Source organism: Homo sapiens, chromosome 1, assembly GCF_000001405.40.
Source record: "Homo sapiens chromosome 1, GRCh38.p14 Primary Assembly".
Taxonomy (NCBI): domain Eukaryota; kingdom Metazoa; phylum Chordata; class Mammalia; order Primates; family Hominidae; genus Homo; species Homo sapiens.
Genome location: NC_000001.11, coordinates 158,712,419 through 158,920,699, shown reverse-complemented (window position 1 = coordinate 158,920,699; position 208,281 = coordinate 158,712,419). Strand labels below are relative to the sequence as shown.

The 208,281-nt window shown below is 37.1% G+C and overlaps 5 protein-coding genes and 5 pseudogenes across 9 annotated transcripts, besides 2 other annotated features; 6 read left to right on the top strand and 4 right to left on the bottom strand.

Annotated features, from left to right (window-relative positions):
* Positions 10,838-11,338: an enhancer, noted in NCBI's record as "H3K27ac hESC enhancer chr1:158879152-158879652 (GRCh37/hg19 assembly coordinates)". NCBI's record gives its function as "activates a minimal SCP1, AML or CMV promoter by ChIP-STARR-seq in primed H9 embryonic stem cells {active_cell/tissue: H9 hESC(primed)}" and the evidence as "EXISTENCE:reporter gene assay evidence [ECO:0000049][PMID:30033119]".
* Positions 33,774-34,273: an enhancer, noted in NCBI's record as "H3K4me1 hESC enhancer chr1:158856217-158856716 (GRCh37/hg19 assembly coordinates)". NCBI's record gives its function as "activates a minimal SCP1, AML or CMV promoter by ChIP-STARR-seq in naive H9 embryonic stem cells {active_cell/tissue: H9 hESC(naive)}" and the evidence as "EXISTENCE:reporter gene assay evidence [ECO:0000049][PMID:30033119]".
* On the bottom strand, positions 39,804-41,962 carry PYHIN5P (pyrin and HIN domain family member 5, pseudogene; annotated as a pseudogene).
* MNDA (myeloid cell nuclear differentiation antigen) lies at positions 71,198-89,349 on the bottom strand. The gene is made up of 7 exons (NM_002432.3): positions 89,143-89,349; positions 78,282-78,566; positions 77,285-77,421; positions 76,578-76,745; positions 74,697-75,113; positions 72,784-72,972; positions 71,198-71,510 (listed from the first exon to the last, which is right to left on the bottom strand). Exons 2-7 carry the CDS (start codon positions 78,544-78,546, stop codon positions 71,463-71,465), a joined length of 1,224 nt encoding a protein of 407 aa, NP_002423.1. The 5' UTR covers positions 78,547-78,566; positions 89,143-89,349; the 3' UTR covers positions 71,198-71,462.
* On the top strand, positions 80,304-156,464 carry OR6N1 (olfactory receptor family 6 subfamily N member 1). 4 transcript variants are annotated; one of them, XM_017000326.2, is made up of 4 exons: positions 137,124-138,211; positions 138,982-139,099; positions 148,505-148,679; positions 154,000-156,464. In XM_017000326.2, exon 4 carries the CDS (start codon positions 154,018-154,020, stop codon positions 154,954-154,956), a length of 939 nt encoding a protein of 312 aa, XP_016855815.1. In that variant the 5' UTR covers positions 137,124-138,211; positions 138,982-139,099; positions 148,505-148,679; positions 154,000-154,017; the 3' UTR covers positions 154,957-156,464. The 4 variants fall into 4 exon arrangements, with proteins under 4 accessions (XP_016855814.1, XP_016855816.1, XP_016855815.1 ...); XM_017000325.2 differs by lacking the exons at positions 137,124-138,211; positions 138,982-139,099 and adding an exon at positions 80,304-80,385; XM_017000327.2 differs by lacking the exons at positions 137,124-138,211; positions 138,982-139,099 and adding an exon at positions 136,665-136,703.
* On the top strand, positions 111,365-112,298 carry OR10AA1P (olfactory receptor family 10 subfamily AA member 1 pseudogene; annotated as a pseudogene).
* OR2AQ1P (olfactory receptor family 2 subfamily AQ member 1 pseudogene) lies at positions 124,462-124,702 on the bottom strand (annotated as a pseudogene).
* OR6N2 (olfactory receptor family 6 subfamily N member 2) lies at positions 139,496-146,478 on the top strand. Its single transcript, NM_001005278.2, has 2 exons — positions 139,496-139,530; positions 143,059-146,478. The coding sequence occupies exon 2, from the start codon at positions 143,065-143,067 to the stop codon at positions 144,016-144,018; it is 954 nt and encodes a 317-aa protein (NP_001005278.1). The 5' UTR covers positions 139,496-139,530; positions 143,059-143,064; the 3' UTR covers positions 144,019-146,478.
* Positions 156,465-164,808: 8,344 nt separating the features above from the next.
* OR6K6 (olfactory receptor family 6 subfamily K member 6) lies at positions 164,809-165,980 on the bottom strand. Its single transcript, NM_001005184.2, has one exon. It carries the CDS (start codon positions 165,810-165,812, stop codon positions 164,853-164,855), a length of 960 nt encoding a protein of 319 aa, NP_001005184.2. The 5' UTR covers positions 165,813-165,980; the 3' UTR covers positions 164,809-164,852.
* Positions 177,285-178,132, top strand: OR6K5P (olfactory receptor family 6 subfamily K member 5 pseudogene; annotated as a pseudogene).
* OR6K3 (olfactory receptor family 6 subfamily K member 3) lies at positions 195,580-204,373 on the top strand. Of its 2 annotated transcripts, XM_047420296.1 has the most exons (3): positions 195,580-195,635; positions 195,900-196,004; positions 202,568-203,629. In XM_047420296.1, the coding sequence occupies exon 3, from the start codon at positions 202,585-202,587 to the stop codon at positions 203,530-203,532; it is 948 nt and encodes a 315-aa protein (XP_047276252.1). In that variant the 5' UTR covers positions 195,580-195,635; positions 195,900-196,004; positions 202,568-202,584; the 3' UTR covers positions 203,533-203,629. The 2 variants fall into 2 exon arrangements, with proteins under 2 accessions (XP_047276252.1, NP_001005327.2); NM_001005327.3 differs by lacking the exons at positions 195,580-195,635; positions 195,900-196,004 and adding an exon at positions 199,980-200,017 and having other exon boundaries at positions 202,568-204,373.
* OR6K4P (olfactory receptor family 6 subfamily K member 4 pseudogene) lies at positions 195,633-196,587 on the top strand (annotated as a pseudogene).

The following is a 208,281-nucleotide window of genomic DNA, read 5'->3' as shown; positions in this document are numbered from 1 at the left end:
TTTTCCAGGCCCACAATGCAAGCTGTCAGTGGATTTACCTTTCCAGGGTCTGGAGAACAGTAACTCTCTTTTCATAGCTCCACTAGTCAGTACCTCAGTGGGGACCATGTGTGGGTGCTCTGACCCCACATTTCCCTTCTGCGCTTCCCTGGCAGAAGTTCTTCATGAGGGCTCTGCCCCTGCAGTAAACTTCTGCCTGGACATCCAGGCATTGACATACATCCTCTGAAATCTAGGCAGAAACTCCCAAACCTCAATTATTGACTTCCATGCACCCAGAGGCCCAACACCACATGGAAGCTGCCAAGGTTTGGAGCTTGACCCCTCTGAAGCAATGATCTGAGCTGTACATTGGCCCCTTTCAGCCATGGCTAGAGCTGAAGCAGCTGGGATGCAGGGTACCATGTCCCAAGGCTGCATAGAGCAGTGGGATGTGGGGGCCCAGAAAACCGTTTTTCACTACTAGGCTTCTGGGCCTGTGATGGTATGGGCTTCCATGAAGACCTCTGACATGCGCTGGAGACATTTTTCCCATTGTCTTGGTAATTAACATTTGGCTCCTCATTAATTATGCAAATTTCTGCAGGAGGCTTGAATTTCTTCCCAGAAAATGGGTTTTTCTTTTGTATCGTATTGTCAGGCTGCAGATTTTTAAAACTTTTATGATCTGCTTTCTCTTCAACACTTTGCTGCTTAGAAATTTCTTCTACCAGATTCCCTAAATCATCTCTCTCCATTTCAAAGCTCCACAGATCTCTAGGGCAGGGGCCAAATGTCACCAGTCTCTTTGTAAAGCATAGCAAGAATTACCTTTATTCCAGTTCCCAAATGTTCCTCATCTCCACCTGATACCACCTCAGCCTGGACTTTATTGTTTATATCAGCATTTTGGTCAAAGACATTCAAGAAGTCTCTAGGAATTTCCAAACTTTCCCACATTTTCCACTTCTTCTGAGCCCTCCAAACTCTTCCAACCTCTGCCTGTTACCTAGTTCCAAAGTTGCTTCCACATTTTCAGATATCCTTATAGAAGCACCCCACCCTCTGTATAGTTCATTCTCATGCAGGTATAAGGACATACCCAAGACCGGGTAATTTATGAAGGAAAGAGGTTTAATTGACTCACAGTTCCACAGGGCTGGGGAAGTCTCAGGCAACTTATAATCATGGTGGAAAGGGAAGCAAACACATCCTTCTTCACATGGCAGCAGGAGAGACAAATGAGAGTGGATGAAAAGGGAAGCCCCTTATATAACAATCAGATCTCATGAGAACTTACTATCACAAGAATGGCATGGGGCAACAGCCCTCATGATTCAATTACCTCCGATCCTGTCCCTCCCATGACATGTGGGGACTATGGGAACTACAATTCAAGATGAGATTTAGGTGAGGACACTGCCAAACCATATTGCATAACCTGAATAAAAATACACTCAGAGCCTAAATAAATATCAGATTCACCAGTTAAATTATGATGAAAAAATAACTGATAGCAGAACCTTTAAAATAAACCATGTTTTTCTATCAGCTTAGTCTGAAAATTCAAACAAACTCAATTACTTTGAGTTTCCCTGCAGTACACCATGTTTTACTTCCTTCTTGGAATCTAGAGTAACTTGCACAGTGCAACCATAGAAAGTTGGATTACTCCTTCTGGAGATACAAGTTTCTAAGCTTCCTACCTTGATTCTGTGTAGTGCTATATATTTGGCATAATATCTTAGATTTTGAAAAGCCTTCTCAACTTTTTCCGTTTTGAAATTATTCCACAAGTAGACATGGTTTAGTGGTTTGTTCTGTTTTTCATCTATGCTATTTCTGGCTTGGAAATCCCTCTTGGAGAATGTACAATGAAGACACTTGGTATCCATGCTCAACTAACTCTGGCCCTAGATTACTAACACCAAATGTATCAATAAAGCCTAGTAAATGGAGATTCTCAGGGTTGCATTCTTAGGCAGGCATGTCTAGACAGTTGATTTAACACAAATTTCTTTTTAAAATGTTTATATAATACCTATAGTATGTGCAATACTATTCTAGGTGGTAGGAGTACAGAAATGAATAGCAAAGTCCTTGCCCACAATCTGTTCTATTTCAGCAGGCTGCCAATTAAAAAATAAATGAATAGCAATAGCTTATATACCATAATGTCAAGTAGATAACTGCTATGAAGAAATGCAAGTCATGTAAGGTAATAGAGACTTATGGTGTCATGTGCCATTTTGCAGCATTTGTTCACTGAAGGTCAAGCTTAGGAGTGGTCAATTAAGCAGAAATCTAAAAAAAGTGAGGGATCAAGCTGTGCAGATATTCTAGCTGAAGAGAGATAAATGACTTAGGAAAATAAAATAATTGCTAATACTTCAATTATAATAGGACTTGATGTTTGGGTTGGTGCCTTCCAAATCACAGCCAATAATGCCAACCTTGTTTTTCTTTATTTCTTTTTTTTAAATAAAAAAAAAAACGCCATTGCACTCTGTATTGTAAGAAGGCAGTTGGCAAAAGAAAGAACGGAGCACCTGCATTCAGAAAACTTGAGTTCAGTCCTTTTACTAGCAGTGTGGCCTCAGGTAAGTCATCTACCTAATTGAAAATGTGATCTTTGGAAGATTACAATAAATAGCAAGTGTATATCAGGCATTCCATGCTGAGTACTTAAAGTAATTATCATCTCATTCCAGAGATAAGTAGTTGTCCCTGAATGTTTTGTTTTTTCTTTTCATCTTTGAGACTCCATGTGAAAGCATTTTGTAAACAGTAATATAATATTTAGTAGTTAGCTATTATGCATAGTACAACACTACACTTCTCAAACTACAGGGTGTGCACTCCTGAGGTCATGAAGCCACCAAATAGATTTGCATGAATTTTCTTTGTGTATAAATTTTACCCTATAACAAATACTATAAAACATTTTTAAGCAATAAGATATTAGGGACTGAAATGCAAATTTTACATTTATATAATAAAAGCAAAACTTCAAAGAAATAGCTGAGTATTAAATTTGTCATATATAATGTGTTTTAATATATAAATGTAAGTGGATAATAGGGTTGAAGGAAGATTACATTTTAATAGACAGAATGTTCCTGATAATTGTTTAATGCTACATATATTAATTGTAAATGCTACATGTATAAGTAGCATTTCTCTAGCACCTGCCGATAAAAATGACATGGCCATATTAATGGTAATAATTCAGATTTTATTAATGTTGACTCTTCCAATGAGGGCATTCAAGCTCCTGTAAAAGTCACAATAAATTATTTTTCGCTGTTAAACATCCTCTCTTGTTCTTGGCTAATATCTTGTACCATATAGGTTGATGCTCTGGAAGTCATTAATTGCTGGTAATGTTGAGCATCTGATCATGTGTATTTGACATTTGAATAAAGTGATTATTCAGATCTTTTGCCCATTTTGCAAATGGGCTGTTCAAATAAGAGACTATGTGGTCATCCCCATACTGTGAATACATACCCTGTATTAGTTACATGCATTAGAGACATTTTCTTACAGTGTTTGCTGTATATTTTCACTGTGTTTACTTTGCCTTTTTTTAAAATAAAGACATTTAGAATTTGCATGCAATCAAATTTAATCAAGTTTTTCTTCTTGGCTTTTAAACCGATCTCATGATGAATATTTAAGCTATTTCTCCCATCTCATGTAACTAATGAGCCAGATGTAGAGGAAGTCTTTTTGACCACGATGTTAAATTAGTTTCCTGACCTCTTAATTTCCTCAAATATTTTATTAGTTAGTACAAGTTTCATATCTTTCAGAAACCTATAATAAATGTCATTCTACTAATATATTTTAATAAGTTTCTCTGTTTAAATGTGAGTACAAGGGCATCATTTGGTTTCTCATTCCTTCTGCTTGGAATCTAAATATAAAACAACAAAAATCTGGTTTTCCTAAAGCTTAAAGCAAATTAATTTCCTCTTTGTAAAACTGGTATTTTCACTGTGTTTACTTTGCCTTTCACGGAAAAGTAAACACAGTGAAAATACACAGCAAACACTGTAAGAAAATGTCCGTAATGCATATAACGTATTAGTTATATTAGGGATAACCACATCTGACTCTCGCTTGGATAAACTATGCATTTAAAAAGTCAGTTTTGACCTCTGGTTCTTTTTTTTTTTTTTCAGTTGAAAGAAGGAGAGTTGAAACTTATCTCTTTTCTTGCAGGGGATATTGTGACATTTTCCTCTCTGCAGGATATTGTTATTTCCTATATCCTGAATTTTATAGATAAAATTATCATTTAGTGAAAACTAAATATTCAGTTCCTGAGAACATAGTAACTGCTGTACATATGAGAAAAAGACTGTGACAGATTAAAAACAAGATGTAGCCAGGCATGATGGGGCATGCCTCTACTCTCAGCAGTGAGGTGGGAAAATCCTTTGAGTCCAGGAATTTCAGGCTGCAGTGCAGTATGATCATGCCTGTGGATAGCCACTGCACTCTAGCCAGAGAACTTAGTGAGACTTCCTCTCTAAAACAAGCAAACGAAAACAAGATGCAGGACAGCAACTCCTAGTACTGTACAGATATACATATACCTTAGGCTAGACCTTCTCAGAGGGCCCTCCCTCACTATCCTTTTTGCCAGCAATGCAGTATTTCCTAATGTCAGGGCTCTAGGAGGTAGCATGTTTACAGAAAACCAAGGGTCAGAGTGGATTATCTTTAAAGTCCTTTCCTGATGACATCTAGGTCCCTGTGAATTGCAGCATAATACATTAATGAAGGGAAGGTTGTTTATAAGAAAAAGTGCTGGAGGCATGGGTTAGCCTCATCTACAAACCGGTAGCTCCTGGTGTGGTCTGACCTCAGATACTATACACAGTGATCACCTGTGAGTTGATCGGACTTAACTGTATCTGACTTCTCATCTATGTGACCCATTCAGCCTAACACCTTTCCCAATGCAAGTTAATCAGTAACAGTAAATTCATCCATGAGAATATTAATAGTAACAGTGATATTCAGCCTCACAAGCAATTAAAAGATGAATACAGAAAATAAAGCAAATTATGCAACTATTCACAGAGATATAATAGGACAATATATTGTTTAAAACCATTTTCAGAAAAAAATGCATGTATTTACCTAAAAATAAATCTGAGAGGGGCATAATATGGATGCTGGAGTTTCAGATAATTTAAATTTAATTATTTTCAGTTTGATTGACTAGTTCTTTGCATTTCCTACTCTTTCTGAAAGAGTTATGCATTAAGACAAAATATAATATAAGAAAAAGAGGAATAGAGCATCTTTAAATTGTGGCTGGTGTTGTGCTTTCATTGCTTGTGGCCTATGCTAGTCTATCCCCTTTCTTTACCTATCAAATAAATATAGAACACTTATTTTTGGAATAAATTTCATTGGAATTTCAATTAGTTGTTAGTCCCAGATGCATGCATATATTAAAGCTGGTCTCATAATAGGTATCAACTTCTTGCCTATGTCAGATGATCTTCATTTGGTCCTTTCCTTAGTTGGACTGAGTCATAACTTAGGACTTAGTTTTCATTTTTTTTAATTGAGTAAGTATATTTATTGGGAGCTTCCTATGAGGCAGACACCGAAATAGCCCCTAGAATATAGTGGTCCACAGACTGAGAAAGTAGACTAACATTGGAACTCGGAGTAAGGAGGGAAATAAAATATTTATTAACTTCAATTGTCATAAATAGTAGAAAAGAAAGAAGTTCCTCACAAAGGGTGCACCATGAAGATTTTACCTAGGCTACAGAGGTCTAAGTGAGGATTTCCTGAGTACGATATGTCTATATTGGTATCCAGAGAGTGGATAGGGTTGGAGAAGTAAGAGTTTTAAGGTGAAAGAAATATAGTGTCCGAAAATCCTGAAGAAGAAAGGAGCATGCTGTGTGTCAAAGAAACTTGAACAGATTAGTGAGCAAAGAAAAGAGGTGTTAAACAGACGGGAGGAGTAGACAGTGAGCCCACAGCTATATTCACCTATACTATTCTGGACTGTACACCTCTCTCTCCCTCCCCTGGAACTACACAGAAGAGAAGGCTTTCTGCAGTCAGAGATTATGTTAAGTTCATCAAGTGTTCCTGGGGAAGCCAAAGATTAAAATGTAGTGAATTTTCAATATATACATTTGATTAAGTAGTTAATTATTAGTGTTATTTTTTAAAATTGATGGATAAAATTGTGTATACTTATTCTGTACAGTATGATGTTTTGAAGCATGTATATATTGTGGAATGTTTTAATCTACCTAATTGACAAATGAATTACATCACATAGGTATTATTTTTGGGATGGGAACACTTAAGATCCATTCTTTCTGTATTTATTGGGATATAATATATCATCATATAGCATAGTCAATATGCTATACAATAGATGTCTTGCACTTATTCTTCCTATTGAACTGTACTTGTATATCCTTTTCCCTTCCCACCCTCCTCCTAGGCACCCTATCATCTAGTAACCACGATTCTACTCTTGACTTCTATAAGATCAATTTTTTAATATTCTACATATAAGTATAATCATGAGACATTCATCTTTTTGTGTCTGGCTTATTTTACTTAACATCATGTCCTCCAAGTTCATCCATGTTGTTAGAAATCAAAAGATTTCTCTCTTTTTTTGAAGCTAAATTGCATTTCCATTTTGTATATACATATATATATATATATAAAACATTTTCTTTATCGATTCATCTGTTGATAAACACTTAGATTGATTCCATAGCTTGACTACAGTGAATAGTCTGCAACAAACAGGGAAGTGGAGATATTTCTTTGACATAATAGATTTTATTTCCCTTGGATATACATATCTAGTAGTGGGATTCTTTGATCACATGGTAGTTCTATTTTTAATTTTCTGAGGAACCTCTAGAGACTTTATATTACGGCTTTCATCTCATTACTTGTTATTGTTCCATTCAGGTTTTAGATTTCTTTATGGTTCAATCTTGGTAGTTTGTATGAGTCCAGGAATTTATCCATTTCTTCTGTGTTTTCCAATTTATTGGCATATAATTGTTCATAGTTGTCTCTAATGATTCCTTGAATTTCTACAATATCAGTTGTAATGTCCCCTTTTTCATCTCTGATTTTATTTATTTGAGTTTTCTCTCTTTATTCTTAGTCTGGCTAAAGGTTTGTTCATTTTGCTTAACTTTTCAAAAAAACAACGTTTTATTTTGTTGATCTTTTCAATGTTTTTTTTTTTCATTTCAATTTCATTTATTTCTGCTCTGATCTTTATTTTCTCTGCTAATTTTGGGTTCAGTTTTGTCTTGCTTTTCTAGGTTTTAAGATGCATAGTTATGTTGTATATTTGAAGATTTTCTATTTTTTGGAGTAGGTGCTTATTGCTGTTAACTTTCATCTTAGTATTGCTTTTACCATGTCACATAGTTTTGGTATGTTTTGTTTCCTTTCATTTTCATATACTTCAAGAAAATTTTAAATTTTCTTCTTAATTTCTTCATTGACCCTCTGGTCATTCAGGAACATATTGTTTAATTTCCATGTGTTTGTATAGTTGTCAAAGTTCCTTTTGTTATTGATTTCTAGTTTTATTCCATTATAGTAAAAAAAAACTTGATATGATTTCATTTTTTTGAATTTTTTAAGACATGTTTTGTGGCCTGACATGTGATCTATTCATGAGGATAATACATCTGAGGAGAAGGATATATATTCTGCAACAGTTGAATGAAACATTCTGTCAGTATCTATTAGGTCCATTCTGTCTACAATGCAGATTAAGTCTAATGTTTCTTTGTTAATTTTCTGTCTAGATGATCTGTCCAATGCTGAAGGTGGGGTGTTGAGGTCTTCAGCTATTATTGCATTGGGGTCTATCTCTCTCTTTACCTCTAATAAAGTTTGCTTTATATATTTGGGTGCTCCAAAGTTGGAAACTTATAAATTTACGATTGTTATAACCTCTTGCTGAATTGACCCCTTTATCATTTATATGACCTTATACAAGGTCTATAATATCAATAGACCTTTGTCTCTTTTTATTTTTTTATTGAAATCTGTTTTTTTTTTCTGATAGAAGTATAGTGACTCCTGCTGTTGTTTTTATTTCCATTGTAATGGAATATCTTTTTCCATCTCTTTATTTTCAATTTTAATCTTTAGAGTTGAAGTATGTCTCTTGTAAGCAACAGATCATTGGGTCCTGTTTTGTTATCGATTCAGCCACTCTATGTCTTTTGATTGGAGAATTTAGTCCATTTACATACAATGTTATTATTGATAATAAGGACTTACTCCTGCCATTGTGTTATTTGTTCACTGGTTGTTCTGTGGTCTTCTCTTCCTTCTTCCTTTCCTTCCTATCTTCCTCTAGCGATGGTGATTTTCTCTGGTGTTATAATTTAGTTTCTTGCTTTTTATTTTTTGCATATCTGTTGTAGGTTTCCTGGTTCGAGGTTACCATAACCCATTATTTTAAGCTGATAACAGCTTAACACTGTTTGCATAAACAAACAAGCAACAAGAAAACTAGTAAAAACTCTACACTTTAACTTCATCCCCTCTGAGTTTTTACTTTTTTTGTGTTTCTATTTATATCTCATTATACTATGACTTGAAAAGTTATTATAGTTATTATTTTTGAGAGGTTTGTCTTTTAGTCTTTCTACTTAAGATATGGGTAGTTTACACACCACAATTACAGTGTAAATTACAATATTCTGTGTTTGCCTGTGTACTTAGCATTATCAGTGAATTTTGTACATTCAGATGATATTTTCTTGCTTTTTAACATCGCTTTTTCTCAGACTGGAGAATTCCCTTTAGCATTTCTTGTAGGACAGGTCTGGTTTTGATGAAATCCCTCAGCTTTTAATTGTCTGTGAAGCTATTTCTGCTTCATGTTTGAAGGGTATTTTCACTGGACATATTATTCTAGGATAAAAAATTTTGAGGTTTCTCCTTCAGTACTTTAAATATGTCATACCATTCTCTTCTGGTGTGTAAGGTTTCCACTGAAAAATATGCTGCCAGACATATTGAAGCTCCATTATATGTTATTTTTTAAAATTTAACTTTTATTTTAATTTCAGGAGTACATGTGCAGGTTTGTTATATGGATAAACTTGTGCCATTGGGGTTTGTTGTACAGATATTGTCAACCATGTATTAAGTGTAGTACCTTCTGGTTATTTTTCCTGATCCTTGCCCTCCTTCTACTCTCCACTTTCCACCCTCTGATAGCTACCAATGTGTGTTTCCCCTCTATGTGTCCATGTGTTCTCATCATTTAGCTCTCACTTATAAGTGAAAACATGCAGCATTTGGTTTTCTGTTCCTGCATTAGTTTGCGAAGGGTAATGGCCTCCAGCTCCATCCATGTTCCTGCAAGGGACATGATCTCATTCGTTTTCATGGCTGCATAGTATTCCATGGTGTATATGTACCATATTTTCTTTATCCAGCATACCATTATTTGGCATTTAGGTTGATTCCAATCTTTGTTATTGTGAATAGTGTTGCAATGAACATACATGTGCATGTGTCTTTATATTAAGACAATTTATATTTCTTAGGGTATACACTCAGTAATGGAATTTCTAGTTTCTTATCACTTTCTACCCTGATGTCCCTCTCTCTCCTCTTCAAGGCCAGTAACTCTTAGATTTTCCATTTTTTGGCTATTTCCTATATCTTTTAGGTATACTTCATTCTTTTTCTATTTTTTTTCTTTTTTCTCCTCTGACTGTGCTTTTTCCAATTGCTTATCTTCCAGCTCATTAACTCTTTCTTCTGCTTGATCAATTCTGCTGTTGAGAACCTCTGATGTATTCTTTAGTATGTTAACTGAATTTTTCAGCTCCAGAATTTCCTCTTGGTTCTTTTTAATTGTTTCAATTTCTTTGTTAAATTTATTTGATAGGATTTTGAATTCCTTCTTGTTATCTTGTGTTATCTTGAATTTTACTGAGCTTCTTCAAGACAGCTACTTTAAATTCTCTGTCTGAAAGGTCACATATCTCTGTCACTCCAAGATTGGTGCTTGGTGACTTATTTAGTTTGTTTCATGAGACCATGTTTTCCTGGATGGTCTTTATGCTTATGAATGTTTGTTGATGTCTGGACATTGAAAAGTGAAATATTTATCGTGATGTTTGCAGTCTGGGATTGTTTGTACCCATTCTTCTTGGGAAGGTTTTCCAAGTATTCAAAGGAAATTGAATGTTGTGATCTAAGTCTTTTGTCACTGCAGCCATATTAGCATTTGGGGGTACCCCAAGCCCAGTAATACTGTAAATCTTGCAAACCCATAGAAGTGCCACCTTGGTGGTCTTGGGTAATATCAAAGAGAATTCCCTGGATTTCCAGAAAGAGGCTCTTTTTCTTTTCCCTTACTTTTTCTCCAAACAAAGTCTCTCTGTCCATGCTGAGCTAGCTGGAGATGTGAGAGGTGTGACACAAGCACCCCTATGGCTATAACCACTGGAACAGCCCTGGGTCAGACCAAAAGCCAGAACAGCACTGGTTCTTACTCAAGGGTCATGGTAACCCCTACGTGGCTATTGCCAGTGTTTATTCAAGGCCCAAGGGCTCTTCATTTAGAGGGTGCCAAATCCAGCCAGACTTGTGTCCTGCCCTTCAGCATTTTTCACTCTCCCTCTTCCCAGGACAGGTCCCAGAATGCCTGTATCCAGGCCTGGCGCCAGGAGCCAGGGCTTGGAGTCTGGAACCTTAGGAATTTATCTGGGGCTCTGTTCTACTGCAGCTCAGTTGACACCCAAATCATAAGACAAAGTCTTTCCCACTCTTCCCTCCTGTTTCCACAAGCAGAGGTGTTCCTGTGGCCAGCACTGCCCCAGGCCCACAGGAATTACTGCCTGGCTACTGCTGATGTTCACTCAAGGAACAAGGGCTCTTCAGTCAGCTTGTGGTGAATGCTTCCAGGCCTGGGTCTCTCCCTTCATAGCAGTGGGCTCCCCTCTGGCCCAGGGCAGGTTAAGAAATGCCATCCGGGAGCCAAGGCATGGAATGAGGAATCCTAGGAGCCTGCTTGGTGCTCTACTTCACTGTGGCCAAGCTGGTGTCCACACTGAATTTTATTTATTTTTTGAAGGTTCTTTCTTATGTAAATAGTTATTCAATTTGGTGTTCCTGTAAGGAAGGCAATCACTTGAGAATGCTATTCAGCCCTCTTGGTCAGACTTCTTTGATTTTTTTTTAATGTGGCAAGAGATAAATGTCTAATTTCATTCTTCTATATGTAGATATACAGTTTTCCAAAAGTCATTTATTGAAGAGACCGTTTTTCTCCCATTGAATGTTGTTGGTACCTTTATCAAAAACCAATTGGCTATTAATGTGTGAATTCATTTGTGAGCTTTTTATTCTGTTCCATTGGTCTATGTGTTTTATTTTATGCTTGTACCATTCTGTTTTGGTTACTATAGGTTTGTAGTATATTTTGAAGTCAGATAGTGTGATGCCTCCTGCCATGTTCATTTTGCTCAAAATTGCTTTAGCTATTCAGGGTCTTTCATTATTCCACATACATTTTAGGACTGTTTTTTAATTTCTGTGAAGAATATCATCAGTATTTTGATGGAGGTTGCATTGAATCTATAGATCATTTTGAGTAGTCCGATCATTTTAACAATATTAATTCTTCCAATCCATGAATACAAGATATCTTTTTTTTTAATTGTGTCTTTTTCATTTTCCTTCCTTAATGTTTTATAGGTTTCAATGTAGAGCTCTTCTACCTTGTTGGTTAAATTTATTCCTAAATATTTTGTTTTTGTAGCTATTGTTAATGCTATTGTTTTCTTGACTTGTTTTTCATGTAATTAACTGTTAATGTATAAAAACACTATTGATTTTTGTACATTACTTTTGTGTTCTGTAATGTTACTGAATTTGTTTAAATCAAACAGTTTTTTGGTGGACTTTTTATACATTTTTATATGTAAATTTTGTCATCTGCAAATAAAAGACAATTTAGTTTCTTTCTTTCCACTTTTGGTGCCTATTATTTTTTCTCTTGCCTAATTATTCTGGCTATGAAATCCATTACTATGTTGAATAGAAGTGGAGAAAGTGGGCATCATTTTCTTGTTCCATATCTAGAAGGAAAAAATTTTAACCTTTTGACTTTCAGTATGGTGTTAGCTGTGATTTTGTTATATTTGGTACATTACTTCTATACCTAATTTATTGAGATTTTTGGTCATGAAAGAGTGTTAAAGTATCATCAAAATTTTTTTCTGTGTCTTTTGAAATGATCATAAGGATTTTGTCTTTCATTTTGTTCATGTAATGTATCACATTTATTAATTTGTGTCTGTTGGGTCATCCTTGCATCCTTGGGATTAATCCCACTTGATCATGGTGGATGATCTTTTTAATGTGTTGTTGAACTTGGTTTGCTAACATTTTCTTAGGGAGTTTTGCATCTATATTCATTAGGGATATTGGCCTGTAGTTTTCTGTTTTGTAATGTCTTGTCTGGTTTTATTAATAATATCAAGGTGATGCTGACTTCATAAAATGTGTTGGAAGGATTTTCTCCTCCCAGATTTTTGGAACAGTTTCAGAAAAATTAGTATTAGATTTTCTTTAAATGTTTGGTAGAATTAAGTCATAAAGCCATCAGGTCATCCCAGTAAACATCAATTTTGATTACTAGGAAACTTTTTATTTACTGATTCAGTCTCTTTACCAGTTACTGCTGTATTCAGATTTTCTATTTCTTTGCAATTCAATCTTGGCAAGTTGTATGTATCCAGGAAATTATTGATTTCTTCTAGGTTATCCAATTGATTGGTGTTTAATTGTTTATATTGGTCTCATGTTCCTTTTTATTTTTGTGGTGTCAATTGTAACTTCTTTTTAAATCTTGATTTATTTGATATAAGTCTTCTCTCTCTTTTTCTTAGTGTACCTAAAGGTTTGTAAACTTTTTTTATCTTTTCAAAAAACCTACTCTTAGTTTTATTAACTATTTGTGTTGTTTTTCTAGCCTCTATTTTACTCATTTCTGCTCTGATCTCTATTATTTCCTTTTTATACTAATTTTGGTCTGTGCTTATTTATTTATTTATTTATTTATTTTTGAGATGGAGTTTCACTCTTGTTGCCCAGGCTGGAGTGCAATGGCACAATCTCTGCTCACTGCAACCTCTGCCTCCTGGGTTCAAGCAGTTCTTCTGTCTCAGCCTCCCGAGTAGCTGGGATTGCAGGCACCTGCCACCATCCCTGGCTATTTTTTTTTAGTTCATTGCCTTGCAGAAAGAAGATGATCAATTATTAGGCAATTTGGTCAATTTGAAACATGATGGAAACTAATGAATAAATAGCTGCCTGATGGAGAGATTGAATGGATGAGCCATAGCAATTTATTCTGTGGAGCTTTAAGTCTGCTCCTCCTCTTCAACTTTGCCTGAGATTCAGGCATCTCCTCTGCTCTTTGAAATGTGAGAGTGTTGCTTGCAATGGGTGCATACTTGGTGCTGCACCATGTTATTTGTGTCCTAAATGTCCATATTCCTGTCCTTTTGCTGGACTTCTACTTGCTCCCTGGTACAAAATCACAGTCTCTAATGACTGAGATTATTTTAACAGTTGCTTGGCTTTTCTCCTTCCAGGCTTAATTACTTTAATCAGTTCTTTAAAGCCAGTTATCTTTCTATAAAGCCATGATTCTACCATGATTGATAATCTTCAATAATTCCTCATTTTCTTTAGGAAAAATTGCTTGCTCTGTAGTCTGGTATGGAAGGCTCACTTCTTCCTGCTTGATCTTTCTTTGTAATTCTTTATTATTATTGCTTTTATTGCAGAAACATTCTCCTTTAATAGCCTGGTAGGACCTCTGGTAGTGTAGTCGTGGGCTGCTCACTATGAGGGGCTGAAGAGTACCCAATGGGGGATGGAAGTGAGACAGTGGTAGGGCTAGACATGCCAATTTATTTCCCATGGCTTAGAGGGTTGGGAGAGTCAGGCCAACCTTCATCAGCGGTGGTGAAATAACTAGCAGCAAGGGGCAGGGGGCAGAGGCAAGGCCAAGGCAAGGGATACCACCATTGTGCCCCACACTACCCGCTTATTGCTCCCAACAAATATTTGTAGGGGATGCTGGGGCTGGTGGCCTTGGTTGGGATGAGTATGTGGCAACCCTATTTCAGTCAGGCTCAAAATAGGTAGGGCCAGTGTGGCCACCCTGAATGGAACCCTATGTGTTCTCCTGGAATAGCTGCCAATTGTTCTGCAGGATCTCAGTGCCCACTTTTTGTTACTCCAGCCCATCAAAATTTTTATCCTTTCTTAAGTGTAAATAAAAAGAAAGTATTTTCTTTTTCAGATGGTGAGAGATATTTAACTGAGTTGTTAGACTATCTCTGATATCTGGGGGACATAATAAGAGACTAGAAAATTCATATTTCAGAGCAGAAAAATTCAATAAAAACTAATAAAAATCATTCAATTATAAAATGCAACACATATTATCTCTAGATGTTAATGTGTTCTTTTCCTTCTTCTGGGATTTTCCCGAATCCTTCAACTCTCTTCCCTTTTCTTCTACTTCTATGTTTGTGGTTGGACATTCTTTTCACCTCAATTTATACATTATTCCATTTCCTGAATTAGATGATCTTCACTTATGCTTCATTGGACCCGGAAGATTCTTATTTTGGTAATTGGTACTCATTGTTTTAATGGGTCATTGTGTTTATTGAGAGTGTAATATGAGACAGATATTGTCCTAGTCACTTGGATGAAGTGGGTTTTTAAAAGGCTGACAGTGTACTCCTACTCTTGAAACTTATAGTGCCAGTGAAATGACATTAATTCACTAATTACAATTGTCATAAGTATTATAGTAGAAAAAATCCCAAGGTCCTACACATATGAACATCAGGAAGACTTCTAGCCTGAGGAAGAAATGATCTGACCAATTTAGGAGATTTCCAGGTAGAGAAACATGGTTTATAAAACTCCTAAGTAGAAGAAGGATGTTGAAGAAACTTTAATGGATTAGAAAGTGAAGGGAAAAGTGTGAAAGAAACTCCAGTAGTAGACAACGAACCCACCGCTGTGCTCACATGTATTGCTAGGGATGCTACACATCTTTGATTTTCCCCATGAAAAGTGAAAGAGAACTTCTTGAGGCCCAAAATATATCAATTCACCATGTATCCCATGTAGAAGCAGAATATTAAAATATAGTTAATTATCAATATATGCATCTGAGTAAATAATAATCAGAATTATTTTTGGTAGAAGATGAAATGAGATGCTATTTTGAAGTTCAAATCATGAGTTATAGAAAATAGAGCAAAAGAGGAACAAGAGAAAAGTGTGTTAATTAGGACAAAATGCTTCTGTGATTTTGTGATTACTAAGTAGGTACCCAGATCTTTCTCTACAGAAATCCCCACAGCTTTTTGCTCATTCGAACTTCTTCCATGGTGGTCTATATCTCGATATTTTCTTCAGAAGTGCAGGAATCACTATTTGCCTTGTAAGAATAGATAAATAAATTGATAAAACTCTCCAGAGACTAAACTGCAGGATGTTATAAACTTGTGAAAGGCTAAAAAAATAAAATATTTTGAAAGATAACAAAAAAAACCTCACTAGTTTGGGTCACTTACGTTGGTTAGTGCCAACTATTTCATGCTGTGCTGTGAAATAGCTCTCAAACCCATTTACTGTCTCCTCCCAGAGAAGAGAAGCAATTTTGAGACTCCTTCCATAAATTTTCATAGCTTTCTACTTTGTCAGGGAAACTGCAGTTTTCCTTGTGTAAATATCTTATTGAAAAAGAAGAATGAATGTGTATGTTCATTGCAGCACTATTTACAATACCAAAGACATGGAATCATGTTAAATGCCCATCAATGATAGAATGGATAAAGAAAATGTGGTATATACACACTTTGAAATACCATGCAGCCATAAAAATGAATGAGATCATGCTCTTTACAGGGACATGGATGGAGCTTGAGGCCATTATCCTTAGCAAACTAATGCAGGAACAGAGAACCAAATACCACATGTTCTCTTATAAGTGGGAGCTAAATGAGAACGCATGGGCACATCAAACTTCTATAAGTTTGATTATAATGCATCTTGGTGTAGTCTTGATTGAAATGAATTTAGTTGGAGTCTTTCACCTTCTACTTGGATTTTTACAACTTTCTCCAGATTTAAAAAGCTTTTTGCTATTATTTTAAAAAATAACCTTTCCATTTTTTCTCACTGTTCTTCTTATATTATATTTAGATATTTGCTCTATTGACGCTGTTCCATGAATCCTTTAAGCATTCTTTATTCCTTTGAATTCCTTTTTTCTTTTAGTTCTCTTATATATTTTCAAATAACTGGTGCTCAGTTTTACACTTTCTTCCTCCTCCTTTGTCAGTACTGCTGTTGATGTTCTCTACTACATTTTCTTCAATTCATTCATTATATTTCTCAGCTCCAGAGATTGTGTTTAATTTTAATTTTAATCTCTGTGCTATATTACTTATTTTGGTCTTGGTCATTTGCTGTTTTTCTTATTTCATTGAATTGTTTCTCTGTATTCCTGGAAATATGCTGTGTGTCTTTAAACAATTATTTGGAAATTTTTGTCAGGCAGCTTATGAATCTCTCTCTCTCTCTCTTTTTTTTTTTTTTTTTGATGGAGTTTTTGCTCTTGTTGCCTAGGCTGGAGTGTAATGGTGTGATCTCGGCTCACTGCAACCTCCGCCTCCCAGGTTCAAGCAATTATCCTGATTCAGCCTCCTGAGTCACTGGGATTACAGGCATATGCCACCACTGCCAGCTAATTTTGTATTTTTAGTAGAGACAGGGTTTCTCCATGTTGGTCAGGCTGGTCTCGAACTCCTGACCTCAAGTGATCCACCTGCCTTGGCCTCCAAAGTGCTGGGATTACAGGTGTGATCCACTGTGCCTGGCCTCTTTTTCATAGAAACAATTACTGGTACTTGATTTTGTTCCTTGCTATTCATTATGCTATGGGGTAATTGTACTTACTCAGAGCCTACTCTGAAGCAAGTACTGAAATAGCCACTGTGATAAAGTGGTTTAAAAGGCACTCAGGGAACTCTTACTCTTGAGACTTGTAGTCTCGAAAAGACAAATATCCTTAACTACAGTGATAAGTGGCAGAAGAAAATATAAGATCATACATATGTAAACGCTAGGTAATATTTTTTCCTAGCCTGGGAGGAGATCTAAGGAAGTATTTCTGAACAAGAGACATTAACACTGGTATTCAAGGATAGTTTTAACCAATAGGAAGTTTGCAGGTGAAAGAATCATGATAAAAATCTTTAAGAAAGGAGCATGACATGTGGAAGAAACGTTAATAGTTTAGTGAGCAAGGGTAAGAAGTATAAAGGAGTCTTGATCAGCAAACCATGAACCCAACCGCTTGCTGTTACGTACAATACATTCTCTCTCTTCCACAGAACAACACAATAGGAAAACTTTTAGTGGTCAGAGACACTGTTACATTGATAAAGTATCCCTTGTGGAAGCAAAAGTTTAATTGTTGTGAATTCTCAATATATTCATTTGAGTAAGTAATTAGTGGAGTTACTTTTAGGTAGAACAGATAAAGTGTTTTGTTCAGGCTTAAGCATGACAAGATATACTAAAGAAAAATGTAAGAAAAAAGGAAGAAAAAGAAAGTACCTGGCCCGGATTGGTGGCTCATGCCTGTAATCTCAGCACTTTGGGAGGCAGAGGTGGGTGGATCATGAGGTCAGGAGATCAAGACCATCCTGGCTAACATGGTGAAACCCCGTCTCTACTAAAAATACAAAAAATTAGCCGGCTTGGTGGCGGGCACCAGTAGTCCCAGCTGCTCGGGAGGCTGAGGCAGGAGAATGGCATGAACCCGGGAGGCGGAGCTTGCAGTGAGCCGAGATAGTGCCATTGCACTCCAGCTTGGGTCACAGAGTGAAGACTCTGTCTCAAGAAAAAAAAAAAAAAAAGAAAAAAAGAAATTCCTCTGTAATCTTGTGGTTAACAAAGGAGTTCCCAAATTTTTATGCAAATCCCCACAGGTGTCACCTCTCTGGAACTTCTTTTGCAGTATTCTAGACTTTGATTTTTTTTCCTCCAGAAAATGTAGAAATAACAGTTTTGTACTAACAGAATAATAAATCATTAAAACTATCCAAAAAATTGAGCTGAAGGATGTTATAATCTTGTGAAAGGCTAAGAAAGTGAAGTAGTTTGAAAGGTAACAATAAAAAATGGCATTGGTTTGAGTCACTTAAAACTTTACTAGTGTTGGCTTCATCATACTGTTCTATGCCCCAGGAAGACAGCAAAGTTATGGAACAATTGTGTAACTCCTCCCATCCATGATCTTAGATTTTTATACCCTTAGCAAGAGAAACTAAACTATTTCTTTCCTGTAAATAATTTATCAAAATGAAATAAAAAATGACAGCAGAATTTTTTTTTATTTTCTGGTAATGTATTCATGCCTGAAATAAATTCTGATATTGGAAGGTTATTCTCCAGGGGACTTAAATTTTGATATTAAAACTTTATTATCCAGGAGATGTAAATGTCCCTTGAATACAGCTAAAATATCAAAGGAGAAAGATGAGACATGCCTAGCCATTTCTCCATCTTCTACTATTCACAGAGTGGCAGTGGCAGAATTGTCTATCGCTGCCAGTATATTTGACTGCATCTCCTGGATGGGGGAGGGTCTTCTATGAAATCAGTTTTGGTTTATATACTATATGAATCATTCATCCAATTATTAAGAGTTGATAAACCCATAGCTTGTCAGAGATAGAACATCATTACAAATATGGAGATCCTTCTCAAATACAGAGAAAGGAATTTGTCACCAACTGCCCTCTTAACTATGACTAAACTGTATTATCTCGATGATTGAACTCATGATTGCTCAAGTATTTTCGCATTGCTCATAGATTAAATGTAAGTGGCTTCAGTTTCATATCATGAGAGTGTTGAAGGCTTGCAATATTTGGAAGAACACTGAACTTCTGGTAGGGAAGAAGATGTGAAAAATTCTTTGTTTTCTTGTTTTTTGTTTTTGTTTTTGTTTGTTTTTGTTAAGGATTGTGGATATGCTTCAGAGTATTGTAAATCCTGCAGTCTTAAATAAATTGAACCAATCAGCAGATATTATTGTGGTAACTCAATATTGTGGTAACATTATTGTGGTAACTCAATATTGTGATAACAGTATTGTGGTAACTCAATATTGTGATAACATTATTGTGGTAACTAAATGATCTGCAAATAGGATGAGGTTATGACTGAAAAATGGGTCCTTCAAAACAGCCAATTTTGCTGCATGATCAAAGGCTGTTTAAAGGAAAGAATGCTAATAGTTTTAATTCAAACTTGTGCGGTAGAGAAGATAGCTGAAGTCTGGATTTGGAAGCTCTCTGAATGGTTCCACCAAAGCAGAAGTAAGTTGGGGAAAAGCAAGGATGATATGGGGGTCCATGGATTGCTTATGGGCTTTAGGTTGCTGCTTATGTGGACTCATGGAGCTGGTCTTTAGGTTAAGGGTAGAGAGTAACATAAGAAAAGTTCATAAAGGGCCACAATCCAGAGATCGGAGGTAGAGGATACACAGCAGCAATAAACATGATTCAGGAAGTTATCCTGCCTCTTTTTCCTGTAATCAGTTTGTAAGGAAGGATATATTCTGTTGATACTCTGAGAGATAACACAGAAATTACTAACCTAAAAAAATAGCAACTCAGAACAATGCTCAATAATCCAAACTAGTCAGATGGATATTTAGTAAATGAACAAAATAAAGGCAAAAAAAAAAAAACTTACACAGCTGATGGGAAATAAAAGAACTCCTCACGGGGAAAAGATATCTGTTGGGAGCAGGCCCCCCAAATATGTCCATAAACTGGCCCCAAAACTGGCCATAAACAGAATTTCTGCAGCACTGTGACACATTCATGATGGCCATAACACCCAAGCTGGAAGATTGTAGGTTTACGGGAATGAGGGCAAGGAATACCTAGCCCACCCAGGGCAGAAAACCGCTTAAAGGCATTCTTAAGCCACAAACAATAGCGATCTGTGCCTTGAGGACATGCTCCTGCTGCAGTTAACTAGCCCAACCTATCCTTTTAATTTGGCCCATACCTTAGTTTCCCATAAGGGATACTTTTAGTTAATTTAATATCTGTAGAAACAATGCTAATGACTGGCTTGCTGTTAATAAATACGCGGGTAAACCTCTGTTCCGGGCTCTCAGCTCTGAAGGCTGTGAGACCCCTGATTTCCCACTTCACACCTCTATATTTGTGTGTGTGTGTCTTTAATTCCTCTAGCGCCGCTGGGTTAGGGTCTCCCGGACCAGCTGGTCTTGGCAGATATCTTCATAACCTACATGAATTCCTCTCATCCCAAGTATTAATGCACAGAGTCATTGAACTTCAGTGAGAAGTGTCCTCACCAGGTTGAAAACCTAACAAAATCAGTCTGGAAAGTGACAGAAGTCTCTTACAGAGAAGAATGTGAGCAAGTAAAAGAGAAATTTCTCCAAGAAACAGCATTTAGGACCTTTAATGTCCCTATTAGGCCCTAAAATTTAAAAATAAAAATATGTGAGTAAGGCCTGTATTCTTTGAGAAGGAAATAGAAGTAGCGTCTTGGGCATAGTAAAATTAAAAACTTCTACACCTCCTATGCCTAAGTGCTAGAATAGAATCCTTCATTGTGGGATACTAAGTTGGCAAAATTAATTCATGCACTTATATAGTCATCACTTAACTGAGCAATATGCCTCCTCAGTTAGACTTCTTGGATGAATGGGATTCATTACTCAATATAAAGTCTGGATAACAGTATTGCCATAAAGACACTTTAGGAAATGTAAGAATAGTATTATAAATTTGTAATATATCCCTACCTACTTAAGTACTCTGACAAAATGATAGGAATAGCAACAATTCAATAACCCTAAATTTTCTGTGTGGCATGTTTAAGCAGGCAGGGCCTTAGAAAGTGTCCCATCATATACTATCAAGACAGCACATATTGGAAAAGTAGAGCTGTCTTGAGATGTTCACTTACATCATTGAGGTGGCCAAGAAATAATGGGCTTAAAGTGGCAATGATGAAAAAGGGCTCCATCTGTGACCACCTAAGCCTACATGGCTAACAGGCACAGGCTGCTGGCTCTGTTCCCCAAGTTTTTAAATAAAATTTGGAGAAACTACAGAGTAAGAAGAGATTTTTAGATTTAACAAACAAGCAAAATTCTTTGAGAGACTCCCTAACTATAGCAAAGTCTTTGTCTTAGTGTCTTCTGTGTGGGTTGTGGGTGGAGGCTGCAGCTTGGAGCAGAGAACATCTGGGGGCTTCATTTAGAACATTTTTAAACAGTAAAGTCTTGTTTATTCCTCATGTTGCCTTACAGCAGTCTTTGCTTGTCAGTTCCCCACAGAGGCCCTGATACCGGAGTCTACAAGGACGAAACTAGGACAAAGCAAGAGATAGGTCAGGATAAGCAGCAGATAGAACAAGTGTAAATTATTCTTCCACCATTATCCCTCATAGCCCTGGTGCTGGTGTATTATCGCACAGAGAAGTTGACTTTTCCTAAAGATAATCCTTTTAAAGATTTAAAATTTAAACTATGATTAATACTTTGCCTGGAATGGTGAGATTAACTGTGGTTTTGCGGTGTCTGAACTTGTTGCTTCTGAAATCATCTTCCTAATGTCTGACTGTCCCAAATGCAAAATTTGCCTTTGGGCTATTAGACTTTACCAAGCAAAAGACTTTACCAAACAATGTAGTACATTCCTTTATGGGGCTATGAGGTCACAGGGAATGCTGTGTATATATCTGAAGAGCAAATTTATCTAACAACAACAACAAAAACCTTAATGATTACCTTGAAAGTAAAACTGCAAACCAAACAGCATGTACCTATTGAACTCAAATACAATAATAGAGGAAGCATGATTTTAAAATCAGTAAGCCAAATATACCTAATTAGCAGCTAAAATAAGAAAAAGAAATCATAAAATAGTCAAGCGGAAATATCCACTAATAAAATGTGGTAGTCAAAATAAAGAATACAAGGCATTGGTTAGATTATGGAATGGAAAAAAAAATTGTATTTCTTAATTAGAGGTTCATATTGAGTAACTCCCACAGAAGGAAGCAGCAAAACAGAAAAAAGTTGAAATAATAAAAGAAAACATAAAAGACAAAAAGTATAGAGTTGTCAACATCCCAATAGCAGTAATTTTAGGAGAAAAGGAACATGTAGAAGGGATTAGGGGAGGTGTATGTGAATAAAATACATCGGTAAATGCCAAGAATTAAAGAGAGATAAGTGTTCTCAATAAAAAAATACAATGTGCCAAACTGGGTAGAAGGAAACATAAACAACCACCTACACACATAATGTAATTAAAAGGACACCAGCAAGAAGAAGCACCTAGAGATAAAGAACACATCATATACAACGGAATCAAACTCAGACTGACAGCAGAAATCTGGAGACTGGAGTGATATTTAAGGCACATCTAGCCAAATCATTACTCATAATTACAAAATTCTTAAAGCTCAAAAAATTTATTACTTAAAAAAATATTTTCAATCAGTACTTACTTGGAAGCAAAGTCAGAATTGAACTAATGTCAGGCTATTTATACCCACTATTTATACCACTCAGTACAATATTGCTTGATGCAGAATTTTTAAAAAATAGATTTTATTGTGTATATTTGAGGTTTACAATGTGAAGTGTGGGTATAATATAGATAGTAAAATGATTACTAGAGTGAAGCAGATGAATATATTAATAATCTGAAACAGCTACTTTTTTGTGACAAGAAAAGCTAAAATCTACTTATTTAACAAAAATTCCTAGTACTATTTTACTAACTTTAGTCCTTATTTGGTACATAGATCTCTAACCTTGTCATTCTAGCTATCCGCTACTTTGTATCCTTTGACCTACAAATGCCTACATTAAAAAAAAAAGAAAGATCTCAAATTAATAGCCTAACATTATGCCTCAAGGACCTAGAAAAAGAAGAAAAACCCAAAGTTAGCAAAAGAAAGAAAATAATAAAGATCAGAGCAAAAATAAACCAAACAGGGAACAGAAAAAAACATTGTTGCAGAAATTTTGAGTTTAAATAGCCACGTATTGATTTTAATATTGCTGAGTATTTTACATATATAAGTTATGTGCGTATCTTACCTTTCCATAAATCTAAATAATTCTGAATTCTATAATCTATTTTGTCCCAGTGTTTCAGTTAAGGTATTGTGTATTGAAGCATAATAATTTTAATCTTAAAACTTTTTGTATGAAGCTAAGCTGCCATTCATATTCAAGAATGATGCAACTATTCTCAAGCAGGCAAGGCTTCTGAAAATTTGCAATATGGGGACCCACATCCAGAGAACCCAAATAAGAAGAAAAACAAATCCAGGCAATGTTGCAAGTGTGTAGGGCCTAAGTATGGTCAAATAATTTAGTTAAATTAAATGTAACAAATAAAATTAGGGCCAAAAAAAAGCAAGGGGAAGGAAAATCACAATAGCACAGAAGAAAAATTCTAGATAATATCAACATGACTGGGGAGGGACAGAGTCAAGGGAAAAGAGAACCAGCTAAAGCTCCAGGTTTATTAGAGAAAAGCTATAGAAATAAATGTTTAAGAAGCAAAAAAGGGGCTAAATGAAAATGTAGAAAATTTGCTCAAATTGAAATAAAAAATAAGCTGTTAAAACATGTTTAGATTTTTAAATAATCACATTATATGTAAGTGAACTAAACAATAGAGAGAGAGATTGATAAAATTTCTTTAAAAAATCAGCTCTATGTTCTTATGAGTCTATTCATAAGAGGTTCAGTTGAAGCATAAGGAAATGAAAATAAAAAATAGGAAAAGATGATAACCAAATATATTGAACAAAATAGACTTTTAAGACATAGATAATTATTAGAGACAGAGTGTTGCTACTTAATAAAAGTTTCTATTCACCAAGGAGATACATTAATTACAAATATCCATGTATCTGATAAAATATCTGCAGAATATAGAAAATATAACTTTATAGAACTGTGATAAAAAACTGTAGTTTAAAAATCTCTATTTACCTATTTCTGCTCTGATCATTATAATTTCTTTCCTTCTGCTAGTTTTGAGTTTATTTTCTCTCATTTTTCTCTTATTTCTTGAGGTGGAGCCTTAGGTTGTTTTTTTTTTTGAGATTTTCTACTTTTCTGATGGAGGCATTTACTGCTATACACTTTTTTCTCAGAACTACTTTTACTGTATCCCATAGGTTTTGGTATGCTGTGTCTCCATTTTTATTTGTCTCAATAAATTTTTGTATTTTTTCTTTTTTCTTAACCCATGAGTTACTCAGGAGCATGTTGTTTAATTTCCATGTATTTGTACATTTACCATGTTCCTCTAATTAATCGCTAGTTTTCTTCCCTTGTAGTTGGAAAAGATACTTGATATTATTCATTTTTTAAAGATTTGTGCCTGTAATCCCAGCACCTTGGGTGGCTGAGGAGGGAGGATAGCTTGAGCTCAGAAGTTCAAGATCAGCCTGGGCCACATAGTGAAACCTCATCTCTATAAAAAATACACAAAAAAAATCAGCTGGATGTGGTGCACTTGTAGACCTAGCTATTCAGGAGGGAGGCTGAGGTGAGAGGATTGCTTGAGCCTGGGAGGTGGATGTTGCAGTGAGCCAAGATCACACCACTGCACTCCACACCCCAGCCCGGGTGACAGAGTGAGTCCCCGTCTCAAATAAATAAATAAATAAATAAATAAATGAATAAATAAGACTTGTTTGGCATTTGGTTGCTTAGAATGTGTGTAGTCTGGAAATAATACTCTAGGTGCTGTTGAAAAGAATGCGTACCTGCAGCTACTGGAAGGAATGTTTTGATGTTTCGTAAATGTCTGTTAGGTTTGTTTAGTCTAGAATACCATTTAATGCTGAAGTTTTTTTTGTTGATTTTTTGTCTAAATGATCTGTCCATTGCTGAAAGTGGAGTTTTGAGTTTCTCTGCTATTATTGTATTGCAGTCTTTTTCTTTAAGTCTCTTAATATTTACTTTCTATATGTAGTTGGTGTTCTTATATTAGGTGCATATTTATTTACAATAGTTACATCCTCTTACTGTAGTGATCTCTTTGTCATTACATAATGGACTCTTCTGTCTTTTTTTTTTTTTTTTTAACAGTTTTTGACTTTAAGTGTATTTTATCTAATATAAGTATAGCTTGCTTTTTTGTTTTCAATTTGTGTGAAATATCTTCTTTCATTCTCTTTCAGCCTATTTATATCATTACAGGTAAAGTGAGTCTTGTAGACACCATATAGTTGAGTCTTTTTAAAATTTTTCTCTAGTAGTATATTTTGATTTATTGCTTTTAACTTTTATTGTATCTATTGTAAGTTTTTGTTTTGTGGTTATCATGAAGCTAACAAAAGCACATTTTCATTTTAACAAGTTATTTTAAACTTAAAACCATTTAACTTCAATTACAGAAAAAACCCCACAAAACCTGTATACTTTACCTCAATTCTTCTCCTATGCATTGAATTTTTGGTGTCATAATTTACATCTTATATTGTCAATGTCTTAACAAATTATTGTGGTTACTATTATTTTTAATAGTTTTATATTTTAATTTTTAAGGTGATGAGTGGTTTACACACCATAACTACAGTATGAGAGTATTCTAAATTTTTCTGTTTACATACATTTACTAGTGATTTTTATACTTCAGATGTTTTCTTGTTTCACATGGACAAGTTTTTTCTTTCAGTTTGAAGAACGCTATCATTTCTTTAAGGCAGGCATAGTGATGATAAATTCCCACAGCTTTGGTTAGTTTGGAAAGTCCTTATCTCTCGTTTCTTTCTGAAGGCTAGCTTTGCTGGTTACAATATTTTAGGTTATCACTTTTTTGCTTCAGCACTCTGAATATATCATTCCATTCACCCCTGGCCTGCAAGACTTCTGTGGAGAAATCTGCTGCTAGGCCTATTGAAATTCGTGAATATGTTTTTTATTACAAATATTTGAAATTTTCAGTTCAAGAATCTTGACTTGGTACTCTACTGAGTCTCCCTATCTATTCAGTTATTCAGGTCATATTTGCCTTTAATTATTTGAGAATATTTTATCTCAGATTATTGCATATATTTTTGATAACTGCCCTAACAACTTTGGAAAATACAATACTGTGCTACTCCATCATCAGTTTCTACTGGATTTTCCCCCTAATTTCTCTCTTGTATATGGGTCACATTTTTTTCTCTCACTGCAGGTTTGTAACTTTGAATTGGATCCTGCATTATATAAATAATATCTTGTACAGATTTTTGGTTGTTGGACAATCTTTGAAGACTTTGTAGTTGTTGCTGCTGCTATTCTCATGACATTTCAATTATTGTCTGATCATTCATACTTGTAGGCTTGATTTTATGGGTTGCTATGATATGTTTATGTAAATCCTAAAAACTTTCCTGTCCTCCTTTATTTTGAAAAAACTCAGATTCTCTCTTTTCTCAGAATCATGATGAGGCTTGGTTTCAATCTTTGCTAGGATGGGTCTAGAGTAGTCCTTAGTCTACTACACAATCTTTATTCCACAGGTGCAACCTTCCTTTATTGTGAGGTAGATGCACATGGTACAAAAGATGTATCCCCATTCTAGCAACCTACAATAACCCCCAACACTGTTCACTTTCTTGTATTTCTGTTCTGTCTTCAACCCCATAACAGCTACTCTCTGGTGAGCTTCACACTGTCTCACCTCCTACATGTGCAGCTCAGGACTCAGCTAATGAATGCTACTTCCTCTCTATAGGTCCCTTTTCTCTAGATCCCAGCTATTCAGGTACCATAAAAATTGGTCTTCACTCCTCATCCCTGTGTGACAGCTGCACTTGCCTTGTCAAGTGCTCACTGGCCTGTAGTTAGGAAGTCCTCCCAGGCCAGAGAACTTGGGAAACTGTGGCACTTACCCTGTGAATTTTCCTCCTATCAGGGATCTTATCTTTGTACTGCCTGTGGTTCAAAGCCTAAAAACTGTCACCTCATATTATTCTGAGTTACATTATTGCTTGTGATGGATATGCTGCTTTGCAGTTATTAGAAACAGAAGGCGATAGTTACTTTTAAAATATTGATTTTAGATATTACATTTCTTTAGATGATATTTACTGTCATTTAGAGTAAATTTCATTTACTTTTTATTGCCTTTTACTCTATGTGTATACCTACCTGAGTAACTTTTGTCTGGAATCCATACATTTAAAATGTGAGAATATTGCCGGGCACAGTGGCTCACACCTGTAATCCCAGCACTTTGGGAGGCCAAGGTGGGAGGATCACGAGGTCAGGAGATGGAGACCATTCTGGCTAACACGGTGAAACCCGTCTCTACTAAAAATACAAAAAATTAGCGGGGTGTGGTGTGGTGGCGGCGCCTGTAGTCCCAGCTACTGGGGAGTCTGAGGCAAGAGAATGGGGTGAACCCGGGAGGTGAAGCTTGCAGTGAACTGAGATCACGCCACTGCACTCCAGCCTGGGCGACAGAGTGAGACACTGTCTCAAAAAAAAAAAAGTGAGAATATGAAAATATACTTGTAGTACTAATAATGAGATGTGTCTACACATGAAATAAATGAGACATGATAATCCAAACCAACTAGGAAGGGGTACGCTTCCTGCACACACTGGTGCCTTCGTGAAAATCACCAGTGTTGTCCCTTCAGAGGAAACAATTACCCAAACGTTCTCCTTCTGGGGGATATAATTGCATAAAGGAATCCTTTCCTCTGGACCTACTGAAATGTTCCTGAGGGCACAGTGTTTATTCATGTAAGCATTGGCTGCATAAATATTCACATGACTCTCATGGGGGCCTCTTCCTGTAGAAATCACAATGTGGACCCCAATATTAGTAAGGCCCTGTCTGTCTCTCTCCACCCCCGCTAGCACGCCCCTCACAGTGAACAAAGTGCTCAGGCTCAAGCAGCTCACTACTGCACTGAAGACAGCATATCCAACACTTTGGGGGAAAAATGTTCTTTAAAAATGAAAATTTATTTTTTACATTATGAATATTATAGATGAAAATTATAGTATTCTTAAAAAACAGAATTTAGGAAAAGAAATTAGAAAGGAAAGCAATCTAATCCATAACTCAGATATAAAAACTCTTAATATGCTGGGATATATCTTCTGAATCTATTCTTTAAATGAGCATCTCAACTTTTACAACATCGGTGATAATATTACCTAATTGATTTGAAGAAGGATTCTTTATTTCCACTTGCAGATTTCAATTACAATGTTTTTGTCTTTTATTGTTCCTCTTGGTCTTTATAACCTTGAAGGAAAAATAAGAAGGACAATGAAATCTCCTACCAATTGAGATGAAGCTCTACTTATAATTCCCCTCATTATGCACAATGCCTGTTTTTCCCATTGGCTACATTATTCTTTATTTATTTATTTATTTATTTATTTATTTATTTTTTTATTATACTTTAAGTTTTAGGGTATATGTGCACATTGTGCAGGTTAGTTACATATGTATACATGTGCCATGCTGGTGCGCTGCACCCACTAACTCGTCATCTAGCATTAGGTATATCTCCCAATGCTATCTGTCCCCCAACCCCCCACCCCACCACAATCCCCAGAGTGTGATATTCCCCTTCCTGTGTCCATGTGATCTCATTGTTCAATTCCCACCTATGAGTGAGAATATGCGGTGTTTGGTTTTTTGTTCTTGCGATAGTTTACTGAGAATGATGATTTCCAATTTCATCCATGTCCCTACAAAGGACATGAACTCATCATTTTTTATGGCTTCATAGTATTCCATGGTGTATATGTGCCACATTTTCTTAATCCAGTCTATCATTGTTGGACATTTGGGTTGGTTCCAAGTCTTTGCTATTGTGAATAATGCTGCAATAAACATACATGTGCATGTGTCTTTATAGCAGCATGATTTATAGTCCTTTGGATATATACCCAGTAGTGGGATGGCTGGGTCAAATGGTATTTCTAGTTCTAGATCCCTGAGGAATCACCACATTGACTTCCACAATGGTGAACTAGTTTACAGTCCCACCAACAGTGTAAAAGTGTTCCTATTTCTCGACATCCTTTCCAGCACCTGTTGTTTCCTGACTTTTTAATGATTGCCATTCTAACTGGTGTGAGATGGTATCTCACTGTGGTTTTGATTTGCATTCCTCTGATGGCCAGTGATGATGAGCATTTTTTCATGTGTTTTTTGGCTGCATAAATGTCTTCTTTTGAGAAGTGTCTGTTCATGTCCTTTGCCCACTTTTTTATGGGGTTGTTTGTTTTTTTCTTGTAAATTTGTTTGAGTTCTTTGTAGATTCTGGATATTAGCCCTTTGTCAGATGAGTAGGTTGCGAAAATTTTCTCCCATTTTGTGGGTTGCCTGTTCACTCTGATGGTAGTTTCTTTTGCTGTGCAGAAGATCTTTAGTTTAATTAGATCCCATTTGTCAATTTTGTCTTTTGTTGCCATTGCTTTTGGTGTTTTAGACATGAAGTCCTTGCCCATGCCTATGTCCTGAATGGTAATGCCTAGATTTTCTTCTAGGGTTTTTATGGTTTTAGGTCTAACATTTAAGTCTTTAATCCATCTTGAATTGATTTTTGTAGAAGGTGTAAGGAAGGGATCCAGTTTCAGCTTTCTACATATGGCTAGCCAGTTTTCCCAGCACCATTTATTAAATAGGGAATCCTTTCCCCATTGCTTGTTTTTCTCAGGTTTGTCAAAGATCAGATAGTTGTAGATATGCGGCGTTATTTCTGAGGGCTCTGTTCTGTTCCATTGATCTATATCTCTGTTTTGGTAACAGTACCATGCTGTTTTGGTTACTGTAGCCTTGAAGTATAGTTTGAAGTCAGGTAGTGTGATGCCTCCAGCTTTGTTCTTTTGGCTTAGGATTGACTTGGCGATGCGGGCTCTTTTTTGGTTCCATATGAACTTTAAAGTAGTTTTTTCCAATTCTGTGAAGAAAGTCATTGGTAGCTTGATGGGGATGGCATTGAATCTGTAAATTACCTTGGGCAGTTTGGCCATTTTCATGATATTGAGTCTTCCTACCAATGAGCATGGAATGTTCTTCCATTTGTTTGTATCCTCTTTTATTTCCTTGAGCAGTGGTTTGTAGTTCTCCTTGAAGAGGTCCTTCACATCCCTTGTAAGTTGGATTCCTAGGTATTTTATTCTCTTTGAAGCAATTGTGAATGGGAGTTCACTCATGATTTGGCTCTCTGTTTGTCTGTTTTTGGTGTAAAAGAATGCTTGTGATTTTGGTACATTGATTTTGCATCCTGAGACTTTGCTAAAGTTGCTTATCAGCTTAAGGAGATTTTGGGCTGAGACAATGGGGTTTTCTAGATATACAATCATGTCATCTGCAAACAGGGACAATTTGACTTCCTCTTTTCCTAATTGAATACCCTTTATTTCCTTCTTCTGCCTGATTGCCCTGGCCAGAACTTCCAACACTATGTTGAATAGGAGTGGTGAGAGAGGGCATCCCTGTCTTGTGCCCGTTTTCAAAGGGGATGCTTCCAGTTTTTGCCCATTCAGTATGATATTGGCTGTGGGTTTGTCATAGATAGCTCTTATTATTTTGAAATACGTCCCATCAATATCTAATTTATTGAGAGTGTTTAGCGTGAACAGTTGTTGAATTTTGTCAAAGGCTTTTTCTGCATCTATTGAGATAATCATGTGGTTTTTGTCTTTGGCTCTGTTTATATGCTGGATTACATTTATTGATTTGCGTATATCGAACCAGCCTTGCATCCCAGGGATGAAGCCCACTTGATCATGGTGGATAAGCTTTTTGATGTGCTGCTGGATTCGGTTTGCCAGTATTTTATTGAGGATTTGTGCATCAATGTTCATCAAGGATATTCTTCTAAAATTCTCTTTTTTGGTTGTGTCTCTGTCCAGCTTTGGTATCAGAATGATGCTGGCCTCATAAAATGAGTTAGGGAGGATTCCCTCTTTTTCTATTGATTGGAATAATTTCAGAAGGAATGGTAGCACTTTCTCCTTGTACCTCTGGTAGAATTTGGCTGTGAATCCGTCTGGTCCTGGACTCTTTTTGGTTGGTAAGCTATTGATTATTGCCACAATTTCAGATCCTGTTTTTGGTCTATTCAGAGATTCAACTTCTTCCTGGTTTAGTCTTGGGAGAGTATATGTGTCCAGGAATTTATCCATTTCTTCTAGATTTTCTAGTTTATTTGTGTAGAGGTGTTTGTAGTATTCTCTGATGGTAGTTTGTATTTCTGTGGGATTGGTGGTGACATCCCCTTTATCATTTTTTATTGCGTCTATTTGATTCTTGTCTCTTTTTTTCTTTATTAGTCTTGCTAGCAGTCTATCAATTTTGTTGATCCTTTCAAAAAACCAGCTCCTGGATTCCTTAATTTTTTGAAGGGTTTTTTGTGTCTCTATTTCCTTCAGTTCTGCTCTGATTTTAGTTATTTCTTGCCTTCTGCTAGCTTTTGAATGTGTTTGCTCTTGCTTTTCTAGTTCTTTTAACTGTGATGTTAGGGTGTCAATTTTGGATCTTTCCTGCTTTCTCTTGTGGGCTTTTAGTGCTATAAATTTCCCTCTACACACTGCTTTGAATGCGTCCCAGAGATTCTGGTATGTTGTGTCTTTGTTCTCGTTGGTTTCAAAGAACATCTTTATTTCTGCCTTCATTTCCTTATGTACCCAGTAGTCATTCAGGAGCAGGTTGTTCAGTTTCCATGTAGTTGAGCGGTTTTGAGTGAGATTCTTAATCCTGAGTTCTAGTTTGATTGCACTGTGGTCTGAGAGATAGTTTGTTATAATCTCTGTTCTTTTACATTTGCTGAGGAGAGCTTTACTTCCAAGTATGTGGTCAATTTTGGAATAGGTGTGGTGTGGTGCTGAAAAAAATGTATATTCTGTTGATTTGGGGTGGAGAGTTCTGTAGATGTCTATTAGGTCTGCTTGGTGCAGAGCTGAGTTCAATTCCTGGGTATCCTTGTTGACTTTCTGTCTCGTTGATCTGTCTAATGTTGACAGTGGGGTATTAAAGTCTCCCATTATTAATGTGTGGGAGTCTGAGTCTCTTTGTAGGTCACTCAGGACTTGCTTTATGAATCTGGGTGCTCCTGTATTGGGTGCATATATATTTGGGATAGTTAGCTCTTCTTGTTGAATTGATCCCTTTACCATTATGTAATGGCCTTCTTTGTCTCTTTTGATCTTTGTTGGTTTAAAGTCTGTTTTATCAGAGACTAGGATTGCAACCCGTGCCTTTTTTTGTTTTCCATTTGCTTGTTAGATCTTCCTCCATCCTTTTATTTTGAGCCTATGTGTGTCTCTGCACGTGAGATGCATTTCCTGAATACAGCACACTGATGGGTCTTGACTCTTTATCCAATTTGCCAGTCTGTGTCTTTTAATTGGAGCATTTAGTCCATTTACATTTAAAGTTAATATTGTTATGTGTGAATTTGATCCTGTCATTATGATGTTAGCTGGTGATTTTGCTCGTTAGTTGATGCAGTTTCTTCCTAGTCTCGATGGTCTTTACATTTTGGCATGATTTTGCAGTGGCTGGTACTGGTTGTTCCTTTTCATGTTTAGCGTTTCCTTCAGGAGCTCTTTTAGGGCAGGCCTGGTGGTGACAAAATCTCTCAGCATTTGCTTGTCTGTAAAGTATTTTATTTCTCCTTCACTTATGAAGCTTAGTTTGGCTGGATATGAAATTCTGGGTTGAAAATTCTTTTCTTTAAGAATGTTGAATATTGGCCCCCACTCTCTTCTGGCTTGTAGGGTTTCTGCTGAGAGATCCGCTGTTAGTCTGATGGGCTTCCCTTTGAGGGTAACCTGACCTTTCTCTCTGGCTGCACTTAACATTTTTTCCTTCATTTCAACTTCGGTGAATCTGACAATTATGTGTCTTGGAGTTGCTCTTCTCAAGGAGTATCTTTGTGGCGTTCTCTGTATTTCCTGAATCTGAACGTTGGCCTGCCTTGCTAGATTGGGGAAATTCTCCTGGATAATATCCTGCAGAGTGTTTTCCAACTTGGTTCCATTCTCCCTGTCACTTTCAGGTACACCAATCAGACGTAGATTTGGTCTTTTCACATAGTCCCATATTTCTTGGAGGCTTTGCTCATTTCTTTTTATTCTTTTTTCTCTAAACTTCCCCTCTCGCTTCATTTCATTCATTTCATCTTCCATTGCTGATACCCTTTCTTCCAGTTGATTGCATCGGCTCCTGAGGCTTCTGCATTTCTTCACGTAGTTCTCGAGCCTTGGTTTTCAGCTCCATCAGCTCCTTTAAGCACTTCTCTGTATTGGTTATTCTAGTTATACATTCTTCTAAATTTTTTTCAAAGTTTTCAACTTTTTTGCCTTTGGTTTGAATGTCCTCCCGTAGCTCAGAGTAATTTGATCGTCTGAAGCCTTCTTTTCTCAGCTCGTCAAAGTCATTCTCCATCCAGCTTTGTTCCGTTGCTGGTGAGGAACTGCTATCCTTTGGAGGAGGAGAGGCACTCTGCTTTTTAGAGTTTCCAGTTTTTCTGTTCTGTTTTTTCCCCATCTTTGTGGTTTTATCTACTTTTGGTCTTTGATGATGGTGATGTACAGATGGGTTTTTGGTGTGGATGTCCTTTCTGTTTATTAGTTTTCCTTCTAACAGACAGGACCCTCAGCTGCAGGTCTGTTGGAATACCCTGCCTTGTGAGGTGTCAGTGTGCCCCTGCTGGGGGTGCCTCCCAGTTAGGCTGCTCAGGGGTCAGGTGTCAGGGAACCACTTGAGGAGGCAGTCTGCCTGTTCTCAGATCTCCAGCTGGGTGCTGGGAGAACCACTGCTCTCTTCAAAGCTGTCAGACAGGGACATTTAAGTCTGCAGAGGTTACTGCTGTCTTTTTGTCTGTGCCCTGCCCCCAGAGGTGGAGCCTACAGAGGCAGGCAGGCCTCCTTGAGCTGTGGTGGGCTCCACCCAGTTGGAGCTTCCCAGCTGCTTTGTTTACCTAAGCAAGCCTGGGCAATGGCGGGTGCCCCTCCCCCAGCCTCACTGCCACCTTGCAGTTTGATCTCAGACTGCTGTGCTCACAATCAGCGAGACTCCGTGGGCGTAGGACCCTCCGAGCCAGGTGCGGGATATAATCTCATGGTGCGCCATTTTTTAAACCGGTCGGAAAAGCACAGTATTTGGGTGGGAGTGACCCGATTTTCCAGGTGCGTCCGTCACCCCTTTCTTTGACTCGGAAAGGGAACTCCCTGACCCCTTGTGCTTCCCAAGTGAGGCAATGCCTTGCCCTGCTTCGGCTTGCACACGGAGCACACACCCACTGACCTGCGCCCACTGTCTGGCACTCCCTAGTGAGATGAACCCGGTATCTCAGATGGAAATGCAGAAATCACCCGTCTTCTGCGTCGCTCATGCTGGGAGCTGTAGACCCGATCTGTTCCTATTCGGCCATCTTGGCTCCTCCTCCTCGGCTACATTATTCTTTTACTCCAATCTCAATGGTCATTGCTTCTCTCTCAGCAATCTCCTTTGACGTATTACCATCTTTTGAGTCTGCTTGCTCCCAGCTGTGGTCTGGAGTCTGAATAGAGATATGCTCTCATGCCCATTATGGGTACATTTAAACAGAGCAGGAGTTAAACAAAGGCAGTAAGGCAGTACCACAGGTGACAGGGAATAGCTTATTTACTCAGTGCAAAACATTCAGGGAAGATTTTAATTAGGCAGAATGTTGGCAGGAGGATATTAGGTAAGGTTTTTCACAGTACAACTATGGTTGTTTCAATTGAAATGAAAGGATTATTGAATTAGGGAATCTGAGATGTGGAACGATTTACGTGCATATATATGTCTGTGTGCCTGATTATGTCACTATTTCCATTTTAATCATTTGTACTTAAATTTAACTTTGGTTAGTGTTATCAAGGCTCCTATTGTGAACCTTTGTGCTTGTCGTTAGTGTGCTTTTGGAGAATGAGATATTTAGTATGATGTTATGGAGAGCCAGCCATGTTTTCTTCTGTGAATCAGCAATTGCCTTTCACTAAAGTATAGCAATTTTTGGTCTAAGATGAAGTTATTCCAAGACTTCCTTGTTTATTTGAGTCTGACATGAGCTGTGTTGACCCTCTTCCTTGTTAAACTTATTTTTGATGCATATTATACATATTTCCACTTTATCTTTGACCTCTCTGTGTACATAGTTTCATCCTCATTTGTAGCATCCTTTACTTGTAGTCACCCCCAAATATATATCCAACTTTTCTATGGCTCCACCTATGGCAGTTTGATCTTCTCATTCACCTTGCTTAAGAATCTGCATTCTAAATCTACACAGCCTGGGCTGGAATGTCAGTTCCACCACTAACTGGTTGTTTCAATTGGTGTGTATTGCTTACATTTTCTGAGCATCGGTATCTTTATCTATGATATGGGAATAATTATTATAGCTTCATTATTGTCTCACTTCCCCAAACATAGTGAGTGCTCAGTTTTCTATTAGTATAAATGTAGAATTATACAATTATTTTAGATAATATCATCTAAACCCATAATTTTAACATGTATCTCTAAATGTACAAATGCATAACTCGCCAGTACAAAATTACTTTTTTTGTTCCAGATCTGTTTATACAGATCTATATATCTTCAGATTGATAGAGAGATATTTCTTAGATATCCAACAGGTAGCTCAAAGTCAACTTGTCCAAACAACATGTTTTCACTTCCTAGACTGTGCTGTTCTCTGCTTTCTTGATGTTAGTGAACAGTAGCACCATTTATACAGTTGCCTGGATAATATTCTTGAATCATCTTTGAATGCTCCTTAAATCTTTTATCTTTCTCAACATCATCACTTAATTAGTCACACAATCATGAGGATATAGCTTCAAAAAATATTTTACTCCATTCATCACAGCCCTGTTTGTCTTTCTCCTTCTTAAATAGAAATCTGAAGAAACCTTTCGTGGTGTCCTGGTAAACTAGCTGCCCAATTTTAGAAAATATCTATTTGTAGCCTTTGCATATTTTGCTGGCCTAAATATTTCCACTATGCTAGTTTCAAACTTCCAAAGATTTTACAAACAGTTCATAAAATCCCCAAATACTTAGCAATAAGTGTTCTGGTGAGAGCTGACTTGGGCACATCATTGCTTCTAATTGATATCTCTGCTCTAACCTAATGCCTCTCTAATGCATACTTCTAGAATTGTTACCATAATACCTTTTTTTTTTTTTTTTGCTAAAGTGTCAATGTGATCAGACATTCTTCTGCATAAAATCTTTAGGTTTTATCTGTTTTTCACAATGAATTTTCTGTTTCTTTATTTCTGACAAACAGCTATACTCTACCACCTGCCCCCGCCCCCAATTTTTATTCTGTGCTGCATCTTTCCATAGTTTCTTCATAGAAACTCTTTATAGAATTTTAGTTGTACAGAACTCACAGTGCAGTTTCACACTTTAGAGCATTTGCGTGTGTCATTTTCATTGCTTAGATCCCCTTCCAATATCTTTGCCGTGATAGGAAAAGTAGTGCTTACCATAGATTAATTTCTCATGATGTACTAGGCAGTGAGATATGTTATATAAATTTTACATATATGTAAACTTATATGCATAAATACGCATTGTCTCACTTAATATTTTAACCATGCTGATGAAGTGGAGACTTCCATTATTTTAGAGGATCAGTGAAACTATTTCCCCAATATCAATCAACTAATGAGTGTTGAATTCAGGATTCAAATCAGATTTGTCTTATTCATAACCCTTTCTCTTGAACACTATATGAAATTACTTCCCTGTCATCCTAATTTCTTTAAATACTTTATTACTTAGCACAAGTATTATAATCCTTTTGAATATTCCTTTGAAGCTTATAAGAATACTATTTCCTTAATATCATTAAAAACTCTTCTACGTAGAAATGAGTGCAAGGACATTGTTTGGATTTTCCTCCCACCTGCTGGACTGTCTGAGTAACAGGATAGGAATCTAGTGTTCCTGAAGCCTAAACAAAATCATTTACTTCTTTGGCAAACTAATGTTCCTCTATCCAGTTCCCACCTTGATAAAAATGTGAATTCTACAAATCAATTTTAGCTTGTAGTCAATTGTTCTTAGATGAAAGCAGAATAATCAAAACTTATCTCCTTCCTCACACTTGATATTGTGCCATTTTTCATTCCTGACTACATCCATGGTTCCTGTATTGTAGTATCTTACACACAGAAGCTATTATTCATCAATTGTATAATTCCATTTATATGCGAGATCTCTTATAGAGTGTGTAGGAAAATCTGGAGGTAAATTTAAGGGGCTAACTTAGAAGATATGTATGTAGGGTTACAAAGCAGTCAATCATGTGAAATGTTAGTTGAATTCATAGCAGTTTGTAATTTTTTTGAGGACTGTTAGGGAGGAATTGAATGTGTCATGCTGTCACCTTGAATTTGGACATGGACATATCAGTAAAACTGTGCCTTTTAATTATTATTATTATTATTACTTTGTAAATGAGAGGATTCGATTACCTTATCTTCTAAGTATCATGGAATTCAAAATTTTTATTCAATACTATCTTCATAAATAAATAAGTAAATAAGACAGAAGGGAGACAGCACAAATGTTTAGATCATATGCATAGCTGCTGAAAGTATTTGCACTTAGGAGAAAGTTAGCCAATCCATTTATTATACTTATTGCACGTCACAACTAGAATTCAACCTTGGTAGTACAATTCATTATACAAAGTAAATATATCAAAATCCAAAGTAAAATTATGAGCTCCAGTTGGGATAGAGTACAAAGAGATGAAATTATTGGCACGTAACCTAATTATTTAGACCCTGTATTGTATAGAAATATGCTAGTTGTCTCTGTGCACCAGAAGTGAGGCAAATGATCTGTCCTGTCACACTGAACACAATCAACATCTGTGGGTGTTTGGACTTTACTAGGATTTAACTTTAATTGATTATATTAATATTGCCAAATAACATAACACAAGGAACACTTTTCTAAAACACTAGTAACAACAAATTTCAAGTTGACAAGAAAGTTACAGTACACATATGAAATAAATTATACAACTACTCTAAAGGACATAATAGGAGCCTCAAAGGGCACAGGTGCATGAATGTTCCTAGGACAGGCATTGAGGTTGGGATATTGGAAGTAAATAGAGAATTATTTTGAAAATAAATTCCAATATTTGTGCAATTCAACATTACATTGCCACTAAATAATAATTTGTATTTTAATTCATAGACTTGAAAAGATAGATCTGATAGTTAAATGAATAAAACAAGTACTAAAATAGTAATCATTGTAGGATACTATATTGCAAAAAATGCAAGCTTATAAAGAGTATATCTAAAAATACAGAGAAAAATTTATTAATATCTGCTTGGGAAGGTTTCAATTAATTAAAAATTAATTACTTTTTGTTTGACTTGTGGGTTTTAACCATTTCCTCAAGTTCTAAAGTAATCATGTTTTACCTAAGTAGAAAAAATGAGAGAGAGAGAATGTAGATGGTATTGTGGCTTTTCCCACTATGATCCATAATCTTTCTCCGTCAGTGTTTATTCATGAATAAGAATTACTCCCTTTTCTGGAATAAGAAACACATTAGAGTTTTCATATCATGAATAAGAATTACTCCCCTTTCTGGAATAAGAAACACATTGGAGTTTTCATATATTATCAGATGAACAATGATGTGAGATATAGCAAAATATGAGAAGCCACTTTAAAAGTAGTACAACCTAATAAGAATGAACACGTAATTATAAATTGCAACCCACTTCCTTTATTTTCCAAGACGTGGTGTATAGTCTTCCTTCTGCCTGGATTTCCACAATTTCAACTCTCCATCCTATTCCACCACTTTGTTTGTTTTTGTACTGTTTTAGGCCTCACAAAAATATAACCTTCATGGTTTTCATGGCTGGATTAGATAACTCTCATTTGTCCTTCATTAGCTGTGCAGATTCACATTTCAGTACTTTCTGTCACTCAAAGAAATCTCTGGGTTACAGGGATTCACCAGATCAACAAGCAGCTTGTAATCTTACAACACAGAATAAATTGAATGGACAAACATTTATTAGTTGTAGTTAACATAATTGGTAGGAAAAAATGAGATTCTACTAAAGTGAACACCGTAAATATTTTACCTAGTCTGAACGTGGTTCCAGGGATGATTCCCTGAGGACGGAATATCAATATTGGGATCCACAGAGTACCTCTATTTAGCCATTTAAGAGTTTTACAGGGAGAGGGACTATGGTGTGTGAAAACGCTGAGGAAGAAAAGAACATATTGTGGATCAAAGAAACTTTAACAGGTTATTGAGCAGAGGGAAGAGGCGTAAAAGAGACTGAAGCAGTAAACTGTGAACACACTGCTGTATCTACCTGTACTATTCTGAACTCCATACCTCTCTATATTTCTCCCAAACAACACAGGACAGAAAACCTCCTGATGTCAGAGATAATATCAAATTTATCGAGTATCCTATGGAAGCAAAAGATTAAACTCTAGCTAATTCTCAGTATATACATTGGATTATTTGGCTAATTATCCATGTTATTTTTAAGTAGGAGATAAAATTTTTATATTTGGGGTTGAAGAAAACAAAGCAAAAGGGGACCAGGGAGAGTGTACCTCAGTTGAGGAAGTGTTGGGTGGAGCTGATGATGAGGTCTGGGGAGGTGGGGAATGCCCATGGCTGTGGACATGCCGGCTCCTGCAGGACAGGGAGGCTGAGTCTGCTCCTCGGATATCTTACTCCTTTTGGTTCCAGCCTTTTCTTTGGTTGGGTTTTTTCTTTTCTGAAAGTGGTTTGATTTTCCTGTTATTTGTTTTCAGTGACAAATGAAGTAGAGCACATTTTCATTACTGGGTAGTAGGTTTGTTATATGTCAATTGTCTTTCTGGAAACAAAGGATTGGTGCACATTTCCTGGCCTATTGTAAGACAGGGCATAGATGGCTTCATTAAAAAAAAAAAAAAAAAGAGACACTAGAAAGTTATACACATCATTCCTCTAAGTACTAGTGTTTGGGGATGTACTGACTTGCAATTAAAAAACTAGGTTTTTATAAATATGAACAAAGCATTTTCCCCTCTGAACCTGAAGTTAACACTCTTCTCTATTGGGGGGTGAAGATACTATATTTGTGCGATATATATTTACTAAAGTGTTTAGCTCATTGCTTTTTACAAACAAGATTAATTATTATGCAATTTGATAAATCTGAAGCTTGATGAGAAACTAATGAAGAAAAACTGCCTGCTGGAGAGACAGAGTGGAAGAGCCATGGCAGTTTCTTCTGTGGGAATTGAAGCCTGCTCCTCTTACTCAAGCTTACCTGAGCTATAGGAGTCTCCTCTCCTCCTTCAGCTGTGAACTTCTTGTCTGTGGTTGCTAAAGGTGTAGTTGGACCTACTTTTCTCTGCTTCCTCTTCTTTGATGAGGTTTTTCCTTTTGCTGGAATGGATTTAATTTTATTCACAACCAATAAAGAAAAAAGGAGGACATCTAAACCCAGAGCAGATGATCTATGGGAGGTGAAACAATCTCTATGCTGTTTTGTCTCAGTTCCTGCTTAAGCATTCAGGTGTGCTTTAGTGTACTCAACTGTATTAATCCAGCCTGGCCTCAATGAGGTCGATAGTCATAACACAGGCACAGGCACAGGCACAGGCACAGGCAAAGTCTCATGCTCCTCAGTGCTTTCATTACTCCTCCCCTGTTCACGGAGAACATCCTTTCTGTCCTGCGAACTCCATGTGCCTCAGTCAGATGTTTCCCAATCCCGGTTCTCCTATCATTTACTTGTAAAACTGTCATATTTTCACAAGTCTAACTTCTTGGACATGCTCCAGAGATAATCTATTCAAATTACAGAAACCAGTGAAATGAAATATGATATAGGTTTATGAGGTGACTATATGGTGATTCTGAACTTTGCCTTTTGAAAAAAAATTAAATCTGTGTTTTTTTAAAAAGGTAGTTTGTCTCTCTGACAGGTAGGCTTTCATTGAAGTATTGTCTCCTCTTTGTTACTACAGAGGATAATGGTGATAGTGTAAATAGCCTTAATAGAGCAAGTGAAACAATAGGTTAATTGATATATTTAACATATAAAACATCATTTTTAAATTTAGATTCACCACTTTCTCAAACTCCTGACCTCAAGGGATCTGCCCGCCTCAGCCTCCCAAAGTGCTGTAAGCCACTGCACCCGGCTTGATTCACCACCTTCTAACCTTTTTATCATACCAGAAGCCTCGGTCTTTCATCGACAACTTTTATCTATTGCTTTTACTCCATACCCCAGATACACCCTTCAAAACATATGAATCCACTGGAATGGGAATGCTCTATGCTGTCAACTTGTTGACATGCAAAGTACCAACAATATCATGACCGCTGAGGCATAAATTGGGAAATGGATATATTAACCATAATGAAGCTGAGGTTCTATTCAAGGTTGGGAAGGGTTTAGGGACAGTGGCAGGGAGGGGAGAATTCCCTTTTCCCAATTACCTTTTGACTTTTCTAAGAGTTTCAGCAAGGTCTCCTCTCCCAGTGTTGGTATTTCTTTGAAGAGTTCTCAGTTTGCCAAAACCAGCATCACCTGGGAACTTTTCTTCCATCAAGTCGGCAATCTGAATTTTGTCATATTCGTCTCTCCTTGTTGAATTAAGTTTTAAATCATTGATCAGTAAGGAATTAATTATGCTGAAGTGATAGTCATTGATGGCTTCTAATCCTTTCAGCAGAACATTGTTCTTGTATTTACTCACCATTATCTGTAGGTGACGGGTAGAACCTACAAGAGAAAAGTGGCGTACAGTGTCACACATTTATACAGACAATTGGAAAGACTGGCTATGCCTATGTGAGTGAGTGGCCGATGTCAAAGTGTTGCTCTTGGGTGTGTGTGATGAAGATGGACTGTAATCACCAGTTACATCATTTGGAGTATTGATTATGAATTGTTGCATCAAGATGATCTAAAAATTTTTTTCCCTATATTATGATAGTTGAGTTGGGTTAGGGTGGATGTGGTGGAAGTGTGTCTGGAAATAGGTAACTGTTCCAGTGTTTAGAGTATGTGCTGTGTGTGGTGTCGAACTCTGGTTATTCTTGCCATCTTTTAGGAGGCTGGAACCTTTTTCTGGATATCTGCATATTGATACCTGACTCTTCCTCCACCTACTATGATTTATGTGGCCTATGCACAAAATGGGCTGTAGCTTCTTACATTTTAGAAGAAACGTTCTGCCACAGCACAAGAAAGTCTTGTTGAGGTACTGACTTGCTCATTTGGCTTTTCCCTAATCAGCTCTCATTAAGATGCTCTCTCAATTATTGTTGGACCATATTCTCTGTGTCCTCTGTGGCCATATCATTGTCCCTTTGCTGGAAATCAACTTCCTCCAAAATGTAGAATCAAAGCATTTACTGACTGGGATATTTTCAAAAATTGCTTGATCTTCCCCTTTCCAGGTTAATTTCTCTAATCAGTTGTTTTCATTGAGCCAGCTCTCTCTATAATTCATATTTCTACCCTACTTGAAATCATTGAATACTTCTCCATTTTCTTTGGGAAAAGTGCATTACTCCTCACTCTGGCATGGAAAGCCCTCAATAATTTCTCTGTTTTACCTCGTTTTTTTTTTATTTTGCATATTTAAGACCCAGAATTATATAGCATATCTTGCCTTTTAAAGCTTTCTGCATCAAATATTTTCCTGCCTTTCTTCTTGAAAGGTAGATATAAAGAATATATGAACTTCATAAAATTAATGAAGTTTAAATTAAGATTATACAAAATTATACAATTATGTTGATATACTCAATTTGAAACCAACTATATGGAATACCTTACATTGGATATATTTATATATAATGTCCAAAACTCTGAATATAATATAGCATATGAGAAACACTATTTGTGAAAAATGACACTTCTTTTTCTCTCCAATATTTTCCTTTAACATGTTGATACAAGAAAGAGAACATGAGTGTTAAGAGCTTAAGTTTTGGAGTTCAAAAGACCTGGCTCCACACATAATAGTTTGCTATATAATAATAATATAAATTATTCTAGTTATAGAATGAGATAGGATCTGATAGAAAACTTCCTCATAAGGAGTTAGGGTGGAACTAAAAAATTGGAAATATAGGAGGATGGAGTCAAGATGGCAGACTAGAAGCAGCAAGTGTGTGCTGCTCTCATGGAGAGGAAACAAAGTGGTGAGTAAACTGACTGTACAGGAAGATTATCTAAGAAACCAGGTTGAGATCCATCAAGGGAATAAAGGGACATGGAGAACAGAGGAGAGTGAAGCCAAGCAACAGCCCACTGAGGCCTGGCCTGGAGCCAGCAGGAGCTCTCTAACAAGGAGAAAGGGTGAGTGAGACCCCCCAAGAGGATACACAGTTTCTAAAAGGGACCTTTGCAATCCTGGGAAGAGGAGAATTCCCTTGGCCCTCCCAGGCCTCTAGATGAATTCAGAGAGCCCCCAGAAGTTTTGATGGAGGCAACACTTTACTCCACAGGGAGCCTCACAGGTCTTGAACCCCAGAGCAGCCCAGTACCAGCTGCCATAGTCCCAATAGAGCCTGCAGTCATGGTGCTGGGGAGAAGTCAAATTGCTACACTCCTCTCTACCAGACCAGGCTCAGTACCAGCTTCCAGCTCTACCCCTACCTGACCTCTGCTAGGCTATACATCTCCATGTTCCCCTGAAAAGCACCTGGATGGCAGATTGGGCAACTCAACCCATCCCTGCTGCTCCTAGCCTGGCAGATTTGCCAGCTTGGAAAGCATTCAAGCAGTTGGGGGAGCCCACACTCTTAAAACACCCACATTCGACCGGGTGTGGTGGCTCACACCTGTAATCCCGGCACTCTGGGAGGCTGAGGTGGGCAGATCACCTCAGGTCAGGAGTTCAAGACCAGCCTGACCAATGTGGAGAAACCCCATCTCTACTAAAAATAGAAAATTAGCTGGGCATGGTGGCGCATGCCTGTAATCAGCTACTCAGGAGGCTGAGGCAGAATTGCTTGAACCCGGGAGGCACAGGTTGCGGGGAGCTGAGATCACGCCATTGGATTCTAGCCTGGGCAACAAGAGCGAAAACTCCATCTGGAAAAAAAAAAATCCACACTCTCAGAACACTGAGAAGGATGAGACATCTGGGCTGGTGGAGGAGCAGAATGTTGCTCTTTCTGCAGGGCTAGTCTGGAAAGAGTACAGCTTGTCAGCCATGTCCCCTGCCTGAGGGAGCCCTGTGGCCCAGAACACCCGAGTAAGGAAAATGAGAGCATGGTGCCAGTGATTTGAGGGGGATCCTCCAAGATTCAGGAGTGGATCTGGTGAGGGGGTTAGTTCTCTTCCCCTCCGCCCCAACAGAGCACTACTGTGAACATGCCAAAATGCGAGAGCTGTGCAGCTGAGTAAGTCTGTCTGCTGACCACCACTCTTACTATATTGTACCCAAATTACAACACCAAAAATATTTTGCCAGTATACAGTGCCTGTGAAACCTAAGGCAAAAATTTCAGCCACAAATAAAGATTCTGTACTGTTAAAGCAAACTAAACATGGCCTTAGAAGAACTCCATACTCCATACTTCTATATTTGAGTCCTTGTGGATGAACCCTAACCTTGTGAGACAAAATTGAAAACCTAACTTAATGGTATGCACCTGTAACAATGGCTGAGTGTTGGCTAGTCCCAGCAGCCATACTTCAACTACTCGTAGACTGCGGAATGTTCAAATTGTGTTAAAATAAGGCAAACGCCGAGCTGTAACCAATCTCACTCTTTCTGTACCTCACTTCCGATTCTTGTACCTCACTTTACCTTTTTTGTCTATAAATTCGTTCTGATCACAAGGCACCCCTGGAGTATCTCTGAAACTGCTGTGATTCTGAGGGCTCCCCGATTCACGATCATTCATTGCTCAATTAAACTCATTTAAATTTAATTTGGCTGAAGTTTTTCTTTTATCAATGCAGAGTGTTGGCCCTAAGAAAGCACCTAGAAATGAAGCCAACTGTCTATACTAAACTTACATTACAGTTAAAGGAACACCAGCCCTCACACATGAGAAAGAATCAGCATAAGAACTCTGGCAATTCAGAAAGATAGAATGTCGCCTTATCTCCAAACGAATACCCCAACCCCACAGTAATGATAATTAAGCAGACGGAAATGACTGACATAGAATTCAGACTCTGGAGGTAAGGAAGCTCATCAAGATTTAGGAGAAAGTCAAAACCCAATACAATGAATTCAATAAAATAATCCAGGAGCTGAAAGACAAAATAGCCATTTTAAGAAAGAAAAAAACTGAACTTCTAGAATTGAAAAATTTACTTTAAGAATTTCATCGTACACTCAGAAGCATTAACAACAGAATAGACCAAATTGAGGAAAGACTCTCAGAGCTTGAGAGTCTTCCAATTAACTCAGTCAGACAGAAGTAAAGAGAAAAGAATTTTAAAAATGAACAAAACTTCTTTGAAATATGGGATTATGCAAAGAGATCAAATCTGTGACTCATTGGCATACCTGAGAAAGGAGAAAAAAATAAGTCCATTTAGAAAATATAGTTGAGGATACAGTAGCTTTTCTGTAAGTTTAGAATTTGTTAACATAAACAGTTAAAGAAAAGAAGGAGGGATCAAAATCAAATAAAAATACCTGAAGTAATTTTATACTGTTCACGCTAAATCTTATATATATACTTTTGAAACACCCTCCAAATGGAAATAAAAGCTTGTGCATTTGTGAAAATTTGGTAACAAAATTTGTTAGAAAAATATCTAATGTGAGGTGGCAAAAGTCTATAATCTTTGAAAAACCCCATTTTAGCAAGAATGTTTATATGTCTTGCTGCAGATATATTGGTGTATTTGATTTGAGAGTCATAACCTGGACCTAATTGGTCTAGCTATGTAACACTCTACATATGGTGTGTGTATTAAGGAGCCTTTCTTAAGTCATTCAGATTCTGAAACTTTATGTGACTCCAAGGGTTTCAGAGAGGTGCCGCCAATCTAACTTGAAGAAAAGATAATTTTGAAACTGAAATTTTATATCTAGCCAAACTGGCATTTAAATGTGATGGCCTATAGACAATTCCTTGATATTGACTCAGGCAATTAACAATCAGAATATTTGCAACACAAAGACACCTACCAGCCCTCTTTTGGAAAAAGAGTATTCCAAAATCAAATAAACACATGAGATTTTTTTTAAAAATACAGTCTAAAAAGTAAGAGTAAAGAAGTAATTCGATTAAGTCTTTCAACTTATAAAAATGTGTAAAGCCCTGATCGAAATGAAATAGGAATTAGATAAACACGGTAGGCTGAAAGTAGTGAGAAAGAAGATGAGTGTTCACTAAGTTACATATCCTTAAAGAGAAGATATAGATATACATTTTAAAACACTAGGTAGAAGAAAAAAAAGCATAGAGTAAGTGCTACAGTTGAAATAAAGTTACTAATGTAACCAGAGCCTTTTTAGTGTCCAACTCATAGTGTCCATTGTTACCAAGAAATGGTGCTGTCTTACAAGAAGTGACAAAGACATGAAGTAAACTCCCAGGCCCCAAATTCCTTAATGCAAATAATCTCACGAATTTCTAGCTAGACCCATGGACTTGTTATTAATAAACAGCATTTCAAAATATCAGGGCTCTGGCTCCCAGTATGCTAAGTGAGGAAGTGTGACAGGCAAGCGTGGACCATGGGCTTCATAGAAATAGGTACATTGACCCACACTAGCTACCTCCTCAAACCAGAAGAGCTTAGACTTGTCTGACTTGGGATACAAAACACATACAGAGAGATTGCTTGTGGATAGTTGGACTTACCTATGTGTGTGTGACTGTGTGTGTGTGTGTGTGTTTCTAGGCATTCTTTCAACAATTTGCATGCCATTTTCTTGCCTGGATTAGATGACCTTCATTTATGCTTCATTGGACACTGCAATTTTTATCTTAGTACTTGGTGTTCATGGACATTTAATCAATGTTGCCAATTTATCATAGCACAGGTGTTATCTTTAATTTTAGGTGTCAACTTGATTGAATTAAGGAATACCCATGAAAACTGGTAAAGCATTATCATGGGTGTGTCTGTGAGGGTGTTTCTAGAGGAGGTTGGCATGCGAGTTGGTGGAGTGAGTTATGAAGATCTGTTCTCAACTTGGGTGGGCGTCAGCCAAACAGCTGTAAGTGTGTGTGTGGTGGGGGCTAGATTGAATGAAAAAGGCAGAGGAAAGGTGATTTCTCTCTCTCTCCTGGAGCTGGAACATTCTTCTTCTCCTGCCCTTGGACATCAGAACTCCAGGCTCTCTGGCCTTTGGACTCCAGGACTTAACACCAGTGGTCCCCAGGTTCCTAGGCTTTTGGCCTCGTATTGAGAATTATGCCATCAGATTCCCTGATTCTGAAGCTTTCAGATTTGGGCTGAGCAACACCAATGGAATCCCAGGGTCTCCAGCTTACAATTGCCCTGTCCTGGACCTTCTCAGTTTCCATAACCCAGTGAGCCAATTCCTCTAACAAATTCCTTCTGAACTGTCTGTCTGTATGTCCATTCATCTGTCCATCCATCCATCCATCCATCCATCCATCCATCCATCCATCCATCCATTCTATTGGTTTTATCTCTCTGGAGAACCCTATCTAATACAACAGGGAAACACTTCCACCAAAACAAGTTAATCAGTAGCAATAGAGTTATATACGAGAGTAACAATAGTAACAGTGGAATGTAGACTGAAGAAAGATAGAGGACTCATATGAAAGAAATTATAAAACTACTTGGGGGAACATAATAGGACAGTGAGGGTCTCTTCATTGTGGAGACCATTGTAATAGGGGACATAGTAAATTCATAATGTATGAAATTTTAAAACAAATAAACTTTCTTTAAAATTATACTTTAAGTTCTATAGTACATGTGCACAACATGCAAGTTTGTTACATATGTATACATGTGCCACGTTGGTGTGCTGCACCCATTAACTCGTCATTTACATTAGGTATATCTCCTAACGCTATCCCTTCCCCCTCCCCCCCACTGCACAACAGGCCCTGGTGTGTGATGTTTCCCTTCTTGTGTCCAAGTGTTCTCACTGTAAAACAAAGAAACTTAAGTACATTCATAAATTTGAGTATCTTATACCTATTAAGTAATATCTATATATTTTTAATTTAACTATTTATATTTATATTTATTTGTTATCATTTAACAGAATCCAATGTATAATTTAACAATACCCAGTTTTTGAAGGTTATACTCTTTATATTTCTATAAGAAATTAATATAATTGCTGACACAGTAGGAATCCTTCAGTATGATGGCTGTATCAATCATCTTCATTGTTGGTTGGGAAGGGAAGGATTATTTCATAATATCCTCAACCTAAAAGATAGTTGATAGAAGTTATGGAAATTTGTATTCTTTTCTTACCTGTATTCTTGTGATGTGAAATTAATCTCAACCATTTTGTCTTATTTCAATTTCCACCTTTTAAAACCAAGTGACAGGCTTAGTTCTTTTCCATTAGAAACTTTTGAAAATATGTTTTGACTTCCAGGAAGCATTCGAATATGTAAGCATAAGGTCAGCAATTTTGAAAGGTGGCAGCCAGATACAGGACAGATCTGTTAGGATTTGACTCAGCTAGTCTTTTTAAGATCAATTTCGTGGAGGGATTTTTGAAGAGAATATTTCTCCTACACAAGGCTCTTACTAATTTGAAGACAGTGTTCTAGTTTTACCAAAAATAAATTTTTAAACTCCTACTTTGTATTACATAAAACAAAAAAAGAAAAATATGTTTGCCTGCAGAAACATAATAGCCCTTAGCGGTGGTTCTCAAACTTTGGGGAGCCCCCAATCCCCCAGGGGATTATGCTAAATAAAATGCAGTTTTCCAAGGCTCACTCCAGACCTACTGAATCAGAAACTGGACGGTAAGATCAGGAAGCTGCATTCCTAACAAGCAGTTCAGGCCATTCTGATGCAAGAGACCCCTGAACAACACTCCAAAGAAAACATGGTGCTGTAAGTTACAACGAAACTCTGACCAGGTGCGCTGTGCTGGACACTAGACACGTTGAAAGAACCTCTGGGGGTCTGAAATCGTATCCACACAACTTGATCCATAAGTTTAAAAACGTACTTTTGTGGCCTTTGAGAGTTAATGCACTTACAAAAATGCCTCCACTTCCTTACTTACAAAACCTAATAGCAATTTTAAAGGAAAAGTGTAGTGATTGGATCAGATTTAATCACTTGAACTTGCTATTTAATCACTGCCGGATAGTGGCATTAAAAAATCCAGTAAGAGGCCGGGCGCGGTGGCTCACGCCTGTAATCCCAGCACTTTGGGTGGTCGAGGCGGGCGGATCACGAGGTTAGGAGATCGAGACCATCCTGGCTAACACGGTGAAACCCCGTCTCTACTAAAAATACAAAAAAAAAAAAATAGCCGGGCGTGGTGGCGGGCGCCTGTAGTCCCAGCTACTCGGGAGGCTGAGGCAGGAGAATGGCGTGAACCCGGGAGGCGGAGCTTGCAGTGAGCAGAGATTGCGCCACTGCACTCCAGCCTGGGCAACAGAGTGAGACTCCGTCTCAAAAAAAAAAAAAAAAAAAAATCCAGTAAGATAAATTCCTCATGCTAGGGAATCTAATTCTTTGAGATTTTTTTAAAATTATACATTAAGTTCTAGGGTACACATGTGCAACGTGCAGGTTTGTTACATAGGTATACATGTGCCATGTTGGTTTGCTGCACCCATTAACTCGTCATTTACATTAAGTGTTTCTCCTAATGCTAACCCTCCCCCAGGCTCCCACCCCCGCAACACGCTTCAGGGTGTGATGTTTCCCGCCCTGTGTCCATGTGTTCTCACTGTTCAACTCCCACCTAGGAGTGAGAACATGAGGTGTTTGGTTTTCTGTCCTTGTGATAGTTTGCTGAGAATGATGGTTTCCAGCTTCATCCATGCCCCTGCAAAGGACATGAACTCATCCTTTTTTTTGGTTGTATAGTATTCCATGGTGTATATGTGCCACATTTTTTTAATCCATTCTATCATTGCTGGACATTTGGGTTGGTTCGAAGTCTTTGTTACTGTGAATAGTGCTGCAATAAACATACATATGCATGTGTCTTTATAGTAGCATGATTTATAATCCTTTGGGTATATACCCAGTAATGGGATGGCTGGGTCAAATGGTATTTCTAGTTCTAGATCCCTGAGAAATTGCCATACTGTCTTCCACAATGATTGAACTAATTTACACTGGCACCAACAGTGTAAAAACATTCCTGTTTCTCCCCATCCTCTCCAGCTTCTGTTGTTTCCTGACTTTTTAATGATTGCCATTCTAACTGGCGTGAGATGGTATCTGATTGCGGTTTTGATTTGAATTTCTCTGATGACCAGTGATGATGAGCATTGTTTCATATGTCTGTTGGTGGCATAAATGTCTTCCTTTGAGAAGTGTCTGTTCATGTCCTTTGCCCACTTTTTGATGGGATTGTTTGTCTGATGGGTAGATTGCAAAGATTTTCTCCCATTCTGTAGGTTGCCTGTTCACTCTGATGATAGTTTCTTTTGTGGTGCAGAAGCTCTTTAATTTAATTAGATCCCATTTGTCTATTTTAGCTTTTGTTGCCATTGCTTTTAGTGTTTTAGTCATGAAGTCTTTGCCCATGCCTATGTCCTGAATGGTATTGCCTAGGTTTTCTTCTAGGGTTTTTATGGTGTTAGGTCTTATATTTAAGTCTTCAATCCATCTTGAGTTAATTTTTGTATATGGTCTAAGGAAGGGATCCAGTTTCAGCTTTCTACATATGGCTAGCCAGTTTTCCCAGCATGATTTATTAAGTAGGAAATCCTTTCCCCATTCCTTGCTTTTGTCAGGTTTGTCAAAGATTAGATGATTGTAGATATGTGGTGTCGTTCCTGAGGCCTCTGTTCTGTTCCAATGGTCTATATCTCTGTTTTGGTACCAGTACCATGCTCTTTTGGTTACTGTAGCCTTGTAGTATAGTTTGAAGTCAGGTAGCGTGATGCCTCCAGCTTTGTTCTTATTGCTTAGGATTGTCTTGGCTATGCAGGCTCTTTTTTGGTTCCATATGAACTTTAAAGTAGTTTTTTCCAATTCTGTGAAGAAAGTCAGTGGTAGCTTGATGGGGATAGCATTGAATCTATAAATTACCCTGGGCAGTATGGCCATTTTCATGATATTGATTATTCTTATCCATGAGCATGGAATGTTCTTCCATTTGTTTGTGTCCTCTTTTATTTCCTTGAGCAGTAGTTTGTAGTTCTCCTTGAAGAGGTTTTTCACATCCCTTGAAAGTTGGACTCCTAGGTATTTTATTCTCTTTGTAGTAATTGTGAAAGAGAGTTCACTCATGATTTGGCTCTCTGTTTGCCTGTTATTGGTGTATACGAATGCTTGTGATTTTTGCACATTGATTTTGTATCCTGAGACTCTGCTGAAGTTGCTTATCAGCTTAAAGAGATTTTGGGCTGAGACAATGGGGTTTTCTAAATATACAATCATTTCATCTGCAAACAGAGGCAATTTGACTTCCTCTTTTCCTAATTGAATATCCTTTATTTCTTTCTCTTGCCTGATTACTCTAGCCAGAACTTCCAATACTATGTTGAATAGGAGTGGTGAGAGAGGGCATCCTTGTCTTGTGCTGGTTTTCAAAGGGAATGCTTCCAGTTTTTGCCCATTCAGTATGATATTGGCTATGGGTTTGTCATAAATAGCCCTTATTATTTTGAGAACGTTCCATCAATACCTAGTTTATTGAGAGTTTTTAGCATGAAGGGCTGTTGAATTTTGTTGAAGGCCTTTTCTGCATCTATTGAGATAATCATGTGGTTTTTGTCATTGGTTCTGTTTATGTGATGGATTACGTTTATTGATTTGTGTATGTTGAACCAGCCTTGCATCCCAGGGATGAAGCTGACTTGACTGTGGTGGATAAACTTTTTGATGTGCTGCTGGATTCGGTTTGCCAGTATTTTATTGAGGATTTTCACATAAGTGTTCTTCAGAGATATTGGCCTAAAATTCTCTTTTTTTGTGTGTGTATCTTTACCAGGCTTTGGTATCAGGATGATGACAGCCTCATAAAATGAGTTAGGGAGGATTCCCTCTATTTCTATTGATTGAAATAGTTTCAGAAGGAATGGTACCAGCTCCTCTTTGTACCTCTGGTAGAATTTGGCTGTGAATCCATGTGGTCCTGGACTTTTTTTGGTTAGTAGACTATTAATTATTGCCTCAGTTTCAGAACCTGTTATTGGTCTATTCAGAGATTCAACCTCTTCCTGGTTTAGTCTTGGGAGGGTGTATGTGTCCAGGAATTTATTCATTTCTTTTAGATTTTCTACTTTATTGGTGTAGAAGTGTTTATAGTATTCTCTGATGGTAGTTTGTATTTCTGTGGGATTGGTGGTGATATCCCCTTTATCATTTTTTTATTACATCTATTTGATTCTTCTCTCTTTTCTTCTTTATTAGTCTTGCTAGCGGTCTATCTATTTTGTTGATCTTTTCAGAAAACCAGCTCCTAGATTCATTGATTTTTTTGATGAGTTTTTGTGTCTCTATCTCCTTCAATTCTGCTCTGATTGTAGTTATTTCTTGTCTTCTGCTAGCTTTTAAATTTATTTGCTCTTGCTACTTTAGTTCTTTTAATTGTGATGTTATGGTGTCGATTTTAGATCTTTCCTGCTTTCTCCTGTGGGCATTTAGTGCTATTTCCCTCTACACATGGCTTTGAATGTGTCCCGGAGATTCTGGTATGTTGTGTATTTGTTCTCATTGGTTTCAAAGAACATCTTTATTTCTGCCTTCATTTCGTTATGTACCCAGTAGTCATTCAGGAGCAGGGTGTTCAGTTTCCATGCAGTTGTGTGGTTTTGAGTGAGTTTATTAATCCTGAGTTCTAATTTGAACACACTGTGGCCTGAGAGACAGTTTGTTGTGATTTCTGTTATTTTACATTTGCTGAGGAGTGTTTTACTACCAATTATGTGGTCAGTTTTAGAACAAGTGCGATGTGGTGCTGAGAAGAATGTATATTCTGTTGATTTGGGGTGTAGAGTTCTGTAGATGTCTATTAGTTCCACTTGGTGCAGAGCTGAGTTCAAGTCCTGGATATCCTTGTTAAACTTCTGTCTCATTGATCTGTCTAATATTGATAGTGGGGTGTTAAAGTCTCCCATTATTATTATGTGGGAGTCTAAGTCTCTTTGTAGGTCTCTAAGGACTTGCTTTATAAACATGGGTGCTCCTGTATTGGGTGCATATGTATTTAGAATAGTTAGCTCTTCTCGTTGAATTGATCCTTTTACCATTATGTAGTGGCCTTCTTTGCCTCTTTTGATCTTTGTTGGTTTAAAGTCTGTTTTGTCAAAGACTAGGATTGCAACCCCTGCTTTTTTTTGCTTTCCATTTGCTTGGTAGATCTTCCTCCATCCCTTTATTTTGAGCCTACGTGCATCTTTGCACATGAGATGAGTCTCCTGAATACAGCACACTGATTGGTCTTGACTCTTTATCCAATTTACCAGTCTGTGTCTTTTAATTGGGGCATTTAGCCCATTTAGATTTAAGATTAATATTTTTATGTTTGAATTTGATCCTGTCATTATGATGTTAGCTGGTTATTTTGCCCATTAATTGATGCAGTTTCTTCATAGCGTTGATGATATTGCCATTTGGCATGTTTTTGCAGTGGCTGGTACCGGTTGTTCTTTTCCATGTTTAGGAGCTCTTGTAAGGCAGGCCTGGTGGTGACAGAATCTGTCAGCATTTGCTTATCTGTAAAGAATTTTATCTCTCCTTCACTTATGAAGCTTAGTTTGTCTGGATATGAGATTCTGGGTTGAAAATTCTTTTCTTTTCTTTTTTTAATTATATTTTAAGTTTTAGGGTACATGTGCACAACGTGCAGGTTAGTTACATATGTATACATGTGCCATGTTGGTGTGCTGCACCCAGTAACTCGTCATTTAACATTAGGCATATCTCCAAATGCTATCTCTCCCCCATCCCCCCACCCCACAACAGGCCCCAGTGTGTGATGTTCCCCTTCCTGTGTCCATGTGTTCTTACTGTTCAATTCCCACCTATGAGTGAGAACATGTGGTGTTTGGTTTTTTGTCCTTGCAATAGTTTGCTGAGAATGATGGTTTCCAGCTTCATCCATGTCCCTACAAAGGAGATGAACTCATCATTTTTTATGGCTGCATAGTATTCTATGGTGTATATGTGCCACATTTTCTTAATCCAGTCTATCATTGTTGGACATTTAAGAATGTTGAATATTGGCCCTCACTATCTTCTGGCTTGTAGGGTTTCTGCTGAGAGATTAGCTGTTAGTCTGATGGGCTTCCGTTTGTGGGTAACCTGTCCTTTCTCTCTGGCTGCCCTTAACATTTTTTCCTTCATTTCAACCTTGGTAAATCTGACAATTATGTGTCTTGGGGTTGTTCTTCTTGAGGAGTATCTTTGTGGTGTTCTCTGTATTTCCTGAATTTGAATGTTGGCCTGCCTTGCTAGGTTAGGGAAGTTCTCCTGGGTGATATCCTGAAGAGTGTTTTCTAACTTGTTTCCATTCTCCCCATCACTTTCTGGTACACCAATCCAACGTAGATTTCGCCTTTTCACATAGTCCCATATTTCGTGGAGGCTTTGTTCATTTCTTTTTACTCTTTTTTCTCTAATCTTGTCTTCTCGCTTTATTTCATTAATTTGATCTTCAATCACAGATATCCTTTCTTCCACTTGATCAAATTGGCTACTGAAGCTTGTGCATGTGTAACGAAGTTCTCGTGCTGTGGTTTTCAGCTCCATCAGGTCATTTAAGGTCTTCTCTACACTGTTTATTCTAGTTAGTCATTGGTCTTTTTTCAAGGTTTTTAGCTTCCTTGCAATGGGTTAGAACATGCTCCTTTAGCTCAGAGAAGTTTGTTATTACCGACCTTCTAAAGCCTACTTCTGTCAACTGGTCAAAGTCATTCTCCATCCAGTTTTACTCCCTTGCTGGCGAGGAGTTGACATCCTTTGGAGAAGAGGTGCTCTGTTTTTCGGAATTTTCAGCTTTTCTGCTCTGGTTTCTCTTCATCTTTGTGGTTTTATCTACCTTTGGTCTTTGATGTTGGTGACCTACAGATGGAGTTTTAGTGTGGATGTCCTTTTTGTTGATGTTGATGCTATTTCTTTCTGTTTGTTAGTTTTCCTTCTTGCAGTTAGACCCCTCAGCTGCAGGTCTGTTGGAGTTTGCTGGAGGTCCGTCCACTCCAGACCCTGTTTGCCTGGGTATCACCAGCGGAGGCTGCAGAACAGCAAATATTGCTGCCTGATTCTTCCTCTGGAAGCTTCATCCCAGAGGGGCACCTGCCTGTTTGAGGTGTCTGTCAGCCCCTGCTGGGAGATGTTTCCCAGTCAGGCTACACGGGGGTCAGGGACCCGCTTGAGGAGGCAGCCTGTCCGTTCTCAGAGCTCAAATGCTGTGCTGAGAGAACCACGCTCTCTTCAGAGCTGTCAGACAGGGATGTTTAAGTCTGCAGAAACTGTCTGCTGCCTTTTGTTCTACTATGCCCTGCCACCAGAGGTGGAATCTATAGAGGCAGTAGGACTTGCTGAGCTGCAGTGGGCTCCGCTCAGTTTGTGCTTCCTGGCTTCTTTGTTAACACTGTGAGCTACTCAAGCCTCAACAATGGTGGATGTCCCTCCCGCTGTCAAGCTGCAGCATCGCAGGTTGATCTCAGACTTCTGTGCTAGCAGTGAGCAAGGCTCTGTATGTGTGGGACCCGCCAAGCCAGGCATTGGAGGGTATCTCCTGGTCTGCTGATTGCTAAGACTGTGGGAAAAGCACAGTATTTGTTCAGGAGTCTACTGTTTCTCCAGGTACAGTCTGTCATGGTTTCCCTTGGCTAGAAAAGGGAAATTCCCCAACCCTCACTTCCCGGGTGAGGCAATGCCCTGCCCTGCTTCAGCTCGCCCTCCATGGGCTGTACCCACTGTCCAACCGGACCCAATGTGATGAACCAGGTTGGAAATGCAGAAATCACCAATCTTCTGTGTCAATCTCTAGATAATATAAGATCTTTATCTCTGGATGATAATATCTCTGCAAACTTTATCTCTAGATGGTAATATCTAATTTGAATATATTTGAATATAACCTGCACACATACTACTGCATACTTTATCTCTAGATGATAATATCTAATACAATATAAATGCTATGTAAATGGTTGTTCTACATGAGAGTAACAACGGTAACAGTGGAATGCAGCCCGAACAAGAAAAAGTGACAAGAAAAAATATTCTATACATGTTCAGTTCAAGGGAAATCCTTTTCCTTTAACAAATATTTTCAATGGGTAGTTAGGTGAATCTATGGATATGGAGGGCATACTGCACTCAGGTATTTATTATGTTATTTGGTAAGTGTATTTATTCAGAATCTACTATGAGGCAGATAATGAACTAGCAACTGGGATAAAGTGATTTAAAAGGCAGCCAGGTACCCCTACTCCTGAAACTTACAGATTGGTTGAAAAGACAAATATCCATTAACTACTGTGTCTTAAGTGATGGAAACAGAAGAAAAAAAGCTTCTACAAAAGTAAACACCAACAAGATTTCTACTAACCTGAGAAAAGATCAAAGGCAGGATTTCCTAAGGAGACATTAACACAAACACTGAGACCCAGAAAATGGATGGGTTTGACCAAATTAGGAGGTTTTCAGGTAGAAGAAGCAAGATGAAAACCTTTAAGAAGACAAGAGAATGATGTGCTGAAGAAATTTTAGTAGATTAGTGAGTAAGGGCAAGAAATATAAAAGAGGCTTTAGCAGCAAACAATGAACCTAACTGCTTCTTGTTACGGACACTACTCTCTCTCTGCTTCCCACAGAACAACACAAGGCAGATCTTACATTGATAAAGTATCTCTTGTGGAAGCAAAAGATTAATTGTTGTGAATTCTCAGTATATTAATTTGAGTAAGTAATTAGTAGTGTTATTTTTAGATAGAACAGATAAAATGTTCTTTTGAGGTTTGAGCCCTAAAGGATGCATTAAAGGGCCAGGCAAGGTGGCTCACACCTGTAATCCCAGCACTCTGGGAGGCCGAGGTGGGTGGATCAACCTGAGGCCAGGAGTTTGAGACCAGCCTGACCAACATAGTGAAACCTCATCTTCACTAAAAATACAAAAATTAGCCAGGCATGGTGGTGCGCACTTGTAATCCAAGCTACTCAGGAAGCTGAGGCATGAGAATCACTTGAGCCTAGAGGCAGCTGAGTTTGTGCCACTGCACAAACTCTGTGCCTGGGCAACAGAGCAAGACTCTGTCTCAAAAAAAAATGCATTAAAGAAAAATGGAGGAAAGAAAACACCCAAGTTAGGAGAAAATTCTTCTGTAATTTTGTGGTTAACAAAGGAGTTCCCAAATCTTTCTCTACAAATCCCTACAGGTGTCACATCACTAGAATTTCTTCCACAGTAATCTAGACCTTGACTTTTTTTTCAAGAAATGTAGGAATAGCTGTTTGTTTTGTGCAAATGGAATGGTAAATCATTACAACCATCTAAAGACTGAACTGAAGGATGTTATAATATTGTGAAAGGCTAAGAAAGTGGAAGTATTTTGAAAGATAACAATAAAAAAAGTATTTTGAAAGGTAACAATAAAAAATGGCATTGGCTTGGCTCACTTAAAAACTTTGCTAGTGGTGATCCTCATACTGTACTATGCTGTAGGGAGACCGAAATGATGGAACAATTCTGAGACTTGTCCCATCAATGTTCTTAGATTTTGATACTTTTAGTTAGAGAAATTGAACTACTTATTTTATGTAGATAATTTATTATAAAGAAACAATGATAGCATAATTTTATCTTGTTCTTTTGTAACAACATTTGGAAAACAGATAATATAAGGCTGGGATACACGAGAGAAGGAAAACAATTAAGGTGAGACTTACGATGGTCTCACCTTTTTGCAGTCGATTTTAAGATTTTGGTGAATGGAGTGGGAACCCAGGCAGAACTTGGTAGTCCTGCTGCAGAGCATCAAGAGATCAAAGTTTAGGCAGAATTTACAGAGCAGAGCACTACAGATAAATAAGCTAGGCAGAAAACGAACAAGCAAATAAACAAGAACAACAACAATAAAACAAACAGAAATCTCTTGTTGTTCTTCAGCCTTTGGCTTAGTAACACTCTGTGTATTCCTTGTAGAAACCCCTCAAGATGGCCAAAGAAAAACTTCTGGAGAAAGTACCGTTATTAGGCAGTTGTAAGTTGAAGAATTCCCAGAGCTCATATAGAGCCAAGGATTGTTTGATTTCTCTCTAGCCAAACTGGATAGGCTTTACTGAATACAGAGCATGTGGTAGAGACCTTGGTCACTCATTTGGTTAAGACTTAAACAAGAGAATATATTAGCTCTAGAATCAAGGCTAATTTTTACCTACCCTAAAATGAGCCTAAAAATGAGATCCAAAAGGATCAAACTAATTGGCAAGAGCAGTTTTAGGTTTACAGAAAAATTAGAGGAAAGAGCAGAGAGTTCCCATTAACCTATTACCTTCAATATTTCCTATTATTATTTTGCATTAGTGTGGTACACTTATTATAATTGAGCAAGGGAATGGGGTCTCACAGTCACTCAGGCTGGGGTGCAGTGGAGCAATCACAACTCACTGCAGCCTCAAACTCCTGGCCTCAAGTGATCCTCTTGCCTCAGCCTCCCAAGTATCTAGGACTACAGGAGTACACCACCACACTTGGCAAATTTTTAAAATTTTTGTAGAGTAGGGGTATTGCTATGTTGCCCAGGCTGGTCTCAAATTCCTGGACTCAAGTAATTCCTCCCCTGTGGCCTCCCAAAGTGCTGGGATTATAGGCGTGAGACACCACACCTGGCTTGATATAGTTTTACTGGCTAAAGAGCATAGTTTACATTAGAATTCACTCTGAGGTTGTGCATTCTATGGCTTTTGAAAAATGTATAAGGACATGTGTCCACCATTATAGTATCAATTAAAATAGTTGTATCCTAAAATCCTCTTGGCACCACTTTTTCATTCCTCTTTCCTCTTCCTGAACTCCTGGCAACCACTGGTCTTTTTACTGTCTTCTCAGCTTTGCCTTTTCCAAAATAACATATAGTAGTTGGAGTCAAACAGTATGTAGCCTTTTTATATTATTTTCTTTCACTTATCAATATACATTTAATATTCCTTCATGTATCTTCATGGTTTGATAGCTCATTACTTTTTATTATTAAATAATATTCCATTGTATGGATGTACCAAATTTGTTTATTCATTTGTCTATTACAGGACATGTTGGTGCTTCCAAGTTTTGACAGCAAGAAACATTTGTATACACGTTTTTGTGTAGACATAAGTTTTCAACTCTGGGTTAGTATCAAAGAACATGATTACTGGATTGTGTGGTAAGAATTTTTTTAGTTTTAGGGCCAGGGGCGGTGGCTCACGCCTGTAATCCCAGCACTTTGGGTGGCCGAGGCGGGCGGATCACGAGGTCAGGAGATCGAGACCATCCTGGCTAACACAGTGAAACCCCATCTCTACTAAAAATACAGAAAATTAGCCGGGCGTGGTGGCGGGCGCCTGTAGTCCCAGCTACTAGGGAGGCTGAGGCAGGAGAATGGCGTGAACCTGGGAGGTGGCGCTTGCAGTGAGCCGAGATCACGCCACTGCACTCCAGCCTGGGCAACAGAACGAGACTCCGTTTCAAAAAAAAAAAAAAAAAAGAATTTGTTTAGTTTTGTAAGAAACTACCAAAATGTCTTTTGAAGTGGCTGTCTCAAATTTCATTGTCAGTAGTGATTGAGGTTTCCTATTGCTCCAAATCTACATCAGCATTTGCTATTGTCAGCATTTTGGATTATAGCCATTCTAATAGGTGTGGTGGGATCATTTTGTTTTAATTTGTAATTCTCTAATGACATATGATGTTGAAGATCTTTTAATGTGCTTAGTTTACATCCGTATATCTTACTTGAGGAATTGTCTGTTCAAATCTTTTATAATTTGAACTGTTTTCTGGTTGTTGAATTTTAACAATCTTGCATGGTTTCTGAAATGCAGTCTGATATTATTATTATCCTTGCTCTTCTATAATGAGAGTATTTTATTCTTCTGACTTCTTTCAAGAGTCTCTCTTTATCTTTGATTTTCTCCAATCTGTATATGTGTGGATGTCATTTTTATTTATTCTGTTTGGTTCTCTGAGATTCCTGGGTTTGTGGTTGGGTGTCTATCATTAATTTGAGGAAAAAATTCAGTCAATATTACTTCAACTATTTATTTTTCTTTCTCATTTTTTGTTCTTCTTGTATGCTTATTATACATACATTATGTCTTTAAATATTCTACAGTTCAGGATATTTCCTTCTTAATTCTTTTTCTCTTTCTATTTCAATTTTGGAAGCTTCTACTGACATTTCACTCATTCTTTTCTCAGCAATGCCTAACTGTTGATGGGTCCAACTAATACACTCTTCATTTTTTCTATAGCATTTTTTATTTCCAGAATTTCATCTTGATTTTATCTTAAAGTTTTCATTTCTCTTCATACATTACACAGCTGTTCTTGCATGTTGTACACTTTTAAGATTAAATTCCCTAGCATATTAATCAGCGTGGTTTTAAATCCCTAGATGGACAATTTCAACATCACTGCCATTTCTGAGTCTGGTTCTGATGCATGCCCTCTCTATCACTTTGGGTTGTGTCTTTTGTCTTTTTGTATGCCTTATGATTTTTGGAAAACAGGACAGCAAGTACTGGTTAAAAATAACTGAGGTTTCATGTTTTTCTGGCTAGGTGTTAGGCTTTGTTTACTCTTTGCTGGAGCTGTAGGTGTAGACACAGGATTTTTCTCAGTTACTTTGTAAGATGGGGATCTTTGGCTAGTGATGTCCCCCTGCCTGGACCTTGCTTGACCATGCTACCTGCTACAGGAGACAGCCTGCACACTTGGCCTGCCTGGGCTTCACCTGGCTTGTGCACTGGCTCAGGTGGCTGGGCCAGGTGTATCCCCCAGCCCACCTGTGTAATAGCTTGTACCCACATTCAGTAGTTCCCAAGTTCTTGTCTCACATCCAAAAAGAATGAAGATATACTAACAATTGAAGGGTGAGGAGGGCAGAGAATAATTTTATTGAGCGACAAATCAGCTCTCAGTGGAGAAGGGATGTGAGAATGGTCAACCGTCCAGAATTGAGTGGTTTCTCCCCCAGTGTGGCTGAGTCTGGGGCTGTTATGGGTTCAGAATAGGTGAGTATGTGCTGATTGGTTTGTGAATATGCAAAAAAGGCTAAAACAAAGACATCACTCAATAGTGAACACAACAGTGTACAAAGCAATTAGGGAAGGGTAAGTATATGTAACATAGGTGACCAGTGAGGATCAGTCAGAGGAACGTGTGCCAAATGGGAAGAGGGGTTCTTAATCTGGTTCATGGATTTACCTGGGACTTGTAGCTTGGCTTTCAACTATCTTCCGCTTGAAGGTGGTGTTTCACCAGGGACACACCCCTATCTGCTTAGGCATATGTCTGACTCCTGCTGCTATCAGTGTTAGAGGCTAAAAATTCTTCTGGAACCCTTATGTTTGTTTCCCCAGTTATCTGTGAGGTTGTGTAGAGACTGCTTAAATAATTTCTGATATATGTATATCTTTTATTTGTATTGCCCTGTTATTATATAGGAACTCTATTGATGTAGTGTAAGGGGTGGGAGGAAGAGAAGTGTTCTATAGACATATGATTAAGTTTCAGTCTTTTAGGAAGCTTGTGTCCCTGGGCCCTGACCTTCACAAGTGCTTCTCAGTTCCCTTCCCCCAAACTTAGGTGTAACAGGACAGCTAGAGAGGGTAGGAGTTAGGTATTTCCCTTCCACCATATCAGGCTGTGGCAAAATCTCAGTTGGTTAGGGGGCTGGTGAAATAGTCTTTTGAGGACAGGTCTTGTTACAGAGAACAGAGTGCTCTGGAAATATTTCAAACTGGCTACTTTCCCCCTCTCCCTGACAGAATCACTCAAGGACTTTGTTTCTGGTTATCATAGTGAGAACCTGTTAGGCTCTTCAAGGTAAAGCTCACAAAAGTGTGGGGTTTTCCTAAGAAGGGCACTGTTGTGATGCAAATCCTCAAAATTCTCCACACTGAACATCCAGCAATTAATCAATTACAGTTAAGGTTTTCTTATCCTGATACAGGTTGCCATTGAGATTTCTTCATGTAAGTCTGTGCTCTCATAATTCTGATTCTCCATATCTGCTTGCATGTGACTCAGAATTTTTGGGGCAGTGTATCTTTCCTGTGATCTCAATTCTTTCATGAATCTAAAAATAATTGTTAATTTTTCAATTTTTTAAAGCTATCTTCTGTAGATGATAATTTCTAAGTTCCTTCTGTGTTAGGCTAGAAACCAGAACTGAAATACAATTTTAATAAAAAGTATAAATCCAGAGCTCACACAAAGAATCCAAAAAACCACAAACAAATTAGACACAAAGAAAAACACATTGAGGCAGATTATTATTAAATTGCTGAAATAGTGATAAGTAGAAAGTCTTAAAAGAACTAGAAGAAAAGAGGCACAATCTGTACAGGGGATCAAAAATAAGAAGGAGCACACATTTCTTATCAGAAACTCATACTGGAAAGGGGTTCTGATCCAGACTCTAAGAGAAGGTACTTGGAACTCACAAAATAATTCAGGGCAAGACCATACAGTCAAGTGAAAGCAAGTTTATTAAGAAAGTAAAGGAATAAAGAATGGGTACTGTATAGGCAGAGCAGCCCTGAGGGCTTCTGGTTGCCCATTTTTATGGTTATTTCTTGATTATACGCTAAACAAGGGGTGGATTCTTCATGCCTCCCCTTTTTAGACCATATAGGGTAACCTCCTGATGTTGCCATGTCATTTGTAAACTGTCATGGCACAGGTAGCAGTGTAACAGTGAAGACAACCAGAGGTTACTCTCATCACCATCTTGGTTTGGGTGGGTTTTGGTTGGCTTCTTTACTGCAACCTGCTTTATCAGCAAGGTCTTTATGACCCGTATCTTGTGCCAACCTCCAATATCATCCTGTGACTAAGAATGCCTTAAACTCCTAGAAATGCTGTCCAGTAGGTCTCAGCCTTGTTTTACCCAGCCCCTATCCAAGATGGAGTTGCTCTTATTCAAATGCCTCTGACGAAACTACACAAAACCATAAGATAAGGAAATAACATACTTAAAGTACTGAAAGAAAAATACATAATTAGATTTCTATATACATTAAAAATATGTTTCAAAAATGCAGGTAAGATAAGGATGTTTTTAGACCAACAAGATTTAAGAATATTTTTCACTTGAAAATAGATACATTAAAATGTTAATGGAAGGTCTCTAGGCAGAAGGAACATGATATCGGATAGAAATTTGAATATACACAAAGTAATAAAAAATTATAGAAATAAATGATATATGAATACATAGGGAAGACATGTTCTCCATTTATATATATATGTATATATATATACTCTAAAAGTAATAAAATGTTTAAAGCAAATAACTCTATATTATTATGTTTATAAAATAAGCTGGAGTAAAATACATTACAAAAAGAACACAAACAACACAAGTAAGGAAATAGAAGAACAATGTTATAAAGTTCATACATTTATGTGAAGTGGTAACATTTGAAAGTATATTGAAATAAGTTAAAGATGTACATTATAGATCCTAGAGCAAAAGATTAAAAATATAACTCATATAGCTATTAAGCCAATAGCTTAGATAAAATGGAATACAGATGCTGCTCAACTTATAATGGGGTTATATCTTGATAAACCCACTGTGAGTTGAAACTATCATAAATCAAAATTTTACTTAGTACACTGTATAGTATCAGTTGTGTACTTTTGTGATCTTATGGCTGACTAGAAACTGTGCTTTGAGTCACTTCCCAGCATTGTGAGATAATATCATAGTATATATCACTAGTCCAGGAAAATATTAAGTTTCAAAATTCAGCTTCTACTGAATGCATATCCCTTTTCCACCTAGGTACAGTTGAAAAATCACAAGTAAAAGAACATAATTTGAGGACCATCTGTACTAAAAGACAGTAATAGTAGTAGTAGGAAAAAGTACAGGACAGATAAATAGAAAATAAATGGTAGCAAGATGGTAGCATTAAACCCAAACACATTAAAAATTTTATTCAATATAAATAACCTAAGCATTCCAATTAAAATGCAAATGCTTTTAGAACAGATAAAACAGCAAGACCCACATACTTGCCATTTACCAGATACTCAAATAAAATGTAAAGACACAGGTTAAAAATAAGAAGATGTAAAATATTTACCACACCAGTTCAAATAATGATAAAGCTGAAATGACTGGATGAATATCAGAAAAAGTAGACTTCCAAGCAAGGACTATATTATCAAGGATTTATAAGGTACAATTTATAATTAGAAAGGTTGAAGTCATCAAAGAGCTATAACAAATGAGTTTAAAACACAAGCTTAAAACAGAAGGAAAATCTGCAGAAATTTAAAAAATATATAAAACTACAATTATAGTTAGAAATTTCAATAAATCTATCAGTAATTGATAAAACAAGTAGATAAATATACAGTCATTATAGAATTAAATAATGATACCAGCCAACTTCACCTAATTGGTGTTTAATATCACTTCCACCAACAACTACAGAAATATGCTTTTCAATTGCACACAAATCATTCACCAAGATAGGTGATATTCTGGTTAATAAGAAAAAGCAATAAATTTAGAAACAAAAAAATTATACAAAGTATGTTCTCTGATCAGTATAAAATTAAACAACAATAGCAAAAATATATTTAATGTATCTATAAATATTTAGAAATTAATACACTTCTAAATACTTCATAAAATAAACCATGAGGGGAAATTAGGAAATATTTTTACTAAATAATAATAAAAATACATTTCAAACACTGTGAGATTAGCTAATTCAGTGTTCAGAGAGAATTATAGCTTCAAATACTTCTATTAAAAATATGAGGTTTAAAATAAATAAGCTTCTTCCTTAGAAATCTAAAAAACAAAACAAAAAACAGATAAATAAAAAGAACTCTAGGAAACTGAACTCATAGTCAATGAAAAGACGGAGATAATGAAGAACACAAAAATTTGGGAAAAGCCAAGAGAGAAATCAATGAAACCAGAAACTCTTTTTATTTTGTTTTAAAAATTAACACATAGTTTCATGTTCCTGGCCTTTTCTCTCAATAAAATCTGAGATTTATCTGTGTCATAATATATATGACAGATTTATTCTTTTATATTGTTGAGTAGCATTCCATAGTATGAATATATTACAGTTTATTCTCTTTGGTTTTACTTTTTCGCTTTTGGCTATTACAAATAAAATTGCTATGAACGTTCCTGTTCAAGATCATGGTAAATGTGTGTGCTTTTTTAAATCCAAATTTTAATTTTATTTTTAAGAGACAAAGTCTGGCTGTGTTGTCCAGGCTGGATTCCAACTACTGGGCTCAAGTTCTCCCACCTGATTTCCAAGGAGCTGGGATTAGAGACACATACCACCACACAAAACTGGTCAGTGTATACATTTTTCCCCCCCTCTGGGTTATCTAAGAGTGGAATGCTTGATGATATTACGAGTGTTTGTTTAAAATTTTAAGAAAACTATTTTATAAAGTAGTTGTAGTATTTGACAATTACCAAGAGAAAAATATGAGCATTTCCATTGCTCCATGTTTTTGCTAACTAACACTTGTTATATTCACTATACCTTTATAATTTCAGCCATTCCTGTAAGAAGTTGTATCTCTTTATGATTTTCATCTGCATTTCCCTGATAACTAAAGATTCTAAACAATTTTCATGTGCTTATTTATAATCCGCGCATCTTCTGTAGAATGTTCATATATTGTGTCATTTTACATTGAGTTGTTTGCTGCCTTTTCGTTGAAGCATTGATAGAATTGAAGGATTCTAAGAATCCTTTGCATATGCTAGTTACAAATTTTTTGTCAAATATGTGTTGAGAATAGTTAATTCCAGTTTGGAGTTTGTTGTTTTCTTTTCTTAAATATGTCTTTTGAAGAACTGACATTTTAAATTTTGATGACATCCAAGTCATTAACTTTTCTTTTCCATTTACTGTTATTTACATGTTAAAAATTGTAGTCTATCCCAGGTTCACGCAGATTTTCTCCTCTGTGTTAATACTGAATTATAGTTCTGGGTTTCATGTTTAATCTATTATCTCACTTCAATTAATATTTTTCTGTGTGGGATGAAGTTCAAGTCAATGCTCATTATGTTTTCAGCACCATTTTTTGAAAAGACTATCTTACTGCTATTAAATTCCAGTGGCTATTTCATAAAACACCAATTGATCATTTATGAATCATCCATTTCTGGACTCTCTGTTCTATTTTAATGACCAATATGTTTTTATTTCTGCTATTATCACAGTGCCTTTATCTTTATAGCTTTATAATAAGTCATGAAATCAGTGAGTACAAATTATCCAGTTTTGTGTTTATGTTTTGAAGTTGCTTTGGCTATTCTAGATCCCTTGCATTTTCATATACATTTCATATTCAGCCTGTCAATTTGTACCAAAAAGCCTTTTGTGATTGTGACTAGGATTTCCTTGAATTTATAGATCAATTTGAGGAAAATGCACATCTAAAACCTTTTGAATCTTTTAGCCGACAAACATGATCCACTTATTTATATTTCTAATGTCAGTAGTGTTTTGTTGTTTTCAATATAAAGGACTTGCATATCTCTTATTATATTTATTTCTAAATATTTTGTATTTATTAGTTTCAGTAGCATATTTTATTTTTTAAAGTTCATTTCTGGCTGTTGCAAATGCATATAAGTTGGATTTATATACTGATCTCACTTTCTATCTTGATTAATTTTACTTTAGTAGTTTTCTTATTTTATTTGTTATAATTTTTTGCAGATAATTAACATATATGAATAGAGTTTATAGACAAACAATTCTTTTCTAATCTTTTTTTATTTTATTTATTGTTATACTAGATAAGAACCTCAGCTACATGGTAGGATAGAAGTGAAGTGATCATCCACCTTTTTTTGTTGCTGCTGATCCTAAACGGCGAGAAGGTAGTCTTTCATCAACATTAATTAGCTATAGTTTATTTGTTGCTGCCGTTGTGAGGTAGTGAGCATAGTACCCAACTAATAGTTTTTCAATCCACATCCTCCCCTCTCTCTCCCTCTTTAGTACTCCACAGTGTCTATTATTTCCATTTTTATGTCCATGTGTACTCCCTGCTTAGCTCCCATTTATAAGTGAGAACATGCAATATTTGGTTTTCCGTTCCTGCCTTAATTTGCTTAGGATAATGGCCTCCAGCTCCATCCATGTTGCTTCAGAGGACATGGTCTCATTCTTTTTTATGGCTTCATAATACTGCATGGTGTATATGTACTATATTTTCTTTATTCAGTCCACAACTGATGGGAATCTAAGTTGATTCCACGTCCTTGCTATTGTAAATAGCGTGGCAATGAACATACAAGTGCACATGTCTTTTTGGTATAATGATCTTATTTCCCTTTGAGTATATACCCAGTAATGAAATTGTTGGGTTGAATGGTAGTTGTGTTTTAAGTTATTTGAGAAATCTCCAAACTGCTTTCCACAGTGGTTGAACTAATTTACATTCCCACCACCACTCTATAAGCATTCTCTTTTCTCCTCAGCTTTGCCAGTCTCTGTTGCTTTTTGGCTTTTTAATAATCATCATTCTGATTGGTGTGAGATAGTATCTCATTGTAGTTTTAATTTGCATTTCTCTGATAAACAGTGATGATGAGCATTATTTCATATGTTTGTTGGCTACTCGTATGTCTTCTTTTGATAAGTGACTATTCATGTCCTTTGCCCATTTTTAATGGAGTTTGTTGTTTTTTGCTTGTTATTTTAAGTTCCTTATAGATTCTGGATATTAGACCTTTGTCAGATGCATAGTTTGTGAATATTTTCTCCCATTTTGTAGATTCTCTGTTTACCCTGTTGACAGTTTCTTTTGCTGCATAGAACCTCTTTAGTTTAATTAGATCCTACTTATCATTTTATGTTTTTGTTGCAATTGCGTTTAGGAACTTAACTAAAAAATTTATTCAAGGTGGATGTTAAGAGGGGTATTTCCTGGGTTTTCTTCCAGGATTTTTGTAGTTTGAGGTCTTACACTGAAATCTTTAATCCATTTTGAGTTAATTTATACATGTTGAAAGGTAAGTGTCTAGTTTCATTGTTCTGCATATGGCTGGTCAGTTACTGAATTTACTGAATAGGGAGTTCACTTACTGAACAGAGAGTCCTTTCCCTCTTGTTTGTTTTTGTCCACCTTGTCAAATATCAGATGGTTATAAGTGTTCAGCTTTATTTCAGAATTTTCTATTCTCCTCCATTGGTCTGTGTCTGTTTTTGCACCAGTACCATGCAGTTTTGATTACTGTAGTCTTATAGTAGAGTTTGAAGTTGGGTAATGTAATGCCTCCAATTTTGTTCTTTTTGCTTAGGATTGCTTTGGCTATTTGGGCTCTTTTTTGGTTCCATATAAATTTTAAAATAGGCATTTTCTAATTCTGTGAAGAATGACATTGGTAGCTTAATAGGAGTAGCATTAACTCTGTAAATTGCTTTGGGCAGTATAGTCATTTTAACAATATTGATTCTTCCAATCCATGAGCATGAAATATTTTTTCATTTATTTCTGTCATCTCTGATTTCTTTCAGCAGTGCTTTGTAGTTCTTGTAGAGATTTTTCACCTCCCTGGTTAGCTGTATTCCCAGATATTTCCTTTTCTTTGTGGCTATTGTAAATGGGATTGTGTTCTTGATTTGACTCTCAGCCTGGGTATTATTGGTGTATAGAAATGCTATTAATTTTTGTATGTTAATTTTGTACCCTGAAAGCTTACTAAAATATTTTATCAGTTTTAGTAGCATTTTGACATAGTCTCTAGAATTTTCTAAGTATAGAATCATATCATCAGCAAAGAGAGATAATTTGATTTCTTCTTCTCTTATTCAGATGCCTTTACTTCTCTCTCTTGCCTGATTGCTCTGGCTAGGACTTCTGTCACTATGCTGAATAGAAGTGGTAAGAATGGGCATCCTTGTCTTGTTCCTAATTTTAGAGGAAACACTTTCAACTTTTTATCATTGAGTGTGATGTTAGCTATGTACTTGTGATAATTGGCCTTTATTGTGTTGAGGTACATTACTTCTTTATCTAATTTGTCTATAAGTTTTACCATGAAAGGATGTTGAATTTTGTCAAATGCTTTTTTTTGCACTGATTGAGATGATCATATGTTTCTTGTCCTTCATTCTGCTAACATACATTATGTATCAGATTGGCTGATTTTCATATGTTGAATGATTCTTATATCTCAAGGATAGATCCTACTTTATCATAGCGTATAATCCTCTTAATGTGCCATTGTATTTGGTTTCCTAGTGTTGAGGATTTTTTTCACATATGCTCATAAAGTATATTGGCCTATATATATTTTTTTCTTGTAGTGTTCTTGTGCAGCCTTACTATCAGGGTATTGCTGACTTCATATAAAAAGAGTGTGAAAGTGTTCCCTCCTCTTTGATTTTTTTGAAATAATTTGTGAAAAATTGGAGTCAATTATTCCATAAATGTTTGGTAGAATTCACCCTTGAAGTGATCAGGTTTTTGGCATTTTGTTGTTGTTGTTGGAAGTTTCTTGATGACTGATTTAATCTCCTTGTTTGTCATTTGTTTTTTTCGGGTGTTCTGTTTCTTCTTAATTCAGTCTTTGTAGGTTTGGCCTTTGTTTTTCTTTTTTTCAGTTCCCTGAGGCATTTGGTTGTTTACTCGAGAGCTTTCTTTTTTAAGGTAAATGCTTATAACTATAAATTTTCCTCTTAGAACTCCTTTTGCTGTATCTCATACATTTTAGTATATTGTGGTTTCATTTTCATTTGTCTCATTTTTTTAATTACCCTTTTAATTTCTTCTTTGATCCATTGGCTATACAGAAGCATGTTTTTAAATTTTCACATATATGTCAGTTTTCCAGTTGTTTATTTGTTATTTATATCTAGGTTAATTCTATAATAATCAGAAAAGATGCTCGTTATAATTTTATTCTTCTGGAATTCATTAAGACTTGTTTTGTGACCTAGAATGTGACATGTTGTGGTCAATGCTCCATGCATACTTGAGGCAAATGTGTATTTTGATGGTGTTGTGTAGAATGTTCTGTTTATATCTGTTAGGTCCGTTGGTGTATTGAGTTGTTGATGTCTGCTATTATCTTATTGAATAACTGCCTGGATAATCTCTTCATTATTGTGAGTACTAAAGTCTCTTACTATTACATTGCTGTATATTTCTCCCCTCAGAACTGTCAATGTTTGTTTTATGTTTTTAGTTGCTCTGATTTTGAATACATATGTAGATGTATCTACAAGTCAGAAAAATGGAATATGATGGATATGATAATCCACACCAAATAAGGAGGGGAAAGCATCTTGCATATATTGGTACCTTTATGCAAATCACCGTTGTTGTCCCCTTCAGAGAAACCAATTACCCCAACGGCCCCCTTCTGGAGGACACAGTTGCATAAAGGAATCCTTTCCTCTAGATCTGCTACTTCCCTAGGCCACAGTATTTGTTCATTTAAGCATGGGCTACATAAATTTAGTCACAGCCTTTACTGCGGACTTATCCTCTGAAGATCACAATATAGACTCCAATGTGGATAAGGCCCCATGTGTCTCTCCCCATCTCTAGAATGTGCTTCACAATGCACAAAGTACTCAGCCTCAAGCAGCTCACTATTGATCTTAACAGAACGTAGACAAGACTTTGGGAAAATAATGTCCTTCAAAAAAAGATATTTTATTTTTTGCCTCGTGAATGTCATAAAAGCAAAATGTAATATCTAAAAAAAAGGAAGAGTATAAGAAGAAAATTTTATTCCAGAAAGCAAACTAATCTATAACTCAGTTATAAAAGCTCTTAATATGCTAGAATATATCTACTGAAACATCATTTAAATGAATTACTGAAATTTACAAAATCACAGTTATTAACAACTTAATTGTTTTAAGCGGAAGTTGTTTGTTGCATTTCAGCTTTCATATTTCAATTAACATTCATTGGTCCTTCCTTGTTTTTCTTGGCCTTGATGACCTTTAAAGAGAGATAAGAAAGACATAATGAGACCCTAGATATTGAAATGAAGCTCTGCTTATAGTTCTCCTTTCACCTGCCATATCTTTTCTTCCCATTGGCTACATTATTCTCCTTATCCCCTATGAAAGCTCGTTAGTCACAAAGTTATGAAGATCTACCTTCAAAAAACTCATTTTCCCCCCATTAACTAATCTCTGTTTGTCTTTTTCCTTCCTGAATGGATTTTTGAAATAAACTTCTGTGGTATCCTGGTTAACCAACTACCCATTTTTTTTTAAAAGTTTCGATTTGTAACATTTGCAGAGTCTGGTGGCATACATATTTTCACATGGCTGATTTCAAACTACCACATGTTTAGCAAGCAGTGCATATAATTCCTGAATTTCCAACAGTAAGCTCTCTTCAGTAAGGATATGAGTGAATCCAGCACACAACTTCTAATAGATATCTCTGCCCCAAGCCTAATTGCTCTGTAATGCAACTCCATAGATAGACACCGGAATATTTTTTGCTAAAATATCAAAGTGATCAGGCATTCTTCTGCATAATTTTGTTTCAATTTTTCATGTATTTTCAACAATAAAGTTTCCATTAATTTACTTTTGAAAAAGCCACACTTCTATTTCTTTTTCATCTTTGGGCCTCAGTAGTCCCTTTTTTTTAATCTTTGGGTCCCACAGTCTTCTGCATCTACTGAATTTCAGTTGTACAGAACTCATTACGCTATGTCACACTTTTGGAATTTTCATGTATCATTTCCTTTGCCTAAAAGTCCCTCCAATTTTTACCTTCCTAAAAATAAAACTATCTACCACAGATCAGTTTATTATGATGTGCCAGGTTGTGAGATAATTAATATGTATACATTGTCTGAATGTTTAAACCATCCCAATGAAGTGGAGACTTCCATTATTTTAGAGGACCAATGAAACTGTTTCCCCAATATCAGCCAACTAGTGCTTCTTAAATCCAGGATTCAAATCAGATCTGTCTTATTCAGAACCCTTGCTCTTGAGCCCTATGTTCCCTGCCGCTAGACACATCTTTAAATCAATTAACACTAGTATTGTATCCTTTCTAGAGCTGTATGAATGCCTTTACCTTAATATCCTTCTGAAAATCTTCCAGTTACAAATGCAAGGGCATTGTTTAGGTTCTCCTTCCACTCGCTGGACTCTCTGAGTAATACATGAGGAACCTGGTGTTCCCAAAGCCTAAGCAAAATTATTTGCCTCTTTAGCAAACTCATTCTCCTCTATCCAGTTCCCACCTTGATGAAGCTGTGACTTCCACACACCAGTTTCAGCTTGCGGTCAACTGTTCTCAGTTGAAGGCAGAAGAGTCGAAGTTTATCTCCTTTCTCACACTTGATATTGTGCCATTTTCCACTCCCCACTACATCCATGGATCCTGTATTATCCTGTATTTCATAAATTGTGTTCTTCTTGTGTACGCTTTTCTGCAAAAGAAGATTAACATCCTGTTTCTGAGAGGATTGTTAGTATCATATAGATGAGAAAGAGTCTCATGACAAAGTTAATGCAATATGCACGACAGGAATGACAGGTACAGATCATACATGTGGCTTGGCCTGCCATCTCACAGGGTCCATCTTTTATTATCCAGCATTTTTTTTTCCTGCTTAAGGTATTTTTCTTTCTGCAATTATACAACAATAAATATTTCCCTCTTTTTCTCCTGCTACCACCTTCAGATCAGCTGAGAGTAAATAAAGCACCTAGATATAGAGGAATCAAAAATTCCTATAGAACTTCTTGGCTCATGGTCCTGTGGAAAAACAAATGTATGCTTTCTACAATTATTCATTCAGTAGATTATGAGGAATTTCACTTTATTATTATTTTAATTTTTAAAAATTTCAATAGCTTTTGGGGTACAAATGGTTTTGGGTTACATGGATTAATTATATGGCGGTGAATTCTGAGATTTTAGGGCAGCCATTACCCAAGTAGTGTACATTGTACCCAATATATAGTTTTGTATCCCTCACCTCCCTCCCAGCCTCCCGCTTCTGAGTCTTGAAAGTTTATTAGATCACTCTGTATGCCTTTGTGTACTCATAGCTTAGCTCCTCCTTACAAGTGAGAACATACAATATTTGGTTTTCCACTCCTGAGTTACTTCAGATTATGAGAAATTTTAAAGGAAAAATCTTCTATAACACAATCATTCATTCTTTCTCAGCCTTCCTCATTACTTATTCTTTTCCAATATCTTGTCCCCATTGACCTAACTCCCTCCATTCATACTCTGTAGTGTTTCACACACTTAAGCTATTACTCATCAATTCTGTAATTGCATTTATAAGCAAGATCTCTTAAAGAGAGTGTGAGAAAATGTGGAGGTAAATTTAAGGGGCTATATTGAAAGACATGTATGTAGGGTTATAAAGCAGTCAATCATATAAAATGTTAGTTGAGTTCATAGAAATGTGTAATGTTTTAGAGTGGAGAAAGGGATGGAATGCATTATCCTAACTAGCATCTTGAATTTGGACATGGACATATCAATAAAACTCTGTGCCTTGGAATTATTTTTTTTTTGTAAATAGTATGAAGAGATTGCCTTATCCTTTAAGTATCATGGAATTCAATATTTCTCAGTTGTTCAATGCTATCTTCATAAATAAATGAATAAATAAATAAGATAGAAGGGCAACTGATCTAAGCACAAATGTTTAGATTGTATGGATAGCTGTTGAATGTATTTGCATTTATGAGCATACCAGCCAATCCACTTATTACTCCAAAATTATGTCACAACCAGAATTCAACCTTGGTAGCACAATTCATTACTTAAAATAAATTTATCAAAACTCACAGTAAAATTATCAGTGCTCATTGGGATGGAGCTGAAAGAGATGATGTTATTAGCTTGCTCCCGTTGATTTGGACCCTGTATTGTCCTAGTTCATTGTGGCTGACAACAGATCATTACTGCCAATATTTCTTACTAACTTTTTTTCAAAGTCCCTACATTTATTTTGGCGTAAGAAAGTTAATAGGTCACTTAGTCCTATTTCCTATTTTGTGGGACAACTTCATCACTATCTCTAGTCAATATAAATTCTTGTGTTCCAATATTCAGACAGTAAGTCTGGCAAATTAAGACATTTATTTCCAGGTAATGGTAGAGAAAATTAAAACAAAATTAAGGGTTTACCTTTTGTAACATAAACAACCCATACACCATTGTTCCAGATGCTTGCTTGTAAAGTTGACTGATCTTGGGAGTTTTATTTGCTATTTCGATAATTCTGTTTGGGACCTCAAAATTTTGATTAAAGTCAGACACAGATGATGCTTCCTTTATTTCCATTACTCCTTTACATTCAGAGTAATCAGATATGGTAATGACCTTCTTCCTTACAAATTTCTCTTTCAAGTTGATGTCGAAGACTTTCACATGGAAATATTGAGTCTTACTGGCCACTGTAGCATGAAACATTGTGCTTTTCCCATTTTCTGGGGACTCGTATTTAAATGGCGCTGTTGCTTTCAGTACCACCACTGTCACTGGGTCGTTTTGGGGAACATTTCTTCTTGCATCCACCTGCCGTTGGGCCTGGGTTTCCTGATTCTGTGTTGGGCAGACACAAGAAAATAAACTTAAAACTTTGAGCAGGAGGCCGGGCGCGGTGGCTCACGCCTGTAATCCTAGCACTTTGGGAAGCCGAGGCGGGTGGATCACGAGGTCAGAAGATCGAGACCATCCTGGCTAACATGGTGAAACCCCCATCTCTACTAAAAATACAAAAAAAACTAGCCGGGCGTTGTAGCGGGCGTCTGTAGTCCCAGCTACTCGGGAGGCTGAGGCAGCAGAATGGCATGAACCTGGGAGGCGGAGCTTGCAGTGAGACCAGATCGCACCACTGCACTCCAGCCTGGGCGATAGAGCGAGACTCCGTCTCAAAAACAAACAAACAAACAAACAAACAAACAAACAACAACAAAAACTTTGAGCAGGAATACAAAGTCACTCTGCACGAGTGACTCTGCAGAGCTTTCGACCCAACAACTTTCACAGATATTTGGAGCTGGGGGCTAGGCTAGACAGGGATTACTGAACAGAAAGGAAAGGCACATGAGCTGGTAAAGTTTAGCTACTGAAAGCCTAAGGTAACAGACAACAGGCTTGGAAATTAAATCACCCTCATTGACTCAGAATAATCTTCCTGAAGCAAAGCATGATCTTCTGCATGAACAATCTAGAGTAGCAGATGATGAAAACATTGTTGTGAAGAAACTTTAAAGAAAGATTAGAATATAATAACAAATCCAAATATCTCCTCTACCTACTGAAATTATCAAAGACAATCAACAAAGTGAAAACAACTTGGACAGCATTAAAAATGAAGAACCATGCCCACCAGAAGCCTCAAACATCATTAGATGTTCTAATGATCAAACATTCATTAGAAATTCTAATGATCACTAGTGTACTCTGCCATTTTGAGGGCCAAACTCGTTTGTTTCTTCCCAAGAAACAGTGCTTTTACAAGTGGAAAGACTTGGCCTGGCTAGCATGTAAGTAGTCTCAGGTAGAGGATTTCTGGTTAGAGCTATGTCCTCGACTGTGTATACACAGCATTTCACAGTGGCTAAAATGCTAACAACAATGGAAAAAGGACAAGTTTGTTTATCTCGTATGTCCTCTCTCCACAGTGTCCTGGCCTATTTGAGTTGCAGCAGAATACTTTTCTGAAGAGAACGTTGGCAGATCTGTAATAGGAAGTGTGGGGAGCAAAGATGAGCCATGGGCTTGTATGTACTGGTACTAGGAGCCAGGCTACTTACCTGCACAGACCAGAAATGCTTAGTGGTCTGTCCTGGTGTTTTACACACAGTGATTACCTGTAGGTAATTGGACTTTACTTGCATGTGGCTTCTCACCAATGTAAACAAGTTATCATAATATGGAAAACAGTTTTCCCACAGCAAATCAGTAATATGAAGAGTTATGCATGAGAGTAACAATAGTAACAGTGGAATGCACTGTGACTGGGTTAAAAAAAAATGGAGAAGAGGACCAGGAAGAGTGTACCGGAGTAAACGAAGTGTTGGATGGAGTTGATGATGAGGTCTGGGGTAGTGGGGGATGATCCACAGCTGCAGATGTGCTGGCTCCTGAGGGACCTGGGGGCTTACTCTGCTCTTGGGACACCTTATTCCTTTTGGCTTCAGTCTTTTCTTTGTTTGGAGTTTTTCTTTTCTGAAAGTAGTTTAATTTTCCTGTTAATGGAGTTTAGTATCAAAAGAAGCAGAGCAAGTTTTCATTTTTTCATTACAACATAGTAAGTTCTATTTATGTTGGATGGGATGTCCTTGGAAACCCCAGGGAATTACAATCTGTCACTTGAAGATATGGACAATAGATAATATTGGGCATAGATTGTTGCACTAAAAAGGAGATGGATGATTTCAACAGATGCATTACTGTTATCACCACTGTGGTGTGATGAGAAGAGCACTGGACTTGGAATGAGAAAATCTAGATTTGTGTAAGGATGGGCAAGATGTATATCCAATATGATTATTACCCCATTTTTATAATGGAGATGATAATATATTTATGTCACAGAAATTTTTTATTACATTTTTACGATACCTAACTCTTTACTCATCACAAAGAAGATCCATAATTACTAATTTGGTAAATCTAAGCTGTGTTGAGATATTAGTAAAGAGCCACGTGCCATAGCAGAGTATCTTCTGTGAGGCTTCAGTCCTGCTCCTCTTTCTCAAGCTTACCTGAGCTACAGGAATCCTCCCTCTTGCTTCCGATGTCAGTTTGTTTCTTGCGGTGGGTGCAGGTGCCGCAAGACCCACTTCTTCCTGGTTTATTTTTTTCACTGGAGCTTTTTCTTGTGTTTTAATTTTCTTAGCAACTGACAAAAGAAAAGAAAAAGGGCACAATAGGCCTAGAGTGGAATAGCTTATCTAAGACAGCTGAGGCAGTTTCAATATTACCTGCTGTCAGCTCCTGCATGAGAGTTCGGATTTGCCTGTTACCTCTACTGCATTAACCCAGCCTGGCTCCTAGGAGGCCAACAGCAGCATGGTAGGCATAGGCACTGTCTCATTCTCCTCAGTGCTTTACTCACTCCTCCCCTTTGCAGTGAGAACATGCTTCCTTTCCTGTGAACTCCATGTGCCTCAATCAACCCTTTCTCAGTCTTGTTCTCCTACCATTTCTTTTAAATATCTAAGGCTTTCATGATGCTGACAGGCTGGTCATGTTCTGTGCAATATCTGTTCAAATGACAGAAATATGACCTGAAAGGAAATATGATCTGAATTGTAATGTGGCAAAGTGCTAATATTGGCTTTTGAATTAAAAAAAGAACAGTGATTTATTAAGTGGAAAAATTCTACACGTCTCTTAATAGAACTATTGCTGCATAAATTGGTTAAATATAAATATTTCAAATAAAACACATTTTTTAAAGTAGCTTTTTTTTTCATTTTCTGACATTTTTGATTTACTGAAACACTCACCGTCTCATAAATCCCTGTCTTTGGTTTTTTATCCTTACCTCAAATACATTCTTCTAAATATATCAATCTCTTTCATATGAAACAGAATGTTCTAAATTGCCAACTGGTCAGTCTCTGAGGTGCCAACATCCCCATGACTGCTGAGTTATAAATTGGAAAAGGGATGTACCAGCTATGACCAAGGTGGGGTTCTACTGAAGACTGGGGAGACTCAAGGCAGAGTAGCTATGTGCAAGGTTTTCTCTATTACCTTTTGACTTCTCTTTTCGAAGATTGTTAACAAGGTTTTTAAGTGATGGCATATCTTTGGCAAGTTCTATTAGTTTGTCTAGACAGGCAACGCCTTGGAACTTTTTTTCCATCAAATCTGTAATCTTAATTCTGTTGTATTCCTCTTGCATTTTTGTAGTTAGTCCTAAATCATAGGCCAGTAAGGACTTAATTGATGTAAAATGATAATCATCCATGAGCTCAAATCCTTTCAGCAAAAGAATTTTCTTGTATTCATTCACCATTTCTGATGTTATAGCTTGGCCTATAAAGTAAAAATGACACACAACATTACACATTTATGCAGACAATTTTAAAAAATGAGATATGCTTTTGTGAGTGAGTGTCCCAGGCCAAAATGTTGTCCTTGGATGCGTATAAGAAAAAGGGACTAAGTTACCAGATATGTCACTGTGAACAATGGATCAAGACTTGCTTTATTAGGAGGTTCAGTGAAGTTCTTCCCTTTTAATGTTGATAAGTTGGGACAGAGGTGTATGTGGTGAAATGATGTTTGGAAACAGGTAATTGTTGCAGTATTTATAGTATGGGTTTTGTGGTGTCAAAGTCCCTGGTTCCTCTTCTGATATTTTATTGGGGCCTGAGCCTATCCCTCAATGCCTACCTCTTGGTTCCTGATTCTTCCCTGATTCTTCCCTGATTCTTCCTGGTCATCCACTATGACCAAAGTGGCCTAAGTATAAATGGGCTGCAGCCACTCACCTTATGTGAATAACCTTCTGCCACAGCACTACAGTTCTGAGTTGTGGAATGGACTCTAGTCCTTCTTGGCTCTCCCTAATCAGCTCTCGTTAGCACTTTTTCTCCCTGGGGCTTAGAACTTGTTCTCTGTGTCCTATGCATCTATAAAATTGTCATTTTGCCATCCTCCTATCTGCTCTCTAGTGTGGAATTGCAGCATTTATTTTTTGCACATTTGTTTTTTACAGTCAATTATTTACCTCCAACTAGTCTTACTTTTACTAAAAGGTTTCTGTCAGACAACCAAGTAGGTTTCTTTATGGATAAAGACATGACTCTATTTTTCCTGAAATCCTTCAATGAGTTTTGATTTTTATTAGTATAGATTTCTACTCAGCATGACTTGAAAGGCCTTGCATAAACTGTATCTTTCTTTTTGTGTGTGTCTGTTACTTTTGAATTTCTTATACCTTATGCTCTAGAAATACACAATATGTCTTTCTTTTTCAGGTCTTCTTACTGCTAATTCCCTTCCTGCTATCTGGGAAAGCATTCCCAGTTTTCTTCCTCTGAATACTTCCTTAGAGTTTTTAATGCTTAATTGAGGCTTTATCTTCTGCGAGCTGTTGTGGTCCCACTCTCACTTATGTGTGCCTCTTTAACCCCTTGTGTACTACCTAAGGGCATTCAGTTCCTAACGTATATTCCAATTTTCTGTTTAAATTTATAGGTATTCCTTTAGGTTGGTGACCATGTGTTTGTGCAACTTTTATATAATTAGAGTGTCCAAATTCTTAGGGCTGTAAATTGTTCTCTTTTGGGAGAACATGAGTGTTCCTGTGTTTAAACCTATCAGATAAAGAGAAATTTCACACATGGGCACATATAGTAAAGCCAAAGAATATTAAAAGCAAAATGATAAAATCTTCCAGAAATACTGAGTAGAACACCTACAAAGATTAAATAATCTGATTGAACAGTCTGCAGCAGGTTAAGAAAGTAATTTTTACATAGTACTGATCCATAATTATATGTCTGCAATTTTAAAACCTAAGAAGATACTGAAGGATGAAAAGATTTGTGCGGTTTGGGGGCTTGGGAAGGGATGAGAGTTAGCAGGGAAGTGTGGTAGCAAAATCATCTTGCAAATTAGAGATATAATGTGAAGTAATACGTGGCTGATATGGTTTGGCTATGTCCCAACCCAAATCTCATCTTGAAATATCATCTTGTGATAGTGAGCAAGTTCTCATGAGATCTATGGTTTTATAAACATCAGGCATTTCCCCTGCTAGCACTCATTCTCTCTCCTGCCACCCTGTGAAGAGGTGCCTTCCATCATGATTGTAAGTTTCCTTAGGACTCCCCAGCCGTGCGGAACTGTGAGTAAATCAAATCTCTTTTCTTTATAAATTACCCAGTCTCAGGTATTTCTTCATAGCAGCGTGAGAAGGAACTAATACAGTGGCTATTTTTAATCTTCCTTATTCATCTCACTTTAATGTGAATAGTGGCATGATTTGTTGAAGAACTCTTAATGCATTTGATATTAGGATGTTGATATTACCTCTACTGGGACACTTGCAGTGCCTACATACAATGTATGCATTAAGTAGTCTTTCTAAAATCCCCCCCTAAAAAAATGAATTAAAAATCAGAGTTGTCCCAGGGGTTTCAGGTGAAGTGCTGTGAATCAGTTTTCAAGCAAAAATATTTTTCAAACTAAAATTTTGTATCTGGTCAAAATGTTATTTGAATGTTATGGTTTAAAAAATTGTTCTCTTCTCACTGAGAGTGACATTAGCAAGATTGCAGACAAGGACGTTCCAGACTTTCATTATACCATGGAAACACCAAATAAAGAACAATTTATGAACCAAACTAATGTTTTCAGCTGTTAAGAATTGGTTGCAACAAAGGAAATTCCAAACCAAGATTAAGCCACATTCAAAATAGTGGAAAACTTCTAGGTGTTTTTCTTTGTCCCTGTTTAACTTTCTCCCTTGAATGGTGTGACGTGATCAGGAGGAAACTTCCTAATTCCTCATTCTTCCTTTGGAATAGAAGGAAAAGTGTGGAACTGCTTTGCAACATTATAGCTTCTCTGTAGGTTCCTTGAGGGACTAGTAACTGCTTCACATGACTTGGAGCATTGATGGAAATGGTGGCATAGTTTAAATGTCAGATTTGAGGCTGCAAAAAGTAGTGGTGGGTGCTCCAGCTTGTGAGAGCTTCATGGGATCTGCTACTCCCTGGGTGCCAGAAGGCAAGAGATTATGGATAGAGGAATACAGTAGAACATCTAAGGTCATGAAAAGAGGCAGGTGTGGCTCTTAGGGAAATTACAGATTAAAAGCAGTGTGTATATGAGAGAATTACAAAAAATGCACACACATAAGCCCAGGCAAGACACACGTCCATATAGGCCTCAGAGAACGTTTATATTTCATACTTAGCTGAAGAGTGAAAGTCCTCCCCTGAATATGGTGCCAGTTAACAATGGTTGAGAGGGGGCTGTTTTTACAAATGTCCAGTTTTCAACAAAAGGTATACAAAGAAACAGGTAAACATGGTCAATTTTAAAGAAAAAAATGAATCTCCACAAACTTTCTCTAAAGAAACACAGCCCTCAGACTTTCTTGTCAAAGACTAAAACAGCACTCTTAAATATGATAAATGAGTTAAAGGAAAATAGGTAGAGACAACTAAATAAAATCAGGAAAATGATTAATAAAAAATGAGAATAGACAAAAAATAGAAATTACCAGAAAAAATTCCATAAATTCTGAAGCTGAAAAACACATTGACTGCATTGTAAAATCCACTAGAGGGGTTCCTCAGCCCACACCAATAGGCAGAAGAATCAGTTAGCTTTTAGACAGGTCATGTGTAATTATCAAGGCTGAAGAACAAACTTTTTTAAAAGATATAAAGGAAAGTGAACAGAACTTATAAAGTTCATCAAGTGGGACAATATATGCATTATGTAAGTCTGAAAAGGTGATGGAAAAGAGAAAGGAATAACAAAATTATTGAGTAAATAAGGACTGAAAACTTTCCAAATTTGAGAAAAGACTAAATGTACAGATATAAGAAACCAAACAAGCTGCAACTATGATAAACTCAAAGAAACTTACACTATGACACATTATTATCAAATTACCAACACTCAAAGACGAAAAGAAAATCATTTAAAAAGCGCAAGAAAAAGGCAACTCATTATATCCAAGAAATCTTCAATAGGATTATGAGCACATTTTTCAGCAAATACTTTGTAGACCAGAAGGTAGTGGGACAATACATTTCAAGTGTTTAAAGAAAAGTCTGTCCATCAAAAATGCTATATCTGGGAAACCTGCTATTCATAAATGAGAGAAATTAAGACATTCCCAGATAAACATAAGCTGAAGGATTTCATTACCACTATATCTACCTTAAAAGAAATACTAAAGAGATTTCTTCAAGCTGAAACACAAGGATGCTAGATGGTAACTCAAACTCATACAAAAATGTAAGTTCTTGATGAAAGGTAAGTATATACATAAACATGAAACATGACTTTTGCTATTTTGATTTGTAATCATTTTTTATTATTTTATAGGATTTAAAATGTGAAAGCAAAACAATTTATAAATCAATGTTAATTGGTACATATTATATAAATGCAATTTGTAATATTAACATAAAATATGTGTTGGGGAGCTGTAAAGGAGTAAACATTTTGCATATGATTGAAGTTAAGTTGTTATTAGTTAAAAATAGATTGCTATAACTTTAGAATATCATATGCAACCTGATGATGACCACAGAGATATCTGTAGGATGTACACAAAGGAATAGAAGAACATAAAAATGTTTCACTACAGAAAAAAATCAACAAAAAGAAGTCACTAAGAGACAAAAACCTATTAAGACATACAGAAAACAAATAAAAAATGGCAACAATAAGTTCTAAGTTCTTCCTTATCAATAATTAGTTCAAATGTAAATGGTTTAAACTTACTAATCAAAAAGCATATTAAAATTATATATACATATATATCACAATGAATTTAAAAACAGGGGATCCAAGTATATGTTGCATACAAGAGGCTCATTTTACAGATGTAAGGACAAAGATAGAAAGTGAAGGAATAAAAGAGATATTCCATTGAAATATTAAATAAGAGAGCAGAGTTTGCTATACTAGGATCAGATAAAATAAAAATAACAGTCAAAAAGTGTTATAAGAGACAAAGAATATTACATAGTGTTAAAAAGGCCAGTTCACCTAGAAGATATGACAATTAGAAACATACATGCACAAAACATCAGGGCTCCTAATATATGAAACATTTACAGAATTGAAGGGAGAAATAGACAACTCTAAGGTAATAGTAAGAGACTTTAATGTTCCACTTTCAATAATAGGTAGAACAATCTGACAGAAGAAAATTTGGAAAAAATAAATATTGAAAAACATTATAGACCACTTATAGACCAATTATATCTAACAGATATATCCAAAACAGTAAAGCCAACAACAGTAGAATACACATTTTTCACACGAACATATGGAACATTGTCCCAACATATACCACAAATTAGGATGCCAAACAAGTGTTAATAAATGTTAAACGTTTGAAATCATACAGAGTATATTTTTTTATCATAATGGAATAAAAGTAGAAATCAACAGAAAGAAAACTAGAAAATTCATGACCCTGTGAAAATAAACAACACAAACAATGAAACATGTACAAAGAATCACAAGTCAAATTTAAATCCATATTTAGAGAAATTATATAGAAACACAACATATCATTTCATTAAATGCAAAGAATATGGTGATGAGGGTAATTTACAGATTTAAACAACTACATTTACAAAGAAGACTCTCAAATCAATAATCTGACTTTACACCATAAGGAACTTAAAAAAGTAGAACAAACTAAACCAAAAGCCATCAAAAGGAAGGAAAAAATAAAAATTAGAGGTAAAATTGAGATTAGAAAAATAATAAAGAAAATCAATAAAAAAAAGAGTTGGTTTTCTGAAAATGTGAATAATACTGACAGAACTTTAACTGAATTGACATAGAAGAAAAAGAAGGAGACTCAAATAATAAAATCAGAAACTAAAAAGAGAACATTACAACAGATTTCACAGAAATAAAGAGAATACTTTGAACAATTATACATCAATAAGTGGGATAACCTAAATGAAATGGATAAATGGATAAATTATTAGAAACATACAACCTGCAAATTTTGAATCATAAAGAAATAGAAAATCCGAACAGTCATTATGACTAGTCAGGAGACTGAATCAGAAGTCAAAAACCTCTCAATAAAGAAAAGTCCAGACTAAGTGGTTTTACTGGTAAATTCTACCAAATATATAAAGAAGAATTAAGACCAAAATTCCTCAAAGTCTTTCAAAATTTGAAAAGGAGGGAACACTTCCAAACTCATTGTATGACTCAGCATTACTCCAATGCAAAGCCAGACAGAGGCACTAGAAAAATAAAATTTTCTAAACAATATCCCTTATGCATGTCGATGCATTTTTTTTTTACAAAATGCTAGCGAACATAATTATATAGCACGTTAAATTTATTTATGCATCATGACCATTTAAGGTTTATCCCTGGAATGCAATGATGGCTCACCATGCAACAATCAATTAACACTCTTAATGGTAAAAGACTGAAAATATTTCTCTTATTCCTGAAAGATGAGGAAAAATACACAGATGCTCATTTTTCACTTGTAAAAATCAATTAAGATAATACACCACATTACCAGAATGAAAGACAAAAAAAAAATGATCATCTCAATTGATGCAAAAAATAAATAAAGCATTTGACAAAATTAAATAGCCTTTCATGTTAGAAACACTCAGTAAACGAAGAATAGGAGAAAATTACTTCAACATAGTAAAGTCTACATACGAAAACACCATAGCTAACATTATTCCCAATGGTAAGAGACTGAAAACATTTCTCTTGCTCCTGAAACATCAGGAAAAAGACAAGGATGATTTTTTTGTTCACTTCTGTTTGAGATAGTACTGAGGGTTTAACACCCACCCCCCGCCCCCACCAAAAATAGGCAATAAACAGAAAATATAAAATATCCAAATAAGAAAGAAAAAAGGTAAATTCTCTCTCTTTACTGGTGATATGATCTTATATGTGGAAAGTCCCAAAGATTCTATGTAAATACTTAGAATTGATAAACAAATCCAGCAAAGTTACAGGAATCAAAGGCAACACATACAAATCAGTTGTGTTTTTATACGCTAACAACGAACAAAAAGGAAATTAAGGAAACAGTTCTTTTTCTGTATACAATAGCTTAAAGTAGTAAAATACTTAGGAATAAACTTAATCAAGGTGGTAAATTATACAACACTTTGAAGGAATTAAAGAAGGCACAAATGTACATGGGAAGGCATCTGTGTCCAGGGGTTAGAAGACTTGATACTGTTAAGGTGTCAATACCCAAGGAACTGCATATGCAATGCAATTTGCAATGTAATCTGTAATGCAAAATCCCAGAAGTGTTTTTTACACGAACACAAAAATTTGTCTTAAAATTCATGTAGAATTTAAAGGTACTTTAAATAGCCTTTTTTAATCTTGAAAACAAGAACATGGAGGTTTCAGACTTCCTGCTTTCAAAACTTGTTATAAAGACACAATAATCAAAACAGTGTGGTATTGGCATAAAGACAGACATAAAGAACAATGGAATATGATAGATAGCATAGAAATAAACCCTGAGAAATATGGCTTATTGATTTTTGACATGGACGTCAAGGCTGTTTAATGAGAAAGAACAGTCTTTTCAAAAATGCTGTTGGGCAATTGTGACATCTGTATACAAAAAGTTGAACCCTTACCTACATCATATACAAAATGTAACTCAAAGTATATCAAATATCTAAATGTAGGAATTAAAACTATGAAACTCTCAGAATAAAACAAAAGGGAAAGGCTCCATGACATTGGATTTGGCAATGGGTTTCTTGGACATGACACCGATGGCACAGGCAACAACAACAACAATAAAATAGATAAATTAGACTACAACAACATTTAATTTTTATATACATCAAAGACACAATTAACAGAGTAAAAAAGGGAACCTAGAGAATGAGAGAAAATATTCACACTTTATATATTTGATGAGTGCTTTATATCCAGAATATACAGCCAACTCCTACAAATCAACTCCAACAACAACAGAATCCAAACAGTGTGATAAAAATTGATAAACACGGTGAAACCCCTTCTCTACTAAAAATACAAAAATTAGCCGGGCATGGTGGCGCGTGTCTGTAGTCCCAGCTACATGGGAGGCTGAGGCAGGAGAATGGCGTGAACCCGGGAGGCGGAGCTTGCAGTGAGTCGAGATCGCGCCACTGCACTCCAGCCTGGGCGACAGGGCGAAACTCCGTCTCAAAAAAAAAAAAAAAAAAATTGATAAAGGACTTGAATAGACATTTCTTCAAAGGTGCTATACAAATGGCCAATAAGCACATATGAGTATGCTCAACGGCAATAATCTTTAGAAAAATACAAATCAAACCCATAAAAACCACAATGAGATATAACAATTAAAAACATACATGCACAAAACATCGGAGCTCCTAGGATGATGTTTTTTGGTACTGTCAAAAAAATAACTACAGAAAATAACCAGTGTTGGTGAGGATGAGTAAAAAAGGGAAACCTTGTACATCATTGGTAGGAATGTAAAATGGTTCAGATGCTATGAAAAAAATATGATTCTTACTCTTAAAATTAAAAATAACATTACCATATGATTCAGTAATTTCACTTCTAGATATATTCCCAAAATAAGTGAAAGTGTGATCTCAAATAAATGCATGTACATATATGTTCATTGCAGCATTAATCACAACAGAAAAATGTGAAAGTATTACAAGTGTCCTTCAATGGATGAATGAATAAAAAGAAATATGGTTTCTTACGTATTTTATGGTAAATACATGAAATGGAATATTATTCTACCCTAGGAAGAAAGAATATTCTGACACATGATACAATACAACATGAATGAACTTTGAGAACATGAAATGAAAAAAGCCAGTCACAAAAAGCACACGCTTACTGTATGATTAAACATATATGAAGAGTTAGAGTTTTTAAATTTATGGGGAAAGAAGGTAGAATGATGTTTGCCAAGCTCTGGAGGAAAGGGGAATGGTGAAATTGTTGGTTAACGGTTAGAGTTTTAGTTTTGCAAGATGCAAAGGCGTTCTGGAGGTTGGTTGCACAACAATATGAATGTATTTAATACTACTGAACTGTACACTTGAAGCTGATTAAGATGACACATTTTATGTTACATGTTTCTTAACACAATTAAAAGAAAACAATTATTATATTCAAAGCTTTCAGAAGCTTGGCAGTGAAAATATCCATACCCACAGCTCTTTGTGAAGAACTACTCATTATGAAAAGAAATAAATCTAAGAAATGTTGGAGGCCAAAAGGGAAGAAAGATCAAGCAAATACTTTAATTAGTGTTTTTACTATCTTAAAAATAAGTAAAGCCAGAGTCAAATAAAAGAAAACAGGAACTATATGAACATACTCTTAACAGGTGAAGTTGTATGTTTGGGGGACCAGAAGATGTGAGAGTTTGCTAAGGGGCTTGTCTTTAAGGAGAATATAGATTTTTTAAAAATAAGAAACTTGACAAGAAAGGAGAAGAAGAAAGCACAGAATAAGTGCTATAAATTGAAACAAAGTAAGATGGCAAAACCAAGTTAAAATATATACCTTTATAGAATTTGCATATCTGGACTAAACTCATCAACTAGGAGGAAAAATTTTCAATTTGGATTAAAAATAAATCCAGTCATATGTTGTTGACAAAGTACAAATAAAGCATAAGTTCACTTAAGTTTGAGAAAGAGCTGGAAAAGTTATATTCTTCAAACTCTAACTTAAAGAAAGACTTTTTAGGAAAAATAGTGTAGCTTAAAATAGGCTTAAGTCAATAAGTATCAGTACATAGTTTCACTACATAATGGTAAAGTATGCAACTTGGAAAAAGATATAATAATTTAAATTATATTATAAATATAATCTGTTATTACTTTATAAAGTAGCATATAGAAGTTTTTTCTTCTCTCTAAACACACACATAACATATATACTTAGATATACATATTCTATGTAAAAATATATGGTAGAAATCAAAAGAACTACAATGAGAAATTAACAAAATCACTATTAGAGTTGGAGATTTCACCACATCTCTCAGTTACTGAAAGAACAAGGTAAAAAATAGCTTAGATTTAGATTTAGATTTTTCAAACATAATTAACAAGCTTACTTAAGAAACTTTATCTTACTTAAATAGAATTTGGAATCCAACGTTTATAAACTCTTCTCAAGTACTCATGGAGTAATTAGAAAACATTCATATGTACAAAGCCATAAAAAAGTCAAAATGTATCCCAAAGTAGGAAATATATAATTGATTCTCCCTGTCTTTTCATTATACCTTGCCACAAAAAATGTTATCTATGACTGAGTAAAGCATAGACCATTTGAAAAAGAGAATTATTTCTTCTTACACTTGTTGTAAAATGAAGCATAAAATGAAACTGATTCATGAAAATGTAAAGATTATTTTTGAGTAAATGCTTGTAAAATTGAGAAATTAATGTGTGCACATGTCTATGCTTTTTAAAATAGAGATAAAATCATATAATAGAGATTTATATCCTGGTTTATTTTTTACTAAATATTACTTCATAATAATTTTCTTATCTGACTGTCTTGTCTTTTAACTTAGGCCCAAACCCAGTCACCAAGTCATCCTCCAGCCAAGAAAACCAAGTATCTCCTCTAAATATCAATTTATGCCAAAAGACACCCAAGAATTAATTTTTAAAACCTGCTGTAGACAAAATACATTTTTTTGGTTCATACCCCAATTGTGGTAGAATAAAAGATATCCATTTGCTACCTAGACAGTTAAAGCATTCAGTTCTCAGTTTTCTGAATATGATTGATAACAACACTTCTGGTCTCAGGCAATTATTCTCTACTGAGATGGTGTGGTTACCAACTAGATACCTAGATCTTTCTCTAAAGAACTTCCCAGAAATCTCACCTTAATGGATGCTTCTTCCACAATAGTCTTCAGAAATCCTGGAGTCACTGTCTTGTTTAGGACAGAATCACTGTCCGTAAAGCTTTGGAGAGATTAAACTGCAGACTATTTTAATCTTGTAAAGGGCTGAGAAATGAAAGCTAACAAGGAAAAATGGCACTTGTTAGAGCCACTCTCAATCTTGATTGTAGATGGCCTTCTTACACTGTCCTAATTCCTAACTAGAAAGAAGTTATGTAATCATGAAACAATTTTGAAGCCACGCCTATCAGCCTTTGTAGCTTTCTATTTCAGATGTCAGAGAAAGTGGTCAGTTCCTCTTTGTAGTAAGTAATCTCAGTCACAAGGAGAAATGACAGTAAATGGTGCCTCTTCTTCGCTTTTTTGACTTACAAATACTTGCTGAAAGGAGTTTCAAACTCAGAACTTTCTTATAAAGCTAACTTACATATAGGTCATTAGAAACCGGTAGCCGCTTGAATAAGGATCTTAATATAAATTGGGAAAGGCAAAACACCAAAGTTTCTCCCTCCTTTCCTGTTCACAGAGTGGCAGGAGCAGGAGATCTTGGTAGAGATGTCTATTGCTACCAGAACTTGACTTCATCTCTTGGATAGGGGTGGGTCTACTGTGAAATTGTTTTTGTTTAAATAGTACCTACATATTCACCCAGTTATTAATAACTGATACACCTGGAGCTTGACAGAGGCAGAAAGTCATTATGAATATGTAAATCCTTATTCAAATAATTTGAAAGAGTTTCATACTAGTTGCTCTCTTGAGTATAATAACTGAGCTGCCTTACCTTGATTATTAAATTCATGATTACTCATGCTTTTTGCATTATTTATGGATAGTTGGTTCATATCATGACTGAAACCTTGAACATTCTGGAACAGCACTGAAACTCTGGAATGATAGGGGGCCTGATAAACCCTTTGTACTGCAATTTTTTTTTCCTGTGAAGAACAGTGGGTGCACTACAAAGTATCATAACTCTGAATTGTCAAATGAATGGTATCAGTTAGCAGACAGTGCTGTGGTTACCAACTAGCTGATCTGTAAGCAAAATGTGGTCATGACTGGAAAAGGATCCCAAAACAGCTAATAGGGGAAAATGATCCAAGGCCATCTACAGAGAAGAATAAAGCTGATTGTCTTAATCCAAACCAGCAGCATAGAGAGAGTTAAAGTTTGGATTTGGAAACTGTCTAAACCCCACTAAAGCAGGGTAAATCAGAAAAAACCAAGAGGATCTAGAATGACAGCCACTAACACATGTGGGTGTTCATTGTTTCAGTTTCTCTCTTATGCTGATGCTTCGAGCAGGTCTTAAGGTAAAGGGTAAAGAGGAACACAAGGAAACCTTATCAGGTGCCCCACTTCAGTGTTTGGGAACCAAAAGAGCTCACGACAGGAGTTACCATGTTTCAGGACAGCTTTCTGCCCTGATATGGTTTGGCTCTGTGTTCCCACCCAAATCCCATCTTGTAGCTCCCATAATTCCCACGTGTTGTGGAAGGGACCTGGTGGAAGATGAATGAATTATGGGGGCAGATCTTTCCCATGCTGTTCTCATGATAGTAAATGGGTCTCATGAGATCTGATCGTTTTAAAATAGTTTTTAAAAAATGGGAGTTGCCCTGAGCAAGCTCTCTCTTTGCCTGCTGCCATCTACGTAAGATGTGACTTGCTCCTCCTTGCCTTCCACCATGATTGTGAGGCTTCCCCAGCCATGTGGAACATTAAGTCCAATAAGATTCTTTCTTTTGTAAAATGCCCAGTCTTGGGTATGTCTTTATCAACAGCATGAAAACAGACTAATAAAGTAAATTGGTACCAGGAGTAGGGCATTGCTGAAAAGATACCAGAAAATGTGGAAGCAACTTTAAAACTGGGTAACAGGTAGCAGGTAACAGTTTGGAAGGCTCAGAAGAAGACAAGAAAATGTGGGAATGTTTGGAACTTCCTAGAGACTTGTTGAATGGCTTTGACAAAAATGCTGATAGTGACAGAAACAATAAGATCCAGGCTGTGGTGGTCTCAGATGGAGATGAGGGACTTGTTGGGAACTGGAGCAAAGGTGACTCTTGTTATGTTTTGGCAAGGAGACTGGCAGCATTTTGCCCCTGACCTAGAGATGTGTGTCTTAGAGTTTGAGAGAGATGATTTAGGGTATCTGATGGAAGAAATTTCTAAGCAGGAAAGCATTCAAGATGTGACTTGAGTGCTGTTAAAGGCATTCAGTTTTAAAAGGGAAACAGAGCATAAAAATTTGGAAAATTTGCAGCCTAATAATGCAATAGAAAAGAAAATCCCATTTTCTGAGGAGAAATTCATGCCAGCTGCAGAAATTTGCATAAGTAAGGAGGAGCTAAATGTTAATCATGAAGACAATGGGGAAAATATCTCCAGGGCGTGTCAGGGACGTGTATAGCAGCCAGTCCCATCACAGGCCTGGAGGTGTAAGAGGAAAAAGTGGTTTCACGGGCCAGGCCCAGGGTCCCTGTGCTGTGTGCAGCCTAGTGACTTAGTGCCCTACATCCCAGCCACTTCAGCAGTGGCTGAAGGGGGCTACTGTAGAGCTTGCACCATGGCTTCAGAGAGTGCAAACCTCAAGCCTTGGCAGCTTCCACATGCTGTTGAGCCTGAGAGTGCAGAGAAGTCAAGAATTGAGGTTTGGGAACCTCTGCCTAGATTTCAGAAGATGTATGGAAACTACTGGATGCCCAGGCAGAAGTTTGCTGTAGAGGCGGAGTCCTAATGGAGAACCTCTGCTAGGGCAGTGCAGAAGGGAAACGTGGGGCTGGAGACCCTACACAGAGTCCCTGCCAGGGCACCACATAATGGAGTTATGAGAAGAGGGCCATCATCCTCCAGACCCCACAATGGTACATACACTGATAGCTTGCACCATGCAACTGGAAAAGCCACAGACACTCAATGCCAGCCTGTGAAGGCAGTCAGGAGGGAGGCTGTTCCCTGCAAAACCACAGGGGTGGAGCTGCCCAAGACTATGGGAACCTACCTCTTGCATCAATATGACCTGGATGTGAGAGAGAGTCAAAGGAGATCATTTTGAAGCTTTAAGATTTGACTGCCCCACTGGATTTTGGACTTGCATGGGGCCTGTAGCTCCTTTGTTTTGGCCAATTTCTCCCACTTGAGATGGCTGTATTTTCCCAGTGCCTGTATCCCCATTGTATATAGGAAGTAACTAACTTGCTTTTGATTTTACAGGCTCATAGGTGGAAGGGACTTGCCTTGTCTTGGATGAGACTTTGCACTATGGACTTTTGAGTTAATGACTTTGGGGGACTGTTGGGAAGGCATGATGGGTTTTGAAATGTGAAGATATGAGATTTGGGAGGGGCCAGGGGTAGAATGATATGGTTTGGCTCTGTGTCCCCACCCAAATCTCATCTTGTAGCTCCCACAATTCCCACATGTTGAGGGAGGGACCCAGTGGGAGAAGAATGAATTATAGGGGTAGGTCTTTCCCATGCTGTTCTCATAATAGTAAATAGATCTCACAAGATCTGACGGTTTTTAAAAAATGGGAGTTGCCCTGCATAAGCTCTCTCTTTGCCTGCTGCCATCCATGTAAGATGTGACTTGCGCTTCCTTACCTTCTGCTGTGATTGTGAGGCCACCCCAGCCATGTGGAATTGTAAGTCCAATAAACTTCTTGTTTTTGGTAAAAGGCCCAGTCTCAGGTATGCCTTTATCAGCAGGATGAAGATGGACTAATACATGCCCTTTTTTAGAAACTAACTTTTGTAGCGATACCCTCTGTTGGTTCTCCACCAGACAACGCACAAACTGCTGACTCAAATAATGATTTTATCTCATAAATATTTCCCAAATATTTATTTCCCACTTTTCTGGTTCAAGTTCTCACTATCTCTTGCTAGGATCATTACTGTTCTAACTCACCTCCTTTCTTCCAGCCTGAAGTTCTAAAATCTACCCTGCAGCATTTCAAGAAGTATATTGCAAAAAATAGATGATAGCATATTCTGTGATTGTCTGTTTATATTTTGCTCACACAATGCTCCCTTCCATCTCAAGTATTAGTTATCAAAATATTTGTGGAATGCTGGTGTTTTTCAGCTCCAGGAAATGGATGATTATTTACTTAAGTCAATCAGGGAGACTAAGTCCTTTTTAAGCAGTTGATTAAAAATAGACATGTGACCCAGTTTTAGCCACTGGTGTCTAAATAGAAGCCTGCAGTAGGAAAATATCTAAAAAAAATTTTCTTTGCTAGGCAAAGGACATGAGCTAGAAGAAATAGCTTGTTATTTGTTCCAACTATCCTTGTGTTTTCATTTGGAATGAGCTGAGGCAATTGAATTGAGTGCAGTGGAAGAAATGTTTCATGGAAGATATTATTGAATCAATGAATTAACTAGCATCCCTCTTCTCTCCCCAAACAAAAAATCTTCTTGTAAATTTCCTACTTTTTAAATCATTTAACTTAAGAATTTATGTTGCCTGAGGCTGAAACTATTCTAACTAGCTCATTGATCACTTAATTTCACTTCTTTAAATTCTCCAGCATTACATGCATTGCTCATTGGATAAAGTGATTCTTTGTTTGGTACTCAAGGACCTTCATAACCTGGTATATCTTTATTTCTCTAGCCTCATTTCTTGCTAGTCTCTGTCTTTTCTCTGCTTGTCCTACTATACCAACTGACAGTTTAATTTCTCCATATCTCTAACACATAATGTTATTTCACACATATTGTTATTTCATGACTTAATAGATTTAATCATCTTCTCTCATCCTGAAATTCCCCTCATACATTTTCTACTCTGCTGTCCACATTTTCTTCAAATGATTATATTAAAGCTCACTCTTCCTTTGGAAACTATCCATACCTATCACAGGTCACCTTTGGGTGCCTCTGTAATACTCTACACGTTCCTATGTCTTAGCATTTACTGCATTTCATTAAAATTTTCTTTTCACTTGTTTGTGTACCCCCTCTGTATTGAAACATCAGTGACTAGAGTCATCATTAATTATTTATCTTCTTTGTGTCATCAATTTCCTGACATAAATTAAGATGATCAATAAATGTTGGTTGAACTAAACTAAATACAATCGAGCATGCAGAAAATTCACCTAAATTGAATAATTAAAATCGAGCTTTCATTTTTATTTCTCTCTTTTCTTAATTATCAAACCAAATAAAATATAGTCATTTCTTTTAAAGTTTCCATCTTTAATCATATTAATTTCTGTTAATAAAAAGTATGTTTTTAAAAAAATGTTTATTTTAGGTTCAGGGGTATGTGTACATGTTTGTTATATAGGTAAACTCTGTGTCCTGGGGATTTGATGTGCAGATTATTTCATCACCTAGGTAATTAGCATGATATGTAATAGGTTTTTTTTTTTTAATATTCTCCTTTCTCCCAACCTTCACCCTCAAGTAGGTTCTGGTATCTGTTGTTCCCCTCTTTGGGTCCATGTCTTCTCATTGTTTGGCTCCCACTTACAAGTGGTGGTATTTGGTTTCTTTTCCTGTGTCAGTTTGCTTAGAATAATGGCCTCTAGTTATTGAGGCCATAATGCTGCACAACACATATTATTCTTTTTATGGCTGTGTAGTATTCTATGGTGTATGTGTACAACATTTTCTCTACCCAGTCTACCATTGATGAATGTTTAGGTTGATTCCATGCTTTTGCTCTTTTGTGAATAGTGCTGCGATGAACATATGAATGCATGCCTTTATGGTAGAGGGATGTATATTCCTTTGGGTATGTACCCAATAATGGGATTGCTGGGTCAAATGGTAATTCTGTTTTAAGTTCTTGGAGGAATTGTCACAGTACTTTTCACAATGACTGAACTAATTTACACTACTACCAGCCATGTATAAGCATTCCCTTTTCTCTGTAACCTTGCCAGCATCTGTTATTTTTTGACTTTTTAAAAATAGCCATTCTGACTGGTACGAGATGGTTTCTCACTGTTGTTTTGACTTGCATTTCTCTAATTATTAGTGATGTTGAGAATTTTTTTTTCATATGCTTGTTGGTCCCATGTATATCTTCTTCTGAAAAGTGTCTATTCATGTCTTTTGCTCACTTTTTTTTTTTTTGAGATGGAATCTCACTCTGTTGCCCAGGCTGGAGTGCAGTGGCACAATCTTGGCTCACTGCAAGCTCTGCCTCCTGGGTTCACACCATTCTCCTGCCTCAGCCTCCCGAGTAGCTGGGACTACAGGCGCCCACCACCATGCCTGGCTAATTTTTTGTATTGTTAGTAGATATGGGGTTTCACTGTGTTAGCCAGGATGGTCTCGATCTCCTGGCCTCGTGATCCACCCACCTCAGGCTCCCAAAGTGCTGGGATTACAGGCGTGAGCCACTGCGCCTGGCCCTTTGCTCACTTTTTAATGGAGTTGTTTGGTTTTTGCTTATAAATTTGTTTAAGTTTCTTACAGACTTTGGATATTAGACCTTTGTTAGATGCATAGTTTTGAAATATTTTCTCGCATTCTGTAGGTTGTCTGTTTACTCTGTTGACAGTTTCTTTTGCTGTGCAGAAACTCTTTACTTTAACTAGGTTTCATTTGTCAATTTTTGGTTTTGTTGAGATTGCTTTTGGCACCTTTGTCATAAAATCTTTTTCAGGTCCTATGTCCAAAATGGTATTTCTTAGGTTATATGCTGGGGATTTTATAGTTTTAGGTTTTACATCTAACTCTTTAATTAATCTTGAACTGATTTTTGTATATGGGGTAAGGAAGGGGTCCAGTTTCAATCTTCTGCAGATAGATAGCCAGTTACCTCAGTACCATTTATTGAACAGAGGGTCCTTTCCCCATTGCTTGTTTTTGTCAGTTTTGTTTAAGATCAGATGGTTGTAGGTATGTGGGATTATTTTTAGCTGTTTGTTACATTCCATTGGCCTGTGTGTCTGTTTTAATACCAGTACCATGCTGTTTTGGTTATTCAAATGGGCCTAGAAGAAAATCTACATAACTTTCCACCCAAAAACAACAGAGTTCTTTTCATCACCACATGGCACATACTCTAAAATCAAACGCACAACTGAACATGAAACAATCCTCAGCAAATTCAAAGAAACCAAAATCATATTGTATTAGCCCGTTTTCATGCTGCTAATAAAGACATACCCAAGACTGGGTAATTTATACAGAAAAAAAGGTTTATTGGACTTACAGTTCCACGTGGCTGGGGAGGCCTCACAATCACGGTGGAAGGCTAGGAGGAGCAAGTCACATCTTACATGGATGGTAGCAGGCAAAAAGAGAGCTTGTGCAGAGAAACTCCCCCTTATAAAACCATCAGATCTCATGATACTTACTCATTATCATGAGAACAGCACGGGAAAGACAAGACCCCATGATTCAATTACCTTGTACCAGTTCCCACAACACATGGGAATTCAAGATGAAATTTGGGTAGGGACACAGCCAAACCATATCACATATCAACCACACTCTTGGACCATAACACAATTAAAAAAAAATCAATACCAAGAAAATTTCTGAAAGTCATACAATTACATGGAAGTTAAGCAACTTGCTCCTGATTGACCTTTGGATAAATAGTGAAATTAAGGTAGAAATTGAGAAATTCCTTAAAATGAATTGGAACAAAGATAAAACATATCAGAATCTCTGGGACAAAGCTAAGGCACTGTTAAAAGGGAAGTTTATAGCACTAAATGCCCTCATCAAAAGTCAAAACATCTCAGAATAACAACTTAATATCAAAACTAAAGGAACTAGAGAAACAAGAACAAACCAAACTGAACGCTAGTAGAAAACAAGAAATAACCAAAATCAGAGCTGGATTAAAGGAAACTGATACACAAAAAACCATATGAAAGATCAATGAATCCAAGAGCTGTTTTTTTTTTGAAATAAATAATGTAGATAGATTGCTAGCTAGATCAATAAAGAAAAAAAGAGAGAGACGATCCAAATAAGCACAATCAGAAATGCCAAAGGTGCCATAATCAATAGCCCACAAAAATATAAAAAATCCTTAGAGACTACTATGAACAGCCTTATGCACACAAACTAGAAAACCTAGAAGAAATAGGTAAATTCCTGGACACATACAACCTCCCAAAATTTAACCAGGAAGAAATCGAATCCCTGAACAGACCAATAATGAGTTCTGAAATTGAATCAGTAATAAAAAGCCTACCAAGCAAAAAAAGCCTCAGACCAGACAGATTTACAGCTCAATTCTGCCAGATATATAAAGAAGAGTTGGTACCATTTCTATTGAAATTATTTCAAAAAAATTGAGGAGGAAGGACTCTGCCCCAACTCATTCTGTGAGGCCAGAATCATCCTGATACTAAAACCTGGCAGAGATGCAACAAAAAAGAAATATTCAGGCCAATATTCTTAATGAACATAGATGCAAAAATCCTCACCAAAATACTAGCAAATTAAATCCAGCATCAAATCAAAACACTAGTCCACCATGACCAAGTGTGATTTATCCCTGGGATGCAAGGTTGGTTCAACATACCCAAATCAATAAATATGATTCATCACATAAAAACAGCTAAAAACAAAGCCCACATGATTATCTCAATAGATGAAGAAAGAGTTTTTGATAAAATTCAGCATCTGTTCATATTAAGAGTCCTCAACAAACTAGGCATTGAAGGAACATACCTCAACATAAAAAGAGCCTTCTATGAGAAACCCACAGCCAACATTATACCAAATGGACAAAGGCTGGAAGCATTCCCTTTGAAAACCAAAACAAGAAAAGAATGCCCTCTCTCACCACTCCTATTTGACGTAGTCCTAGAAGTCCTGGCCAGAACAATCGGGCAAGAGAAACTAATAAAGGGCATCCAAATAGGAAGAGGGTAAGTCAAACTATCTCTGTTTGCAGAAAGCATGATTGTATACGTAGAGAACCACACAGTCTTTGTCTTTGCCTATAAGCTCCTCAATCTGATAAGCAACTTCAGAAAAATTTCAGTATACAAACTCAATGTAGGAAAATCAGTAGCATACCTGTATACCAACAACAACCAAGGTGAGAGCCAAATCAAGAACACAACCTCATTCACAATTGTCACAAAAAGAATAAAATACCTAGAAATACAGTGAACCAGGGAAGTGAAAGATCCCTACAATATGAATTACAAAGCACTACTCAAATAAATCAGAGATGACACAAACACATGGAAAAACATTTCATGCTCATGGATAGAAATAATCAATACATTAAAATTGCAATACTGCCTAAAGCAAGTTACAAATTCAATATTATTCCTATCAAATGACCTATGACACTCTTCACAGAACTAGAAAAACTATTTTAGAATTCATATGGAACCAAAAAAGAGCCCAAATAGCCAAGGTAAACTTAATCAAAAAGAATAAAGCTGGAAGCATCAAATTACCTGACTTCAAAGAAGTTGCCTTAATAGAGGGGATCTTCATCAACCTGATAAAGTACATCTACAATAAAATGACAAATAAGCATATGAAAAGATGCTCAACATCATATATTCACAGGGAATTGCAAATGAAGAATAATGAGATACCACTACACATTTATTAGAGTAGCTAAAATCCAAAATGCTGACAATACCAAATGCTGGTGATGATGTGGAGTAACGGAACTCTTATCAATTGCTGGTGGAATTGCAAAATGGTACAGCCAGTTTGGAAGACAGTTTGACAGTTTCTTAGAAAACTAAAAATACTCATACATTCCAGTACTTGTTCTCTGTGGTATTTACCCAAAGGAGTTGAAAACTTATGTCCACACAAGAAGCCTTCAGACATGATTATAGCCTCTTTACTCATAATTGCCAACACTCAGAAGCAATTAAATGTCCTTCAGCAGGTGAGTGGATCAATAAACTGTGGTATATCCAGACAGTGGAATACTATTCAACCCTAGAAGAAATGAGACATTAAGCCATAAGAAGATATGGAGAAACCTTATTAAATGAAAGAAGCTAATCTGAAAAGGATACTTACTGTATAATTCTAAAATGACAAAAGTATAGAAAGAATAAAATCAGTGGTTGCCATGGGGTTGTGAGAAGAAAAGGAGTTAATAGAGAACAGTATTTTTTAGGGCAGCGAAACTACTCTATATGATACTATAATGGTGGATACATGTCATTTTTCATTTGTGTAAATGTATTGAATGTGTGATAGCAAGAGTGAACCTTAATATAAATTGCAGACTGGGTAGTAAAAGTGTGTCAGTATTGGACACATGTTCATTGATTGTAACAAATGTACCCCTCTGGTGGGGTATGTTGATGATGAGGGAGGTAGTGCATGTGTGGGGTGAGGGGCATATAGAAACTGTAATTTCCATTCAATTTTGCTGTAAATCTAAAACTGCTCTGAAAAACAAAGTATATTAAACAAAAAAGAAGATGTTTTGGAATTTAAAGATAACAAGATTTCTTTGCCATAAAACATCCAGGAAGACTAGAGCTTGTAAGCAGCCCTGTTAGTGAGATCAAAAGTGATCGCCCTGTGATAGGATTTTAGTAGTCTGGCTACTGCTAAAAGTAGACAGGAACTTGTATTCATTGAACTTCTTCTCTATGCCAGACTTTAATCACAGTTCTTTTTCATATCCCCTGATTCTTCCCAATAACTTCTGAAGGCTGGTATGCATACGTTGAAACATTTTATTATCTCTAGCTGGGTTTTTTTTCCAGGCCATGGCCAAAACAGCACCGAGGTCTCCTTGCCCTTGTTGGAAATGAAGTTTATATCCTCAAAGAGAATTGACTCTAGGGAAGTTTCAGAAGTGGCTTTGTCCACTTTTAAGCAGTTTGGTCTATAAGTAATTGCAGGACTTCTGAAGGGGCACTCTTACTCCACACAAATAAAAACTGTTTGGGATTTTAGCCCTTTGTTGAACTTCTTAATGGAATGATATACTTATGGATTTAGGAGTCATGTCTTTGTGTTCTATTAGGCATGATATGTGTAACTATGATGCTAACAATAATAGGAATCAACAAATTTGGATTTTATTTCTTACGCACCTACTATATGCCAACTTAAATTATCTTACTTAATTCTTCCAACAACCTTACAATTAAGTATTATTTTCAGTTTTGCAAATGAGGCAAAAAAGGGTTAGCTACATTGCCCTACAATTTACAATGATGATTTATGGAATTGGAATTAAAACTCAAAGTTGTTGGGAATAGTCCCCAAAATCTGGCCATAAACTGGCCCCCAAACTGGCCATAAACAAAATCTCTGCAGCACTGTGACATGCTCATGATGGCCTTGACGCCCACGCTGGAAGGTTGTTGGTTTACCGGAATGAGGGCAAGGAACACCTGTTCCACCCAGGGAGGAAAACTGCTTAAGGAGTTCTTAAGCCACAAACAATAGCATGAGTGATCTGTGCCTTAAGGACATGTTCATGCTACAGATAACTAGCCAGAGCCCATCCCTTTATTTCAGCCAATCCCTTTATTTCCCATAAGGAATATTTTTAGCAAATCTTATGACTGGCTTGCTGTCAATAAATATGTGGGTAAATCTCTGTTCATGGCTGTCAGCTCTGAAGGCTGTGAGACCCCTGATTTCCCATTCCACACTCTATATTTCTGTGTGTGTGTCTTTAATTCCTCTAGTGCTGCTGGGTTAGGGTCTCCCTGACCGAGCTGAACTCGGCGCAAAGTTTTTTGACTGTATGTTCTATTATAAACAACACTGAAAATTGTGCTTGTGGTTTTGTCTTTTAGTAGTGTCTGAGAGTGAGTCATGAGAAACAGTACTATGTATATGTGGATGGGTGTGCAGATAAGCTGAGATGTGCAGACAGGCAGATAAGCTGACTGCTTTTTTTTCCTAAAAAGGAAATGACACTTTAAAAAATGCTCTGAAAGAACAAACAAGTATGGCAACACCTTTTTTTGGAACTCCCGTGGTATACATTCCTCTTTTTGTGTGTGGGATTGTTTTGTTTTCCTTTAAAGAAGGAGTCAAGCAACTAACTTGACCTGCTTCTCTTGATGCTTTTACCCTGGTATCAAAATGAAAAACATCATTTATCATAGTTCAAAAAAAACTTTAAAATGTATGAAGGTCAAGGAATGTGTGTGACCCACTTTGTGCAAGAGCTGGTTAGTAGCAGAGCCTGGATTAAAAGTCAGGCCTCCTGACTTCCAATCTACATCTCCACAGTGACTCCTGTGAATGTAGGAAATGATGCCCTTCTGTGTGGTTCAGGCAAAGCCTCCTAATCAGGCCTGGGGAAGGGACTCCTAGCTGGACTGTATTTTAGAGCTATTTCTTTGACATCCTGATCTACATTCCCATGTTCCCAATTAGCATTAATTGAGCGAGAAAGAGGAGAAAACTGGAGCCTCCCCAAAGCTCCCTGCTCCACAACTCATGGAGGGGGTGGTCTCTGAAGAGAAAATGTTGATAATTACAGAAGTTGTGGCTGTGAATCATTGAGCTGGCACCAGCTCCCTCCTGGGAACTGTTCCCTTGCTTCTCCCCCAGCTTCCCCAGCTCAATTAAGCAGCTTGTTTTCCTTCTCCTTAGCAAAACTTGTTAGCACTTTGTTCTATTCCCCTGAGTTGCTTAGGAGAAAAGTTTTGTGGGAGGATTTGCCTCATTGGATAAGTCTAGCTCTCATGTTCTTTATGAGATACTGAGGTACCCATGTCCTCCAAATAGGCCATGTATAACAGTGGTAGTTCAGCAATGGGTCCAAGGCTCCACTGTTTGGCTAAAGGGAAGAGGAAGCAAAAAATCTAGACTGGGTAAGGATAGGGAAGTTCAATGCAACTGCCTCAGATCAAACTGATAAGGAAATGTTTAAGACCTGTTTTGTACACATTGCTCAAAGATTCCCAGGCGCATTGCATATTGTTGGGCCTCTGAGCAGAGGTACCCATGCCTTCTGATCTCTCCTCTCCATGTACAGAATTTGTACAGACTCTACACATTGCTACAGCTTTTCAGAGCTCATCAAGCTCTTTCATATTTTAGAGTGCCTCCCCACTCAAGCAAGCTCCTACTTCTTGAGCATGAGCTTACTCTGTTCCTGGCTTATTCAGAACAGAGACTGACTACATCAATAGGGGGATTTCTAACCCTTCTCATTAAGATCAGGTGAAGTGACACTGAAAATTGACCCTTTTTTAAATCCCATTCAGACCAACCCTCAGCAAGTTAATTTAATACCTATTTGTTGACCACTGCCAACGTTAGTAGAATACCAGTAAAACTATTGAGTGACCACTAAGGTGGCTATATAAATGTATAAAGGAAACTGAGGCTCAGAAAGGCTATGTGTCTAGTCCAGTATGACAGAAAAGAAATCATGAGTCTGGTGTTCATGCATAGGTGAGTGGTGTAGAAGGAGGACATTCTGGACAAAGAAATATAAAGAAAGTAGGGAGATGGTTTGGTATTTAGTAATAGTCCAGAGTGGATAAAGAGGAAAGTATCTAGGGGGTATATAAATAAATGGAAGACCCAATTAAAGATAATAGATTCAGAAAATGTTAAAGTTTCATCATCACTCTGGTTTTACTTTCACTGACCTGAGACACCTGGATCTATTAAAGGACGCATCCTTAGTCTCCTGAAATATCTAAGGTCTGAGTTATAGCAGAAACAAAACACTCTTTAATATAACAAGGGTCTCAGAACCTGCCCCAGTTTCCCCCATTCTCTGCCCCTCAGCATTAGAAGGAGTTTTTAAGTTATGCCATTATCCAGCCTTTGCTTCTGGGCCTCAGCCCAGGTGCCTGAGGTCCTAGTGTTGCTGCCTCTTTCCTTGGGGGCACTAGACTGTATTTTCCTTTTCAGATTACACCCATGCCTATGCCTTCCACAGGTAGGCATGTCTCCTGGAACCATGGGTGTTCTCTCTTCCTTCTCATTACTTCAACAATTGCTGTACAGCACTAGCAAGGAGCACACTCAGTTTTGCAGAGAGATCAAAGACAACACCCTGGAAATAATCTGATCCCATATTTTTGAACAAGCCAAAAAGCAGCACTAGAAAATTAATATATAAAGCAGGTAAATACAACACAGAAAACAAACTAAAATAGCATAAATGGGGAATTGAAGCTCTGGCTATTTCCTATGCCCTCTTTTCTCCCCTGGCTCTCCCAGCAGTTTCTCTTCTGAGATGATTTAGTTCAACGTTCTCATTTTTCTGATGAGTGAATTGAGGGCCAAGGAGGTAACGTGACCTGCCAAAAGACACACAGCTCATTAGTAGCTAAGGCAAATAGCTAAGGCAAACTAGAACTTGGCAGAGGCAGGTCACGGAGTTGAGTCTTGAATTCCTTTTATAAAATTGCTTCTTAAAAGTTATCATATATTTGATCAATAACCAATTTTTGCTTCTTATATTTCTGGTTTATGTCAGCAACTATAAGCTGTTTTCTGAAAACCTTCGTACTCTTTGACCCTTTTCATACCTTTATAAGCTTTAATTTGTTTCTTCATTCTAAGAGAGGATTATCCCAATTTTTACATAATGAATATAAAAATGTTACTGAACTTGCTCTAAGAAAATATAAATTCAACCCTAGATTCACTCCAGCAGACTGAGTGACTGTGGTGAGACTTTCTCAGCCGCGTTCTCTTTGTCTGCAAAATGAGACACTGGCAGTGGATGACTGCTTACATCCCTTCCATCTTAGGGAGTTTTGATCCTATGATTACAACGCTTCTTAAAGAAAGTAGGATCTGAACTAGGCCCATACGGGTAAGATCCAAATATCCAGAGCAGAGATGGGAAGGTGTTGGTCCAAATTCAAGTGTTGCCACTTTTTGGTTATGTAATTCTGGACAATTTTGTTTGTTTGTTTTTGTTTTTTGAGACAGGATCTGGCTCTGTCACCCAGGCTGGAGTGCAAGGGCACATCTCGGCTCACTGAAGCCTTGCCCTTCTGGGCTCAAGCCATTCTCCTGCCTCAGCCTCCCAAGTAGCTGGAACTGCAGGCATGTGCCACCACACTTGGCTAATTTTTAAATTTTTCATAAGGACAGGGTCTTGCTTTGTTGCCCAGGCTGTCTGGAACTCGTAGACTTAAGCATCTGCCTGCCTCAGCCTCCTGAAGTGCTGGGATTACAGGTGTAAGTCACTGCTCCCAGCCTGGGCAAAAAATTTATCTCTCTTTGACCATCTCTTTCCTTATGTTTAAAAATATTATGATCTCCACAGTTCTCTAAGGCTTAAAGGAAACAAAACATACAAAGTGATTAACACTGCTCCTGACACTTAAGAGGTGCTCATGAATAATAGAAAGTCTTATTATTCCAGAGACAGGATGTATAGAAAAGAGGTTTTAATGCTTGGCTCTTTGGTTTCAATCATTATGGTTACCATATTCTTTTTTTTTTTTTTTGAGATGGTGTCTCACTCTGTCACCCAGGCTGGAGTGCAGTGGTGCCATCTCCTCTCACTGCAAGATCCACCTCCTGGGTTCACACCATTCTCCTGCCTCAGCCTCCTGAGTAGCTGGGACTTTAGGTGCCCGCCACCATACCCAGCTAATTTTTTTTTGTATTTTTAGTAGAGCTGGAGTTTCACCATGTTAGCCAGGATGGTCTCGATCTCCTGACCTCGTGATCTACCCACCTCGGCCTCCCAAAGTGCTGTGATTACAGGCATGAGCCACTGTGCCCGGCCTATGTTTACCATATTCGTAATGGCATGATATGAATAATGCACTTAAACCTTCCTTTTTCTTAGTTTCTTCATCTGCAAACTGAGGGCACCAATAAGATCTTCTCCAGAGAATACCTGTGAGGGTTAAATAATTATTATAAACATGTAAAGCATGTAAAATAGTAAACACTATCTACAAGATAGACATTAGTTGAATTTTTTTCACATCAATTTCTACAATGGAAATTCATGCCTAGTTTTACATATACCTCACATTTTTTCATGTGGATCAGTAGAATTGGCAGTGCTCCAAATCAGGCATTTACTTTGGACCCAAGTGACCAAAGTGACCCTGGAGCATCCTGTGTATATCTCTGGGCCCTTGTAAAATTTACTCTAGGACCTAATATATAGCTTTTGGGACCCTACTTTTCTTCTTACCCTTTCTGTCTTCCTACATTGCAGTCATCTCAACCTGTTTTTATTAAGAGGTGGTTGTGGTAGCAAAATCACTGGCAATTGCTTGGCTCACATTAATTGACATTGTTGAGGTTGTATAGGGCAATGAGCCTGGGAAGCTTACAATATACGTGGAGACTTAAGTAGTTATATAACAACTCATGGCAACATATACCTCATGTTGCCTGGCATATTCATCCATTTATGAATGAATGAATGAAGGGACTCCTAAGGATTAAATGAGGTTGACAGAGATTAAGCACCCTTCCTGTGACCACACCAGGAGTCATCTTCCTTTCTTAGATTATCTCAGTGCTCCAGGCTTACCTCTCTTTCACTCCACAATCATTTATTCTCTGCAAACTTTTAGGGTCCCTTCTTCTAATCTTCCTTAGGGCAGAGCTTCCCAACAAATATAGGTATCAGGTGTATCAGGTGTGCTAAACACCTGATCTCTTTGCCCCTCATCCTTTGAATGACCAAGTGGATCCTGAGAAAATTATAGCCCTTGGTCAGTTTGCATTTGTCAACAAGCAGCCTTTCTGTATACCTCAGTGTGTCATACAAATATTATTGCTTTAGTTTTTTTTCTATGATGTTAAAAGAAGTGGGAAATAATCATCAATGTAAGACATTAGGTTATGCTATAGAGTAAATATTTATGTTCCTATAGCATTCATAGGTTGAAACCTAACCCCAAGGGGTACTAAGAGGTGAGGCCTTTGGAAGTTGATTAGGTCATGAGGGCAGAACCCTTATGAATGAGATTAGTGCCGTTAGAAAGGATACCTTAGAGAGTTCCCTCTCCCCTTCTACCACATGTGGCTATAACAAGAAGAAAGCCATCTTTGAACTGAGAAGCAGACTCTCAACAGACACTGAATCTGCCAATGTCTTGATCTTCTACTTTCAAGCCTCAAGAACTGTGAAAATAAATTTTTGTTGTTTATAAGCCACCGAATCTGCGGTAGTTTGTTACAGCAGCTCAAACTGTGTAAGATGAGGTCTAAGACCCTGTCTAAGGCCCAACTCTTTGGCCTTATCTTTTATGTTGACATCAGTTTTAACACTCTAGAAGGGTAGAAACTGTATGTATATATGTGTATATATGTATATACATACACACACACAGGTGTGCACATATATACACACAGAGAGACATATACATATAATATACATATATGTATACTTACCCAAATATTAAAATCACAAACTCTGCAGAGGCATCAAAGTTAAAGTTCTATCATCTAGGATGTTCATATAGTTGATCATCCAAGTGAAGCCCCAATAATTTTAAGAATGAAACAGGGCACTGTTAGTAGTTATTCCGGGACAAGAAGCATTTAACTAAAACTCTCTTGAGCAAACCAGAATATAACACTGTATTGACATGCATTCTTAAAATTCATGTATTTGTTTCAATAGACAGTACATCTGGCTAGGCATGGTGACTCACACCTGTAATATCAACACTTTGGGAGGCTGAGGTGGGAGGATTGCTTGAGCCCAGGAATTCGAGACCAGCCTGGGCAACATGGTGAAACTCTGTCTCTACCAAAAAAACAAAATAAAAATCAACCGGGCATGGAGCACATGCCTATAGTCCCAGTGGGGCTGAGATAGGAGGATGGTTTGAGCCCAGGAGCAAGAGGTTGCAGGGAGCTGAGATCATGCCATTGCATTCCAGCCTGGGAGACAGACCTGGACCCTGTCTCAAAAAAAAAAAAAAAAAAAAAAAGACCATACATATACATTATTAAAAAATCAAAATAATCCATAAAAGGTATATAGAGAAGAGTGTTGCTTTAACTTGTAGGACCATTTGCCCCTTTCTTCCCCTTGCCAGCCTCTATATTCACAATAGGAAACAACTTTTAGTAGTGTTTTCTTACAGTCTTTCCATTTTTCTTTATGTAAAAACAAGCAAATATAAATATTCTTATATGCCCTCTGGAGCTCTTTCCATATCACTGAAGAAGGTGCCTCCTCATTTTGGTAAACATCTCTGTGGTTTTCCGTTGTTTGTTTCACAAACGGGAGATTTAACAAATCTCCCATTTTGAAGTGCTCTTGGGTCACTTCCAGTCTTCTATTACAAAAAGCAGAACTACAGTGAACAACTCTGTGTATATACATAATTTCATGTATGTGTGTATACACATCTGCAGGATAAATTCTTAGAAATACGATTACTGGGTCATAATACAAATAAATGTGTAGTTTACACAAGTTTTGCTTTTTCACCCAATGTATGCTATTTTGTACTCCTATAAGCAATGCATAAAAAGGTCTGCTCCTTGCAGCCTCTCCAACAATGTATGTTTTTGAACCTCTGGAACCTTGTCAATCTGAAAAGTCAGAAAAGTTGTTTAATTGTAATTTAAAATTGCATTCATCTTATTATGAGTTAGACTGAATGTCTTTTTATATAAGTGTTCCTACTGTTTTATAAATGCCTATCTTGGGGTCTGTTTCCCCCATTCCAAATTAAGCATTTTAAGGAAAGGAACTGTGTGTTAGACATCTCATATTTTCCCTAGTATGAGGGTGGGAAATAGAGTATTCAATAAATGTATTTAATGAATAAATAACAGAATCACTGAGATTTACTCTTCTCACAGTTTTTTAGCTGTACTTTAGATCACCTTTTCTAACCTTCCAATCACATTTTTTCTTGGAAAATAGTATTACACATAAGTCTGTCCATAATATAGAATATTTAGATGAAAAAATTTAAAATCACTTATGAAATTAGTTAAAGCAATTATTTACTTATTTCTTTTTAATCATTTCTCATAATGTAGGCTTTTTCAAATATTAGCAATCATATTATGAAATGTTGACACTTTTGAAATTCTCCTTTCTTCACCGAACACTATAGCACTCTTAGTTGTCTCTCTTGCTAAACCACGAATTTCTTGATAGAGGCAGAAGGCCTCATTCTTTTCTCTAACTTCATTTCTAATACAGCATAAATGTTAAATGAGCACTTAACAGGAAGAAGATCTCATGAGAAGAAATTAAACAATTTTCTTAGCTAAGCAAGGCCTATATTTGGAACACTTCCACTTTTATCTCTTCATGTTACTTTTAATTTACAAACCTCTCATTCCTCATTATATACAATGTTAAATTTTTAGCACATATTTCTGGATTGATTTTGTTTTGTGTGTAATTTTCTTATAAACAGTCATTTGTATCACACTGATTGCTTTCTGAAGGCGAACACGCAGCCATCAGTTTTACTGCCAAGACAGGGTGATACACTACAAAGCACAGGGGAAGTCTGTATCAGAATATGTCTTATAAAACCCATAGATAAAGCTGCAAATTGGGGGTGTTTTAGTATTTGAGACTATGAAAGATAAACTAATTTTGTCAAATGGCAGTTGCAACCATTCATCCTGCAGAAAGGTCACATGTTTCTGATGAAGTGGAATCTTGGCTTAAGGCAGGAGAAGACTGAATGAGAACCTCTAATTACCCAAGCACCTGGATAGTTTTTTACTCAAGGAGAGTCTTCCAATCTTGAGGTTACAATATTTTCTAAAGTGAAACTCTCCAAACAAAATATCATCTTTTCCTGCTGTTTAAATAATTCCAGCCCTCTCAGGAAATTTTTCAGGTTGGTATGAAGAGACTCAATGGTTTCCTCTATATTGATGTGATCCGTGTGAAAATCTTTTACAGTGAATGTTCTGATATCCAATTTAATTTTGCTATTATCTGTGTGATTTTCTTTTTTGCCTCTGATTCCTAAATTTCAAACCATATTTGTATCTACAAGTGATGCAAATGTATTCTTCTCCAGTGGATCAGGGCTTCAATCTGTTATTTATACGGCCTCTACATCCATCCAGTACCTGCTTATGTATTGTGTTCAGTTGAGGTCAGAGTCCATGTACTGACCATAAGGCTTTTATGAAAATGATGCTGATAGTGATGAAAAGGAAAGTGATGATGAAAACAGAAATAAACATATGTAAATGCCACATAAAATAATGATATGGTGGTTCCATAAACAATGATAGCAATACTGGTGGTGGTGGTTTAGAACACTGCTCGGCAAATAGAGAGTATTTGACAATGATTAAATCAATGAATAAATGATAGGGGAGATAGTGAGGGTAGTGGTGATGGAGATTGTTGTGGAGACGGAGATAGTCAAAGCAGAAGTGACGGCACTGCTGATCTTTCTCATATTGTGGTAAGGTTAATAATGGAAAAACACCTTTGCAGGGACATGGTAGGAGCTGGAGGTCATTATCCTCAGCAAATTAATACAGGAAAAGAAAACCAAATACTGCATGTTCTCAATTATAAGTGGGAGCTAAATGTTGAGAATACATGGACACATAGAGGAGAACAACACTCACTGGGGACTTTTGGAGGGTGGAGAGTGGGAAGAGGCAGAGGATCAGAAAAAGTAACTAATGGGTACTAGGCTTAATACCTGGGTGATAAAATAATATGTACAATGAACCCCTATGACATAGGTTTACCTATGTAACAAACCTGTACATGTACCGCACATGTATTAAACATGCACATGTACCTCACATGTATTAAAATGAAAGTATTACACATTAGTAAAAAAAAATGGACACACATATTATTTACTCCTTTCTGGTCATTTGGCTGTTCTTACCAGAAGGGAGTAGAGATGAAGCTGATTGGGAAGTCTTTTTGCAAAGTAATTTTTAAGAACATTCAACTCGTTTTTGGAGTGATCAAGGTGTTGTTCTCCATGTATACACAAGGATATACGAGTTGGATTTGTTCTCTTTTTATAAAAGGCTATGTGGGACTTGCAAAACTTCTAGTGGCCCAGAGGAGGCAATGCCCCTGGGATTAAACTGTAAAGTCCACAGCGAGGGTTGCAGACTTGAGAAAAGTCATTTGAGACATAGAGCTGCTCTGCTGCACTTCCTTTTGCACAACTGCTTGCCCCAGAGAGGTCCTTGCTGAAAGCTTTACACACTTAGCAACTCCAGGGAACATGTAGCAAGGATCCCCTGGGAGGCCCGCATTTCCAGGAACATGAAATATAAGTAGGGGAGTATCTTGGGGTAGAAAGGATGCCGAGGAGAATGCTATAAGTTCTAATGTCATCAAAACCATCAGGTAATGGGCAGGAGTGGGGCCGAAAAGATGAGAGTAGCCAAAGAAGACAACTAGATGAAGGCTTTGGACCTTCCTGAATGAGGCTTATTAGGGTGTGGGAGGAAAACTCAAGTGACATAGGTGTTGATTCCCCTCAAAACCCATAACCATTTTCCAATTTAGGGAAACATACATTATCTGTGTTGTAAGAGTCTTAGGAAACAAATGCTCAAGGCTCTTCTCTTTTGAAGAGGAAGCTGAGGTTGAGTAAAAAGTTGCTCAACCTAATGCTTAGTGGCAACCAAATCGCTGACTTCGGAGGAGGCTTTTCCTATTATACCATAGGACCTCTGGCTTCTTTGCTTCTTCTTGACTTCACGGTTTTCCTTTTCGAGAATTCCTAGCACATACCCTTCGGGGATTATTTTTTCACCCAGCACAGTGTATCTGCTGGGTGAATTATCATCAGGCACCACGGGCCTAGGATATTATAGTTTTTGGAGATTCTGCATTTCTTTTATATTCCATTTTTTCTTCTTCTAGTTTTTATCAGGATAGTCTAAACACTTCAGAGGGGCTTCCTGAAAGAAGCTTCAACAGTCACTTTTGGGAGGTGACTTTTCTCCCTTCTCCAATGTTGTTGGTTATTTTCTCATTGGAAAGTACAGAGGGCTAGCAGTAGGAATTTTCTAGCTCTCCTGTTATTGGATGGTGGAATAGGGGAGAAAATCACTGAGTCACTGGAGCATAATATTATAACATAGAAAGGGATTAAAATGGGATCAGGAGCCTTGATTTCTAGTCCCACACCTGCTACCAACAGACTATGATATGGGGCCAACCATTTCTGCTTTTGGGGCTTCAGTTCCTCTAGTGTAAAGTGAGGAACATTGATTAGATAATGTCTCAAGTTCCTTTTAAGTGCTCAGATTTTACGAATAGAGGAAGAAGCTTGAAGTAATTTATATTCTATGTTTATCGCTTGTTCCTAGGAATCATGGATCACGTCAGTCATAACTGGACTCAGAGTTTTATCCTTGCTGGTTTCACCACCACTGGGACCCTACAACCTCTTGCCTTCTTGGGGACCCTATGCATCTATCTCCTCACACTTGCAGGGAACATTCTCATCATTGTCCTGGTACAGTTAGATTCTGGACTGTTCACGCCCATGTACTTATTTATCAGTGTCCTCTCCTTTGTAGAGGTGTGGTATGTCAGCACCACAGTGCCCATGCTGCTGCACACCTTGCTCCAAGGGTGTTCACCCGTCTCATCAGCTGTATGCTTTATTCAGCTATGTCTTTCATTCCTTAGGGATGACTGAGTGCTACCTGCTGGGTGTCATGGCACTGGATAGCTACCTTATCATCTGCCACCCACTCCACTACCACGCACTCATGAGCAGACAGGTACAGTTACGACTAGCTGGGGCCAGTTGGGTGGCTGGCTTCTCAGCTGCACTTGTGCCAGCCACCCTCACTGCCACTCTGCCCTTCTGCTTGAAAGAGGTGGCCCATTACTTTTGTGACTTGGCACCACTAATGCGGTTGGCATGTGTGGACACAAGCTGGCATGCTAGGGCCCATGGCACAGTGATTGGTGTGGCCACTGGTTGCAACTTTGTGCTCATTTTGGGACTCTATGGAGGTATCCTGAATGCTGTGCTGAAGCTACCCTCAGCTGCCAGTAGTGCCAAGGCCTTCTCTACCTGTTCCTCCCACGTAACTGTGGTGGCACTATTCTATGCTTCTGCCTTCACAGTATATGTGGGCTCACCTGGGAGTCGACCTGAGAGCACAGACAAGCTTGTTGCCTTGGTTTATGCCCTTATTACCCCTTTCCTCAATCCTATCATCTATAGCCTTCGCAACAAGGAGGTGAAGAAGGCTTTAAGGAGAGTCATGGCTGGGCGCGGTGGCTCACGCCTGTAATCCCAGCACTCTGGGAGGCCGAGGCGGGTGGATCACGAGGTCAGGAGATCGAGACCACGGTGAAACCCCATCTCTACTAAAAATACAAAAAAAATTAGCCAGGCTCGGTGGCGGGTGCCTGTAGTCCCAGCTACTCGGGAGGCTGAGGCAGGAGAATGGCGTGAACCCGGGAGGCGGAGCTTGCAGTGAGTCGAGATCGCACCACTGCACTCCAGCCTGGGCGACAGAGCAAGACTCCGTCTTAAAAAAAAAAAAAAAAAAAAAAAAAAAAAAAAAAGGCAGTCATTGACAGGATCAGAATTATTTTAAGGGAAGCTCAATGATCTAATTTGTCATAGCCCAGCTTGTTGGTAATTGTGAGAATCAGCTGGTTGGCTTGTCAATCATGTGGTCAGAGTCAAAGAAAATACCAGTAAAGAAATAAAAACGATCAGTAGTCAAACATGCTGCACACACCCATGCCTGAATTGGTGAAAGCTGGAAGATGTAAAGAGAAAGGGGTTATGGTCTCTGATTTCCCCATTCTAATGGGAAAGAAATGCAACAAAGGGAGGAAAAACAGGGATGCAAGAACAAGTGGTTAAGCTGCATTTATGACTTAGAGAGACAGTGCAATACAGAAAGAAAGAAGATAAATTAAAGCTAGGAGTGGCAGATTTAGTCAAGATAAGATTCTTGGAGAAAGGTTAAGAAGGTGGAAAACTAGGTTGGCAAAAAGGAGTCTAAAATGTTAACTTGTATAAAGTTGCAGATGTAGATCAGCGCACCATGAGCAGAATGCTTATCTATTTGTGGCATCCAGGGATTCTGGGTTATTATGTGACCAAATGTAGTTTGATGGAGAAAAAACCTGCAGTTCTGATCACGCTTCTTTTCTCTCCAGCTCCTCTATTGCTTCCTCTGCTGAGCAGAGTAATCTCCCATTCCTTGATGGTGTCTGAACTGGGGGCCAAGTACCTGCTAGAGTATGGTCAGATAAATTAGTGAGAAAATAGGACCAGATCTTGGAAGAGACTAAGTATTGCCTAATCTTGAATACTTTCCATTTTCCTCATTCCTACAGATCTTACTGCTTTATTTTATGTATGTCTGTACTATGCCAGAAATAGTTACAGCTGCCTTCATGTTTTTAAAAATTTAATCTTTATAATATCCCTCTGAAGAAGGAAGAACATCCCAATATTTACGTAATAAAATTATAAAGATTATTGAACTTGCAGTAAAGACAGACAGATTCAACCCTAAATCCACTTCAGCTGACTGAGTTACCCTCCTCAGCCTCATTCTCTCTGTCTGTAAAATGAAAGGCTGGCAATGAATGAGTGCTCACATTCCTCTCAGCTTAGGGAGTTTTGATTCTATGCTTACAGTACTTTTTTTTTTTTTTTTTTTTTTGAGATGACGTCTTGCTCTTGTCCCCCAGGCTGGAGTGCAATGGCGCGATCTCAGCTCACTGCAACCACTGCCTCCCGAGTTCAAGCCATTCTCCTGCCTCAGCCTCCCAAGTAGCTGGGATTACAGGCACCTATAGCACTTCTTAAGGAAAGCAGGACCTGAACTAGGTCCAGATGTGTAAGATCTGAATTTGCAGAGCAGAGATGGAAAGGTGTTGGTACAAATTCAGGTGTTGCCATTTTTGCCTCTATGATTTTGGGCAAAAAACATAAGCTCTCTCTAATGCCAGATTTGTTTTCCTTTAAAAAAAAAACTACATCAAAGTGTTCTAAAGTTAAATAACACATACTAAGTATTTCATAAGCAAGTTAGTCTCAGCATACCAGAATCAGGACAGTATAGTGCTTACACCACGGTCTTTGAAGGCTCTCTGCCTGTGTTCAAAAGTCAATTCTATCATTTATTTGCTGTGTGATCATATGCAATACACTTAAATTCCCTCCACCTCAGTTCCCTTACATGCAAAATGGGGACAATAAAAGAACGTTAAGCATGTAAATATTAATCATTGTTACTTCAGAGTTTTCCACATAAATGTCTTCAGTGGGGATTTATTTCTTTGATAATGCTTAGTTTTACAGCTATCTCACATTGTTATTACAATAGACTTGGTAACTCTCCAAATGAGGCATCTTCTTTTGACCTAAGGGTCCAAATTTATCTTGTCATAAACTGAGTAGTCCCTGCTTTCAAGAAGTCTATGCTGTTTCCCAAATACATGGTGCAAAACTCTATTCTGCTGACAGTCTGAGTCTACTGCTTTTGGGCTCCTTTTCTTTCTCTCCTTCTGCACCTCACTTCACTCAGACTACTCTTTTTGCAGGAACTATTATGGGCCCAACAGAAACTCTTTTTTCCCTGTGGTGGCAGCACTAGAAGATGGCTTAAATTGAAATGGCTTAGATCACATTAATTAATAGGTAATTATAGTAATAATAATTACTAAAACTGTTATAGCAATTCTTGATAATTACTAATATCTGTGGGGTGCATACTGTGCAGTGAACATGGGGGACTTACCATCCTGTAGTGAAGACATAAGCAGTCATCTAACAACTCAAAGTGGCTTATATCTCACTATTAATTTGTACTACAATGCATGGTATCCACTCATATTTGAACAAATGAATGAATGAACAAACTCTTAAGAGTCAAATGGGTGTGATAGAGATTGAGTTCCCCTCTTGAAACTCCACCAGAAGGTATTTTTTTAAGATCCATTTATAGCTGCAAACTCCCCTTGCCTTTCATTCTGTACTCTATTCTATATTCTTTTTTTTCTCTTGAGACCTCCTTGGGTATTTCCTTTAGAACATAAAGTTCAGGTCATCTTTAGCGCAGAGCTTCTCAACAGATATAAATAACAGATGTGCTGAGTTACTGAGTCCTTGCCCCTAACACACACCCTATGAATGGTCAGATAGGACCTAAGGGAATTGAAGTCCTTGGACTGGTTGCCTCAAGCAGTAAGTGGCCTTTCTGTTCACCTCAGTGTGTCCTACAGATACCATCACTTTTATAAGCGCTATGATATGAAAATAAAAGTTTGAGAAGTAGTGCCTTAGTGTGACATATTGGGGTAAGTGCCCAAGGTGAGGTCCAACTTTTGGCCACTTCTCCCATGGTGACAATTGGATATTGACTCTAGCAACATAGACAGTAAGAAGCAGTCACGTCTGAAAGGCAGCATAATCAGACCATTCACTTGGTACTAGCATCAAGGCTGACATTCTGTCATACAGGACATTCAAACTCAAGTACATCAGAGAACAAAATGAAATACTATCAATGTATCCAGTGACAACAGATATAAACCACAGTTGTACTGGGCAAACAAGGGCATGTGACCTTGATGTATCACTTCATTTACATAGTTGTTTTAAAAGTTTATTTGCTTCAATAAATAATATCTCTAAAAGGTTCAAAAATTCATCTTATGTGTGAAGTTGAAATTTTTTCTTACATGTTTAAAAAACTTATATTTTAAAAAATAATCAGGTGATTTGAGGATCTGTCTCCTCCCACTCTATATAATAAATATCTTAAGGGAAGCAACAGTGTTATACGCATCCCATTTTCTCCAGTTCCTAGAATAAAGTCTGGGACATAAAAGCTGTTTCAAAAATGTATTAAATAAATAGATAAATGAATTATTGTGAATTTCCCTATTTCTCACATTATGTTAGTTGCATTTCATATCATTTTTTTCCTAACATTTACAGCACATTTTAAAAATAATGTATTACATATAAATATAGGACATTAAATGTTTAGGTAAATAAAAATTTAAATTACTTATAATCCCATTACTTCAAAAATTATTTCTCTATTTATTTCTAAATTTTAGTAAGCATATGCTGTTTTTCCAAATAGTAGCAATGATACTATGAAAATTTGAACATGCTGAATACTACTTTTATCACTTAAGCTTTTAACAAATAATTTTAGATCTCACCTTTCTCCTCAAATAATGAATTGCTTGATGAAGATATCAGTGTAACCACAGAACCAGTTCAATCTGGTTTAACTTTGTCAATAACAAAATACAACAAAATGATGACTTGTTTTTTAGTTGCAATGGACCCTCAGGTTGTATGTAACCCAAGTGTGCCCAGATGAACCAAGTGTGCCAGATTTGTGACCCTGGAGCCAACCAGAACAAAAAAGTAAACCACATGCAGAACCTAAGTATTCAGACCAAAGGATGGTGATCAAATTAAAAAGGAAAGGAGACCTGTTTTGTTGCAGCACAATCCTAAAAGTCAAGGACCTGGCATAATCTCTTCTCAGGAACCAATCAGATAACGCTTTGTTGCATTTTCCTATCTCCCTCTTAATTGCTCTCTGCCTATAAAACCTGTCCCCAGACCTCAGTTAGGGGAGACAGATTTGAACATTGCCTCCTGCCTCATTGCTGGTCAACCTTGAAATAAGGCTTCTTCTTTCTTAAAAACTGGTGTCACAGTATTGGCTTCTAAGCTCATGGGACAGTGAACCCATTGCACAGTAATACCAGAACTTGTCATTTTCCCTCACTCTATTTCTGATACAGAATAAATGCCAAGTAAGCACTCTTTACTGACAAGTGGTGACATAAAAGAGAAGAAACAATGTTCTTGACTAGGCAAGAACTAAACTTGGAAGCCTTGATTGTTTAGTACGCATATCTACACTAACTGATTCTAGGTAATGTTTACAATTCTTATGCTCAGGTATTTGTCATGTTGATAGCCTTCTGAGGGATCATGCATGGGCATTGTAATTTATTCAGTCAATGCCAAGCCATACAGGTATACAGTTAGACAATACAAATGATGCAGAAAGTCTGTCTCAGAGTCTGGCTCACAAGAGGAAAAGAGGAACGTAGGAACACCAATGTGATGTGATATAGGGAGGAATAAAAATGAGTATTAAAGTGGCCACTTTGAGTACAGCACAATTATTCATTTGAAGAATTGGGATAGATGGCTAATCTATATATCCATGAAATAAAAATGAAAACAAAAGATCTGTTGGTGCTTGAGACTGTGGGAGATGCAGTAATTTAGTGAAGGATAGTTTCAACTATCCATCTTTGTGAAAGGTTAGGTATTTCAGAGTAAGTGGGACATAAGCTAAATGCTGATTAAGGTTGAATGAGACCCTCATATTGTCCAAAAATTTGAGAGACTCTTTCAATCCCAAAGTCACATTAGTACTCTCAGAAACAAATATCTTCCTTTCCTTTGGCTCAGAAACTTTCCGTCTCCTACAGGAAAGCTTTTCCAATTTGAACTCAGAACACTTAGTATTTTTCTTCCGTTTAATATGATTTACTTGTTAATCTTTTTATGGTTACCTCCGTATCTTAAATTTAATATAGCAACTGCTTTCTTTCCACCTGATTCTGAAAAATAAAAGTACATTTGGGGCTATGAATGATTCAAATACCTTACTTCTGATAGATAAATGCTGTAATTCCATTATTCATCTGGACTCCATATCCATCTAAGTACATGCCCACAGAGAACACACAGCTGAGATAAGAGTTCAGATGTCAAGATTAGGATGTTGATGAACATATTGAGGATATGGATATAAGTAAAAGTAATAATGAAAAAGTAGATTAGTCTCATGAAGATGCCTGGGTAATAATAATGGTAGTGATAATGTAAGTAATGGTAATAATACTGGTGATGGAGACTTAGACAAGTGTATTAGGTATTCAACATCAATCATTTGGAACAATGGCTAAAGATAGCTGACATGGCAAAGGGAGGGACAGTGGTGAGAGTAACAAAGGTAGAGATGGTAAGCGCAAAAGTGATAGTGGTGCCTGTGCTGTGATAATATGGTGATGTGGTGAGGTTAGTAGGGATGGATGAGAAATCTCCTTGCAAAAAAAGCTTTTAAGATGAAACTCACCTCTGGGGTGCTAAAGATGTGATTCTTCATGTATTCAAGTTGGATTGTCTCTTCTCATGAAAAGCTATGACGGGGAGGCCAAGGCGGGTGGATCACGAGGTCAGGAGAGCGAGACCATCTTGGCTAAAATGGTGAAACCCTGTCTCTACTAAAAAATACAAAAAATTAGCTGGGTGTGGTGGCACATGCCTGTTGTCCCAGCTACTTGGGAGGCTGAGGCAGGAGAATCGCTTGAACCTGGAAGGCAGAGGTTGCAGTGAGCCGAGATCGCTCCACTGCACTCCAGCCTGGGTGACAGAGCAAGACTCCGTTTCAAAAAAAAAAAAAAAAAAAAAAAAAAGTGCTATGAGGGACTTGCAGAACTTCTAGAGTCCCAGAAGAGGCAGTGTCCCTGGGATTGGATTCTAGAGCCAGTGAGGGTTGCAGAAAAGCCATTTGAAAGAGAGTAGGGCTGCTTTACTTCTCTGTGTCCAACTTCCTACCCCAGAGGAGCACTTACAAAAAACTTTACACACTTAGCAACTCCAGAGAACATATAGCAAGGAGCCCCTGGGAGGTCAGCATTTCCAGGAACATGAAATATAAGTAGGGGAGTGTCTTGGGGTAGAAAAGATGCAGAGGAGGATGTTGTAAATTCTAATGTCATCAAAACCATCAGGTAATGGGCAGGGGTGGTACAGAAAAGATTAGAGTATCTAAAAAAGAGAACTAGGTAAAGGCTTTGATCTTTCCCAGATAAGGACTATTAGAATATGGAAAGAAAACTCCAGGGACATTGATATAGACCACCCAACTCCATATCCACCCTAGAAACATTTTTCAATGGCTTTAGAGATCCACAGACTACCAGGGTGGTGAGGGGCTTTATACAACATTTATATAGAGAAGGGGAAGTTGAAGTAAAGAAAGGAGAAATGGTTAAGCCCAATGTTCATTTTGAGTTAGTGGCAAAACAAGTTTACAAAGTCAATTTAGAAATAGAATGCTTTTTCTGTTGCGCTACAGCCCTTCTAGACCAACAATATAGGGGCCTTAGCTTACCAATTCCTCTCTCTCCTCATTCCCTTTGAGAATTCCTGATGCATGTCTCCCTTAGGAATCCTTCTTTAAAATGTACTTTGTCTGTTCATTGATTCTTCATGTAACCCTGCAGTTCTGACTTTGACAGATGGGACATTTCTTTAGGGACTAGATGGATACTTTTCTGTCTCTCCTGTTTTCTGGCAAGGTGGGTGGGAAAAAAACCCCGGCATTTAACAATTTTGTTTTAAGGAGCCAACCCACTCTCTCTCTCCCCACCGCCACCCCCACCTTTTTCTCTTCTTCACATACACACACAGACAGACCACACACACACACACACACACACACACACCAGTATGTGCAGCAACATACTGACTAACACCAAGAAACAGACTTTTTTTCATTTTGTTCTATGTACTTTTGTGATGATGGGAGGTCATGAAAAGTGGTGGGAAGGAGTGCATGGATTGGTGAGAAGTGAATGAGCAAAACAAAAGAAAGTCTCATGGAAGTGTAGAAGTGTATTGTGATCTCTTCTCATGCCTTAGACTTTAGAATGCTAACTGGGCACCCAGTTGCTACTTCTCTGAAGGTTCTCTGAAGACCAAGCGTGGAACTGTAGGATCCTACTAGGAGATTCCCTGTCTGAGGATAACATAGCCATAGCTTATTGAAGATACAAAAAGAAAACTTATTTTTGAAATAAAAACTCTCTGGACAACCTTTTAAAATTTCTTTTTAGTGATAGCGTAAGTTTTGGGTTTCCTGTTTTTGAAAAATGATGTTGAAATGCTTTCTTTCCAAATGCAGGGATGACTTTGTATTTATTTTAGCTTATTTTAAGAGAAAAGATATGTGTAGAGAACAATGTGTGTGGAGTAGCATACAGCAGCATTATCTCCCTCTCAATTTAGTAAATTTGACTAAGATCACAGAATGTTCTGGGGTCCCCACCTATTAAATGTGGATAAGTTGTCCAATTTGAGGTTTTTCTATGGCAATATACCCTCAGGTAAATTTTCTCTGAGCATCCAGCTCAGATACGGACTATATTCTCTTTTCTGACATTTGGTGGATCCTAAATAAAGGCAAACCAATTTTAATATTGTCAAACCTTGAAAATTAATGTTGTGGAGAAAAACAACAACAGCAAAATAGTAGAAATCAAATCCTTGATTTTTTTTTTCTTTCCTAGGTAAAAGCAACTTTTCCTTTGTGGTATGGGGTAGATAGGTTCAACTGTTGGGGTAAGCCAAGACAACTTTTGAAGACTTGCTTTGAGCAAACACCATTTGCAGCTAGGTGAATTCCACCAGGAAGTCACTGAGAATCATTGAACTTCTGATTTAAACGGTGCTTAAGAAGTCATCTGGTCTAAACCCCTCTGTCTTTACAAAAACATAAAACTGAAATCAAGAGGTAGGGAATAACTTAATTAATTAAGGTTACATGGCAACTTAGAAACAGACTGAGAATGGGATAGCACCAACGTTTTCTAACGCTTTCCAGTATACCTTTTGGCTTCTTTTTTTTTTCCATTTTATCTGAAGTAGAAAGCCTCTGGCACCAAGCACCATGCAACACATGTAGGCGGGAAAGCAGATACAATGAGTCATAGACTTCTTCTAGGGCCCTATCTTCCCATAGAGTAACTCATATCTGTAGACAACATGGCTGGCTGTGGAGGTTCACAAGTCTTGTCCAGCCACCCTTTCTTCTCTCAGACTCCTGCAGTCTCAATTTTCCTTTCCAGAAGTAAGTTTGGGTTTCATACTACACAAACCATCCCATGATGTCGCTTAATTTTGTGATCCTTGATTATACAAGGATCCCTGACTACACAAACATACGATTTATAGTTGGATGTCCTTTGTCTATTTTCTCATTAAATCTCCCACAGAAGGTAAATAGATAAATGTCTTTTCAACATTAGTTAGTAGGTAGATTCTAAACTTAATCCAAAAGATTTAACTTTCATTTAAAAACCAAGAGGATCTAATCATGTTGACTGAGTTTTCACCCTCCTTACCATCCCTGACAACTGTGGGTTTTTAGAACATATATGATCCCACAAGTCAGCCTACATATGACCTTTCACTTGAATGACCTTCTACTTAAACGTAGGCTAGAGAGAGAAAATCCTTTTAAACACGATTTATATGAGCCTGCAGAGTAATTATTGGGAAGGTATTTTTTGTCTATGTTTATTAAGGTCTAAACGTAATGCCAATATTTTATGGGTACGTTCGTCATTTCTTTGGCTAACGTGGTGAACAAATCATACAGTCTTTTTAAGCTTTCTCCAAACATTGACTAGGTGTGAGATAAATGGGGATCAAGTCACCTGGAATCTTCTCAGGTAAAAACTTTAGCAATAGAAAAAGATTTTTATTTTAATGAGAAGGTCTATTTCAGATCAACTAAATTAGATACTTTGAAAGTGGGGTCTAGTAATTGGTGTTTTAATAACTTCAGGATGTTATGCATGCAAGTTAAAGTCTGAGAACCAGCCGTCTACTCCAATTGGTGGGACTGGAAGGGGGAACTGGGCATATGTAGCACAGTTCTTTCCTGTGCTCTTCTCCCAGGGAGCCAGCCTGCCCGGTTTGTGTGTTCTGCTCTGCTTTCTGCCATGCAGTGGAAGGAGGTCTGTGGCTTTCCATGCTGCACAGTAATCACGTAAAAGCACTGTAAGGAAAATTAACACGCCCACTATCAGAGTAAGACATTTGAAATCTCTCCCCTTAGGAATAAAAACACCAGGCAAATAAATCATAAGTATATATATAAATTATTTGTAGAATAATTAACAAGGTCCACCTACTGGAGGCACATGGAATAAAGATTGATTTCAAGCACAGTGGAATTAAACAAATGCTTGGCCATAAAACAAGTGTCAATACAGTTAATAGAATTAATAATATTAATATAATATAGACCTCTGCTTCTACTAGTGATATAAATAAATTAGAAATAAATAAATGATAAATTTCACATGTCCATATGTTTGATATTTAAAGAAAATACTTCCATACAACTTACTCTCAGAAGTATCATAGGAAAAGTAGAAAACATCTATATCTGAACAATAACAAAAAGTATAATTTCAAAATATTTGGGAAAAAGTGCTTTTTAGAAGTTTATAGCCTTAAATTTAATATTATTTAAAAAGTATAAAATTAATTAACTAAGCATTCAAGTTTAAAAATTAGAAAAATAATGTTAGGGCAAAAAAAGAAAGTGTAAGAAAAAATCTGGGAGCAGAAATTAATACAATAAAAATAAATATATGACAAAAATGATATACTAATAAAAATGTTGGTTCCTAAAAATAAAAATAAACTCCTGACAAGACTAATAAAAAATAAAGGAGAGAGAGGGGCAAAAATAAGAAAGATTAAGAATGAACAATTGGCAGAATTACAGATGCATCAAAGTTTAAAGTTATAATAACATATTACTAATAATATATGCCAGTTAATTAAAATTTTAAATTGGCTGGATTCATTTCTAAAAAATTATAAATTAGAAATATCAACATCAGAATTAATATAAAATCTAAATGATATTAAATTAGAAGTTAAAAAATCACTAGAAAGAAAACATCAGTGGCAGCTTGCTTAATAAGTGAGTTCTATCTAATATTGACGAAAAACATAGTTCCTATTTTTACATTCTTCTGAGAATTAAAACACTGGCAATGCAGCTCAACAGTGCATTTTACAAAGATAGCCTAACAGTGATTCCAAAATAAATAAAACTAGTAATGTGAAAAAATAGATGATAATATCATTCATTAACATATATGCAAAAGTCTTCCTCCAAATATTCCTAAGCTAAATTCAATAATCCCAGTTAAGAACAAAACAAGATTAATTACCAATATTACTTTTATTTAATATTGTACAGAAAAAATATGACTTAGGTCACCAAAATGATAGAGTAGAAGCAACCTGGCTCCACTACCCTCGATCTCATAGAAAATAAAAAACAAACAACAAAATATACACATACAGTGCAGAAATTATCACTAGCAATATCCCAGAACCCAAATAGAAGGATGAGATAGTTTCTGGGGTTGCAGAGAAGTAAAAACGCTGTGCAGAGGGTGATAGAATCGGATTTTTATAAGTATAACGCTTTCCCCCCGATTTGTCATGAACCAGGCATTTGGGAAATTTCCCCTGATTCACAGTTACTACATTGGAAAAGGTAAGTTCAAGATGGACAGCCAGCTTTCTCAACATCTTGGGTTTCCTGGCAGGAGACCTGTTCCTGCCTCAACACACAGAAAGGTGCACAAGTACTTGAATGGAGAAAAATTCCTGAAGAATGACAGAGACAAAGGGGGCAGGTGGGGCTAGCAGCATCCCCAGCCTGGGAAACTCTCTGTATCTTGGCTGAAGGAGTTGCCAAATTAGAGTGTTCAGTAGAACCTCACTGTAGGAGGTATGTTCTGTTAGTCTCTTGGGCACAAAATCCTAGACAGCTTTCCCATTCTGCTGCATTATCCCCTTTGGGACCTCCCCCATCCTGGACAGGCAGCACTCTGAACACCTGCTAAAACAGAGGTAAACCTGGACTTAGTTGCCACTTAGTGCTGAAAAGGAGGCAGTGACCTACAAAAAAAAAAAAAAGGTAAGTTGTAAAGAAAACGCTAAGCAAACATATCCAATAAAAACAAAAATATATCAGATAAAGGAGACTGGAATAAATAATTTTTCAATTTAAAGACAAATGTACATACACAAACAGAAAATCATGAGCTCCCCAAATTGACAAAGCAAGGAACCAGTAACCAACACTAATAAGACAGCAATAGGGAAGTTCCCTGATTAAGAATAAAGAGAAGTTTTAATAAAACTCAAAGATATTCAAAATAATACAAAAAAGCAATTTAGAAATGTATCAGAAAATTTTAACAAAGAAATTGAAATAGTGAGAAACAAATCAAATAGGAACCCTGGAAATTAGAAGTATATTTGCTAAACTGTAAAATTCTTTAGAGGCTCTCAACAGCGGAATGGATCAGGCAGAGGAAAGAACCAGTGAGCTCAATGACAGGGTGTTGGAAAATACACAGTCAGAGAAGAAAAAAGAATGAAACTAAATGAAGGAAGCCTACAAGACATAGAAAATTACCTCAGAGGAGCAAATCTAAAAAACTGAAGTTCAAGAGGGAGCTGAGCATGAGCAAAGAATAGAAAGCTTAACAAAAAGATAACTGATGTACTTTTAAGGTACCAAATAAGACCCCTCCAGGTTGCCCATGATTATGGAAAACTCTGAAGCATACTAGGTCCTTGAGCTGTCCCTTTGACTCTAAGTACTTTCCAAGAAGCCCCTTTTACATCCTTGTTCCTGAGGCTGGAGATGATGGGTTTTATGAAGGCAGAGACAATGCTGTAGAACAGCACCAACTGTTTTCCCACTGTAGGTTATACTAGGAGTCAGACCTCAAGTACGTGATCATGGCGGGCCCTTAGAACATGGTGACCACACTTTTACTTTTTTTCCATGATGGCAGGTTGAAGGCATTGTTAACGTGATTCTACCACTTAGAAAGACAAAATGGTGTGTAGAGATTCATGCTGTGGACTTTTTTCCAAGAAGCAGCACAGGAACTTAACAGGAAAACTGAAAGAAGCCGCAAACTCTGTGAAAGAAGTAGTGTGCAGCAGCCTACACTGTGAACCAGACAGAAAACTGAGTCTCCAGAGCATAAGAAGTGGGGAGACCGCTGTCATGACACACATTCCCACAGTGGGGAGACTGTTGCCATAACACACATTCCCAGAGGGGAGCTGGGCAATCCAGGCCATGGGGGAAGGCCTTATCCCTACTCAATGCTGGGGCTGATTTAGGGAGCAGTGGGCAAAATATGAGAAGGAACAACATGGGGACATACTTTGCATGCACTCCCAGATGCCACTGGAGATGGAGGGAAGCCATTCCTGATCCTACCTCACAAGGGACCTTGCAGAAGTCTACTGGCATCAGGCAGTGGTCACAGGTTGAGAGAAGCTCTCAACTGAGATTTGCAGTATAATCTGAGTAGGGGTGAACCACAGTGGCCAGAACCAGCAAGCAAGTGAGAAGTGTGCTACAGACATGGGCACAGAAGCTGGATGCCCCTGTGTTATGAGCAAACCAGGAGGGGTGTGGCCTGAAAGCCATGATTTCTGTCTCCCTTGGGAAGGCTTATGGTTTGGGGCATAAGTCTTCTGAGTGAAGGCTGCCTGGAACTCAGCTAGCTGCTGCCAGCAAAACACTGTGTATGTGAGACCTGACCTGCCAAGTGTGTGAGAGCTAAGTGGGGCTTATTTCCACTTACTACACCCCCCTGCCTGTTTGGAGTCTTTTGTGCAGCAGAGGAAGCTACACTCTTCCTTGGAACATTACCCCAGCAGCCAGGGAACTGCCCTCTGGGGCCACTGCCTGCACCCACATGTGGGGAGCCAGAGTACAGACTTACCTGGCTCAGCCCCCCGCCTGGCTTTGCCCCTAGATCCACCTTGGTAGCGTAACACTATGTATAAAGATGTTTAGGAATTCCATGGGAGCTTTGGGACACCCACCAATTGCTTGAGATGCCAGACCACCTTCCCTGGGTAACATATGGCAAACACAAATTCCACTGCCATTACTGCAGCTGATGTTCTTTTACGGGTACCACCTCCTGGTTGGAAGCAACCAGGACAGCCTTTTACAACATCTGGAGGCAAAATAACACTGTGTTTAGGAAGGAGGAAACTTCTGTGTAATTTCTGCTATTGCCATTGACTGCATCATCCTGGCTAGCCAAGAGGTCTTGAATCTATCCACATGCTCAATACATTATTTCTACAGCTGACATTCAAGAAAGCCAACACACTAAGGCTATTTCTAACTAAGGAAACCTTAGAGTCTACTAACTTCTTATCCCCGTAAGAGCTGGTGCTGGTACCTGCTGCTGGGAGACTAGAGGAAAGATCATATCACAGGATCCCTTGCAGACGCTCCCTGGCAACAGCGTGGAGTGTGGAATCCCCACTGGGTGGCTCGACCCAGAGGAGCAGCAGGATTCGTAGTAGTCTGGCCCTCAGGGATTGCTACTCCTAGGGGAAGGGGGAGTGCATCACACTGAGAGATCATCCCATGAGAGAGAAGAGGCCATATTGCAGGCCTTAAGTCCCTGAACTTTCCGCTTATGGGATTGAAGAGGCACAGGTGCAGTGCTGGGCTAGTTGGGGAATGTCTTTAAATCTACTTTGACAGGCAGGCAGCCCTGACGCTTGTGAAGAGTGTAGGAGAAGGGGACTTTTCTCCCCAATGATTACTACTACAAACAAAGCTGAGACTTCTGCTATGGGAAATCAGCATGGGTGCATCTGTAGACAGCCTTTCTGAAATACTTTGATGTGACACATCCCCATAGGAGGAGTGCCCTCCAGGTTCAGGCTTGCATGAGAGGTAGAGTCACTATCGCCCTCTACATAGAACATCAGGATTCCTGCAGATAAAAGGAAGTGCCTTTCTAATCTGAATAGCCGGAACATCAGCTTAGGAGTGTGGGTGGAAGAAGGATCAATTTTCCGATGGCTGGGAAGGAGAGCTGTGGTGGCTCCTGCTCCTCCTCCTGAAAAGACCTGGTGCATCTCACTGAGAGATTCTGCAGCTACCTCTATCAAGGCTGGGACCTCTGCTCACCATTGAGGTATTGCATTTACCCACCTGCTTTAGCTGCAGCTGGATCTTACCCATGGGCACCTCCTACTGGCCTGAAGCCTAAACTGTTCAACCCAGTGAATAAAATACTAGGAAAAAAAATTTAAAAAGTGCACACCACTGAGGAATAAAATAAGTTTCATGAGACCTCTGACATTCCAGCCCCACAGGAGACAGTGAACCTGCTTACACACCCAGCACATAGCTACTACAACCAGCATCTGAGAAAGTTACTGTACAAAGATTCTCTATAACCAAGAAATTCATAGAGTCTTTGCCATTGAAAATACACATAGCCAAAGCCAAGTACCAACAAACTATAAACATTGAAGTCACATCCTAAAGGGGAAAATATAAATTTAAAAAACTCAGAATCAAAACTAAGTTGAAAAATAATTAGAAGAAATAGTCTAGCAAAATGTGAAGGAACCCAGAAATAATAATTATGGCAATATAAAAAAACAGATTTCTATGAAACTCACAAAAGATAACACTAACCCTCCTGCAGTGGATTCAAACCAAGATGAAATCTTTGAAATACCAGTTAAGACATTCAAAAGGTTGATTATTAAGTTACTCAAGGAGATACAAAAGAAAAATGAAAATCAACATGAAAAAATAAAAAAAAAACTTCAGGATATGCATAAAAAATTTTCTAGAGAGACTGATACTTTAAAGGAAAAACAATGAGAACTTCTGGAAATGAAAAACACATTTAAGGAACTGCAAAAAGCAGAGAAAAGTTTTAACAGTAGATTAGACCAAACTGAAAAAAGAATTTCAGAGCTCAAAGGCAAGGTTTCAAAGTAACCCAATCAGACAAAAAGGAAGAAAAAAGAAATGAACAAAGTCTCCAAGAAATATGGGATCATGTAAAGTGGCAAAACCTAATAATTATAGGTGTTTCTGAAGTGGAAGAAAAAGCAAAAGTTTGGAAAACCCATTTCAGGTAATTGTTGAGGAAAACTTCCCTGGCCTTGCTAGAGATTTAGATGTTCAAATACCAGAAGCTCAAAAGCATTAGGTAACCTATAAAAGAAAACCTATCAGACTAACAGCAGGCTTCTCAGTGGAAATCTTACAAGCCAGAAAAGACTGGGGTCCTATCTTTAGTTTCCTTAAACAGAATAACTGTACTGTCAACCAATAATTTTTTACTCCATAAAACTAAGTTTCATAAATGAAGGAGAAATAAAATCATTCTCAGACAAACAAAAGATGAGTGAATATGTCAACATTAGACTAGCCCTGCAAGAAATGCTAAGGGGAGTTCTAAATCTTGGGAAAAAAAGGTTAATACACATCAGAATAGAAACTCCTAAAGGGCTTATAAAATAATAACACAGTGAAGAAAACAGTCACTAGGTAACAGCATGATGCCTGGAACAGTACCTCACATCTCAATATTAACATTGAATGTAAATGATCTAATTGCTCCACTTAAAAGTTTCTGATTGGGAGAATGGATTAAAAAAATCACAAATCACATATCTGCTTTCTTTAGGAGACACACTTAAAATGTAAAGATTCTTATAGGCTCAAGGTAAAGGGGTGGAAAAAGTATTTCTTGCAAAGGGAAACTAAAAGGGAGAAGGAATAGCTATTCTTACATCAGGTATAACAGACTTTAAAGCAACAGTAAAAAAAATACAAAGAAGGTTACTATATAATGTTAAAAAATAAACTCTCAACAGGAAGATATAACAATCCTAAATATATCTGTATCTAACTCTGGAGTCCCCAGATTTATAAAGCAATTACTACTAGACCTAAGAAAACAGATTGACAGCAACACAATAATAGTGGGGTACTTCAACACTCCACTGGCAGCACTAGACAGATAATCGAGGCATAAAGTCAACAAACAAACACTGGACTTAAACTGTGCTGTAGAACAAATGGACCTAACAGATATTTACAGAACTTACTACCCAAGAACTGCAGAATGTGCATTCTCCTCATTGACACATGGAACATTCTCCAAGCTAGACTATATGATAGGCCAGAAAAGAAGTCTCAATAAACTTTTAAAAATCAAAATTGACCGGTCACTGTGGCTCACGCCTGTAATCCCAGCACTTTGGGAGGCCGAGGCAGGCAAATCACGAGGTCAGGAGATCGAGACCATCCTGGCAAAAATGGTGAAACCCCATCTCTACTAAAAATATGAAAATTAGCTGGATGTGGTAGCGCATGCCTGTAATCCCAGCTACTCTGGAGGCTGAGGCAAGAGAATCGCTTGAACCCAGGACTCGGAGCTTGCAGTGAGCTGAGATCGCGCCACTGCACTCCAGCCTGGTGACAGAGTGAGACTCTGTCTCAAAAAAAAAAAAAAAAAAATCAAAATCATATCAAGTATCTCCTCAGATCACAGCAAAATGAAACTAGAAATCAATTCCAAAGGAACTCTCAAAACTATAAAAATACATGGAATTAATCTGCTCCTGAATGAATTTTGAGTTAATGAAATTAAGAGAAAAATTAATTTTTTTCAAATAAATGACAACAGCAACACAAGTTATCAAAACCTCTGGGATAGAGCAAACACAGTGCTAAAAGCGATGTTTATAGCATTAAAGGTCTATATCAAAAAATTGTAGATTGCGTTGGGCAATTTTTAAAAAAATCCTCAACAAAATAGTTGCAAATGGAATACAACAGCACATCCAAAAAGTAATTTGACATGATCAAGTTGGTTTCATTCCAGGGATGCAGGAGGATTCAACATACATAAGTCAATAAATGTGTTTAATCGCATAAACAGAATTAAAAACAAAAACCTGTGATCATCTCAATAGATGCAGAAAAAGCATTTGGTAAAATCCAGCATCACTTTACGATAAAAACCCTCAACAAACTAGGCATAGAAGGAACATACCTCAACATGGTAAAAGCCATATATGACAAAATCACAAAACCACCTCCATGGTCCAATCACCCCCATCTGGTCCCACCCTTAACATGTGAAAATTATTACAATTTAAGATGAGATTTTGGTGGGGACACAGGGCCAAAACCATATCACTCATGAATTAAAAAAATTAATACTATTAAAATGTCAAAGCTATCTAAAGCAATCTGTAGATTCAATAAAATCCCTATCAAAGGCCCGGCGCAGTGGCTCACGCCTGTAATCCCAGCACTTTGGGAGGCCCAGGCAGGTGGATCACGAGGTCAGGAGATCGAGACCATCCTGGCTAACACGGTGAAACCCCATCTCTACTAAAAATACAAAAAATTAGCCAGGCGTGGTGGCGAGCACCTGTAGTCCCAGCTACTTGGGAGGCTGAGGCAGGAGAATGGCATGAACCCGGGAGGCGGAGCTTGCAGTGAGCCGAGATTGCGCCACTGCACTCCATCCAGCCTGGGTGACAGAGCGAGATGCCGTCTCAAAAAAAAAAAAAAAAAATTCCCTATCAAAATACCAATTGATATTCTTCACAGAAACAGAAAAAAACAACCTAAAGTTTATATGGAACCAGAAAAGACCCCAAATAGCCAAAGCAGTTTTGAACAAAAAGAACAAAGCTAGATATATCACAGTACTTGAATTCAAAATATACTACAAAAGTATAGCAAGCTAAACAGCATGGTACTGACATAACAACAGATACATAGAGTAATGGAACAGAAAAGAGAATCCAAAAATGAATACACACATTTACAGCCAACTCATTGTTGACAAATACACCACGAACATACATTGAGGGAAGAACAGTCTCTTCCATAAATGGTGCAGGAAAAACTAGATGACTATATGAAGAAGAATGAAACTAGACTCCTTTCTCTCACAACATAAAAACATTAAATCAAAATGCATTAAAGACTTAAATCTAAGACTTCAAATGACAAAACTATCAGAAGAAAACATTGGAGAAATACTTCAGGGCATTGGCCTGGGCAAAGATTTTTGTGTAAGACTTCAAAAGCACAGGCAACAAAAACAAAAATAGCCAAGTGGAATTATATGAAGCTAAAAAGCTTCTGTACAGCAAAGGAAACAATCAACAAAGTGAAGAGACAACCCACACAATGGGAGAAAATATTTGCAAACTATCTATCTGACAAAGGGTTAATGACCAGACTATATCTGGAACTCAAATAACTCCATAGTAAGAAAACAGATAATCCAATTTTTAAATGGGCAAAAAAATCTGAATGGATATTTCTCAAAAGAATATATATAATGGCTAGGAGTTATAGAAATAAAAAGCTCAACCTCACTATTGATCAGAGAAATGCAAACCAAAACCACAATGAAATATCATCTCATCACAGTTAAAATAGCTTTTATAAAAAAGAGAGGGTAAAATGGATGAGGATGTAGAAAAAGGGGAATGCTCATAGGCTGTTGGTGAGAATTTAAATTAGTACAGCCACTTTGGAAAACAGTATGGAGATTCCTCGTAAAACTAAATACAGAACTACTGTATAATCCAGCAATCCCACTACTGTGTATATATTCAAATCAAGGAAATGTATTGAAGAGATATCAGCACTCCCATGTTTATTGCAGCACTGTTACAATAGCCAAAATGTGGAATCAGCTAAAGTGTACATCTGTGGATAAGTGGATTAAGAAAATGTGGCATATACACACAATGAGATACTATTCAGCAATAAAAAAGAATGAAATCTTGTCATTTGCAGCAACATGGATGGAACTTGAGGTAATTGTGTTAAGTGAAAGAAGCCTAGCATGGAAAGACAAATATCACATTATCACTCACATGTGAGAGGTAAAAAAGTGGATATCATGAAGATAGAAAGTTGGTTGTTGGTTACCAGGAAAGGTAGAGGGTGAAGGAAATAAAGTTTATTACATATTTTGTCAATTTCTATGGTATTTCCTTTTTTGGGTTTTTAGAAATATTCTAACTTCTAAATAAAAACAGAAAAGCTAAAATGAGGCCCTTCTGTCATCCTTCCACCTCAAGTCAAAGGTTATGTATAACATAAACATCAAGTTGGATAGAAAATAAAGATGATTGTGCTAATAATGAAAAAGGAAATATTGATTAATGGGTACAAAACTACAATTAGACAATAAATAAGACCTAGTGTTTGATAAATCAGTAGGGTGACTGTAGTAAACATTAACCTAGTGTATATTTCTAAACAGCAAGAAGATAATAATTCAGATGTTTCCAGCTAAATAAAGATAAATACTTAAAGTGATGGCTATACTAATTACCATAATTTGACACATTACATGAATGTATCAAAGTATCACATGTATCCCTCAAATAGGTACATCTATTATGTAATGAAAAGTATGTGATAAAACAAAAATATATACTGTACAGGATATACTATCTAATATATAAAATAAGCAAAAATAGTAAAGATATTAAAAATATAAATACATGCTTTATGACATCCTAGAATCTACTAAATAATGTCTTGCAACTGATGACAAACATGAAAGTTTACATTTTATATGTCTAATAAAAATTAACAGCAATACTGCCCTGACTTCTCTCCTTGAATGCACAGAAACAAGATAGATGAGATCTGTGCTTATGATAGACTTCTAGGCAGACTTAACATTAATCCCATTTAAGAACTTTTCTTAAATTTTATTAGTACACACAATTGTGTAGTTTACAGGGTCTGACATAATTATATTTTTATGCTTCTTCTATTAACAATAATCAACAAATTTATAAACATTTCTAAACAAATTTTGATTTCTGAAGGATATGCTTTATATTTTTCTTTCAGTTATAGCTTATCTCCTCTTAGTAGGTGGGCTAGTCAGACTTTTTGTTTTTCTCTTTCAAAAGGAGGCTTAGCATTTCCACTGTGATCACTGCCCTTACCAGGTCTGCTCAAATTATCTCTGCCATCATCCTGTCAGACAAAGGACACTGCCTGCGTCTTCTGAGTTCCAGGATGCCTGGTGGATATAAGGCTCTAAAAGTCTCTGTATTAGTAAGTGCATTTAAGTCTAAATAAGAGAAAACTTGTGGGGGAATATGTATTTCCCTAAATGCACTGGGGATGTTTTCACTGGAGAAATATTTTCTGAGAAAGGGAGAGATATATTTTCAAGAATCAGGTCAAATGAGAGAATTCTCAAAATACCAGAACTGGAGAAATACTATTCAAAATAAAATGTTCGTGTGTATTTGTGTATGTGTGTGTGTGTGTGTGTGTGTGTGTGTGTGTGTGAGAGAGAGAGAGAGATAGAGAGATAGATAGAGAGAGAGAGAGAGAGAAAGTATATACATGTAATGGTTTGCTAAACTGCAAGCCTGTATCCAGCTAAGGCCCATGGACCAAACAAGATAGTTCGTTTTTGTAAATAAAATTTTATCAGATCACAGCTACATTTATTTGTTTACATATTGCTGATGGCTACATTTGTGCTACAAAGCCTGAGCTTAGTAGTTGTGACAGTGTATTTGGCCTTTCTTGGATTGTTATAAAGAAATACTTGAGACTGGGACTTGAGATTAATTTTTAAAGAAAAGGGGTTTAGTTGGTTCACAGCTCTGCAGGCTGTATAGGATGCATGATGCCAGAATCTGCTCAGCTTCTGGTGAGCCTTCAGGAAGATTTCAATCATGACAGGAGGCAAAAGAGGAGCCAACATGTCACGTGGTAGAGCGAGAGCAAGAGGGGGAGGAGATGCCACACACTTTTAAGCAACAAGATCTCACAAAAACACACTATGGAGAATCGCACCAAGCCATGAGGAATTCACCCCCATGACCGAACATGACTCAAACACCTCTCCCAGGCCTCACATCCAACATGAGATTTAGAGAGGACAACATCCAAACTCATTACAGTTCAACATGAGATAAAAAAAAATCAATAGTATTTGGAGTACAGGTGGTTTTCTGTTACATTGATAATTTCTTTACTGGTGATTTCTGAGATTTTGGTGCACCTGTCACCTGAGCAGTGTGCACCATACCCAATATGTAGGCTTTTATTTCTCATCCTCCTCACCTTTTCCCCCCTGAGTCCCCAAAGTCCATTGTGTCATTCTTATGCCTTTGCATCCACATAGCTTAGTTCCCACTTACAAGTGAGAACATATGATATTTAGTTTTCCATTCCCAAGTTACTAGAATAATGGTCTCAAGCTCCATCCAACTTGCTGCAAATAACATTATTTTGTTCCTTTTGATGGCTGAGTAGTATTACGTGGTGTATATATACCACATTTTCTTTATCTACTTTATCTACTGGTGGATGGGCACTTAGGTTGGTTCCATATCTTTGCAATTGCAAATCGTGCTGCTACAAACATGCAGGTCCATGTCTTTTTCAAATAATGACTGCTTTTTCTTTGAGTAAATACCCAGAACTGGGATTGCTGGATTGAATGGTAATTCTACTTTTAATTCTTTAAGGAATCTCCCTACTGTTTTTTATAGTGGTTGTACTACTTTACATTCCTGTCAGCAGTGTAAAAATGTTCCTTTTTCGCCACATCCCTGCTAACTTCTATTACTTTTTAACTTTTTGATTATGGCCATTCTTGCAGGAGTAAGGTGGTCTCTCATTACGGTTTTAATTTGCATTTCCCTGATAATTAGCAATGTTGAGCATTGTTTTCATATATTTGTTGGCTGTTTGTGTATTCTTTTTTGAGAGTTTTCTATTCATGTCCTTTGCCAAATTTTTGATAGGATTATTTGGTTGTTTTGTGTTCCTTGTAGATTCTGGATATTAGTCTTTCGTTGGATGCATAGTTTGTGAATATTTTCTTCCACTCTGTGGTGTGTCTTTTTACTCTGCTGATTATTTCTATTGCTGTGCAGAACCTTTTAGTTTAATTAGGTCCCATATATTTATTTTTGTTTTTGTTGCATTTGCTTTTGGGGGTCTTAGTCATGATCATGAGATTTAGAGGGGACAACATCCAACACGAGATTAAGACGAGGGCTTGAAAAGTCTAAAATAATGACTACATGGCCCTTTAAGAAAAAGTTTGTCTGCTCCTGCCCTAAAGTATTTATTAGTATCCTGTATAGATAGGTAAATTTCATATTGATTAAATTATAATCTCAGGATAAATTGTATTCTCAGTACAAATTAATAAGTGGTTACATATTATTTTTATGTTAGTTTTCAACTTGGTATCTCCCCACTGATGAGTCTGAATTCTGAGCCAGCATCCTTAGGTACTTTGCACAATGTCTCTCCTAGCTCTATGTAGTTATTACTAGGGCTCTTCACTTTTATTTCACTCTCCCTGCATGATTCCAGTCTTAAGAACATATCCTGGATACACTTTGGGGAGAAAAATAAAAATGTGGCTTGGATGAGAGTATTGTTAGGAGAATTTATAGGTAGATGCGTAACTTTTCCTAAAGAATGTCTGTTTAAAAATGGCTTTCAAGAGAAGGATCTAGGAGTCTGTCACAGTAGTCTCTACTCAACAGTAACACTCAAAAGTTAATAATCCAGATGGGAACCTAAATACTTGTCAAATTTTAGTTAATATATAATAGTTTAATACATAAGAAGGAAGATGACGGAATAAAAATCTAAAAATACCTTAAAGCACTAGGAAAATATACTGAATTTCACAAGATGAACTCTAATGAAAGCACAAAAGGGTTTTGTATTTGGATATCAAAACAAAAAAAGCAAGTACTGTGTCCATAAAAAATTCTCCAAAGAAGTAGAGAAAGAGGAAAATGTGGTTTAAATCTATTCATTAAGTGAACTGAATATGTTTTATATGACAAACACTGGGTCAGGCAATAAGTATGTAGCACTGAACATGCAAATATGGAACAAAGATGGCCTCTGCCCTCAAAAAGCTTACAGTTTAGTTTGAAAGCTAGATATTGATGGAAACTTAGGTTGATTCTATATCATGGCTATTGTGATTACTGGTGCAGTAAACATGAGAGTGCAGATATTTCTTTGATATACTGATTTTATTTATTATGGATATATAGCCAATAGTGAGGTTGCTGAATCATATGGTGGTTTTATTTTTAACATGTTGGGGTCTATCAACAGATAAATGGATAAAGAAAATGCAGTGTATATATGCAATAAAATAGCATTCAGCCATAAAAAAGAATGAAGTCCTGTTATTTGTGGCAACATGAATGAACCGAGAGGACATGATGTTATGTGAAATAAGCCAGGTATAGAAAGACAAATATCACATAATATTATTCGTATGTGAAATCTAAAGAAACTGATCTCATAGAAATAGAAAATAGAATGTGGTTACCAGAGACTAGAGAAGAAAAGGGGAGGGTGAAAGATGGGAAGTCGATTAAAGGGTATGAAGTTACAGTTAGACAGGAGGAAGAAGTTCTGGTGTTCTATTGCACAGTAGGGTGACTATGGTAAACAATGTCATATTGCATATTTCCAAGTAGCTAGAGGAGATGATTTTGAATGGTTTCACCATAAAGAAATGTTACAAATATGAGGAGAAGGATAGGCTAAATACCCTGATTTGATTATTACACAATGTATACATATATCAAGACATCGCACTCTACCCTATAAATATGTACAATTATTATGTGTCAAAAATAAAACAAAAGAAAGATGGATACTCAATGAATTATTAGAAATGGGATGAATACAGTAATACAGAGTGTTCTGAAAAACTATAACAGAAGAATCTGGCCTATCCTGGTTGTAAATGTTGTGTACATATGTGTGGGTGGAGAGGGGTGGAGGAGTCAGACTAGCCTTTTCTTTTTTTTGTTTTTTAGAGGGAGTCTCGCTCCGTCGCCCAGGCTGCAGTGCAGTGGCGAGATCTCGGCTCACTGCAAGCTCCGCCTCCCGGTTTCATGCCATTCTCCTGCCTCAGCCTCCCGAGTAGGTGGGACTACAGGTGCCCGCCACCATATCCGGCTAATTTTTTGTATTTTTAGTAGAGACCGGTTTTCACCTTGTTAGCCAGGATGGTCTCGATCTCCTGACCTCGTGATCCACCTGCCTTGGCATCCCAAAGTGCTAGGATTACAGGTGTGAGCCACCGCGCCCAGTCCCTAGCCTTTTCTTAATTAATGCATTCAACAAATAGTTATTGTATACCTACTTTGTGCAAAGAAAATAATAGGAATTGAATGATGGTGTTGAAAAAAATACAGTCCCTGTCTTCATTGACCTTATAAATTATTGGTGAAAAGAGAGAAATAAACATGCAAGTATATAATTAAAATATGTGCAGTTGTTATGAAAAGAATGACCAGGATGCAATGAATAGAATAAGGCTTGGAACATAGAATGTTTAGACAGAGTGGTCAGGTAAGACTTCTTCAAAGAGGTGATGTTAGAGAGGATACCAGAAAGATAAACAGGTGTTACTTGGTGAAAGAGACCCAAGAACAGGAAGAGGAATGTATTCTACGAGTGTTCATGCAGAGGGGAGTGTGATTTTAAAACTTAGGATATTTAGCTCATTTCTATTTTCATATGAAATATCTTTAGCTTTGTTGTTCATTTCAGAGAGAGAGAAACAGTGATGAACCAGTCTAAGAAAGAGGGACCAGTATGCTGAGGGCACTTCAACGTACAAGTAGACAAGTTGGAGGCCATTTAGCTGGAAGAAAATTCATCAAGGCAGGGCATGAAAGCTGGGTTCTAGTATTGGCAGAACTTAGTATTATGTTGGATCCAGCAAGTTGCCATAGGACCAATGAGGGGAAGTGACAAGGGGGGAAGTAACAAGGCAGGAAGTGACAAGGAGATGGATTTCGTTCATGAAAACTAAATTTTGAACAATGCAGAGTTACATGTTTATTGTGATTGTTTTGCAGTACAGTTCTCTAATAGGGAACGTTGTCAATTAATGTTAGAAACACTAAAAAGGAAAAGAGTATGATGGGTAGGAGGGAGACAGACTTAAAGTTTATGAATCACTTACTATGTACAAGACTTTGTATTTTGCTCTTTATGTATTTTATCTGAGCAAAACACAAGCTAGCTCATGATGTTCTCAAAGAATACCAACATCAGACAAAGTCACTCTGTGACCACAATGAAATGAGAGGAAAAAAAATACCACTTAATAATCCTAATTACGTATAACACTGTACAATCAGAAAAATATATTGTCTTCTAGCTAAAATGAGTGACTGATATGATCTTTCTCAATTACAGCTTTAGTCTACCTTAACAAGTAAGATTCATTAAGATACCTAATCATGGAATTATTTCTAGTAATTGACAGGACCAAATCCAGAGCAAGCTTAGCTTTCTTGAACCCTTCCTCCTCACCTAAAATTGCCTAATATGAGCCCACATCCTATAATAATTTCTATCTAACACTCTCTTACAGAAATGTCCCACAACTCCAGTGGTGTGTGATCACCCACATTGCAGTGAGTCAATAAACCTAATTTTGTTAGATTATGGGTATGTTCCTTTCTTTTGCTGGAAGGCCTTGTCCTGTCATTTAATTCTCAAAGCAACCCAAATATGTTCAGTTTAAAGGTAAAGAAAATAAGGCTGTGAGATGCTAAGTCACTTAGGCAAAGTTAATTATTTGGAGAAGTTTAGTTGCCAAACAGGTATTCCATATCTGCAACATGAAATGGGAAATGTAAACTAACACACTTTAAAACTATTATAGTTAATGTTTGCATTTAATCTTACTTAATTCTCACAATACACATTTATACATAATAAAATACTGGTTCAAATAAATACACAACTGCCTGAGGGTACATAGGTAAAGAGTAGCAGTTAAGAGTACAGACTTTAAAACAGGTGACACTTTATGGTAGTGTGACCTTGGTTATGCTCCTTTGACCATTAAGAACATTTCTGAGGCAGTGGAGCTTAGAGGTGATGATCATGGACTCTGGGGTCAGAGTGATTGGGTTTATAATTTTGTAGAGCACTTGTGTGATGTTGGACACTTTATTAAACTCTCTGTGCTTCAGTTTTCTCAAATGTACAATGGGAATAACAATCACACCAACTTCACAGAGTAATTGTGAAGACTGTGCATACATTGTGCTTAGAACAACATGTGTTGCTTAGCAAATGCTCAGGTAAACAGGTCTTTAATTGGAACTACAATTCAAATTAAGGTTTCTGAAGCTCCACAACCCCAGTTTGTTTGCTTATTTGTTTGTTTTAAAAACAGGCAGCTCTTATCAGAGAGGATTCTCAAAGGAAGAATATTAGGTGGGATTCAGCACATTATCAGGAAAAGTAATTGGCTTAAATGATGAGGGGAAACAGTGTCTCTTCGGATTTCGGAGGTGAGTCAAGAAATGTGAGAGTGCATGTGTTTATGAGAAGAGTGGTGGGAGGATTAGGGTCACATTTTCAGAACTAGAGTCCAAGAGTCTATGTTCAGAAGTCACTGGTGATGAGGGAATAGGAGTGGCAAGGGAGGGTGATGAGACAGCAAACATTTGGGAAAGACTTTTCTGAGCCCACCTCTGCAGGTGAGAGGTAAACTTGGCTTCCCAGGAGTCTGCCCTGAGCCTGATTCTCACCTGTCTCTGGGGTTGGAGGTCTCCCTTCCTTCTGCCACTTGTGGCAAAACAGTGTTAGCTCTGGGGACTCTGCCTCAGGAGGATGAGACTTGCTGTAAAGGAGAAAAGGCTTATAGATCCAGTTTCCATTTCCCACACATATACTGATCCAGGCAAGATCAAAGCAGACACTGAATAGTGTTCAGTGGTTGGTAGGTGAACTAAGGGGCACATTAACTATATTGATCAGGGATTGGAAAGGTGGGACTGATAATAAGGGATTTGAAAATAGATACTACTTTGAAATCCAACAATTGGTCTAGTGAAAATGTGAGTTAAGCAACTGGGACTTGAAATAATTCAATTTTGATAATCTTAGAGTATCAGATTTGGAAGAAACTTTAAAGGTCATCTTGTCCACCATTCCCTCCATTTGGTTCTTAATTCATTCTACAACCAAGAGATTAGCAAACATTTGCTTTTAAAAGGTAGAGAGACAAGAAATTATCTTATGTGTGTGCTGTCACAGATTGGTCAAGTGCTGACACAGATGGTAGAAGGCAGAGGTTTCTAAAACAATTATTCATAAAATAGAGGCTGTGACTGAGAACATCTAATGAGTTATAGACAGTCCCCAATGAACGATAATTCTACTTACAATTTTTCTACTTTACAACAGTATGAAAGCAATACATATTCAACAGATTAATACATGAGATATTCAATACCTTATTATAAAATAGGCTTTGTGTTAGATGATTTTGCCCAACTGTAGGCTAATGCAAGTTCTCTGAGCACATATAAGGGAGGCTAGGCTAACATATGATGTTTGGGTATATTACATGCGTTTTCAGCTTATCTTCATTATGATAGGTTTATTGGGCTGTAACCCCTTTGTAAGTCGAGGAGCATCTATATTGTATTCTCTCAGGAGAAGCTGCATTTGAAAATGCTTATCCCAGAGAAGGCCTTACACAGATTTTCTATGTGGAAGATTAAAGACATTTGATCATGCAATAATTTGGGGTCCAGAGGCCTTTAGGGTGCTCCTGAAATTATTATGTTTGCTAGGCCTTACTTGTTCTACACATACAGTTGGCTTCAGAAAAGCTAACTTGTATAAAGGGGAAACATTACCAACAACAGTTCCTTGCACACAAAAGATGATCAAAACTATTTCTTGAATTTAATTTCTCTGGGTCAGTGGGAACAATGATAGGTCTTTCAACAGGATTAGGGAAAGTTGAGGCCAGACTAAATGTGAGACGCTAAGTTTATTAGAATACTGTAAGCTTTGTATTGCTAAGAAGACAACAAAAGGGATGTGTTCAGGTGCAAAAGAGAAAATGTAACTTAAATTTAGGCTAAAATAAAACATTAATTGATTTCACAATTCTATGCCTACTGTTCCAGGCATCAGCAGGGAAATATATAATAATTAATGAAGTACTACATTTGCTCTCAAAGATCTTAACAATTTTTGGGGAAGACAGACTTGTTAAAAAGGTAACAATATGCTAAATGTAAATATTATGAGGGCATAGAAAATGAATAAATAATTCTTTTTCTGAGGGATTCAGTAAAAGTATATTTAAGGAGTTAAGATTTGATCTCATTTTGAAGGATAAGAAGCAGTTCCCAGATGGAGAGAAGAGAGATGACTTAGAAGCAAAGGAAATGTAATGAAGCGAGAATTTCTTTTTTTAACATATCTGTCTCCTGTAATTGGAGAGGTGAATGTACAGTCTCTTTAGGTTAGAAGAGAATCAAGAAGAGTCTTTTAAGTATCAGTTGCTTTCAATGAATTTAGTATTCTAAAATATCAAACCCAGAAGTTCATTTCTACTGCAGGGCATTTGAGTTTGAAAGAAATGTTCGGCATTGGCTGAGTGGTAGAGTTGCAAGGAAAGTATTGGTCTACTAATTATTAAATGAATTGTTTAAATGAATTCGTTTGGTTATTAATATCTTATTGAATACTTTTAATGTGACAGCCATTGTGACGAGTGTCAGGATGATGAAAATAAGCAAGAGGCTGGTTTGTCAGTATGATAACTAGAATTGGGCGGTTCTCTTCAATTGCAGTATGATCTACACAGGGTATGGTGTGACTGGCACTGGTTGCCATTTTATGCATTTAAAGTTGCATTGTGAATTTTTGTTATTGTTTTCTTTTTGCATCTGTTACACATTTTGCTTAAGAATAATTAGAATGTCCAATACTATTTTGTATGAAATTTCACCAAGCCAGCTATATACTCTTCACCTGTATTTATATAATTGATTTTATGAAAACACAAGATGCATGTTTATTGCCACTCTATCATGTTTGTTTTTGAATCTGCATTCTTTTTTTTTTTTTTGAGACGCAGTCTCGCACTGTCGCCCAGGCTGGAGTGCAGTGGCGCGATCTCGGCTCACTGCAAGCTCCACCTCCCGGGTTCACTCCATTCTCCTGCCTCAGCCTCCGGAGTAGCTGGGAACTGCAGGTGCCCGCCACCACGCCCGGCTGATTTTTTTTTTGTATTTTTAGTAGAGACGGGGTTTCACCGTGTTAGCCAGGATGGTCTCAATCTCCCGACCTCGTGATCTACCCGCCTCAGCCTCCCAAAATGCTGGGATTACAGGCGTGAGTCACCATGCCCGGCCGAATCTGCATTCTTACACCAAACAAGCTAACCACCCTAACCCATCTTCCTGTCAGCCATACCCACAAGGCAAATTCACACCTTCATCTCCGAGCTTGAGGTCAGAATAGTTAAATTTTACTTATGTTTTAAAAGTCTACATCTGACCAGTCACTCATCTAGCAAACATTCTTCAGTGATGCCCTGCATCTATGGAGCTAAGGTCTTAAAGCATTGAGTGAGCTTTCCCAGTTTGGTTACCATAGAGGGGAACATGTGTTTCCTTCATGTGAGCTGCTTGCTGCTCGATGCTTTTATTTTTGTCTGAAATATTTCTTTTTCTCTTTTACACAGCTGATCCCAGATCTTCTTGGAAAATTCATCTTACGGGCTTCCTCTAAAAGTTTTTTTTCAGTCATCCTGACCTGAGAAATGAGCCACTTCTCAGGCACACTGAAGTGTTCTGTACTTTACAAATCCTATTGAGATGTCTGCTTCTCTACAGGGTTGTAAGCTGCCTGGTGGCAGAGATTGTACCTTGCTGAATTTTGTGTTCTTTCTGCCTGACACATATTTGTTCAATAAATGTTTATAGAGGTGAATTGAACAATAGGAAAATATTTGCTACTACATTAATCTCATACCCAAAATTCACTCTTTAAGTCTTTACTGAAGGAAAAGCTATGACCTGGGAAGAGGAGTTAGAATGTTTGGGAACAGTCATATAGTATAGAGCTAGAATGCTTGAGGATGGTCTAAATGTTGTTTCTGTGAAATAGTATCTATAGGAAATACAAAAGTGTTCTAATTACTTCCTTCTCTCTATTCCCAAGTTTTCTTATTTGCAAAATAGGCAGAACAATGGTGCTTATCTCATTGAAGTATAAAAATTAAGTAAATATTGAATGCAAGACACTTGTAAAAATGATGAATAGTAAGTGCTAATAAGAGTTAGCTATTAATATTTTTACAGTAATAGTAATAGTAGTGAGGGCAACAGTAGTAATTTCAGTGCTACTTTTAAGTTAAAAAGAGAGAGAGAGAAATGAAGTTTTGGCATGGATTCAGCAGTCATCTCAATCCAATGTTTTCTTCTTTCCTTCTTTACCTCAGCCTCCCATGGATCAATACAACCATTCAAGCCTGGCTGAATTTGTGTTCCTTGGCTTTGCCAGTGTGGGCTATGTCAGGGGCTGGCTTTTTGTCCTGCTGCTATTGGCATACCTGTTCACCATCTGTGGTAACATGCTCATCTTCTCAGTCATCCGACTGGATGCAGCTCTGCACACACCTATGTACCACTTTGTCAGTGTTCTTTCCTTCTTGGAGTTGTGGTATACAGCTACCACTATCCCTAAGATGTTGTCTAATATTCTCAGTGAGAAGAAAACCATTTCTTTTGCAGGATGCCTCCTTCAGACCTACTTCTTCCACTCCTTGGGAGCGTCTGAATGCTACCTTCTTACAGCCATGGCCTATGATAGATACCTGGCCATTTGTCGGCCCCTCCACTACCCTATAATTATGACCACCACACTCTGTGCCAAGATGGCTGCTGCTTGTTGGACTTGTGGCTTCCTGTGTCCCATTTCTGAGGTCATCCTTGCCTCCCAGCTCCCATTTTGTGCTTACAATGAAATCCAACACATTTTCTGTGACTTTCCACCTTTGCTGAGCTTGGCCTGCAAGGACACATCTGCTAACATTCTGGTGGACTTTGCCATTAATGCTTTCATAATTCTTATCACTTTCTTCTTTATCATGATTTCTTATGCAAGGATCATTGGGGCTGTGCTGAAGATAAAAACAGCATCAGGAAGAAAGAAGGCCTTTTCTACCTGTGCCTCACATCTTGCTGTGGTCCTCATCTTCTTTGGGAGCATCATCTTCATGTATGTGCGGCTAAAGAAGAGCTATTCCCTGACCCTTGACCGAACACTTGCTATAGTTTACTCCGTACTAACACCAATGGTCAATCCAATTATCTACAGTCTTCGTAACAAGGAAATCATTAAAGCTATCAAGAGGACCATCTTCCAGAAGGGAGATAAAGCTAGTCTTGCTCATCTTTGACTTTCTTCCCATGTCCTTTCTCACCTCAATGTTCAATTCATAAAAGTTCCTTGAGTAATCTTCCCATCATCACACATGCTCTGAATTTCATTTCCTTTCACCTCTTCAAAGACTTCATTTCTTTATGATTTTCTCATTTTCTACATCTTTATTTCTATTTTTTACTCGATCACTTATGTCAGCATTTAAGAATATTTTAGTATCTACATACTTCTTTTTTTAAAAAAAAGCATGTATATTTCCTAGGTCCACACATTTCCATCCAGCTAGAGATCGATTTCTCTGTTCCTTTTTCCAATCAAACTTCTCAACACACCATATTTCCTCTTCTTTACTTCATATCCACTTCTCAACCCATTCCAATCTTATTTTGGCTCAGACCTTCCAACTAATATTTTGTGAAGGCCATTATTGACCTCAATGCTGCCAAATCCATGAGAAACTTCTTTTCCTTCCTCTCTCCTGAACTCTTGACACACATGACCAGTTTTTATGCCTCAATTCTCCTAACTTTTTACTCCTTAACTCTCCCTAACTCTCATGACATCATTACCTCCCAATTTTCTTATCTTTCTTGTGAGTCTTTCCCAGTCTTCGTTGTCCTGCCGTGCTATCTCCCTAGATACTCGGAGTTATTCTTATGGATTTAAATATGATCTCTATCACAAGGCCTCTTAAATTTTTATCTCCAAACCACAATTTTTCTCTGAGATTTAGATTTATATATTCAACTTCCTACTTATCAACACTGCCTGGATTGGACTTGTCAATAATTTAAAACTTAACATGTCAAAATTGATTTCTTAAAATTTCTAACCATGAAAGCTTGATGCTTTTGTTTCCTTGTGTTTCTTCTAGAAAATTTTAAATATTCTATTTTGCTTCCTTTTCTTACAACCATAATTCCAATCAATTATTAATGTATGCCAACAATCTTTTCACAAAATATATTCTTAAATCAATTTATTTCTTATACTCTTTAGTGTTTCTACCCTGGTGTAAATTACCAACATCTCTCAATTGGATTAATGTAATAATATTCTACCCATGCTCCTTTCTCCTACTCTCATTCTATTCTAATATATTTTCCACATAAAATATAAAGTAATGTATTTGAAATCTGAATTGTATATACCATTTTATAAAAACATGAGAAATTCTCAATTGCCCTTAAGATAAAATTCAAAGCCTCACCATACTTTATAAGGCTATAAACGGAATTCTTCCCTGCCTTCCTCTTCAACATAGATTCATACCTCTACTCCCTCAGCTCCCTCTTTCCTAGCTACATGATTACTCTTTCAGGTCTTCAAATACATTATGGATTTTTCTGGCTTCAGGATCTTCACTCCGTTTTTTCCCCAACATTTCATTTGGTTCACTCCTCCTAATTGTGTGATTTTCTGTTCAAATATCAATTTCCAGTGATGCTAGCTTTGAGAGGACTTCTGAACACTCAGTCTAATTTATGTCACTCATTTTTATCTCTGAAGTATGTTTTGCTTCTCTTCAAAATATGTATGGCAATTTATGTGTTTGTGGACATTTATGTATATATACATAGATATAGTTTGTCATTCTTTCCTACAAGTATCTATAAACTAGATTTGGTCTCAAATTATTTCAGATTTTTTATTTGTTGTGTGTCCAGAAACTAACACAGCACCTAAATAGGATGAGTATTCAATGCAATCGTAATGAATGAAACATGTGATGAATTTTACCCACACCTGGTCAATAATATATTTGGCCTTTAACAATGACATAATGATTCTAATCATTACTGAAACCCACTGTTCTATAGAATGCATCGGTCTTCCCTATTTGTACTCACCAGTTTTCTGCACATCCCACCTCAACTTGTCTCACATCTGCCTTTTGAATTTCCTTGGATAATACTGGTAACTAGTCCTTGCTTAGCTACTGTGCATCATACTAGGTTAATTTTCTGGATCTGTATTTTTTTTTTTCACTCACAAACTTTGGTGGGCATGTAAGCTATCCCTAGATAATATTCATTTTTAACATGATATGGTTATGCGTAAACATAAATTTTCATGTCATTTGGGAAAATGCATAAGTATAGGATTGCTAGGTCACACGATAAATGTATGTTTATAATTAGCTGTCTAACTGTTTTCCAAAGACTAGTGCTTTTTGGGTCCCTCCGCTGTGGTACAATGTGGGGCATGTGTAGTGAGAGTTCATTCAGCCTGGGCAGCTTTCCTGAGCTGTGGGAATGGGCTTGTGATGAACCCCAGGCTTCTGTTTCTCATTGCTGCATGTCTATGAGTAACAAATCTGCTTTTCTTGATTTGTTGTGTGTTTTATCTCAGCAGGTTCATGAACTAGGTAGAGAACCTTTGCATATATATGTATGTCCTTTTCTCCAAATCCTCCCTGCTGTCATCCGCACTATTTTATCATATATTTTTGTAAAATAAACACACAGTACATTGCTACTATTTTTGCTATATACAGTCATTTTCTGTAAACAGTGGCGGTAAAAGACATTGCAAGAGGGAGAGAGGTTAGTGAGTACTGAGGAAGTCAATGGAGCTGCAGTTTCAAGAAATGTGATACCATAAAAAAGACAGGCAGTTACGTGCTGAAGTCTGCTCATAGTTTTTGGGAAATGATTGACAACTTATTAGAAATTCTGTGGAACCAATAGCTTGGAATCAGATACAGTGGGAGTATTAGCACTATGCCAATCAGCAAATGTTATAAATCAGGAGCTTTTTAAAAATGGCAGGCTATCTCAAAGCTAAACAATGCAGGCACTAAAGTGGTAAGGACAGATTTAATCAGTAATATACAAATATACAAATATATATACACACACAAAAACACACACACATACACACACATAGACATAAATTATTTTGGTAGCCTTGAATTTTCTCAGGCAGGCACTTAAAGAGGTGCTAGGATAGACTATGGCCTTGAGTTCTTAGAAACTATGTTAGTGTTTGTTTAAGTCTTTTAATACATGTGGTGGGGGAGGGAAGATGGGGAGGGTGGATGAAATCATTTTTGCTGACAGTCTATAGATTTTGTAAGCCAAGGCTGAGGTTTAGTCAAAAAGAGAACTAGAGTTCAATGAAATTGAGAATCTTTGTTAGAGGAGTCAGTTGTTAAACATTTACCCCAACACATATAGAGACAGAATATCATTTGGAGGGGAGGGTAGCAGAATTGATGGATATATTTTAGGAATAGAGGATATTCTAGTTCACAGAAAAGAAGTAATTGAAATGAAACTGACAGATGTGGAAAATTTAATTTAAAAGGTAGTGGGTATTTAACTCTTAATTGCCTTATAGGGATTTAGAAAACCTGAATAAACCTCTAGTCATTAAGTAAATAAAATTATTACTTAAACTCTACGTATACTAGTCAAAAAACAAAATAATACTTTGACTCAAAAATTAAGTTATTAGTTAAATATCTATTTACCACAAACAAAATATTAAATACTGGCAACTCAGTTTGAAAAAAAAAAATCTTCCAGAAATAAATTAGGAGATAGAAAAATATAAACTTTGATGAAGAATATTGAAAGTGTGGGTGGGATGGAGAAAGTGACAAAAATTATTTAATTCTTCTCATAGTTCATATTATAGTTTGTAAGTACTTTTTTTTACATTATCACATTTGATTATTAATTTTATCTGAGGAAAGTAAATCTTCCTTATACTTTTTAAATTTTTTATCTGACAAATAATTATATATGTGATGTTTTGATACATGTATGCAGAGTAGAATGATCAAATTAGGCTAATTAACATATTTATCACCTCACATATAGTACTTATCATTTTTATTTTGTGGCAAGAGTATTCAAAATCCACCCTTCTGGCAATATTGCCAACCATGGCTCAGTGAGGTGCCTAATGTCTCATAAGTATTTGGAAGAATGGCTGGGATTGTATCCAAGATTCTGAAGCAGCACTCTTTACGGAGCAGATAACACTAGAGTAGAGAGGAGACTGCAGTGTGTAAGACAACATATAACGGCTATAAATATGAGCAACAGACAAGATTAGGAGTCGGTCTTGATGATATTTATGTCCCCAGTGTCTCCCTGTCCTCACCCTTTCAGGGTCAAAGAAGGTCAGTCAAATTTTATAAAGATCCTATCATAATTGAAAGTTGTATGCTTACTCCCAAGTCATGCAGTACAGGAACCCATTTGAACCTAGTTTTCACACCAGTTATTGTTATTTACTAAAGGAAGTAATTGCCTTGAGACATGTTCTATCTCAACTTGGACTGGTAGTTATTGTTGTAGTAACTAATAGGTAATGAAGGACTACTGGCTAATGAACTTGCTGTATGTCAGTTCCCTTCCTGAGAGAGCACTTTAGTGACCCCAGGAGGTCTGCTCAGAAGGCCCATGGGCTTCTGCCTCTATGAGGTCCCTATCAAGAATCCAGGTTTTATGGGAGAAGAATTTGTTTTATGGTTTAACTTATTCCCACAGGTTCCATCAAAGTGATAAACTTCAACCCCTCCAGGCCCCGGGAATGGCTGGGTATAATACTGCAAATGAGACATAGGAAGTATACAGGAAGTTCTCTTCAAACTTCGGACTCCGAGCAGTGGCTGGGCTTCCAGAGTCAAGCTCTAGCAGAGCACTCCCCACCAACAATCTCTAGGTAAGACTTTATCAAGCAGGCATTTTCATCTTCACATTCCTTCTTAGTCTGATCACTAAGAGACCTAGAGGATTCAGAAATATGGAGAGGTTTTTGAATAATCAGGGTCCATAAAACACATAATTGAAACACAGAAACTATTTTTAAAAACAGATATTCTGCTTTTCAAATGCTATAGTGAAGAGTCTGGCTTCAAAATTAGTAAATTGGCTATATTTTTAACTAACTGTGTAAACTGGAACAAGTCTTCTCCCCTTTCTGGATCCCAGTTTTTGTTGTTTGTTTGTTTGTTTCGTTTTTTAAATGAAGACGTTGAGTGTGATAATCTCTAAAATTGCATCTCCCTTCTTACCCCCAGATCTTTGGCCCTATGCCTAAACAATTATGAACTATGAATAATGCAGCTGTGGTATCTGAAGAAAAGAATGCAAGGCATATATTCTAAAAGCTTTCTAGAATTAGGGGAATAAACTATGATTTCAATGGACCTAAGTAAGATAAATGTAAATTTGTATATGTGGTAGGTTTTATGAGAGCCCTGATTCCAATATCAGGAATAGGAGTAGATGAGTAACTGATGAGCTAAAGAGCTGCACAAGTCATCTCAATTGCCCTCTTTTTCATTACCCACCATAACTCGGATATATCAGGCATTGTGCTAAGTACTCTAGGAGGTAGGACATGGTATGAAGTTTCCTCATTAATTTCAAAAAGCTCACAGAGAGTTGCCTTGGAGTGATAAGACATATGCCTGGAAAATAATTGCAGTGCATTACAGGATATAATTGGAGGGACAGTGAGAAAGTACTACTGAGAATTTAGAAGTGTGAAAGAACAGTATTTAACTTAGATGGTCAGGGAAAAAAATGACAGACTTGAGCTAGAAAATGATTCAAGTGTCTTCAGATTGACAAAAGATAAAGCATATTTTTAGTGAGGGTACACTGCAAACAAAGGAGTCTGGGCTAAATACAGAAACCCACTTGGCAAACATTGAAATTGCTATAATGGTGATGAAAAGAATGTTTGAACACATGACTCTGGACCAGAGCAATAGGGTTGTTTCACAGAGCAAAACAAAGAATAATGGTGAAAGCCAGGTTTCTGGTCATTGGAAAGGACAGTTGTAAACTAAAACATTTCAAAAATGGAGAGAACTGTCTTATGGGTCAGGAAGCTTCCAGTGCTGTAAATCCAGGCAGAGGGTTGATGCCCATTTGTGGCGATATGGATTCCTTTATGAGTGAGAAGATATGAGTTTTTGCTGGGCTGAATCAAAATTAGAAACATAAGTACAAATATGAAGTTTGATACACATGATTTATCCTTCTATTTTAGCCTTCCTTTTTGTGATATTTAAAGGTTTTTTCTTTTTATGAGCTGTTGGAAATATATAATACATTTCAGATATTCCAACAATCCAGTGAAATCCAAAATTATGGGGGCCACTGGAAAGTGATAGTTCCTAAAGCTTCTCTCAACACTAAATTAAGGTTTATCAGTACTAGCAGTTACAATCATAATTAGAAATAATAAAATAAATTTTTTAAAAAGGGAAAATCATCAGTATTTTTTGCCATCTTAAAGGGGGTGTGAAAAAGAGAAGGAAATGGTCCAAACCTCTGAGAACTGTGAACTTGGAAGATGAGGGAGTTGGGGGTGCTAGTTTTCCGTGGAAAATAATAATACTTGATCGGATCCTGATGACTTTGATTGCTTAGGCAGAGTATGGAGGGAGTGAACAACAGCAGGTCATTAATGAGTGATGATACAATGTATAGTGTGATAATAAGTCTTTGGAGTTATGTGGAAACTCTACCTTCTGAGAAAGGAGACGACAAAATACTGGCTTCTCATATTCAATCTTCTGACCAGCCATCCATGTAGATCTGAAAATTTAGTTAAGGGCTCACAGTCTAGACAACTCATCTGTGAGTGGGACTGGAGGCCAGAAAAGGAAAGAGGCAGCTCTAGAATAGAACCTTTTATTTATATTTAGAAGGGAAGGAATATAGAACATCTAGAAAACAAGGGTCTGAGAAGAAGTAGAAATTTAGGGATAATCCTTTATAGAAGGCAGGTATGCATTCAAGACTTGAAGAAAACAGAAGGCAGAATTGGGCAGTGGATAGACATGGATATGCGGTGAGAAAAACTAAGACAAAGAAATTTTGGATAATAAAGTAATTATTCTGAAGCAAAATCACCCATATAAAAGTTTGGCCCGGAAGTAGTTCTCTGGAATCTAAGTAGAGAAACATCCTATATTAAGTCTTGGATTGAGAAAGGCTTTTGTATATGGGATGGACATGCTCCCTAGGTTTAGAAAAATGCCAAGAAAAATCAGAGTAAACAAAGTTAGTTTGGATGAATTTCAGGATCCTGGAGAGGGAAGAAGTGATAAGAAGACCGGAGGGCAGAAGGAGAAGACTCGGTGTCTTTCATAACTCTCTGCCTTTGCACAGGCAGTTCCATTTGCTTCAAATACTTTTTATTTCATTTTTCCATCTAAAAAATTCTGACAGTTTCTTCACTTCAAATAAAAATTATATCTTCTGGCAAAGCATGGTGACTTATGCCTGTAATCCCAGCACTTTTAGAGGCCAAAGCAGGTGGATCACTTGAGCCCAGGAGTTCAAGACCAGCCTGGGCAATATGGCTAAACCCCATCTCTACCAAAAACACAAAAATTAGCCAGGCGTGGTGGTGCACGTTTGTAGTCCCAGCTACTTGTGGGGTGGAGGTGGGAGGATTGCTTGAGCCCAGGAGGTCAAGGCTACAGTGAGCAGAGATCCTGCCACTGCACTCCAGGCTGGGTGATAGAGTGAGATGCTGTCTCCAATAATAATAATAATAATAAATTATGTGTTCTATGAAATTTTCCTGATTTATCTCCATATCCAGCCCATGGCTTGTAACTCCTACTGCATATGCAAATTAGCAGTTATCTTAATAGATTTGCATATTAATTACATAAATATTTATTGAGTTGTAACTATATTTCAGACATGGCTCTAGGCACTTGACATACACCAGTAAACAAAATAGAAAAGAAAAAAATCTTTGCCCTTAAGGAACTTATAATCAAAGAGGAGAGAACCAATAAACAATAGGAATAAGAAATAAGTACATTTTACAGGTTAGAACATGACAAGTCCTCTGGAAAAAAAGTTAAAAATTAAGTAGAGAAAGGCAATAGCAGTACAGAATATGGATGTAAGGATGGAGGCACACTGCAGTTATATAGGGTGGCCCAGGTAGTTGAGCTGGTGAAATTTGAGCAAAGATGAAATAAATGAAAGAGCTATCCAAATGGTGAAAGAGATTCTAGAACAAGGAAAGAGCTACAGCAAAGGTTTTAAATGATATGTCACTGAACACATTTGATCGATGGAAACGCAGAACCTAATTTAGAATTTAACAGGATCACTCTGGTGTGTTGAGATGAGGCTACAAGTGAACAAATGCAAGTAGGGAGATCTGTTAGGAGTCAATTACAGTAAGAGGGGAGAGATAAAAGTGACTTGGACCGAGGTGGTCAAACATAGTCAGTTCCTGGATATATGAGAGAAAGATAGAAACAAGGATGACTGCAGGAGTTTAGCTTGTCAGTTGAAAGATTGCAATTGCCATCATTTGTGATGGGGAAGACTAGGGGTAGAGACCCCAGGAGTTCAGTTTGAGATGGCTCTTCGACTCCCAAGAGGAGATGTGAGTAGGCAGTGAAATATATGAGTCTGGAGTAGCAGAGAAAAATATCGCCTGAGATATGGATTTAGATGTCTTCAACACATTTATAGTGTTTAAAGCTCTGGTATTGGATGGTATAGAGCAGAGGAGTTGAGTTTATATAGAAGAGAAAAAAAAAAGATTAAACACTGACCATGGGCACTGTGACATTAAAAGGATGGGGCATGGAGGAGAAACTAAAGTTGGAGAATGAGAAGGAATGACTAATAAGATAGAAAGTAACCAAAAGTATAGTACCCCGAGAATCAAGTCAAGGAAGTGTGTGAACAGGCTGGATAAATCAATACTGTCAAGAAACAGATAGTCCAAGTAAGCTGAGGAATGAGAAATGACCATTGGATCCAGGAAATCTTAGATAATTAATGTCTATGAGAAAGGAGGTTTTAATGGAGTGGTGGTAGTATAAATCTAATTAGAGTGGGTTTAAGAAGAAACTTAAAGAGAGGCATTAAAGGCAATGCGTATAGCCGACTCTTGGAAGAGTTTTCTTTTAGGGACATAGAAAGAAATAGAGCAGTGGCTGTGGGATGAGTAAAGAGAAAGAATTTAAGGCTCTTGCTTTTTTGTTTGTTTAGTAGATGAGAATAATAGCATGTTTTTACATTGATAGAGTATTCCATGAAAGAGCTGTATAATAGTTAGTTGTTTCTCTATACTCTGTATTACAATATTAGTTTGTTAACATCAGGTGCCACATTTTATTTGTTTAGTCCCTGTTCTAAGTATAATGCCCAGAGTACTGAAAATAATCAATTATTGTTACATTGACCTCAACACAGTAGAGCATGTATATTTAATATCTACAGAAGCAATAAACCAGAAAAGAGCATTTGAAGTTGATAGAGGGGGAAATGGCAGGAAGAACTGATGAAGTGGCCACAGTCTGAAGTTGAAATGCAGAAAGATAGATTTGCCTCCTGTCTTTCTTTGGCTTTTTTATTTACTCTAACCTTCTTATTTTTGACTGGAGCTCTCACCAGTGTCCAAAAGAGGTCTAAATTCTGACCTACATGCCCCTGAAAGATGCTAGCAGACCTGAGTTCTCATAAAGGAATAGGAGGGAGCAGAAGGGAAAACAATTGATTCTTTGGTAGCCAGAAAGTTGAAGAAGAAAACAAATTAAAATGAGAAATTAGAAAATAATATTCAAATTATATATATTTGGTCCAGTACGGTATCAATATATTATCAGTATAAATGATGATTTTTACCTTAGATGAACAATATGTATAAATGTTAATATATACCTTGGATTAGAAATACCTAAATTTCTAAAATCTATATAGATTCTATTGAGAAAGTCAACTGGGTTACAGGATGGATTAGGAAGGCCAAAAATGAGCTGTGTTAATCAGGGAAGACTAAACATAAAGGTGAATAGTCTGAAGGAGGCTGTTGACAGGAAGGGCAGGGAGGGATGGAATTGAAATGTTGACCTCTCAAAGCATTTACTTAGAGGGCTTTACTCTGGAGGTGAGAGAAGGGAGGGCAATAGTAATTTGAGGGTTGCCTTCTTGTTAGAACCCTATAGTTCAACTTTCTTTCCTATCCTTCCACACTTCACATCTAGGGACATGAATGGTGAGCAATGGACACAGGGAACTGGAGCCAGGTAGCAGAATTCATCATCTTGGGCTTCCCCCATCTCCAGGGTGTCCAGATTTATCTCTTCCTCTTGTTGCTTCTCATTTACCTCATGACTGTGTTGGGAAACCTGCTGATATTCCTGGTGGTCTGCCTGGACTCCCGGCTTCACACACCCATGTACCACTTTGTCAGCATTCTCTCCTTCTCAGAGCTTGGCTATACAGCTGCCACCATCCCTAAGATGCTGGCAAACTTGCTCAGTGAGAAAAAGACCATTTCATTCTCTGGGTGTCTCCTGCAGATCTATTTCTTTCACTCCCTTGGAGCGACTGAGTGCTATCTCCTGACAGCTATGGCCTACGATAGGTATTTAGCCATCTGCCGGCCCCTCCACTACCCAACCCTCATGACCCCAACACTTTGTGCAGAGATTGCCATTGGCTGTTGGTTGGGAGGCTTGGCTGGGCCAGTAGTTGAAATTTCCTTGATTTCACGCCTCCCATTCTGTGGCCCCAATCGCATTCAGCACGTCTTTTGTGACTTCCCTCCTGTGCTGAGTTTGGCTTGCACTGATACGTCTATAAATGTCCTAGTAGATTTTGTTATAAATTCCTGCAAGATCCTAGCCACCTTCCTGCTGATCCTCTGCTCCTATGTGCAGATCATCTGCACAGTGCTCAGAATTCCCTCAGCTGCCGGCAAGAGGAAGGCCATCTCCACGTGTGCCTCCCACTTCACTGTGGTTCTCATCTTCTATGGGAGCATCCTTTCCATGTATGTGCAGCTGAAGAAGAGCTACTCACTGGACTATGACCAGGCCCTGGCAGTGGTCTACTCAGTGCTCACACCCTTCCTCAACCCCTTCATCTACAGCTTGCGCAACAAGGAGATCAAGGAGGCTGTGAGGAGGCAGCTAAAGAGAATTGGGATATTGGCATGAGTTGGGGCTGAGAGTAGGCCAAGGCCGGGCCTGAGGATATGGTGGCCCCAGGGATCAACAGTGGCCAGAGACGAGAAACTAAAAATTCAGTGCTTTTCTATGTGGGGTGGTGGAGCTGCAGCAAGTGCTGACTGACTTCCAGTGTTATAGCGACCTTCATACTGTCTGCTGGAGCCACATTTGGCTTGAGACCAGAGACTAGGGAAAGTACACATCCCTTCAACATGATGTAGTGCAGTGATTTTCAAAACTCAGATGTTTATGTATCACACTTAGGTTTTTTTTAAAATCTGTGTCTTACCTATTATACGTTTATAGGCATTTTTCAAATTTACTTGACTTAATATAAATATAGTCAGGCATGTCCTAAACAAAATGTGATTCATGATGTTTTTTGTACCACTTGCAATCATTTCATGTGGAGAAGACTGGTACAGTAGAAAAAAGCATGTTTTTTGAACTCATATATATCTGGATTTAAATCATGTTTTATTCAGTCACTTGCTAATTACTTAATCTTTAGAAAGTAACTTAGCATCTCTGAGTCTTAATTTCATTATTTGATAATGGTATTTTCTTGAAGAGTGTTTTGAATATTAACGTTAAGATTTGTAAACCACAGTGCACAGTGTCTGACATGTAGGTGATAGTAAATAAATAAGGACTTGTTTTTATTTATTTTATTCTGCGAAGACTTCACATCATTACTCTGGGTCTTAGAACAATATCTAGTAAAACATAAATAAACAAAAATACTTTCCAAGTATTTTCTCCAAAGGAAAGGAGCAAACCAGCCAGAAGGAATACTTGTATAGTATACAAGTATACTATACTTGAAAAGTATAGTTTGTCACAGTTCTGTTCTGACAAGTTTCATGTACCTGTCTTAGTGGTCCTAATATCTATGGCCAGTATAATGTATGAAAGTATAGGAGTTGAGTCAGTGGAAAGAAATAGGATTACTTTTTACATCGAACCATTTCTTTATTGAATTGTAAGCTAATTATTTCCTGAAACGTGTGAAAAATAATTCTAAAATGTAGCATATGAGAGATCTGGGGATTCAATTAATAGCTAATATTATGTATTCTTTATGTATCCTTCCATGAATGGAGGATCAAATATTAACTACAAGAAATCTTTGAATTCTATAGAACTTCCTAAGAAGATTACAAAATATTTTTAATACCACACTTTTAAAGGTATTCATCCATCCATGCATTCAAATTAACACGTTTATTTAGCTCTTACTATATATCAGATGCAGTGTCAACTCTACAAAAGCAATGAACAAGACATATATATGTCCAGGTCCTACCTTTAGGGTGTTTTAAAAGAGTTGAGAATATAAATATTAAAATTATAATTAATTTATAATTAGTTATAATTAATTATAATTGTGGGAAGTAGTATTAAGATAAACATGCATTCTCCTTTTTTTTCACTTGTCTTTGAAGTTTATTGAGAATTTTAAGCAGATAAATGTTTTTACATTAAATAATCACCAGGAATTCAAAATATTATACTCTATCAAATGGGAACTTGAATTGTTCTATTTATATATGTAGCATTCTATTTATAAATATATTTCATTTAGTGTTTCATCTAGAATAAAAATGACAAGAAATAAAATTATTAAAAACAAGTTGTGTTTGACTTTTGGTAAAATTTTTTGTCCTGGACATTTTTGATGACTAAGTATCACTAAATCTATGCTAGGTAAATTTGCCCCTATTATTTTCTTTTTTATTTTATTTTATTTTATTTCATTATTATTTTATTTAGGGTACATGTGCACAACGTGCAAGTTTTTTACATATGTATACATGTGCCATGTTGGTGTGCTGCACCCATTAACTCATCATTTAGCATTAGGAGTATCTCCTAATGCTATCCCTCCCCCATCCCCCAACCCCACAACAGTCCCCAGTGTGTGATGTTCCCCTTCTCAATATCATACTGAATGGGCAAAAACTGGAAGCATTCCCTTTGAAAACGGGCACAAGACAGGGATGCCCTCTCTCACCACTCCTATTCAACATAGTGTTTGATGTTCTGGCCAGGGCAATCAGGTAGGAGAAGGAAATTAAGGGTGTTCAATTAGGAAAAGAGGAAGTCAAATTGTCCCTGTTTGCAGATGACATGATTGTATGTCTAGAAAACCCCATTGTCTCAGCCCAAAATCTCCTTAAGCTGATAAGCAATTTCAGCAAAGTCTCAGGATACAAAATCAATGTGCAAAAATCACAAGCATTCTTATACACCAATAACAGACAAACAGAGAGCCAAATCATGAGTGAACTCCCATTCACAATTGCTTCAAAGAGAATAAAATACCTAGGAATCCAACTTACAAGGGATGTGAAGGACCTCTTCAAGGAGAACTTCAAAGCACTGCTCAACAAAATAAAAGAGGACACAAACAAATGGAAGAACATTCCATGCTCATGGGTAGGAAGAATCAATATCGTGAAAATGGCCATACTGCCCAAGGTAATTTACAGATTCAATGCCATCCCCATCAAGCTACCAGTGACTTTCTTCACAGAATTGGAAAAAACTACTTTAAAGTTCATATGGAACCAAAAAAGAGCCTGCATCACCAAGTCAATCCTAAGCCAAAAGAACAAAGCTGGAGGCATCATGCTACCCGACTTCAAACTGTACTACAAGGCTACAGTAACCAAAACAGCATGGTGCTGGTACCAAAACAGAGATATAGATCAATGGAACAGAACAGAGACCTCAGAAATAACGCCGCATATCTACAACTATCTGATCTTTGACAAACCTGAGAAAAACAAGCAATGGGGAAAGGATTCCCTATTTAATAAATGGTGCTGGGAAAACTGGCTAGCCATATGTAGAAAGCTGAAACTGGATCCCTTCCTTACACCTTATACAAAAATCAATTCAAGATGGATTAAAGACTTAAACATTAGACCTAAAACCATAAAAACCCTAGAAGAAAACCTAGGCATTACCATTCAGGACATAGGCATGGGCAAGGACTTCATGTCTAAAACACCAAAAGCAATGGCAACAAAAGCCAAAATTGACAAATGGGATCTAATTAAACTAAAGAGCTTCTGCACAGCAAAAGAAACTACCATCAGAGTGAACAGGCAACCTACAACATGGGAGAAAATTTTCGCAACCTACTCATCTGACAAAGGGCTAATATCCACAATCTACAATGAACTCAAACAAATGTACAAGAAAAAAACAAACAACCCCATCAAAAAGTGGGCGAAGGACATGAACAGACACTTCTCAAAAGAAGACATTTATGCAGCCAAAAAACACATGAAAAAATGCTCATCATCACTGGCCATCAGAGAAATGCAAATCAAAACCACAGTGAGATACCATCTCACACCAGTTAGAATGGCAATCATTAAAAAGTCAGGAAACAAGAGGTGCTGGAGAGGATGTGGAGAAATAGGAACACTTTTACACTGTTGGTGGGACTGTAAACTAGTTCAACCATTGTGGAAGTCAGTGTGGCGACTCCTCAGGGATCTAGAACTGGAAATACCATTTGACCCAGCCATCCCATTACTGGGTATATACCCAAAGGACTATAAATCATGCTGCTATAAAGACACATGCACCCGTATGTTTATTGCGGCATTATTCACAATAGCAAAGACTTGGAACCAACCCAAATGTCCAACAATGATAGACTGGATTAAGAAAATGTGGCACATATACACCATGGAATACTATGCAGCCATAAAAAATGATGAGTTCATGTCCTTTGTAGGGACATGGATGAAATTGGAAATCATCATTCTCAGTAAACTATCACAAGAACAAAAAACCAAACACTGCATATTCTCACTCATAGGTGGGAACTGAACAATGAGATCACATGGACACAGGAAGGGGAATATCACACTCTGGGGACTGTTGTGGGGTGGTGGGAGAGGGGAGGGATAGCATCGGGAGATATACCTAATGCTAGATGACGAGTTAGTGAGTGCAGCGCACCAGCATGGCACATGTATACATATGTAACTAACCTGCACAATGTGCACATGTACCCTAAAACTTAAAAGTATAATAAAAAAAAAAGTCAGGAAACAACAGGTGCTGGAGAGGATATGGAGAAATAGGAACACTTTTACACTGTTGGTGGGACTGTAAACTAGTTCAACCATTGTGGAAGTCAGTGTGGCAATTCCTCAGGGATCTAGGACTAGAAATACCATTCGACCCAGCCATCCCATTTCTGGGTATATACCCAAAGGATTATAAATCATGCTGCTATAAAGACACATGCACACGTATGTTTATAGCGGCACTATTCACAATAGCAAAGACTTGGAACCAACCTAAATGTCCAACAACGATAGACTGGATTAAGAAAATGTGGCACATATACACCATGGAATACTCTGCAGCCATAAAAAAGGATGAGTTCATGTCCTTTGTAGGGACATGGATGAAGCTGGAAACCATCATTCTCAGCAAACTATCGCAAGGACAAAAAACCAAACACTGCATGTTCTCACTCATAAGTGGGAATTGAACAATGAGAACACATGGACACAGGAAGGGGAGCATTCTCTTCTTGAGAAAGTTGCATTTAAAATGAAAACTGAAGAATAAGTCAGTTAGCCACTTTTATGAAAGCATCATGCATAGCAACTTTTTTTTTTTTTTTTTTTTTTTTTGAGACGGAGTCTCGCTCTGTCGCCCAGGCTGGAGTGCAGTAGTGCGATCTTGGCTCACTGCAAACTCCGCCTCCTGGGTTCATGCCATTCTCCTGCCTCAGCCTCCTGAGTAGCTGGGACTACAGGCACCCACCACCACGCCCGGATAATTTTCTATATTTTTAGTGAAGACGGGGTTTCACTGTGTTAGCCGGGACGGTCTCGATCTCCTGACCTCGTGATTCGCCTGCCTCTGCCTCCCAAAGTGCTGGGATTACAGGCGCGAGCCACTGCACCCAGCCGCAACTATTATCTCTAATCTGAAATATTAGAAATGTAGAACTCGGTTGATGAAACAACTTGCCAAAACTATAGAGTAAGTCAGAGTCAGGGACGACTCTGAATTAAGAAAAGTATTCATCCTTCCAGGCTAGGTTTCTCTAATCTTTAAAAGGCCCAGGGAAGGAAAGGAAAAGGACTAAGATATGAAAGTAATAGTTTAAAACATAACAACCAGGTTATGGGTTTGGAAACAAAAATGCAGTGTCTGAGTGGCTGCCAAGGGTGCTTTGTTCCTTGGGACTTCACTCGCTGTTTAAAGAAAGTGATTTAAACTGAGAGAATGATGGTCTCTACCCCAGTTTTAGAGAAGCATTGTTTAACCCCATACTCTGAGAGATTTTGACTCTTTTGCTAAAGCATTCAATTACAAGACTGATAATTTTTCAAGTCCAAAATAAAAATAACTCTGTCTTATGAAAGTTAGTAAATTTCTAAAGTGAAGGAACAATGCTGCATCATAAATGGGACTCTATTTCTTCCTATTTTCTTTCAGAGTTGGGGTCTTGCTCTGTTGCCCAGGTTGGAGTGTATAGGTGCAATCATAGATCACTGCAGCCTCAAACTCCTGGCCTCAAACAATCCTCCCTCCTCAGCCTCCTAAGTAGCTGGTGTTACAAGCATGAGCCACAGCATTTTCTACCTGTGAAATGGTAAATTGCTGTTTTGTTTGTGTCAAAATATTATATAACAGTTTCAGTTCTTGCCCCTGAGAAAGTCACTTTGTGAAATTTGGAGAACTCAGCTATTGCTGCTAGGATTTCAGAAAGCAGAAACTAAAGATTTAATAGCATCCTCTGGAGTTTTCCAACATGTTGGCCCTATAAGTAATTTTTGTCTCATAACAATAGTAAAAGTAACTGCTAAACATTATAGGCACTGTGCTCAGTATTTTTATATATATAAATGATTATATATATAATATATATTATATATATATAGTCTTTACAATCTATGAAACTCCCATATTATAGATAGGAATATTAAGACCCAGAACACCTGTGTCAGTTTTCAAAGTTGTATAGCTGGTTAGTGGAAAAGCCATGATTCATGTTTGGACAGTAGGATTTTGAAGTTCTTAGTCTTAGTGAGACCTTAGGTCTACTCTAATAAAGAGAAGCTTTCTCGTTATTGGAACTAGTTAACACTGGGAAGGCCACCTTAGTTAAATGTTCAAGCAGAGGCTAAATTACCTTTTTTGTCATATGCTGATGAGGAGTTCATATATTTAGGTGTAGAAAAAAATAGATGTCTTTTTTTAACTTTTATTCTAAGTTCAGGGGTACATGTGCAGGTTTGTTACATAGGTAAACTTGTGTCATAGAGGTTTGTTGTACAGATTGTTTCATGACCCAGGGATTAAGCCTAGCACCCATTAGTTATTTTTCCTGCTCCTCTCCCTCCTCTCACCCTCAACTTTGTGAAACGTTCCAATGTGTGTTGTTCCCCTCTATGCGTCCGTGTGTTCTCATCATTTAGCTCCCACTTGTAAGTGAGAACATGCAGTACTCGGTTTTCTGTTTCTGTGTTAGTTTGCTGAGGCTAATGGCCTCCAGCTCCAACCATGTCCCTGCAAAGAATATGATCTCATTCCTTTTTATGGCTGCGTAGTATTTCATTGTGTGTATGTACCACATATTCTTTACCCAGTTTGGCATTGATGGGCATTTAGGTTGATTCCATGTTTTCACCATTGTGAATAGTGCTTAAATGAACATACACGTGTATGTGTCTTTATAATAGAGTCATTTATATTCTCTGGGTATATATGCATCTGACAAAGGTCTAATATCCAACATCTATAAGGAACTTAAACAAATTTACAACAGAAAACAAACAGCCCCGTTAAGAAGTAGGCAAAGAACATGAACAGATACCATCTCACACCAGTTAGAATAGCTATTATTAAAATGTCAAAAAATAACAGATGGTGGCGAGGCTGTAGAGAAAAAGGAATGCTTATACACTATAGATGGGAGTGTAAATTAGTTCAGCCATTGTGGAAGACAGTGTAGTGATTCTTCAAAGACCTAAAGACAGAACTAGATGTCTTCCAAGATAACTTCAGGTTCAGAGCAAATGAGGAAAAATGGCTATTCTTTTACACAGATGACCTTAAGGAAAAAGTAAGAACATCAAACTAATAGGAGAGAGCCTTATACTGAACAAGGGCTGGGACTAAGAAGAAGTTAAGGGGGGTACCTGAAAATAAAGTAATGAAGGATCTGGATAGACTTATTATTTTAGCCTGGCTCATATGAGTTCTGCTTCCACTTGGGTGGCAAATTTTCCATTCTTTACTCCTTCTCCGTCTGTTTTCTTAGGCTGATATGTGCACTGCTTATCATTGACATCAAAGGCTGCCCCTTCTCACTCTATCTCCTTTCTTCCCACAGGCCTTGATCCACTGATTCTCTCAGCCAGCCCAACCTGTCAATCAGTTGGTGCACTAACTTTTCTCATGTAAAAAGAAGTTCATATTTATTAAATAGAATTGTTGATGATAAATGAGATAATACATGTTAGGAAATTGTTAAAAATCAGTATTAAATAGCCTCAGCACTAGAAATGATCTTAGTGATCATCCAGCCCAGCTGTTCCTAAATCAAGAACAAAGCTTGGATAGTTGACAGATAATCTGCAGAATTATATACTGTGTTCCAGCAATCAGAAAGATGAGAAAACGTTTCTGCTATCTGTGGACCCCTACTTAGTCTAATGAGAGATGTGGGACAAACAAAACTATATTAATAGCAAGAGAAACAAAAAGAGAAAAGTCATATCAAAATAAGGGCCAATATTGGTCCTAAAATCAGTGCCAGAGATATTAGTGTGAGGAATCTTTCTTGAAGACTGCAGTAATTTGGAACCAGGTTGAGAAGCTGGAGGCAACAGTAGTAAAAATAATTATGTCTGAGGTTCAGTCGTAAAGGTTAAGGATACCTTTGTGAAAAGAATCAATGTGCAGGGTTGAGAGAGAGAAGAGAATAAAAAAGGGTACCATCTAAAGAGGTTTCAAACACACACAAAAAACTTCAGAAGGTTTAGAGGAAATAAAATGGCCTGGGAACAATGAGTCCATAGGGATTATCCTGTCTCATGACAAGAAAAACAGTAAATTTTATGGGTAATGACATTCTCATTAATAGCAGCGATAATGACTCATTAGACTCCGAGACCTCCAAAGCCAAGACCATTCATATGATAGCCACTAAGTGAATGCTCTGCACCTAACAGGGTGCCTGACATAGAGTTCCTACTCAAATTTTTAAAAAATAAATAAATCTTGATGACTCAAGGAATAAATTCTTTCACCACTTAATGTACGATAATTTGTAATTACATTTACTTATTGAATACCGTATTTCCTTTAGAAATTTTATTAAGTTTAGTGATTAGGATGAAAGCCTGTGAACTAGGTATGAGATCATGGTCAATAAAGACATGGATCTGGAACCAGACATAATGAATTTCTGCCTTAGATTCATAATAATTATCTCTGTGTACTTGGACTAGTTATTGCAGCTCTGTGTACCATGTTTCTCATGTAAAAAGAAGTTCATATTTATTAAATAGAATTGTTAATGATAAATGAGATAATACATGTTAGGGAATTGTTAAAAATGAGTATTAAATAGCCTCAGGACTAGAAATGATCTTAGTGATCATCCAGCCCAGCTGTTCCTGAATCTTACCCATCATCTGAATTTTCTGGGAGATTTTTAGAAATGCAGATGGCCAGGCTTCACTTTCAGATTTTCTGAACCACAAATGTTGACAATCAGTTTGAGCAATCACTGATCTAATCCAACCACATAATTATAGAGGAAGCTGAAGGCCAGCAAATTAAGTGGATCATCCAAAATGGCACAACTTAGTGTCAGAAAAAGGTATAAAATACAGTCCTTAAATCTCTTTGTCCCATAGTCTTTCCATGATGCCACAATCACGTGAGGGCTGGGGAATTCATGGAGGAAAGAACCATTAACTCCTAGGACTCATTAAAAACTGGTAAGGTTTCATTAAACTTTGGGGAAAAGAAGTTTGCATAATTTAGTTTTTTGAACATCAAGTAATTTACACAAAATTATATATTTAATGGAGACAGAGAATACAGTAGAGTACCTAAGGTTAAATCCCAGCTCTGTCACTACGTATATGACCTTAGGCCAGTCTTTAACTTCTGTGAGCTTTAGTTTCAACATTTAAATAATAGTGATCCCTGACCTATTTACTTCAGGGTATTTTAGATTTCAAGAGGATTTATACCTGTGAAAATATTTTAAATAGTAATGTGCTCAAGACATATAGTGGACTGTTATTGTTATTAATTTTGGTGGAACCTCTTGGGGTCTAAAATTCTGTAACACATCATGTACAAAATCAGTTCACGTTTGCTGAAATGAGTTTGGGAATTAAATGAGCTAAAAGTAGAGAAGACCTCTCTCTAGTATCAGGAAACGATTTATTTATATGGAATGCCAAATGACAGGGGATGCATTTCCAGAAAGGGAATTGGGGAAGTTAGCAGTAGCAATTCTCAGAACTTTCTTGTCTGTCATGCCTCTTCTATTCTGCTTCCCGGCCCCACTAGCATGTCAGAGCACTGAAGAGACTAGCAGGGGCCTAGCTGCTGGAGTGCGAGGAGGAAGCCAACCTGTGTTAAAAGCAAGAGAGTTGATCTATACTGCTTCAGCTATAACAAGCATGGTAGAGGCATTGATGTAAACTGGCCATCCACTTACCATCCACAGCCTGTATACAGCAGTTTATCATTCTTTTTAAAAATAATAGAACAAGTAGTTGCAGCAATACAGAAAGAGGATAGACATGGAAAAGATAAATAACAGTGAAATTTTGCTCTTCCAAGAGGCTTTTTAGAGTCTCCAGGATCTGTATCTATTTCCCAGCCCAACCAGCCCTCTTCTGATAGTGGAAAAGCCTTCCAATAGCCTCTTTCATGTCCTTGTTTTTCAGGCTATAGATGATGGGGTTGAAAAAGGGAGCAAGGATAACAAAAGTGACAGCAATTGCTGTGTCCCAAAACACTGAGTAGGTGGCTGAGAATCTCAAATACATGACAGCCACACTGCCAAAAAATAGCAAGAACACAGCAAGGTGAGCAGCACAGGTGGAAAAGGCCTTGTGATGACCTTCAGCTGAGTGCATTCCCAGAATCACTATAATAATCCGGATGTAGGATAGAGCAATGACCAGGAAGGAGGCTACAATTTCCGCTGCATGGATGGCATCCACAATGACCACTAGGAATGTATCTGTGCAGGCCAAGCTCAGCACAGGTGTGAAATCACAGAATATCTGGTGGATCTGGTTGGAGCCACAGAAAGGCAAGGTGGAAATCCATGCAATCTCAGGAAGCACAAGGAGGAAGCCACAAAAGCAGGATCCAACTGTCAGCTGGATACAAAGTTTGGGAATCATGATGGTTGGGTAACGGAGTGGATTGCAGATAGCTATGTACCTGTCAATGGCCATTGCTGTCAGGACACAGCTTTCTGTGATACCAAGTGAGTGGAAAAAGTACATCTGCAGGAGGCAGCCAGCCACGGAAATGCTCTTCTGCTCACTGATTAGGCAGGACAGCATCTTGGGGATGGTGGTTGTGGTATAGCAGATCTCCAGGAAGGAGAGGACACTGATAAAGAAATACAAAGGGGTGTGCAGGGCCATGCCCACCTGGATGACAATGAACATTATTAGGTTTCCAGTTAGGATAAATCCGTAGATGAGAAGCAAGGGAATAAAGAATAAGAGGCCACCTCTGTGCGCATGCGGGAACATAGAGAAGAGGAACTCAGTCACCATTGTCTGATTCCCACTGGCCGTCAACTGTGTCATCTGTGAACACAGAAAAGGAAACAAGAGACTCCTATAATTGGAATGTTGATTACCCACTGAATATTGCTTCATTCCTTTCTGTAATGAGTTACTCAAGCTGATTCTGGAATCCTGAAGAAACCAGTTAGAAATATCTCTTAAGCTTTACCTCCATGCCAAAATCATCTGAAATACTTGCTGTTGGACCCCTGAATGACCTTTTTTTTTTCTAGTAAACATCTTCAACTGATGTGCAAAAAGCAAAGCAATACTCAAATTTCATTATCTGGAAATATTTTCTGTAGGTTTGGTCATTTTTTAACGTCTGTCTGTCCCGGGTGTGAGGTGAGAAAGCTGACATGGTTTCTTCAATAGGTCAAAAGCAGATACAAATAAATGCATTTCAGACTAGGAAAATTAATTATTATTATTATTTTTTGAGATGGAGCCTTGCTCTTATTGCCCAGGCTGGAGTGCAATGACTCAATCTTGCCTCACCACAACCTCCGCCTCCCGGGTTCAAGAAATTCTCCTGTCAGACTAGGAAAATTAATTTTTAAAGGATGCCTCTGCCTTGCACCTTAAACTGTGAGGAAGGTAGATAGGAGAGGCAGGCTTTGGAAGGAAACAAGCAACAGTGCGCCACAGAAAGGCAGAGCTTCCAAGGGGAAAAGTGTAAGATATTGGAGTTTTCTTCTGACTAAAATATCCACTTCTCTGTCCTTCCTGTGTTTTTCTTTTCTAAGCAATTGAATAATCGTGCTGAGTAGTCATTATAGAGAATATGGAAGGACAGAGAAGGAAACACAGGGCTATAACAAAATACAAGAAAATAGGTGCTAAGTGGCTAATAAAAGCCAGACAGAGTGACTACTTTGTTGCTGTACGCACGGGGCCCTTCTCAGTAGTAAAGCTGCATCATTATTCATCATCGGTACATTTATTCAACTAACACTCATATATCGATTGATCTTCTGCTATGTGTCGATGATGCCATAGGTTCAAGGGCTATATAAAGGTAAATAAATATTATTCTTGTTCCTGAAATACATAAAGAACCATCAATAAAATCCTACTGTTAAAGATATTTAGTAGTGTCCAAGGAGTTCAATCTAAAAATATTTCTTGTATGACGTAAAGACACTTGAATTAGATTAGACTTGACTTTGAAGAAAAGCAGTAACTTTCTCTGTGACTCTTCAAGAATCCACAATTATTAGGGTTTCAACAAGATTTAATGTTTAAAAGACCTTAGACATTATCAGTATCTTCAAACTGTTAGCTGAACCATATTCTTTCTGTTATCCCTTCCCGATTTCATTTACCCTTAGTATAATATTTCACTCATGTAACAAAGTTCTTAAAATATGACAGTTTGCCGTGAAACAGCAGGGCAACAGTTGGGTTCTGAAGAGTTGAGGATGTAAGGAAGCTATTGGGCGGCAAAGTAGAAGTAAAAGGAGGTTGGATGATGCCCTTTCAATGCAGTCTTTAGTACTTACCCTGCCTGACACCATGAGAATGCTCCTCAAAATCTCTGCAGCCACCTCTTCTCCTAGCCTGTCAATAAGGGTACAAATGTCTCTGAAGCCTCTTCCAGGAATAACTAGAATGGAAAGATGGTCTTTCCTGGGAGTTTCTCTTTGGATGATGCAATGTCTAAAGGAAAATTATGTATCTTTCTCTCCCCTCTAAGGGACAAATTAGAAGAACAATGCTACATAGTAATTAGACATTCCCCAGGGTCAGGTTTCAAAAGTTGTCCTGGGGCTATAAAACCTTATCTCTCATAGAGGAATAGAGTATAAAGCTGGGCACTGGGGCACAGCTGTGGCAGTCAGAATAAACTTCATCCAGGATCATGATTCTCTGGAATACTCAATCAGTAAACACTCTTTCCTCTCCACTTTTATTCATTTTCACTATGATTTCTATTCCCTCTGTTGATATAATCAACATCATCATATTTTTAGAAGTTTTTAAATGCAAGTCTTATTTGATCCTTTAAGAAACTTATTTGTATGCTGAAAAAAATAGTTAACATGGTTAAGATTTATGTGATTTGTTTTTCATCATATTAAAAAAACCTCTTTGTATAAGGTAAGCAAGACTACAGTGATTCGCATTTTGCAGATGTGGAGGCTCAGAGAAGCCAAAAGCTTTCTCCAGTACACACAGGCAATACAAGGCATGGAAGAAACTGAACCTTAATCCTCTGAATTCAAATCTAGTTAAACACTAGCATTACCTTTCAATTATATCTCTACTGATTAGTCTCAAGTATATATTCCCTGACTTAGGAATATATTGCCAGTATTGACGGTAGCAGTGTGGCCAGGGCAGGAACCAGGGACAAGGGGGAGCCCTGCGCCTTCCGAGTTGGGGTGGGAGCACCCCAGGGTGTCGCTGCAAGCCACTGTTGCAGACCCAGGCATCCTTGTGCTCTTGGGGCCAAGGAGAAGGTGAGAGCCCCATCCTCCAGGCGCAGCTGCAGCCACCCAAACCCAGGCTGTAGATCTGGGCCACCTGCTCCATGGAACTGGCAGAAGCCCCACCCAGGAGGTTCGGGCTACAGCCACCCAAGTCATGACTGTGGATCATGGCCTCCCACTCCTCCATGCAAGTGTAGCCACCCAAACCACGGCTGCGGACCCAGGCACCTCTGCGCTCCTGGGGTCCTGGGAAGGTCCCCCTTCTCTTGCAGGTTTGAAAGTGCCTGCTCCTGCTGCCTGGCTTCTCCCTGCTGTCAATGTCCACTCCAATCTAGGAGCAAAGTAAGGGCTGAGACCCAGTCCTATTGTAGTCTGTCCAGGTATGCACATGCTACAAGCAGTGCTGATACACCAGCCCCTTGATGCCTTCTCCCTCTCCAGACTTTGGGCACCAAGAAGCATAGGAGGGAAGCCCAGGGGGCACAGAGGGCATCTCAGAGCTGGCATGCAGGCCCCCCTTCACACCTACAGCCTGGGGGCCATGAATGGCAACAGAAGCAGACAGATTCCTGGGCAGAAGGGGGCAGGTCCCTGGTAAGGTCCCACATTCAAGCCAGGGAGGGCCTGAAAACTGGGGGCTGGGGTACCAGTCCCTCAGACCAGAGCGGGAACTTACAGTGCCCAGCTAATTTTTGGATTTTTAGTAGAGACGGGGTTTTATCACATTGTCCAGGCCGGTCTTGAACTCCTAACCTCAGGTGATCTGCCTGCCTCGGCCTCCCAAAGTGCTGGGATTACAGACGTGAGCCACCATCCCCGGCCAGGGAGTCTCTTTTTTGTGCTTGTAAAGCATCTAGTGCCTACACCTGTTGTTAAAATTATCTAGTTATAAGTCTAGATTCTAAGAAATTTGATGATTATCTATCAATATTAATTTATATTTTAACCTTTAATGCATAGCCCTAAGACTTACCTAAACTCAGGTAGTGTATGTTTAATAGAAGACGATCAACTAGGATTTTGAGGTGATAATACAAGATCCATGTTTATAGATTATTTAGCACATACGCCTGGCTTCAATCATATGGCATGTGGAATGTAATAGGGAAGAGACAGAACTGGAAGGTAGGGTTTGGCAGAGTGTGGAGGTCTTTGAATGTCAGACATTGGGATTTTGAAAGCATATTTTTCACATAACGGAAAGTTATGAGATAATTTTTGAGTTGGAATTAATGCACAAAATTGCGTTGATGATATGTAGAATGCATTTAAGTAGAGAAATTATGGAAGTAGGAAGTATTATTTATTCAACTCACATTTACTGAGTACCTATCAGACATCAGAGCCTATTCTGCAATAATCTGGAGTAAAGGCCTAAAATAGAACTGTAATAATGGAATTAAAGGACAGAAGAGATGGGAGTAATTGTGAATAAAGAATCAATAGGACCCGACACCTGATTATATTTGTGCTATGATGGTAAAAGGAACATTAAAGGTAACAGATTCATAAGGTTGAGTTCGTCTGTTAGATGGCACTATCGACAGATATAGGACCAGCTAAAGCAAAAGCTTGTAGGGGCAATTATAAGAAGATGAGTTATAGATATTTTATCTTGAAAATGTGAGAGAACTTTTAAGTAGAAATGTCTATTTGCCATTAATGATGAAGAATTGGATTTCAGAAGAGATGACAAGTCTCTTCTTGGACACATCTGTGGACACAGATGTCTGTTATTTAAGTAGAGATTATAATTGAACTATGAGAATGCACTAGATAATTGAAAAAGAATTTAGGGAATATGAGAAGAGACTGGAGGATTACAATAGGTAGGTGAGAGAAAAATGGTATTAATAGTAAATAACTTTCATTTATTAAATATGTGACAAAATCTGCTAGGGCATTTTTATATTTCATCTCATTTTATCCTTTCATAGTTCTGTAAATTAGTCATTATTATTTCCACTTAACAGATGAGAAAACTAAAGTTTAATGACCATGTATTTTCTCTGTAGTCAGGTAGCTAAGCAGGTGGCAGAGTAAGAATTTGAACCTAGGTCTATCTTATTGTCTTATCCTGAAGAGTTCAGGAAACGAAGAGAGAATCAAGGCAATGATGTATTGCAGAAATCAAATGAGAGAATTACAGGAACAAAGAAACAATCACTGGGTGAAATAGGGAATTCGACTAGCTTTTTCTTTTTTTTTTATATACTTTAAGTTTTAGGGTACATGTGCACAACGTCATCATTTTTTATGGCTGCATAGTATTCCATGGTGTATATGTGCCACATTTTCTTAATCCAGTCTATCATTGTTGGACATTTGGCTTGGTTGCAAGTCTTTGCTATTGTGAATAGTGCTGCAGTAAACATACGTGTGCATGTGTCTTTACAGCAGCATGATTTTTCTATTATTATTTGTAACACTCAGCAAATAAAATTTAAATATATTATATAATATATCTTAATCTCCATTAAAAATTATATACATAGGTATGTATATATACCTATATAAAGAGATATATATTTAAAAATGGGTGTCCATCATAAAAAGTAAAACTTTGAAAATAAGAAAAAGAAACACACAGCATTAAGACCATAAAGAAGAAAGAATGAAATTAGTTAAAGATGATATAAAATTTCCAAATGAAAATAAAGACAAATTATAACACAAAGTTCAGCAAGTGCATAGATACAAATGGATATATTTAACATTGCATTATTATATGTAACAGTTGACAAAAAGTGTAATAAAAAGATGCCATTTGAAGTATCAACAAAAATAAAAAACTGTAAAAGATATGTTACATCTAAACATAGCACTTTATAAAACTGTATTGGACTATATCAAAAACATAAATAAATTGATCCATATGCTGTATGAATGAATAGAATGTCTCAGTTACATAAACATGCCAATCATCTACAAGTCAATCATTTCAACCCAATTTCAATCAAAATCTCATTTTGAGTAGAGAGGAGTGGGATATGTAAGAATGAGGGCCAAGAAGAAGACATTTCAAAGGAGGAGATTAAAATGGTGCCACTTGTCTATTTAGTAAAAGTTATTATGAAGCAATATTTGTAATAAAATAGCAGTGGGAGTAAACAGCCAATGGAAGCAAAGAAATAGACTAATATAGTATGGGATTTTAACATACGTGAGAGTAGGTATAGCAGACCACTGGGGAAAAGATGAACATAGCCAGCACAACAGGTCTGTGGAAAAAGGTGCATTGTTTAATCAATTGTATTGGAACTTTAGTTAAAATTTTTCAATTCCATATAAATATAAACCATAAATTTAAAGACTGATGAATAAAACTATTTAATAGTTCGTTTCATCAAATAGCATCATTAAAAAGAAAAACAACAAGATATACACTAGGAGTCTGTATTTGTAATAACGTTTATAACTGATTATTTTTATTTAGAATATACAAAAAGCTTCTACAAAGTAATAAGAAAAAGATAAACAACCAAATGAGGAGTACACACACACACACACACACACTCACACATACACACATACAACATTCAACTGCAAATCAAAGCAATAGCATATTGTTTACACAACAACTGAGTAGCAAAAATATGACCACCCAGAACATTAGAAAAGATGTGCAACAATAAAAATGCATTTATTGTTGGTGGTAGACAGATTCTGAAAAACAATTTGGCAGCATCTAGTGAAGTTGAAGATGCAAATATTCCAGAATACAAAACGTTGAAGGCTAATGAATGATTAAATTGTGCTCCATTTATACAAGACAGCAGGGATTTTCTTTTAAAGTTGCAGCTAGATACATTGATGTGAATGATTCTCAAAACATATGTTGAGTGAATAAGCAAATTATAAAGTAATGCCTAAAATACCATTCTATTTACATAGAGTAAAACAGAACTAAACAGTATATTGTTTTTGAGTGTGCACACATGTGCTAAATAGAATAATAAACACAAAATTCAGGTGAATGGTAATATGTAATATGGCAATAAAGAACTGGATTGGGGAGGAAAGTGTAGTGGTCTTCAAAGTTATTCATAATATTCTATCTCTTAAGTGGGGTTGTAGGTTCATGTGAACAAGAAGTGAAAAGGTGGAGACAGAAATACTGATAAAAGAGTAAACTATGCTTTTAGGAAAATAAGATCGGGAAGAAGAAAGGCAGTATGGCAGACTTAGAGCAACAATGAAAATGAGAAAGAGTATATACTTTAATATGTTTGAGCATATTCATAAGCTATATAAGCAGACTAAAAAGAGGAAAATTTGGAGGATACATAGGTAAGTGAGACAACTGAAGGAACAGTGTCTCTGCATGAGATGAGATAAATAGGTTCAAAGCGTAAGAGGAGGAATTTATCTTAAGTGGTAAGACTGGATAAAATCAGGGTCAAAAAGTAAACATCAGTGTGGCTACAAATTAGACTATCTTTGAGTCACTATCTGATTCTTTAGCTATTCGCCGATTCATTTAATTATTCGTTTATTTAGCTACATATTCCTTAATCGAATGCTTATTGAGGGACTGTCTTTATTTATTGTTATTGTTTTTTATTTTTATTTTTTAGAGACAGAATCTCACTCTATTGCTCCGGTTGAAGTGCAGTGGCTGCTTACAGGGGCGATCACGGTGCACTGCAGCCTCGAAGTCATGGCCTCAATCAGTCCCCCTGCCTCCACTCAAGGATCTGCCTTAAAAATCGCCTATTAAAAATCTAATCATTCAGAGTCGAAAGTCACCTCTGCTCTGACTCATTTTTCGCACCATATATGCCTGTGTCTCATAAGTTTTTTTTTTCTAATTTCAAATATGCTTTCAAATTCTGTTGCATTTCTATATCCACTGCTACTGTTCCACTAAACATTTAACACTTCGTGATTGTTTTATATCTCTTTTTGTGATAGAAGAAAAAAATCTTATGTGTTGTATATGTCTATTTCTTCTGCCTTTACCCACCTGGAGGTTAATATTAAGTCCAATTTCAGTTTTTAAAAAGTAGGAAAAAAAGAATTAGAAAAGTATCCTTCTGCTTCTATTTCCTGTCCTCTATATGAGGGCCCTTTTTTTTTTTTTCCTCAGGTCTGTCCAAGGTCTAGCTCATGTGTGCTCATCAATACAGCTTTCATGTAGCAGGAAAGGTTGCCCTTCAATCCTTTCCTGACTCCATACACTTGGGATATCTGCTGCTGGAACCCCTGAAACCCATGAAATCTCATGAGAGCCCCCTCATTACTGCCACTACTGCAAATGGCCCTGTGATCCCTGGATCCTTCTGAAGAAATTCTACTAAGCTGTGCTGGATGGCAGCTGGCTGAATCTTCTGCAATACACTTCAGGGTTGTGCTGTGTGATCACTAAACTGCTCCAAAGAGTAGAGAAAATTCTCCTGCCTTTGAACCACATTGCGTTAGTTTCATTCCTTTTGTTCCTTATCCTTTCCCTTTCTCAGCAGATTTTGTAATTTAAACTATTCTTTTACCCCTTGGACAGAATGGAAAGCCAAGTACTCTTTTCATCTGATTTCTAGCCTGACTGAAAAACCTAGCTTCCCATAGGTGTGTTGACCTCATGAAAGGGGAGTGTGTCAGCAAGTGTTTTCCTAATTAGTCTCATGGGGCATAGAGTTGCTTTTCCCTAAGCCCCCCAGGAAAGAGCCCTTTAGAAGAAAGCCTTTCTCCCACTTAGCAATTCCCTGTGATGCTTAGAGGTGTGGCTGTGGTTACAACCTTCCTACTTATTGGGCTGCAGAGCAATGAAGATGGAGACATTTGGAAAAGAGGAGGTGGCTCTGTTGGTTTCTGGAAGAGGTAGCTATGGACTGATGGGTGGACTTTCTACTTTGAGATATGAGTGAATGACTTTGTTTACTAGATATTGGGGGACAATTTTCACAGAACCATATTATTTCCTATTGGACTTTAAAGAAGGACTTGTGGAAATTTTGTTGAGATTGTGACAACACATGAGGTAGAGGAAAGGACCATAACTTAGGGATGGAGGGCTTTGGTGAGTGTTTGTCCTACAATTAGAGATTGCCGTAAGATAACAAACACCTGGACTAAATCTGTCAAATTGTGTCTGGCCCACTAGCTCTATGACTCTTTCACAACTCTACTATTTTCTGAGCTAAATTCTAATCTAGGTTTGTATTGTATTTAGTGGCATCAGGACAGGCTCTTAAGAATAAAGGAATGTCAGGACAACTAGTGGAGCTTCTGGTTGAGATTCTGGGGTATCCATTCCTACAGAAAATAGGAGAGTCCTATTAGGTATAACTTTGCTCCCAAGACTCTATATCAAATTGCCTTCCTATAGGCATCCTCTTTCCTTCTTAAAGACTCAAGTTCCTAAAGACCTACCTTTTTAACAAAAATTTCCAGATTTCAATTTTCTAATTCCAAACGGTACTGGACATAGAGCTTAATGCTTCTTTCCCTGTTTGTCTCCCTACTGCCTCTGTAAGCAGAACACAGAACAATTACACGGGTATCATTTTCTATCATACTAGGAAAGCCTGTTGGGGATAATACAGTCATAAGATATTGGGATGACAAAATAATTTTACAATCTCATATACAGCCATATTATCTGTTCTGCTTAAAGGCTCAGGTTTGATTTGGAACCCTACAGAGAGCCAGTATAAGGTTTTCAGACAGAGGATTGACAGCTTTGCATTTAGGAAAGATTATTTCAGTAGCTATGTGAAAGTGAGATGTAGTAAGACAAGTCTGGAAACAATAAGCCCAGATAAGAGTAATTAAGGTAAAAATTGCTAGAGTATAAATTATTTTTTATGAGCCTCCATTTCTTATGTAAAAGTTTTCTTAAAGAAAAACAAGGGAATTTTCACCTCATATTTTCCTGTTTCAACATAGACTTACTATTTTGCTGTATGTATAAAAAGCAAGAGAAAAAAAATTGTGGTTGCCATATGCCAAGCTGGGTTCTTACTTGTGTATAGCCTCCGGCATTACGGTTTCCAAATAATTTTATCTATTTATTGTATCCATTGGCAGTTCAGAGTTGTCTGACTTTTTTGGTAGATATCAGTAGCTTTCTCCATTTAGAGGTCCCATCTTCACCTCAGTACCAAGTGAAGAGTCAGAATTCTGCCATGCAAACAAACGTTTATTAGCAAACAGGCAAAAACATACTACTATTAGGCCTTTTCTTGGAAGCTCATGGAAGTCTCAACTCTTTTTCCTTATGCTTTCTGGTTAGTATAATAAATGAAGGTTTCTATCAAAGATAAAATGTAATAAAATTCTCTGCAGTAGAAAAGCTAACTTTCTAGTGAGATTAGGTGATAAATACCCTTTTAAGGAGGGAACACAGGAATGAATGGATCATGTGCCTATTGCACCTCTCCAAGCTCTATAGGCTGCCTAGCTCATCCTGTTTTATATCCCTGCAAGCCAGAGGTTAGGAATACTTTCAGCCAATCAACGTATCTTGATCACCTGGTTTTTCATTAAAAAAAATTTCTGTATGCCAGTGGTTCTTAACTGGCACAAATTTTCTTCTACTTCTTCCCTGCAGGGACATTTGGTGATTTCTAGGATGATTTTGGTAGTCATGACGAGGGAGGGGTCTATGCTACTGACACCTTATAGGTGAGACCAGGGGTGGCTGCTAGACATTCTATAATGCACGAACAGCCTTGCCTTCTCTCTGAGCAATGAATTGTCTGTTTCAAAATGTCAATAATGCTGAAATTGACAAAACCTGCTTTACATTATTTAATAAACTCTACAGTGTGGATACAGATAAGAATATTTGAAGCCCTTGTCAAAACTGCCTCTTGAGGTAGACTATTGATTAAAGTATTTCAAATGTTGCAAATTACACCTAGAATGTAATTTCTAGATTAGCTCACTTCAACTATTAACTAACTCCCTGTGATAGTTAATACTGAGTGTCAACTTGATTGGATTGAAGGATGCAAAGTATTGATCCTGGGTGTGTCTGTGAGGATGTTGCCAAAGGAGATTAACTTTTGAGTCAGCGTGCTGGGAAAGGCAGACTCACCCTTAATCTGGGTGGGCACCATCTAATCAGCTGCCAACGTGGCTAGAATATAAAGTAGGCAGAAAAACATGAGAAGACTAGACTAACCTGGGCTCCTAGCCTACATCTTTCTCCTTTGCTGGACCCTTCCTGCCCTCAAACATCAGACTCCAAGTTCTTCAGTTTTGGGACTCGAACTGGCTTTGCTTGCTCCTCAGCTTGCAGACAGCCTATTGTGGGACCTTGTAATAGTGTGAGTTAATATTTAATAAGCTTCCCTTTAACTATATATATATCTCCTATTAGTTCCGTCCCTCTAGAGAACCCTAATACACCCCCTTTAGAGTGTAGATTAGATTAATTTGTATACCCATATATGTCACATGAGATTAGCCTCTTGTGTCTTAAAGTAAATAATATTTGGTGGAATGTTTGGATTTTTTCTTTTCATTCAATTGTTAATAATGAGTCAGACTAAGGGAAGCTGCTAATCATACTTTAGTTTCAAACATGCGCACTTAAAAATGAGTTTATTCTTATCCACAGAGGGTATCATTTTGTCATGACCCATTCTTCTGTGTCCCCAACACTTCATCTCAAAAAAATGAAAATGTCTACTTACTTAAATTGTTCCTAATTTACTGTTATAATAAATGTTCTAGCTAATATTGTCATATATTTCTTTTTTAATATCTGAAATATTTCCCCTAGACTACATAGTGAAAGGCTTAAACTCTAAACAGTCTTAAACTCTCAATATAAATTGCCAAATTGCCATTCAGGGGAGTTTGTACCAATTTATATGTCTAACTAGCAATACTGTTAGCTTATCCAACAGAATAATTGACAACATAAGTTATTATAATTACTAAATTTGACAGGATAACTTTATATGTTGCAAAATGACTCACATAGTATATTTTATTTAACCAGCCTAATTTCAAGGCTGTTTAGTTGCTTGAAAAGAAGGTTTTTATTTGTTCTTTGCATGTACTTAGAATGTTGACTGTGTTTTATGAGCCAACAAGTGAAACCGCTGAAAATATGGATCCAGAGAATCAGACAATGGTGACTGAGTTTTATTTCTCTGATTTTCCTCAATCTAAGAATGGCAGCCTCTTATTCTTCATTCCTATGCTCTTTATTTATATATTCATTCTTGTTGGAAATTTCATGATTTTCTTTGCTGTCCAACCGGACCCCCATCTCCATAATCCTATGTACAGTTTTATCAGTGTCTTCTCCTTCCTGGAGATTTGGTACACCACCGTGACTATCCCCAAGATGCTCTCCAACCTTCTCAGTGAACAGAAAACCATCTCTTTCATAGGTTGCCTCCTGCAGATGTACTTCTTCCACTCACTCGGGGTCACAGAAGCCCTAGTCCTCACAGTGATGGCCATTGACAGGTGTGTAGCCATCTGCAACCCCCTTCGCTATGCAATCACTATGTCCCCTTGACTGTGCATCCAGCTCTCCACTGGCTCTTGCATTTTTGGCTTCCTCATGTTACTGCCAGAGATTGTGTGCATTTCCACTCTTCCATTCTGTGGCGCCAACCAAATTCATCAACTCTTTTGTGACTTTGAACCTGTGCTGCAGTTGGCCTGCACAGATACGTAAATAATTCTGGTTGAAGATGTGATCCGTGCTATTTCCATTCTGACCTCTGTCTCTGTCATCACCCTTTTCTATTTAAGAATCATCACGGTGATCCTGAGGATTCCCTCTGGTGAGAGCCGTCAGAAGGCTTTCTCCACATGTGCAGCCCACATTGCTATTTTCTTGCTGTTTTTTGGCAGTGTGTCACTCATGTATCTGCGCTTCTCTGTCACATTCCCACCATTACTGGACAAGGCCATTGCACTGATGTTTGCTGTCCTTGCCCTACTTTTCCTTTTTTTTTTTTTTTTTTTTTTTTTGAGACGGAGTCTCGCTCTGTCGCCCAGGCTGGAGTGCAGTGGCGGGATCTCGGCTCACTGCAAGCTCCGCCTCCCGGGTTCACGCCATTCTCCTGCCTCAGCCTCCCAAGTAGCTGGGACTACAGGCGCGCGCCACTACGCCCGGCTAATTTTTTGTATTTTTAGTAGAGACGGGGTTTCACCGTTTTAGCCGGGATGGTCTCGATCTCCTGACCTCGTGATCCGCCCGCCTCGGCCTCCCAAAGTGCTGGGATTACAGGCGTGAGCCACCGCGCCCGGCCCTTGCCCTACTTTTCAACCCAGTAATCTATAGTCTGAGGAACAAAGATATGAAAAACGCCACCAAGAAAATCCTCTGTTCTCAAAAGATGTTCAATGCCTCTGGGAGCTAATGGAGTTCACACACACCTCTTCAAAGAAATCTCATCATCTCCTTAAGTTTAAAATGCTAACAAATCAGTTTTTTAAAATTACCACGCACTTTTTCTTTTTTTAACGAAATTATTTAAAGACATTTTGGCATGTATTTTCAAAGTGAAGTATCTCTTTAATGATTTTTAATATGAATAACAACAGTACTAAGTTTTGTGTCTATCATTTTAATTTATAGGTCTTGTTTTTCTAAGACTATAAGTATGATTTATAAATGTTATTACTTTTGCTTGAAAAGTAAGTTAAGCTGTAAAAACAAAAACAAAATAAGTACGTTAAGTTTTAAAGATATTTAAATGATTGTAAAACCTTCTTATACATGTGTCTACATTGTTCTCTTTTCCTGCACTCCACATTTCTTTGTGAAAATCTGTATTCATCTGGTGTCATTTTCCTTCCACCTGAGAAGCTTCCTTCAACTTTTCTCACACTGTGGGTCTGTGGATGATTAATCGTTTTTGTTTTTGTAAGTTTCAACAACGCTTTGTAAATCTGAGCAAGTATTTTATTTTGTCCTCATTTTATAAGATGTTTTTTTCTGGATATAGAAGTCCAAAATATAAGATTTTTTTTTCTTTTTTTCCATGAGTTAAAGATGTTGTTCTGCTTTGTTCTCACTTGCATTGTTTTTGATGAGTAATCTGCTGACATCCTTGCTTGTGTTTCACAATATGTTATGAATGTCTTTTATCATCCCTTTTATTTTTTAGTTCTCATTTATAAGTGGGAGCTAAACATAGAGGTTACATGGACATAAATATGGAAACAATAGACACTATGGACTATCAGAGGTTGTGAAGGGGTGGGTAAAACAACTACCTATCAGGTAATATGCTCACTACCTGAGTGACGAGATCCGTACTCCAAACCTCAGCTTCACGCAAAATCCCCGTGTAACAAATCTGCACATAAACCCACCGTACGTGTTTTGATTTATGCTGTTGATTTGCTATACTTTCTAATTTTCTAATGTAAGGACTAATGTTTGATCTGACAGGGGATGTCTGCTATAGATTTACCTATGTTTCTATCATTCACAGATTATAATGGAATATTTTCTTCACTTTGTAACTCCAAGTAGTGGAGTTTTGATTTGGAGTTTTCTCCAAATCAAAAGAGAATACTGGCCTAAACAATAATCATATTTATTACTTTATAATTAAGTAAATCATATTTATTACTTTCTAAGTGTTTCCATTATGAAATATTTCATTTAATATTCACAATACCCTTAGGTCAGTTTTTTTTTCACTTTCAAAAGATTAACAAGGTGCACACCGGTGAAGTGATTTGGGCTTGGAAAAGAAACCTGGCTTCTTAACATTCAGCCCAGAGACCTTTACCCCTCCATAAATTGTCCTCTGATATATCACAATGATTATGCGGAACATAGAGTCACTGAACTTGTGATGTTTGTATAATGCTGTTATTATGAATTCCTTTATGGATTAATTTTCACATCGTTTTGTAGATTTCAGAGCAAATGCTCTTGGGTCCTTGAAGATTAAATAGATATATAATATATAGGCTTAGGACCAAAAACATAAATATACAAATTATACAAAGATATATAGTTATATTTTGGTAGATTTTTTAAAATTAATATCACTGCTATTAAAAACGTTCCATGTTATGATTACGTTATGCTACGTTATGTTATGTTAAAATGCTGTGCAGTTTTATATCTCAACATCTTTGTTCTCATTTCATGTTTGCTCTGGAGTGTTGCTCCGTTTCTTCTTCTCTGCTTTGGAGCTTATACTCAGAAAGTTCAAAAACACATTTTATCGTTTGAGATAAACGTCCCTGCCTTCCTCCCACAAAACTACACTAGCATTTTTAAGAGCTGAGTAAATTGTCTCTAGAAAAGGGGTTTCGCTCGGCTCCTGCGGAGAAAATAGCAGGGACACAGGGCAACTGCCAGCGGAATCCTAATGACCAGGAGGCCAGCTAGAGGTGTGGGGAGAAAATAAGCAGATAATAATGGAAATATCAATAGCGCCGGCCAAAAAAAAAAAAAAAGTCTCAATCAACTGTTTTCAGGGAGGCAGATACATTCTTCTATCCACCTATCCGCTTATGAGTGCTAAAGTGGAAAAAAGACCTTAGTTCCAACTTCAGTTCAGCTCCAGACCTTGTTTCCTCCCCTGCCTTGGACCCAGCCCTACTGTTTGTCCCTTCTCACTCCTGTATCATTAAATCCTCTCCTGCATTGATATGAGATTTTAAACACTGATGACAACACATTTTGCATGAAGAAAATTATATATGTTTCTTCGATTATACAATTTAAATTTATTTGAGGTAAACATTAAAAAAGTAGGTCTTTAATTCTTTCAATTCCCGCTTAAAAACCTTAGTATTCTATTAATAAACCTAATATATTTTATTCATTTTTAAAGGTGTTACACAAATATTTGGTTTGATTCATAAACTTGGCATTTAATTCTCTTTAAATATGTTTAAATATGATCTATGTATTTCATTTTTAAGCATCTCAATTTGCTGACTTAATAAAGCCTCATCAGGCTTTTAAAATAATCTTTTTAATCTAAAAAGAAAATTATAACTAAAGCAAATCTTAAATCCTTTTAAATGTTTCAATACTGTGATCAATGAAGTAAGATTTCAACCTAAAATAGTAAGCTTACTATCTTGATTAACTGGGTAATTTTTATTGACTATTAAATTTAACCCGAATGAAGTTAATTTTTAAAAGTCCAAGTTAATTTTTCAATTACAAATCTTAAATTATAATTACAAAGTAGATCTGGTGTTCAAATAGACAAATTATCTTAAATAATACAAACTCAAAAAATATTAAATACATGCAAATTTACTAATAAAAACATGAATAGTAGGTTTCAATCCTTTTAAATAATTTTATTTTTGGCTCTAAAATCCTGATGAGTTTTAAAGATGCTAACCCACCAAGGAAATAACTATGTAACCCATTTTTTCATTCATGCAACAAATATTTACTGAGGCTACTCTGCCAAGCACTGTTTTAGGTCCTTGAAATAGAACTGATGAAAAAATTCCCTGCCCTTATGTAGTTATGCTATAAGGAGGAGAGGTATTTTAAAAATACATACTAAAAATAAGCAAAAAAAGATAACTATTACATGAAACTATATATTCTGTAGAAAATATAAAAGAAAATAGAATAAGATGATCTGGTATGGGTAGCAGGATAATAATTTTAGAACAGGTTGGTAAAGTTGAACCTTATTTAGAGGGCCACAATTGAACAAAGATTTGAGGAAAATGGAGTTAGCCATATGGAGGGAGTGTGAAAGCTAAAGAAAGAGGAAAGAAACACGAAACATGGCTTAACAGTCCAAGATAGGTTTTCTTTACTTAAAACCTGAAAGGGGCTTCTGGCCAATTTCGGTCAGGACTGCTTTCTCTTACACACTAAGAGTATATATTGGTTTTAAAGTGAAGAGCTTATTATAAGCTTGGAATGTTTCTGTGTGAGGGAGAAGTTTTATGGCGGGGTTGGAATGTCTCTGGGAGGAGGGGAGGTTATCTTGGGGCAGACATCTTTCCAACCGGAGGAGGGTTATCTTGGGGCTAGCATGTCTCTGGTTGGGGAAGAGTTTGGAATGTTTCTGGCTAGAGATGTTATGTGTGGTTTATGGTCATGCTGACATTAGCCATTAGGCTGACGCCCTTTGGATTTAGGTGGTTTTTTAACAAGGTGAACTTTAGAATGAGGGACTTGTCCAAGATGGTGATGCTCCCACTCTGTCTGGGAGAATAATCCAGACAGCACTAAAAGCTAGTGAAAAAGCCCTGAAGTGGGTGAGCCTCTGGCTTGTTTAAGGAATCAGGAGACTAATGTGGTGGAAATGGAGTCAGGGACAGGTCTGGAAAACTAGACGATGAGTTTAGGGGGAAAAAAAAAAGATGGATTATACACAGCAAGCTTGTCCAACCCACAGCCTGCAGGCCACATGCAGCCCAAGATAGCTTTGAATGTGGCCCAACACAAATTCATAAACTTTCTTTAAAAATGAGATTTTTTTTTTGTGACACTTTTTCATCTCATTAGCTCTTGTTAGTGTTGGTGTATTTTATGTGTGGTCCAAGGCAATTCTTCTCTTCCAACGTGGCCCAGGGAAGGTAAAAGATTGGACACCCTGATATAGAGACTTGAAGGTTGTTACAAGATTTAGATTTTTCTAATTTATTCTGAGAATCGGGAAGTTATTGGAAAATATGGAGCAGAGGAGAGACATCTTCTGATGTTGAGTTTAACAGAGTAAGGCATGCCTCTGTGTTGAGGAGACATTGAAGGGTCTGATGTTGAGTTTAACAGAGTAAGGCATGCCTCTGAGTTGAGAAGACATTGAAGGGAGGCAAGTATAGTAGCTGCAGTCCTTCAGGAGCTTCTGCAATAACCCTAGTAAGAGATGATGGTGGTTCAGATCAGGATAGTGGCAATGAAGATGGAGAAGTGTGGTCCAATTCTAGATTCAGTTTGACAACAGAACAACAGAATTTCCTGATAGACTGCAAATTGACTGTGAGCGGGCAGTCAAGGATGGCGAACTGGAATGATGGAGTTGTCATTAAAAACATAGAGAATACTGACAGAGAATACTTCAGGAAGATGTTGGGAGAAGGGATACTAGAAGTTTAGTTTTGCATATTTCAAGTTTAACTGGACTGTTAGACATCTAATAAAAGTGTTGAGTAGGCTGTTCCATGAGTTAGATACTTGAGAGTGCAGGCTAGAATGGAAATGCATGTGCAACTTTTTCATAGAATTTTACTACCATTGAGAAAAGAGAATTAGGGTAACAAGGAGCAAGTGGGATCACTAAAAACTTTGTTGACTGTGATTCACAATAAATAATATATTTTAAATCATAATTTAGGACATACATACATACATTTACACACTCATATTCATATTTCTAGTAGAAAAGTATTTTTATAAAACAATACTTATACTTATTCCATGCAATACTTTTGATCTTTTCTATTCTGTTTTTTCCTATTCTATGTTATTAAAAACATTTTTGGAACTGATTTCACTCATTAATAGGTTGTGACCCTCAATTTATAAACAAAATGAGATTAGGTATTTAAACTAATTTAAATTAAATTTAACCTAATTTAAATTACCTTTGAATTTTTGAATACAAATTTAACACGATTTCTATTTTTAATTTTTATTTATTGTTTCTAATTTTTATGATAATAATTGCATTATATTAAAAGCTAAGTTTTGTTTTTAAAAGCATACGATAATTTTAAGGTGATGAAAATATGTACTCTCTGACAATGCTAAGATATCAAAATAGTATAATCCTTTCTAAAGCAAATTAGCAATATGAGTCAAAAGAATTAACAAACATGAATATCCACTTAGAGGTAAGTGACAGATAAGACTTCATCAATGAAGTAGAATTTAAGCCAAAACTTGAAGATTGAGAAGGAATCAGTCAGAAAAATATGTAAGATCAGTCATTTGTGCAGATTCCCTGAGGTTAGAAACAGCTGGGTTCATTAAAGGAACCAAATGTAGGCATGGGTAGATGGGACACAGTAAGAGTCATGAGATGAAGTCTAGAGGCAAAATATGCAGAACCTTATAGGTCATGCTTTGAGAAATTGGAGTTTAATCCAACCTACAAGTGAAGGCATCAAGGAGATTAAGTAAGATATTACACTCTTAGAATAACATTCCTGGTATGGTATGAGTAGTAGATTGGACTTGGAACAAAACTGTGGAGGTGGGAAGGATGATTTAATATACTTTATCAGTTATATTTTGCTATATAACAAACCACCCCAAAAGTTAATAGCTTAAAACAGAACCTATATGTTTGTCTCAGAATTTCATGGGTTAGGAATTTGGGCTCTAACTAAATGGGTAGTTGCTCTAGTCCTGGTTCACTCATGTTTCCAAGGTCAGCAACTGGCTGGCTACAGCAGGCTGGGACAAGATTAGCTAAGACAATTCTATTCCCATTCATGTGGTGTTTTACTTTCCAGAAGTCTGGTTCTGAGTGTGTTCACCCAGTTACTGGTAGAGTGTTGAAACAGAGTCTAAGTATGCAAACAAGGTCTCTTGAGGCCTAGGCTCAGAACTGGCCCATAATCTCTTCTCTTATGGCCCAAGCCAGTCACAAGGAGACATAGAGGAAGGGAAAGAGATTCTATCTTTTAATGGCAAGAGCTGCCAATTCACTTTGCAAGGAGCATGAGCACAGGGAAGAGTTAAGATTGTATAATTTTCTTTGCAACATAGAGATTATTGGCATTTTCACATTATGCTAAAATCTTCCTTGGAATCACTGGAACTAATCATGTATGTGTGGACTAAAAGAGTAGAGTATGGTCTATATTTAGAACTGTGGTAAAAAAGTATCTTGAGCTAAGTAAACAAATTAAGTATAGCATTGCCTTTTATGTAATCAACGGTGTTGTTGCAATGAATTATGTCTTCTTCCAGAAAAATGAACAGGCCTTGAAAAAATTAACTACCATTTCAGAGGACAGTGAAGTAAAAATAAATAAATAAATAAATAAATTCTTAATTCTGTTGAAAGCAATTCTTCAAAAGAACATGTATTTATATAACCTGTTGATTCTGAGCAAATCTATCAAATGAGGTTCATACTTTACTTATGACACACACTTATGACATAGCAGACACTTCAAAAGGACCTCAGCCAATGTCTTCAGATAAAGAAACTTAGGATGAAGGCTCTGGGGCTAGGAATATAAATATGCAAAGAGCATGACCAGCCTGAGTCCTTGACTAACTCACTTCACAGGCTGCAATGCATTGGTCCTGCACAGAGCCTGGTGTAGGAGGAGCAGCTTTCCCCATGAGCCTGCTAGGTAAAGCCTTTACTTAGATGCTTGGAGTTCCTGACACTATGGAAAACTAATGAGAAAGTGTCAGAGGAGTTTCCATTAATTAAGCCATGGGGAAATAGAATTGCTGCTTTTCTCTAGTTATCAGGGGAAATATCCCAGTAGAGAAATCTCCCCCAAGAAACCTTTAGAAACAGGTTTAACAGTGCTTTCAGCTGAACAGAAGGGACTTAAATTTCATAAATCCAGGAATGGTTAGGGACCTCATTGTCTCTGCTAGAGGTAAGAGGAGAATGCACATGAGTTGAAGATGTAGGCTTGTTCTGGGTCAAGGAGAAAGTAAATTGCCAAATAGATAGAGGGAAAAGGACACTTAGCCAGTGATCTTTCTGTTGACTTAAATAACAATATTTGGGGACATATTTGAGGCTGCATGGGTGGCTGAATAGAATTAGTCTTGGTGGAGGAGAGGAGGACAAACACAGCATTAGAAATCAGGGATAAGGTTTTATTTTTTCTGGAGCATGACATATTGAATAATTGAGACTTTTTCACTGGTCATAAGATTGTTTCTCTGCTTTCATATCCTCAGAATTTTCTAAATTAATTATGATCCAGGAGGATATCATTGCACATACTGGTACCTTGTTTGAGCCAGATAAATATAAATCATCAATATTGTTAATAAGAGAAGTCAAATATATCAGAAGAGTCTATTACTGAAAATCTTATGTCAGGATATTGACTCAAACAGAACACAGTCTCTATCCCAGATCAATTTTTTATGCTTACCTTCCTTTCTCTCAGTGGGATTGAGTGAGCTTATGTCTTTCCTTCCAAGTCTCCAACAGATAAACTTCTAATTATCATATTAATCTCTGAGGAGTAGAACATCGATTTTGCCAAAACACAGGTATCTTGATTTTATTACAAGGATTAGCACCAAACACTTTGAAGAAATACATAGGAATGCCAGAAACACAGTAAGACAGTAGCTCTGACTGCTTTAGATCCTAATGATCTCAAATTTCTGGAATTAGTAGCAGTCATCTCTACACTAATTTGAAAATTGAGATAGTATATAAATCTTTTTACCTCTTTCTTTAATCTCTTCAAGTGTGTGGGTCAGGGGCTCCGTAGAGTTAAGAGAGAGCATTGAGCTGCCAGGTGTAGGGGTAGTCAATTAGAGCAAGGAGGAGCCATGATGAAAGTTAGCAGTGAAGTCTTTAATCACTTATGGTGATAATGTGAGCAACAAGCTAAAACCGGAGCAGGTGCTACTCCTCTCTGTTCTATTTTCCCCCATGGACTTGTGCGCAGGTCAGGTGGATCAGTGCAGACCTAGGGATTGTTCCACTGCTGAGGGAGCCCCCAAAAAAGGTTGCAGCAAATTTATGGATCCTGTGGTAAGGGAAGGAAGAGAGCTAGAAGTGGAAAAGTACTGGGCTAAGTCAGAGTAGGGCAACATGTCTTCAAGGTTTTCTCTTCTTGCCACCTCCCCCCATGCAGCCCCACCAGAGCAGAGGTCTCAGCAGAGACACCTCAAAAGGGCATCAGCCAGCGTCTTCAGATAAAGAGACTTAGGATGAAGGCTCTGGGGCTAGGAATATAAATATGCAAAAAACACGACCAGCCAGGGGTTCCTGAGTCCTTGACTAACTCACTGGAGAGACTGCAATGCAGTCTTGGTTCTGCACCAAGTCTGGTATGGGGAGAGAAGCTTTTCCCATGAGACTGCCAGGTTTCCCAAAGGCTTTAGCCTTTGTCATTTCCTGTTTTCAAGCCTGAAAATTCACACATAGGTTTTAACCAGGAGCTGGAACTCTTCAACTTGATTTTTTAGGACATGGGTGAGAAACATAGGCTACTTTAACATGGACCCGAGTCAGGTCAGATGCTGAGGTGACAACAACAGCACAACAATTAGTCTGAGGCAATGGTAGACCTAGACTGTGATCAAGATCATTCCAAGTAAGATGATCAGGCTTGCCTGGAAGATTGAATGGAACTGTGAGTCCCAACAGTTACCAAGCAAGGAAAAGATGTACCAAAGCCCGCTAGGATCTACTTTAAAAGAGCCAGAAGGCTTTCTCCTATTTCTATATGAATCTTTTTCACCTGCCTGGAGCATCAGTTCGGAAACAGAGCAACTATGTCAATAAGCTGACTTAAAGGCCTCCCAGGATTCTAGCATTGTCACGACAATTGGGGTACACACACAAGAAGCATCCTTTCAGAGAACACATGTGGTCCCCTGTAAACAAAGAGTTAACAATGTTAAGGCAGGCCAAGCCGGGCATACATTAGGCAGGTAGTCAGGTTAGCAGGGCCCCCAGTATAGCCTCCCATCGTAGAGCCTCCTGCCCTGGTGTTTTCAGCTCAGTTTGAATAATTTAGTTTAATCTTTGGTTTTAGAGTAACTGTCTGGGGCAGTCAGTTTTAAATAGTTTTATTTGTCTGTGGCATTTGTCTATGGGTCTCACAAGTGTGGATGACATCTGCAGGTATTTTTTGTGGAATGTGTAGAAGCTGACAGCATCCTCTGTTATCTCAGAGTCAGTGTTATCAGTTCTCAGCAGCTTGGAAAGGCAGCACAGGGAAGTATGTTTGGTTCATTTTTCTTTTTATTTATTTGTTTCATTCTTTTTTAGAAACAAGGAAAACTTTTAAGAGCAAGCCTGAAAAAAAGATTATCAGTATCCTTCCATTTCCCCATGTCTCCTCAGATGTCGGTTTTAGTTTATTGTTATCAATATGTCTCATATAGTAACCAAAATGTTATATTTTAAAAATAATTATTGCTTATTTTTTATGTGTTATGGAGCATGGAGAATCCATCCTACAGCCCATGATTGGGCTCCTTGATGTGTGGCTTTGGTAGAAAATTGGGGGCATTATAAGATGTGATATGCTCAGGAAAAATGAACAGAAAGCAAATGTGTTTTTCTAGGACCTGGATAGTGTGGTCTGGGTCAGTGGAATGCACAGGAATGACTAGGTCAAATCCAGAGAAAGTGTCTGCTGTCGTCAGGATCTAGAGAACCACTCTGAATGGGACAATGTGATTTACATGCCAAGAACATCCTGGCCCATTGGCTTTGACCTCTGTCCATGGGCAGTGTGGTTAGCCTTAAACAGGTTTTGACAAGCAGACCAGCTTTTCATGCTGTTTTTGAGATTTCTGTTGGCAGTGGCAGTCCATACGTGTAGGCCCAGTCTAAGGTGGTTCCTGAATATTTATGGGCCATCCTCTTGTGGATCAAGGAGGTGATCCGCCACACATCAGCTTGCTGTGGAGAAGAGGACAGTTTGGGCTCTGTGTTTAATTGGCAAGTGCAGTCTGCTCATTGGTCATGTGATCCTTGTTAGCATAGGGGCCTTTCTGGTCAGCATCCACGTGGGTAACAAAAAGTAGGAACGGAACTGATTTCTATCTAAATGTCTTGTCCTCACAGTGGGGCTTCTATATGTCAGTACTAGGCTTCCCAGTGGCTCCAACAAATGGCCAGGCTAATAGCTAATGTCCATGTATCAGGTAGGTTTATAGTTTTCCATATGCCTTGGTAAAATGGCCTAAACTGCAGCAATTTCAGAGCATGGGGGCAAAGGTTTGCAGAGGTATACATAGACTACACATTCGTACTGATAATATATTTAACAGTAGGGATTATAACAGTGAAGATTTATAGGGGCCTGATGGAACCCACTCATAGTTGAGCCTGGGCAAGGGTACCAGTGGTGGTGACCTCAAAACAGAAAGCATTATATGTTTTATCCTCATTTTGTTGCCAGTGAGACTCACAGTCACCTGTGAATGGGTAGCTAAAAAGTTTAAGATGTACAATTTTCTTTTATTTCTCTTTTGAGTGTTAACCTTGGTTTAGAGTCTCTAGTCCCCTAGGTACAGAAGGACATTGTCCCAACCCCTAGTTTTGTTTATTTTTGAAAACTGAGAGGTCTGGGTAAGTCAATGAGGTCCTCTAACCCATCCCTAGACCCACAGGGAGGGACAGAGAGAACCCTTATCACTTATAGAGGCTGGTCCATCAGGATTTGGTGATGAGTTTTCTGGGGCAGGAGCAGGAGTTGGAGAACAAGGAGGAGCAGCAGGTTGAGATGGACAGTTATTTTTTTTGGCCAGGACCTGTAGGGGCTGCAAAGGGCAGGCTAGTTTCACCCCAGTTTCCTTAGCTTTCTCCTGGCCCCTCTGTTTGGTCTTTAATAAACAGGAGCTAAAGGAAAGAACTAAAGTTCTCCTTCAGAACAAATAGTTTATATAAACAATATGCTAGCAACCTCCAAGAATGTCCCATTGCTTCTACTAGCGTGTTCCCAGTCTCATTGGTATGCTTAGAGAAGTTCCCCTTGGGATTCATTGGCACTTCCCAAGAATCAATGGCAAAGTGCCCTGCAGGACCCTGGGACTTTTGCAGACAATCTGGTAGCATCTCTCTACAATGTCCTTCAGACTCTTCTACCACCTCCCGCTTACTGCCCCAATTTGTCAGGACCTCAACTGAGTTGAGAGAGAAAGAAAAAGAGAGAGAGAGAGAGTTGAACTGCCAGGAGTAGCTGATTAAAAGAACAAGGAGCCAAAATGAAAGTAACAGTGAATCCTTTAATCATTTACTTTGATAGTATCAGCAAAAGGCTAAACTCCCTCCAAAATAAACGCTGATTCTCCTGTTTCGTTTCTCCCATGAAACGAAGGTGGAGGGTCAGGTGGATCAGTGCAGATTTGGGGGTCATCTTACTGTATAGAGACAGTAGATACACTGCACATAATCATGTAACAATCACTAAAATCAAGACAAGGAAAAAGTCCACTCCTGCAACCTCTCCAAATTTCTTAATTGTGCCATTCAAAACTGACATTTCCTTTGACAAGACCTTCTGGCATGGCAATCATTATCTGTTTCTGTTCCTATGTTTTGCCTTTTACAGAATATTATATAAGTGAGTGATACAGTATGTAGCCTTTGACGTTGACTTCTTGCACTTACATAGTTAAGATTCATCCATGTTGCTGTGTGTACCAGCAGTCATTAATTTTTATTGCTGAGTAGTATTCTATTTATCACATTTGTTTATCACTTTTTTTCAAATCCATTTACCACCATTTAGGTTGTTTCCAGTTTTACAAATAAAGCCACTATAAGTATTTGATTACAGGTGTTGGAGTGAACATAAGCTTTTATTCCTCTTGGGTAAATACCCAGGGGTGTTATTGCTGGATTAATAGTAAGTGTATGTTTAACTTTGTAAGAAACTGCTAAACTCTTTTCCACAGTGGTTGTAACATTTTGCATTCCCACAAACAATGTATGCAAGATCAAGTTGCTCCACATTCTGCCCAGGGTTTAATATTGTTAGCTATTTTGTTTCCTTTTTAAAAAAATTGCAGTAGTTATTTTTATCGATGAGTAATGATGCTGTATCTCATTGTGGTTTTAACTTGCATTTCTCTAATGACCAGTGATGTTGATGTTGAGCATATTTTTATGGACTAATTTAACACCTGAAAGTTTTCTTTGCTGAAATATCTGTTCAAATAGATTGCTAATTTCTTTTAAAAAGTGTTGTTTGCTTTCTTATTGTTGAGTTTTGAGGTTTGAGGTATTCTATACGGTTTTTGTCAGATTTTTTTTTGCAAATAAATTATCCTGTCAGTAACTCAAAATAAAAACATGAACAAAAACAAAAATAAATGACTGAGATTTTGATTTAAGTTGCAATGAATGACTAGCTTTGCGGAATTCGTATCTTCACAATTTAAAGTCTTCCTATCCATAAACACAGCACCTTTTCACTTATTTAAGTCTTCTTTGATTTCTTATATCAGTGTTTTACAGGGTACAGCATATTGATTCTGCAATATATTTTGAGAGATTTAAAACTACTTTATACTTTTATGTTATTTTGAATCATATTTAAAATTTTATGTCCCAATTGTTCATTCTTAGCATATATAATATATACAGTAATTGTTTTTTTATGTATTGGCCTTTTATCCACTAACCTTGTTTTTCTACCTCAAGTCATCTCTGCTCTAATCCATTATACATAATGCAACCAGACTCACTTTTCAAAATCTAAAGTTTTGTCAAATAAATTTAATTCTCTGTTTAAGATTATTCAGTGGTTTCCTTATTTCTGGCAGGGTAAAGTCTCATTCTGTCAAGACAAAACTTACTACTTCCTTCAAGATAAGCTTTTTGCTGATTTCTCCAGCTTTATCTACGGCATCATCATCATATTCTCTCTGACACCCTCTCTCTCTCTCTCTCTCTCTCTCTCCCTGTTCTGCCCAGAGGCAATAAGTTTAATTTCTGGAATGCATCAGCCTATTTTTGTGGCTTTAAAAAATATTTATACTTGTTATTCTTTCTGAAACACACCTCTTCGTAGCTGCAAACTTTTTGCCAGTCTCCCTTCTACCTATACTTCAGATAACGTGCCAGTCACTGTTCTAAGCATTCTGCCTATATAAACTGATGTAATTCTACAGCAGCTATGCAAATGTACTGTTTTTATTGTCTCCATTTTACAGATGAGGAAACTGAGAGTATAGTTTATACAATTACCCTAAAATCACAAGTGTAATAAGAAGTGTTAGAGCCATGATTCAGACCCATGCAGCCTATAACCAAATTCCATGTTCTTAAATACTAACTTATTTTAGTCCAGTTTCTACTCTGGAGTGCCTCTAAATTATGTTCTCAATAAATTGTTCCTGTTTAAATGAATTAACCCACTCTCATGTGCCTTCCTCTCTCATATTTCACTGAAAATTATTTGGATATAGTTAGCAACAATTCCCAAATCACTTCATCTAAAAATATTCTTATATTTCAACCTCTGCATTACTTGAATAATCTTCAGGATTTGAAACTGTCATGTACTACTTTCTCCCTTAAATTTTCTACCTTTCTGGTGCACCTTTGCCAGTTAGCTTTTCATGATCCTCTTCCCCATTTCCTCTTAGACATTGGTGTTTTCCCAGGCCACAATTTTCTGTCACTTTACTTTCTACTTTATTTATATACTTTCCCTGGATACCTTTTCCATATTGAGTTGTCACATATAACTTATATGTGGGTAACTTCTAAATACATATGACTGATGCAGACGTCATTCTGAACTTTACACCTGTCTACTTGATGACCTACTGGATATCTTCCTTTTAAGATCCCATTGGTACTCCAAAGTTCAGCCACTCTAAACCTATCTCTTCACTTTACTCCAAATCTCCTCCTCCTCCAAAATTCTCCACTTTTTATTAATTTTAATTCATTGTGGTAAGAGCATTTCTTTATTTTTAATGTTTTATTTGGTTATTTATTCTCGAAGCCCAGTAAACTATAAAATGACACACAATAGGAAATAATAAATGTAAATAAATAAACTAGTAATAACTTATAATTGAAAAAATTCGTTTTTATAAGTAAGCCACTCAATTGCCTGTATGGTATTTTAGCATTTAAGGCCATTATCTGTTATCTATAGGCATTCTCTCATTTTCAATAGGAAAAGTAAGCATAGTTTATTCTTAGAATCATCTTTTAAACTTAAAACTAAAATAAGATCAGGTGTATATATACATAATATATATATATATATATTCCTTTTTTTCTATAATATAATCCAATGTATAAAATAATTAAGAGGAATATACATCAAAACATCTTGTGCATGATGAATACATGTAATTCTATCAATTTAAAATAAAATAAGATAAATATATATGTATAAGATAATTACATACTAAGAGAATGTATAAAATTCATTCTGCTGTGCCTTTGAATATACTCTATTTCAAAACTTGCTTTTTAGATTTGAGATTTTTATTTTTTTACTTTGTTATGGATTTTCTCTGCTCATAAAGTAATAAAAGTAAATTATTTCCTCCTTAGTCAATGTTTAAATTAAACTGGGCTCCAAATGATATCAAGATTTGTTTATTTTTGGTTTAGCTTGCTTACATTTTTGTTTTGTCTTGTTTTGTTTCACTTTTCTGCCTATGTTTAATATCTCTTCTCTAGCTAGTACTTTCCTCAGAGGAAAGTCAAAAGAACTTTTCTTGTTGGTGTCCATTCTGCATCAACAGATTTAAGGTCTAACTCTGTGACTGTCAATACTCAAATTATTATTTATTGGCAAGCTACCTTACAATGTAGCAAAAGCCTGTTTCTATTTGGTCCTCAGATCAATTTCTTTGTTTTTCTCAGTCAATTCATCAATGATAACCAGTTTGGAGTAAGTGGAACCTGCTAATTTTCTAGCATCCAGCATCCAGATTCACAAATTCAGAATTATATCTTTAAAATAATAAGGATATGGAAAAACATGTGAATTAACTGTTGGATTGATCAACTTTCTCATAAACATTTTTAGCAACATGTTTTATATACTGCATAATATCAAAAAGCTACTAAACATGAGTGTTTTGGTAGTCTGGCACTACAAGAGAAAAGTTGAAGCTCACTCTGAAAGATTATTTACCAAAGTGAAACAGTTAAGAGAAGCAGGAAGGGATAGATAGATGATAGATGATAGAGAGAGAGAGAGAGAGAGAGAGAGAGGTAGATAGATAGATAGATACATAGATACATAGATACATAGATAGATACATAGATAGATAGATATCCATGTGCCGGATGTTCCATAAACAACAAATAAATCAATGACAATATCTGTAGAGCAGTAATATTTTTGTTTGCAACAATCTTACTTTGTGAAAATCTGACAGATGCGCATACATAAAAACAATAAAAATGTCCTAATTCTCTCTAGGCACTTGATTTTTCAGAAGCTGCCAAAGTAGTATTTGTTAAACTTCGTTAATATAAACTTTCTTGATAGAATGTGTTCAAGATGTATATTTTGTTCTGTAATGAGATATCTGACAAATACCAAAATGTACCAAATGTTTTTATTTCCTTGATCTATGTTTCAAATGCCTTGTTTTAATTTGAAACTTCAAATATTATTTCTTATTAAAATAACATGAAGTTTTAAATTCATGATTTATAAATAATTTAAAAAATAGTATTAGCTCAGGAAAAATATTTGCTCTCTTCATGGAGAAATGCTGGTGTACAGCATAAGCAAATGTTCTTGTCCTCAGACATTCATTTTTACCCCAAAGGAGATATTATCTTTCAAACTTCCTTTGTGTTCTAAATCTCTCTCCTTAACTAATTTTCGATCCATCTGTTAGGCTAGCTTCTGAATGGCCTGGACAATAAGCCCTGGGTGCAGCTGATGAGTTTCTTGCACTACTTTTAGGGATAGCATCTTTATATTTTATGCCACTTTTGAGGGACATGGTATCAAGAGACCTAAATTGTGCTGGAATACCACATTTTGGCCTTTGCCTTCTTATGGTGATGGTCTTTGTCAGGATATAAACAATCTGAATCCCGTGACTTAGATATTTATAAAAAACCTCTGCTTCTTTTCAGTATTTGTCATGGACAGACGCTTAACATGACTGACAGGATACCAAATCTTCCACTGCCGAATTTCTCACTGATCCCTTCTTTCTGTTCTGGTCAATTTCTGGTGGCTTAATTATTTTCTGCTGCTGAGAATAGAATTTCCTACCAAGGCTTTACCTTCATATTTGTGCCTGAAAACTTTACTCTCTTTTCTAGCCACACTCAGTGTCACTCTGTGGTGCGATAAAGGAGCAGAATACTAAAAACTAAAAATATTCAGGAAAATGGAGAATACAACTTTACAATAATTATATAGAGAGAAAGACAACTAAAAGTTTTGTCTAATCTGCATCTAAGAACCATTAGAAAATTTATATGGTATATGATTCAAAACAATTTGGGGAATTATTATAAAAGATTATTAACACCTTTATACATTTACTTTAGTTTATATAGTTTATAAATATGACATTCTTAATATCTTATTTTCTTATTGTTGGTATCCTTCTTTTGAATGTAAGCTTCATGAATGTAGAGATTATTTTCCTTACTGCTGAATTCAACAAACCCACAGCTGTGTTTGGTACATAGTAGGCACTAAATGAATATCTGTTTAATTCATAAATAAAGAGAAGTACATGATCCACCTAAAGCATATTTTTCATTTGACTTTTATATAAGCTAACACATCTGACTTTGTCAATTTCTTCTAGGAAATGAGCTGTGTCTTTCTATCCATAGCTGTTAAGGTTGCTGAGACCATGGTGAGTATTAACCAAACTGCTACAGTAAGTAACAGAGTTTCTCTTCTCTGGATTCCCACAGTTTGAAGATGGTAGCCTCCTCTTCTTCATTCCATTGTTTGTTATCTACATATTCATTGTCATTGGGAATCTTATTGTATTTTTTGCAGTCAGGGTGGATACCCGTCTCCACAACCCCATGTATAATTTTATCAGCATTTTCTCATTTCTGGAGATCTGGTACACAACTGCCACAATTCCCAAGATGCTCTCCATCCTCATCAGCAGGCAGAGGACCATCTCCATGGTTGGCTGCCTCTTGCAGATGTACTTCTTCCATTCACTGGGAAATTCAGAGGGGATTTTGTTGACCACCATGGCCATTGATAGGTACGTTGCCATCTGTAACCCTCTCCGCTACCCAACCATCATGACCCCCGGGCTCTGTGTTCAGCTCTCTGTGGGGTCCTGCATCTTTGGCTTTCTTGTGTTGCTCCCAGAGATTGCATGGATTTCCACACTGCCCTTCTGTGGACCCAACCAAATCCACCAGATCTTCTGTGATTTTGAACCTGTGCTGCGCTTGGCCTGTACAGACACGTCCATGATTCTGATTGAGGATGTGATCCATGCTGTGGCCATTGTATTCTCTGTCCTGATTATTGCCCTTTCTTATATCAGAATCATCACTGTAATCCTGAGGATTCCCTCTGTTGAAGGCCGCCAGAAGGCCTTTTCTACCTGTGCCGCCCATCTTAGTGTCTTTCTGATGTTCTATGGCAGTGTATCCCTCATGTACCTGCGTTTCTCTGCCACTTTCCCACCGATTTTGGACACAGCTGTTGCACTGATGTTTGCAGTTCTTGCTCCCTTTTTCAACCCTATCATCTATAGCTTTAGAAATAAGGACATGAAGATTGCAATTAAAAAGCTTTTCTGCCCTCAGAAGATGGTTAATTTATCTGTAGATTAATGCTAGCTCATAGGCACCTTTCACTGTGGATGTTACTCTAACACAATAAACCATATAATTAACATATAATTCATTCATTGTCACATGGATATTTTGTGTCTCTTTATACTGGTTCTTCCCATGTACATGTATATCCTGCTTACACATGCCAAATTAAGATAGCATGGACTACCTGTCTAGACTTATACAGGTGGGTAAAATATAGAAAGGAAATATGATGTTTAAGCCATTAAACATAATTAATATGTTTTATGAACATTAATTTATTATTTGTATATAAACATTTTAAGTAAATGCTTATTACATTACATAAGCATTAATAACAACTATGAATTACGAACCACAGTAGTTAAAAGAATCAGATCTGCAGAAGAGGTTAAGGTTTGTATTTCAGTGATGCCACATATTGCTTTGTGACTTTGAACAAGTTGATAATTAACTTGTCTGCATCTTAGTTTTATCATCTATTGGTATAAAAGTAATATATTTTAAAAGTAGGACTTCAAATGCTAATATGAATATTAAATGACTTACTCCATGCAAGTGCAGAGAATGTGCAAAACACAGAGCTTGTGCAAAATAAGTGTTATCTGTTAATATCATTTGCAACTAATTACTATCTTTTGTTATTGATGTTTTAGAGAATGCTTTAATAAAGAGTGATATATTAAAAACAAAAACTCATGCTTAGGAATACTTAGCTATGATTATTATTTATAGTATATTTGTTGTTATTATTTATCTGGAGCCAAGTTGAATTCAAACTTCATTTACTTAGACTGCTTTGGTTGAATTCATCCAATTTGGTTGAATAAAATTATTTGGTTAAAAGTAGTCTCCAGCACATTCCAAAGTGATAGATAGATAGATAGATAGATAGATAGACAGATAGGTAATAGAAATATATATCATTTGAACTACATTACTCTTGTTTTCACTTTTGCTGCCTTTAAAATGTCTATGCATTGCCACTAGAAATTAATTTTCTAAAATTCAAGTTTAGATTTGTGTATTAAGATAACAGTTTAAACACACATATTTAAATTTTCTTCCACAAAAAACTCAATAGAAATAAAAGAGTCAGGACTAGATGAACTGTTAGATGACCTAAGAACTGAAAAGTGTAAAGATATAGTAATGAACATTAAAATATCTATAAGTTTACCTAAAAACCTTCATGATAGCTATGTCAGTACTCTGAAATATTATATACCACTTTCTTTTTTCTAGAAAAGAAAATAATTTCTGTTTATATCAAAAGCACCAGTTGATTCTGTTTATTGGATAGTCCAGGAATGAACAAAAATATATATTGAAAATTTAACAGCAAAAAACAAAAATCAAAATTAAGTTAAACCAAAGCATTATATATCCTGGGGAAAAGAGTTCCCACAATTGACCTCCAAAGTTAAAACACTTCCTCAGGTATGAGTACATGAGATCCGACTGAGGGAAATACTTATCTGCCCGGTGTTGGACAAGAAAACAGAAGAGGAGAGCCTAGAAATTAACTGGATGAAATTCCACATACAACCGATGGAAAAAATAATTAAAGCTTGGAAAAACAGAAATTGAGAACGATGCTCTACTTGGGAAATCTGGATAGAGAGAATGGAGCCAAAGAATGTATGAAATTTCCCAGTCACAATGGAGTTATCCACTGAGCTGTGTTCAGAGAAGGACATGAAAAGTAAATCTTAAATTTACAAGCCAGAGAAGTGAGGAACTATCCAGGTAAACTGAGGCTACTAAAACAAAACAAAAAAGCACAACTTTTTAGCACAAAGCAATAATCTATAACTAATACTGAACTTCGTGGCAGATATTTCCATATTTGCTGTGCATATTTAGATATTTAATATTCTTATTTTTTGTATCCAAATATATTCTCTCCTTCTCTCTCACACACACAGACAAACACAGATTGCCTTCTTTAAAACAATGATTTTAGTTTTGCCATACACCGTTTGTATTAAAATCATTAACTTTGTCAAATGCATAGCCCAATAAGTAGTTGGATTACTACAGTTAAAGAGAGAGAGAGAGACTGAGAGAGACAGAGAGGTTAGGGAATTGAAAGTAAATGCTCTTTCATTACATAGACTAACTCTAAGACACAAATCATTAAAATGTTTCCTATTTAAAATTTTGATGAGATTTGTGAAGATATCAGAAAAAAAGTTGAGAAATAAAAAATACAAAATTTAATATACAATGGAGATATTGAAGAATATATTAAATACTACAGGAAATTAAATTAATGTTTTGTAAGATTGCCTGGAAGATATGTCCCAGAATTTAGAGAAGCCACATGAAGAGCCAAATATTACATGCAAAGAGAAAAAGTTATATATGGAGAATGTATTAATAGATATTACAGAGCAAAATATGATTATGAAAATTCTAGAAAAAAAACAAAACAGAGGAAAATAATAAGTAAAATTAAAGGAAAATATTTCTGAGCTTGAGAATACTTGAGTCATGGGATCAAAACAGACTGTTTTATATTATACAAAATCATTGGAAATACAATGTGGCCTGTTGACATTTTTGAATTAAAAAAAACCTACAAGTTAGACAACCAAAATAGGCTCCCAAATCGTAAGAAGAAAAGTTAGACAAAACTCAGAAAGCACGTCTTCCTATTTGAGAACTTGATACATATTTCCAGAAGAAGATGACATGATAAAAGTAATTAACTTTGAAAAAAATGAGAACTTTGCAATTTCAACAGATCAGTGGATGAAGCACAGATATAAATAATACTCTTGTAGAAAAGATGAGATATTGATCTTCAATAAAGAAGTCAGCAGAACCAGTGTGAGTTGTTCAAGGTAGGAAAGACCCATACACACTCACGACATGAGAAAAACAAAAAAAGACATGGTTTCCTCACTTTCTTCAGTATTGGCACTAAATCCCCAGTGCCATGTTTATTATGAAATGGCCTTATTTTCTGTAAAATAGCTTTTCAAGATGATCTTCTGGTGTCAGTATATTCCTTCCAGGCTTTCCAAATCTGTGTGTTCATATAAGAAGGCCAGGATCATGTCAAAACTACCCTTTGCATAGTACACTGGTACACTCAAGAACAGCTGAGACAATCATGAAAGTGCTAGAGAAGGAAGCTTACAAATTTGGGAAGATGAGTACAATCAGGAAAAATATATATATTTATTGACAACTTCGATCTGAAAATCTAACAAAAGGAGAGTAAGAGGGGAAACTTTCTGTTAATTAACCCCATGAGAGAAGGTGATTCACTTCAGTGCAGTGGAGGGGAAGAATCCTCCACAGAGCCCAGTTCCCTTTCCTGTTATTCCCTGGATGCCCTATGGAGAGACTATAAATCCCTTTTTGAAAAGGCTGAAGTAATATTAAGGATGCAGTGACCCAGGCAGACTGAGGAGTCCCTGTGTTTTTGGCAAAGGTGAGTGTAGATGACTAAGTCATAAAGAGACCGAATTCATTCACCATGCATAATCATCATCATCATCATCATCTCATAACCTGAAGACCTGATTATTAAAGAATTTAGAACTTTGAATAAGGGTGGAAGGCAAAGGTATTTACAGGAGGAAGCTCTGTTCAGTGTGGTTCTGGGCATGGGTATATATGAAACAGCATGCCACATTTATAATGCCATTTTCTGAGAGATCATCTAGTCAAGACTTGATTGAGGCTCTCATTAGAACTGAATTGTCATAGTTCCCTTTTCAAACAGTCCCCAATTTTCTTTGTTCACTTACTCATGGCTGTCTTGTGCACTTAGTTATAATTGTACCAAGTGGCTGAGTTCCAAGTTAATTTATTTGATACCTACCGTCTCTACATATTAACCCTGTTGTAGTCACTATGAGGGATAAAAGACATTCACTGTCCTGAAGGAGAAACCTATAGTCTAGAGAAGGTAAAACAAGTAAGTTGATGATGGATCCTGACAAACGCTTCAATAAAGCATAATGGCATTCAACACTTCCAAGTGTTTCCTATATTCCTAACACTAAGGTTTTAAAATACATTTACATGTATTGGTAGAGGCAGTCAACTGTATGTAGGTTAGAATGTGTCTCTAGAGATACAGTGCATAGATTTAAATTCTGACTTTGCCCTGCATTAGCCGAGAATTTCTGGACAAAGAACTTAACCTGTCTGTGCCTAAGTTTTCTCCTCTGTAAAATGGGGATAATCATTTCACCTCATTAGAGCATTAAGAGCATGAGGTGAAAAATATATACAATGTGCTTGGAATAGTGCCAGCATTAGTGACGTAATAATACCGTATACTATACTGTACAATTCTATTGTTATTATAAAATGTTTAGTTATTCTCAGGACTTCATTAACCAGTATTAATATTTTCTCAGTTTTACAAATGAGATATTAAAGGCATAGAGAAGCTAAGTAACTTCATGTTAAGTCACAGAGCTGGTAAGCCATAAAGAGAATTTAAATGCTAGCAATTTTTTTTCTGGCATCTAGACTTTTAACCAGCAGTATATATTGCTTTTGTGTGAGGAGAGGGGGCAGAGGAGGGAGAGATATGTTACTTTAAAGTCAGAGGAAGTAGCACAAACAGGAGAGAACTGTGATTTTAGAAAGCAACATGAACAATGGGATTGCAGGGGAGAGAGGAGTCGGAGAATGTTAGCAGGTGAAGCTACAGAGAGTTAAGAGTCAGATAGTTGGTGTGAAGCTTATGAAAGAGAGATTGGTTAGAGAAAAACATTTAGAAGTATTAATAGTTTAAATCCTGTAAGCGGATGAGATCACTAAGGGAGTGTATAAAACTATAAGAGGTTGAAGTGGATGATAGGAACCTGGGGAAAATAGACTCTTGGGAAAGAATTTAAGAAAGACAACACAAGCTAATATAAGAGAGAAGAGGCAGAATAAGAAAGAAAATATAAATAAAATAAATAAAACAGAAGCAAAAGTCAAAGCTAGAACTGCCTTTAAAGCTATCTGGGCGTCACGTCCCTTGAGAATGGAATCGTGGAAACAGAGGAACAAAGTCTCAAGCAGGAGTAATGAAAAGTGTCGAGTGCCAGAGATGACTGGATAGTTTCCATTAGTAATTAGCAGGGCATTGATGAACGTGATCAGTATAGTATCAGCATAATGCTCGGGAGGAAGCACACAGCAGTGTTAAAGGAGAACAAGAAATGCAGAGAGGTAGATTGTATCACTCTTTCCAGAAGTTGCCTATTAAACACTGTCCAAATCTTTCTGCAAGTATTTACTAAATCCTACAGCATCCTTGTTAGATAGGTACTATTTTTAATCCCATTTTGCAAATGATTACCTGATACTCTGAGGTATTAAGTAATTTTCCAAAAGACATATAGGTAACAATAGACAGGATTTCAATGTCAACTTCAGGTTTACATTGTAACACGTTAGAACAGAGATTTTCAAAGAGCATGTGCACAATGGCCCAGTCGGGTAGGGAAAGAGCATAATATAACTTCTGTTATGTTTATTCGTATTCATACTTTTTAATTTTAAAATTTATTATATGAGATACAGATATATAATTTTGTGTTATTATGCCTTAATATAGTAAATGTGTATAACTTATAAATGCAAATACCTATATTAGAGATTAAGCTAAAATAAAAATAATTTTAACTAGTTTTTTTATTATTAAAACATTTGGAGACCCCTATTTCTGCAGTTGTGCCAATAAATAAGATGTACAGCTAAGCAACTTTGAGGAATAAGAAGAACTACCTTGAAGGTTTCATTTTTTTTTCTGACTTTAAACTAGTGTACATATTGTCCAATGTTTGATACAAAAAAAAATGTTTGATATGAAAAAAATCAAACATTGGACAATATGTACATGAGTTTAAAGTCAGGAAAAAAAATGAAACCTTCAAGGTAGTTCTTCTTACTTCTCAAAGATGTTTAGCTGTACATCTTATTTATTTTTTTCTCTACCCTCTCATGTGCTGGACTATGCCCTCTCCATTTACAGGTAGCTCTACTAGAAATATGGAGAGCGGAAACCAATCAACAGTGACTGAATTTATCTTCACTGGATTCCCTCAGCTTCAGGATGGTAGTCTCCTGTACTTCTTTCCTTTACTTTTCATCTATACTTTTATTATCATTGATAACTTATTAATCTTCTCTGCTGTAAGGCTGGACACCCATCTCCACAACCCCATGTATAATTTTATCAGTATATTTTCCTTTCTGGAGATCTGGTACACCACAGCCACCATTCCCAAGATGCTCTCCAACCTCATCAGTGAAAAGAAGGCCATCTCAATGACTGGCTGCATCTTGCAGATGTATTTCTTCCACTCACTTGAAAACTCAGAGGGGATCTTGCTGACCACCATGGCCATTGACAGATACGTTGCCATCTGCAACCCTCTTCGCTATCAAATGATCATGACCCCCCGGCTCTGTGCTCAACTCTCTGCAGGTTCCTGCCTCTTCGGTTTCCTTATCCTGCTTCCCGAGATTGTGATGATTTCCACACTGCCTTTCTGTGGGCCCAACCAAATCCATCAGATCTTCTGTGACTTGGTCCCTGTGCTAAGCCTGGCCTGTACAGACACGTCCATGATTCTGATTGAGGATGTGATTCATGCTGTGACCATCATCATTACCTTCCTAATCATTGCCCTGTCCTATGTAAGAATTGTCACTGTGATATTGAGGATTCCCTCTTCTGAAGGGAGGCAAAAGGCTTTTTCTACCTGTGCAGGCCACCTCATGGTCTTCCCGATATTCTTTGGCAGTGTATCACTCATGTACTTGCGTTTCAGCGACACTTATCCACCAGTTTTGGACACAGCCATTGCACTGATGTTTACTGTACTTGCTCCATTCTTCAATCCCATCATTTATAGCCTGAGAAACAAGGACATGAACAATGCGATTAAAAAACTGTTCTGTCTTCAAAAAGTGTTGAACAAGCCTGGAGGTTAATACAGAGCCACAGGTTCCCTTCCGTTGCTTTTGTTTTGTTTTGTTTTTTGAGATGGAGTTTCACTCTTGTTGCCTGGGCTGGAGTGCAATGGCATGATCTTGGCTCACTGCAACCTCCACCTCCTGGTTTTGAACAATTCTCCTGCCTCAGCCTCCCTAGTAGCCGCGATTACAGGCATGCACCACCACACCCAGCTAATTTTTGTATTTTTAGTGGAGATGGGGTTTCACTGTGTTGGTCAGGCTGGTCTTGAACTCCTGACCTTAGGTGATCCAAACTCCTCTGCCTCCCAAAATGCTGGGATTACAGCTGTGAGCCACCGCATCTGGCCCTTTCCATTGCTTTAATGTTTGTCTAACATATTAGAACATGAGATTACTCTATACCTAGTGCTTTGTCACACTGAAATTTCTGTCATCCTAATTATTTTCCCTATACCTAGAAAAATATTTATACTCTCTGTGTCATCGTTATAAAAGTTGCTGTGCATATCATGAGGAACCTTATTATGTGGCTGAATAACTGTAGTTTCTTTCTTCTGAAATGCTGTGGTTAAAGAAAATTTGTTTGCCACTTTAGAGGGTTAGAACTACAGAGCTTGAGCTTCAGAAGCTGACAATGTGCTCTGTGGTAGTATGTGTCTATTTAGGTAACACATCTTAGAAAAGTTTTTTTGTTTAATTATGAGTCATGGATTACCTCATTGGGGTTTTCCAGAAATAGAGATCTAAGAAAAAGCCCAAACAACATTTAATTAAGTTATATCTTTATTTTTAGTTATGTAGTTACCTATTCATTAGAATAATTACATGTTTAGTAAGATTAGATTATTAGTACTGCCACACATGTTTAAAAGAAAACTACAAGATAAGATACTATTTACAGTAATATACTTTGGTTTCCACAAATATCAATTTTAGTTATTGTTTGCCTTTTCCAAGGTTAAACATCTTCACTTTCTTTATTTACAGTAAAAAATATTTGGTGTATTCACTAAATGGTAGTGTCAAAAACACAGATGATTCATTTAGCTTTTTGACTAATAAATTTAAAAACTTTCCTCTTCTTTCCATATTTACTAACATTGCCTTAATTTCATTTTCTATAATTATTTATGCACAATTATTATAATTATCTTTAAAAAATACAGTAAAATTTTGAAATGAAGATAGTGATTTTATCTCATGTTTTAATTTTCTTCTTTAACGAATCCAATAAAATGACCAAACCCTAGATCATATAAACTTCTTAAAGGCTTTAAACCTAGAAAAGATAATAATGATTCTCATTTTTTATTGAGTGGTCCAGCAGTGGTCATATCAACATGTGAACACAGAGAAAACATAAAACTACCCTTTCCAACATGTATCACATTACTTCCCCTAAAAAAAACCCCTAAAAACCTATATAAATCCTGACAAACAGAAAAGAGTGACTTCAATAGACAAAATCCAAATGGTTTCCTGAAGACATAGTGCAGATAAAATAAAATTCAAAGGAATACAATAGAGGCAAGGGAAGGGCCTATTTAGTAGAAAATTTGAAGTAATCTTTTCAGTAGGTGTTGGAAATTCCAAACTGAGAACAATTGAAAGGTAGGGATGGGGAGGTGAAATTTATGAATATCTGAAATATTTCTAGCATGTTAGGTGAGAAAGTTGCTTACCTAAATATTTGTTCCCTGGTCTTCACCTGGTGGATCACATGCTATGTAAAGCTGGGCTACCCTAACTTCAATAGTTCTGGTTTAGGTTCCCATAGCCAACAGAGAAAAAAATGCACATTGGTGATTCTTCATCATATACTTTGACTATATACATTTTTCTAAATGAATTAGAGCTCTAATCTAACAAGGAAACCATTAAAATTAAAATACTGCTGTTAAAAGCAGCTAAGAAAGGGGAGATGGTCTTTCAATCCCATATGACATTTTAACCTGTTTCCTTCCCAATCATTTTAAACATGGTTCATACTAATTATAAATAAAGAAAACAAAAACTTACACCAAAAGACTTGTACTTGACTAAAGGTTGCATTTCATGGCTTAATGGTGGCCTCCTCAGGAAACATATTATTTTCTCATGGGAATTTGAACTTGCTGTATTATCATTCCCAGGTTTCCAGCAACGTGAGTTGAAGAAGAGGATGGACCAGGGGTGCTGGAGAATCCATAGAGAGACCATAGAGGGCAACTTTTACCCCAGTGGACACCTTTAGGAACTGTCCTCACAAGTACCTGCATGCATAGTAGCCAAACAATTTAGCCCAGAGAGAGAGAGAGAGAGAGAGAGAAAGGGGGAGGGAGAGAGGAAGAAGAAACTTGTTTCTTCCCCTTCTGTGACTAAAAGATTTACAGGAGGTATTCACAATGTCTTATATAATTCAACCAGAATAGTTCTTCTATAAGAATTAGCAAACAGAAAATTAGCCTAATTAAAAATATAGTTTTGGAGGTGATATTGGTATATATCTGAATAAAAGCCATCAACATTTATAGTGACCTTAGGGATGTACTCATTAGTTTAGTTCTTTAAACAGAACCCCAAAAGAGGTAGGGTGTAGCAATTTGTGCTTTCTCCTCTCAAAAGCATATTTATGAGCCAGAGAGGTGTTTGCTTACTTCATGCTCTAACCTCTCAACATATGATTAGAAGATAAACTCAAGGGTAACTTGCTCCTGAAAATCCCAATAATCTATAAAAAGGTAAATCCGTTATATCTGCATTCTTTAAAAGATTGTAAATCAAACCAAAAGGAGAAAACCAAGGAGAATTCATGTGCACAACATACTATATTTCTAACCAGCAAACATTAGTTTGAAAAATGTTAAAACATGATACATTCTATATTGCATAAAACTCTTGAGACATTTTCATCAGGAGATTAAGATCTACAACTCTTTTTCGTGATCAGTTGAAAACATGATTTTGGAAAGAAGTGACCAATCAGGTTTTAATGTCTATATATTCTTTTTGCTTGTTTTGAGGGTATTTATATCCCCTAAACACCTTCCCAAATGCTTTGTACATATATGTGTGTGTTTGTGTGTGTATTTAGCATTTGTCATTTGGAGATTTGTGTGTGTGTGTGTGTGTGTGTGTGTGTGTGTGTATGAAAACTACATGGAAATGGAAAAGTGCATTTTCAGGTACATGATGCACCTTTGGACACAGGCTAATGTAATTTTTAAAATGAAAATGTTCTGTTAATAATACCAAATCTTTAGCCATTAATCACTCTAAGCAAGAGTCACAAAAATAATTTTAAATATATGATGAAATCATAGAGAACTTTTACTATTAATACATGAAATAAATTAGTTTGTGATGGCAAAGTTAGTGATAATAAAAGACATTACAGAATATAAAAATGCAATGGAAGAAGAAGAAAATGGAATGCTCCAGAAAACTAAACTAGAGAGTTAGAATTTTGACTTCAGAAAGTATCATAAAGCTCAAAAAATAATAAATAAAGTGCCCTATCAAGATTGATGACAAAAAAACTAAATCCTAGAAATGCAATATTAATGAAATACGTATTCCAGAAAGAGAAGGTATAGCAGACTGAGAATAAAATGAAAGTGCTACAACAGTTAGCAATAAAAAAATTACCTTAAAACAAAATCAGACAACTATTTATGCTTCTAATCAAAATAAAATAGCTTGTGGTAGACCCAACTTTTCACTGAAAATAATGAGGAAGCTGAATAAAATAAGATTAAAAACTGCTTGGAGGTATTACAGATGGAAACACTATGGGCACTTAATCCCCATAGACACTGGGGATTATAATTCAAGATAAGATTTTGGGTGGGGACACAACCAAACGATGTCATGCTTGCCTTAGGTAGCTCCTTCCCTTTCAACACTAAACCCATATGAAGCCATGCCCCGAGAGCCACGGGTTTACAGAATGAGAACATGTAAAGGTCACCTGAACCCAACCTGCCTAAAGCCTGGTGCCTGGGGTCCAGAATCTGAAGTGTAGCCTATCTTATCCTGTTGCCTCTCACTTACAGATTTACTAGCACAAAGCTAATTAATTGTTGTTTTAGTACCCATGTGTAAAACATTTGATAAGTCACTATACTTGGTTGTGTGTGTACTTCATTTGACAATGTACCATTCTGAGATTGCATAAATTTAATATATAGTACTTACTATCTGAATCATAAGATAATCTGTTGAGTTGTATACACTTTTGAATTGTATTGTTAATTTTTAAAACAATTCTATCATTTTCAGAAAGTTTATCTGTGTCAAATGTGTTGTTATTTAACCACACTCTGCTCATTTATATGCTAAAGACTTTTTACCCGTTAAACAGATTTTAGCTTATTTATAAATAGAGCAGGTGCTGAAGACTTGAGACTGAGTGCTGGGTTGTGAAGAGATACAAAGGAGTCAATCTTTGCAAGTTGCATTTTCCTTTTTGTAACATTTTCTTCATCATTTTTGTGGCTCATAATCACCTTTACTTGATCTGTGCTTGAAAATAAAGTTACGGCATTTAAAAAGTCTTTTAAAATAAAAGCTAAATCCAAAAGCTCTTCATACTGTATAGAAATAAGAAATATGTACAAGAGATGAAAGAATTATAGAACATTTTACTTTATCCTTATTGCTTACCATCCGTATGTAAGCAAATGTTTTGGGTTACTCCAAATAGCACAAAATTCAGATGTATTCTACATGATATTCTATAACTAGAAACTGCTGTGTTAGGTAAGTTGGCCAGTGTATCTTTGT

Bases quoted from the DNA above. Each gene is read 5' to 3' on its own strand.
- MNDA (NM_002432.3), bottom strand. From the start codon at position 78,546: ATGGTGAATGAATACAAGAAAATTCTTTTGCTGAAAGGATTTGAGCTC. The intron at 75,114-76,577 runs GTACACTCTTCC...TGCCCAACACAG, and splicing joins CCAACACTTCGTTTACTCCG to AATCAGGAAACCCAGGCCCA. The intron at 71,511-72,783 runs GTGGGAACTGGA...CTCTCTTTAAAG, and splicing joins GAAGTCACAGCTTCATCAAG to GTCATCAAGGCCAAGAAAAA.
- OR6N2 (NM_001005278.2), top strand. From the start codon at position 143,065: ATGGATCAATACAACCATTCAAGCCTGGCTGAATTTGTGTTCCTTGGC.
- OR6N1 (XM_017000325.2), top strand. From the start codon at position 154,018: ATGGACACAGGGAACTGGAGCCAGGTAGCAGAATTCATCATCTTGGGC.
- OR6K6 (NM_001005184.2), bottom strand. From the start codon at position 165,812: ATGACACAGTTGACGGCCAGTGGGAATCAGACAATGGTGACTGAGTTC.
- OR6K3 (NM_001005327.3), top strand. From the start codon at position 202,585: ATGGAGAGCGGAAACCAATCAACAGTGACTGAATTTATCTTCACTGGA.